This window comes from Astyanax mexicanus, chromosome 12, assembly GCF_023375975.1.
Source record: "Astyanax mexicanus isolate ESR-SI-001 chromosome 12, AstMex3_surface, whole genome shotgun sequence".
Taxonomy (NCBI): domain Eukaryota; kingdom Metazoa; phylum Chordata; class Actinopteri; order Characiformes; family Acestrorhamphidae; genus Astyanax; species Astyanax mexicanus.
Genome location: NC_064419.1, coordinates 35,937,160 through 36,225,517, shown reverse-complemented (window position 1 = coordinate 36,225,517; position 288,358 = coordinate 35,937,160). Strand labels below are relative to the sequence as shown.

The following is a 288,358-nucleotide window of genomic DNA, read 5'->3' as shown; positions in this document are numbered from 1 at the left end:
CTTTAACTTAAAGAAAAAATCAGTACTGAAATCTGCATTAAAGGCACTGATATTTAAAACTGACTAGAATTCATCCACCTTAACTCAAAATATGCCAAAAAGTTGATCTTATACAAATGAACTGAGTGTGTATTTTAACTATTCATATTGAATTAGGTTGTTCTAATCGGGTTAAGTGATGCCACATTTCTGCAGTATTCTGTAGTATTTAATAACTTGGCTCACAGGATATAACATACTTAGTTAAAAATGAGAAATCCTTGTTACGTTTTACTGTATGTATGTTTATTTGCATCTGTTTAAATCCTATGTGGTGCTTTGTCAGGTAAAAACGCTCATATTGCTGAGATAAATGGATTAGTGTAATTTGCTTTGGTGCTTAAAACTTTTGCACAGTACTGTACATGTAGGGGATTTGAGGTAGCCTTATGATATGATAAAATATAACGAGATATACATGTTGATATTAAGACAGAATTTTAACAGTAATTTTATCCTGAAATGTGTTTTGCTACTCTTTTGTTTCAACATATTTTTCATCATTAAATATACAACTGATATTATTTGAATCACATTTATACCTTAAAGGAAAACGAATGCCAGCAAGGAAGTTAGAAAGGTATAAAAAATCTTAGCATAAAAACATAGCACATATATCACAATGATAGCCATGTGAAGTTCTCGTCGGACTCGACTCTTTATAACAGGTTTGAGGGTAAAGTCCACACTGGCCTTCTAACCGAAGCATATCGTTCCTGGGCAACCAGCCCACAGCACAAAGTTCCCCCAAAACTACCTTAAGCTGACATTTATCTATTTGTTTCTTTCAAGCCCAGCATGGAAATCACAATTACTCACAGCTGTTTTAGCTGGGGATGTTTTTGCCCCTGTCTGTGAGGCTGCACTGCGCTCTGACAGTTCATGATAACAGAAAAGAGTTGCCAGGTCTCAGGGGAACAGGGCCACTGCCAGATGTGTTGTGACTCAGCTAATGAAAATTTGTCAAATAGATCAGTTCTGCTGGACTGTTTAGATTCAGGGAATAAAATGGATTATTCTATATCTGCTTCCTCAAGATATCTCAGGGTAAAGGTGTCTGAATTGAACTGAATCGCCATGGTGCTGTATATGTGTGCAGTTTGTACACAGCATTGCAGAATAAGAACTGTAACTGAAAATATAAAACTCTCATATACGGTATATATTTTATATATATAATTGCATGACATGCATTTTTTATTTTTCTTTGATATTAGGGCTAATTAGCACCTGATTAGTGTAAAAAAACAAAGATTTATCTTTTTACATGGTGTAGTTTCTGAGACAAATGATGTCCAGTGTCCACATATGAGGACTTTAGTTTTATGTTTCTATAGAATGATGTAAGTAATGATGTGCAAACATTTATTTTTTGTGTGAACACAGCAGCATTTTTTTAGTGCAAAACAAAAGTAAAAACAACAATTGTGCCCCTTTAAGCAACATGGCTTACATGAAGACATAACAAAGTAAAAAACATAAACATTGACTGTATTTACTGTTCATTTAAATTCTGAACAAAATCGAAACTGGAACGTGTTAAACTCTTCTGCCAGCACTAGGTGACAGTATAATGGCCTCAAAAGAGGAGCAAAATTTAGGATTGTGGTCTAGACAAAATGTGATGTCCTCACATGTGGACGCCAGGTCCTACAAGGTTAAAAAGACAATTTTTTGAAAGTGTTAGAGCCTTTTGTCCACTCTCTGCATTCATTAATTCTGTGTTTGTGTTCATTCTCTGAATAATTTGGCACTTTCCAGCTAACAGAGAACATTATAAGAATGCTCAGCAATGTTTAAACAATTCCCGAAGAGGAAAAATGTTCCAGGAATGTTTTAAATACAATGTGTGACAAAATAATGGCTTGCATCACAACTTTATTAGAACATTTCTAAAATAACATGCCCAGCTACACGAATACTAACCGTGTGGACATGTTAGTTAAGGTGACATTCCTAAAACTTAACTTTTAAAACATTTAAAAAGTGTTTCATCTCTATATATTTCTAATAGCCCATTCTTCGTGACATTTAACACAATGATTAAAAATGCCAGCTATAATAAAAGACCACTTAAAAATGATGAGTTTCTTTAATTTTACCAAATTGAAAACCTCTGGAATTGACTAAGAGGAAGATGGATGATCACAAGCCATCAAACCAAGCTGAACTGCTTAAATTGTTGAACCAGGAGTTACATAAAGTTATCCAAAAGCAGTGTGTAAGACTGGTGGAGGAGAACATGCCAATATGCATGTAAACTGTGATTAAAACCAGGGTTATTCCAACAAATATTGATTTTTGAACTCCTAAAACTTTATGAATATGAACTTGTTTTCTTTGCATTATTTGAGGTCAGAAAGCTCTGCATCTTTTTTTTTTTAATTCAGCCATTTCTCATGTTCTGCAAATAAATGCTCTAAATGAAAATATTTTTATTTGGAATTTGGGAGAAATGTTGTTTGTAGTTTATAGAATAAAACAACAATGTTCAGTTTATTCAAACATATACCTATAAATAGCAAAATTAGAGAAATTGATTCAGAAACTGAAGTGGTCTCTTATTTTTTTTTTCAGAGCTATATGTATGTATGAACAAGCTATGACAGCATATTTACATTTAAAATAATTACCAATTAGAGGGGAAATAGAATCAAAAAGGGTAATACCAGAATTCACACAGCTTCTAGTATTGATTACCAAAACTAACAACAAGAATAAAGAATAGATAAGAAACTAAGGATGAGAACTCCCTTTTTCATCTGTAATTTTAGCTGCTGACACCACGGCGCAGTGCAGATGCCTCTGGAAATTACACTACACTTCATTAATATGTATTTTGACAATGGACCAAAGTACAAAACCCCTCTCTGTTATTTTTCCTTCTCCCAGCAGAGGAGAGGCTGTCCAAGAACACACAGCTCTGCTCTCTGTGATACAGAAAACCTGCTGAGTTCTATATAAACGCACACATGCGGCTGTAATGTTGCTCTAAACGTGTTAGAGCTCACATATGGATGCGTTCAGAGATTAAAGCTGTCGCTATAAGGAAGCGAGTGAAGCGTCAGCTCTCGTTTTGCTACATCTTCCTAGTTAGCCTCTTTAATTAAGATTGCTTAGTTGAATGGGATGGGATTGAGCAGGAAATGCTCCCAGACTCTCTGCCAAGTCAGATTGGGTTTCCTCGGCTAAGCTCTGCGCCAGTAATGAAAGAGAGTCAGGCTTGTCAACAGATGCTCTGTGTGGGGGTCTATGTCTTGTGTGTTTGGCCACTAAGGCCATTTCCCACAGCGTAAAGAAGAAGAGAAGAAATGACAGTTTTTTAATATTGTGAAATGTTTTTGATACTATTAAGAGAAATGAATAATTATGAAGCAAATATTAGGAGTGCCTTCTGTTTTGTCTGACTAAAGTATAAATGTTTCTGTTTTCTCTTTTCCTGGTAAACTGAAGGTACTGTGTGTGAACTGCTATTTGTATATGTTATCTTAGTTAAGGACCAGAAATAAACATTTTATTGACATTATGTTCATTCCTGTATATTGCAGTTACAGTTAGTGTACCTGCTGTCTGCTGAAGTTTCACTGATTATGTTTACTACTTAAACTTTTGCTACCTTTACTACTTTTTTTAGCTATATCACAACTGCTATTACTACTACTGCTACTAGTTATCACTACAATAACTAATTCTATGATTAATATTACTTCTATATATACTTCCATATATATATATATATATATATATATATATATATATATATATATATATATATATATATATATATATGTATATATATATATATATATATATATATATATATATATATATATATATATATATATATATATATATATATATATATATGTATGTATATATATATATACTAACTAATACTCCTGCTATGACAACTACTATTTCTACTACTAGTAGCTCTAATACTACTTCTACTTCCACTACTGCTACTGTTACTACTGCTACTACTAATAGTCCTATTACCATTTCTGCTGCTGCTGCTCCCACTAATAGTTTTGCCTTTATTACCACAACTGCTACTACTACTAGTTATGCTTCTATTACTATAATTGCAAATACTACTACTAGTAGTTTTACTAGTAGTTCTGTTAATACTGCTGCTGCTCCTACTAATAGTTTTGTTTCTATTACTACAGCTGCTAATACTACTACTATTACTACTATTACTACTACTACTACTAGTTCTACTGCTACTAGTTCTATTACTACTACTGCTGCGCGTCCTACTACGAGTTTTGCTTCTATTACTACAACCGTTAATACTACTACTACTAGTACTAGTTCTACTGCTACTAGTTCTATTACTACTGCTGCTCCTACTACTAGTTTTGCCTCTATTATTTCAACTGCTAATACTACTACTACTAGTTCTACTGCTGCTAGTTCTATTACTACTACTACTGCTGCTCCTACTACTAGTTTTGCTTCTATTATTTCAACTGCTAATACTACTACTACTAGTTCTACTGCTGCTAGTTCTATTACTACTACTACTGCTGCTCCTACTACTAGTTTTGCTTCTATTACTACAACTGCTAATACTACTACTACTACTAGTTCTACTGCTGCTAGTAGTAGTTCTATTACTACGACTACTGCTGCTGCTGCTAATGCTACTAGTTGTACATCTATTACTACAACTGCTACTACTACTAGAGTAGTAGCACTAAGACTTCTAAGACTACTACTACTACCATTACTATTACTACTGCTACTACAACTGCTACTAGTATTACTACTTCTACAACTATTACTACTACTACTGCTACTAGTAGTTGTTCTATCACTAAAACAACAAGTGATACTACTATTAACTAATACTCTTGCTACTAAGACTCCTAAGAGTACTACTACTGCTACTACCATTACTATTACTACTGCTACTACAACTGCTACTAGTATTACTACTACTACAACTACTACTTCTGCTACTACTACTACTACTAGTAGTACTAGTCTTATCACTAAAACAACAAGTAATACTACTATTAACTACTACTCTTGCTACTAAGACTCCTACTACTACTAAGACTACTACTACTACTATTACTACTGCTACTACAACTGCTACTAGTATTACTACTACTACTACAACTACTACTAGTAGTACTAGTCTTATCGCTAAAACAACAAGTAATACTACTAATAACTAATACTCCTGCTACTAAGACTACCACTACTACTACCATTACTATTACTACTGCTACTACAACTGCTACTAGTATTACTACTACTACAACTACTACTATTACTACTGCTACTAGTAGTTGTTCTATCACTAAAACAACAAGTAATACTACTATTAAGTAATACTCCTGCTACTAAGACTCCTAAGACTACTACTACTGCTACCACCATTACTATTACTACTGCTACTACAACTGCTACTAGTGTTACTACTATTACTACTACTACTATTACTGCTACCACAACTATTGTTACTACTGCTACTACTAATAATGATATCATTAATGCATGCCTGGTTTAAAACCCTATCCCTAATCCTTATTCTCATTAGCTGCACAAGCTCTTTGTTGTGAGGTCTCCTTTGAGCTGATACTGAGCTTTAGATCCTGTGGGAATATCACAGTTCACCATTAAGCTCCTCAGAGCCAGAGGTGTCACCTCTCCTCACCTTCTCTCTATTAATGATGTGCCACATCCATCCCCACACAGCTGTCCCTCCCGCCTAACCCGGGCGAGCGGGAGGGTGTTTCGTCAGTCGCCGCGTATCTGGCCACGGCCTACAACGGACAAAAGTGCAAGGAGATCATGTTACAAAAGGTGATGGAGTACCAACCTGACAACGCTGTTTCTCTGTTAATGAAGGTCTGTTGCGCTCAGTTTGGAGGTGGCTTGCTCACAGGCATTCTTTGGAAACAAACTCACAGCTTTAACCCAGTGGCATCTCTTGGGCTTCCAGCTCCACCTGTGTTTCATTACTTGGGTTCCTCTATATTTAGATTCTTGGATTCTTCTCCATCCTGTCTTTTATAACTGACTGATTCAACAGACCAAATTTTCCAAGTGAAAAAAGTACATTAAAGTATACTAAGCACTATTATGCTGTAGTGCACTAAAATGTACTTGTAGCCACATTATTAATCAGTATATTTAAAGAGTGCTAAAATGGAACAACTTTTTTTGTACTTACTTAAAAATAGTACAAAAGTCTTACTTAAATTGTGCTTAAAGTGTACTTAACTGTACTAAAATGGAACTATTTTAAATATGCTTAAGTAACATTTAAACATACTCCCTCATGTATGTAACCCCAGATTTTAAATATGCTTACAGTAAAATTATTATAATACATTTAATGAGTATTAAATGTATTATACATGAGGGAGTATGTTTAAATGTTACTTAAGTAAAATTATTTTAATACATTTAATGAGTATTATAGCTGTATCACTATTATAATACACCAGGTATATTAGAAATGTACTAAGAATTGATGTTAAATATATATGTGATCTTTTTACATTAGAATACAAATATGCTTCTTGTTCCTGTCTTTGTAAGTATAAATATATATTTTAATATACTGTACTACAGTGTTTTGCGTGTTACAAATTTACTTTAAATGTTTTATTTGACATTTTAATGTGTTATTTAACACTGTTTCCTAAAATGTACTCATATTTATATTTTTTCTAATTATAATTACAGAGCATTGAAATACATTTTAATTTTTATATAAATGTAATACCTAAATGTATTTATTTTATTTACCAAAGTAGTAATGTAGTTTACTTTTTAAAAAATTACATGATACATTGTACTACTGTAACTACTGTAATAGTTGTTTTTAACACACTTTGCTAAAAATGTACAAAAGTATATTCGGAAGTAAGTATTATATAAGTATACTTAATTACATTACATTAAAAGTGTTCTTCATTGTAGTCTTTATTTATTTAAAATACACTATAATGTACTTTCTAAAAATTATGATCAAATGTTATTTTCAAACATATTATGAAAGCATAATATTAATGTACCTTTAATATATTTTAGGGAAGAACATTAAACATAAGAGCCACGGTATCCAGGGTAATGTCAGCATACCACCAAGAAGGACGAACCACATCCAACAGGATTAACTGTGGATGCAAGAGGAAGCTGTCTGAAAGGGATGTTTGGGTGCTAACCTGGATTGTATCCAAAAAACATAAAACTACAGCTGCCCAAATCATGGCAGAATTATTGTGGTCTAAAACCAGGTGTTTCTGTTTCATTGTACAACCCCTGTATATTCAATTAGGAATAGGTCTGGTGATGTGTCTGGCCATGCCATAGTATCTTTTTTCTTTAAGGTAAGCTCTCGAAACAGCAGCAGTGTGTGGATGAGCATTGTACTGTTGAAATTCCCACCAAGTTTCAGTCCTGCCTGTTGATTTATTTTGGTTGAATCTATTTGTTTGGTACATTAACGTGTGTTTAATTTGTGTCTTTAAATGTTTGTCCACTCCAAAGCTGAAGTGGCTTCTTTTCAGTGTTTTATCAGCATTGTAATATTATTCTAATTCAAAAGCATTTCCAGAACAGGCACTTCCCATTTCTTCTCAGCATGTGGGCCAGCTTACTTTTATTATCACTGTGCTTTTTTTAAGAAATTTGCCTGGATCCACGCTTACACACAACAGGTTTTAATACTCATGTCTCTTTTCATTAAAACAAATATCTTCAAACAGTGCTATTGAATATAATATAACATATTCCTTTATTGAGGTCTATTACAGCAGATTCTGAAACTAACGGAAGGTTTTAGAAATAGCCTGTATGAAAAACCACAGCTTGGACAGTGGCCACCATGTTTTCCAAATCTAGCCATGCTGCCCGGGCATCAGTCCAGAAAGAAAGAAAGAAATGAAAATAAAGGAGTAATAATTAGCCTAATGCCCACAACCAACAATAGGAATTTCTGGGTTATTTCTGTACAACCCTGTACAGTAATAATGTAATAAAATGGACTGTAATGGTTAGAGGATTAAAGAGGGGAATGACTAAAAAAAGCTAAAAGGAGAGAGAGAGAGAGAGGCATTTCACGTCATTGAAATGTGGTATTAAAAATAACAAGCTAGTACTGTATAGAATACTGATGGTAATTACTTGATTGCGAATTAATAAAATTACTATGCATTAATTATGTGAGTTTATTTGTGCATTATATATACAATACCAAACAAATGTTTGGACACACCTTAAATACAGTGGCTTTTAATTATTTTTACATTTTCTGCATTATATATTAATTACACAGTCATCCAAAATATGAAGTAAAACTTGTAGAACTAGTCAAGAGATTATTACTTAAATTTCTTGCCTCTTAACGTGTTTGAGAGCATCAGTTGTAGAAGGTTGTGAAGAGGTAGAGTTACAGGTATACAGTGAATAGCTCTATATGAGTAATGTTCTAATCTTTATTATGGCAAGAACGACTCAACTAAGTAAAGAAAAAAAATACTTTATGAAATTAAGCAATGAATCTGAAAAAGTTAAAATACTTTGAAAGTATCCTCAAATGGAGTCGCAAAGACCATCAAAACATGTTATGATGAAACTGGCTCTCATTAGGACCAGGGGGGGATTTTTGCTTTCTGGACCTGGACTACCCACCTCTGTGTGTTTACATAGGTTTACATAGGATCTCCGGTGGATTTTGCATTTTACAGAGACTTTAAGACTAGGTCAGTGGCATTGTTGTAAAGTAACATATGACATTTTAAAGACTGTTATTAGTGTAAAAATGTCTTTATTTTAAAACATTTTTAACTGTTGTCCATCTCGCTGGTGTTGCAGTGCTGTTAGACAATCAGAGGCGATATGGTTGCATGTATGAATATTCATGAGCAAGGGACGAAATCCTATCGCTTCCCTCGAGATCCCCTCCACTCCTCCACAGGACTAAAGGACCATTATACCGGATCACCAGAGAACTTTTTTCACTAAAACCAGCTCACATGGCATTTGTTCGTACTAGAGACCAATGAAAACAATGGAAACGAAGGCATTTAATAAGTGCATTAAATTTGCATTATACCTATACAGATATAAGATATAACGTATTGCTTAAACTGATATAAAACTGTCTGAAGAAAGTACAGCACTTCAGAGTACAGAAACCTCTCTCTCTCTCTTTAATTTACTCCCACACTTCTTTATTAAAAGCATTCAACACTACTGAAAGTCCAGCTCCAGATGACAGCTGATAAGTGTATTGGGAGCTAACTCAGAGCGAGCTGCGCAATCCTCTCTTTTAAGAGGAAGCCGTCCTGCTGCTTTGATACAGTTGCTTGGATACCCCGTCCACCTGGACCAGCATATGGCCGCAGCATGTTGTTCTTCACGTGAAATTAGCATAAAGCCAAAACATCCCCTCGCAGTGCTGTAATGCTTCTCACACAAGGTCCACGAGGTGAAACGCATCACTTGAAATCCCTGTACAAACACAATGCCGGCAAAGTTTTAACCACACTTACTGTTTCCTAAACGGGCAGCCAGTTTAATCTGCTAATGACAGCATGTTTCAGGATAACAGTAGAGCAAAGGGAAAGAGAGTATTTTAACTAGAATAGTGCATGTCCTGAAAAAACAAAAAAAGGCAGAGAAGTTCACAAAAACAGAGAAACTGGGAGGAACGAGGGGTGAGAAAAGAGAAACAGACAAATAGTGGGTCAAAAAGGCTGTTGATTAAAGCTCAGGTATCTTTACTGATGGAGTACATGCAGTTTTTTGGCTATTGTGTAAATAAAACTCTTGGTCTTGAACTCTAGGGGCCCTATTTTAGCTATTTTTATAGCGGAGCCAATAATCACATACCATGGAGCTTGATTTAGGGTGTTAATTTAGGGTGTCAGTGTGTCTTTTCTATCATAATGACAGGAAAAGTACACCTTGTATGTCTCAAAACGCGCACAAGGCATGGAGAAATTTTCTTTAATTAATCATCTTTTCATTAATCAATCAGCATGTCACTTGCCATTCCCTTTAGGAGAGCCAGGCACACGCTGATTTTGGCGCATTGCTATTTTAACGGCGCAACATTTCTGCGCTTCCTATCAGACGAAAGTGACCTGATTGTTCACCCTGTGAAAGTACGCCAGCAGGTCATTTATGGGAACAGCAATGATTTGTATTTTGTATTGTGTTTATTATTGATGTAAAAGTTGGGTTTGTGCACTGCTGCTAGTCCTTGTGTGTGTGTGTGTATCAAGCAAGGGTGTGTGCCTGCATTGTCAAGATAGCAATGAACATCTGACTGTTGCCTGTTGTCTAGCCTTTGTTCAGTTAATAGCACACCTGTGTTTTCCATTGCCAAATAGCAATACGCCAGATACTTACCTGAACACACATCACTTTCAGACCATTATGCCCACCAGTGGTAGATATATTTGTAAGCTCTGTTGCTATTTAAACAACGCAGAAGCAAATTGTGGAAATAGACTGTTAGTGGTGTGTAAGACATAATATAGCATTGCACCATCCATCCTTCATCCAATCAATCATCCAATCCCAGAGGATGATTGCAGTAGCCCAAGGTAAAGAAATAGGTAATGAAAACAGTAATTAATAAAATCTAATGTTATTATACAATATGTATAATACACAAGTAAAAAGTAAAGAATAGAAAGTTAAACAAATGAAAAAGTAGGATAAAATACTATAGGCTAAAAATAATATCTTTTGAGACCAGACGGGGCGGCACGGTGGCGCAGTGGGTAGCACTTCCGCCTCACAGCAAGACGGCCTGGGTTCGATTCCCGGCTGGGGCGACCCGGGTCTTTCTGTGTGGAGTTTGCACGTTCTCCCCGTGTCTGCGTGGGTTTCCTCCGGGTTCTCCGGTTTCCCCCCACAGTCCAAAGACGGCACGTTCAGGCTAATTGGAACTTGATTGAAATTGCCCCTTAGGTGTGAGTGTGTGAGTGAATGTGTCTGTACTGTTACCGACCTACGAGTCCTCATCTGAGGACGAGATCATAGAACCTTGTGAATAAACGTTACCTATCCTGCCACAAAATAGCTGACGAGCTGATGTGGCGTTAAACTCGACTACCCTGACCCTGACCCTTTGAGACCAGACCTGCAGCAATTGGCTGCCATTTTGGATCTGGAGCTATACCACCATGGCCTACAGATAACAGAAAACACTACTTTCTTTCCGGGTTCTTGTTCATAGGGAATATTGTGCCAGGCTGACTCATGCATGGAGAAGCGAAGGAGAAGGAAATCCAACTTCCCACAATCCACCAGGCCAAGATCTTCATCCATCAGCAGTGCTGAGCTCCCTGGCTCAAGACTCCTCCTGCTTTCCTGGTCACCCTCCTTTACTGGCAACCCACTGCTGCCCAGCCACAGACTGGACCAGATACCAGCAAACACCTGCTCCATCTACCAGCTCTCACTGTCTCTCAGAGTCACTCACTCTCCACAATCAGCCACGGGCATCCAGAGGCACAGTCCAGGAACTCTCTCCTCACTGTTCTGACGTTTCACAGTGACCACAAGCGTGATACAGTCAGAAATAAATTCAATATTAAAGACGTGTCAGCATTTCTAATTTGGGATTCCGATACTGTACAGTGCACATTTACTTTTTATGTTAATTGTGCCACTGCTGCTTTCCAAAAACAGGGATTCTCACATAATCCTGGAGAGATGTCAGTCTCTGTGAGTCAGCTTTCCTCTAGAAAAGATAAGCAAGAGTAAGCAGTTCCTCTGTTTCCTTTCAAACCAGCTGAGGTAAACTGCAGTGTCATAAGGGCAGGGCAGGATACAAAGACATACAAGAAATATTGAAATATTAAAAAAAGATAAAAATTCGAAGTAAGCTATTCAGCTATTCATATGTCCTCCCTCTTGGTTAGAAAAGGTGTGAAAAGTATTCACATTTATACCTCGGGTACTAGGGCCAAGTATCAACTGAGGCTTTTTAATCAATACTTCATGGCATGAGGCAGCTCCACAGTTCCATTATCGCTGTTATTAAAAGATTGTAAGTTAAAGAGCTTGAGAAAATGCGATTGGTTTGGTTATAAACACTCTGGGTGTTAAATTAGTTCCATGGCTGCTCTTTTTGTAGCTGCGCTGTGAGCTCTGCATTATTTTCTTTTCAGTAAAATTTGTGAAAATCTAAGCTCACTGTAAATAAACAGAAGCGCTTTACTCACTCAAATAAACAGTTTTCAGGAGAAAAATCTGTTTCTTAAAAGTTTTTTTAAGAATTAAAGTTTTGCTTACTTCGGTGCCCCCCAGCGGCGAGACCTGCAGAATTACAAGAGCCCACCTTACATTCAGCTTAAAATACCCCATATTAATTGGAAAGTATATAATAAAAAAAGCTTTTATTTTAATAATAAGTTCTTAACCTGATATTTGTGGCTGATAATATGTGTAATAATGAATATTTTCGAATTGCTGGGCTTATTTGTGTGTTAAATTTGTGTGGACCACGTCTTTGTCTGCGCTGCCTATTGGAGACATGGCGTTTCTTCACTGTGCCTATGGGCATATCCATAATGATATCGCATTTGGTTTGTATTTAGTTTGTAGGCACTGCATCGTTGCTAGGTTACCTGTATGTGGGGAAATAATGCATAGAGAGCTTCGGTTACAGGGCATTATCAGCCAATAATGTCACTCATAAAACGCCTCTAAGCCTCTAAGCGTTTCTTCACTGTGCATATGGGCATATCCATAATGATATTGCATTTGGTTTGTATTTAGTTTGTAAGCGCTACATTGTTTCTAGGTTACCTCTATGTGGTGGAGTAATACATGGAGAGCTTCGGTTACAGTGCATTATCGGCTAATAATGTCACTCATAAAATGCCTCTCAGCCAATCACATTGCAGGGTCGGAACTAACTGTGGCATAATAGGCCTCTGCTATGTTCTTGCTGGAGTGTGGGCATGACGTGTGCAGGTGTGATGGTTTGAGTATAAACTAATAGGGTGTTGGAATTGGAATATGCTTATACTTCTCTACATCCAACCACAATCAAATTCGCTCTATCTGGATGGAGAGATTAATCTGGATAGAGTTTTTTAAGATAAAAATCTAGAATGAAAACACACTAAAATGAAAAAGGAGTAATAAAGCTAGTTTTTTTAATGTAAGGCATAGACATTTCAGATAATTATGTAAAAATGTAAGGAGTAGAAATAAAAAGTCATCTGAAAGATATATAACTATTGCAGTAAAGTAGAGATAACCAACATTTCTAAGTAACGTAATGAAGTATTTGTACTTACTGTTACTTGGCACCTCTGCTCGTAAGCAGCAGCACCTTAAACAGTGCAATGCACTGATCTGCTTTAAAATGGCCCATCCTCAATTAGTCTGTGTTTACTCAGATCCCATGTGTCATTTGAGTGGCAGTGTGAAATGCAAAAACACACTAAATCTGGTGCTTTTTAAATTTCAATTTGGGCCATTCTATCATTGAAATATAACACAGACAATTCACAGCAATATGATCCAGACTGAACAACCCGTGAGTGGATGGGAAAATGTCAAATAATAAACAATAAATTCAAATAATAAACATTAAAACATTAATGTACAGTTTAAGGTACAAAGACACAAAACAAAGAAGTAAATGTGGGCAAATAATGCGTCCTATTTTACAGCATGCTTAAACATATTAGCACAGATGAAACTGAAACTTTGCATTAAGCATGGCTTATATATAAATATAATTTTAATCAGTTGAGGAGCACAACCTGTTCAGATGGAACCAGTTCAGTCAAGATTTTAGGCAAACATTTTCATGCATTTTATAAATTGCACAAAATATAGCATTAAAATAGCCTTTTCTACTTCTTATCTTTTTTCTACTTAGAGGCTTCTGGTCACAATCATTACCCTCCTGAAACCCGGACTTTGGTTTAGTGTGTATTTTTAATTTCTTAGTAGGACCTAACAAGTATAAAATCAAAATTTTGTCTTTATACAGGCAGTCATTTTTGCAAAAGACAATGTCCTCATATGGGGACATTAGATTATTTTAACATCTAATGGGATCAGAAGGACCCATTTAGTCCAAAAACAAAATTGTATCTTTCTACAGTAAATAAATAAACTTAAACAGAAAATTTGATGAGATTTTTTTACCTGCCACATGTTTCTGTCTAGACTGGCTGTAGAGAACTGTTGACTGGGATTCCCATCATCTTGTTTTTTTTAATCAATTGAGTGCAATGTTGTCATGTGATAGTGTCATCTCCAGTGTCTCTATATGAGGCCAAAGGGTCAATATAAAAAAAAAGTAAGTATCATGGCGCAGAGAGGCAGAAATGTAATGTCCGCATATGAGGAAGCAGGGTTTTAAGAGGTTGCCATACACTGCTCTGTCAACTGTGGGTGGCAACACCTTCCATTATGTGTTCCCTCTACACAATTTCCTTATGTTGAATGCCTTCACAACTTCACAAGAAATGTCTAATCCATATGGCTCCCACTATCAGGCCTTGCGTGAACTCCCATAATTCATGTCACCATGCCATGAGCACACTGGCCAGCATTTAACCTCACTCACAAGAGAACACCACACAACTTACACAGGTCTGTCTGTTCCCAAGCCACTCTATGAGGTATTTTGGCCTGGGCTCTTGATGATGTTCTATGTAAGTAGTTCTGAAAAGTTCCTCAGGTGCCCTCTTCTTCTGACTTTATCCACACTCTCCTCCACTATTGTCTCAGACAGCCTCCTCAATCACAGCACTTTAATTTAAGCCTTGGACTCGGAAGTTAAGACGAGGGCATAAAACACAGACACGCATAAACACACTCCTGGAGCTCTGATTCATTTCTTGATCACTTTTTGTGAACCTCGCGGAAGTTCATTTGAAGGTTGATGCTCGCATTGGAATTCAGAGCAGATGATAGAAGCCGTTCGCTCCTGTCTCAACCGGCACTGACCTTCGGAAATGAGGCATGAAATTCTCTATTTGATTCTGTCATGGATCACTCAAAGCATTGATGCATTTTAAGCATTTTAGCCCCCCAAAAAAGCTTAGACAGTCAAAATGAAATATGCACGATTTTATGTGGAGTCTGGAGTTCAAAGCCAGATTAAAACCACAATGTCAGATACGGTTTGTTGTGTGTACCCTCGTAGTCAGAAAAAACGTTGCACCCAGAAGGAATCAACTGATTGGAATGAAACTTGGTGGGTAGTAGTGCCAGGCTGTGATGCAGTGACTTCACTTGAATGGCAGCAAGTCATCTTCAGTGATGAGACCTGCTTTTGTCTTTGTGGAACGACCAATGGATATGTGTGTGGATGCGTGGTCGTGATCAGTGAAGATAAATGGTTTGTTTTTGTGCGTCACATGTCTAGAAGGCCTGGTGTGATGGTATTGGAAGCAAGTTTGTGCAATGCCAGACCACCTTGTCTTGGACCTTTGTTAATGAGGTCCTGCATGCACATTCTAATAAACAGTTCCAACAAGACAATGCTCTTCCACAAACTGCTGCCATCTCTGGATCACCTTTGGCCTTTATTACAAGCACTTTGGCAGCTCAATGTGATGTTAATAAAGTCATATATATATATATATATATATATATATAGGTCGTACCTTCTCTGGACTTACATGTCATGGCTAGACAGAACTCAGATACACACAGATACAAACAAAATACTTTATTAAGTAAAATAGGTGGCAAAAGAGTAGTCAAAACAATCAGGGTTGACTCTGGTAAACGAGAGCAAGAGGGAGTAAACATGCCACCCATGTTAAACAGTCCAAGGGTCTGTTACGAGAGAGCTTGGAAATGCTTTATTAGAGGAAAAATCTGTCAATATTCAACGTGTAAATGAAGTGAAAGTGTATATATAGTGGTGTGAACAGGTGCTTTCAATATTCTGGTGATTGACTTCTTGGTGGTGCCACATGAAGTGACATATGATCATGTGAGGGAGTGATGTCAGCGTGTGGTGCATTCTGGGTATTGCAATCTGGAGGATGGAGTTTGCCGGTAAAGCTGAGTGACGGTACACTCTATTGTCCTGTTTCATCAGGACAATGTTTGTCCTCATACTGCCTTTGCTTTGATGACCCAGATACTATGCCAATGCCAGCTGCATTGGCAGGTTCGTGTCTGATTTAAAACATGTGGGATGCTATTGGATGTGCTATCAACACTCCACCCCTACTACAAAATTTGCAGTAAGTGCCTGAATATTCAAGCTGCATGAATAAATTATCGCAAGGCATCATTAGGAATCTCTATCTCTAATTCCATGCATTACATACTGTATATCTAAATTGTTATTCATTTATTAAACAGCATTGCAATTCAACACTTCCTTCTGGTTGTATTTCTTTAAAGACTGACCTAAAGCTCTCTAATTTACTCTTAAGTCAGAAAAACAAAAATCCTTTCTTCTCTAGTGCATAGCCTGTGTGTAATGCTTCAGAAACTGCAGTCCAGTGAATCATTAGATATGCTCTGGCAATCGCACAGTCCCTCAGGCTTTAGCCATTGCTGTTGATGAAACCACGCATTTCTTGCCCTCAATTAAACAATCAATGCTAAAATTAAAATGACTGTAATTAACTAATTGCATAAGCAGAGTAATTAGCTTAAAATGCTAGACGGGAACAGTATGTGATTGGCAGCCGCTCTCCTTGGCCTAAATTTCTGTTTGTTGTTCTCAGATTACTTTAATACCAGCTCATTGTTTCTTCACTCTCTGTCCATTTTATCAGCTCTGTTTTCAACATAGGAGCACTTTGTAAGTCTATAATTACAGAATGTAGTCCTGTATCTGTTTCTCTGCATACTTTACAATCCTATTTTTACCCAGTTATTCAGTGGTAAGGACCCCAAAGGAAAGACCACTACAAAGTAGCTATTGGGTGGTGGGTCATTTATTCTCAACACTGCACTGTTTCTGACACTGATTGCCATGGTGGTGATGGTGTGTTAGTGGTATGTGTTGTGCTGGTATGAGTGGATCAGATACAGCAGTGCTGCTGGAGTTTTTAAACACCTCAGTGTCACTGCTGGACTAAGAGTTGTGGGGGCATTATCCTGTGATAACTGGTGAAGACCAGGAGGATGACCAACACAAACTGTGCAGCAACAGATACAGTAGATGAGCTTCTGTCTCTAACTTTACTACTAATCTACAGGGTGGAGCAAAATTGTAGATTTGTCTAATAGAGTGTAGGATAATGAGAGCACACAACGTTTAACCCTTGTGTGGTGTTCGGGTCTGTGGGACCCGTTTTCATTTTTCATCAAATGATACTAAAAAAATACTCAAACTCATTGGCATTGGCTCATTTTTTTGTGAAAAACATATATCAAAACACATTTTCGATAAACACACACTGTACACCCCCTCCCCCACACACACATTTATATTACATACAGTATGTTTGGCCAAGGGCTAATAAACATTGCTTCATTTGTAAATTTGAAACTAAACAAATTTTCTACTCATATCTTGAGTTTAATTCATTTTCTTTTACATTTTATTAAAAAACTAATACAAAAAAAAGAGTAGCACTTTTTGAAAGAAATGTAACATAAGAAAGGTAAAGGGCAAATATTAACCATGTAAGCTGTTTATATTGCTTGCAATTTAGGTGAAGCAAGCATGTGTAAAGCATTTTAATGTAAAATTGCTTAATTTTGTTGAATTACATACAAGTAGCAAAGTAAACCAGTAACAAAAATATGAACACCACACAAGGTGGAGCTGATAAAATGGACAGTGAGTGTATAAACAAGGAGGTCTTAGTATTCTGGCTGCGCGTGAATCTATAATGTGAATCTATTTTACTCTATTTACCCCCATTAAGTCCCGGCGTCCACATGTGTGGACATAACATTTTGGGTTGTCTAGACCAGTGGTTCCCAACCTATGGGTCGCGACCCAACCTATGGGTCGCCAAAGATCCACGATGGGTCGCGAAGCCCTCTTGATTTTAAGGGGTTTAATTTTAATACTATATATAGTCTAGGGTAAGCAAAATTCGCAGTGCTGCGCTGCGCTCTCTCTGTCTCTCTCTCTCTCTCTGGCGCGCGCACGGGCGCTCTCTCCGGCAGCGCGGAGCTGAATTCATCGCGAGGCTGAATATAATAATATAATAATATAAGAATATAAAACTCAGTTTAGTTAAATAAATGAAAATGAGTGAGGGCCTGTAAAGTTAATCAATTATTGTCAAATATTTGGACAGGTTGAGGTTTTGGTGAGCTGTTTTACTGATTTGAAACTGAAACTGAAACTGATATTATTCTTTTTTTTTGTTTGTTTGTTTTTATTTTATATAAATTATTTTTTATTCATTTTAAATAGTTGTATTATTTTATTGATCTAATTATTTTTTTCTTCATAAGATAAAAATTCCTTATGTTTTATGTATCAATTTTTCCTTTTTTACGTGTTTATTTTATTCATCTATAGTAAATGTCAGTTTTTATTTGTCATTTCTAACCACCCCCCCCCCCCCCAACCCAATTATACACTTACATCTTTTACATTTGGGGGGGAGGGGGGCGGTGGGGGGTTATGTTGGGTCACCAAAGCTTACAATGGTAAAAATATGGGTCCCTGAAGAAAAAGGTTGGGAACCACTGGTCTAGACCACAACACAAAATTTTGCTCTACAAGTGCCTGGTTTCCTCTTATGAGGCCATTATACTGTCACCTAGTGGTGGCAGAAGAGTTTAACACATTACACGTTGCAGTAAATACAGTAAATATTTGTTTTTTACTTTATGTCTTTGTTTTGAAGCAGCACTTCAAATGAGCCATATTGTTCAAAGGGGCATAAATGTTTCTACTTTTGTTTTGCAAATGCTGCAGTGTTCAGGCACAAAATAATCATTACTAACTGCGACTTCATTGTGTTTTATTGAAATATAAAACTAAAGTCCTCATATGTGGACATCATTTTTCTGATAAACTACATCATGTAAAAAGATCTAATCAGGGGCCAAGTAGCCCAAATAGCAAAGAGAAATAAAAAATGCATGCCACACAAGAGTTCAGGTTTTAGGAGGTTAATGTAAAACCTTCTTCCCTTCTTCTTTGCAACACTCTTAAAGACAGGGGTTCACTACAAGTGTTTTATTATAATGATAATGGATCTATTTAGACAACTGAATGAAACATTTAAATATGCAAATATAATAATTTATAATAATTTTTCATACTTTTTCTAAACGGCTCAATATAGCACAAACCCAATATAACCTTTTTTTTTTGTTGCTCAAAGTGTTGTTTACATTTTGTAGCGAGACAAGCAGTAATATTCTGTCATAATATTTCAGCAAATAAACGTTGAATAGGTATCGAGGGTCATGTTAGCTCAAACTGCAAGCCCACCGTATCAGTTTGATTTTGACAGCAGCTTCCTGACAGGTAATCTGAAGCTTATTTGGTGACTGTTTAATTTCACATCACACACAGAGAGAGCGGAGGGTCAGGGTTCATCTCTAGACACCTTGCGGAAGTGTCATCGGAGCCAATTGCTTTGACAGCCTGTGGGTAGAGAGATTTGGCCGGAGGCAGAATTCATGACAAATTAACGTTTCAATGGCAATAGTCTGTATTCAGTCTAGAAACACACATGCAGAACATTTTGAGTAATTAGATGTGGACCCACATTTAACTAACTTTAGATGCTTATGGAATAAAAAAAAAAAATTAAGAGATATATTTAGGTATGTTTGGGGGACAACTGTAAGTATGTGCCAGAGTTTTGCCATCAGTGTTGATTAAAAAAAAAAAAATCAAAATACTTTTCTACTTCATCAACAAAATAGTTGCCCAAATAGTGCCCAAAAAGAATCGACCGACATGAATTAAACTTGGTTTGTAGTCATGCCAGACTGTCATGAAGTAACATACATTTGCAAGAAAAAGTATGTGAACCCTTTGGGATTACTTGGATTTCTGCATAAACAACAATAGACAAACACAGTCTGCTTAAACTAATACCACCCAAAAAATGATATGTTTGCATGGTTTTATTAAACACAACATGTTAACATTCATAGTGAAAGGGGGAAAGTATGTGAAGCTTTGGATTTAATAACTGGTTGACCCTCCTTTGGCAGCAAAAACCCCAACCAAACGTTTTCTGTAGTTGCAGATCAGACCTGCACAACGGTCAGGAGGAATATTGAACCATTTCTCTTCACAAAACTGTTTCAGTTCAGGAATATTCTTGGGATATCAGGTGTGATCTGCCACAGCATCTCAACTGGGTTGAGGTCAGAAGATGTATTTTCTTCTGTTAAAATCATTTGGTTGTTGATTTACTTCTACGTTTTGGGTCGTTGTCCTGTTGCATCATCCATCCTCAGTTGAGCTTCAGTTGGAGGACAGATTGTTTTAAGTTTTCCTGCAAAATGTCTCGGTATACTTGGGAATTCATTTTTTTCCCCGTTGAAGATAAGACAAAAACTATGCCATGGCCAGCTGCTATCCCATCACTATTTCTGATTGAATTTCTGATGTGTGGGATGCTATTGGACATACTATCAACACTCCTTACCAAAAGCCAAGTTCCTGTAGAAACTGTGTAAATATTCAAGCTGTAAAGGAAGGATTATCAACGGAGACCATTAGGAACCTCTACAAGTCTGTGCAGAGACATCTGGAATGTTGCGTTACACATACAATACATACTACTTCTGTAGCTCAAAGAGTTGCTCGAATCAGTCTAAATTTGTTATAATTTATTGTTCCTTGTAACTTTTTTACCTTACTTTTGAACAGCATTGCACTCCAACACTTCTTTCCAGGTTGTTTGACGATTAGTGCATATTGTTGCTTTGTTGCCTTCCAATGAAAAAAAATATCAAGTATCTCCAAAACAGCAACTTTACAGAACACAGAAAAAAACCTTCTAAACTTTCAATGGAAGTCAATGTAAAAATAGTTTAATTCTAGTCATTTTTAAGTATTTCTTTTGTTCTGTTTAAATTATGTAGTAAACTAAAAATTGAGAAAAAAGAATGTATTTGTTTTTCATTGGACACAATCATATTCTGGCATTTCAGAAAAAAAGTCTAATATGATCTTATACAGTCTAACAGATAAAATATGTCAAGTTAATATACTGTACCACTGTGTTTTCTAAGTAAATCTGATTGATTATTCTGAACACTTAATCTGCAGTGCTCTAAATGCACCAACACAAGAAAACTTCAGTCAATAAATCCACCAAACTTTAGCCCAGTAGTGTGTCTTTCACATATTGATGTGCTCGCAGCCCTGGCTGCCCTGTGTTTTTCAGATGGCCAGCTTTCTGTCATCTCTCCATTTCCTCTCCACTGGGCTGTCCTGTTTGCTCTGGGTTCTAGTCCATCAGAGAAACTATCTGCAATTCCCATTGTTCAATATTTATCACTATTGTTTAAGCTTCGATTTCACTTGGCAGGGCTGTTTTAAAGGAGCTGGGTGAGAATATATGTGGGTGCACATATGTATCCTCTGTTTTGTTTACTTTTTTGTGAGGAAAATAGAGAGAGGAAATACTGATGCTGTATTCTGTGCAGATAGATCAAACATTTGTTCATATGGTCTGTTTTATGTAAATAGTGTATATGTTTTATAGTTTGTTTTCCCCCAGTTGCTTTAGGAGCCTACGCACCAGGATAAGTAGTTTGAGGAACAGCTTTTTTCCTAGAGCTGTTTCCCTACTTAACTATCTGTTGGTAGCTGATCCTCCTCACCACCATTCCATAATCTGTGTATAGTTTCATTTTAATATATACTGAATTTTCTATCTGTGGCATAATACATAATGTCTTTTCAATCTGTAAATCATTGTAAATGTTCTGTAAATCATATTTACAAAACTATATTTCTATTCATATTTGTACATATCTATCTATATTCTGCATATTTTGTTTATTTTGCACTTTTTGCTTTTGCACTTCTGGTTATGCTAAACTACATTTCTTTTCTTTGGACTTGTACATTGTAATGACAATGAAGTGGTCTGACATGACCATTTTGTTTACCCTCTTGTTTTTCCCAATGTTTAAGTTTTTGTACTGAAAGGCATTAGCAAATACTGCTCAGTTCTACAAGTTCAATAAGTGAGTTAATGTGTTTAATTATGAGAGGCAGAAAGAATGGGCTTTTAGGTTGTTTTAGAATATGTGTCCAAATCTGATTGGACAGCGCTGTCCACCCACATTACCACCAACTGTGGTAATGATTGTGATTGCCAGTGTCTGGCCAGAATTGTCCATGCGAACAAAAAAGGGACTTGGGTAGAAATCCCATTCACATTCCATGACATGTGCTTTTAGTGTAGCATTCGTTAGCTTCTGTGCAATATGGAAAATGGCATGTAAGATGATACAAGTTGCTGAAATGGCAGCAAAATGAGGGTGAGCATTGTCCTGTTGGAATAGTGCTCCAGGGTATGCAATCAGAAAGGGATGTGCCATTGTCATTATAATAGCTTGCATGCATATAGTCATGCGTCATACAGCCATCTGTCAGTGGTACTGGCACTAACATGCAGGGTTGTTTCAAGGCATTTCTCAAGGCAAATCTAAACATTTTGCTGGCTGTAGGAAATAAGAATTTGGTTCACTGACTACTGGCTACATCAAAAAGTGTGAGGGTTTAAGAAACTCCTGAAGACAGAGCTCTTCAAAGAGCACACACCTTTAACAAAGTAACATCTTCTAACTTCATTTTCTTCTTCCCCTTCTTTTCTTTTCTACCCCACTATTTCCCTTGGCCTCCTTTAAGCCCTGTCATTTTTTTTACCTTGAACTTCTATGTCTTCTATTACTAAATGTGCAACATTATTGTAAGTTGCTTTGGATAAGTAATGCCAAATGTAATGTAATGTAATGTAATGTAATGTATTAAATATCTGTCTTCTCTGCAATGTGTGAGGTTATTGAAATTGTAGGTCAATTAACTTTGCATTCATTTTGGTCAGAAATGGCTGAAATCTTCCTTATTACTTATACTGTAAATCTGTAAATATAACAGTAGTGCGTACTAAGCTTATAGTAATGAATTAAACAGCATTAACATATTGTTAAGTTTTACTGTACCTACAACTTTTGTGTAAGAGTGTAACAGTATTGTTTTACCCGAAATCCCTAATATTCATTAATCGCCTGCACCAACATCTGGACAGCTGGAGTTCTACACCTGCAATGAGTTTTAAAGTTAAATTGTGTTTTGATGTTCCCCCTCAACATGTGTTTCTTTAACATTCAGCATTCTCAGGCTGACCTTCATAGCTCACTCACCCTGCCTTTGTTGCATATTCACCCCCACATTAAGTTTACGCAAACGGGAGATAAATATAAACAGTTGGTAAGAGCCCAAACATCTGGATTTGCTCTGTCCTGTTCATTGATTTCGAGTGTAATCTCCTGTTCTGACTGAGTGTGGTTTAGTGCTGGGAATAAGGTCCCCGTAAACTTTTATTGATATGACTTGCCAGATGTTAAGCCATTCACTTACTAATTTGTTCAGTTTCAACAATTCCCCAAGCCTTATATCTGGCCCACCCAAACAGACTGCAACAAAAACATTCTCTGAGTCTGTGTAAAAAAAAAAGACCAATGGTGAACAAATGTGTCAATGTGTTTATATATTGAGTGATTTATTACATCCAAAACGATTAATGGTAAACGTTACTTATGGCCATCCCTATCAACTATCTAGCTATTTAGCTGTTTATTTAAATGTCTGTCGTGTTACGTGTTACAGTCAATATAATGCTATATACAGGTTTTAGAAGAGTCTCTTTCCATTCTCGGTCTCTCCTACCAGTCTAAATTGGCTTTACTAAGCTAAGCAGTAAATTACTAGGACCTGTAAAGTCTCCACTCCACTTCAGCTCTGAGGTGTGTATTTTTGGAGCAGTGGGATTTTTCAGGTATAAAAGGCTTGGTTTAGGCTAACACAGCTAGCAGTGCATGAGGCTAGTTTAACTAGATACGGATAAAGTTTACAGGAGCCGGTTAATAATATGACTTTCTTGCCATGGTAGAAGTTACTGAACGCGTCTTTCACTGGATTGTGGAGATTCAGCCTGGCCCAACTTGGCAACCCGATGTAGCGCCGTGGCTGGGGAGGGGTGGGCGGTACTGACTACTCTCTGTGATGTTTTGAAATTGGACCTCTCCAGCTATTTCACACGCTTGCTCTTTTCCTATAGAATGTACATTTAAAAAGCAGAGTAACTTACAATGTCAAGTCAAACGAGGGGTCCCCCTGTCACAGGGGGATGTAGGGCCCTCGCACAATGGTGCATATCGTATCGGGCCAAACAATGAAACTGGTGAAAGTTGGACCCATATGTGATTTCTCACGAAATTTGCAGTTGATTACATTTACATTTATATGAAATTTCAAATTCAGGTCAAAGGACAGCATAAGTCAAGTAGGCATGTGATTTTTTTTTTATAATTGTTCATCCATTGTAACGTCCTCAAACATCTAGCAACATCAAGATTTATTCACTTCCTGTTTTGTATGGGCACCGCAAGCAATTCAACTGTCCACCATTTCGTCCTCGTTTAAGATATCGACTATTCCTTTGCAATTTTTTTAAAGTATGCAAAAAATCTGTGTAAAATGCACATATTTCAAAATGGCTTCCTGTTGGGCGGAGCCAGTCATATTAAAACTGAAAATGTGCGTGATGACATCTATTATGTTTTTGCAAAGTTTTATGAATTTACAAGCAGTGTTCTGACCATGCTCATGTTATTTGGTCTTTTTGGTGTTGCGTCTCCATTGAATCAATTGCCCACGATTACATCATCGTTTCAGCTTTCAACTATTCCTTTGCAATTCTTCATTGTTCTTCAATGGTCAGGACCCCAAAGGACCACCACAGAGCGGTTGGTATGATTTGGGTCATTCTCAGCACTGTAGTGATACTGGTATGGTGGTGGTGTGTTAGTGTGTGTTGTGTGTTTGGTATGAGTAAATCAGATGCAGAAGTGCTGCTGGAGTTTTTTAATATTATAGGTAGTTATTGTAGTATCAATAGAAATTAAACAGATAAAACAACTGAAAATTCTTTTTTATTAGAAATGCATTAGAACAGTCTTTACACTATTATCATGTTGAGTTAACCCTGCGGTTTTTGGGGGGGGACCAGCATTAGTAATAGCTGTTATTTGTTGCTAGGTAACCCTGCATCCTGGCTATATTGTATGCCCACTGTCCCTCTTGAGACTAATCAAGTTCAGCTCTCTGGTTGGCTAATTTTGAAGCAGTTCTTGGAAACAGACTAGATATAAGTGATATTTTCTGGCCAGATCATTTCAAGTGGTGATAGAAGCAAAAACACATGCAAGACATTTCTAAAGAGAAGAATGTACCATACAAATACAGATTGTGTGGATACAGAAGGATATATTTTACATTCCTGAGCTGCTATATAGGATTGGATAAAAATAAAGATGGGTCATTACCAGAATACTGTTTTTTTGTCCTTTAAATAGGAATATGACTTAACAAATACATGTTTTCTATTGACTATTTATTTATACATTTTATTAACATTTCAGACAAAATTATATTTTTCAGCTTAATCAGTTTTTATTTTTACTTTTTATTTTCTGTCATGATTGCATCCATCCTGTCAGGCCAAGGTTCAACACATGGTGGACAATATTGGCAAACACAGGCATTTGATGAAAACTTGCTTGACATAGAGCTGCAAAAACTGATGACTTTGTTCTGTTTTATAGATACACTGCGATTCTCTTACATGTATATTTTACACCAAGGTTAATAGCTTTATTGTTACCACAGTTAAAAATTGAGAAAATATATACAGCTTTGGGAAAAAAAATAAGATACCACTTAAAAATGATGAGTTTCTTTGATTTTACCAAATTGAAAACCTCTGGAATACAATCAAGAAAAAGATGGATGATCACAAACCATCAAACCACCAAACTGAACTGCTTGAATTTTTGCACCAGGATTTTTGCATAAAGTTATCTAAAAGCAGTGTGTAAGACTGGTGGAGGAGAACATGCCAAGATGCATGATAACTGTGATTAAAACCAGGGTTATTTCACCAAATATTGATTTCTGAACTCTCTTTAAAACTTTATAAATATGAACATGTTTTCTTTGCATTATTTGATGTCTGAAAGCTTTGCGTGATTTTTGTTATTTCAGCCATTTCTCATTTTCTGCAAATAAATCCTCTAAACTGGCAATATGTATTATATTAAATCTATATATTAAATAAAATATAAATAGCTTGATTTGTTTATGAAAATATGCTTATATTATTAAAAATGTCTTTAGAATTACACAAATTATAATTAATTGTTTAATTTTACCACTATTATTATTTATTCCAATTAATCAGGCAGCACTGAGGACATGGCAAAAACCTACCTATCTACATCAAAGCAAACTGTAAAAAACATGCAAAAAATTATTATTAATCAGTGTTTGTATGAAATTTGCTACAGACACAAAAAGCACATTATAATATATATATATTTTATTTTCACATCATATTTGCAGGTCTGCAGCACCACATTCATCTTAACGTAACATAAATTATTAAAGCAACCTAAAATCAAATAAATAAAAAAGGGAAACTGCAACTCTCTAGTACATCTGAGAGCTTTTAGCCTAATAATAAAAGATGATTGCCATTCTGCACTGCCAGGACTGAAACATACAAGCTGCCAATGATGTACAATAAACTCTGACACAAAGTCTTACAAAGAGAAATGCGCAGCAGGGACGGCAATGTAAATTTTCCTTCTGAACGTTTCCCTCTCTGCAACTGGAAACGTGAAAACGCATTTGCGTGAACTGATTCATGGAGGACATTTTCACTGGTGGGTCTGCAAATCATAAGCCTGCAGACGTCATATTTCTGTGGCTTTTACTGACAGCCCTAATGCATCCTGGGGAAGGGCTCAGGGCTGGATGCAGCCATGGAAGCATGGAGTTCCTCCTGGAGAACAAACGGATACAGCTTATTACTGCTGTAAGTGACCACAGTCTGCCACATGCCGTTTAACCTTAAGGGCAACCGGGATCTTTAAAGGGGAAAACTAATACGCTAAATTTATATTGATGTGCACAGAGCTCTTTGGACAAATCACGTTTATGGCCTGTAGAATTCCATTTGTTCTTAAAGTGGATCTGTTTAAGGCTGCAAAAACAGCAGGTCAATAAATATAAAGGAGGCATATGGGCTCTGACAGTCAGTCTCCAGCCGTCCTGCCATTACACTCACTCATTATTACTGCATGTCACTTTCCCAACATGCATTGTCTCACACACTTGTGTTTCAAGGCAGGAAAAAAAGACGTTGCTGCACTAAAACAAACTTACATTTTTATATGCAGTCAATATCACCACTTGCCAATCATGAATGAAATAAAGTTTAAGTTTACTTTCAGCATTTAGGGTATTGTAAAGGTTAATTACAGTAAGAAATCTGTTAGCAATCTTCCAATCAGTATGCTAATTATATTTTATATGATTGTTTTGCAGCTCATTAGAGCTATAAAAATGTTGTTTTTGATGGTGCTTAAAATAAAACTTATTTCCAAACAAGTTTTGCAAGAGTTCGTTTAAGCATGGGTTGAATCTTAATTTTCAAAGGGAAAACAATAAGAATTAGCCAATATCAGAATCAGCCTGTTATTGCTTAAATAATGGTGGAAAATTATGAATTTTGGAATTGTGTCACTAATTTTAAAATAAATTTAAACTGCTTTGACAGTTTGTTAGTTTTCTATAACATTTGTGAATTTCAGTCAGGCAGGTGGTTAACCACCTATGTGAATTAGTTGAAGGCCCTCTAGGCTCCCTCATTTCCAGAGCAAGGTAAAGCTGAGCAGCAGCAGACTCCTTCTTCAGGTTTGTGTGTGTGTGTGTGTGTGTGTGTGTGTGTGTGTGTGTGTGTGTGTGTGAGTGAGTGTGTGTGTGTGTGTGTGTGTGTGTGTGTGTGTGTGTGTATGTGTGTGTGTGTGTGTGTGTGTGTGTGTGTGTGTATTTCTGCTTTTTATTTAGATGCACCCAATCTATTTTTGTTGTGTACAATACCTATTACTAGATGCTAGTCAATGCTAACCGCGATTAGCATGCTAACACAGTATTTAGCTTATTATTAGCCCTGTTGATGCTTATTATTACCAGATTTAGGCTTATTTTGTGTTCTACATTCATTATTTGGTTACTTAAGTACTAGCTATGTGTAGCTATGTTACTTTTATATCGTAAATTGAAAAATTATATTGCATATAGTGTGTGTTGCTTGTTAATTAAGTTAAAGTATATTGACACTAGCTAATTCTTTTTCCTTTCTTTGTTTCCTTAATTTCAGAACCACACACACACACACTAGATTTTTTTTTTTCAGATTGACTGACATTCATTTCTTAAACTATTTTTCTTTACTTATTTGAGAAGTTCTTGCCATAATATGAATTAGAATGTTACTCAAATATGGCTATTCACTGTATACCTGTAACTCTACCTCTTCACAACAATACAACTGATGCTTTCAAACACAATAAGAGGGCAAACAAAATCAAGTAATTAACTCTTGATAAGTTCAGCACAGCTGTTAACTGAAAGCCTGAATTCCAGGTGACTCTACCTCATATTGCTGACTGAGAAAATATGTAAAAAGCTGTCATCTAAGCAAGAGGCGCTACTTTGATGAATTTAAAATATAAAACATATTCTTGTTTGTTCAACACTTTTATTCTATTTTATTCTTATTTTATTTTGTAAATAATTTCACATGTTTTACTATATATTTTGGATGACTTTAGTATTACCATTTTAAAATATGGACTAGAAATATAATTCATTTTAAATACATTCTTAGTACATTATGAATACATGATTCATATGAAATGTGAAAACTAACTCTTTAAACAAGTAAAATCAGGTTAATGCATGGTTTAATGTGTGTAATAATTTAATTATAGACACGGGGGAAGAAAAAATGTGTTGTTTAGTTGTTGTGGGCAGTTGTAATGCAGAACACAATCCTCCACCTCCATTATCTCAGAGCTGAATATGGCCTGCTTGCCAGGTGGACAGAATGAGCTTGGACAGACAGTGCCATAGATACCCACGCTCTGCCAGTTCCTCCTCACGAGCCCAGCGAGACTAGCAGAGCAATGGTGAAATCTGCTGCGATGATCTGTGCCACATTTTTAACGCCTGCTCAATTATTTCCAATTTCACGATTTGGAGCAGAAAATACCAGGCGGAGCTCGTAGAGCACATTACCACAGAACATAGAACACATTCCGGAAACAGCCCACTGTAATCCAGTACTGACTCTGTGGATATGCATATTCATCTCTCACACCAGCTGTTTATTTGGATCATGCACACAAATGCCTGCTAAATGTATTTAGCCCATTTGTTTTTTTTCCTCTTTTATTGCTTTCATAGTTTAAACCATGGCCAATATACAGTAATTTGATGTTTTGTTCAAGAACTCTTCAATGTCAAATTGACAAATATACAGTTTTGGAACAATTTAAGAAGCCACTTAAGTTTTTTTAATCAGTTTGTCTGATTTTGCTATTTATAGGTATATGTTTGAGTAAAATGAACATTGTTGTTTTATTCTATGAACTACAAACCAAATGTCTAATAATAAACAAAATATATTGCTAAAATAAATTTTCTTTGCAGAAACTTAGAAATGGCTGAAATAACAAAAAAAGATCCAGAGCTCTCAGACCTTAAATAATGCAAAAAAAAACAAACAAACAAACAAACAAAAAAACAAGTTCATATTCAATCATTTATTTGTGGAATAAACCTGGTCTTTAATCACAGTTTTCATGCATGTTTTCCTCCACTACTCTCCCACACTGCTTTTGGATAGCTTTATGCTACTCCATAGCTTGTGATTTCTATTGGTTTCTATTCCTCTTGGTTTTCAATTTGGTAAAATAAAAGAAAATAATAATTTTTAAGTGGTCTCTTTTTTCCAGAGCTGTATATCCTGCCAGTAAAAGGTTTGGACACAAATTGCCATGAATATTTGATGTTTTACTACACTGCAAAATAATAATTAATAATAAATACAACATATTTGCTATTAGACATTAAACTAATAATAAAAACCCAATTCAGATGGTTTGGGACTAGTTGGAGTGAAAGAAAAGCAATCATGATAAGTTCTGAGCACCTCTAGTAAATCCTAAACGTCTGATCATGTTTGTCTATGTCGATTGGTAAAAGTGAATGGCCTGTATGGACTTATTACTTAATTGAAAATTGTGTTTTTGCAGCAAAACTGTCCAGCTTGACACTGGTGGATGTTCGACCCTCAGGTTCTTCTGTCACCTGTCTGGTTATTGATGTCTCTGAAAGTCTCTGGAAGTCAGGCTTCCTCATCATCCACCACAGATCAGCTTCTCACCGCCTAGTTTTCATGCCAACGGCTTCAGAGTAGTTGCTTACCCTCCATTACCAATTACATAGAAGTTTATATAAACTCTTAACTAGGTATTTTCTAACTACTTTCACTGCTGGTGTGGCCTTTCTCTGTCCTGCTGTTACACTTCTGGAAAACTTTTTTGTGACAAAAAGCGCTATATCAATAAATTTCATTTGATTTCATTTCATTGAACTTTAACATTGCTATTGGACACAATTATCAGAATAAATCTGCTACCGCTGAGGTAGTATAAAAAAATTAAATAAATTAAACAAAAACAAGATGTCTTTTAGCAGGCAGTGTAAGTGTCAGAGTATTAATAATAATAATACTTTAGCCCAAGAGTAGAATTATAACCAGTTGCGTTATTATTGTTGAAATTTGTTCATTATTACATTGTGATTCCACCAACATACTAGATTTAAGGGGTTTCATTGCTGCAGTGTTTCATCATCATCATGAATGTCCAGTAAATACCCTTCACCTTCCTCTCCTCTTGTTCTTTGACTCAGAATTTGGCTCCACTCCATTTTCACCATGCCAAACCGCATTGTATTCAGCTCCAACTGAGCTACATCCAACAACAAACCATATTGTAAAGTTTCCTGAACCAGACGATAATAACTGAATCAATGACGTGAATGCACAGCTAAAGGTATTGTATTAGTGGGAGATTAATATTAAATTTTAAGGTCAGAATATCAAAAGAGAATGAGATTGAAGGGAACAGTTTTACAAATAAGGCTGTTACATGTACATGTACAACATGTAATATTTTTATTCTAGCAGTCATAGTTTTCATGCTTCCACCTCAGTATTACAGCTCTTTTTGTGGTGAATTCACAATATATGTAAGGCATTCAATCTAGACTTTACATTTAATTATGTATAATTACCAAAACAGATTTGGTTTATGTGGATATACAGGTGCTGGTCAACGAATTAGAATAATTTGAAATAGTGCAATCATGAAATTCTTTGAATGCATTTTTTGTGCAGAAAGTAAATCAGGTGTTCACCGCACCTGTCCTACTCGTTAGACTAATCACAGAACTCGTTACCTGGAAAAAAATTTGCTCAGCTGAGCTTTCCAAAAGGCCCATTTAGGCCATTAAACTGTGACACTGTTGTTTTATTGAATTAGAATAATGGAGAAACCGTTTCATTGAATTAGAATAAATGCTCAAATTTTTGTTTTCTGTGAAGAGTGTTCACTGTGCAGTATAAAGTCAGGGTTGAGTAGAATTTCTAAGTTGTAAAATCAATCATGGGTAAGCAGCGCGACCTCTCAACCGGAATAGTGGCTCAAATTCAAGCCCTTCGCCAACAAGGCTTGACCCAAACTAAAATTGCTGAGCAGCTCGGCATCAGCCAGTCTTCCGTCTGCAAAGCTCGCAAGAAAAACTGCAGCAAGCGCACCAACTGTTCCGGCGTCCGAAAAACTTCTGCTCGCGACAACAAGCAGCTGAGAAAGATCGCAGTCAGCAACCGGTTCAAGTCCACTTCCGAGCTCACCGACTTGTGGAACAAGCAGACCGGCGCTGACGTCTCCAGATCAACCACTTACCGTCGTCTGCGCGAACTCGGCTTCAAATCTCGCGTTCCAGCAGTAAAACCGATGCTGAACAAGAAACAAATGGAGAAACGGCTGAAGTGGGCCAAAGAACACGGCGACTGGACTGCTGAAGACTGGCAGAAAGTGGTCTTCAGTGACGAATCACGCTTCTGCATCTCCTTCGGTGACCAAGGTCCTCGTGTCTGGCGTCGTGGTGGCGAAACCTACAACCACGAGTGCGTGAAAAGATCCGTCAAGTTTCCCCAGAGCGTTATGGTCTGGGGATGCATGTCCGCTCGAGGTGTAGGGAAACTCTGCTTCCTCAAGAAGACTGTCAATGCTGCCGTATATCAAGATGTTCTGGAAACGTTCCTGATTCCGACTGTTGAGGAACAGTTCGGCGAAGAAGACTTCTTATTTCAACAGGATCTTGCACCGGCTCATGCGGCAAAGTCGACCAAAGATTGGTTCACTAAAAAACAGCTTGAAGTTTTGGCATGGCCGGCCAACTCGCCTGACCTCAATGTCATTGAAAACCTTTGGGCCATCGTCAAGCGGAAAATTCGCGACAGAAAGCCTACTACGCTGGACCACCTGAAGCAGAACATCGCCACTGCCTGGGAAGCTGTGAGTGCGGAAACTTGCGACAAGCTGGTCAAATCGATGCCGCGGAGACTTCAGGCAGTCATACAAGCCAAGGGGGCAGCCACAAAATACTGAGAAAGTGATGATTGTAATTATAATAAAAATTATTCTAATTCAATGAAACGGTTTCTCCATTATTCTAATTCAATAAAACAACAGTGTCACAGTTAAATGGCCTAAATGGGCCTTTTGGAAAGCTCAGCTGAGCAAATTTTTTTCCAGGTAACGAGTTCTGTGATTAGTCTAACGAGTAGGACAGGTGCGGTGAACACCTGATTTGCTTTCTGCACAAAAAATGCATTAAAAGAATTTCATGATTGCACTATTTCAAATTATTCTAATTCGTTGACCAGCACCTGTACTGTATATATTCTGTATAGGATATACAGATCAGACTCTGGTGAGGTAAAATTATTGCATGTACAGTATACCCTCTTGAGATCCAAATTTCTGCTTCTCTGTACCATAATACTTCATTTTTTAAGGCCTCTTAGGCCTCATATAGAGACACTGTCCAGACAGAAACATGGGCCAGGTAAAAAAAAAATTCTACCAACTTTATTTGCAAAACTAGTTTATATATTTGCTGTAGAAAGGTAACATTTAGTTTTTGGACTAATTGGGTTCTTATGATCTCAAATGGCAAGGATAATTTTTAAATGTTAAACTAAACATGCCCTTGAAACATGGTTAGAAGGATTTTGGAGGAGTTTTTTTAAAGAGTTGTATTATGGTATGTTACGAAGAGATCTTAAACGATTCAACGTTTGATTTTAGAGGTGTGCTGGAAGAAATCACTTGCTGTGAAAAACATTTCTGTAAATCCCGGTTAAGCTGCTTGCCATCGCCAGCCAGAGAACCAGAGAGCACAACTGGCCTTGCTCTCTCTGGGTGGGTATATGGCACTCTCTCCCCTCATCACTCCCAGTGTGATGTTGGCAAAATGTCTTGGTACTACCGAGTACTGAAAGGTAATTTTTTTTTGTGTATTTTCAATACTTTACAATAATATGTCAAACGCATGCCAAAACTCTCAGGCACTTGCTTGCTCACTCTCACTGTCTGTTGCTCACCCTCACTTTCTCTTGTTCACTCACACTGTCTCTCACTCACACTGTCTCTCACTTGCTCTTTCTTGCACACTCACGCTTTCTCTCACTCGCAGTTTCTCTCGCTCGCTCACTCGCTCATAGGGGTGGGCGATATGATAAAATAATATCACGATATTTCATGGTATTATCACGATAACAATACTCTTGGCGATATAACAAAACACTGAATTAAAAGAAATAATAATTTCAAGAATACACTTTATGATATAGCACACCCCTAAAAAAAAATAAAAATACAAGAATTTGCATCAGAATTTAACAGAAGCCAATGATCCAGAATGTCATGATACTAATAATAATGCGCTCCAAATATCTCCATATATCCAGGATTAAAGTAAAATAAATGATACTGGACAGATATAATTTTTCTCTAGTAGATATATAATGGAAAATGAGAACAGTGTGAATTTTTCTTTTGCTAAAAACAGAAAAAAAGTAGTACCCTGATGTAATAATTAGGAATGGGTGATATGACACGGTATTTCAGGGTATAATATCGTTCACGATATTCAAAAATGTTGGCGATATTATCACAGACGATACGATATGGCACACCCCTACTCGCTCATTTAGTCGTGCTGTCTCTTGTCTGTAGCTTGCGCTATCTGGCTCGCACTGTCTCTCGCTCACTTGCAATGTCTCTCGCTCATGCTATCTTGCTCACGCTGTCTTGCTCACTCACTCGCTTGCGTTGTCTCACTCGCTCACATTATCTCACTTACTTTTTAAAAAAAAACATGGTCTCACATGGTGACAGTATGAGAATGAGATTACTCTTGTCGGCTCATGTTAAATAAATACAAATAATAAAAAAGGCATAAAGTACTGTTTGGGTATCGGTATCGAATTCAAAGTATCGTGTTGTATCGTATCGATATTGAAAAAAAATTAAACAATAACCAACCCTAAGTGTGAATACATGATATGTCTGTTACAATGTTGTGGCTGTTTTAGTACACAGTAAATACAAAATGATATGTGTACCACCGACCACAGTGATAATAAAACCGAGAATAAAATGATTGTAAAATGACTGTTTGAGGCAATATGATCTGTAAATGTTAGACGGACTTTGTCTCTTCACTTTCTGTAAAAGAGAGGAGGAACAGAAGGTTTAATATCCTTCAGTTTAAAAATGTAAGAAGCAGTCAGTCAGCCGTCTGCTATAGCGCTCTGTAGGCTAATGAGCGCTAAAGCATGCTTTCAGAGTCTCGGACCTTTTGTCTGGGAGCAGGATCAGAGCTGACCCCGGACTCTCATGTCACATTTAATTAAAGCTATGATTCGGCAAGCTGGAGGTTCTGGCACCGCCGCCGAGGCCCAAAGTTAGCAGGGTTTTGAAAGATAGCAGCCGTGCATGGTCTGGGGTTTGAGACCAACTGTCTTTCTTGGCCTGTGTGGCGTCCATAATATTCAGCACATTTTCTACACGGCTAATTTCAGCTGGACAGCTTCTGTGCCAATGAAAATACATTGGTTCTCTCTCGCCTGAGCCACTGGTTACAGGCCAGGCCTCCCCTTTTTCACTTTATAGAAAAGGAGAGCAGAACGAGAAAGAGCTTTCATTTCTAAGTGCGATTTTCTTTTAAGTACCATGGAGAAGCCATGAATCTTTTCAAGCTAATAAATCACAGGACGGATGAGAGAAAATGACTCATTCTGAACACACTGTGGGTTAAAATCACGGGTCATATCTGCTGGCTCTGAGAGCTCCATTCTTCGTATGTAAAAGTCAACTCTGCTGAATGGAAGCAGTCAAAGAAAATGATTGTTAGTAGGTATAAGTGATATTGCGTAAAGACCGCGTTCATATTTAAACGCTTCATCAGAGATTTCTGCAATTACTTACAAGACCTGGTCACTGTATGGATTTTTGTTGGAAGGGCTCATTTCATAAACTGTAGATTACTTTTCCTTTTTATTCTACGTTACACATACATACACTCTTCACAGTGTGGTTCTTTAAGTGTTTAGTAAAGACAACGGTTCTATATGGAGCCATCAACGCTGCATGCAGCTGAAATAATTCTTCAGATAGAAGGAGAACAACAAACTTTGCCTTCTAGTTTGTTGTTGTTGTTATTTTCTATTTTGTACATACAGTACCTGTCAAACATTTGGACACACCTTTTTCTTTCAAGTTTTTATATTTTCATTGTTTTTTTCTACATTGTAACTGAATACTAAAATCATCCAGACTATGAAGGAAATCTGGGGTGCTGTAAACTTATCTTGTGCAACAGAGGTAGCTCTTGGTCTTGCTTTCCTGGAGCGGTCCTGATGAGAGCCAGTTTCATCATAACCTTTTTAGATGGCCTTTTTAGAGGAACTCAAAGTTCTTGAAATTTTTCAGATTGACTGACCTTCATTTCTTAAAGTTTTTTTTTCTTTACTTGAAGTTCTTGCCATAATCTGGATTAGAACATTACTCAAGTAGGGCTATTTACTGTATACCTGTAACTCTACCTCTTCACAACTTCACAACTGAAGCTCTCAAACACATTAAGAGACAAGAAATTCAAGTAATTAACTCTTGACGAGTTCAGCACAGCTGTTAACTGAAAGCCAATCATTCCAGGTGACTCTACCTCATGAAGCTGACTGAAAATATTCAGCCAAGATGTGCAAAGCTGTCAGTATTCCTGACAAAAAGCCTGACTAAAGCTTTTATATTTCATTTTAAATATGTCAGGGTAGTTTTGATGCTTTTTAAACCAGAATCAGAACCAGAATAATATGCTGAATTAACAGCTTAAATGAAGGAAAATAAAGGTAGTGTGGCTACAGATTTTATGTTAACAATGTATAGAAATGTGCATCAGCTGTGTGTGTGTGTGTGTGTTAGAGAGAGCCTAAATTTCAGTTTAAATAAAATGTAATCAAGCTTCTCAGCTCAACAGTATGCAATGCTCTGTCATATTGCTAAATAAAACAACCAATGCATCACCAGACTCTGTAGATTTTATCATGTGATTGTTTTGCATGAAAATAAATAATTTGCTTGATTTCTTTAAAAAAAAAAAACCTTCTCAGCTTATTGTCTCCATCAGACACTAGTCACTGTGTTATTCAAACTTATAGTTTAATTCCCTCAAATAAATTATGCCGTATGCCTTTATTTGATTAAAACTAATATTTATATAATGTATGTGAGTTTATATAATGTTTATACAGGGGTTGGACAACTGAAACACCTGGTTATAGACCACAATAATTTACTGTCCCGAAGGACAGTTCTGGTGGAAACAGGAGAGTTGAGGTGCACATTGAATTCTGTCGTGATTTGGGCAGCTGTGTTTTTATGTTTTTTGGATCCAGGTTAGCACCCGAACATCCCTTTTAGAACCTCCTCCTGCGTCCACAGTTAATCCTGTTGGATGTGGTTGGTCCGTCTTGGTGCTATGCTGACATTAGCCTGGATACCGTGGCTCTTGCTACATCACAAAGACTTGCTGTCTTGGTCACAGATGCGCCAGCAAGACGTGCACCAACAATTTGTCCTCTTTTGAACTCATAATGTTGTGTGCATTGCAATATTTTGAGCAAAACTGTGCTCTTACCCTGCTAATTGAACCTTCACACCCTGCTCTTACTGGTGCAATGTGCAATTAATGAAGATTGGCCACCAGGCTGCTCCAATTTAGGCATGAAACCTCCCACACTAAAATGTCAAGTGTTTCATTTTCATTGTCCAACCCGTGTATATGTTTACGTTTATGTTTAATGGATTTCTCATCACTGTAAATTATTATTTTTTTCTTAAAGTATCATTACCAGCCAATTATAGATTACTGTCTCCCCCTGAAGATACCACAATCTAAATACATTGCAGAACATATTTGTTATTTTTCTCCCTTCTTCAAAATTGCATGACTGTTGACTGAAAGGATTATGGCGTGTGTAACTTAGCCAGGCCGCACTGTTGGCCCTGTACGGTATCAGAGTCTGTTTCCACCCTGGTGAAGGATAGCTTTCTGAAGAACTCTGCTTGCGTTTCACAAGAGACTGAGCCCAACACGGGTTTCAATCTTTCATTTGCCTTTAATGATGGCTGACATACATTGGGAAGCGTGGCAACAGAAGTGGAAAAAATGAACCAAATCCAAGAAATGTCCAAGGATTAAGAACATCTATTTCTGCATGTCTACGATTTCTTCACTTGTTGGTTCTGTCATGTTTTACTGACGCAGTGCCATGTTCCTGTCTGTCTATGAACATTTAGCAGAGCTGGTTAAACATCTCACTCAGACTAGATGCATTCCAAAAAATCTACTCTCTCTGGTGTTCTGTATTTCTACAGGCAGTGCTGTTAAATTTTTTATGTACTGCTCAACGTTTTCGAGTCACAATAGCTTATTAAAGATTTGAACTCATCCTAATTGTACCATCTCTACCAATCGACTGAGGTACATTTAGATCTAAAAAAACACTAGAACTCGGTGTGTCTTTCAGTAACATTTTTTTAGTTCTCATCTGTAAATCGCTCCACAGTTGTGGATTATTTTCCAGGAAAGTTGAGCATACTTTATCTGCATCTTACCGGTAAATATTGCACTTCTTTTATTCAAGCAGATTTTTTTCCTGGAGCGGTTCGCTTGTGTTGAGTATGTGATCTGGTCTCTATTCGAACCAGCTATCAAATAACCTTTTTTTAATTGAGCTAAAGTGCTGATAATGTTTCTTGTATATACTGCTATGAACAAACGCTGTCTCTGCTGCTCCATGCTGTTTACACGGTGAATGAGATATGTGCAACGATCACTGCTTGCAGCCGGTCAACTCTTTTTTTACTCTATCCAATATGTCATGCATTCTTTATTCCAGCACCACACTTTGGCCATATCTCCCAAAAAAACATACAAGTATATACTAATATTTTAATTGACATCACTACTAAAATTATATAAATATAACTGCTGTCACGTTCTCGGCCTGTTCTTTGTCTCTTCTGACTGTCTTTGTATTTTTTCTTGCCCTCCTGTTTGTTTATTTGTGTGTTTATTTACCTTTTCCTATGAACTGTGTTTTGTAGCTCCATCCCCTCATTACCTGTCCCCAGGTATTTCCTGTTTCCTGTATATATATAGCTCTTTGTTTTCAGTGTTAGTTTTAGTTTCTGTACGTTGCTTTAGTTCAGGTTGTCTGTGGTTTCTTTTTGTGCTTAGTGTTTCTCTGTTGTTTGAGTTTTGTTTTATGGTTTGTTCGTGTTGTAAATAAATATTCCGCATATGATTTTAATTTACATCCGCTCTCCATTTCCACTCCTAGCTGCAATGCTTGTCAATTTAGCATTTTATCTTGCATTTTACATTTCTTATATTCATTCTTTTATTTACCTTTAAATATCCACTATAAAAACTTGCGTCTTAAGAAGAACAAGTCAGGTTAATTACAGTTAATCACAGAATATTGTCGTGAAAAATCTGTTTACATTTTTTGTATGGATATTTGTTTAAAAGCTTGATATTTCTGCACAAATGAAGTTTGCAGAGCCAGTAGATTCAGAAAGCATCTATTTGCATTAATTTACTCTTACTGCTTTTCTTACACTTGTTGCAAGTTCTGATTAAACTAAATTAAACTGCTTAGCGCCTTTAAACTAATTCTACATTTGTAAAAACTCAGCTTTAGGGCTACAGATGTTTGCTTTTACAAAAGCAATCAAGGTGAACTCCACTCGCGATTACAGAGATATTGTGTAACATCGCTGCGGGTCCTTGAATGCTTTAGCCAGGCGAAACTGTGAAATGCAATTTTTTTTCCATTTCCTCACTGGAGGACTGTCATCATGTAATAGAAAGTGGATAGTGTTGTCTGACACATGCTTTAATGGAAAACATAGTTAGGGGGTTTTCTGTGAACACTCAGTGTAGAGCTTAAATATAGATGTATAAATACAATCATCATCAAAAGCATAGTTGTGTGTGCGATTCAATGTTATTTATAAAGAAGATGAAGGTTACCTGGAACAATAAATGATAAAAACTTTAGATTGAAATGGGCAATATTTATTAAGCTGCACATACAGAAGTAGTGTTTAATGCCTGTGTAAACTTGAATATTCCCGCAGCCTTAATATTCTTGCAACCGTTATTAAGGTAGTGCTGGAGTGTTTATAGAGAGTCAAACAGCATCCCACCTATTTTTAATCAGGGATAAGTCTGGTGAATGTGGCTGGCGACACAAACCTTAACCTTAAATCAAACCCTAAACCTAATTCTAACCTTAACCTTAAATCTAACCCTAAACCTAACACAAAACTAACCTAATATACAAATCAAACCCTTAAACCTAACCTTAAATCTACCCTAAACCTAACACAAAACTAACCTAATATACAAATCAAACCCTTAAACCTAACCTTAAATCTACCCTAAACCTAACACAAAACTAACCTAATATACAAATCAAACCCTTAAACCTAACCTTAAATCTACCCTAAACCTAACACAAAACTAACCTAATATACAAATCAAACCCTTAAACCTAACCTTAAATCTACCCTAAACCTAACCCAAACCTTGACCTAATCTATAAATCTAACCCTAAACCTTTAAATCTAACTCAAACCTTAACCTAACCTACAAATCTAACCCTAAACCTAACCCAAACCTTAACCTAACATATAAATATAACCCTAAACCTAACCCAAACCTTAACCTATGAATCTAACTCTAAACCTAACCTTAACCTAACCTATAAATTAAACCCTAAACCTAATCCTAACCTTAAATCTAACCCTAAACATAACCTTACCCTAACATTAAATCTACCCTAAACCTAATCTTACCCCAAACCTTACCCTAAACTTTACATCCAACCCTAAACCTAAAATTATCTATGAATTAACCCTAAAACCTTACTCTAACCCAAAACCTAACCCTAAACTTTACATCCAACCCTAAACCTAAAATTATCTATGAATTAACCCTAAAACCTTACTCTAACCCAAACCTTAACCTAACCCTTAAATCTAAACCTAAACTTAACCCAAACCTAACCTTAATCTAACTCACTAGGTTAAATATAAACCTAACCTAAACCTTAAATACAACCCTAAAACCTAACCCTTACCCAAACCTTAATCTAAACCTTAAATCCAACCTTAAACCAAACCTTAATCATGGATCAACCCTAAACCTAACCCAACCTCTAATCTAAACCTTAAGTCTAACCCTATCCTATATGTTAAATCTAACCCAAAACCAAAACATTAACCATAAATTAACCCTAAAACCTTACCTGAACCTAAACCTTAAATCTAACCCTAACATGTACTTTAACCATGAATTAACCCTTAAACCTAACCCTATTCTAAACCTTAACCTAAACCTTAAATTTAACCCTAAACTTAAACCAAACTTTAACCTTAAAGCCAACCATGAACTTAAACTTAACTCAAACCTTACCCCAACCTTACCCTTACTTTAACCTATACCTTAAATCGAACCCCAAATGTAACCTTAACCTACACTTTAACTTTAACCATAACCCAAACCTTGACCTACATCTTAAATCTAACCCTAAACCTAAACTTAAAATGTTAAGATTAGAGTGGCCGGAGGCTGGCTAGCCACAGGGTGAACTCTTACCTTGGAGAAATGTTTTCCTGCAGGTCTCACTACCAACTCAAATCCAACGCTTCATTCAGCCAATACAGTAATTAGGCGGATCAGGTGGGGTGGATTATGGATGGAGCTGGAATGGCTTTCAGGTAACAGCTGTGCTGAACTTGTCAAGAGTTAATTACTTGTTTTTTTTTGTCCTCTTAATCTGTTTGAGAGCATCAGTTGTAAAGTAAAGTTGTGAAGAGGTGGGGTTACAGGTATACAATGAATAACCCTATTTTATGCTATGTTTTAATTTACATTATAGGAAGAATTACTTAACTAAGAAAAGAAATGTTAAGAGCAGCCCAGAGACAGGAGCCACATAAATGCTTCACAGAGTACTTTTTTTGGTTTGTTTAACACTTTTTAGTTACTACATGATTCCTTATGTGTTCCTTCATAGTCTGGATGATTTAAGTATTCATTTACAACATAGGAAAAAAATAAAACATTGAATAAGAAGGTTTTGACTATCATGTTATGGTAACTGATAATGTACTTACTGACATGTCTTGTTTTTATGTTGGATTTTATAGATAGATCAAGTGCTACTGTAAATGATTTAAAGCCTTACTGCAGTTAAATATAGATATATTGGGATATTTATTAATAAATGCGTAAAAATATTGCTCTGTTTGATATGTGAATGTGAAAGATCAAAGTTACCCGTTGGATTACACATTGGAAAGTTAATGCCAGTGGGCATTTCTTCATGCTTTACTAGGCCCTGCCGAGCATTTCAGTTGTGCTTTGGTGACTCTTCCAGATATAATCTTCAACTTTCCCTGAATTTCGCCAGGACGAATATGTTTTTCTTATTAGCCTCTATATTTAACTCAATCACCTTTCCTCTCAAACGTTCAAAGAGCTTGGGTTAGAGGCATGTCTGTTATAAGCCCATTTGCACAGCGAGAAATAACTGTGTACATACTTACTATGACTTACCACCCATAGCATGTTTCATGGCAATTGGCAAAAGAGGTCCTAATTGCTGAAATATGGTGTTCATTAAATATAATAGCCCCTCCTTAACCACACAGACCACTCTGAGAAATAAGACGTCCTCACCTTGTGTGCCATTAGTTATATGAATAAGGCCCGGGGTTGGGAATAATGGAAACAGGGTGTTAGTTGTAGGAGACATCTCAAGTGGGCAGTTTAAATATTTGTAACTGATACCAGGAGAAATCCTCAGGAGCCGACCTGAGGGAGGTGTTCCTGCTGAGCTTCAGGATATTTAAGCATCGAACGCAAGCGGGATGGAAACAAGAGGGAGTCAGATGTGGAAACCACTTTAAAATAAGCCTCCTTTATGAGAGGGTTATAAATAGTTTATAAAAGAGTTTTTTTTGGTTTTGTGGTTAATAATTAAGTTGTAAATGCTTTAAAAAGCATTAATAGGCAGTTACAACACATAAATAGAAAGGAAAATGCAACAATTACCTGTTGTTTGTCCTTTCTATCAGTCAACATTAGAATATCCAATAAAATAATATAGATAATAAGTCACTGTAGTCATTTAATGTTAGTATACATACATTATGATAACATATCATCATTGTACAATGAAAAACAAGTATCAATTTTAGTTAATTACATAATTTGAACACAAAAAAACTATCCCTTCCACTCTGTCAAAAATTCTCGATAAAAGGACCAATAGAAATTCTCCAAAAAGACCTGAAATAAACTCTTTTTATATTAACTTCAATTGAAAGTTAAGAAGGTGTTATCTATGTACTTATTTCTCTAAGACAGTGACAATATACAATAACAGTCAAAAGTTCGGACACACCTTCTGCATTTAATGTATTTTCTACATTGTAGATTAAATTAAAGCTATGAAAACAATTAAGAGACACACAAGGATTTCCATAGTAAACAGTAAAAAAGTGTTTGGCCTCCACAATCCCCTGATCTAAAGCTGACCAACTAAGATGGTGATTTGAGGTGATTTAGGATGAGCTGGAGCCTCACAGCGTGAAGGAAAAACAGCAACTATTGTTCAGCACCTTCAGGAACTCCTTCAAGATGCTGAGAAAACTATTCCAGGTGACTCTACCTCATGAAGACACTATGCTTAAAATACCAAAAAATACTTCAAAATTCTGTCCTTAAAGCTAATTGTGGTACTTAGAAAGTTTAAAGTATAAAACATATTGTAGTTGTTTAACACTTTTTGTTTACTAAATATATTGTTTGTATATTTATATTATTAACATATGTATTCATATTTATATAGAATATAATAATTAATTTATTCTCTTTGCCAGTTTCCTTCCCTGCATTTCCAGCATATGCGACAGTTTATCCCTTCATGCTATACCACTGTGTCATCCTTTAGTACAGTTGGATATCACACAGATTCAGTAATTAAATCAGTACAATTATTTCATTCAACAATGATATACACACACACGCACACTCTGACTGCGAAAGAAATAGAAAGGGTCAGAATCGAGTGCTATGTGAAGGTTATCAGGAATAATAAATGATTAAAAAAAATTGACTGATATGAGCAATGCTTGGAAATATTTATTGAGTTACACATACAGAATAGAGTGTAACACGTGAAACAAATGTGCCAAATGGTTCGAAGTAGAGTTGTAGAGGTTCTTAATGAGCATTGTCCTTTTGAAATATTTCACTGGAGTGAGCTTTCAGGCTGTCAGGGTGACTTTAATGAAGACTAAAGGTGATCTGCTATCATATGAAATTGCACCCCACACTATAACCATGACATCATCTTTACTGGATTTGTTTCTGGAGGGTTTAAACAAACGATTTTTTTGGTCGTCTCCACCAAGACAAAAGTGGGACTGAAGATGACCCCCTGCCATACGGAATTACATTGTGACAGTCTGGTATGACTACCCACCAAGTTTTATTCCTGTTACTTGATTGCACCTGGATGAATATAAAAAAAAATAAAAATAGTGTATGTGTCTGTGTGGTGTGTGATCCAACCGAGCATTACACCACCTGATTAAATGAATTACTCTGCTTTCTTGGCTCAGAACGAAGATTATCTACAGTGCAGGCTGCAGATTTGAAGCTTGAAGCTGAACTCTTATTTCTGATATGAAAGTCTTTTAAATAATAAGGCTCTTAACATAACTTTTTTTTTATATATAAATATTGGACGTACTTGTAAACTCTACAATCTTTTGTTGCCAACCGTGCTGCCAGAAAGAAGTGATGATAAGCTTGTGTTGCCACAACACTCGTCCCCCTCTCCGGCAGGCCTGGAGGAATGGTGGCGCAGGCTGTTCCTGCCAGCTCTTTAGTGTTGAATCATTCCTATTCACTCTTTCTTCTGCTGCTTTAAGTCTGGCCTGTTCTCTCGGCCTCCTCTGTAGTGAGTTGCGTTCTTGATGAAGTCGTTCTTGTTCTGCTTTGCCCGAGGGTCCTTCTGCACACCTCATTGAGCATCTCTTTGAAAGAGCTCTACGTGGAGTTGTTGCCAGTGGAAGAGTGTGAAGATCAGGCTGAGAGACTGCTGTAGCACTCAGAGGAAAACTGACAATTTTAACTGACAAGCTTTAAAACATCAGCTGTGAACTGGCCACAGTGGTTTAAGGGCAATACGAACAGGTAATCATGTGATTAACAATTAATGAAACAATGAAACAATTAAAATCAGTGTTCATTTGGATTAACAACTAGTATTCAATAGTAAGTTACTGGTTATTTGGTTAGGTAGTTGGTTAGTTGGTTGGTCAGTCAGATGGTTAGTTATTTAGTTAGTTGGTAGGTTGGTTGGTCGGTCAGTTGGTTAGTTGCTTAATTCAATGTTTGTTTGTTTGGTTGGTTGGTCAGTAGATCAGTCTGTCGGTCTGTCGGTTGGTTGGCCGATCGGCCAGTTAGTTGTTTGGTTGGTCGGTTGGTTGGTCAGTCAATCACTTAGTTGGTTGGTTAGTTGTTTAGTTGGTTGGTCAGTTAGTTAGTTGGATGATCGGTCAGTTGGTTAGTTGGTTGGTTGGTTGGTCAGTTGGTTAGTTTTTAGTTACTTGTTTGTTTGTCTGTTTGTTTGGTTTGTTGGTCAGTCGGTCGCTCTGTCCGTCTGTCGGTCAGTTAGTTGGTTTGATGATCGGTCAGTTAGTTAGTCACTTAGTTAGTTGGTTAATAAGTTGTTTAGTTGGTTGGTCGGCCAGTCAATTAAATAGTTAGTTAGTTAGTTAGTTAGTTAGTTAGTCGATAATGAAAATTGGAAAATACTGTTAAAAATGTGTTTGTTAAAAATTACACATTTTATTTTAACTTTAAATATGAAAATACTGATTACTTCCAGTCATGTAACTAGTAAAATTGGAGGTGTTAAATCAACACTTTCAATCTTACATTAACACTGCAATAAACAATTTTTACACTTGTAGTGTTGATGTAGCATTAATAGTGTCAAATCACTCATAGAACGCCTCTCAGCCAATCACATTGCAGGGTCGGAACTAACTGTGGTATAATTAACACTTTAACCATTAAATCAGCACTGTTAATTTAATAGTGGTACATTTACTGTGCACTTACTAAAGTACTTTCTACAGCTATTCAGCTTTTAAACAGATGGTGGCTGGTATTTCACAGTCCTTTTAAAGTTACAAGTCACAACAGTGGCGGGTTCAATGATTTTTAGGTTGGCAAACAAAAAAATACCACATTTCTATAAATATTTTTTTGCTGATTAAACTAAAAACTTGTTGTTGCTCCAAATGATTGATCGATTGACTTGTTAAAAATTGTTATTCAAACTTTTGTAAGTTTTGTAAGGAAATTATACAGTGTAGATATCAGATATACAGTAAAATGTGAGGCATTAGTGTGGATTTGCACAGTATTTATCTGTTAAACGGGTGGTCTGTGTCTGGCCTAGCGTTCAGCCTGTACCCTGTGACCCTCAGATGAGTGGCTGGAGAGCCTTGCTCTGCTCTATACAGGTACCTGCCAAGATTAGGAGCCACTTTTTAAAAACACTCCAGAACTCATTAGCGAGCCACTCAGGAACTCAGCGGAGACAAGCCTGCTTGAGTGCACCTTAAGTGTTTCACATGGCAGGACAATAAAAACAAATGAAAAGACATTAGGAGCTTCAAAACAGGAAGAATGTTTCTGGGGCTTTCTTCAAGAGCTTGTCTTTTGACCGTCGAGCGATTGGACGTGGAGAGAGGGGAACATTCCATGCCATTAAGATTCAACTTCCCTATCGAAATATGGTGGACTATAATCAAACACACATTACTGCCATGACAACAGGAGAACAAATAGCAGCCAGAGGAAGGGCTTTCAGTGCAGCTCAAGCGAGCAGAACAGAACTGGATGGTCTGTCATAGCCTTTTCATTATCTAATGGAGGCTCTGGTCGAAAACAGGAGAGCAGACGAATGTTTTTAATTTCTTGTTTCCCCTCGCTTCTTCTTTTTTTCCTCGTATCTGCTGAACTGGGCTGCCCTCTCGTCGGATCCAGAACGTTCCCTCGGCCGCTCGCCTCTTTCTGCACGTTGCAGAATGTCCTTTGAGCCTTAACGACTGCCTCATGGCTCTCTAGGCCAAGATAATCATTAACGTGGGCGCCGTGCCAGGCCAGTCCAGCTAGAGATGCTGACATAGTCTGGGTACCGGGAAAGATTATGCTCCAGTCAACCGTTACCCCGCGTTGGGTTTGAGAGCACGCACAGGGAAACAGTGACGATTCGCAGTGATTAAAGAAAAGCAGCTTCGATAAAAAATAAAAAATAAATAAAAAATCACCCTCGCCTGATATGAACTCAGACGATGCCCAGACTGTGGCTACTGCTGACTCAAGACACCCAGCCAGCCTGCAAGCTATATTACTAACCATAAAATCTCCTGAATGACTCCTGGTTTGGGTTTATACACTACATACAGCTCTGGAAAAAATAAGAGATCACTTAAAAAAAATGATGAGTTTGTAGTTTCAAGTTTACCAAATTGAAAACCTCTGGAATATAATCAAGAGGAATATAGATGACCACAAGACATCAAACCAAGCAAAACTGCTTGAATTTTTGCACCAGGTGTGGCATAAAGTTATCCAAAAGCAGTGTGTAAGAGTGGTGGAGGAGAATGGCTGAGAAGTAGTGACCCACTTTTATAGAATACAAAACCAAAGGCTATATTTATTAAGGCTTTATTAAGGCTATATATAAATATATATATATATATATATATATATATATATATATATATATATATATATAATACCCTTCCAAAACCCATTTAAACATAAATATGCATGCAAAGTGAATCTAAAGGCAAGTGTTTTAAGAAACGATTGCCCTTAGAAGGAACATGAGAACTACATATACGTATACTACTTCTCTGCATATCTCTGCATTCAGAGTACATTAGTAAGAAGCTCTCTCTGTCTCTTTATTTTCCAATATAAAAGATGAGTACAAAACAAGATGAGCATTAATTATATATATATAATTATATAAGTATACATAATAAATTAGTACATAAAAAACAAACGGGGTTCGGGGTGGGTGTGACCCACTTTTGGGTTGGGGCCAACCAGTTGAAAATCGCTGCCCTACATCATAACACCAATATTTTGGGCTCATATTGTCTGCAATAAAATAGAAGTCACAGTGGCCTAGTGTAATAGTGGAATATCTGTATTTTTGTATATCTTTTTATTTAATAATTTATCTTTACCGTCTCATCATGTTTTTTTATAATTCAGGGATGTATTTGTAGAATGTTGTTTTATGATGAATTTAGATCTTGATGAGGTAATGTGGCTGAGATTTTGTTTTGTCATCCAGAAAAAAAAATATAATGTAAAAGTATGTTTTCTCTTAATGACCAGCTAGATTTACTTCAAAACAATATGTCAGCAAGTAATCAAATAATCTAAATTTATCATAAAACAACATTCTATAAAAATATCAGACAATATGAGACAATATGCAGACAATATGAAAATATTGGTGTTGTAATAGTAAAATTTTGGGAGACAGAACATTCCCGAAGCTTCTCCTCTCAAACTGATATCCTATAAATCCCATTTCTACCACATCAACATATTTATAGAACATTACAAACTAGAGAATTGTATGTTTTGTCTGATCAATTTCAATAAATTTGTTAATATAGATCAGTACCTGCACTCAAGTTCTGCAACACATTTGGGATAGTGAAGCTCTTACCACTTTGCAATGTTAAATAAGAGCATTGAGGTGTTTCACTTGTTGTTTTGTTCCATTCCTCCTGTAAACATGCCTTGAGGTGTGCACTGGTATGAGGTTGTTATTGTCACATCTTTTTTTTTTTTTTTTAATTCTCCACACATTTTTATTGGGGATGTGAGAAACACATATGCTGCACCATTCATTTATATTCATTCTGCATTGTTTTGTTTGTCCCTCAGGAAATTAGCTGGTTTCCTAGTTGTTACTGTTGTTTTTTGATGTGTTAAATGAATTTTGTAATATGGTTACATTTTGGGCTCTTGTACTTTATTTAGTAATAAAATAAAACAAATGTTTTTTTTTTTATTATTGAAGCATACAGATAAATAAATAACAAATAGGATTTTAGAATAGAATGTTTAGTATTCACAAGCCCTTAACTGGTTAAAGATCTATATCAGCATTAAATTATAATATATGCATTATTGTCTATCTATTATCAACTATACTGACCCAGTAATTTTTGACCAGGAGTAGTTAAGTAATTTTGTCTAGAAATGAAATGAACACAAAAAGAGAATAAAGGTAGAGAAACTTTAGCAAAGTAACCATAACTGTTGTTTTTTTAATGGCCAGTACCAAGAATCTTATAAATAGATTACCCTTTAAATACATTACAATTACAAAAATTACAACTTTATGTCAAGATACATTTTTACCCTTAACAATCCAACTCAGATTAAATGTATTTTGTGTGATTAATTAGCTTTCCCATTTAAATGTCACTTTTATTTGAAAACACCACAAATGACTATCTGCTCTTTTCTGTCAGAGCTTTACGACAGAAAGACAATAAAACTCTTACAGACATTTTTAACGGGAGAAATATAGAAGCCTTAAATTTTTACATCCACTGTGCGTTTGTGTGTAATCCACAGCGGATTAGAGCACGCTGTTTCTTATTACGCCCCACACAGCTCATTCATCCACTTCCACTTAAGAACATGTGTGGAAACGCTCAGCTCTGATTGCCTATCGTCACCCAAACTTTTAAAAGTGCTCCGTGTTTTAGTCTTAATGGACCCTCAATAAAAAGCACAGCGTGCCATTTTATCAGAAATAGGCTCTATTCTGTAAGTCTTGCATAAACTTTTAGCTGCATATGTTGAGAGTAATTGGCACCATTTCTGCAAACCTACAAACACATACTCTGAATCTTTCAGCAGCAGAATAATTAAATAAAAAACAAATGCATAGACATAATAATGCATAGAGATGCATAAGCGTAGTGCAGAGACGTAAATATCCAGAATAAAAATAAATCAATAAATAAATAAATAAAACAGTGTGATTTGATGTATGTGGGTTTATTAGCTGCAACTTTTTTTTCCCCAAAATCAGATGAGTATTAATTTACATTTTTTTTATGTGTTTATTTTTTTACAAGCTGTTTGAGACACGCCCAGAATGTTTATTTCATTTATTATTTCATTTATGTCATTATTTATCTGTACTGTCCCAGCTTTTCATAGTTCAGGGATGTATTTGTAGTAATTTGTTGTTTTATGATGAATTTAGATCTTGCTGAAATATTGTTGCTGTGATATAATTTTGTCATCCAGAGAAAAATATTATGTAAAAGTTTGTTTTCTCTGAATGACCAGCTAGATTTACTCCAATATAATATCTCAACAAGTGATCAAATAATCTAAATTTATCGTAAAACAACATTCTATAAAAATTAGGAATTAGGAAATAATACAAATGATACAAGTATGCAACTATTACTATAATTTGACTTTTTTTTTCATTGCAGACAATATGAAAATATTGCTTTTGTGAGAATAACAACATTTTGGAATCGCTGAAAGTAATTGGCACAATTTCTGCAAACCTCCAAACACATACTCTGAATCTTTCAGAATAATTAAATAAATAAAATATATTTTGTTTTACATAATAAGGAGATGTATAGGTGTAGTTGCAGAGGTTTTAGACTTAAATATCCAGAATAAAAATAAATCAATCAATTAATATAAATAAATAAATAAGTAAGTAAAAAAGTAATACAGTGTGATTTGAGGTATGTGGGTGGGTTAGCCGCAACTTCAGGTTTTCAAAGATCTGTTTGATGAAAGCGAGCATTTACAGCTTCCATCCAACATTAAGTTTATCTAATCAATTCATCATTTAAATAAAAACGGCTGATGCAACTGAATTTATCCATACAGTAGCTGAAGTTTATAGAGATGACAGCAATCACACACTGTAAGCCTGAATATGTTGAACTTATTTAAATTATTTGAGGAAACCAGTTGCCTAAAGATTTGTAAGTAATGTTTACTGAAAACGTAAGTTAATTAGACTAGACGTTTAGTTATTATGCCTAAATCTACACTGATGGGAGTGGTGGTCTGGAAGTGAGGTGTGTTCAGGTAGATTTCTGGTGTGTTTCTATGTTGGCTGCAGGAAATACAGGTGTGCCACTGACTGATTAAAACCCTGACAGTCAGCAGCCCAATTACATACACTCACATATGGATGAAAATCCAGCTTTTACATCACTAATAAACAGAATAAAGAATAACTTTGCTGTTCCCTCAAATGAGCTGCTGGCTTACCTTCACAGGTCAGTATTTCCTGAGACGCTCAAAAGCGCTGTGCTGCTAAGATACAAATGTGCCAAAGTCAGAGCACACCTGGCTCTTAAGGGAATTGCAATTGGCACACTGATTAGTTTACTTTAGGTTATGCCCAAAACACACCCATGATTAATTAAGATAATTAGTTTATGCCTTTTGCTCTTTTTAAGCCACGCAAGGCTTATTTTTTGTGCCCTCCTGATACCAAAGACACCCAGACATGCCCTAAATCCTGTTGAGCAATTCACAATTGACTGGTGTGCTATAGATCACTAAAATAGGGCCCAACGCTATTTTATGAAGACAGCACTAATAAAAAACAATCAAAATGTATTGACACCTTCAACATACATCAATTTTCAACAATACAATGCAAAACCACATGTTTTTGTACAATGTAAAGATATTGTAAAATAACACTAGAAACGTTCCCTCGCTTACTAACCTTGGTTGTGAGTAATAAGTGATAAATGCTTTTCCATCCCAACTTTTTAAAAATAAGCTGCTGGACATAAATGCAGGAATGGATGTTTATTAATAAAGGAAATAAATTTGAGCAGTCAGAATATGAAATATTGTGTAGTTTGAGTCTCGAAAATCAAATAAAATTTAAAATATATGTTATACCACAGTTAGTTCCGACCTTGCAATGTGATTGGCTGAGAGGCGTTTTATGAGTGACATTATTAGCCGGTAATGTACTGTAACTGAATATGGTGCCGGGTATTTTAAGTTGAATGTAAGGTAACCGAAAATAGGGAACCCTTGTAGTTCCGCAGGTCTTGCCGCTGGTGGGTGGCCAAATCAAAAAAATTTAATAAAAAAAAAAAAAAAAATTTCTTTCAAAGTTTATTTAGGTGAGTATAGCGCTTCCATTTATTTACAGTAATCTTAGATTTCCACAATTTTGACTGACATGTCAGAAAATAGAGGCCACCACACTAACCTAGCAACAAGGCAGCGTTTACAGCACAGCTACAAACAGAGTGACTATGGAACTATTTTAACTCAGAGTTTTTATAACCAAACAGATCGTAGTTTCTCGTCCTCTTTAACTCAAAATCTTTCAATAAACAGCAATAATGAAACTGTGGTATAATCGCAATAATACACAAATGGTTTGTGCTGTAACGTGTAATATTGGTGCTGCTGTGCTGAACAGTGCCAATATTACACGTCATAGCACTCTCTCTCTCTCTCTGTTAATGGCATTTTTCATATTGTCACAATATTATTTTATGATTTGTGAGTGTAGATTAATTTTTTATTGTTTATTTTGTGACTAAGGTCAAGGTCAAGTTTGCAAGAGATGTGGAGATATTTTCACAGTGTTTTCTGTGAGCAGTATCAACACCCAGACTGTGGAGACAACATAATAGACACGGTGTGTTAAGACTGGATTAGCGGTGTAAGAACATTAGCAGGAGTCGGTTCAGTTTAGTTGAAAAGAGATTAGCGGTTGAGCACCTTCTGAACTCCCTTCGCTACACACATCCATGATGAATGATGCAGCTTCACAGAGGTAAAAGTAATTATATCGACAGAGACGTATGAAATGTTTGGATGCTGTAATTTCTGGATTTTTTTCAGTCATCAGTTACTCTATTTGAGTTTACTGCGTGGCGTTCCGTCTCTGAGTGCATGTTTAAGTTGTCTTTCAGTGGGACATAAATCATTCAACGACACATGCAGCCTCTGACAGTCTTTGAAATTTTTGATTAATATAACATCCATTCATCTAACGCAAAGGAGAAAAAAGCAGAAACAGAAGTTCTGCTGCTGTTGGAAAGTTTGACGACTGGAGTGAGTTTGACATCATGATGAGCTGATATGCTGGATAAAAGACTGCATTAATGAATTAGGCTGTGAAAGGTACACTCTAAAACCTAATAAGTTAAGTGAACTTAAAGGTACAATGGTTAGAATTTGTCTATGAAACACCACCAGCGAAGTACAACAGGTAGAGATAGGTAGGTGTGTATGTTTAAAACAGTTGAGTTTACACTAGTAAAAAGTAAAAATCCACCCCGGGGTTTTGATTCAACTGCCTGGGCGGCTCTGATAACAAAACTTTGATATTGATTTTTACTTTCTGGACCTGGACTACCCACCTCTGTATGTAAGTAACTATAGGTTTACATAGGATCTCCGGTGAATTCCACATTTTACAGAGTCTCTAAAACTAGGTCGGTGGCTGAACTGCACTGCAAACTGTTCTGTTTTGGGATTGTATTTCTGTTTTATGTTGCCTTTCACCAAACAAATAAATAAAAAAACTCAATGACACACATGGCTTTGGACAGTGTTTGATTTTTTTTTATTAATATAAACTCCAATCATCTACAGTAAAAGCACAAATAAAAGCTGAACCATGAGTTCTGCATCAGTCAGAAGTTTTTAAGTGGGCGAAAAAAGCTTAATTTGCCGCCCTATGAAAAGGCTCTCAGATGTTACTGTTGGGTAGTGTTCCTCTTGGTGAGAGATCATTGACTGCTATACTACATGCATGTCTACAATGCATTAAAGACATCTATTTTCTTCAGTAGAAAGGGCACATGAATGGACTGAGAGAAGCAGGATGGTCATTTCAACAAACTGGTTGATGGTTGATGGCTTGATATGGTTAATAAGCAATCAACAATCAACCAGCCACCATTACTGTATGTTTGTTTGCAACGAACAAGAAACCAAGACTTCTACACACATTTTAGTGTCTAATTTAGGTTCTGTTTTGGGTTTTATTTCTGTTAAGTTGTCTTTCAGCAATAAATAAATAATTCACAGACTCACACAACCTTTGAAGAGCTTTGAAATTTTTGATTAATGCAACATCCATTCATCTCCAGCAAAAGCAAAAAAGCGAAACCAGGAGTTCGGCAGCAGCCGGAAAGTTTGGAGTGGAGCGAGTATGATGGCGTGATGAGCCGATATGCTGGATAAAAGACTTTGAGGCCCACTTCTGCTTTGAAAAAGTGGGGCTAATAAGTGCTGCGAAAGGTATGTAATCGGCCGTAATCTTTTCAGACGTTTAGCATGCAGTTCCTCGCTGCTCCAAGGTTTAGAAAGCTTAGTCACACATTACACTGCTTTGTTGTGCTTTTATCTTGAATTAGTGCTTAAACCCTACACTGCCGTATGGGCCCCTTGCATCCTAAAGGGCGAAATCCAAAACTGCACAGGCAGCAACATTCTTGCGGGGCTGGCTCATTCAATATTCCTCGTCTGTCTACACTGCTGGCTTTTGTCCTTGACCCCCACGGCTGGTGGCATTTGCAGCCAATGAGGTCTTAGTGGGACGCCGTGTGTCTTTCAGAGAAGAATCAGGGGGTCACTTGGGTTTCAGAATTATGACAATAGGTCAGACTCACTGTTTATGATTCATAACTGGAAGAACAAAGGCTTTGTACCTCTGGCAACACAGCAAAAGATTCGTCCATGTACTCACTCTAAGGATTTTTGCTTGTGTTGATGCAGCGTTTGTGGATTTTATGGACTACAGCAATTTCCAGCCTTTTCCTAATCTCTATCCACCATACTGTAAATGTATAAGAGTGTTAAGACTGGTATTAAAATACCTGTTGTCTCATTATATATCATGTTTCACTACACCACAAGTCCATTTCACACCAGATTTATGATTAAAAACCTAAACGAGTGCTGAAAGCCTACTCACTATTTTTTTAGTTTTTTTTTTCCTTGGTGAGTCACCAAACTCCTACCTGCATACTGTATTTTTTGCACTATAAGACGCACTTAAAAGCCTTTTATTTTTCCAAGAATTGTGAGTGCTTCTTATAATCCGGTGAACCTCATGTATAGATTTTACCAGTCATGTATTAAGGAGCAGTACTGCGTTACAAAAGAGTTTCAGTTTAGTTCTCCAGCACTGCTGGAGCAGCATTAGCATTAGCCACTAAGTGCTAGCTTTTTCACCGTTCTGAGGTGAGTATTATCTGTCTGTAGCCTACTGCTAACCCCAGCTAGCATTGCTGGAGGAGCATTAGCATTAGCCAGCTCTTTCTCCATTCAGAGGTGAGTATATCGGACTGTGTGTTTACAGTGTTAAAACAAGCTAAGTGGATAGAACCACTAGCTAATATTTCCCTGTCTTACCGGGAAAACAATGTAGCGCTGTCAGGCGGCATTAGCCACTAACCGTGGCTAGCCTTAGTGGAAATCTGGAAATCTAAGCTTACAGTAAATAAATATTTATTCACCCAAATAAACAGCTTTCAGGAGAAATCTGTGTAGATTAACATCCAGCTCTCATTTACCTTTAAATTAATATATTTTTTAAGAATTACAGTTTTTAATTGTAATTACTTAACTTAGCTTTACAGATGACACCCCTGTGCCTTACTACTGTAGCATAATGTGATTTATAATCCGGTGCATTTTATGTAAGAAAATAGACATAGTAAATAAACGTTCCTTGATAGTGCGCCTTATAAACCGGTGTGCCTTATACTGTAAAAAATACAGTACTCAGTTTTCGGGGTTGAGCAAGAACAAATTCGAAAAAATTTTGGTAAATTCAAAGTACTGAGTAGAGGACAATGATGTCAGGCAAAAACTTGAGGACACAAAAACACACAAGACTAAGTCTAAAACATCTTGTTGGAAGTCAATCTAAAACGATTCAATTAGTAGCAGTAAATTAGGAGCTTTTCTTTGCAACCGTTTATCATAAAATAAAAATCTTCCTAAAACCACAAAATATAAACTCTAATCTTATAGTTAGAGGTAATTAAACATGTTCTGAGTTATAATGTCTCGGTACAGTTTAGTTTAGTTTAAATAACTGTTTAAAACATATTTTTTACACTGTTTTTTTCTGCACTATGTAAAGTATTTGTAAATTAAGTTGTTTATATTTATACAGTTTATATCATTCACTACAACTGAGCTGCTGTAATCATTATATCACAGGCAGTAGCAGTTTACCAAAAAGGGATGAAGTTCTCACAGACTCCAGCCTGATCATGAACGGATACCAGATAACTTTTATGTGAGGGTATAGGATTACACGGAGGAAACAGCCTCCAGGGTGTGATGCCCCTCCCCCTGTTTTATTGCCTGATCAGATCTAATCTAAACACGTTTACTACATGTCTATGCTCTGACTGGTTTAAATGAAATTTAATCTGGATCACTCCATTCCCAACATTTATTACCCCATAAAACTCTGTAAGGTCAGCTGATCTCGTTTTTTTGTGATTGGATTTTAGTGATAAATCCATTTATATGAGGGACGTTATGAGAAATGTTGTTATAAATGTATAATCAGGGTTTGTAGTAAGAAGCAACACATTAGGTTTTTTGAGAGGATTCTTGGTTTTTTTTGTACTGTAAACTTTGGAATATAAATGGACAATGTGACACTTTCTTCTCTGGCCTTCTCTGCCCAGGAGAAAGCTCCTCCTCCTTGCCTTCGACATCGGCAGGATTTGTGAGGGTCCAGACAGTGACAAGATCTGGCGTTCTGATATTGGGGCCTTCACCAAAGACTTTAAAATATCTTAATAATATGTTTTAATACCTTTTTGTTAAATTCTATTGAGATAATTTTTTCTCCAGAGCACTTCAGTATTGTCTTGTTGTGACACACCCATAATATAATATAATATAATATAATATAATATAATATAATATAATATAATATAATATAATATATAGTGACAAAAACACTTTGAGGCAGGACTTCCAACAGGATAATGCTTACTCACACACAGCATCAGTTTTCCAGGTTACAATAGCCTCTTATCAGTTGTATATTTTCCCAAGAAACACAACGTTTCTTTGTCATATACATAAAGTACATAATTATTTGTAAGTCACACTGAATAAAAGCGTCCCCTTAATGTAATGTAATGCAACAGCATCTATAACAGCACGGCTCAACCCAAAATATACAATGGAAGTGTATTAAATTAAACCGTATATATATATATATATATATATATATATATATATATATATATATATATATATATATATATATATATATATATATATTTAACCTCCTGAGACCCAGACTTTTGTTTAATGTGTAATTAGGACCCAAAATTTGGGTTATACAGTACCAATTTTAGCTTTCTACAGTAAGTTAACTAGTTTCAAACATCAAATTGTATCTAAAAAAAAATTCTGACCCATGTTTCTTTCTGAACTGGCTGTAGAAACATCTGACTGGATGATTCCTGCTGTCTTGTTCTCGGTCAATTGAGTGTAAGCTTGTCATGTGACCACTAGATGGTATGGGCAGTTACTCCATATGAGGCTAAATGGTCAATGTTTTAGAAAGTTAAGTATCATGGTGCAAAGAATAAAAAATGTAATGTCTCCATTAGAGGACACAGGGTCTCAAGAGGATATATATATATGATATAAACAAGAGGAAGATGGATGATCACAAGCCATCAAACCAAACTGAACTGCTTGAATTTTTGCACCAGGAGTGCAGGCATAAAGTTATCCATGAGCAGTGTGTAAGACTGGTGGAAGAGAACATGCCAAGATGCATGAAAACTGTGATTAAAAACCAGGGTTAATCCACCAAATATTGATTTCTGAACTCCTAAAGCTTTATGGATATGAACATGTTTTCTTTAGATTATTTGAGGTCTGAAAGCTCTGCATCTTGTTTTGTTATTTCAGCCGTTTCTCATTTTCTGCAAATAAATGCCAATAAATAAATATATAGCCTGTTTGTGCTGATTTTTAGTCCTAGTCTTTGAAGAACAATAGAAGTAGAGTACATTCCAAGGTAAATATATTGATATTGTATTCTCTGTACATTGTATTTGACTTCTGTACCTTTCTGTTCTCTGTATTATAGACAGTCACCTCAGGCTATCTCTTGTGCTGAGGATGTGTGTCATGTCTCAGCTGTGAGTACAGGTGGGATTACCTCACCGCTGTGGCCACTTGACGTGACAGGCCTTTGGGTAGGATTCCCATGTTATGCAAAACCCCTGTCATCCCTACCCTCACTCCATCTGCCTGGAGTTTAATCTCACTTCAGAATTCAGACACTCAGGTGAGCAGTCTGTTCTTCATGGAGCTGGAGTTCTCAGACGGTTCTGTGTTTACTGTACCGCTTATTTAACATTAGGCTTAATATATTTTGATCTTTATATTTTGATCTTTATATCTTTCCTACTTTTAAGGTAGGTCACTTGCAGGTTTAAACACATTCTCGGTTCGATTTTCTGTTTTTATACCACGTTTTGGTATTTATAGCCCTTTTACAAATGCGTGTTTACATGGTAAATTCAAATTTATTAAACCAGAAAAGTTATTGAAGCATTAGTTCAAACTCTATAAACAACAACCTCTAGCACTTAAGTATCTGAGCTTTTATTCTATAAAGGTATGGCTTTAATTTCCTGTCATGACAACGAAAACACACCTCTATAACCTCTATGTTAGAAAGAAAAGCTCTACAAAATGTTCTTGGTATAGCAGCATACTCTAATATGTGTAGTTTTTCATTCTAAAAAAGCTTCTTAATAATGAAATTAATAACTTGTTAACATTTAAACTTCAGCTCATACGGAATTTTTGCTGTGAGAACAGTAAAGTCATGAGTTTATCAGTCACAACCTGTGTTAGTATTAGTTGTAAACATTGTTATCTGCAGTTAAGAAGTATTTCATATCATTAATGAATCTGAACAGTAGAAGAAAAAAGTTATTAGTATTTAATGGAAGTCAATTTGGTGGATTTCTATTTGTCTATTTTTCATGACATTTGAACTGAGAATAAGAATAACATAATAAAACAGAATAACATTTAGTCAAAAATGGATATATATGTTTTTTTGTCTGGCAGCAATGATATATTTTGATATATATTCATAATAAAAAGTGTTTCATTTAAATCATTCAATACGTTAAACCGATTTTGTACATGTAACATCACTAATTCTTACTTCTTCACTTTTTGCATCTTGTTTAGCACATTTCTTGTCATTATTAGTGGCTGTTGAGAAGGGGGTGGGGTAATTGGGTGTTTAAGAGGTGTATTATGTAGATTAAATAGCAAAAGTGGCACCCACTCAGTACTGCATGTGTGACAATGCCTTATTAAAGTATCAGTAGCATGTATTACTTATTACTAGTGCTTATTTTTTATATGTGTGGATGAGAGCAGACTACTGAACAAATAGACTGTAATGTTTGTGTTGCTAAACAATTAACTCATTAACTATTAGAAAGGGTTTTTATGTGTTTTTTATTGACAGCCTCAACTCATTCAATGCTTTTATTTAGGTTATTTTATTTAATCATTCAGACTATGAAGAAACACATAAGGAATCATGTAGGAACTTAAAAGTGTTAAACAAACTAAAATACTCTGTGATGTTAACTTGTGGTTTCTGAGGCTGAAAACTCTGATGAACTTATTCTGTACAACAGAGGAAACACTTGGTTTTCATTTCCTGGGGTGGTTCTGATGAGAGCCAGTTTCATCATAATGTTTTTGGTGGACTTTGCGACTGCACTTAAGGATACCTTTAGCCTGATAAGTTCAGCTGTTAACTGAAAACCATTCAGGGTTTAACCTCATAAAGCTGAGACTGAGAAAATGACAAGATATGCAAAGCTGTCATCTAAGCAAGAGATGCTGCTTTGAAGATTCTAAAATCTAAAATATATTCAAGTTTTTTAACACTTTGTTGCTCACGAAATAATTCTATATGTTTTTTTCCTTATAATTAAAAACTGCTTAATTGAAGGCGTGTCCAAACATTTGACTCATGCTGTGTATAGTTATATATTATTAATAATGTAAATATTACCGTGCTTTCTGCACTAAACAATCTGTGAAGTGAAAGTGATATTTTTACAAATGTGTTATAAAAGAACAACTACATTTTGTATTCAGACTCTTTACTTAGATACTCATAACCTATTCATAGACAAGAGTGTGAACTCACCTCGTGAATGTAAAAATTTCTATATAAATACCTTGTAGACAGCAGAAATGTCATGACTTTTGAATGTGAGTAGGATTTATATAACACATAGTTGGGGTCTAATAATGCAAATATGTTCTGAATACTTATTTAGTTTATTTAGATACAGAATTGTCATGTTATAGCGCCACTGAACCCCTTGATTTTGGGTGATGTATGGGTTTAGAAGCAGGGAGGAGAAGGGGGAGCTGATTGGCTGAGCTGCAGAAGCAGTGCGACACAGATGATTGGATGTCAGCAGGGGGGCTGTATTATTGATTGTCTGATCTGCATATTGTGCACGTACACACCATTCACACCTATAGCACAGTTAAACCTGTGAGGGGCGCTGCAGAGCGAGAAATTACACCAATAGAATTATTAAAGGTTAGAAAAGGTTTATAAAAATGATTTAAAAAAATATTTCGAAGAAATACATTTTAGCTATTAATGAAAAATATGGTTTAGGGTTTAATGGCTCTTTAATACGATACAACGTTTAGATGCTTTAAAATTTTTCTTCTGTTCATACAGTATTTTGATAAGATTAAATTTCTTAAAGACTCTTAATAAACTGCAGGAAGAACCTGATGTACTTTAGGTACAAAGTAAGTATAAAGTGATTTATGCCTCTTTGATTCCTTCACATCATCGCTGCTGCGACTCACTCAACCAATAACCTGCCTGACACCCAAATTTCTAAGGACAGACAAAGCATGGAGTAAAATATAGCCATGGGAGAAATGTCCTTAATAATTGAATTAAGAATATGATTAAACTCGTGAAAGCTTGATGAATAATTCAGGCAACATCTATTTCTCAGGAAATCAACTGTGAAACACATTCCCCTCTGCGAGGTCCCCCTCTGCCATACACTCCACATTTAATCTAGCCTACCACAATGTTGATGGATGGCATTATAAAACAAACTAATTAAATCTGAAAAGGAAAATGAATTGTGTCAATATTTCATCCGCTGCATCATTACGGAGTGGAGTTAAACCATTTTTGCCATCAAGGTATTAAATGCATAAATCATGGGTCAAATAAAAAAAAAAAGAGAAAAATAAAACATCCTTGAAAGTTATTGTTTAAATGGAACGACAAAATCATTAGAATCAAATTTATGACCTGCGGTGCACGCTCCCTATACGGCCTGCCAGCGACGAGCGCTAATGTAAGAGCTCGCCTCACCTGCCTAATGGTGTCATCACAGATATTAAAGCAGTTCATGGCCAGAAGTGCGGCTGCAGTCTGGAACTGAGAGCCAGCAGCATTTCTCAGCACTGGCGTTTTGCTCTGGGGCAGAATACTGTCCTGAGGAACGGCACTCCTCTCTTTATAAGAGTTTAGATTAGTGATAAACAGTTCAGCCGCTGTGGGCGGGAGTTCTCAGTGTTCTGGGAGGGTTCGGATGAGCTCCAGAGTAAAGTAAAGATGCACTGTTAACTCCTACAGAGTCCATTAATGCTCACACTGGGAAAGCTCTGTAGGAGTTCTTTAATACCTGCTGATTTCTCTCTGTGTTTATTACACAGCTTTGTTCAGTCTAGACATCTCAGACAACACAGACAGCGCAGGGGTGGACAGATGCAAGTTGTGCAAGTGTACCATATCAATATAAAATGCTTTTTTTATCTGCAGTTGTTTTACAAACACCGTGTAATAATTAGTGGTGTCAATCGATAAAAAAAAAAAAAAAAATCTGATTAATCACAACAAAATTCTGTGATTGACTGAGATTGATCGCATTTGTTTTTCTTCAAACATAAATGTTTATAGTGGATATTTAAATGCACATAAATTAATGAATGTAAGAAATGTAAAATGCAATTATATATATGTATATTAGTGGTGTTAATTAAAATAATAGTATATACAGAACTTGTATGTTTGAGAGGAGATAAAATCAACGTAGGGTGCTGGAATAAAAATGCATGATAAATGGGATTGTAAATGTCTCAGGTTGGTTGTGAGGATTTCTGAATTCAACTTAATTAATAAAATAATTTATATATTAATAAAAGAATAGGAAAAGGTAGGAAAGCATGGGTCTGTGTGTGGGTGTTTGTGTGTGAAAGAGAGAAATATAGGGAGGGAGAGAGAGAGAAATAGAGAGTGAGAGAGAAATAGAGAGAGAGGCAGAGAGAGTGAGAGAGAAAAAGAGAGAGAGAGAAATAGAGAGAGAGGCAGAAGAGTGAGAGAGAGAAATAGAGAGAGAGAGAGAAATAGAGAGAGAGGCAGAGAGAGTGAGAGAGAAAAAGAGAGAGAGATAAATAGATAAGCAGAGAGAGAGAAATAGAGGGAGTGAGAGAGAGAAATAGAGGGAGTGAGAGAGAAATAGAGAGAGAGGCAGAGAGAGAGTGCAATAAAGAGAGAGAAATTGAGTGAGAGAGAAATAGAGAGAGAGAAATAGAGAGAGAGGCAGAGAGAGTGAGAGAGAAATAGAAAGAGAGAGAGAGAGAGAAATAAAGAGAGAGAAATGGAGAGAGAGAAATAGAGAGAGAGAGAAATAAAGAGAGAGAAATAGAGAGAGGCAGAGAGTGAGAGAGAGAGAAATAGACAGAGAGGCAGAGAGAGTGAGAGAGAAATAGAAAGAGAGAGAGAGAGAGAAATAAAGAGAGAGAAATGGAGAGTGAGAAATAGAGAGAGAGAGAAATAAAGAGAGAGAAATGGAGAGTGAGAAATAGAGAGAGAGAGAAATAAAGAGAGAGAAATGGAGAGTGAGAAATAGAGAGAGAGAGAAATAAAGAGAGAGAAATGGAGAGAGAGGCAGAGAGAGTGAGAGAGAAATAAAGAGAGAGAAATAGAGAGAAATAAAGAGAGAGAAATGGAGAGAGAGAGAGAAATAAAGAGAGAGAAATATATATAGAGAGAAATATATAGAGAGAAATAAAGCTCTCTGACCGGGTCTGAGCTGGAAATTCAGAGAGCGCCGCCGTTCAGTCGTTCAGCCAGACAACAGATCAGTGCGCTGGGGGGGGGGAGGAGGGGGGGGCGGGGCAGATTACAGCGGAAGTAGGAGTCAAACTTGGTGCCTTAATTAACTTGCACTAAAAAAATAGTAACGCGATACTGATTCCACATTAACAGCGTGCATTAACGCTTCAACGTTGAGAGCCCTAGTAATAATACATTTATCTCTGAATAAAGACATTATTACAAATTTAGAGGATTGTTAATCCTCAATTTAAAGCCCTTTTTACTGCATTTTATACAGTGTGGGATTTTTTTTTTGGCATGTCAGCAGTGCTGCTTGGTTAAATTGTATGATTCTTATAAAGGGTAAATAACACATTTTTAAAAATATATATACATTTGTTTGTTAATTTAGCTATTCTCATAAAAAATATAAAGCTACTTAAATGTGTCAAATAATTCTCTTTATCTTCATGTGGTTTTCATGAACACTAAAAACAGTAAATGAATGAAACTAATCTGAAAGGATTGTAAATATAATAATTAAGAAAAAAACTGAAAAGCGTGTTCTGCTATTTTAAATAAAATCTTTTCTCAATCTCTTTTCTAAGCTTCCTAAGTATGCAAAAGTATTAAAAGGGTAAAAATCTATATAAACATTTCTGGAAAAAACAACCCAAATTGATTATTGGCAACAGAAACAACATATCTGGCAAATTAAACTTGTTTTGTTTAAATTAAACTTGAAAGCTGTGATGACTTTTATTTTGAAACGAAAACCACTTTGCTCTGTTGGCCACACCCACACAGTTGATGCTTTATTGGACAGCTTAGGATGCCCCTCCCTCATTCCTACAGTACAGTAGGAATCAAAGCAAATTGCTTTATGCCTTTAATACTTTGAGGGAAAATACATGTTTAATTCCGCTTAGTAATGATGTAGTGAAAGAATTAAAGAAAAAGAAAGAGTGAAAATATGTATTTTTTTTATAATGTAGAGAGCACAAGAAAATAGTGTTAACTTATCAAGTTGTCTTCCTTACCAATTGTAATAGAACAGACTTTTGCAGTAACATGAACAGGTGGTGCGAAACAGCTGGAGTCTGAAAAGATATGTATAGATGTATAGATGTGTTGTGATATCACAGACCTAGCAAATTAATGATAGGCTATTTTTATTTATAGAGATAATAACCATATGTTAACTGTCTGTACTGTGAACGGAAAACAATTAATACAACTTGTTCTGAATGTTTTTATATGATATGATAATATGATACAAATATGTTCCTATCCCATGACTTTTGCCATGTCCAATGGAAGCTTAATAATGCTAGACTGTTTTGGGATCTGTAGGATGTGTGAGTGGACATGTTGGCCAGGGTTCAACCTAACTCACAAGATAACACCTCACAACTTATGTTAAAAGCTGTGGGTATTCCCATGCTATCCCCCTGAGGTAACACCTTACAAAACAAGATCATCAATATATACTGCTATTCCATGACTTTTGGCATGTCTGCATAGTGTGCTTCCATATATACAATTTTTTTGCACTGTAAAACACACTTAAAATACTTAATTTTTGTCCCCAAAAATGGTCAGTGTATTAAAATGTATGGTTGTAACTATTTCACCAATAAGGTTGTAAGGAGCAGTAAAGTCACTCTGCTGAACTACAGCGTTATACAGGAGTTTCAGTGAAGTTTCTCCAGCACCGAGACTGGAGCATTATTAGCATTAGCTGCTATCCATGCTAAGCACTAGCCCTTTTTTTGAAGAATAAGAAGAAGAATTGCAGTTACAATAACGCTTAACTTAGCTTAGCTTTACCTGCCCCTGTTCCTTACTGGAGTTGCATAATGCACCTTATAATATTGCCCATATCAGTATATATTTTTATCATGTGTTGTTCCTGGTAACATGCAACGTTTTCTTCCTGTTCTGGTTCTCTCCTGTCTGTCGCTGTGTTTTTCCGGCTCTACTGTGTGTTCTTTCCCCATGTGCTTCCCATCACGTGGCTCTGTGTGTTCCTCCCATGTTTTCGCCTCAGTCTTTAGTGTGTTCGCCTGTGTTTATTTTTAAACTCCGCCCCCTCGTTACCTATCCCCAGGTGTTTCCTGTTTTGTGTTCCTGTTTCCCGCATGTATTTATTGTTTCATGTGCTCAGTCTCATTTTATTTCTTGTTCTGTTTGTTTTTATTTTTTTTTTCATTTAATTTCATGCAATGTGTTCATTTAATTTTTTTCTGTTAATAAAAACTTGCACTCACGTTCGCCATTTCGTCTCCCTGCTTCTCAAACCTGACATAATTCTTATAATATCTTTGATGAATGAGAGTAACAAAAAATCTGTGCAACATTAAATATTAAAAAGCAAACAAGCAAGCAACACACAAACAACACATTGTGTATTTTTGTCTTTAATCATTATTATTCATAGTTGCTCAGACACGTGTATATACAAATACAGACCTTTGTTTTTTTTCCCCCCATTTTATTATTTTTTTTCCAAAATTTTCTTTCGGTTTATACAGTGGGTTTGGGGAAAGCAGGTCAAATACAGCACCCAGAGATGCGAAGAAAAAAAATCATAACTGCAAAAAACAGAATGATACTAAGCACAGGAGCGCACAGGGGCTGGATCAATACACATACAGATGAGTTATCCCCATTCATGACAGATGGACCAGGTACAGGTTTGATAATAATGACTGAAATAAAATAAAATAAAATAAAACTAACACACAGTGAAGTCATCAGAGATGCCAGTAAGTGAAGGGCACAGAAACTGACATTGGCATTTTTTGAAGGACTTAAGGAGTAAGGCAGAGGAAGGCCACCTCAATTCCAATGAAGAGTAACTGCACCTTTTAGAGAGACGACAAACTACCAACAAAATTATACAACTAAAAGATCACACCTGACAAAATATGCTGTACCCAGATAGCAAAAATCACTCGGGCCATTTTTGAGAAGAATACCATGCGCTGAGCCTGAGTTGCACCCGTCTCACTCTGGTTTGAATCAAAGGATGATGCTGGCACAACTGCTCCGCTCATGTTTGGCTCGAATAGCAAAAATATACTTACACCCAGGTTGCTGAGTATAATATGGAAATTGGTCTATGGCTCTTTTGCCAACACCCCGGCTGCAGAGAATAATTTAGGAATCAGGTCAAACTGCTTGTACAAAAAACTCAGTTGTCGAATTCCATAAGGGAAGTGGCTTGTTACTGGGAAGGGACCCTGGTTGCTGAGTATAATATGGGAATTGGTCCAAACCGCTATTGCCAACACCCTTGTCGCAGAGTACAATAAGATAAGTGGTTGGTTTTAACTCCCTGGTTGTTGAGGATAATATGGGAATTAACCTATGGCGCTTTTACCAACACACACTCTAGTTGCAGAGTATAATATGTAAATTGGCCCAAGACACTTTTGTTAACACTCTGGTTGCTGAGTATAATATGGGAATCAGACTGAACCACTTTTGCCAACACTCTGGTTGCCAAATATAATACAGGATATGGCCTGAGCTGCTTATCCCAAGACCCCGGCTGCTGAGTATAATAAGGGAATCTGCACAGGTCACTTTTTCCAATACTCTGGTTGCAGAGTATAATACATGGATCAGCCCAAACCGCTTTTGCCAACACCCTTGTAGCCAAACACAATAAGGGAAGTACTTGTTCTAACTTCCTGGTTGTTGAGTATAGTATTGAAAACAGCCTATGGTGCTTTTGCCAACACCCTGGTTGCAGAGTATAATAAAGGAATCAGCCCAAACCGCTTTTGCCAACACCCTTATAGCCGAGTACAATAAGGGAAGTGCATGTTCTAACTCCCTGGATGCTGAGTATAATATGGAATTGGTCTATGCTGCTTTTGCCAACACACTCTGGTTGCAGAGTATAATATGTAAATTGGCCCAAGACACATTTGCTAACACTGTAGATTACCAACTATAATATTAGACATGGCTTGAGCTGCTTATGCCAACACCCCGGTTGCTGAGTATAATATGGAAATTGGTCTATGGCGCTTTTGCCAACACCCTGGTTGCAGAGTATAATATAGGAATCGGCCCAAACCGCTTGTGACAACACCCTTGTTACTGAGTACAATAAGGAAAGTGGCTTGTTCTAACTCACTGTTTGCAGAGTATAATATGTGAATTAGCCCAAGCAACTTTTGCCAACACTCTGGTTGTTGAGTCTCAGATGATGTTTCCTTACAATACCCAAACATGGCCCAGTTCTTCATGCTATCTGGGTAATAACATGACTAACATGACTTTGAGCAAATGGATGGCTGATTCTCTGATTTTCTTCTCCTTACTGGGAAAAAAAACACCTACATCAAAAACAGAACAGAACCTTCTGACTCTTCGCTGTCACTCCACAACAGTGCTATCTATATACAGTTGTTCTGCGCTGTCCTCCAAGCGGCACAGGCATGGGTACGGGCCTAAGGTCTGCCCAACTCATCGTCATCGGTGCAGCGTTCCCACTTGAATGGAATTAGAACACACACAGTCATGGTGGTGTGCAGTAAGGCTCTGACATTTACTGACATGAGAAAAAGAAAAAACAGTGAAAAAAAAACAACAACATTTCGTCTAAAATGTTCTTCATTGTCAAGTCCATGCGCATGCCACATAACGAAACTGGCAAGTTCCTTCATGAAAACAAACAAAAAAAAAAACAGCCAACAGTTCAAGGAGTGACTCCCGGTTTGCCAACAACATGCTGCAAAAAACAAACCTAAAAAGAAAAAAAAAGCTTTAAAAGCTTCCAGACGACAAAAACCTATCAGAAACACTGAAGCCAATGAAACACACTGTATCGGACAAATATCCGCATCCACCTCTGCTCTCTGCGTTCTGCTCAGACCCTTAAAAACAATGACTGGATGATGGTGGTGGGAGAAGATTTGAAGGACGTGTTGAAGATGGAGCTCTCCTAGTGGTGGCGTACGGCCGATTTACGCTTTACGCTTTCGGACTACAGTCCAAAGGTGGTCAGTTGGTGCTGGTCCGGTTGCAGCGGCCGATGAAGATCGTCGTGTGTATGTACTGTATGCTTGAGTCTCAATTTATTTTGTTCTCAAGTGTTTTTGTTATTTTTTTTTATAGTATTTTTTGGCTTTTTTTATTTAAGAAAAGACATAATCAAATTAATACCTCCATATCAAACACTATATACAACAGATTTTTAATAATAATAATAATAATAATAACTTGCATGATATCAATAATAATAATAATAATAACAATAATAATAATTATAATAATAAGAGTCGTTGTTGTAGTTTTTGTTGTTGTATGTTTCATGACGTCTCCGTTTTGACCTCCAGAAAGGTGCAAAAATCTAGTACTAAACTAACACTACATATGTTATATTGTTGACTACTTCAGGATACACGGTATCCATTAAAAAAAAAAAAAAGAAAGAAAGAAAAAGACGAATTGAGCCTTGTTCCCCAGTTCAAAGCGTGTAGAAAGTATGGTAACCATGGTAAAGAGTTATAATCAGAGTATAAATGATAGTAATACAAATACAACTATTGAGAAACCGAGTTTCAAAAGTTTCCATAGTTTTTCGGCAGAAACCATGAAACTAAGCACGTGTGGTGGCATTTTTTTTTTTATTATCTCTCCCAAAAGATTTTTTTTCTTTTGATCCAAGCTGCTATTCTCTCTTGAAATAGCTTTGTTACCATTATAAAACCAAAAAAAACCCCAAAAAACAAACAGAACATCTCCTCTTCTTTTTTCAGCATCACAAAAAAAAAAAAAAAAAAAAAAAAAAAAAACTGGCGAGGGAACGAAACAGGCCTGCTGACAATCAAAAGGGCAGAAAACAGTTACTCAATTTTTGTTTGATTGTTAAAAAAAATTCCCCAGCTATTGTTTATTTTCACGAGTGCCTACGAACCACTTCCCCTAACCCCTCTCCTCCAAACTCAAACCACGTCTGTTTCTGTTTCTTCCTCGCTGCCCGTCTTTAGTTGCTCCGTGCGGAACCCTCCGACTGCAAGGTCAAAAAAGAAAAGAAAAATTTATCCCAGTGAAATCCGAGCCTCCCTCGGCAGAGGCCGCTTTCAACCAACTATTTTTAATAGCGCAAATAATATCTCCCCTGCCACAACATGACAACATGAACTCGGCGTGCCTGAACCTCATTAAGGAGTCACTTAAAACTGGAAACGGTCGGAGGTGTGAATGCGCACAATAAAAAAAAAAACATTCTATCCCAAAACTCAAAAATTCTAAAGATTCAAAAAATCTAAAAGCCTGCTCCTTCTAGGCCTGAACTGGCAAAAGCAACAAACAAATTCATCATAGATTCAAGGCTGCCATGCAGAAGGCAAACAGTGGGATCACAGAGTACCTAAGATTGATCATCGAGTGTCATAGTTTGTTAACGTCGTAATAAAAAAAAAATGTAAAAAATTAAAATATGAGGCTGAGTTACACTAGTTAGCGGCTATATCAATGTACAGTAGTCGTAAAAAGAAGGTAAAAGATGCGCAAAGGTGTTTCAAATAACTGGATATACGTAGATATTCATCGTTCATCGTTTTGTAACAGATGCTGTGTTTTTGATTTAGTTTTCCTTCTTGGGGGGAGGAAACCGAAGTGAACACCATGTGCAGCCCCTTTTGGTACTGTATATACAGAGGTGGACGTATGCAGTCATGACGATAAAGAATTGTTGAATTGATGATTCGTTAACGTTGATATTTCATATCAATAGATAAAAGTCATAGGAAAAATATAGGCATTTATGCTGCAGTTAAGTTTATCCTACAAAATACAAAAAAGCACTGTTTTAGTGGTGTGGTCTACTAAGACAAGTCACTGTCCTCATTTGCAGAGAATAAATATGTGTCTTATCTTCCTCCTCGTTTTCAAATCAAATCGCAAGAAAATCGCAAGTCAGTTAGTGAACACACACTCACACTCACACACACACTCAACACACTCAGCCACCAGGGTCAACTGGCCCACATGACCAGCTGGTGTGTTTTTTCCCCCCTTTTCTTCAGGGTAGAGTCCAGACTTTCTGTCATCCAGTTAGAACATAGTTTTTTTTTTTGCCAAATCTAGAACTTTCTAGAACTTTACGAAGAACTTTGCGAATTGTTAGGGTCGAAGGCCGACAGGAAAGAACAGGCAAACAGTCCTTCTATATTTGTCTCTAACACCAGAGCTAGGAGATCTGTACTGCACCAGGACACACCCTTAACGTACACATTTGTATCTGTTCATTTAGAGTATCGTTAACTTAAAACCCACAGTTTATTCTAAACGTGGAACCTCTCCACCCCCTTAAGCTCTGATCCCTGCTGACCAGATGCTGCATCACGCTAGGGCGTCTCAGCTGATTGGCTAAAAGCTTTTCTCCTTTTGCACTACTAATCAATTTTTTTTTTCATCCTTAATCACAGACTGAGAAAGACCACTTAAATATTTGGAAAAAAAAAAAAAAGAAACAAACGAAACACGAGGGCCGTAAGTAGTGTTCCTGGAGAGTCTGGGAGCCCTCCCGTAACCCTCGGCCTGTGTAAAGCTTCTGGTCTCGTGGGAGAAGGGCGCTGGGGGCTGCAGGGGCTTGTCTGGGACTAAGAAGAAGAAGAAGAAGGGGGGCTATAAGTTGAGCAGCGCGGAGATGCCGAGGAGCAGAGGAGCCAGCAGGGGGCCGAGCACAGGGGGCCCGTGCCCTGAGTTAGCTGCGTCGCTCCGAGAGGGTTCAGCTGACTCGTGACTGGTGTCGTCTGGAAGGGGAAAGAAAGAAGAAAAGAGGGGAGAGATAAGTTAACAAGTGATATTGTTTTCACTAGTTGGAAAGTTACGTTTATACATTAGTTATAATGCTAGAGATTCATGTTTCATTTGTATTAAACTGTTTTAATCAAAATGTTCTTATATATCTAAAAAACAAGACACAAAAGCACAAAAGAATTGCTTAATTCGTGTACTGGAATCAAAGCAGTGACTGAATATAAAAATCTAGTCTGGTTCATTAAGGAATGTCTACATAACAAGTTGTAGGCTTAACAGCTTTTTATCATTATGCACCAAAACTCAAAAACAAACAAACAAACAAAAAAACAATAAAATAAATTTAACTGATGTTTTATAACTGATGGTTAGTTTAGATATAGTTATATTCACTTCTTTCTTATTATACCTATTTAATATCTATTGTTCTATGAGACATTTTTGACTACAAAACTATTCATAATCGCCCTCTCTAACCATTCCTTTATGATTTTATTGTTATTTAGTAAGCAAAGCTCATATAAGAAGCAGCTGCATTTATTTGTGCTAATTAACTTGCTAAATAAATCAATCCTACAACCTTCCTTTTGTGTCTCCAGTAAAAAAAAAAAAGAAAGAGAGGATTTAATAAAGTACATGTTTTTTTTTTCTGACAGTATCTGTACTGCTAAACAATGTAAAGTCTGAATAAATGTTATACTTTTTAAAATTGAGCATTTCTGAATAATAAAACCTGTTTTTAAATCGGTTCTTGACCTTCTTCCATAATGTCCACTAGGCTGCACAATACACAGTATTATTGCAGCATCAGCATTGTAATGTGGGCATTCACGATAGTTCATACTGTACAATAGATACACTGCGGGATGTGCAAAAAAAATGTTCCACTTAGAAAAAATATATAATAATAATCTTACTATGGAAAAAAAAAAACGTTATTATGGTTGGAATAAAGGCCCTTACAGAGATTTAGGAGGTTTTCTGAATTTTCTTGAAAAGAGGGATCTTTAATGACTGATAATTGAGTGACCTGTACTTTGATATGATGTAAATATAGCTAGACTGCTAACTGAAGAAGCCTAAAGAGGAACACCAAAAAAGAATTGGACATGGCTGAAGTGTAACAATTCTGAAATGAAGGAACTAAGAACATTTCGTACCCTTATTTATATATATATTTTTTTGTTTTCACTTTTGGTTTGTAATGTTTGTTAGCTGTAAACCTTTTTTTTTATATAAAATACTGCTCCAATTTCTTCTGTCAATTTAAATATAAAGATAAAGACATTGTTTTTAAATAATTTATTGTTTTTTAAAGAAAAATGTGCACGGCTTTATTGAAATCACAACATGTTAAATTATGTAGAAATCTGGTGAAAATGCTTCTATTTTTTATATTATCATATACAGCTTATAATGTTGAAGAATAAAGTCTGTTACATCTATTGCAAGGTCAGTTCTTTTCTTATTTTTTATTTTTTTATATCCAGCATGGTTTTAATGATTTGAGTGCTTAACTAAACATACTGTACTGTGCATAACTTAATATTCTCAACCTGGCAAATAATGGACTGCCAGACTGTGAATCACCATTGATAATAACCCTGTTTTTTTTTAGTCAGTCAGTTAGTTGGATGTTGTGTTCTACTGCATAAAGCAGCGTATCCTCTACTTTATATATATTTTTTTGTGTATGATGTGCCGATTTAAATGAGCCATTTGAAATGATGTCATCACTTTGTCCGCATTTTGATTGGCTCATGGCTCATGAAATGAGAGGTTGGATGCATTTGAACTTTGGGAACAGAAGTTGCAGGAACATTTCATCATGTAAAGCTAAGCTTTCAGTCTTCAACTAAACACTGCATGACGTGCCTGGCGATAATCAGTGACTTTAAGTTGCTGGCTGTTTGTTTGGCGACGGCTGGGGAAGCTAAAAGTCCAGCAGTGGCACAGAGCATTTGGTCGCATTTGGTCTGTCGTTAAAAAGTTGCTCATTATACGTTCTGCATCGCGCTCCGGAGCTCGGTGGGACTGGCGGCAAACAGTCCACCATTATTATCATCAAGGCTTTTGCGATGCTGGTTCTGGAAAGCGGAGCATCTGAGAAGAGCCGTGCACCATGAGGGATGTCAGCAGGAGGAAGTGACAGGTGTGAAGCACGAAGAGACAGATAAATATGCTCGGGCGGATGGAGAGGCGCGCCGGCTGCTTCGCAGGGGACAGTATCAGGCAGGCAGGCAGGCATGCAACAAGCTCCTCCAGACGCTCCACGGGTACCTGGACTAATAAATCAATGCCTCCATGCTGACACACACACACACACACACACACACACTCACACATGCTGCCAGGACTATGAAGGAGGCGTGAGCCGTTTGGGTACGAGCGCGTTTGGAAAAACTCAGTCTGGCGTGGAAGTTACACGCAGCTGTCATCATTCAATGTGCAGCGCTAATCGCCGCACTTCAGAGTATTCTGATTTCCACCTGAATCTCGCTAACTGCTGCAACACCTGTTGATCTGAATTCACTGGCAGCAAAATAAGAAAAGAAGCTCCTTTGAAAGACAGTGAAAGACAACCCTAGTTTGCATGACTACAGAACATATCCATGCATTTCATTAGAAGGTGATACACTGTACAGCATGTTCTTAATAGGATAAAATACAAATGGAAAGAAGATGGAAAAAAGCATGAGATGAAAAAGGAATGGCAAGAAGTGACAGTAAATACACTCATTATAAAAAATAAAATAAAAAATAGCTGCACCAGGAAAGGAAGTGTCTGATTGCAATGCTATTCAGCATTTAGGATGATTAAGGGCGTGTGGGTATGTCGTGTCTTTGGTATCGTGAGGTAAAAAAAAAAATCCTTCTCATTTGGCTCGAAGAGTGCAAAAGGCATGTACTAGTTTTCTTAATTAATCATGGGTGTGTTTTAGGCGTAACATGAAATACTATAAACCAATCAGTGAGCCAGTTGTCTTAGATGTGCTCTGACTTTGGCACGTTGATATATTAACAGCGCGGCACTTTTTTGCATATCTCAGCAGAGGATACTGACCTGTGTGTTCCAGCAGCTCATTTAAGGGAACAGCAATGTCATTTTATTCTTTATTCTGTTTATCGTTGATGTGAAAGCTACATTTGTGTGTGTAAGATAGGATTGAGCGGCTGACTGTTGTCAGGGTTTTAATTGGTCAGTGACGAACCTGTTGTTCCCGCTGCCAGTAAATACCTGAACACCCCTCACTTCCAGACCAAAACAGCCAGCAGTGTAGATTTATGCATAAACTCTGATGCTATTTTAAATACACAGGCGCAAGTCATGAAAATAGCCTGTTGACAGGGTGCAAGATAGGGCATTGCATTGTGACGTGCCTTGCACTGGGTGTACGATAAGGCCCTTAATTATTAAACATTTAACAAACTGATAGGTGCAATACTTTAAGGAGAACTCCGGTGTAAAATTGACCTTCGGTGTAGTAAAAGTAGCTGTCAGGACTCTCCGGATTCTACCAACGAGGTGTGGATCTATTTTGAGCCTGGATAACGGTGGAAAAAGTGATTTATTGGGGCAAAATAAGCCCTGATACGGCCGTTGTACAGAGTGCTGGGCAAAAAGCACGAAACTACTAGATCTCAGAAAGCTGTAGGAGAGCGGAGGTGGGTTATTTAACAAAGGTAAGAGTTCTCCTTTAATTTACTAAGCTACATGAACAAAAGTAGTGTGTATGTGTCAAAATGCACACAGTCTATACAGATATACAGAATTTTGCGTTAGAGGTGAAGTGAAAATAAATGGTTATCTGGCATCGTAGGAAATTGAACCCCACACCATGTCATGACACCAAGCCTTCTGGACGTTTATCATTGATTATGACTACCCACCAAGTTTCATTCCTCTCGGTTGATTCTTTCTGGGTGCAACTATTTTTTTTTATAACGAGTGTACTGTATGTAAATGAATGGTGTTATTTGTTGCAGAGAAACGACTAATTCTAAGCATGCATGCACATATTTCTGCATCTATCATTTATGCTTGCTTTTTTTAAAAACAATATACTGCAGATTTGTTTTGCGAAATTGCTTAAAGTAATTAAATATATAAATACCCAGAAAATAATGAAATATTGCATAGCAACACAAGCTGTTGTGCATAGTGAGTGACTGCAGCCTGAACCACATAAAGCACATGCCAACATCTGCATGTTTTGTTAAAGAATGAAAGGGTCAATAGATGCATAAAGAAGTGTGCATGCAGAGGCACAAGGACAAAAATGTACAGCAGTCGAAACAAAAAGAGAATCCAAGCCATACTAACCTCTGGGTTCTAATGAATTGTCTACTTTGTCGTTAACGTCAAAAACTCGATCGTGAACGCCTATGATTTTCACACAGCTGTCTACAAAACAGAAGAAACCAAAAGAAAGATGTAAGCCAAACATGTTAGTGACCCCAAAGTGCCCATCCTGTCCCACCAATCACAGAGAAGCACATGGCCAAACATAGAGATGCACACCACGGCCATCGTATACGTAATTAAAGAAAAAGAGGGACATTGCATTTAATACTAACAACAAACAAAGAGTGAAATATCAAAAGCCTTTGCCATCAAATGCATTCAGTGAAGAAAGACATGCCCAGTCTGATATATTTACATACATACTGGTATAATGTGCATTAATGGCACTTACTCGCTGGTCTGACAAAGACTTTCAGCTTAAGACAGCCTTTTCTTCCAGTCTCTGTAACCATGGATGCTGCAACACAGAAAAAGACAAGAAGACAAAAAAAAAAATCAGTTAATCTGTTGAATTATTTTGATTCAGTTCAGTTCAATTGAATTTGTTCGGTTTGATTCAACTTACAGTACACTTCCAACATTTCAGATTCATTCATAATTAATTTTTTGTTCATTTAAATTCAATTACATTCAAGTCACAGTTCAGTTCATACTGTTTAAGTCCAATTCAGTTCAATTAACCTGAATTCACCTACAGGTAAGTTTATGTATTGGCATGAACCTGGCTATATGATACATATAATGACATAGGGTTTAGGATTCAATATATTGCACAAATATTACAAGCAAAAAATACATATTAGGAAAATTGGCATGGTATTAGAAAAAAACACCAATATTGCTAAAAATCTGTGTATTTCAGAACATAATATATCACGATTCTTTGATATGCTAATTGTCAGTCCTGATGCTATCAGCTTGCCTGCTCCGGACTCCACTAAAGAGCACTAAAGACTCCATTTCCCAGCATCCACCCACACTGGACTCCACTCACTTCATGGGTCACGTGACACTACGGAGTTCCCACTCTCCGAGCTATTGACTGTTTTCACCTGTTCTTATTGCTATAAACACACCTCAGTTTGCTTTGCTTCTTGCTGAGTATTACATTTAGTTTTCTTAGCTCTTTTTTGATGTTTCTTTGTATTTACTTTTTGTTACTGACCAGTTTTCGTATCACAGTTTTGCCTTGCCCATTCTATTGATTACCTGTTGCCGATCATTTTGTGTTTTTGACTCCTCTTTTGTCTTCTCCCTTGTATTGCTGGATTTATCGTAAATGACCCTGGTTTGCCTGTTTACCCTCTGGTATGTTGTTTATATTTGGTGCCATTATGTGTCTGACCGTGCCTGTCCCTTACTACTCTTGCACGCCTAGTCTCTTTATAAATAAACTTTGTAATTTGTATCTGCGAGTGTCTTGTCCTGAGTCTGGTCTGTGTGACACAAATATTTTTATGCACCTCTATTTATAGGGCTGAGTTTGCTAAAAAAAAAAAATAATCTTGACATGATCAAAATGATACAATAATGCATAATTAAACATGCATTAAACATCTCAGGTTCTTTTTTTAATATTATTATATTCATAGATTATATTCATACTAGAGGTTAGATCGGGCCCAAAAACTCCGACCCGACCCAGCCCGAGCCCGTGCACGTTCTGCCCGAGCCCGACCCAACCCGAACCATAAACTGTCATCATAAGCCCGAGCCCAACCGGCCCCATAAACTGGCTGTTTTCGGGCTGATTGAATGAGTGAAATATGATCAGAATTATGTTAATTAACACTGTAGCATAGAAGCATAGAACTATTATTTAATTTAAATGATTTTTAAAAACAGCTAAACACAGTGCTGCAAGTCAAACGCGGAGGAGTTCACGTGCGAGAGAGAGACACAGAGAGAGAGACACAGAGAGAGAAAGAGAGAGAGAAAGAGAGAGAGAGACACAGAGAGAGAGAGAGAGAGAGAGAGAGATTTGCTTGTTCTGATGTGAGCTACTCACAGGTAAAGGTTCTCTTTTATCTCCTCGTGCTCATATTCTAGTCCCATACGTAACTCTGCAGCTCCCTCAGTGTTTTCTGTCGTATTTTGCGGCTAGCGCGAGCGCTTACAACTAACACCGCGGAACGCAAGGTGTCGCCGCGCTTGTGCCGAATCCGACTCTCTGCTGAATCCGACTCCCGCTTCGAGGACAGAATCGGCACAACACCCCCCGCTGTACAACTGCGGTAGTGAAAACAGCGCTTATAAATAAATTAGTTTAGTTTCACTTTCAGTTTTCGTTATTTTCGTTATTTTATTAAAAAAATACAAATATAATTAAAAAACAGATGCCTACATCTAAGACTATTTTCTGGAGCCCGACCCGACCCGGCCAGAGGAATGTGGTGGGAAATCTCGGCCCGATTTCGGGTCGGGCCTCGGGTCAGGTCGGGTTCGGGCAGAGAATCTAAGCTCTAATTCATACTAAAACGCTTTTGGGAAACTAATTCCCTGAGTCAATTTCAATCAGTACAAATGCAAAATAAAGAGAGAATTTTAAGGAAACTTTTAATAAATAATTTGTTAAATCAGTTTTAAAATAAAGGGCTTGCAGTAAATGCTAACTTAGTTTAAATAAAACATAAAACCAACCTATTTGGTCCCATTTAAACAACCATAAAACATCAGTGGTTCTACACAGCATGGTGTTTTTTTATGTTGAACTGAGTTTGTATCAAATCACGGCAGCCGCTTTTAACAGCACCTGAAAATGAAAGTGTGAACTGGATATCCGTTCCTCCTCCCAATCTCACACTACATGACCACACCATCCCACAAGCAGTCGCTCATCCATACGGGCGTAGTTTGTGGTCTCACTCAGGAAATTGCCCCTTTCCTGTGGAATCTAGAGGGCGTGTACTCGGGGTGCCTGCAGGCAAAAAGTGGGATATCATGCTGTCATTTGTGGTTCACTGCCACTAATGGTGTTTCGGCTTATCACCAGGATGAGGCCCTGGCTGCCCGACTGAAGGAGCCAATCATAGAGTCTGAAAGCTGAGATTAGGAGGAATCCAGATGATTACCAGGCCAGAAGAGAAAGCTAAAATTATGTGTTCAAAGAACGGTTTGAACCAGATTTATGAACTGAAAACACACACAAAATGCTTTTCTTCCTGTTTATTTACAGTTTAAAGTTGAGAGCTAGAAAATATTGTTTATGCTTAAAGTCAAAAGCATGTAAACTCAGGTTAGCTGTTAGCTCACAACACAACACTGCTTTTAAAACACATAGAAATCCACTGAATCTACACTTACAATAAATAAAAAAAAAGTTACACCCTGAAGGAATCAACTGACAGGAATGAAACTTAGTGGGTGGTCAAGCCAGACTGTCATAGATTGACTCAAAATAGATGCACAGGAATGACATCTTCAATGTCTATGTCTATTTATTACTGCACCGAAGATCTAGCCTAACAGTGGTCTTGGTCTTAGTCAACTTTAGGTCCCTATTTTAGTGATCTATAGTGTACCAGTCAATTGCGCATCTCACAGCTGGATTTAGGGCGTGTGTTTGTGTGTCTTTGGTATCGTGAGGGCACAAAAAATATGCCTAGCGCAGCTCAAAACACGCAAAAGGCATGTACTAATTCTCATAACTTAAATAAAACAATCAGTGTGCCAGTTGTCATTCCCTTTAACAGCGTTAAAGATATTGACCTGTGCGTTCACACTATGTAGGTACACCAGCAGCACATGTATGGCTAAGATAGGATTGGGCAACTGACTGTTGACTGTTGTCAAGGTTTTAATCAGTCAGTGGCACACCTATGTTTCCCACTACCAAGATAGAAACATACCAGATATTCACCTGAACACACCTCCTTTCCAGACCACCATGGCCATCAGTGTAAATATATTCCTAAACTCTGATGCTATTTTAACATTGTGGGCGCAGGCCATGAAAATAGACTGTTGACGGGGTGCAAGATAGCAACAAGCATTGTAGCGCGCTAGGGTAGGGCCCTTGGACTTCATTATAGGCACTTTGACAGCCCAACGTTGTGCTAATAAGATCTAGTAAGATACTATCCCATAGTCAGCCATATCCCCAGACCTATGATTTATTGTTCCTGGTAATCTTTAAGACCTTTTTAAGACCTTAATAAATAATGTTTATTGTTTGATAATTTCTTTAGTTCTCTCCCCGGTAACGTTAGCTAACTTTCCGCTGACGTTGGTATGTTAGCTAACCCAGCGCTAATGTTAGCTTGCTCTCTGCTAACCTTAGTTCTATCCCTGGCAGGGTTAGCTAGCTCTTTTAAGCTAGCTAAAGTTAGTATGTTAGCTAGCTTGGGGCTTAAGTTAGTTAGCTTGCTGCTAACGTTAGTGTGTTAGCTAACTTGCCACTAATGCTAGCTAGATTTCTGCTAACTTTAGTTTTATCCTTGGTAAAGTTAGCTAGCTCGCTTTAGCTAGCTAAAGTAAGTATGTTAGCTAGCTTGGGGCTTAAGTTAGTTAGCTTGCTGCTAAAGTTAGTGTGTTAGCTAACTCGCCACTAATGTTAGCTAGATTTCTGCTAACTTTAGTTTTATCCCTGGTAAAGTTAGCTAGCTCTCTTTAGCTAGCTAAAGTTAGTATGTTAGCTAGCTTGCCGCTAAAGTTAGCTAGCTCTCTGCTAATCTTAGGTCTCTCCCCGGATTAGATGTTTATGATGGGCCACTGTGTTTTCCCACCGATATTAAACGCACCATCTGAAAATGTAATACTTACAGCAAATTTACAGTAAATTTAGGATAATTTAAGGACTTTTTAAGGACTTGCCGGAACCCTGTTTATATTACTTCTGAATAACATTACAATAAAAACGTATTTCTTTTTCTGCATGCAATTTTTTTTGCAACTATTTGCTTGCCAATATGTACATAAACTCCACTGATTACAAACTATATTCTAGTGCAATCAGCTATATAAAAACAGCTACACTAAGAATACACATATATTGGTAACCACTGTGAAAAGAGAATAAATATATAAATATTATGTATGTAAAATAGTGTGAACAAAAAAAAAACAAGAACAAAAGACACTATATATCAAAACTACAAATCACATACTGTACATTTCTGAAGACACACATAGTTTTTGGGTGAAATGTACTGCTGGTTCAGTGAGGTTGAAGTAGAAACTCTGCGTCATGCTAAAACAGGATGTTCCCCAACTGATACCATAAAATTAGAAGCATATAATTGTCTAAAATAGCTCTTCTGTATTCTGTAGCAATTAACCCTTCACTCAAACTAATGGGTTTAAACCCTGAACCCTAAAAACAGCCGTACATCATTATCTAAACTCCATAAACGTTGCTGTTGGCATCATGCAGCAAGTTCAGATACACCCCGCTTAAGAACAAGTGTGCAGGACAAACTGGCAGTGCCAGACTGACAGAAGTGTGAACATGTCTTTACCACACAAGAGTCCAGTGACACTTTAGGAGATGCCTGGAATGTGCATAGTGATGTTATGCTGCATTAAGATTGTTATAAGGTTGTTATAACCAGATGGTTAACAAGTAAACCACCAAACATGGAAATCTGTAGGATATCCAAAACAAGAGTTTGAGTGAATCACAACTACACTGCAATCCAAATTATCATGCAAATTGAATTTAAGTGTCATAAAGATACATTTTTTTGTTTCTCAATTAAACTCATGGATGGTATTGTGTCTCAGGGCTCTTTGGATCACTGAAATCATTGAATCTCAGACACCTGTGATGATTAGTTTGCCAGGTGAGCACAATTAAAGGAAAACTACTTAAGAAGGATTTTCCACATTATTAAGCAGGCCACAGGTTTTAAGCAACATGAGAAAGAGAAAAGATCTCTCGCTTCCAAAAAGCGCCAAATAGTGCAGTGCCTGCATTAGCATTGGCTGCTAACCACAGCGCTAGCTTTTTCGCCCTTCAGAGGTGAGTATATTGGACTGTAGTCTGCATGTATGCTGTGTTAAAACAACCTACGAGGAATGAGCCGCTAGCCCTGGGATACTCAGGGTTCCTCAGTCTGATAGCGCTGCAATTAGCATCTAATGCTAATGCTGCTGCACCCAGCCTTAGTGCTGGAGAAACTTTTACTGACAACTCATCATTAGACAAAATATTGGACATCTAAGCTTGCTGTAAATAAAAGGAAGTGCTTTACTCACCTAAATAAAGGGCTTTCAGGAATGAAATTTGTGTAGATTACCATCCAGCTCTTATTAGACTTTAAAATATATATATATTTTTTTTTAATTAGAGTTTGGTTCACTTAGGCTTTTTTTTTAAAGAAATGATGTCTGCAGTACTAAAACATTTAATATAGTTCTGTTGTGTTGGGGACACAAGTACACATTTCAGTATAAAACTGATCAGACATTTACAAACTCTTATTTTGCTCAGTTGCTTTATATGAACTCATTCATTTTGGAGTCACTTTAAAGTGCAGATTCTCCTCTATAGAGATTCTCTGTCATGGCATGGCTAGTTTTTGTGTGTTTAGTTCAGGTGTGTTCTCTTGATGAAACGTGTTTCTGGAGAGCTGTGAGGTGAGTCGCCAATTTCCCATGACGAGAAATTGTGTAATTTGTAACCCTGTGTCGCTGATCAGTCAACAACTGAAGGACTATAACAGCACAACCAGTCGTATAGTGTGAACAGTACAACAACTGACGACTGTGAACCTGGCATAATGCGCCTTATAATCCGGTGCACTTTATGTAAGAAAATAGACCAAAAAAAATAAGTAGACGTTCATTGATAGTGCGCCTTATAATCCGGTGCGCCTTATAGTCCGGAAAAAAAAAATACAGATCAGGACGTCTAGTCAATGTTTTTTCACTGTCTGAAACAAGCACGTTGCATAATGTATAGGCAGCAGATAATTAGCTGGCAGAATGTAGCTGAAACTTTCTACATCAGGAATTTAATAGTGCCTGTAGAGCGAGGAGCTCTGTGAATGTAGTCCAGGTGTGGTAATGAATCGATTGAATGAATGAAGCTCCCCCCCGAAACATCATTTCTCAGAAAATGCAACGTGTGAATAAATTTGCCTCCATGTTTATTGTTTGTCTTCATTTTTACCTCAAACACGGCATCCGGCAGTGTTTCAAATGTATACCAAGGAGACAGATACATACCCACCAGCATGACCAAACACTCTTGTTATCTTCCAATGTGTGCTGAGTGTATGAAATCGCGTTCTGATGAGACAGAGACGGTCTGTTCTCGCTTACGATGCACTCGCGCCGTAATAACAAACAGCTTTCAGGATGGAGGTTTGCCGTCAGAGTGCTTTCACCGGACGTGTTTATCTGCTCACCCTGGGGAGAACGAATGCTAATCGGTGTTTATTTCGTTTAACACAACCAACACATGAACGTGGAAGCATTAAAACGGCAGTGTTCTTCGCTATAGCGAGATAGCTAGAAGCTAAGCGCTCTCAATTTGTCCTTTTCCATAAAGAGCCCAGTCTAATAGCAGCATCTGCAACTGCAGAGGTCATCTTCTCTCTGTGTCCCTCCATAACCCTGTCCCCCCTCTTTTTCTCTCTTTCGTTCTCTCCGTTCCTTGGCTGACAATGGGGATGTGATGTAAATGAGCGAGTCTGTGTGTGTGTGAGTGATGGAGTGAGTAAGAGAGCATGAGAGGGAGAAAGAGAATGAGAAAGAGAGAGTTTGCTGGGATATTGAAGGGCTACTATAGGTTAGAGAGAGAGAGAGAGAGGGGAAAGAAAGAGAAATAAAAAACAAAGAAAGAGAGGTTACAAGTAGTAGTCAGCCAACAAAGAACCATCAAGCCAAGAGTAAGGTGTGCAATAGTCTGTGAGGTTGTGAACGAACCCATTGTAACTTCTAAGCAACTGAAGGCCTTTCTCACAACTTTTACCATTAATAAGTAAACTATGAAGAACACAGTGAGCACACAGTGGTGTGCAAGCAGAAAGCCTACTCTGTCCAAAAACTAAATTTTTGCGCATCTGCAGCTTGCTAAAGCTTCCATGGACAAGCCAAAAGGCTATAGGAAGCAAAGTTTTGTGGACAGATGCGAATAGAAAATACAGCTCTGGAAAAAAAAATAGGAAAAAGAGACCACTACAGTTTCTGAATCAGTTTCTCTGATTTTGCTATTTTTGAGTAAAATATACATTGCTGTTTTATTCTATGAACTACAGACAGCATTTCTCCCAAATTTCAAATATTGTCATTTAGGGCATTTATTTGCAGAAAATGATAAATGGCTGAAATAAAAAAAAAAAAGTTGCAGAGCTTTCAGATCTCAAATAATGCAAAGAAAACTAATTCATATTCATATTCAAGTTTTAAGAGTTCAGAAATCAATATTTGGTGTAATAACCCTGGTGGTTTTTAATCACAGTTTTCATGCATCTTGGCATGTTCTCCTCCACCAGTTTGGTTTAATGGCTTGTGATCACCCATCTTTCTTTTAATTATATTCCAGAGTTTTAAATTGTTTCTATTTCATTTTTAAGTGGTCTCTTATTTTTTTCCAGACCTGTAGATTTTGTTGTTTTAAACAAGCAGCATTATTTTCAGAAATAAAGGTTTGGACCTGTTTTGCTGCATCATGGCATTAATAGCATCCTATTATTGATGGAACAGAGAATTCTAAAAAGTACCTGCAAATACTAGAGATAAGATAAGAAAAATCACAGAAAATCTGCCTGTGGGATATTAAGAGAACATGGGTCATGCACCAAGACAACGACCCTAAGCACACAAGTCTTTCTACAGTCTTTCTACCAAAGAATGGTTGAAGAAGAAGAACAACATCCAAGTGAATGTTTTGGAACGTCCAAATCAAAGTTCTGACCTTCATCCAATAGAAATGTTGTGGAAAGAGTTGAAGCAGTTTAATATTTGTCCCCATCTTTAGGACTTTCAAGATCAAATGTAGACAGATAAAGAAAGAAAAACAGGGAAAGAGGGAGATCAAGATAAATACAGGACGGAGGGATTAAGATTGAAAGTGCAAGAGATGGAGGGAGAAGAGTAGAGAGAGGTGCAATTGATATAGAAATAGAGAGAAACGAGAAAAAGAGATTTAGGGAAAAGACAGAGGAACAGGTATAAAGAATAGAGATTGATCTATAGATAGAGAGGAATGAGAGAAAGAGATTTAGAGGAATGAAAGTGAAAAGATAATTGCGAAAGATAGAGGGACAGGGAGAAAGAGGGGAACAATTGATATAGAGAGGAATGAGGAAAAAGATTTAGAGGAATTAAAAAAATAGAATTGCGAAAGACAGAGGGAGAGGGAGAGAGGAGCGATTGATATAGAGATAGAGAGGAATGAGAGAAAGAGATTTAGAGAAATGAGAGAAAAAAAGAGAATTGAAAAAGATAGAGGGACAAGAAAGGAGTAGATTAAGAGAGGTGAGAGAGAGATAAAGAAGAGAGAGAGAGATAAATAGACAGATCAAGAGAGAGAGATAAATAGGCAAAGAGAGAAAGAGAGAGAGAGAGAGAGAGAGAGGGAGAGAGAGAGAGAGATGGTGACACGTTAATAAACTCTGGCTGTGTCTTACTCACTTCTCTCCACTCTGCAGATGTCTGATCTGCAGCGGCCAAACCCAGCCCACTTAACACATGCTACTCATTCACACACACACACACACACACACACACAGTCCGAAGGCCTTTGGGTTTGTGTGACAAAACAGTTTAGTGTTATAAACACTGAATAACTCCGATAATTCATGTCATGTCATGCCGTAAGCATGCTGGCCTGTGTTCAACCTCACTCACAAGGTAACACCTCACAACTTATATATATATATATATATATATATATATATATATATATATATATATACTAGCCATTCTCAATTCATTCCCTGAGGGATGGAGAGAAAGAGCAAAAGAGAGAGAAGAAAAATAAATAGAAAGAGCTTGTTCTTCTTTTATTAAAGCGAAAGTCTTTGTTTTACTGTGAAGACTAAACTACCTACTAGATTGTGCGCCATTGCTGTGAGGATTTGATTGCATCTAGCTTTAAAAGGACTTGGGTGGTCGAGTTCCAAAAATCGTCAGTGTACCTTAATAATCCAGTGCACCTTATGTATGAATTTTACCAGTCAGATATTAAGGAGCAGTAAAGCCACTTCACTAAAGTACAGTGGAGTGACACAGGAGTGTCAGTTCAGTTGGTACCGCTTTAAAATAAGACTACCTTTATAAAGGGTTTATAAATGGTTTACAATTAGTTTATTAATGGTTACTAATTAGGTTGTAAATGCCTTAAAAAAAATTAATAATCAGTTATAACACATACGTAGAAAGGGCAACACTGACCTGTTGTTTGCCAAATAGTGAACCCACAGCGCATCTATTATCTATCTATATTGTTGCCCTTTCTAATTATGTGTTATAACTGATTATTAATTATTTTTAAGGCATTTACAACCTAATTTGTAACCATTAATAGACTAATTGTAAACCATTTATAAACCCTTTATAAAGGTAGTCTTATTTTAAAGTGGTACCGTTCAGTTCTCCAGCAGTATTAGCATTATTCGCTAACCGCTCTAGTGCCAGCTCTTTTGCCTTTCAGAGGTGAGTATTATCGGCCTGTGGCCTGCTGCTAACCCTGGCTAGCGCTGCTGGAGCAGCATTAGCTTTACCTGCTAACCGTGCTTAGCCTTAGCGGTTAGCCGCTAATGCTCTAGCTTTAGTGGAAATCTGGAAATCAAAGCATCGTGTAAATAAACGGAAGCGCATTACTCACCCAAATAAACAGTTTTTAGGAGGGAAATCTGTGTAGATTAACATCCAGCGCTCGTTTGACTTTAAAAGAAAATGTTTTTCTTTTTTAAGAATTACAGTTTTGTTTACTTAACTTAGCTTAGCTTCACAGGTTTATAGACATGCTGAATTAGAAGAAAAACATGGCAACACCTCTGTTCCTTACTAATGTCGCATAAAATGCGCTTTATAATCCAGTGTGCCTTATGTATGAATGAAAATAGACCAGAAATATAGTGCGCCTTATAATCTGGTGCGCCTATAATCTAGCGCAAAAAAAAGGGGTACATATGTTGGATGATGAGATCTGGACAATAAGCACTTTTGGCAAACTGGCAAAAAAATAGCTGTAAATTTAATTACAGTAAAATCATAAAGGGGCAGTTTTCCAAACAGGGATTAAGCTGAGTCTTATTTATATGGTGAATTCAAGGAGAATTTAAGAAAAATATAAGAAAAAAAGTTAGTCTGGGACTACACTAGATTTTAGTCACAGCTAATCTCCACCTACTACATAAAAGGACACACAATTTGGGGGCAGCGTATAGGCAAGAATCAGATGATAAATAATGACTAATAAAAAAAATATTAATAATATAATACTAATAATACAGGGGTTAAAATATAGCAATACATTGCAATAAAATTGCAATATTGAAAAATATTTGTTTAACAAAACCATCATAATACAAAATAATCACAGTATCATATGCATACAGGCTGAGAACAAGTTCACTTTTTATCCAATCAGAACTGCAGAATCTAAAGAGAGAGAACAACAATGCTATCTATCTAATGGGTCTGTATCTAACTAACTGTATCTCATCCCAAAGATGTTGAATGTAACTGTTTGACAGCTTTACATCATCCCAGCTGATGCTGGTGGTAATTACAGGATGCCCTTTTCTATTGGCAAAGCTTTTCTAATAGTGTGTTTAGCTGAAGTTCAGTTGTGTGAGAAATTAGTGCAATTAGTGCAAGGTATTAGGATACGGGTGGATAGTGCACATACTGTGCTATGGTTCTTTTTTTTTTTTTTTTTTTTTTAATTTCCCATTTTCTCCCCAATTTAGCACAGCCAATTACCCAACCCACTCACTAGGACTCCCCCTATCACTAGTAATGCCCCAACACACCAGTAGGGTGTAGACTAGCACATGCTTCCTCCGATACATGTGAAGTCAGCCACCGTTTCTTTTCGAGCTGCTGCTGATGCAGCATTACCGAGCAGCATCACAGCACAGCGCGCTCGGAGGAAAGCGCAGCAACTCGGTTCCGATACATCAGCTCACAGACGCCCTGTGTTGTGGCCATCACCCTAGGAGTGATGTGGGGAGAGAGCGCCATCTACCCACCCGGAGGAAGCAAGGCCAATTTAGCTCCCTCTGAGCGCCGAGAGCTTGATGGCAAAGCTGCATGAGCGGGGGTTCGAACCTGCGACCTTCGCTCATAGTGGCAGCGCTTTAGACCACTGGACCACTAGGCGCCCTGCTTCATTTTTTTCAAACTGATTTTTAAAACGGAAATATTTCTGCTATATTTCTGCTGACGTCTGCTTTACTGTAATTACAGACAGAAGCTTTTGACCTTTGACCAGCGGAGTTAACAGTGTGAGCTGAACTGTAAATAGGTATTATCAGGTTCAGTGCTCTGCTACACTTTACTGTACTGTTACAACCATGCAGACCTGAATACAAGGCTTCTTACACCTTGTTATATAACATGACATCTTCTGTTACACAAACTATCTTCACTACCCAAACCGTGAGACTTCAAGACTCTACAAGCTGGACATCGGGACACCATGTGTGTATGTGTGTGTGTGTGTGTGCAGGCATGTGTCTCAGCAATGGTTTTGGGTCTCCAGCTGCTTCTAATAAGCTGATTCAGTGGCTTTGATCTGTGCTCATTTACAACAGAGGATGGGTTGATTGAACATGCCCTTTCAATGTGAAGGTCCATTCAGGACAGTCTACCACGTCTCCTTTATCCATTATACCACTTACTCTGCCTCTATTTTATCTCAATTATAGGTCAGCTATTTTTTAACAATTTCCTTTTACAATTGTATCAATTTTAATTGGCCAATTTATATGTCTTTGTAAAGAATGCTACCAGACAACAGGCAAAAAAATAGATGTACATTTCAAAACAGTAAAAACATAAAGGCGCAGTTTCCCTAAAAGGGATTAAGCCAAGTCTTATTAGTAAGGTGATTTTTTTTATTGAATAGAAAATGTAGTCTGGGACCAGACTTAATCACTGTCTTGGAAACTAATTCACAGTTGTTTAGATAATTGTATAGCTTTATATTCAAATTTAATCACAGCTTATGTCCACTTACTACATAACAGACCACACAAGAATTAGATGATGTGATAAAAATATGATAATGATACAGGGGTTACAATTCAAAATATAGCAATATATTGCACTACAAATGCAATCAAATTGTTTCAAAATGTTTCTTTAGCAAAACCAGTGCTTCAATATATGTGGGGCTTGTTGCATTGAATGTAGATGTCTGTTCATATGGACAAGTTCTAGCCAGATGCTGCCGGTCACGATCATTACCAACCACTGCATCACTGTCCACTGTAGGTAGTAATTCTATTATGTCTACTATGGTATGTTCCTGGTAACACATCCCACTGTAGATTGAGGAATGTTAAATGCCTGGACACTTTATTTTTAGATAATTCATTTCACATTGCCATGAGCATGCAGGCCAGTTTTAACCTGTTCCCCAGGTATCTAAGGTAACAGGTCACGATCAGTTTACACACTGCCATCCCATGACTTTTGGCATGCCATTTTCTAAGCCAATAAACCGATAAACTCACATTTTAGCAAGTTTAACTTTTTTTGTTTTTTTTATCTTGTTGACAATCTGATAAAATAAGGACTTGTATAACAAACAAATGCAACTGAAACCACCTCAATATTTTTTCCTAATATACCAACAAATATCCTTTTTTCCGTGATTTTCTCATTGACCAAATTATAAGACCCCTAAAAGAGTACCACTCTTAAAAACAGAACTTTTAATCAGGTGTTTTCAATCAGGCATTAAAGAAGCAATTAAGCAGATTTAAAAGTATTTAGCTATTCTTTCTAGACAGTTAAGTCTAGAAAATGGTTAAAAAAGTCAAAGAGAGGAGGAAATTGTCCTTCATAAGCAAGGATATGCATCTAAAAAGATAGCAAAGACACTAAACCTTCAAGAGACACAATAGGGTGTGGCAGAAAGACAAGCCTGTATTTGTTGTGATTGTGAACAAGCTAAAAAATAAATGTTAAACTTGCTAAAACACTTTACTACAGTGGGGGTTGAATCATTTTGAACCCAGCTGTATAGTTAAATACAGTTAAATATAGTCATTTTGCTCAAAAGAAGATGCACCATGCACAAAGAAGAATGGTGAGGCATAAAAGACTGAGAAAACACAGAAGAATAGAGAAAAAAGAAGAAGCAGTAGAGAAATATCCCTCTCTCCCTCCTCCTAAATTAAATGTTACGCTAATTTCTTACCACTACTCTGAACCAGTGAATAGCGAGAAGCAGAAATTAAATCAATAGACTCTCAAAGGACTGGTGTTTGTTTTGTTCTCACAAAATCCCACCCAAAAACAAATATATGTTTTGTGAATAAAAAATGTGTAACAATTTAAATTTTGATTAAAAAAAATGCAGCAAAACCACACAGATCAAATATCTAGATAGTCATTTCTCCATTCAGATTCAGCAGCACCGAGCAGAGCTCTGATGATTATCTAGTACACACAGCATTGATTAAAACTCTGGGCTTTGTGCTGCTAATTGAATTAGAATGAAGAGGAATGCTCTGCTGTATCTGAGCAGCAGACAAACCTATCAGTCTCTGTATTGTTGGATCTACTGTGGGATTCTTTTGTGCTGATTTCTGGCACTTGTTTGTTTGTTCATTCCTGTTAAAGAAACACTAAATTTCTCTTCCAGTAAATGATGTGTTTAACTCCAGGACTGTTAATTCTGATTTCTGATATTTAAAATTGTTCACAATCTATAAACACCTATATAGGTACAAATTGAAGAAAAATAAAAGACCACTTTAGTTTCTGAATCAGTTTCTCTGATTTTGATATTTATAGGTATATGTTCGCGTAAAATTAACATTGTTGTTTTATTCTATAAACTACAGACAACATTTCTCCCAAATTCCAAATTTAAATATCATCATTTAGAGCATTTATTTGCAGAAAATAAGAAATGGCTGAAATGACAAAAAAGTCAAGATGCAGAGCTTTCAGACCTCAAATAATGCAAAGAAAACAAGTTCATGTTCATTTTTAATCACAGTTTTCATTCATCTAGGCATGTTCTCCTCCACCAGTCTTACACACTGCTTTTGGATAACTTTATGATTTAACTCCTGGTGCAACAATTCAACTTTGAACAAAAACTCAGACATCAGATTGTTCAGAAAGTAAGTCAATATGTCAGTGAAAGAGTTTAAGATTATGAGAAAATGAAAGAGCTCATTCCTACAACATTTTTTTAATGTAATGCATGTGTTTGTTTTCTTTTCTATATTTGTCAGGAATGGACTTTTATAAGTGGCTGACATCAGTCAATGTGTTTTTATCTATAGTTTTACACTGCTTTGCTTGGGAGGGCAGAAGAACATAATGGGTGGGCATGTTGAAATAAAAATGTTGAACGGGTCTTCATCAGAAAACACATTATAGGGTTTTCTACAGTGTATATTTATTGAATGAAACAATCATAAAATACATGAAGAGGGGTATCAAGTTAAGTCCATATTAGGAGAGATTAGCAGCTATTAAACCAAGTTAGTAGCCTTCTTACCAATTAGCTGCAAATACTACAAGTTAAGCAACAAAAGGGTTACAAGCCAGTAACACTGAGCAACAAATCACTGCAGTTTTGCAAACGTTACCTTGTGGAAGTCAGTTTAAACTGGAAGAAGTGTTTAATTCGCCCTTATATATCCCTGTCTCTCATATTCACACTGACAGGACCTGTCGTACTGAACCAGAACGTCTCTGAATGAACTTCTCCAGACAGTCTACAGCTTTTATATGATTCATAGCCAGGAAGAGCCAGGCAGAAATAAGCAAGGAAATGTCTTCATGTTGCACAGCAAAATAAGTTTTGTGAGAGAGAAATTTTGATTTTTTCAGAGATATTTAAAAAAACAGGGGTGTACACATCTATAGGAATAGGAATATAGACTGTTCTCTAGGTTCAAACCTATATTTTTTGATGCCAAAACACCAACATGCGATAAATTTACCTGAACACCACCACGCCCATCAGTGTAGATTTATTCCTAAACTTAAAATCCTATACTATTTTAACAGCATGGGCACGAGGCGTGAAAACAGACTGTTGAGGGGGTGTAAGGTAGCAAAGAGCATTGTGACGCGCCTTACACAGGGTGTAAAATAAGATATGGGATATTTTCCATTTTGCACTTTACAAAATTGGCACAAAGCAAACCAGACTGTTCTCATACAGAGTTCCCCAATGGTGGAACAAACTACCTTCCACTACTAGATCAGGAGAATCACTCGCTATCTTTAATAAACTCCTGAAGACAGAGCTCTTCAAAGAGCACTTACTCTCCTAACACCTCTAACAAACTTCAAACTACATCTAACCTCATTTCCTTCTTCCCCTCCTTCACTTCTCTATCCCTTTATTTCCCTTCGACCTCCTTTAAGCCCTATCTAAAAATGGTTTATCTTAATTCCTATTACTTTGCGTCTGCCAAATGTAATGTAATGAAAATTAATTTAACGTTGATCATTAAAAGTTAATTGCTTTTTAAAAGGGTAAAACTGCATTATTACACATTATTATATTCTATATCATTCTGTTGCACACATCAGCGTACAGTACAGTATTCCTCCACCGCCTTCATATGTAATATCTGGCGAGAATTCTCCCGGCAGGATAAATGGCTGCTGTTTCATTTCTAAAGTGAGTTTAGAGAATAAAGATTTTCGCAGCTGCCATCTGCAGCTCTTCTGCAGGAACTGCCTGGGCGTCTGCTGCAGTCCACTCCTGGCCAGCAGGCTCTCTTTTCGGCCAGGCTTCTTCTTCTTTTTTTTTTCCTTTTTTTTCCTCCAGCAAGCGTGACACACTGTCTGGCAGGCGGTCAGTCAGTCCTGGGCCGGGTGCCACTGAACATTACAGTGACACACACTGGGAGGGGAAGACAGGAAGTGGCTCAACCTAGCACGAGGACGCTATGAGCTGTAGGGGAGGGGGAACAAAAAAAAAAAAAAAGAAAGAGCGAGAGAGGAAAGAAATGTTCCATTCATCAAAACGATGATAATGCTTGACATCCGTGTTGCTGGATAAGTCTGGGGCGCAGATGAAACGAGAGTACATTTCATGGGAGCGCTCGCAGAACGTGAGCGATGGGCCCGGCCCGCTGCGTCCCTGCGCAGAAATGAAATAACTAAAAGTCTCCTGTCAAATTTAACTGATGCGCATCTCCCATCTTCATTCACCCGCAAGACTCGCCGCGTTGCCATGCCAACTCCTCCGCTTCCCAAATATTATCAATCAGAGCCTGGGCTGGAGATATAGCGTGGCGAGAGTGAGGGAAATCATGATTAATATGCTTTTCTGTGGCTGTAAAATGTGACCGTCTGGCCAAATATCTGAAGGATAAATTTCAGTGCCGGGCGATATGATTAAAAATATATTATATCTCAATATTTAAAGAATTTTTTACGTTTTTTTTTTTTTTTAAGATTTTATGATGCACAATAGGGCTGCAAGATAAATCATATTTTTATTGTCATCAATTTAGTATTACTTGTTTATAGTTGAAGACAGATCGCTGATACTGATACAGTTAATGATTATGCTTTTCCTTGATTTTACCAAATTGAAAACCTCTGGAATATAATCAAGAGGAAGATGGATGATCACAAACCATCAAACCAAGCTGAACTGCTTTAATTTTGCACCAGGAGTGGCATAAAGTTATCCAAAAGCAGTGTGTAAGACTGGTGGAGGAGAACATGCCAAGATGCATGAAAACTGTGATTGAAAACCAGGGTTATTCCACCAAATATTGATTTCTGAACTCCTAAAACTCGTAAAACTTTATGAATATGAACTTGTTTTCCTTGCATTATTTAAGGTATGAAAGCTCTGCACCTTTTTTTGTTATTTCAGCCATTTTTTTGAGTTTCTTTGATTTTACCAAATTGAAAACCTCTGGAATATAATCAAGGGGAAGATGGATGATCACAAACCATCAAACCAAACTGAACTGCTTGAATTTGTGCACCAGGAGTAATGGCATAAAGTTATCCAAAAGCAGTGTGTAAGACTGGTGGAGGAGAACATGCCAAGATGCATGAAAATTGTGAATAAAAACCACTAGGATTATTCCACCAAATACTGATTTCTCTTAAAACTTTATGAATATGAACTTGTTTTCTTTGCATTATTTGAGGTCTGAAAGTTCTGCATCTTTTTTTTGTTATTTCAGCCATTTCTTATTTTCTGCAAATAAATGCTCTAAATGACAATATTTTTATTTGGAATTTGAGAATGTTTATAGAATAAAACAATATTTATTTTAAACAAACATGCACCTATAAATAGCAAAATCAGATAAACTGATTCAGAAACTAAAGTGGTCTCTTAATTTTTTCCAGTTGCTTTGAAATTTTGAGTTTTCTCAACTTTGTCATTTTTACAATCCATGCATTTACTTTGGTACATTCATGCAGAAATACAGTGATTTCCTGTTTTTTTTTCTTTCTTTTTTTCTCTCTCCCTCTCTTTTTTATCGGAGCTCCCCTGATATTGGCTTCACAGACCTTTAGAGATTAAAATCTGTCTTCAGATTCACTATATTAGAAAAAGATGCTGCCTCAAGCATTCCGAGGTGGGGGGTTCACACCAGCCGCCGATGTGCCCCGACCTCTGACCCCAAACGCTCGGGCCCAGACACTCCTCATCCTTCACTAACACACACACACACACACACCTACAGAAACACACACACACACAAAGCCATTACTCACACGCAGCTAATACTGCATTCTGCTTGCACTGAATTGCTTGCAGATGTGCACAACATTAAATAGCTTCCTGCATTTTTCCTGAGGGCAGTGAAGTTAGCATCTGCACCCTCTCTTTCTTAAACCTGCACAGGAGGGGGCAAATAAATGAGGGCTAGATGATATGGCCAATTTTCTATCTTCACAATATATTTCTCATTAATTAGAAATATTTACAAACAGTTTAAAGCCACCCACTGCCTTTGATGTAAATAGAGCAGGGCAATATATTAAAAAATATATCATATCTCAATATTTAAAGTCATTAGTCATTTTCATGATACATAATAATTAATGCAATGTTTTATACTTAAACAAAATCTATCAGTGGTGTCAAATTCCTAAATAATTTTTAACTCTCTCATGCATAGTAATATATATTTATATACAGCTCTGGAAAAATTAAGTGACCACTTCAGTTTCTGAATCACTTCCTCTGATTTTGCTATTTATAGGTATATGTTTGAGTAAAATGAATGTTGCTATTTTATTCTATAAACTACGAACAACATTTCTCCCAAATTCCAAATAAAAATATTGCCATTTAGAGCATTTATTTGCGGAAAATGAGAAATGGCTGAAATAACAAAAAAAATGCAAAGCTTTCAGAGCTTAAATAATGTAAAGAAAACAAGTTCATATTCATTAAGTCTTAAGAGTTCAGTAATTAATATTTGGTGAAATATTAATACTGGTGATTTTTTATCACAGTTTTCATGCATCTTGGCATGTTCTCCTCCACCAGTCTTAAACACTGCTTTTGGATAACTTTATGTCGTCACTCCTGGAGCAAACAAATTCAAGAAGTTCAGTTTGGTTTGATGGCTTGTGATCATCCATCTTCCTCTTGATTATATTCCAGAGGTTTTCAATTTGGTAAAAACAAAGAAACTCATTATTTTTAAGTGGTCATCTTAGCTGTATACTGATGTAGAAAGGAGAAGGTAGTCATACTGTCCTGCTTGATAGGTGTAAATTGATAACAACTTATTGCCCAGCCCTAAAACAAATAAAAAAAAACAGAAAGAAAGAAGAAAGAGCGAGACAAAAAAACACACACAACACAGTTTGTCCCAGATAAGAAATCACCCTGTCTCCCCAGCTCGGCTTCCTGATGGACAATTTACCTTCTCCAGCCCCACAGCCATGGCCGACACACAGAAAAAAAATGAAGAATTATGGCCTCAATTTGATTCCGGCCCCAGCTCTGCTTTCCTTGATCAACCTGCTTGTGTTGCTGGAGCGCGAGGCAGCAGAACTCCGTCTCCTCTCCCTAATGCTATCAAAAAGACAACAAATCAAGCTCACCCTCGCCCAACCCTGGGAGGACTGAGGAAAAAAAATGAAATATATATTTATTAAAGGTCTCTTTTTTCCGTCAGGCAAAACCACAATTTGACATTTTAATCTTCATTGGTGGATCAGGTTCTAATTCAGTCTTAATATTGGTGGCAATTTGTCATCTGATTATCCCTCGAGACTCCGCCTCGTAAGAAATCACGTAAAGAAGCGGAGACAGGACGATTCATATGCCTGACAATTTGCCTGACAATCGGAAACATGGCCCTGGTTATGTCAGCCTGGGCTTATTTGTGGATGAGGAGATTGAGGAGTTTGATGTTTGCTGTATTAGCGCCTCATTCAGCTAGCTGTATGCTAACCGCAGACCTGCTGTAAGCACCAATCATCCTCGCATTCAAACACTTTAGGGGACAGACAGGCTCTGAATAGGTGGTGGAGATATTTAGAATATCAGTAAGACAAAACATAAGCTAGACTGTAGCTGCTCTGGAAAAAAATAAAATAGTTTTTTTTATTTTACCAAATTGAAAACCTCTGGAATAATAAATAATCAAGAGGAAGATGGATGATCATAATGCATCAAACCAAGCTGAACTGCTTGAATTTTAGCACCAGGAGTGACATAAAATTATTCAAAAGCAGCGTGTAAGACTGGTGGAGGAGACTGTGATAAAAAAAAAAAACAGGGTTATTCTACCAAATATTGATTTCTGAACTCCTAAAGCTCCACTAGGTAGGATTGAGATTTTGTGCTCGTGGGCTCCCCCTACAGGAGAGTGTAATAAATGTTTCAGGCGGATTAATTTCTCTTTCTCGTTTTCTGTCTTTCACAGACATATTCAGTCTCTTTCCAGCTTCTGCCAGAGTGTCTGTATGTTAGTTTGTAAAGAATGAACCAGTAGTCCTTGTAGAACTGTTAGAACTAAAGTTCGGAAAGCAGGTCGCAGTTCTCGTGAGCATTGGTCACAGCCACCTCGTGAAATAATGTATAAGGGCAGTCAAATCATGGATTGGATGTCATCTGCTGGTGTTGGTCACTTAGAAGATAACACCTGACAGGTGTTGTCCCCAAGCTGTCCGTTAAGATACATACTGCTATCTCATGACTTTTGGCATGTCAATGTACTGCAACCAGTCAAGTCATATTTAGCACTACATCTTAATTTTCACATTGTTTCCAAACTAATATCACTGTTATACCATTAAAAAAAGAACTATTCTCCTCTCAGTTACTGATTTAGACTAAAGGTCTTAATAAAATCCATCATCTGCTAAATAAAAAATGATCTTCTTTAATTATGATAACAGCTCAACCCTTCCATAACTTTGCATTTAATCCAGCAGCTATTCTGAGTACATGCACCGTGAAACAATGCTGCTTTAGTGATTGCAGTTTAATCTTTGACTCTGTTTAGAGTAAAAGCAGCTGAGATATCAGTGATGAATAGAAGCAAAATCAATTGTCTGGGAAACCTTATTAAGAAATGACAAGACAACGACAATGAAGACAGTACGGTAAAGCGCTGCCTAATATGAAATGTAACTGAAATAGAATATGACAGGTTTAATTATGTTCAAGCTTCTAGCTTGATAGATGGATTAGAAAAAAATACTGTTATCTTGTTACAGAAGATCTTATAAAACCATCGCGCTTTACGTAGCTTTGTCATAGTGTTGGTGAGCTAATAAGCAGATTATACTACTTAAAGATAGTTCTTTACCTTAAAAAAACAACAGTCAGTCATGCTGAAGATGATCATAAAATGTTATCTAAGAGAGGACAGCTTGAGGATGACCACACTTGTATAAGATGTAAGCTTAAAGGTTGAACACTGGCCAGCAGCCTATTGGCAAGTGATGTGGATAACTGAGTTAGAGTGAGTTTTATATCACCATCGATGATCAAATGAGCAAAAGAGGCATTCAATCTAACCAATTTCAATCTAACCAACTATTAAGCATGGTGGTGGTAGCATCCTTCTCTATGGCTGTTTGACTGCCAGTGGTATTTGTACATTTGAAGGATTGATGAGAGTGGACGGAATAATGAGGAGGGAATAATTTGGACACAAATTGGTATTTTAACAGGATGATGACTCCAAATCTACATCAAAGGTGGCAATAAAATAGATAAGGCAATCAAACTTTAAGCTTTTGGATTGGCCGTCCCAATGTCCAGGTCTTAAACTGGAATGCCCACACCTGTATAAGATGTAAGATGAAAGGTTGAACATTGGCCAGCAGCCTATTGGCAAGGTGATGTGGATAACTGAGTTGGAGTGAGTTTTATATCACCATCGACGATCAAATGAGCAAAAGAGGCATTCAATCTAACCAATTTAACTTCGAACCAACTATTAAGCCTGGTGGTGGTAGCATCCTTCTCTATGGCCGTTTCACTGCCAGTGGTATTTGTACATTACAAGTATGGATGGGAGTGGATGGAATAATGAGGAGGGTGGTCTACCTGAAGATATCTTCAGTGTAACCAGTGTAAACTTGGACACTTGAAACTGGTATTTCAACAGGATGATTACACCAAATCCACATCAAAGGTGGCAATGAAATGGATAAGGCCAGTTTTAAGCTTTTGGATTGGCCGTCCCAATGTCCTGGTCTTACACCGATACATAATATGTGGACTGTGGTGGAAAAACAACCAACTGTGGCATCAAAAAAAGAGTAGTCATTCAATCGAATAGTCATTACGTAGTCATCCAATCAGAATTTTGCTAGAATGGGAACCAAAAATCGTTGACGCAACATGCAACATGCTAATGCATGCTTAATCAAATATTAGGATGGTTTTAACTTATATTTTTGAATTATAAAAAAAAAAACGGTTTTGTAATGTATTGTCTATTGTATTGACTTTTCTATTAAAGATGGACTTTGTATGTACTGTTATAATAAAAAAAAAAAAAAAAAAAAAATATATATATATATATATATATATATATATATATATATATATATATATATATATATATTGATAACCTCTGGAATATAATCAAGAGGAAGATAGATGATCAAAAGCCATCAAACCAAACTGAACTGCTTGAATATTTGCGCCAGGAGTGGGATAAAATTATCCAAAAGCAGTGTGTAAGACTGGTGGAGGAGAACATGCCAAGACGCAAGAAAAAAACAACTGTAATTAAAAACCAGGGTTATTCTTCTAAATATTGATTTCTGAACTCTTAAAACTTTATAAATATCATTTTTTCTGAAAGCTCTGCATTTTTTTTTATTATTATTTCAGCCATTCCTCATTTTCTGCAAATAAATGCTCTAAATGACAATATTTGTATTTGGAATTTGGGAGAAATGTTGTCCGTAGTTTATAGAATAAAACAACTATGTTCATTTTACCCAAACATATACCTATAAATAGCAAAATCAGAGAAACTGATTCAGAAACTGTATATAACCTTTCAACCACAACTGTATATGGGATCTTCTGCAGGTGCATCACTAGCACAGTGTCAATTTATAATTTATTCCGTTCATGCTGAAGATGGCATGTAAAATAATGATGTTGATTTTATATTGTATTATACAGACGTGAGTAATAACACTGACATTTAATGTATATACTTTCAAAAGGGCAAAAGGGTTACAGTTTGACTCTGCAAAGAGATTCTTTCTTTTTTTCTGGAGAAGCCTTAATGTTCCTGAGACAAAAGGAGCAGCCATAGAAACAGACAGTTTAATCAATCAGAGAGGGCAAATGTCTTTCACAGATGTTTAGTCTGGCGTTGAGGGGGGGGTTGGATTCGGAGTTAGGGCTCGTCAGAAGAATGATATGCTTGATGGTTTTCATGTCCTCAGCAGCTCTGGCTAGTCAGGCACATAATAATCATTCAGAGTGCAATGAAGGCTCGGGATATGAGAGCAATAGCGGGGCTGCTAAAGCAGAATAGATATACCTTATGGGGGAAACTAATGAGCTTTAGCTTTATTTCTACCTCACCTTGTGGACAGGTGTCCTTCAGACAGCAGCTCAAGTTTTATTTTCTTTTTGGCAAGTACACTGAAAAAGTAATGAGTGAAATTTACTTAAAAAAGGTTCACAACTTTCTGCATTTGCCTTTTTTAAGTAAATTTAATTTCAGATAAATTTAAGTAACTTCAACTTGGATTCAAGACTTAAATGTTACATAGAGTAAATAAGTGAACTGAACTTCAGTCAATCCTTTCTTAGTAAACTTTACTCAATTTATTTTTACTGAATCAATCATTTCTTTTATGAAACTTTACTCAATTTATTTTTACTAAATCAATCCTTTCGTTTAGTAAACTTTACTTTATTTATTTGTGCCGAATCAATCCTTTTTTTTAGTAAACTTTACTTTATTTATTTTTGCTGAATCAATCCTTTTTTTAGTAAACTTTACTTAATTTATTTTTACTATATCAATCCTTTCTTTTATTAAAATTAATTTAATTAATTTTGCTGAATCAATCCTTTCTTTTATTAAACTTTATTTAATTAATTTTGCTGAATCAATCCTTTCTTTTATTAAACTTTACTTTATTTATTTTTTGCTGAAGCAATCCTTTCTTTTAGTAACCTTTACTTATTTTTTTGCAAACAATATTACCTAATGACAATTACTTAATTTATACAACATTACTCAAATAATTTATGATACATACTATATTATAATTCCTGAAATGTAAATATTTTAGTTAAAACACACATATTACACTGTCTCAACACATGGATGGCATGTAATACATTATTTTTAGTATAAAATACTTTAAAATAAATCTTTGAGATTATATAAATATTTAAATGTGTGTTTTAACTAAAAATGTTTAATTTTCAGTAATATTGTATAAATTAAGTAATTGTAATTGGGTTATATTGTATACAGAAATTAAGTAAAGTTTACTAAAAGAAAGGATTGATTCAGCAAAAATAAGTGAAGTAAAGTTTAATAAAAGAAAGGATTGATTCAGTAAAAAATAAATGAAGTAAAGTTTAATAAAAGAAAGGATTGATTCAGTAAAAAATAAATGAAGTAAAGTTTACTAAAATAAAGGACTGATTCAGGAAAAACATAAATGAAGTAAAGTTTACTAAAAGAAAGAATTGACTGAAGTTCAGTTCACTTATTTACTCTATGTAACATTTAAGTCTTGAAACCGAGTTGAAGTTACTTAAATTTATCTGAAATTAAATTCATTTAAAAAAAGCAAATGCAGAAAGTTGTGAAACTTTTTTAAAGTAAATTTTACTCTTTTTTTTCAGTGAATGGATTTGCCCTGCAGTTTTCCTTATAAAACTCACCTGACCCAGGCTGCAGTAAGTGACTGAAACAGATCTGTGTTTATAGTGGTGTGGTCAGTTGTATATTCAGCATGGAGGAGTTCAGGCATGGAAACATGGTGTAATGAAGAAGGCCATAAGGGTTTGTTGGAATGGCTTTTACTTTCCCTAATTGCAGGAGGAACTCTATTACAGGCTGTTTTTACCAAATGGGTCGTGATGATTATCACAACTGGGTTGACTCATTCTTGGAACTTTCTGCTATACTCTCAGCTTTTCACACAGGACATTACGCTGAGATTATAAACACCACCTGGATGCTCAGAGTATACTTTGGATGCCCAAAGTAATTCCAGAAAATAAACAAAAACCTAATAACGTAATTCTATTCACACCAGGTCTTAGTGTGTACTCACATTAGGCCTTGTACCATGTCCAAGCACAACGTAAGCTGTTTCTCATGAAATTGTACTACTTTTAAATGTATTTATTTATTTATTATGTTTTTCTAGTGTTGGGTTGTATATCGGTTCATTCAGTATACCGCGGGGGGAATTAGAACCGGTATGTATTTCTCTCATACTGCCACACCACTAGAAGGCGCTGTGGAGCGCTGTGCGGAACAGCACCGTCAAAGAAGAACCTGCCGTGTGGAGTCAAACGCTGGTCTAACTCTGTCCTGCCTGCAGAGAGAAATCAGAACAGCTCCTGTTGCTGTTTCTCACTGTATGAGTGTTTTTATCCCAGTAAAATGGAGCAGTAACTATATCCCTTTTAAATATATTAATACTGTAGCGTGAAGGATTATTTGAATGTATTTGTTAACTGGAGAAAGAAGGGAATTGTAGCTGATTTAAATACTGTAATGCCTCTAATATCTTCAGGAATAACATATAGTACATTTATAATAAACCTGTGTTTTGAGAAATATCTCTTTGAATATTTAAACATTTAGTATTTTATTTTATTTATAGTGTTTATAGCAACTTTACAGGAGAGAAAAACCCATCTGAACCTTTTTAATAAACTAAAAATCAACAAAAATGGAGATTTTTGTTATTCACTGGACAACGACAATATACACCCCTAAACTCAAGGCCTCTAAATATCCTAATAGTAATCTAAAGTGATCTAGAGTGATTACAAGCTTTTATTTCCCTTTGACCTTCTTTAGGCCCTATCTAAAGATGTTTTTACCTTTAAACTTCTATTACTTTTGTACTTCACTATTGTAAGTCGCTTTGGACAAAAGCTTCTGCCAAATGTAATGTAATGTAATGTAATGTAATGTAAAATAGGAACAAACAGTTAAGCATGGTGGAGGTAGCAGCGTTACGTTCTGGGGTTGTGACACGCTTCCCTATGTCTCCCAAGCTGACCCGGACTCCATTTCCCAGAATGCTGCAGACACTCACATGACACTCATTCGGTCTCAGTCACCTGAATATTGATTGTTTTCACCTGCTTTCCTGTCTATATATACCTTCTCCTTTGTTCAGTTAATTGCCATGATTTGACTAGCCACCCAGCATTACTTGAGTTTTTAGATTTTTCGTGTATGACCTTTTGTACTACATTTCGACTTTGACTTTTTGCCTAGTCCTTGTTTTTTGCTCAGTTGTCAGGCCTTGCATCTTTTGGTATATACCTGTTTAGCATGTATCCTAGTCTTGTAAGAGAAGCCTCTTTCTTTTTTTTAAATCTGCATGTGTCTGATTCTTCCGGTCTTCTTCCAGGTTGTTTCACTGGCAGCGCAATTTGGAAATGTCAAGCATGGATGGGAGCTGGTACACGACTCTTTCACGTGTCTTATTTAGTTAATTTATTCAGTTGCAATCGAGTTCAAAGAAAAAAAGGAAGGGATAAAATAAAGAATGGAAAGGCCTTGCCTGATAACCCTTACAGACCTTACATCAATCTTTGTAGAGGAAGTTTACATATTTACTTACATATGTAATAATACTCTCTGCCTGGCCGGAACTCGAAACCCAGGGAAAAAGGTGTGAAGAGCTGGAACTTCTCTGAGAACTTGAGGGGGCCGTTGGGGGAGTGCGGCCTGTTGCACTCCCAGCGCTTGAAGCCCTTCGCTGTGTCGTCGCAGGTGCTGTAGCCATCGTAGTTCACCATGTAGAGGACGTAGCGCTCGGTTCTCTCCTCAGGGACCGAGTCCTCGTAGTGTGGGCAGTAGACATCCAGGTAGTCGTTGATGCAGACGTCGATGTGGTAGTCCCCTCGGTGGAACCTGAGAAAACAGAGAAAACGGGCTGTTAGAAAAGTCTCCCACGCTATGTTCTGACTTTCTAATGACTAACGGTTCGTGTTTTATAGCCGTGGTTTGTTGTAAGAGAGCCAGGAAGGCTTTCTGAAACTTTCTGGCTTTAAATGAGTCAGGCAAAAGATTTCACATGCAAATGCTTTATCTGTATCTCTTTATCTCTTCGAGATCAATGGTGTGAGAAACCTGAGGTATGCAGATGCTCAGTGTTGTTTCAGCATTCCCAGGACGTCGCTAGCATATTTATGATGTTCAAAGTTAACATGAGCTTCCAAGTAAATAGGAGGTTGTGTCTATAAATCCCTCAAAGCAAATCTACATCTGTGTACGCACACAGACTCATGTGTGTGTGTTGATGTTGATGGATTGCACAAACAGCGCCTTGGAAAAGCACATGTGCCTCCGCGATGCCAAACACTTCTCTTCTCTGAAATGTGCGTTTCGGCTTTCGGAAACATCCAAGAACTCCGCGAGGGGTAAGTGAAAAGCGATATGGAAGAAATCAAGGCTCGATTCTGGGGAGATGCACTCAGCTGTCCAAGAGCAAGTCAAGCATGTTTATGGATGAGGCAGAGGAGCGAACGTGCATCACCGCAAGCCTGTCATGTACACAGCATGTCCTTTTTTAGTTACGTTCCCTGATTCAAATCAATAGCGAACGTGAGGGGGGGAGAAAGATACGGAACGTTCCCTCCGTGCTCTGTTAGTCAGCATTATCAGAGCTTTAAGTGGATTATACGTTGATGACCTACTGAGTTTGGCTTTTTAAACGCTATCTCTGTCCTCTGCTCGTTGACTCTGTCATAGGCCTGTAAACACAGCTGATTTGACATTTCATCCTCTTTATAAACTTTGCATGCTCCTCTCAACAACCTTGACCGCAGAAGCATCTGCTGCCGGTCGGAAATATTCGGGGTCAAAGCTTTAACTGGGAATTAGTCCCATCTCTTCAGAGGAATGGCTTGACATTATAGCTTTGAGCTTCCTGGAACGTTTAACTGAAAGCTGAAAACATCCATTCTTGTAAATGTGACTCAAGGGCAGTGTTGGGCACGTTACTCTGAAAAAGTCATTAGTTATGGTTACTAGTTACTTCTCCAAAAAAGTTACTAACTGAGTTACTCCACTGTAAAAGTAACTAGTTACCAGTAAAAGTAACTATTGCTTTACTTTTGTGTTACTCGCCCCTGTAACCACCATTCCCCCACCCTCCAGCCCCCACCTTCTCAGAGCATATTTCATAAGCCACTTGCGCCTTTGTCTGTATGCGCAAAGTAAAAAAAAAAATAAGTTCATTGAGCGGCTAAATTAACGTGCAGTAATGGCGTGTTGGAAATGGTAACGGCGTTATAGTAACAGTCATAATTAGTTAGATTACTCGTTACTAAAAAAAGTAACGGCATTAGTAACAGCGTTTATTTCAACGCCGTTACTCCCATCACTGCTCAAGTGCATTAAAGTGTTTTTAGGCTTGTCTAAAACAAAATGACAAAAGAAAAACATCAAAAGCATTAGAAATGTGGCTTTGTAACAAGAACCAAAAGAAAGCTATTGGGACCTAATTTATGGACCTACAGTTTGTAAGGCTATTTGCATGTCCTTGTGAAGTTCCGCAAAGTAGGATCTTCAGTGGCAGGGCCAAAATAAACAGCAAGGTTAAACGACCAGAGAGCAGCGCTGTGATAAAACTGGGCCGGGTGACAATAATTATCAGCACACTGCTGGATAGCACTGATTTGAACTGGAGCCAGGACAGAGGGGGGACCGGGATGAACTGCACTGTGGCCGTCTCAGTGGGCGAGCACATATTTCAGCCATTACAGTCCTGACAACAAGTTAGTGTCACATGCCTGAGTGCATGAGTATATGTATGAGTATGTTCTGCATTGCTAATCTTCTGTAGCATTACTTCTCATATCTGTTTAAGCGTGGAGCCAATGGCAAGCCATGTCACGGTAGAGCCATGTTCTTTAATAAATTTTAATAGCTTGAGTAGACAGTACAACCCTCTGAACCTACTGATCAACCTTAGTATATAAAGCTCTGGGAAAAAAAAGAGATCCCTTAAAAATGATTTTCTTTGATTTTGCCAAATTAAAAACCTCTGGAATATAATCAAGAGGAAGATGGATGATCACAAGCCATCAAACCAAACTGAACTGCTTGAATTTTTGCACCAGGAGTGGCATAAAGTTATCCAAAAGCAGTGTGTAAGACTAGTGGAGAAGAACATGCCAAGATAAATGAACACTGATTAAAAACCAGGGTTTTTCCAACAATTATTGATTTCTGAACTCTTAAAAGTTTGAAATGCAATGAAACCCTCTATCAAGGTCTACTCGAATACCTCAATAATTTCTGTGTTCTTGCTATGAGCATTCTTCAACCTTGCTCACAAGATAGCACCTCACAACTTATGCAATTATAACCATTGAAATTATGAGCTTATTAAAAAAAGAGATGTATTATACTCATACACAGATATAGTATACATACAGCTCTCTGTATGCCTACAGTTTCTCTGATTTTACTATGCATAGGTGTATGTTTGAGTAAAATGAACATTCTTGTTTTATTCTATAAACTACAGACAACATTTCTCCCAAAATCCAAATAAACATGTTGTCATTCGTGTTCATAACGTTTTAGGAGTTCAGAAATCAATCATTTGGTGGAATAACCCTGGTTTTTAATCACAGTTTTCATGCATCTTGGCATGTTCTCCTCCACCAGTCTTACACACTGCTTTTGGATAACTTTATGCCACTCCTGGTGCAAAACTTTAAGCAGTTCAGTTTGGTTTGTTGGCTTGTGATCATCCATCTTCCTCTTGATTACATTCCAGAGGTTTTTAATTTGATAAAATCAAGGAAACTCATCACTTTCGAGTAGTCTCTTATTTTTGTTCCAGAGCTGCATATTTTTGTTACATTAAAACACACTCAAAAAGAGGTACTTAAGGTACATAATCTATACAGACAGACTCACAATGTGATGGCTAACCTCCAGTTCAACCCACAGTGCATCACTGTCTCCACTGACTACTAACAGAATCGCCCTGTATAGCAACACACAGCTGACTGACATGTTCTTTATGTGGCAGTGGATTAAATGGACTTTGCTATCAGAGTTATCGTACTATATACTGTGTTTACACAGCTTATGCAATTACAACTATAACCTGTCATTTCTAAACACTGTGTGATTCAATCGCAGAGACTTACAGGACACATAACTGCACCAGCAGAGAATCCTCTGTGTTCTAACAGGCTGAAATGTATCTGTGAAGAGGCACAAGAGGTTTTAATTTGCTGTTTTAACTAGGAAAGTGAGAGTCAGTAGATCGATATGTATTCTGGAATAAAATAAATAAAGTAGCCTAAGGATAGTTTAAGAAGATTTATTCATCTGTTTCGCTGCCTTTCTTGTTTCTTTTATTTGACCTTCATGTTGGAATTATTGGTATCGGCTATGGTACTTCTGACTGTTTGCATATGAGACATGTATCACTGTATTATTTAATAGAACAGCTAATTATTATCTTAACATTTAAATTATATATGATAGAAAATATTTCTTAAGACCTGTAAGTATCACTCACATTAGGAATGCAGTAGACGTGCTGGTAAAGTCTGTGCACACACTATGTATTAACAGTATCAGCTTCTGGAACGTACAATTCGCGTCAAAATACAATAGTTACAATTCAATATATTGTGATATACTGTGATACCAGGGCTGCACGATATTGGACATTTTTTACATTGCAAATATTCTTTTTTCAACGATATATATCAATGCTGAGCACTCAAAACACTTAACACAACAGTAATCGGCCCTTTAATCAGGCATTTGAATAGCTTTTTAAAAGAAAAATAGGAGAAATAGATTTTTTCTGGGATTAAAAGCATGAATTCAGCTGTATCTGGAAATATCTGCCCGGAACTGTGCTGGACTGAGATGCACAGTTTTCAACACATGCGTTTACAAGCACATGCCCAACCATGTGGTTGGAGGTCATGTGGTTACCTCGTGTTTACTCCTTTATTTAGGCCAGGGCGCTATCAGCTAGTGGTTCATCCCACATAGCTTGTTTTAACACGAAAAAACACAGACTACAGTCCAATATATTCACCTAAGAGCAGCGAAAGAGCTAGCGCTGCGGTTAGCGTTAAAAGTTAATGCTTATACTGCTCCAACCTTGGTGCTGGAGAAACTTTACTGATACTCCTTTATAACGCTGCACCTCAGTGGTGTGAGTTTACTGCCTCTTACAACCTGACTGGTACTGTATATGCACTGACAATTTTTGGGAAAATTAAAGAATAAAAAAAAAAATAAAAAATCTTATCTTATAGTGCGAAAAATATGGTACTAGCTGTTTTATGTAGAAAACAACCATAAAACATTGACGCCACACATTAAACTATGGAAATATAGTAGTATTATTTGGTCGTTTGTGCCGCCATTAGGGGTGGGTGATATGGTTCTAAAATAATATCACAATATTTCATGGTATTTTCACGATAATGATATTTTTTGCCGATGTGACAAAACACTAAATTAGAAAAAATATTTAGAATTTTATTTTTGCATGCAATATGATATGGCTAACTGAGATATTAAAAAAAATAATTATTTTATCAGATTTGTAACCGAAGTCAATAATCCAGAATGTCATGATACTAGTAATGCACTCCAAATATCTTCATATATCCAGGATTAAAGTAAAAGAAATTATACTGGACAGATATAATCTGTCTCTAGTAGATATATAATAGGAAATAGGAAACAGCAAAATAGTAGTACCCTGATGTGAGAATTAGGGGTGGGTGATATGTCACGATATTTCAGGGTATAATATCGTTGACGATATTCAAAATTTGGCGTTATTATCGCGTACAATGCAATATGGTACACCCCTAGCCGCCATCTTGCCAGTGATCGTAAAAATCTCTGTTTGAAGGGTCATATTCCCCTAACGCTCCTGGGTAAGTAGGTAGGGCCAAGGGAGGAAATGGGATTGGGTCTTAGTAAGTCAATCACTTTTAGAGACACTCAAGTGAAACGCTTGCCTTTTGTTATAATCTGTGTATCATATCTGTATATTATTCAGATTCTGAGTTATGAAACCTAGAAAACCAGCATGTAAACCCAAAGAACCCAAAGCCTGTGGAGTGAAGAATCCAGCTATGGAGTGAGTTCTGCTACTGCATGCAGATTTTTCGATGGCTTTTAACCTCAATGACCACTGCCTGCCAAACGTACAAACCAAGAAAACAATACAACATAAAAAAAAATTATAATAATAAAAAAAAAAAAACGCTTACACTGCCTGCAGGGAGGGTCCTTGATGCACCGGTAATAAAAAGGGGTAATTAAAAACCGGGAAAGGATGGCAGGCTAATTGTCAAATTATGCTAATTACATGTCTTTGTTATGCTACAGCTGTTTGGGAGAGAGCTTAAGGTCAAAACACAGTCTACTCTGTAATCAGAAAGGTGGCTTGCCCAAGTTTAGAACATTTATTACAAGCTGATTATAACCCCCGAGGAGCTCAAGATGCAGGAACCCCATTATTTTCATCTCTCTCTCTCTCTCTCTCTCGCTTTCGCTCTGCTCTCTCTTATGGCATTGCAGTTCTGTTGGGTTGCTGAGAGAGGGGTGGCCAACCACACTGGTCCCTGATTGACCCATTTCCATTACAATTACACAGCCCAGTGAGATCGCCGCTCCTTCTGAATGAAGTCCCATCAGCCGCCAAAATGACTACTCAGCCCCGGCCAGCCCGCAGGATCAAGAGCAAAAAAGAGGGAGATGAAGAGAAGCACAAAAAAAGGAAAAAAGGAAAGAGGTTCTTTATGATAAAACACAGAGGTGTGATTGCCTGTATGTGTTACCTCTCCTACACTCGACTACCTTCTGTTGGTGAAAGTAAAAGAAACAAAACACACAAAACACACCCATATGGAATGGATTTCTTATCATATTTTCTTATCGACTAAAAGGCGAACTTAAATTCCTTTAATTTTCTCAAAAATCGACTGAAAAGCGCCTTATAATCCAGTGTATGAATTCTGGTTGCGCTTAATGACCTTGAACTGATTTTATGTGGTACAAGGTGTGCAAAAATCTTTAAAAAATATTTTAGTACGACTTTGGTAAGCTACAAAGCCACACTGATTGATAGATTGTTGGACCATTAGGGCTACCATAGTCAGTAGCCTCACAGAGTAATATTTAGCGTGGTGTCCTCTATTATCAGCCATTTCAGTCAAAACATAAAACATTTTCTAAGCTAAGTATAAACAAACGGAAGCGCTTTACCCACTCAAATAATGATTTTCAGGAGAGAAATGTGTGTAGATTAACATTTAGGAAGGTCCAGATGTAAAATTTGCATGAATTCTTATCTAGCTGTAAGGACTCATTGACGCTTATTGCATATAATGAGTGGGAATCACAAGACTATCTCACAATATGTTTTTGCATTATCATAATATAAATTATGATTAAGATATTATCCAACACGATACTTAATTTATTGTATATCGCAAGACAATTCTCTATAATATTTCACAGCATCTGTGTTACTAAAGAAGATAAAAAAGTACCACTGTAAAATAAGACTACCTTTAGCTCTGGAAAAAAATAAGAGACCACTTAAAAATGATGAGTTTCTTTGCTCTGGAATATAATCAAGAGGAAGATGGAAGATCACAAGCCATGAAACCAAGCTGAACTGCTTGAATTGTTGCATCAGGAGTAAAGGCATAAATGTATCCAAAAGCAGTGTGTAAGACTGGTGGAGCAGAACATGATGCCAAGATGCATGAAAACTGTAATTAAAACCAGGGTTATTCCACCAAATATTGATTTCTGAACTCTTAAAACTTTATGAATATGAACTTGTTTTCTTTGCATTTGCTTTTTTATTATTTCAACTATTTCTCATTTTCTGCAAATAAATGCTCTAAATAAATATTTGTTTTTTTGAATTTGGGAGAAATGTTGTCTTTAGTTTATAGAATAAAACAACAATGTTCATTTTACTCAAACATATATCTATAAATAGCAAAATCAGAGAAACTGATTCAGAAACTGAAGTGGTCTCTTATTTTTTTTCCAGGGCTGTATATCTTAAAATATATATTTTTTTTGCTCAACTGAAATTTGAAAGTATCAGTATCATAAAAACACCTGCTACACTATAAACCACAAAGGAAACAGAAACTTTATACTATGTAAACCAATATAACAAAAAATACCTAAACCTAAACTCCTGACCTGGTCCTCAGCGAACAAAACTCTCTTTCAAATATAATCTGGATTTAGTGAGGAGGGATTCACAATGTTTCCTATCATTCCAGCATCATTTCTTCCCCCTATGGAGCAGAAGACAAACACACTGCTGTGATTTACAAGAGAAACAGTCAAAAGCAATCTCACACGGACAGTAAGTTCTACACACACACACACACACACACACCTGTTGGCAGCCTTATAGAAGCTCAGCCAAAAACCTTTCCTCCACTCAGACTAGACTGTCCATAGTGCGCACACACACACACAAACACACACTCACGTCACTTCATATCTCCATCTCCCACTGCTGCTGATCTCAGAAGTTTCAGGCCAAGTAAACTGCGCAGCTCCGAGCGAGGGGGGGCAGGAGTCAGGGCGGCGGGACGGCACAGCTGAAATTGGCCGAGCTTTATTCACAGCAGACTCTGCGTGTTTATAAAGCCTCGGCGTCTGCCAGACCATCTCCTGCTCCCCTCTTTTAACCAGAACGTCGCTGTGAGAGGGGTTTTACGCCGCCTCGTACTCCCAGATGAATGCTTTTGGCTGCGGGCGGCACAGGGGAAGTTGACAGGTGCATTTGTTTCTGTGCCCGTTTCTCTCTTTCTTTCTTTCTAAACTAAGCTCGCAAAACCACCGAGCACGACCATCCTGCAGCCCACGGGCTCATTACGAGCAGCACCAGCTCTCAGACTGTGCTTAAATACATCTGCCAATTTACTCCTTAAACTCAGAGCAAGAATGAAGCTTACTGCGGATATAAATTAAAGTTATTAAAACATAAAAAAAACATTTAAAACATTCAGACAGCCTGTAACTGTTTTAGTTTAGTTTTTTTTCTTTTACCTTGTTATTTATTTAATAATTTTGTTTTTTTACCATTTAGCCCCTTTTTTATTTTTTAAATTCATTTCATCTTTTTATTTGTTTTGCTACTGCCTTTAATTTTGACCTTTACAATTTTATTTCATTTATTTTCTTCCTTTTATTTTTTTAAATATTTTCTTTACTTTTTATTATTATTTATTTTAGTTTCATCATTTACATTTTTATACTTGTGGTTATTTTAGTCCTTTATTTTATTTATTTATTTATTTTTTAACTATGCTTAAATTTTATTGTTCTATGTGTTTATCTATTTGTTTTATTGCTCTACATTTTAGCCTGTTTGCATATCCCTTTATTTTGAATTATTTTATTATTTTTTAATTAATTAAATCTTACATTGTTTGCTTGTTTTTATAATTTAAACTTAATTTTCAATCCCTGTGGGTTACTCTCAATGTATATATCGAGTGAAAAAAATTACGGTTGATTGATTGATTGATTGATGTTTTGCTTCCAAAAATTACCAAAACACATAATAAAAGAATGCTCTTAGATTCAACTAAAACTAAACCTTATTTAAGCATTTTATTTAGGGATACACCCGTTAAATTTAATGTCATTATTTTACCTTGTTTAGCAGAATATCTAAACAGATTTCTCGTGGGTAAGTAAAGTCTAAGAGTGAGTTTTCAGTGAACTTTCACTAAGGCTGGGTGCAGCAGCATTAGCATTAGCCTCTACCCGCAGCACTAGCGGGATATAAATGCTTCCTCAGTACACTGAGGAACACTGAGAGTTCTGGTAAGCTAACAGTTCGTCCCATGTAGCTTGTTTTAACACCGTAAACATGCAGACTACAGTTCCATATACTCACCTCTGAACAGCGAAAGAGCTAGCGCTGCGGTTAGCGGCTAATGCTAATATTGCTCCAGCCTCAGTGCTGGAAAAACTTCACTAAAACTCCTTTATAACGCTGTACTTCAGCGAAAAAGATTTACTGCTTCTTTTAACCTGACTGGTAGATTTTATACATAAGACTCCAAATTATAAGGTGCACTGATGATTTTTGGGAAAATTAAAGGTCTTAAAGGACCTTGGACTTACAGTCCAAAAAATACGGTATATGATTTATTTTTATGTTGCTTGTTTTCAGACTCGTTCATTTATCTACACATGTGACTTTTTTTTTGATGTCAGAAAATGACAAATACATGATGAAAACAAGCAAAATAAAAATAAACGTTTTTTATTATTTTTATACAATATAATTTGTTCATTTATATAGTAAATTATGTATGTTATTACCTATTAAATAATATATTTTTTGTCATTATTGCTGCCATTATGCATTTACATTTAAACGTAATAGCTAGGCCTGTCACAATAATTACAGTACTGACTTATCGATATTGACATTATCGACATTATGTTTGTCTTAGTGAGGAGAACCCATTAATGACATATTGTGGTTAGTCAACTTTGTTTAGATGAGTGATTTTACGTTATATAAGATTTATTTATTTATTTTCATTTCAAAATGAATATTCTTATTAATAAAAAAAAGTTCAAGTCTGTCTATATTATCAGCGATAATTATAAAATAGTCTTATCATTACAATAATATTGTTTATTGCTATGAATTCTGGGACAATATATCCTGACAGGTTATAGAAACGTAACCGCATTGAACTACCCAAACTAAACTTCTATAGTTCTATAGTATAGATTTTCCCTTAACTTTGAACAGATTTGCAGCATTTCTCCTCTGCTGTGATCACAGATCTTTTCTAAGCGCTGAGAAGTTGAAGTCTATTATCTCTTCACCTGTGATTCTGCACTTTCAATAGTGAAGATTAGAGATGCTTATTTGGAAAGAATCCCATGAAACATTGATCCATTTAGCTCAAACCCCCCACAGACGAGGAGATGAGTGTGGATTGTCCTCAACTGGGCTTCTTCTTTCTGCTGGGATTACGCCGCTTTTTTTTTTCTGGGTACATCCTTGAGATTATATAACCATTATATTAAAGATATTAGAAAATCGATAGTAGAAGGGAGCTCTAATACCTTTAGCTATAACACTCTCAAAAGCAAAGCAGAGCTACATCAGATTATAGCAGCCTGATCCAAAGTCACTTCTGAGCATTTACCACCCAACTCTATCCTCTATCACCTCTCTGAGAGCTTCTAAATCTCTCGCCCTTCTCTTTAACAGAGTGACTGCAGTGTTATTACCCCCGCGCCCAACCAGCAGAACCCTCAGAACCCACTCAGCCCAGCCTTATCCACACTCCTCTCCTTTATTTCGCAGAATGTCACCTCTGTTTTTTCTTATTCGGCACATTTAGGCACATTTAGGCACATTTATCACACATACATTCACATCTAAAAGTACAGAACAAGGCTTGTGTTTTTGTTGCAGTGTATTTCATATATTTAGCTTGGTTAGTTTTGGTTGTACACTTCAGTTTAGTGAGCAGATAAAAGAGGTTTTTCACTATAATCTGTTTTTGCAGACCCAGATTCTCTTAGTGTGTGGCTTCGGTACATTTGGTTAAACATGAAAGTTTTAACTGTTTCAAATCTGGAAGTGGTCCAGAGTACCGACCTCTGGTTCTCCTGAAATTGGTGGTCTGTGATTGGTTTTAAAAGAGGACTGTAGTGTAGTTTGCTGTAGGTGTGGATGCTATCTGCTCCCAGTGCCACATGTAGGGTTACATGATTGGTTCATTTTGTAATGCGATGGCTTCAACTTATATCATTCCTTCCCAATTCACATAAAAAGGACCTCACCATTTTGACTCTGGTTCTCTTTCTTTTTCTAGTGTTTGGTTGAAAAGTTCACAATAGTCTGCTGCAACTTTCTGTACATTATTTGAAAGTCTGAACCATAATGTTTTTTTTTTTACTGCTGCAAAAGATTTGGACCAAGACTCAGTTAATCCAGACCACTGATCAACTTTGTATTGGACTATATTTTAGTAATTTTGGACTATGGGTTGCTGTATCTTTCAGATTGGCTATTTTGTTAGGTATTGACCTATTTTAAGCCTTTTTTGGACAATATTTTGTCTTAGAATTTAGAATAAATGAAAAACAATATTAATGCAATTTTAAGAGCATTTTTGGCAGTGGTTATGCAAAAAGAGCAATTAGGCATTAAAGAGCAAACAATATATATTTTTAAAATATTCCAACAATGGAATGTCAAATGTTCAGATTTTAACCATGCTGCCATATTGGCTCATTCATGTTAATGGACCCTTCTTGCTAAATACTTCTTGCAAAAATAATGGGTAATCTTAATATAAATCTCAGCAAAATAACTAAGGACATTTCCATATTGTCGCTGTCCAATGAAAAACACTTATCTCCAAAACAGCAACTTTACAGGAGAGAGAAAAAACCTTGTAAAGTTTCAATAGAAGTCAATGTAAAAAGAGTTCATTTCAGGTCATTTTGAAGAGTTTCTATTGGTCCATTCACCAATACAATTCGGCACAGTGTAAGGGACAGTTACACTGTTTAAATGTTTAAATTATGTAGTAAACTAAAAATCAATAAAAATTAAGAATTGTTTTTTTTTATAGGACAGTGACGAGATATTGTATAATAAATCATAATTACTGTGTAATTCTCATGACAGGCTTAGTTAGAACCAAACTACAAAAAGTTTGAAAGTCTGGACCAAATAAAGTAAGTGTGAAAGCACTCTTAGAAATATTATTATTATTGATCAAAAACAACAGGATAAGACGTGTTGAGGAAGTTCCAAGAACACCACATGTTGGGTGATTTAATGGGATTAATTTATAATGCAGAGACACCAGATTTATCTGCTTCTCCAGACAGCATGTGCAATATATTTACTCCAAGAGAAAAAAATGGAGAAACTGCTTCTGAATCCAGATTGTAAGTTTTAAGAGTAAGTTTTAACATTTGCAAGGTGGCCTTGGGCGCAAGGTTGCTGCACAATAGCGGCGGATTTTATTTACGCGATTAAACTCCCGCCTGACGAGGGGCCTGTCCCTGGGAGGCAGAAGTCCAGGCCGAGAAGTGTGAATGGAAACGCAGCGTTCATTAAAACATTCCTCTCCTCAATCAGCCCTTCTTCTTCCCTCGGGACCCTCGCAGCTACCGGCGACTCGGAAGTCCGGGACGAGGCCCCCCTCCGCTCCCGCGAAAACCACGCAGGAGCTGTGAAAGAAAATCTCAGCGGCACGTCTTTATATCATCAGCAGTATATTATACAAGCCTCCCCACCTGCTGCTATCCTCTAGCCCTGAGTCCATATGAGAAGCAGCTGCACGCAATAAAACTTAATGCTGTCCCAGCACAGGTAATATTTGTAATTCTAGAGGCTTGATCCAACCTCATTTTCCAGTAAACCGGGACGGCATTTAGATAGTTCCGCATTTGGCTGTCGCAGCCAGAACACATGCTTTTCTCAAATGATCTGCGACACGATGGCAAGACAGTGGACGCATCACTGCTGGAAAACTCGGGGAAAAAAAAAGGAATGCTTGATGGCTCCGTCAGGATCCCAGTGAGCGGAAAGACAGTCCCTTGAATGGAAAAGTGTATTTGTCTTTGTATAGATGAATAATGACAGTTTAATGATATGAAAGTGACATAGAATAAACGTTAAAAAGACACTGGTTGTTGTCCTTTCATTGAAAAGAAAGTCCATAAAAGTGCATACATAACAAACAGAGCTTTAAAACAGGCTAATTCTAAAATCTAAAAACTGTAAAGTAACCTTTATGACATTTATTTATTTACATATTTAGTTAGAATTATTACTATCCATTGTGTATGCTTTTTACATTTCTGTGAAAACATAAACATCACCTCCAGTCTCATGAAAATGGAAAAGGAAAATGCCACTGCTTTTACTGTCTCAAGAAACTTGTCAAACAAAGTAAGCTAAAGCTGGAAAAATGAGCAGGGAACCATGCTAGGCTAAATTGCAAAAATCCACGTTTACCCCAGGTCACTTCCTGTAATTAGTAACTGGATTGCATCCTGATAAGACTCAACATTTACAAGTAAGTGGGTACTAGACTAAAAGCTAACACTAGACAACTGGTTAAAATCACATCAATAATTAGCAATAATTAGTCAGACAAGAATCAGACAAAAACGTCAGACAGACATTTAGATTTGCCATAAAACAGTGGGAAATGCTTTATGTACAGTATATACCAGTTTGTGTAAGCTAATATCGCCCTGGCTTACTGAAACACTCAGGGTTCCTCACTGTAGTGCTGTCGGGCGGCCTTTACCAGCACTAACTAATGCTAATGCTGCTGCACCCAGCCTTAGTGGAAATCTGGAAATCTAAGATAATACTGTAAATAAACTAAAGTACTTTACTCACCCAAATAAACAGGAGAGTTTTCAGGAGAGAAATCTATGTAGATTAACATCTAGAATTACATTAAGAATTACAGTTTTGTTTACTTAGCTTAGCTTTACTTAACTTAGTTATCCCCCATCACTATCACCCAGCGGCAAGACCTGCTGAATTATAAGGAAAACATGGTGATACCCCTGTTCCTTATTAGTGTTGCTTAATGTGCTTTATAATCCAGTGTGCTTTATGTATGAAACTAGACCAGAAAATAGACGGTTATTGATTGTGTGCCTTATTAGCCAGCTTTACCTAACTTAGTTATCCCACCGCCACCACCCAGCGACAAGACCTGCTGAATTAGAAGGACAACATGGTGACACCCCTGTTCCTTACTAGTGTCACTTAATGTGCCTTATAATCTGGTGCGCCACAAAAAAAAAAATCAAGAAAAGGTTGAAAAAAAGTTATTTTCCTATTTTCTTTCCTGGATCACTGATTTGACTTTTTTGTCTCATTTTTGTCCCAACCTAACTAACCTGATCAACTGATATATCCATATTCTGGCCATAAATGCACAGACAACAATGTCATCTATGGGTTATTTTTATTTTTAAGGAAAACAATGTGACACCCCTGTTCCATACTAGTGTCACTTAAACTGCATTATAATTCAGTGCAAAAAAAAACCCCAGAAAAGTTTGGAAAAAAGTTTTTTTCTTATTTTTTTCCCCCTGGATGACTGATTTGACTCTTTTGTCTCATTTTGGTTCCAAAAAAACTAACTTAATGAACTGATATATCCATATTTTGGTCATAAATGCACAGCCAGCAACATCATCTATGAGTCAGGTCAGTAGGTCCAGAACTGGACATCTACTGAATATATATATGGACGTTTTCGCCACTTAGAACTCTACTGAGCTACTGAGCTAGTCCTCGTTAGTCAGGCCAGGCAACATATGCTCTACACATGTTTCTCCTCTCCTTCTCTTCTACTCGTCCTTTTGCAGAGCCCTGAAAGCTAATTCTGGTTTGGAAAGGAATGCAAGCCAGGGCCTAGAGAGTGGAGGAGGAGGTTAGCTTAGAGTCCCTCCATCCTTTCATTTTCCTGAATGGAAAGAAAGAAAGAAAGAGAGAGAGAGAGAGAGAGAGAGAGAGAGAGAGAGAGAGAGAGAGAGAAAGAAAGGCTAGCGAGAGCTAGCGAGCTCTTTATCTGGTGGAGTCTTCTCTGCGGCCTCGGTGCCACTAAGACTCTTTTGCTCCGAGCTATTCTCTCTGTGGTAAACTCCCACAGGAGTTCTGTAGGTTCATTTGAGTCTAGCTTTCTGACAGCAGCAGTGGCAACTCGGCCCACTCAGAAAAAAAAAAGCTTTTCTACTGTGTGTGTGTGTGAGTGTGTGAGTGAGAGAGCATGTTCTCGTCCATCTGTAGGTCTGGTGGGTGGCCTTGGAGAAGGTTTAGAAGAGGTGAGGGGCGAAACAGACGTCTGCCCGACTATTTATCAATAAGATGGAGAAGATGGGTTAATGAGCTCCATGCATCAGCAGCCTCGCCAAGATGAATCGATGCATCAAGGAGCTTATCCGTCTGATGGGTCGGTCAGAATCGCTAGCGGCCTTTCCTTTTGTCTCTTTATCTTTCTTTATGCCTCCTTTCCGTCCTGTCTTCCTCTAGGGCTGCTCAGTTAATCACAAAAAAAAAAAAGATCAGAATCGCAATATGATCACGATTTAACTTTTTTAATAAACACACAGAAAGTTGGGCTGTGTGTCGGCAAGAACCTGACGATACGATTAATTGTCATGTATTAATTTAAGACAGGAATTATGATTCACAATATATTTAGCGAAATTGTGCAGTATTTTTTTTTTTTTATAAAATTTGATGTAAAATGTTGCAATATATCGGCACACTTACAGTATCGCAAAATATTAAAACATATTGAATTGTAAAAAAATTGCATTTTTTTTTATTCTCTAATGCAATAGATTGCGATATATTAAATTATAACATTTCTATTATGATACATATCGTATTGCCACAATCTTTCCAATTGGCAGCAAAGCCAAGTTTAAGCTAATTTAAGAACTAGATCTTAATTTATTGTGTTTTATTGTGTTTCTTGTCAGGAATTCCAACATCGATATCATACTTTGCTTTTTTGTACACAATATATACTGTTTTATACTATTATGACACAGTAATATTTTGATTTATGAATCCATATATTGTGATAATAGCAGTATCCTGTCTTGAAATCAGTATATTATTCACTGTAATACTTTTTTGTTTTATTCTATTATTTATTTAGTTATAATATCTTTTTAAAAAATCTATTATTTTCCTTTTTTATTTTCTTGGTAAATCTGTTTACAGACAGGCAAAATGTATATATTTTTTCGTTACTACAGAATGTTTAAAACCTTTTTTTTTCTTACATGAAACAAAACTTTAACACTTATTTTGTTGCACCAGTATTCTTTAAATATATATTTTTTAATTTATTTTTAGCAAAAATACCCTGAAATAATGTGATATTATATTATATAGCCAAACCGGATGGGATTCTAATTTATCATGTTTCAAATAGATATTGGGATATCCAACAGCTTTATCCCTCCCACTCTATCTCTCCTTTCCTTCCTTTTCCTCCTTTCCTTTTCTGCATCATACTCGGGGGTTTTTTTTCTAGCCACAAGCCAAACATTTGTAATTATGAAACTGCGCTAACGACGGTAAACAGCGATGGTGGGGGCGGGTCTGGTCTAAACAGGCCACTGGTGTCCTCTGTGATGTGTAATTTCACTGGGGTCAGTGAGAGTGCAACACCCTGCAGCGCAACACATTTACTGTGGATTAAACTCAACAAGTCATTGCTCACTCTCTCTCTCTCTCTTTCTCTTTTTTCTCTCTCTCTCTCTTTTCTCTCTCCCGTCCTCCTCCGGCATTCCCAGCTCCGGCGTAGCGCGCAGGTTTATTTCTCCAGCAGGACAAATGATCCGGCTGAACGTAAACTTCCTTACGCTTTTATTAAATAGTTTACACAGCGTATTTATTACTCCGCTGGTGGTTAAGACGACTCCAACAGATAAGCATAAGCATCTGACAGTCCTGATCTGTGGCCTGTTTTCCTGTATACAACTTAGCCCCAGATTTATCTCAGTGGGACAAGCGTTTAAATACTTTAACCTGGCTCAGTTTGCTTTCCACTGCCTGCTTGAGTAAATGGTTTGTCGGCTGTTTAGCGACCCGGATCAATGAACCTACATAGTAATTGCTTGTAATGGAGTCCCATAGCAAAGAGCACAGCAGTGTTTCAGTGGTTAAAGGGGGAGAGGAACAGCCAACACATAGGGCTTCCTCTTTGTTTTCTTAGAACTTTAGCATTGCCATGGTGTGTCAGGACTCTTGCAGAATTAGAACCAAGCAAAACTGACCTAAATAAATGACCTTCTACTGGTTTAGAGTGTAAAATGTTTACTGCACTTGTTTACTGAAACAGTGCAAATGCAACTGAACATTAAAACAGTGAAGAAATTCAGATTTCAGATTTTTCTGAGTAAAAACAAGAATGAGCAAATCCTCAAAAAGCTCATTTGTGCACAATGTTAATTTACAATATGTAGCATAATGTTCGGACTATAAGGAGCACTTAAAATCCTTAAAAACACTGCGCCTTATAATCTGGTGCTTCTTATGTATAAATTCTTCCAATCAGGTTGTAAGGAGCGGTAAAGCCACTCCGCTGAAGTACAGTGTTATACAGGAGTTTTAGTGAAGTGTTTCCAGCACTAAATCTGAAGCAGTATTAGCATTAGCCGCTAACCGCAGCACTAGCTAGCTCTTTCGCTGTTTAAAGGTGAGTAAATCAGACTGTAGCCTGCGTGTTTACCGTGTTAAAATAAGCTAGGTGGGACAAACCACTAGCTGATAGCGCCTTGGGTTACCACAACACTCAGGGTTCCTCAGTTTAGCACTATCAGGCTTGCTGGCTGTGGTAGCAGTGGTAACAATGCAAATAAAACTGCTAAAACTACAAGAAAAAAACTTGCCTGAAGTGTTAGAGCACAAAGATGTAAATGAATTCCACAAATGATGACAGATAGAAACTGTAAATTGGTGAGATCACAAATGTAGCAGGATTTAACGTTGTTAGCTTGGCTGTGAAGTGGAGAAAAGCTTGTCTGAAGCTGAGAAACACAATCAAACATTGTTTTCAGTTTTCTCAGTCATGCTAAGAGCTTAGCGAAAGCTGCAGTCGTCTGAGCACAGGCCAGTGCTGCGGGATTTAGCGTTAGCTTTGATATTTGCTAATGGCCCTGCAACTGAACCCTGGCTCATGTCGTGAACTTGTCAGGGTAAAAATAAAAAAAGGCCCTGGCTGAGGGGAATGCCTGTGGTGTGATTGTATCTCCAGCAAATGTTCCAATTCAGCCATCTGTCCGATAGAATGAGATACTGCGCTGATGCTGTGCTGATCATCAGCCCCCCTGTCCTACCTCCTTCTTACCTTCTTCCTCTTATTCTCTCTCTTTTCCCCCTTCCCTCTCTCATGGGAGTCATTCTCTGATCATCTATAAGAACTAACCCCTCCCCGCACCACCGCTCCACCCCCCCGCCTCTGTCCAACACACACAAAGCCCAGGTTTCCCATTGTTTTTAGTAGATAATTACACCTCAGCCTCCCCTGGGCAAAGGTAAATTAAGGCTGCGGCCTTCAGCAAAGCACCACCACTCACAATACACGCACACACACACTCCCTCTCTCTCTTTCTCTCTCTCTCTCTCTCTCTCTCTCTCCACACAGCTCCAGTATGGAAGGTAGAGAGCTATGATTGCATGCTACACCCATTGGGCACCTCAATCTGACCCTGCACAGCCCTCCGCTTCAGCTCACAATACAGCCCACACATAATTACATCACTGTTACTCACCCCCTTTCTTACACACACACACATATATAGAATACAGCTGAAACCATGATCATGATCGTACTGTTCTGTTCATTAGAATCGCAAATATTATATACAAAATCATGAAGCCACTTTAGGAATAAAACAATTCATTAATTTATTAGCTTTAATCAATTAAAAAGAGTCTTTTTTTTTTACTGCACTTCATGCATAACAGTGGCATACGTTTTGTGTCTTTATGCATTTTTAATTTCTTCTAACTATTTGAGATTAGGGTGACCTAAGAAGTAAAAAAAAAATCTCTATGTATTTCTTTGCACAGTAGTTTATTTTAACATCAAATATTTAATATATAGTTATCCTTGCCATAAATAAACTAGTTCGAAACATAAAATTGGATGAGAGTTTTTACCTGGCCCATGGTCTATGTTTCTGTCTGGACTGGCTCTAGAAACTTTTGACTGGGATTCCTCGATCTTGTTTTCAATCAAATGAGTGTAATGCTGTCATGTGACCACTATATGCTATGGGCAGTGTCTCCATATGAGGACAAAGAGTCATCGTTTTATAAAAATTAAGTACAGGGTTTATTCAATACCTTCATGGCAAATTTTCATGACCATATGATTTTTTAAAAATCAGTGCAGACATGGACAATAAAACAAAAAATCAAATGAACCAATAATCAAAATTGATTTTAGTAGGCCTAAAATGAATCTAAAAGACAATCTTTAATAATAAAATGTGTGTCAGATCCTGAGAGCTCCATTGTGTAGAGCTAAATTGCAGAATTAACTCAAAAAAGATTTTCTCATTCGATAAATGGAAACACACAAATTAGTAGACCAGATTTCCATGACTTTTCCAAAGCTTTCTGTGTATCTATATATTTTTCCAAACTTATCCAGGCCTGAAAATTGCTATTTTTAAATTCCATTACTTTTCCAGGTTTTTCATGACCGTACGAACCCTGTAAGTATCATGGTGCAGAGAAGCATATGAGGTACGCAGGATCTCAAGAGGTCCCTTTTATGGATAAAATAAACGGAAACCTCGCTCAAAAAACCTTGTTTTAACACAGTAAACACACAAGCTACAGTCCAATATAGTCACCTCTGAACGGCGAAGGAGCTAGCGCTGTGGTTAGCCGCTAATGCTAATACTGCTCCAGCCTTGATGCTGAAGAAACTTCACTAAAACTGCTCCTTACAACCTGACTGGTAGAATTCATAGATAAGGAGCACCAGATTATAAGGAGCACTCTAAATTTTTGGAAAAATTAAGGGATTTAAGGTGCGCCTTATTGTGCAAAATAAAACAAAACAAAAAAAACGGTAATTAAGGCCTTCAGGTACAGTACATGTGAACATTCTAGACATCTTCAGGGTGGAATATAAAATGAAAAATGAGCCTCCTTGTTATAAGGTCAGCGTTTATGACTAGCTATTATACCTGCTAGTGGCTGAGGAGGCTGAAATCACAGGAAAAGTAACAGTATTTTTTATTCTCTATTTAAAAAAAAAGTGTGTGGAATGTAGTTATCATGATATGCAGCACTGAGCTGTTTTAAACTGAAGCACTTCACTTCAGCTGAGCATCTGAAAGTGGCCTATCACGCTCAAACTACTCAAACACTCCACTACAACACAGCAAGAAACACACAGCTAACATCAACAGCACACCACACACACTAAAAGAGAGAGAGAGAGAGAGAGAGAGAGAGAGAGAGGGAGAGAGGCCTGATAATCATACTCAGGGATATTAATCCAACACCTCTAACATACACATACACACTTCCATAGCCGAGGAAACAAGCAGAGCAGGAAAGGAAGGAAGGAAGGAAGGAAGGAATGAAGAGAAAGTGAGAGAGAAAGGCAGGAAAAGATGAGGGAAATGAGTGAAATGTTTAGCTTTCTTTGTCTGGACTGTTGGAAAGCCTGGAAAGCACAATAGTCGGTGTGTGTTCCAGCGAGAGACAGTGTGTGTTGTGTCAGATCGTGAGCGGCCGGGGCCAGTTGGTGTGATTGTTTTTAGAGAGCAGGCTGTTGGCAGCGGGGCGGGTATTGTGTTGACTGCTAATTATAAAAAAATGACTTGTTGAGAGGGAGTTAGACGTTCAGTAATCCGCTTCTGGCCATTCTGTTATTCTGCAGATTTTCTTGTAGAATTAACTGAGTGACTTTCAATCCTTACAGAAATAAATAAAGCCTGCATAGCTTTCATCTTACAAAACATTATGTGTGTGTTTGTGTGTGTGCGTGTGTGTGTGTGTGTGTGTGTGCGACCACAACTGCCTAGCAACACCTTAGCATCCACTTTTCTACACCAGAGGTACACTGAAAAAAATGATTCAAATTGAGTAAAATTTACTTTAAAAAATTTTGCTTTTTTGAAGTAAATTTAATTTCAGATAAATGTTAGTAACTTCAACTCGGTTTCAAGACTTAAATTTTACACAGAGTAAATAAGTGGGTAACACTTTACTTGGATGGTCCATTTGATGGCCTCGTTGACGCTTAACTGACATTCAACTAACATTCAACTGAATGTCTGTTAACTGCAACTTAACCATATGTTGAATATAAATGATTCAAAATAGAATATACCCCTACACCTAACCCTAATCTTAACCCTTAATCAACCATAAAATCAAACCCTACACCTAACCCTAATCTTAACCCTTAATCAACCCTAAATTCTAACCCTACACTTAACCCTAACCCTAACCTAAACTTTAAATCTAACTCTAAACCCAATGCTAAAATGTTAAGATTAGAGTTAGAGTTGGATGTAGGGTGATATTCAATAGAGAATAATTTACTTTCACATTTCAGCTCAATTGCATTTAATAGACATGTAGTTGAATGTTAGTTGAATGTCAGTTGAGCATCAAAGAGGCCATCAAATGGACCATCCAAGTAAAGTGTTACCAATAAGTGAACTTCAGACAATCCTTTCCTTAATTTATTTTTGCTGAATCAATCATTTCTTTCAGTAAACTTTACTTAATTTCTGTATACAATATTACCTAATTACAATTACTTAATTTACATAATATTACTCAATAATTTATGGTACATAAAATTCCTGAAATGTAAATATATTTGAATAATATTGTATAAATTAAGTAATTGTAATTAAGTAATATTGTATGCAGAAATGAAGTAAAGTTTACTAAAAGAAAGGCTTGACTGAAGTTCAGTTCACTTATTTACTCTATGTAACTCTATGTAAGTCTTGAAACCGAGTTACTTAAATTTATCTGAAATTAAATTTACTTAAAAAAAAAAGCAAATGCAGAAAGTGGCGAAACTTTTTTAAAGTAAATTTTACTCATCATTGTTTTCAGTGTATCCCCTAGGATATCACAGCAGCCAGCTGAAAACACCACAGCAAGCCCCAAGCTACCACTTAGCAACAACATAGAAACCACCTGTGATATTATAGCAACCACCTAGCAAGGACAGTAAGTATCAACAGCATAACAACTATCTGGTATATTAACGCAACCACCTAGCAAAACATCTAACAGCACCACAGCAACCACCTGGGAAAATTAAAACAAATGTAAGTAAATCTGCATATATATATATATATATATATATATATATATATATATATATATATATATATATATATATATATATATATATATATATACAATATACACAATTACAGAGTAGAAGTAGAATTAACAGACTGGCAAAAACAGACAGTTAACCAAAGCTCTCCCTGATCTGATGCAGCGAATTTAAGGTCATGTCTTTCTTCGTGCACAATGTTACAACAGTTGGCAAAAAGGTATAAACCTACAACCTCTACAGCTTTCAAATATAGAGTAAATATGGTATAAGTAAGAACCTGTATGGATTACTGAGATGTTCTTCTCCCAGCAGCCAAATTCCAGTACTTTCACTACTTACTTACACAATCAATACGCTCCACCTGCATACGCTGCCAAATACAGCCGGGCTGCTTACAGAGTGTATTGATTATCTGTATTATTTTTCTGAGCAGGTCTTCTGTGTGTGTTAGCTGAGAGCTAGCAGTGCAGAGCTATGGCTTCAGGTTAATGTCGCCACAAAGGCACTGCCTCAGACTTCACACACAACTAATGTTAAACACACTTCAGCCCTGTCATCCATCTGCAGACACCTTCCCTCAACCTGCCCTCAGTCTGTGTACGAGTGTGTGTGTGTGTCTGTCCTAATGAGCTAAGTGTGTTTTAGAGTGATGGGACTGTGCCATGTTTAGAATGCTAATCGCCCTATCCCCCCTCTTTTCGCAGTCTGCTGCCCTATGAGTTGTCTAATGACATCATGTACGTCTGGTGGCATTGGAAAAAGAGGGGAAAGAGAGAGAGAGAGAGAGAGAGATAGAGAGAGAAAGGTAGATAGAGGTGGTTGAACTAACAGCATGTCTGGCAGGCCCAAATGTGTACCTGCAGCTGCATTCCTAATACCATGTCCAAAGGGGAAAAGCTGAGAGCCGGAAAAAAAAGAAAGAAAAGAAAGAGCAAAAAAGACAGAGCGAGAAAGAGAGACAAATAGAGAGACGAACAGAGTGAGAGAGAGCAGACCAGGGCAGCCAAAGAAAGGAAACGGTAAAAAATGGTAAAACAGAAAGAAAGAAAGAAGTACAGAGCAAGTAGAAGAGGAAAACAGAAACAAAGGTTTGAAAAGAAAATTTAAAATCCATTGGTTAAGAGCAAACAAATTCAACAAAGAAGCCATTTATCACAGAGCCTGCAGAGTCTGAGTTTTGTAACATTTTCATAACTCTGGAAAAGCACCACAGATGTCTTTTATGGCGAAGCATTTCTGACGTTCTTTGTGTTGAGCTGCGTTCCCTAAGATTCTTCTTTTATTTAAATTGTACACAGTTAAATCCCTGAACGTATCAAACAAATGTCAAAATTAAAAAATAATATGCTATGATTTGTTCCTAAACTCTGTATGTAGTTTCATCTCAGGCAGATGCATTATAAATTAAAACAGGTTTGGTCTGATAAACTGCATCTTGTCACAATTATACATTATTATATGTTGTCGGACCAAAGGAGGATGGGTCCCCCCTTGTTTTTGTTTTTTTTTTGTCATTGGAAAAACTGCCTATATCATTTTTGTGTTCAATTTGTGTCCCTTACTATTGTTGTTGTAATTCTGTCTTTTATTTTGTGCCTTATCTTTGTATGTAAAGCGTCTTTGAGAATTTTGAAAAGCGCTACATAAATAAAATGTATTATTATTGTTATTATTATTATTATTATTATTTCATATTCGTTGTAGCTTTCATAGTACATGTGATAGTACAAGAGGGTACATGTGAGCTTTGGTTCCTCCCTTGGTTCTTCTTCCTCCTCCAGCTCTGAGGGAGTTTTCCTTTGCTCTGTTGTTCACTGGGGATTCTTTGTGTTGTATCTTCATTTTATCTGATTCAGTTGTAAAAAAAACTATATAAATACATTTTAGATTTGATTTTATTTGTTTTAACAACAGGGCTCTCAGTTCCCAGTTCTGTACCTACTTTTGGGCAGTGTTCTTCCTGGTGAGAGATCAGATCACTGACCACTGGCATGCCTATATGCTGCATTCAAAGACATTTTGTTTTGTGCAGTTGGCACAAACTTTTTTTGAGAGGAGATGCATCATGCAAGATGGTCCAAGATGATTTCAACTAACTGTCCACCATATAAGCCATCCATCAGCCAGCCTCCGCCACCTTCGACTGCAGTGGCGTCCTACACAAGAAACCTGGTTGATCCCGGTTCTCTTTGGGATCTAATAAATTATGGTTGGGTTTGATTATGAATGGCACTGTTTTAGGTGCTTCAATCTGAACTCAATTCTGAAGGGGGATCTCACTATTATGTATGTTTTAAAATTACCTTCCGCAAAAATGGCGCAATCGTGCAGTTCTCTAAGGCTACGTTCACATTACCAATCTGAATTAAGCACAAATCTGATATTTTTTTTGCTCAATGTGGCTGAGATCAGATTTTTTTTATTTTTTCATGGCTGTGTGAATGTGCCAAATCAGATTTTTTTCAAATCAGATTTGAGTCACTTTCATATGTGGTCCTAAATCAGATACGTATCTGATCCATGAACATGCAACATGAGTGTCAACGGTCAAATTCATGCAGAATTCATGGGTCTTTTATATATGAGCTAAATATGAGCTGCTAATGCATCCATTTCCCTTTATAAAGCTACGAGTCATCTCTCAAATATGATGCTTTTTTTTGGTTGGTGAAGAAGGCGTTATACACAAGGCGTTTTAGGGACAGATGCGTTCACATTATAATAACACACAGATACAGCTCACTTACATTTGTGAATGTAAACCATCAAGATAGCCAAATCTGATCTGAGCAAAACATTGGATTTGAGCAATGTGGCTTGTAACGTAAACGTAGCTTAAATCTATTTTAGTTTTAAAAGAAAGGATATTCACTACTTAAAACTTAAAATAAAACACGAAAAACAGATTTTTCCATCATTTTCCATCAGAAAAAAGCCTCTTGCCTCTTTCACAGCTCACAAACCTCATACAGCAGAAGGCAGAGGACATACATGTCTGTTTGTTTGCGTAGGTGGGTGGTGGCTAAGTGGACCGAGGCGGCACAAACGGCTTTGGAATAATCCTGAGAGGACAAAACATTTACTTTACATGTGAGAGAGAGAGAGAGAGATTCTGAGCGACGAGTGTGATTTAGGACGTATTGGGCTCTTTGCTTTTGGCAGCAGAACATCAATTCAGGCCTAGTTAGGCAGACCCGGCTGTTCCCAGGGCTTGATGGAAGGCCTGTCTGTGTAAACCGTTGGAATTGGGCCACGGTGTGGCCTAATGATGCTGCGGGGTTTGGGTCCGGGGCCAATATGCCTGGGGATGAGCTGTGTGATTTGTGTAATGGATGCCATGAAGCGCCTCCCAGACTTTCTCCTTTGTGGTGAGGCAAAACTTGAGCAGGCAGCATTCATCCAAAGCAGACTGGTGCGCTGGTGAAAAGAGTGACAGCATCTGTGGTGTTGTGCCAGGTCGGGGGGCAGTGGGGGGGTTCTTGAGTAGATATGAAGTGTTGATATGTAGTGGTATTACTAGTGTGCACGACTGAAGAAGCAATGTTATGAATAGAGCTGGGATGTTGTACCACTGGTAGTGTTCAGAATTATTATATAATTAATTTTAGAACATTAAAATGAGAGTGTGGAGTTTTTGGGCATTTAGAAATACTTTTTGTAATCTTTATTTAATTTTTAATTTGGTACATCATTCATTCAATTTTTTCCTCTTTTTCTCCACAATTTCTGAGGCCAATTGTCCCACCCATTTAGCTGCTAGTCAGTCTTAAATATCCCCCATCACTAGTGATGCCCCAACACCAGGAGCGTGAAGACTAGCACATGCAACCGCCGCTTTTCCAACTGATGCTGATGCAGCATTGTCAAGTATCATTACAGCGCACTCCGAGGAAAGCCCAGCGACACGGTTCTGATACAGCAGCTCACAGACGCCTCGTGCTGATCGACATCACCCTAGGAGTGATGAGGAAAAAGAGTGCCAATTGTGCTCTCTCAGGGTTCCATCAGCTGATGGCAAGCTGCATGATCAGGATTCGAACTAGCGATCTTCCTTTTATATTGGCAGTGCTTTAGACCACTGGACCACTCAGTGCCTCCAATCTCAAGTACTGCTGCTTTAACGATTCTCCTGACTAAAATGCATGTGTATCTCACAAAATTAAACAATTTTTGCACCCAAAACAGTTGTAGAAACTGTTTCTTGTGGACTGCCATTAGTAAACATAGATTATATTAGATGCACAAGGCTAATACGCTATTGACCTCACTCTCCCTCTTTGAAATTTCTCGACTTGAGTGGCTGCGATTTGCATTTTTTTCAGCGCAATTTCAATAACACTTCTGGCAAAACAGATGGTCCCATCAAAACGAAACCCACCCATCATGAATACCAATCGTAGCACCACCCATGGGTTCTTTGTTGTTTCTTTCTATGTGTGTTCGCCTCGTCGAATTTCTCTCTTTTCCGAGAGGCTATGCTGTAGCGTGCGGGGAAAACCAAAATCAATAGCGGTCCAAAGCAATTAAGATAAGTAAATGTCCACAGGTGAGCTTATAAGCTGCTGGAGGATAACTTGGATATGACCAACGGCTCAAAGACACTTTCCATTTTCCAAGTTTCCTCAAGTATATCTATCACTGGTGCCCTTCTGGAGTCACCCAAAAATAACAAAAATGATGGCAAACAGCACACAGCAACAATATTAACAGTAAGCTTGTGAATCCTGTACATTTTTAGCTAAACAAAGTTAAGACACCCTGATCTTGGGTAGATATGTAAATGACAAAATGAAGTGTGGTCTGATTGGACACTGGTATTTGCCACAAGAGGGAGTGAAAGTGCTTCTACCAATGCACTTAAGAAAATCTCAGAAGTTACCTTTAGGTAGTGTACCTCCTGGTGAGAAATCGTTGAGTGTTATACTTGCCTTTACAAAGCCCTCAAAGACATTTTGCCCAGTTGACAGACTTGAGACTCGAGTTGAACTCAAGTTTCCTCAAGTATTAGATTGCCTATAAATCAATTAATGGTTTAGCACCATAATACCTCTCTGAAATATTGACTGAATATGTTAATCAACTCATAGATTCCTCCAGATCCCCCGTATGAAACTCAAAAAATGTGAAGAAGCGGCTTTTTGTTTTTATGAGCCAAAAATCTGGTACACGCAAACGATAAATATTCGTCAAGCAACCTCTGTTACTATTTTTAAGAAAAAGCTTTAGCTTTCAATTAGACCTTTCTTATTATTTATGTATTAACTGTTTTATTATTTGGTTCTGATTTTATTATTACACTATTACACTTTTATTTTTTCTAGCTTTTAATTAGATCTTATTTTTAAATGTCTGGTTTTGATTGTATTTTTATTCTATCAATATTTTCATCTGTTTTTGAGTATTAAATTTTATTACTGTTCATTTTATTTGACTATTTTTAATGTCTTGCTTGCTTGCTGTGCTATTTCTTGCTCTCTTTCTCTCTATGTAATTATTATATATATTTTTTTTTATTCTACCATTGCCTTTTAAAAAAAAGTCTCAGAGGCTACTTTTAGGTAGTGTACTTCCTGATGAGAGATGGCTGAGTGCTATACATGCCTTTAAAAAACCCTCAAGTCTTCCATCTTGTCCGTCTGTCCATCAGTCACCCACCATTACCTTTTGTTTGCATGTGTTCATGTTGACCAAGAAACTCTTCAGACTCCTGCAGACTTAGAATCTGTTGGTTGATAACTTATTTGGATCTGACCAACGTCTCAAAGACACTTTGCCCAAGTTTCCTTAAGTATATCTATCGCTGGTGCCCTTCCGGAGCCACCGAATGTCAGCCCATAAATCTGTGGCCTAAAAGCCTGGTTCTCCGTCAGGTTAGACAAGCAGAAATGTCCAATTACGTGATTTACAGCCCGCAACCAGCTCCCATGGACTTTACACAAGCAAAGATATAGTAAGGGATTAGGATGAATCATGCCGCTGAAGAACGACTGACCGCAGCTGTAGTTACCGAGGCATAAATCCTGCTCTTGTCGTTTAGGATCTGCCACCTGGGGCAGGTCTGTGCTCTCTGACCCCGGTGGCCATCCCTCACTCTGAGACCACGGCTCAGGCGGAGCTAAATGAGGAGGCCTTCGCTCCCCCTACCCCCCCCCGTGCAGAAGCTGCCAAGGTCATGGGTGGGGGTTAAGTAATGCCTTACCGGCATGGTTTTATTAACTCACAAGCTATAGATCTTTATCAGACCCAAATGGAGTCGAGGTATGAATCAGCACTAGAGGACTGGGGGGGGAAAATCCTTTAAAAAATGTTATTTAGTAGTATCAGCAGAAATGCATACACACTTTTTTAGGCTTTCCTGCCTGGAAAGCAAAGCAGGTGGTTAAACTATTTTTTTTGTTAATAACCACATCAGTAAACTAAATAACTAACTAACTAACCACTAGCCGTCTTGAAAAAAAAAGCACAAAATGTCCTTTGATTATGAGGTAAAAAAGAAAAAAAAAACTTCTCGTAAAAATATCATCAAACTGATAACAATCAGTACAGATCTGGTTTCATAATGTAAAAAAAAGCCTGTTTTTTAATTTCGCTCTGACCGAAGCGTTCTTATCTTTAAAGCACACAGCCAAACTGTCTGGTTGCTTTCCATGCTGCAAATTTCAGCACACTCGGTCCCACACACACGTCCCACTGTGTAGGAGGGTGGTGATTAATTAGGCAAATAAGGAGGAGAGTAAGTGTGTATGTGTTTGTGCTCAAGTATAATATTTTGATTTACAAGGTCCTCGCAATCTGCCAATGAGGCCTAATGCACAAATTCGAGTGATGAGGTTTTTTGTCTCTGGGTCCTACAGTTTACAGTCTGTATGATTTTTTTTTTTTTTTTACATTTTATTGAGATTGAGTGTTTGACATTAGAATAATAAGCTGTAGTCTTTAAATAAACATGTCAACCTAAAGAAAAAAGGAAGAAATGTTTAATATTTAACATTTGATTGCAAAGTTGTTTAGAATCTCATACATAATCACAGAGCACCAACGGTTTATCTGTAGACTGCACAACAAGTCCATATTTGAGGTGACTGGACAATGATCCAGAGACTATTTCGTAAAAAAGGAACTTTCTAATAATAGAGGATCAAAGACTATGAACGAAGAATGCTTTCTTTTAATTCTGTACTTGATAAGACCCTTATGTCTGTTTTTTTTATGATTTTTATAAAGTTAAAATTGTCACAATCTAATCTAAATATATTTGGTTTAATAATAGACAGAGTATTTTTGATAATTACTCACATTGCAAAAACCCTAGGACTAGTTAGCAAAAGAACTGCCAACTGTGCACATTGTGAAGACACAGACGCCGTTCTACAATTTAAGAAGCATGTTTATTAGGCTTCAGGAATCAAAATACTTCAGTAGATACATGCCTTTTTGATAAAGTCCCATTTAGCTTTTGGAAAAATAAAAAAAATCTGTCAAAAAAAGAAATCAACTAAACATGAGAAAATATAAATTTTTAATTAATCTATCATATGGTAGCCTTGTTGCATAGAAAAGTCAAAAGGTTTTGTTGATAAATTATAGATTTTTTTAGGTTTTAAACCAAAAAACCTAGGACTAGATAGTAAAAGTAAACTAAATAATGAAAGCTAAACAAATGATGATAATGCTTCAGAAGCAAAAAATCTTAATATTAAACAAAAGCTAAGATTGTGGAAACGTGCAACAAATCTAACTAAGCAGAGCTTTGTGGTTCTATTGAACTTTTTGTATTTTCTCAAGACAAAAAATTTAATGTAATCATAATCTACTAAAAATAATTTTGCGATGACCTTATGATTAGGTCTGTGCCACTCAGTTTAAAGCTGAAAAAATATTATTAATAGGGGTTCAAGCACTGCAACTGCAACCCAATTCTCTCAAAAACCCAAGTATTTGCAGATGTTTCATGATTACAGTTTTTTCCATTTATTGGGAATGGGTTTTAGAGATTCCCCACCTTTTTAACACCAGTTTTAACAAGTCCTCTGATACTTGGTCTTACCATCCCCACTGGAACAATCCCCAACAACCAAGAGCTGATGTATTACTTCATTGGTTGTTGATCACTACATTACTTCCCTAGTATAGTGAACATGGTGCACAGTTACTGAGAGTTGGTGAGGGCCTATAAAGTATCTTCAGAGCCAGAACTCTCCTGTCTCGGCTTGTGCTGAGCCCCTATCATCTCACACATTTCACATCCTCACCGTATCCTTGCTCAACACTTTTATACCAAACAGGTCAACACAGGAAGCGTTTGATAGCACAATGCTAGTGTTTCCATTAAAACTCTTTTTTTTTCAGCTCGCTGGCCTATTTGAGACACTAGAGAGTGCAGACTGAAATTGAGGGCGGAAAAGAGGTCTTTAGGTCAGGTCAGGTCTGGGTGGGCACAATCAGAAGCTTTCAGAGTCATTTAATAGAGGGGAAGATATTTGTGTAGGCAAAAATGCCTTCTTATAACTCAGAATGAGGTGTGTGAATCTTAAACAAACACTAAATATGTTGAAACTGATGCTCATCAGGGTTTTGAGGTTTTTAAACACACGGATGCAGTTCTACAATTTGAGAAACATTTTTTATTATATTTCAGTAATCAAAATACTTCTCGCTACAGTACCATTTAGCTATTGTAAAAATGTAAAAATCTGGCAAAAAAGAAAATCAACTAAAAAAGAGAAAACAGAAAATAAAATTTGGAAAAATATAAAATTGTAATTAATTTATCATATGGTAGCCTTGTTATGCAGAAAAGGGTTTCTCAAGGGTTTTCTAGAAAAATTGTAGATTTTTGTTCAGATTTTAAAACAAAAAACCTAGGACTAGTTAGCAAAAGTAATCTGAGGAGCAAAACAAATAAATAAAAATAAGTCAGAAGCAAAAAGTAATATAAAAATAGCTAATATTAGCGTAACATTTGCTGTGTACTAAAGTGACATGTCTAAAAATAAAAATAAAATGTTTCTGCAAATAATCTAAGCAAAATACTCTTTCGGTTTGTTAACAAAATGACTCAAAATTTTGTAGTAAAGTATATACAGTTCTGGAAAAAATGAAGAGACCACTTTAGTTTCTGAATCAGTCATGTTTGAGTAAAATAAACATTGTTGTTTTATTCTATAAACTACGGACAACAATTCTCCCAAATTCCAAATAAAAATATTGTCATTTAAAGCATTTATTTGCAGAAAATGAGAAATGGTTGAAATAACAAAAAAGTTTGTATTCATAAAGTTTTAAGAGTTCAGAAAGTAATATTTGGTGGAATAACCCTAGTTTTAATAATAGATTTCATGCATCTTGGCATCATGTTCTCCTCCACCAGTCTTACACACTGCTTTTGGATAACCTTATGCCACTCCTGGTGCAAAAATTCAAGTAGTTCAGCTTGGTGTGATGGCTTCTGATCATTTATCTTCCTCTTGACTAGATTCTCATAATTTTTAGTGGTCTCTTTTTTTCAGAGCTGTATTAAATATGCATTTATTATTAGTGTAGCTTTATTGTAGTTGAAACAGAAGCACTGATAATACAGTAAGCTGCTCTCTTCTGCATATTAAGAATAACAATTCTTTATATCACCTTTATATACCCACATCAGTATAAAAACAATATACATAGCTTAATTACAGTGAAATACTCTTCTGAAAGGATCAGAAGTGGATCAGGTTTAATAAAGCTGACACTCATCAATTAAACCACGTCTGCAACAGCAGCCTCGATAGCAACCTTTCAGCCTGGATCAGCACACTGTCAGTATCTCCCCTGTGAGCGAAACTGGGCCAAAGGATGACACGTCTAACCGGAGCAAGATGGAGTAGTGTGCAAGGAGGGTGGACGCAGGGGCTGGAAAACAAGCGCGCCTCTAAACATAGAGCGCTGACAGGATGCCTATCCTCTCCTTGTTCACGGATACCCTGCAGCTGTTCCCCAAATCGCCCTCTGAGGGTCTGGCAAGGGCTGTCAGAGCCTCTGGCCCAGGCTAAGCCTTCACAGCAGGCCTAGAGAAACAATCCCCACACACTTCCACTGACCTCCTCACGCACAACAGCAGTGTGGAGAAAGCCTAGCATGCCTGCTATTGCCGTTCACTTCATGACCCAGCGGGGGTTCCGTCCGCGGCCCTTCATTGGCCCAGACATCTGTGTCAACCGGTCGACCTCCAGGTTTGGTGAGGTTAGGGGGGGGGGGATGGGGGTGCTGCAGGATTGGAGGGGCAGAAATAGCTAAGCAGAAATGCACTACATCAACTCAACGGCGCTATGAGTTATGAGGCCCGGGTTTACCTGCAGTTGTTGCGGCTCTAGCTCCACACAAATCAAAGTGCTGTTCCCTTAATCAGCGTTTGATTTATTCCGTCACGACGGATTCCGCGGCTCGCAAGAGATTCTTGTAAATTGGGTTCTCATGAACGGCGTCCGTAAATCGTACGCCAGAGGATCTGTGCTGGTTCTGACGTCTGCGTGCAACAGGAGCGAACAGGGGAAGGGATAAAAGTGATGAAGTAACGGACAAGTGTGCAGATGGACTCACTCAACTCAACTGTTCAACTGTGTTGACCTAGGAACCTAGGAAGTCCTAAATGTACCTAGTTGTACCCAAAAAGAATCAACTGACAGGAACAAAACTTTGAGGAAAGCCATGCCAGACTGTCGTGGAGTGAATCAGAATGGCACTGGGTCATCTTCAGTGACGAGTCCCACTTTGTCTTGTTGGAGATTACCATGAATCCACGCGTGGAGACATTGATTTGATAGGCCTTTGGTCTTCATTACAGACCGATACACTTTGGTGCCATATTTCATCAGGACAATGTTCGTCCACATACTATTGCTCTCTGTGAAATCTGTAAAACATGGTGGTGGTAGTAGCTTGTCAGGAAAAGTTGATGGAACAATGAATTTTGAAGTCTACAAGCAAATTGTCTAAAAGTAGGTCATGCAGGCCTATGTTTATCGTTAATCAGTGCTTTGGTGGCTTGCGGGAGATTCCTGAAACATGGCTTCTCATGGACGCTATTTTGACGCTATTTGTTTTTTTTAATGTGTGCGTGCAACAAAAGCAAACAGGGGAAGGGATGAAGGGATGAAGTAATGTACGAGTGGGCAGATGGACTCTCAACGTGTTGATCGAGGCACCCTAATCACCACAAGGCAACATTCATCAGACGAAAATATTGCCTGGCTAATTTGACTGGCATGTGAGAGCTGGAAATATTGGAACACGTAATTACTGAGCGAAAGACTGGCCGAGCGAAAGCGATAGCAGAAATAACGAATGAATCTAGCCATTACATCGCTGCGAGAGAAAGATTACGACCTGAATAACAACAGCGATAACGACGTCACTGGGTCCGACAACAGAGAAGGGAATTTTTTTCCACACGTTCTGCCCTCTATTTACATTCCTATAAAGGGATAAAGAAGCGATGGAGGACAGAGTCGTCGTCTGGAAAGCGTTATTTATTGGGCCGTGGATTCTTTTTATTTAGTGGCAGAGATTATGAGCAATATCCCCTCCATATCTTTTTGAAGTCATGGATGGCCAAGTTCAAATTGAACCAGCATCTATTCCATTCCAGCTCTCTCTCTCTCTTTTTCTCTTTTTCTATCTCTCTCTCTCTCTCTCTCTCTCTCTCTATTTTCGCTCAGCTCGATGCAGCCTGCGTTCTCTTTGCTGGGCTCGCTGCATGAGCGGTCTGGGAAGATAAATGTGAGAGATAGTGGAGCCAGAGGCCATGTGGCTTTGCCTTGCCACATCTGAGAGTGTGTGTCACCCACTGACTGCCCCCTGCCAGCCTCCCACCACCGCCATCCTGCCCCGGGGCGAAAAGCCGCAAAAGCAGACGCGTCCGGCCGGTGCCGGGCAGGGGCAGATGGGACACACGCTGGCGACAGGCACGCTGAATTTCTGGAGGTCTGAGGCTCAATGAGACTGAAGTTAATTGGTTACTACACAACTGCAAACACCCAGACTTCCCTGACCTCAAACCATCACTAAAGATCTGCACAAGTTGAGGAAAAGACTTTACAGCCTTTTGTCTGCTTTCAGGTAAAGTAGCTTAAACTACTAGAACTAGAAAGCTAGTATACTGTAACTCTACTGTTCTAACTGTACTATTTTCTGACACAAATATATATTTTTAGCACCCGAACATCCCTTTCAGACAGCTTCCTCTTACAGCGTCCACAGTTAATCCTGTTGGATGTGGTTGGTCCTTCTTGGTGGTATGCTGATATTACCCTGGATACCGTGGCTCTTGATACTGGATCACAAAGACTTGCTGTCTTGGTCACAGATGTGCCAGCAAGACGTGCACCAACAATTTGTCCCCTTTTGAACTTTTGGTATGTAACCCATAATATTGTGTGCATTGCAATATTTTGAGTAAAACTGTGTTCTTACTCTGCTAATTGAACCTTCGCACTCTTCACGCTCATACTGGTGCAATAATGTGCAATTAATGAAGATTGGCCACCAGGCTGCTCCAATTTAGCCATGAAACCTCCCACACTAAAATGACAGGTGTTTCAGTTTCATTGTCCAACCCCTGTATTGTTTTCCACATCGCCCAGCTCTAGTGTTTTAGAAGATCTAAGAAAACACACAATACAGAAGCATAAAGCTTTGAAAAAAAAAAAAAAACTCATCAAGTTCCTTTACTTTACTGTCTTCCCACAAAATGTGACAAAGACAAACGTCAATTTCTGTTAAATGAACCAAGGTGTGTTTTTCTAAACCCTCTTGTCAAGACGTTTATAGGACTGCTCAGGCATGTTAGCATTGTTAGCATGTTCATGTTAGCATGAAACAGCTGCGCTCACAAGAGAGCGATTTCACTATCCATAAAATCATGTAGGGCTCATTTAGATGTCATTTAGATGTCTATTATGGTGGACTTGAGGGACTTATGAGCTAACACTTAAAACACGATTGAACAAAAACAACAGTTACGCAACGTTTCTTAATAAACGACGTGTTTTTTAGCTTCTATAAAAAGCTACGAATAACAAGAAAGAGAGTCTATAAGCTAAAGAATCTTTTATAATCTTCCTAATAGAATTGCTGGCCTGATAATCACCGCCACTAGAAGAGGAGGGAGAGAAAGAGAGAAAGAGAGAGAGAGAGAGAGAGAGAGAGAGAGGAGGGAAAGAATCTCGTTATCTCGTTTCGTCTCCATGGCCTCATAAATAGAATTACACCCACTGATTATAGTGATCCTCTCATGTCTATCCCCCTCACACATGAACAAACATGCACACAATTAAAAGTCCAGAGTGATACAGGCTGGAGATACTCACACTGAATACGCTGGAATATGTGGCTAAGTGCTGCAATGTTTAGTTACTTGATGAGTTAAATAATACATTTAATTTACAATGAATTTACATATTAAATCAGATTTTTGTTTTTATTTCTGTGTATCCATGAACTGAATTTAATAAGTGGTGTCAATCAATTAAAGAATGGATGTAAGAAATGTAAAATGCCATTATATTTATATTAGTGGTGTCAAATAAAAGTATATACTACTAATTTAATTTACATTCAATTTACATTTTGCATAAATTTCTGTATTCATATGTGTATATTCATGCAATAAAATTTAACTAGTGGTGGCAATCGATTAAAGTATGAATAAAAGAAAGGTAAAATGTAGTTATATTTATATTAGGGGTGTCAAATAAAAGTATATACTAGTAATTTAATTTACATTCAATTCACATTAATCTGCATCAATTTCTGTATTCATCTGTGTGCATTCATGTAATACATCAAATTAGTGGTGCCAATCGATTAAAGAATAAATAAAATAAATTTTAAATATCATTATATTTATATTAGTGGTGTCAAATAAAAGTATATACTGGTAATTTAATTTATATTCCATTTACATTATCCTCTTAAGCTCCAAGCCTATTTTTACCATTTTCCGCCTGAAATTACATACTCACATTTGAAGGCTTATCACTCTAATATTAAATAATTTAGAGTCAATTGTATGAATAAATATCACTTAGAAGCCTTTACAGAATTAATTTAAGGCACTTTAATTATTCAATTGAACCTGTAATGGCCAAAATATGGTAAAAACCAGGAAAATTGTTTTCAGATTTTCTATTTTATTTTTTTATTTTTAGACACATAAAATGAACTATTTATCTGGAACAAGGGTTTTGACAGCTCTATATTTTACTATAATGTGTTTACAATCATCATATAAAATTATAAACTGCTGCCTCTTACTGGTTAGAAATTATAGTGATTTGAACCAGTAAAGGTCTTTTCTTTCTCCAAAGGACTGGAAACTTTATAAGAATAAAAACTACCACTTTAATAACTCATTTTGCAGTAAACTCTGGGTCTACTCATATAGAAACATAAATCCGCACTGTCTTTTTAAACAGAGTCACAGTCACACGGCTGCGAGTAGTGAATACTTTACATTGCCATCAGCTGCCAGAGCCCTGAGAGAGCACAATTGGCCTTGCTCTCTCTGGGTGGGTGATGTCGATCAGCACAAGGCTGCATCTGTGAGCTGATGTATCAAAACCGAGTCACTGCGCTTTTCTCCGAGCACGCTGTGATGCTACTCAGCAATGTTTTGAAAAGTTTGAAAAGAGGCGGTGGCTGACTTCACATGTATCGGAGGAGGCATGTGAAGGCATTACCTTGTGTTGTGGCTAACAAATAAATGAGTGGGTGCGACAATTGGCCTAGCTACTGTAAATTGGGAAGGTAATAAAAAATATGAATAAGTAATAAATAGTTAGAATCCAAATGAAATGATGCTTCTGTTATTGTTTTATATCATTTGTTACAGTGTTTCTAGAGGTAAAATACATTTGAATTAATTACACTGTTGTACAAATACAACAACCTAAAAGAGAGGGCTTGGGGCTGAGGTTTGAAACGGATGCGAAACCTGCTGTGAGGGGCCTAAAACAAAAAAATAAAAAAACGAGAAGAGCAAATGATTGTGAGAGAAAGAAAAGCAGACGGAGGAGGAGAAGAAAGCGGACAGAGCCGGGGTGAGAGAGGGGACGTGCTGCAGTAAGCATGAATAAAAGTGATACTGAGAGTAGATGAAAGAGGCACCTTCTTTGGCAAAGGCTAAAAGACAGCCCACACACACATATTCGCTTTCTGCCTCATGTATCTTATTATAGTCTCGCCATCCAGACAGTAGTACGTGTGTGTGTGAGAGAGAGAGTGTGTGAGAGAGTGGGTGAGTGTGTGTGCGCGCATGCATGAAGGGTGTGCAGGGCGGTGGCACCCCGCAAATTGAATCAGTTGCAGCCGCAGAAGAGGTGTGTGATGAATAGGCTTTGCCAGCAGTGGTCTGTCATACATCAAATACCATGTTTTTGTACTGCCGCCAACTCATTCAAAACCAACCCCCCCCCCTCCCCTTCACAACCCACTCTTCTCACTCCGCTCACTCGCGCACTCTCTCACTCTGCTCACTCGCTTTCGTTCCATTCATAAAAGGTGTTTTCCCTTTCTCTGGGCGTATCGTATGTGTGTGCCCATCTGTGTGCCCGTTACCAGGTATTGCCCGTCACTTGATTGCAGAACAGTGGTGTTACATCAGTGTTACAGCACTGACTGCTGATAAAAGCACACACTGGTAAAGAAGTAGAGAGTAAAGAAGTGTATCTGTCTAGCAGACTACACCAGTAGACCACATGACCCTCCGAACCATCACTGACCATCAGTAAAATTCATTTTTCATTTTATTTGGAAATCAAGGAAGCAGAGACTGGGGGAAGAGTGGTGGAGAGGTACACAGTCCAAACTGCTTGAGGTCTAGTGTGAAGTTTCCACAATCAGTGATGGTTTGGTTAAAGAGACATGTCATCTGCTGGTGTTGGTCCACTGTGTTACATCCTGCCAGTGAGAAAAGTCAAGTGCAGTGTTTTCCCACGCTTTTCCTGCTCGACTTCAGCAGCCAGAGTCAGAGAGAGAGAGAGAGAGAGAGAGCACTATCGGCCTTGCTCTCGCTGAATGAGCACAGGCGTCTGTTAGTTGATGTATCTGAGCTGGGCTTCTGTCGCTTCGGCTGACTCCAAATGGATCATGTATAGGAGGTTCACATAAGCTAGTCTCCACACTCATAGTGTTAAGGGCATTACTAGTGATAGGGAGAGGTCATATGAATGAGAACTGAGTAACTGGCCTTAAAATTGGGGAAATGTCTTTAAAAACATTCATTTTCAACATAAAAAAACAGGTCAGCCTCTTTGTGCCCATATATCAGAGTGTATTTATTTAACTAAGCATTTGAAGCATTTTGAAAATGAGCCTAAAAAAGAACTCTAAATTGGAAAAAAATCACACCAGAAGATTGCTAGCCAGTAGTGAAGTCCAGTAACATCTTTCCTATTGTGTGACATACAGTAAATATACATCGATGATCTCTTGTTACACGTATGAGTTACATACTCATACAAGTTTTCAGCTTGTATAAAGTAATGGAGAGCCTCATCAATTGGACCAGACAGATTTCTGCCCCAGGCCTGCCTGGTGACAGCCATAAAAAGAAGATTTCAAATGGTTATAAAGATGATAAAAGCAAGGAGTTTTCCCAATACTTTTGAGCCAATGCTGTATTTGGTGTTTTTATACACAGCTCTGGAAAAAAAATAATAGACCACTTAAAAATGATGAGTTTCTTTGATTTTACCAAGTTGAAAACTTCTGGAATATAATTAAGAGGGGGATGGATGATCACAAGCCATCAAACCAAACTGAACTACTTGAATTTTTGCACCTGGAGTAAAGGCATAAAATTATCTAAAAGCAGTGTGTAAGACGGGTGGAGGAGAACATGCCAAGAGGCATAAATACTGTGATAAAAAACAGAGTTGTTCCACCAAATATTGATGTCTGAACCCTTATGAACCCTTATTTGAGGTCTGAAAGCTCTCCATCTTTTTTGTTATTTCAGCCATTTCTCATTTTCTGTAAATAAATGCTCTAAATGACAATATTTTATTTGGAATTTGGGAGAAATGTCTAAATGTCTGTAGTTTATAGAATAAAACGACAATGTTCATTTTACTCAAACATATACCTACCCTTTGAAAACTGTTGAATAAAACAGCAGAATTGCTGTTCCAATGACATGCAGCATTTATGTATGTATAGTGTATGTAGGTATGTATGTCTAGTGTGTATGTGTGTGTGTGTGTGTGAGCACATGCAGACTGGATTCCTCTCTGTTTTTCTTGCTCCAGGTGCTTCGTGTAATAGACCTGAGTCTAACCAGCCCTCATAAAAAAGGTCACGCAGTCTGACCTTTGCACGTCTCAAGCAATCAAGCAATTAGCCTCCGCTAGAGAGACGGAAAAAAGAAAAATACAGAATAGAGAGAGAGAGAGAGAGGGAAAGAGAGAGAGAGAGAGAAAGAGATTCCACACTACTGCTGTCTCCAGAGAGAGATCTTAAATGAATTCTACATTGCATGCATTGCTGAAAAAATGTTCCATAACTAAAAACTTAATCCCAAACACAATAAACTCAGCTGCGCTGGCCAAACACATATGGACCCATCATTAGAGCTGAACTCATCCTTATTAAAAAACCCATAAACCCTGATAAGGTAGTAAATGGGAATTACACAGAATAGTGTAGAATATGCAGTAACTCCACATATAGTAGCTACTTTGTTAAAGTGTGCTGTTACACACTTTAATTCTTATCTTTAATGAACCTTGTAACTTTTATCAACAGAATTTTTGAGATGGTCATTGGCCATTTGTCGGGCTCAATAAAATAGTATGTGACCCAGGTGTCTGTTTTTAAATGCTATTTTTATTTTTATATGTAAAAAAGTTGCACAAGTTAGAATGTTAGAGCCATGTACTTGAAGAGAACTGAGAAAACACTAGTATTTTAAAGTCTATGCTGTGGATAGTCAAGGTCACCGGTAGGCAGGGCTGTCCTATTAGTCAGCGCTGTGAGTAGCTGTTCTTAATAAACATTTTTCTTAATTAATATGTCTATGCTTCTTCAGTGTTGCAATGTTAATTAACATCATTCTGAACAGATTTTTCTTATTCAATCATCCCAAAAATGTTTTTAAAAACAAAAAAAGTGCATTTTTAACGCTGTGCTTACTAAAAAAACGTTGGGTTCAGGCTTATAAAGACCCATAATGAGTTTATGCAGTGGGCCAGGTCGGGCTGGATTTTTTGGGCCCGATCTAAACTCTAATGGCAGGATTTTTTTTTTTATATTTCAAAAGTTTGACAGATTTTTGCAAAGTTGCACACACACACACACACACACACACACACACACACACAGACACACACACCATAGGAGCACAATGAATATTTGCTGACCTTGCTGTAGCATTGTATCTGTCTCTTTTTAAAAAGAGCCTAGTAAATGTGCCAGAAATATAAACAGTAATGTTTTTATTGACGTGCATTTTTTATACTCCAACCTAAATAACTGAATACTCTTACTATCTGACGGTCACTTTTACTTAAAAAAGGTGTAACTGTATTAATATGCTATCATACTATCATTACATCAATGCGTAAGCATGCAATGTTCCTAAAATGACAATAATACTGTTTATAACATTCCATTGCTAGTGCATCTTAAAAAAATTGAATATCATTGAAAAGTTACTTTATTTCAGTAATTCAATGTGTTTCAAAATGTGAAACTCAAATATTATATAAGTGTTAAGAAGTATTACATACAGATTGATCTATTTTATGCTTTTATTTCTTTTATTGTTGATGATTAGGGCTTACAGCCAATGAAAACCCAAAAATCAGTGTCTCAAATTTTTTAATATTATAAGACCAATTGGTATTTTTGTTTGGCAGTGTGTGCAGTGTGCCAAGTCCTGCTGGAAAATGAAATCTGCATCTTTATAATAGTTAGTCAGCAGCAGAGGGAAGCATGAAGTGCTGTAAGTTTTTTTGGGAAAACAACTGAACTGAACTGATTTTAGACTTGATAATAAAACACAGTGGATCAACACCAGCAGATGACATGACTCCCCATCCAAACCATCACTGATTGGTGGAAACTTCACACTAGACCTCAAGCAGCTTGGACTGTGTGACTCTCCACTTCCTTAATTTCCAAATGAAATGCATTATATGCTTCCCTCTGCTGACAACATTTATAGAGATGCGGATTTCATTTTCCAGCAGGACTTTCAATCACTTCAACCACTTTTATTCAGAGTGACTTTCAAATCTGCTTAGTCATTTATTGAAAACATTCAAAGCTAGTTTCAGTAGACTTTTTTAAATACTTTGAGCACTAAAACTACCACATTATAGAAGATACAAGGTTTTTGCATGCTAGCCAAGCTGTCAGTAAGGAGCGCACATGTGCTCTGAAGTGATGGAGGTAATGACGGAGTGAAATTCCTGTTGTTTTTTCTCATTAGCGCTGGCTTTTTAAAGTCTGGCAGTGGATGGTTTTGGAGCCGGGGCCTCTGACAGTATCCACTGTGCTGTTATTGTTTTCTTATCAAATTCATTAGCACTCCACTTTATTTAAACTGGCTGGCCAAACAGAGCGGCGCGCTGATGAGGAGCTCGGTATCGCGCTCGTATCAACGGCGTGCCAGAGTTCCAGCACAATCCGGCGTGTTTGGAGAACAGCAGCTGAGCAATCACCGCAACAACTGGCGCTGGAGACACTGTTTATTGTGCTCAATGGACGGACCCGATTCTAATTTTCCGTCCCACACGATTCTTTCCCTTTTTTCTCTTTCTCCTCTAAACCCCCCTCCTCTTCTTCTCATCCTTACCCCTCTTTCAATCATGCTGCAGCCTAGTGCTGTGTTTGCTTTGGAGCAGATCCATCACACACACAGATTCACACACACACACAGATTCACACACACACACAGATTCACACACACACACACACACACACAGACACTAGCAGGGCAGTCTCACTTGATGGGCAGGAGAGGAGGTGTGATGGATTAGGAGGAGAGAGAGCAGATCGAGCACAAGCTCGCTCAAGCACACACTCGCGCGCACACACATAAACACACATAAATAAATACATATTCAATCAAACACAACACAGATGTGAGACAGGGCTGAATTTGCTCTTAATTGAAAGAGAGGTTCTTAATCACACACACTCGACTCCTCGTCATATTTGAGCTAGAAAGGTTCACTTAACCTTAGCTTGCATCAATCTCACTAATTGATCTCACACAATTCACACACACATGACTAAAACTGTATGTGTCTCTCACGAAATTTGCAACATTTGCACAAAGATGTTGAATTTCTTACAGACAATTCTGGAAAAAAATAAGAAACCCCTTACAAATTATAAGTTTCTTTAAATTTTACCAAATTGAAAACCTCTGGAATGTAATCAAGAGGAAGACAGATGATCGCAAACCATCAAACCATCAAGCTGAACTGCTTGATTTTTTGCACCAGGAGTGGCAAAAAGTTATCCAAAAGCAGTGTGTAAGACTGGTGGAGGAGAACATGCCAACATGCATGAAAGTTGTGATAAAAAACTTGAATATGAATATGAATGAATGAATTTCAGCCATTTTTTTCTGCAAATTAATGCTCTAAATAACAATATTTTTTGTTGGAATTTGGGAGAAATGTTGTCCGTAGTTTATAGAACTAAAAAACAACAATGTTCATTTTACTCAAACATATACAGTACCTTGTAAAAGTATTTGCCCCCCTTGAACTTATTTTACCTTTTGCCACATTTCAGGCTTCACACATAAAGACATAAAATTATATTTTTTTGTGAATAATATTGCACGCCCCACTTTTCAGTTCTTTATTTCTAAAAAATAGTTTAAAATATCTTCCACTTCACGATTGTGTCCCACTTGCTGTTGATTCTTCACAAAAAATTACAATGTCATATCCTAATGTTTGAAGCCTGAAATGTGGCAAAAGGTTGAAAAGTTCAGGGGGGCTGAATACATTTTTTTACAGGATATTCTATGAAAAGAGAGCAGAAATGTTCTGATATTTGCTATAGTGAGTGCTGTATTATAGATTTGCATAAACAGCTTTGGACCAAGAGTGAGAGAGAGAGAAAAAAACAGACAGAGAGAGAATAAAAACAGAAAAAGAGAAACCAGAAAGACGTGAAAGGTGAGCTTTCTTCACGTACACTTCGTATCGTGGACGTCCTCTGTTTATGAGGGTAATGCGGGATTCTGGAGAAAACCTGCTTCTTGGAAATCAGCAGCAGCAGAGTGTGAAAAGTGTCCAGACGTTTACAGCAGATGGTGCTGTGATTTGACTGATTTCAATAACCGCACTCCACAAACCATGCAGAACTAAAGTCTGAACTCTACAAATGTCCTGAAATCCTTTAATCCATCACGTCTATTAATAGACGGAAAAAAATTGAATGTGCTGGATGTGTACAATGTTATAGTATTATTGCACTAAGAAAGAATAGCATGCAACAATTATCAAGCTAAACTAAATGCATGCTAAGTATGTTCACTATCTCCTTTACAGGGGACGTACTGTTGGGGGCTAGTGGGTATATCAGCTGGCAGCTGGAGAGGGCATCAAAACTCCAAAACTTGCCCACTGAGGGGAAAACCCATTAATTAACCCAATAAATCTCCTTTCATCTGTCTAAATGTCCATTTCTTTGACATATATTCTGATCATATAGTACTCTTTGTGGCAGAGAAGATAACGTGCGGTCCCCTATTTTTGGCCGCCCCCTATTTCCAGCCAGTTCCGCCTACTGCTCAGTTTTCTTTCCCTGTCTGCCAATCACATTAAAGAAATTCAAAACACGCCACCTCCCACCTTAGACAAACACTTAAACCTTATTCTTATGAAAAATCCCGTCATAAAACATTATTTTAGTATCGCTAACAATGTTGTAATTCTGCGCGTGTAATTTCTGTAGCGCGACAGCTAAATTTCTCATTTTGCTATGTAGTACACTACTTAGGGAGCCTAATTCTAAGTGAACAAGGGTGTCGCCATGTTTTTCTGACGTAATCAGAGTTTGTATGCGCATACAGGTTAAAATATAATGTTATTATACACTACTGGGAGCCGCTGGATTCCATAGGCACAGTGCAGTGCAGAAACACCATGTCTCCAATAGGCAAAGACGTGGCCCACACAAATAAAAAAGCCCAGTCATTCGAAAATACACACTGTTACACACATTATCACACATTTTCTTATTAAAATAAAAGCTTTAGTGTATATATATTTTTCAGTTAATATAGGGTATTTTAAGCTGAATATAAGATGGCCGGAAATAGGGGATCCTTGTAGTTCCGCAGGTCTTGCCATTGGGGGCGCCAAAGTAAGCAAAAATTTAATTCTTAAAAAAAATATATACATTTTCTTTCAAAGTCAAATGAGTGCTGGACTTTAATCTACACATATTTCTCAACTGAAAACTGTATATTTGGGTGAGTAAATAACTTCTGTTTTTTGCAGTTAGCTTAGATTTCCAATATTGTGACTGAATTGCCAAAAATAGAGGTCATCACACTACAGCTCATGTTACAGAACAGGGTGAAAGAAGGATAATAAAGTATTCAAAGTAAGAACAGATACAGAACTATACAGTCTGTAATTATAGAACTACAGAAGAATTGCTGAACAAAATTAACAATTAAAAAGAAGAGGTGGTCATAATGTTTAATGCTTGACTGTCTACATACTGCAGTCGTCGTCTAGCTATAAAGACCGTTTACATATCTCTTTTAGAGAGAGTTCATCTTACATATCTGCAGATCTTTTTATATATTTATCCAGATCTATTCTGCGGCGTAGCTTATCCACAAATCCACAGATAATCTGATGGCAAAGGGCCTTTTGTGTGCAAAGCTCTCGGCGCAATTATCTCGCTGTGCAGACTGACACGTAGCTCCGTTTAGCGCGATCATCTCTGAGTCAGTGTGCTTAAGCACACATGTCACCAGCTTGGGGGGATATCGCACAGCTGACATCTGTATCTGTTGGACCAGGGATGAGAGAACAGCGCCGAACATAAACACGCTCAAGACGCCGCAAACGACGCAGCGTGGACGCAAATCAGGAGCGATGAGGTCATGTCAGTGGAAAACCGGCAGTCTGCCTCTCTCTGCAGATGATCTGGTTAAGCAGGAAGAGGCCGAACGCTGACAGTAATGACACAATGGATAGTTGGCCTTATTAAATAAGGACGGCCCCATCAAGACTCTTTATGGCTACATGAGTATGGCCATAAGCGCACCACATGGCACGGGGTTTCGGATTGCAGCGGATGATTTCACCTCTTTATTCCTGCGGGCCTAATTTAATCAAACAGCCGGATGATTGGCGAAATTTGAATGAAAATTAGACAGCAGCTAAAGGGAGGGCTCTGAGCATGTACTGTTCCAAGCATATGCTCGAAAAGCTAAAGATTTGATTAACTGTGTTTAATGTTAAAAATGTACTGGCTAAAAAAAAAAACCTTTAGCTTTGATTGCGGTTCGTTCGATAAGCTTCTACAATGTCACAAGATTTATTGCAATCCAGTGTTGCATTAATTTTTCACCAAGCTCTTTAGAATGCTGCAATGTGTGGATAAACACTGTCCTGTTGAAATGTGCAGAGTGTGCATTCAGAAAAAAAAAAACTAACCAAAAAAAACATTAGAGCCATTGGTTGTAGGACCTCATTAATGTAACATTGGGCTTTCAATGTACTATCAAGTACCATTAAGTAAATTTTAGAGGTTGTGTGGGCATTAATCATACCTCGATCTACAGTGACAAGACAAGACAAAACCAGACAAGACAAGACAAGACAATTCACTATACTATACTTGAAGCAGTTGAACTATGGATGAAAATGCCTTTTTAGAAGCATGTGTGGAATAATATGCATCCAAAATATGTTTTTTCGTGTTCTAGCATTTGGAGCTACTGGGTGTGGCAGCTGGAGAGGGCTCCAAAAGTCCCTACTGAGGGGCGAACCCATGACAGCATTGCGGACTCTTTATGGTTATCCCAATAAAGCTCCTCCCAGCTGTCTAGCTTCCCCTTTCACCAATAAAACATCAATTTCTGTCTCGCAGGCCTTGCTGGAGGTGTGAGTGTGAGTGTGCACGTGTGTGTGTGTGTGTGTTTGTATGTGTGTGGCTGGGCAGAACAAGCACTGAAGCAGCCACTGTTTTCAACACTGCCTGCCTAGAATTCCTCAGAGGACACAGGCACATATACACTACAGTTACTGCAGCAAACAGATGTCCCTCTAAAGCTCCTCAGAGCACATGCCTTCTAGACGCCTGTCCTATAAATGTCATGTAGAGACTTACTATACCATCAGAGACCGTCCTAAGAGTTCTCATTTTAGCCGCTCTCCAAATTGCTTATTTTTCTATTGTTCTGGGGCCTCCTTGAAGTCGTTTCTGTCAATTAGCTGCACAGCGGCAGAGAAAAAAGTGACAAAACAGTGTAATACGCATGGATAACACCAATAGTGCCTGAGATTCTGGACGAAATCGACCAAACAGGCCAGAGTCTGTCAGTTTGTCCTGTGTTTTAACGTACATGTAGAAGTTAAAGTACAGTATATGGACATGACCTCAGTCATCCATCAAGTCCATTTCCGAGGTTGTTAGGGTATTTAACATTCCTCGATCTACAGTGTCACATGTGTACCGAGAATATATGTAATTGAAGGTGTTACCACCCACTGTGCTGTGCGTCCATTGTGGGTGGCAATGTCTTACATGACGTATTGTGGCTGGTGGCCTCTGGCTAGAGTTGTCCATGCAATCAGGAAAGCTACTCTGGAAGCAGAAATCACAGATTGTTCACATTTCGAGGATGCCAGAGGTCAGTGCAGCATTCTTTACCTTCCTAGGCACATGGCTAAAGACATGGGACATGATATCAGTCCCATGTCCCACGTTGACATTAGAAATGTCAAGACAAGACAAGACAAGACAAGAACAGGAAGCATATTCGCTATACTTGCATTGGACATACAGATGAAATGTGCCTGGAGAGGTGAGCAGTAGAGATGAACTAATGGTGATAGTGAAGTTTAGGGGCCTTGCTCAAGGGGCCCAACTTTGGCAGCTTGACAAGCCAACAAGGTTCTGAAGTTGCAAAGGTATGGATGCTTCACTATTTTCACCAGTAAATAAGAAGACTTAACAACAACTGAATTCCAATAGCAAGGCTGCATCCTAGGCTGGTCCAAACTGAGGGGTCATTCATATACAGCTATCTGAAGTTTAGAGCTATTTGAAGATTCGCTTTGTATCCTTAGGCTACTGAGAAAGATTCTTCATAGTTCAGTCCTACCATACACTTTGGAACCAACAATTTAGACCTGACTGTCTGCCTTCCTATCTCAGGATCCTGTCAGTTTTAGACCCTGTATGTTCTCTATGCCCACATTCAAAAGATTTGAATTTTTTAAGAACATTCTGGAAAGAGGCCAAGGACCCTTGCAGTGCAGATCCGTTACTGAACAATTCATACACTCAAACTGTCATCCTCCTGAGGGGAAATTGGTTCAAATGTTAAGGAAGCTGCTTCTGGAACACCACTATCACTGTTTACAGTCAATGGGGTCACCGCACCATCACTTCCCATACTTCCCCCATGTTCAAAACAGGATGTCCAAGAGTGTAAACCATGTAAAAATATTGTTTTGCCTCCGAACTACTGTTTTAATGCTGGACAAAGAGCAAGGTGAACCCGCCGCCTTTCCCCAGCCCCCAAACGGATGTGTTGCCTTCTTTGCAAACGTGCTAAGAGCTAAATCAACAGCTGAGCCAGCATTTTTCCAGCATTCCTCCACAGGAAAACCTAGCAGAGAAGCAGAGAAGCAAAGAAGAAAAGGACCAAGCAGGAAAAGCCACCCACTGAAAAGCAAACATACTTCCTCACCTAGGTAGACCTGCGCAGTCACCTTGACACATAAATGGGCGGAGGGGGTCAGGTGGGGGGTCTTTGGTGCTTTTTGCAGGCCCATTGTTGGAGATGCGAGCATTCCTTTACGCATGCTACGTCTTGTCACTCTGCACCGGCCATATTAAAGCTGAGCCACTTGAAGGTTTTGAAGTCATTAGAAGGGCCCCTTACAAGTCTTGTTAGCGCGAGGAATGTGTCAGGTGATGGAGACCAGGCCACCCGCACTCTGGGTACTGTGCAGCTTGGTGGGAAGGGAAGAGAGAGGGGGGTGGTTGGTTCGCTTGGTGGGTGAGCTGCCACTGGCCTGTGGTCCAGCTGTCTCGACCGGACAGAAGGTAGTAGAATGGCGGGCCTGTTGGAATGGCGGAATGCAAGCTCTGAAGATCCAGAGCCTTATCTCTGATTATCTCTCCCATGCCTCTCTGATCAGTTGAGACTGACACGGCCGTTTGATCATTCGGATGCCCCTGCTAAGCATGTGATAAGCATCCGCTCTCCGGAGAGGAATGCCAATCATGGAGCATCCTACAGCGTGAAAGAGGGGGGGGGGGGAAAGCCTGTTTTCTTGTTTCAAGCCTTTCCCTCCTTGCCAATAAAATGAGAATGAGAAACAGAGACAGAGAAAGAGAGAGAGAAAGATGGAGAGAGATATATATATATATTGTGTGTCATGATTTCAAACTCCATCTCCGGCATCTCAGTGCATTTTTCAGAACATGTGCCCTCCTGCCAGCGCTGCCTTTGCAGACAGGCCTGCAGTCAATCTCATCTAATTGGGCATGAAAAACAACTGATAGAAAGGAAAATAACAGGGCAAGCTCACACTGTTAAACAACACCATCGGCTTGTTTTTTTCCCTCCTCTCTAGGCTTACACACCAAAATAACCCTCTCTCAGCTGCACACAAACATCTAGGTACTCTGCTTTGAGAACAAGGAATGTCCTGAACTGATCAGCAGGACCAAACCAAACCAAACTAAACCAAATGAGCCAATCAAAGAAGAATTTAATTCATCTGTATTGACTATATTATACTATTAAACAATATTAGTTCAGTTTAGTTGGAATGTTTTCCATAGGCTTCACTATGAAATTGACATAAATGGACAATATCCACAATAAGGGCCAAAACAATGCAGTATGTCAATCAGTTGCTATTCATGACCCACACCTTTTAGTGACCATTCATCATAATAAGTACCTTGGTGCTCCATCCAATACCTTTGGACGTCCAACATCCTGACGTCCCTAATGCACTTGTCATTAAATGCAATTCAGTCCTCACAGCAATGATTAGTTAGAAGTTTAGTAGAAAAAAGGCTTACATGGACAATAAAGACAGTTACTCCAACATTTCAATGATAAGCTCTTTTTTAAAAGTCTAGATTTTAAAAGAAATATGGAATGCAGAATACAGGTGTCCCAATACTTTTGAATGTTTGCACAGAGCTTACAGGTCTTACTTCTGGGCTCCCCCTACAGTTGGAAAATTAAATTTGTGCTTTGAGCCACAACTAAAGGACACACTTTACACATGCATTTCTGGACAAGCTGACAGACGCAGAACCTGCACTGTAGTGAAAGAATCATGTGGACTGATGCAAAAGAGTAAACATACAATATTTTACACAAATAGGACTTCCAGTCAGTATTATCCTGCTTGTTACTGCAGCTTCTTGGGTGTCAAACATTGGTAAATTGGCACTACTATTACAGGTTAGTGGAGGAGTGACATGATTTAAAAGTGTTATTTTAAGAAAAAATGCCCCATATCATTTCTACTATACAGGGATATTACTGCATCAATTTTAAGTGTACAGATAGTACAGTCTGCACTATCTATGACTAATACTCTTTGAAACGCTGAAATCCTCAAATCAACCTGGGGGACAAAACCCTGATGGGGACACGTCTAATAAGGTCCACCTACACAGCATTCTCTTTATCTGCCCAGGAGAGATAAACACGAGAGATGAATGGGGAAAGGTCTGCAGACAGGCCGGGATAGGGGCTTGATTTTAGGTGCACAAAGAACTTGCGTGAGTCCATCTTTCTCTGTCCGGGCCTTTGTCTCTGCCTCTCCATCTCTGCCTGGTGAAGAGGACACGGGGGAGGTGTGTGGGGACTGCTAATGGAATGGCCTGAATCAAACCTGCGGATGGGGCTCCACCTGGCCATTTACAGAGCTGCTGTGGCATCCACGTCCCTCCAGCCAACTCATTCTGCTCAGCACACACACACACACAACGTGAGCTGCATGAAACTGATAAACCCGAGAGCTGCGGTCATATGAATGATGACTTCCTGAGCGTGCTCACCGACACACACACACACACACATGCTCTCATACACACACTCGCACACACTCACAGTGCACAAAGAAGAGGTCAGTGCGGGACGTGGCCCTCCCTGTAATGTGCAGATTGCGTAATTTAGAAACATGGTTTACGTGTTGGGGCGTTATAAGCCTCATTAGATTAAGAAATCATTAATGCGGGCTGTATAGTGCAGTTCTGTCCACACAGAGTGGAGAGCTGCACTGAATCAGCTTTATGATCAGAGATAATTGTGTACATGTGAGGGAAGGGTGAGCCCAAATGGTGCATCCCACAAGCAGTGCATCCTGCAAGTGCTGCATTCGGCATCCCTCAAGTGGTGCATGCCTCAAGTGTTGCATCCTTTAAGTGGTGCATCCAGCAAACACTGCATCTTGCAAGTGGTTCATCCTGCAAGGCTGCAAGGGGTGTATCCCTTAAGTGTTGCATCGCTCACGTGATGCATTACTCAAGTGTTGCATCCTTTAATTGGTTCATCCCACAAGCGATACATCCTTCAAGTGGTGCATCCCTCAAGTGTTGCATCTCACAAGCAATCCATACCGCAAGTGGTGCATCTCTCAAGTGGTGTATCCAGCAAACAATGCAACTCGCAAGTGGTTCATCCTGCAAGAGGTGCATCCCTCAAGTGATGCATCCCTCTAGTGGTGCATCCCTCTAGTGGTGCATCCCACAGGTGGTGCATACCACAAGCAATACATCCTGCAAGTGATGCATGCCAGATTTGAGGGATGCACCTCAAGTGTTGCATCCCTCAAATGGTGCATCCCACAAGCAATGCATCCTGCAAGTGGTTCATCCTGCAAGTGGTGCTTCCCACAAACAAAGCATCTTCCACCCTATTTGAGGGATGAATGACTTGAGGGTTGCACCTCAAGTGTTGTATCCCTCAAATGGTGCATTCTGCAAGCAATGCATCCTGCAAGTTGCCACTTTTGAACATTTAAGGGGACACTTTCCAACCCTGACATTTCCTGCTCACTTCAAGAGGCATTAGCAGCACGATTCCCTGTTCCCAGCCAATCTAGAGACCATTGTGGTCATGTGGCAGAGGAGATTGGAGTGTTTTAGTGTTCTAGTGTTTGCCTAGGCGCTCCAGAGTGCTGTGAAGTGCTTGGCACTACTGTAGGGTATATACACAAGCACACACACACTTACAGTTGTACAGAGATGGGGTCAGTGGTCAACGGAGGCACCCTGCCCTGAGTGTGATGTGTAGATAATTTAGGAACATGGTTTACATGTTTACATGTTGGGGAATTTAAAGCCTCATTAGAATAGACAATCATCAATCTATAATGCACAGTGTCGTCCCCCAGAGTGTGGAACTGCAGTGAATTAGATTTATGATTGGGTTGGGTTATCCTGCAGTTGGTTCATCCCGCAAGTCAATGCAGAGTGCTCTATAAACTCTTTTGACACTTCCAGCTGTGGTCTTAGTTGCTGTCCCAGGGCCACTTTTGGCAAATGCAAGGGGTTCTTTCTGCTCATCAAGAGTTCCCAGCCAATCAAGCAAGCCGTGCGGTTATGTGGCAGAGTCGAGTGGAGCATCTAGCATTTTCCTGCTTGCTCCAGAGTGTATTGAAACTCTTGGCACTGCTGTGGGCACACACACACACACACACACACACAAATATACACAAAGATTCATTCTCGGCAGTTCTTTATCCTATTTACAGGACATACAAGAGCACTTGTGACAACCCAGTACCCTCATTATGCAGGAATTCTTTTGTTCTTTCAAACTAAATTAGAGCCCCAGCACAAATCCCACAGGTTAGCTGAGCTTGGCAATTAAAAAAACAGAGCGCTCCTTTGCCCGCATCTCCAAAAAAGCTCTGTCATTCAGTTCCGGGGGACCTTGGCAAAGGGAAAAAAAAAGAAAATCTCAAAAGCATCCCAAACTAATGTTTAGCGAGTCTTTTCCGACGCGAGGCGCTGGGAAGCGACGGTCCGGAGGATGCAGGAGGAATGCAATGACGGAAACTCTGCGAGCTCCGGCATCTCTCCTTAACGACACCAAACTCCATAAAATTAAAGGTTCCCCGTGTCAGGGGAGTCATTAATATTTATAACGGCGGGCACATGGAAAAGAAAATAATTAAATCTAAACACCAGTAAAAGGCCAAAGTAACGAAAAAAGGGTTTTGGAAGGGGGAGAAAAAGTGGCGGGGAACGGAAAAATGATCATAAAGAAAATTGCAGGGGTCCTAATTTGTTCATCACTCCTAATAACTGGGAGAAGCTCTTGCGCTCTTCAATTACGTTGCCTTTCGCTGTTCTCCTGAGGGCCAATTACCACAGAGAGAGCAAGAGAGAGAAATCGAGATAGAGAGAGAGAGAGACACAGATAGAGAGGGAGAGAAAGTGAAAGAGAAGCTAGCATTTTACGGCCTAACCCGTCACCTGCCTCACCTCGCCTCCTCTGCATTTTTCTGAGCTTTGATTTGCTATATTCTTTTAATAGGCCGCCGTAAACACTATCTTTGACCTGGAAATAAAACAGCATGTTTACTTTCAGATTGGTGGTTCTTTCTGAAGCGATTCATAAGCGATCTATTTAGCGCTCCACTGCAACAGTTGGTTTGTAGTTGGTGTATACCAACTATGTATGTAGCAGCAGGTACAGTATGAATGTACGAGAAAAGGCTGCTCATAGGCCGCCTTGGGTAAATGGAGAGGTGGAGGAGAGGCAGTCTAGAGAACCCAGGAGGTAATTCGTAATTGGATGCCATTAGTGAGCTCAGTCTCCCTCCTGCAGAGTCTGCTCGGGCCTTGTGTTATTCTAGCTTTAGCATGCGGCTCCTGATGTCATGGATCAGTAGCGGCGCAGCGTACGCTGTATGTTCCTCTCTGCTCCACGGAGCTCCCAGGTGCACTGGAGGAATGCTGATGGGGAAACGAGCGAGCAGACACTCACACACACACACACATATATTTACACACACACACACACCCTTTTTCATAGCTTCCAGCAAGCCAGCGAGCAGCTTGATTTTTACATGCGGGAACTTAAGATGCTCCAGGAGTTTCTCGCAGGCTGTGGAGCTGTAAGGAGATAAAGCAGACCTTGCAGCAGCAGCGCAAAGCGAGGAAAATCCTATAGAAAAAGCGTCCAAGAGGCCAACCTGTGGACCGCTTTCATGTTGAATAGCATTTACACGTCTGCCCGATTCATCTTCAACGCCTGCTGCATGCAGACGTCTCGTCAAACAGACGACACAGAGCTGCACAGAACGGATGTCTGGATCTGGATATGCTCTTTGGCTGGATTCCATTTACACTTTTCACTGACGTGTCTCTATCCAGCGTGACGGATTTGACTTTCCGGCATAAAAAGGGCACTGTCATGCGTATGTATTTACTTAAATCACTACATTCCACATGGGGTGTATCTATGGGCATACAACTGCACTTTATCCACTTAATTTCTGACTGTTCAAATTTAATATTTACAACAAAACAGGATGAATCTATGAGTCTTATTTTACTGTATTTTTCGCATTGTAAAATGCAATGGATTACAAGGCACATTTTTTAAAAGAGACACTATAAGGAACTTTTAATTCAGAAGGTCTTGCCACTGGGAGGTGGTGGTAAATATTTTTGAAATCAAACAAGCACTGGAAATTAACTACAAAAAAATCTCTCCTGCAAACTGTTTATTTGGGTGTGAAAAACACTTTAGTTTATTTACAGTAAGCTTAGATTCTCAAAGCATTAGCAGCTAACCTCTAGCAGTTAGTGGATAATTCTGCCCAATAGCGTTACAGTAAATGACTCTGAGTGTTCCGTTAAGCCAGGGAGATATTAGCTAGTGGTTTGTCCCATGTAGCTTGTATATAGCAGTAAACATGCAGACTACAGTCCGATACACTCAGATAATGCTGATGCTGCTCCAGCAGTGCTAGCTGAGGTTAGAAGAAGGCTACAGGCTGATAATAGTCACCTTTGAACAGGAAAATAGTGGTTATGCTATGCTAATGCTAATGCTACTCCAGCCCCAGTGCTGGAGAACTAAACTGAAACTGCACTGTAAAAAAGCTGCACTTCGGCGGAGTGGCTTTACTGCTCCTTACACTGTGACTGGTAAAATACAAACGTAGAGGGACTGAATTAAAAGTAAGATATAGTGTGAGAAATATGTTATTTATATTCCTAACCCCTTTCTTACGTTATGCCTTTCTTCTCTTTCCATATGACCTGTCATGCACCCTACTGTCTGCTCAATGCTCAAGCATTGAGTATATTCGTGGTTGGGTGCTGGTGCCTGCCTTCCGCTGGATCAGGCTCTTCTCGCTGTGTAAACTCACCAGCGTTTGCCACAAGACTCCTAAACAATCTTTTTATTTCTTTCAAATGTTTTGAGATGCCCTACTGTTCCTAGCCTTTAGCGTTCAGAATGCGCCAGTAAGTGTGTAAGGTACACTATATAGACAAAAGTATCTGTGTAACTGCCTTGGTGCAACTGGTAATGTAAGGCTTGGATGGAGCTGCTCGTCCATGGAAACCCATTCTTTGAAGCTCTCTACGCTCTACTGTTCATGAGCTAATCTGAAGGCCACATGAAAGTTGGAGGTCTATATTGATTGGCTTTGCAGAAAGTATGCACCTTACCTTTGTCACCTGACCAAGTCGCTTCCATTGTGTTATAATATCACTGACAGTCGACTATGGAATATTTAGTAGTGAGGTAATTGCACGACTGGACTACTAGACACAGTACCACGGTTTTATACACCTGTGGCCATGGTTCCAAGTGATTGGACCCTGGGTTTAATGATTTGGATGGGTGAGTGAACACTTTTGGCAATATAGTGTTCAAGCCTGGTCCATGAGGTCCATTTATTTGCACCTAAAGGCAGATGAAATACGATGACATTCGACCAGAATTTAGAGAGTTTATATCCACACAGAAGATAGACTCAAAGTGCCTAAAAATAATCTGGCAATTTAGCTGGCAGAATCTCAGACAATTTCGCAGACACAGGCAGAGTTGTCACCTGAACATCGCTCCGAGACCCACAGTAATTGCTGTGAACTTTTATCATTGATGAAAAGAGAAAGGGCAGATTAGGTTGGCAGCTGAGCTGAGTTATTTGAGGCTGGCATGCTTATATGAGGGGATTCTTCGAAAAAGTGAAAATCAACTGACGTCAGTTTGATTTTTCATTTATTACCAATTATACTCCATACTGAAAAGTGGAGGTTATTGAAAGGTCGACTCAGAGCAGGAAAAGCCATGACTTATTTATAAATCTGAAGTTAAGGTTTACAGGTGTCCATGTTTAAGAAGTCTAAAGGTTTATTATCATGTCAATAATCTTAATACTTTAAGGTTTATTCTAAAACTAAGCTTTATGACAAAGCGTGAGAGCACTTACAGTCTATACAAAACTATTATTATATATTTTATATATATATACATACAGCTCAGGAAAAAATTAAGAGACCACTTCAGTCTCTACATCAGTTTCTCTGATTTTGCTATTTATAGGTAAATGTTTTATTAAAATGAGCATGGCTGTTTTATTCAATAAACTACATACAGCATTCCTCCCAAATTCCAAATAAAAAGATAACTAATTTTGAAAATATAAAGCATTTATTTGCATTAAATTAGAAATTAATAAAATTACAAAAAAAAAGATGCAGAGCTTTCAGACCTCAAATAATTCAAAGAAAACAAGTTTATATTCATAAAGTTTTACGAGTTCGGAAAGCAATATTTGGTGAATAACATGTTCTCCTCCACCAGTCTTACACACTGCTTTTGGATAAATTTATGCCTGCACTCCTGATGCAAAAATTTAAGCAGTTCAGCTTGGTCTAATGGCTTATGGTCATCCATCTTCCTCTTGATTATATTCCAGAGGTTTTCAATTAGGTAAAATCAAAGAAACTCATAATTTTTAAGTGGTTTCTTATTTTTGTTCCAGAGCTCTGTCCCCAGGGTGCCAACACAATCTATTTTTGTCTTATAGTTTTTTAACTTCATATATATTCATATGACAGACGATTACATAAGCCTTTTTATGAACTTCAGAAAATGTATAGAGTCAGATACTTTCAGGGTTACCGTGCAAGTGTAAAAGGCACTAGAGAACTTCAGTTACTAAATATAAAATGAAAATGTTCAATTTTTAATGTGTCTTTCCTCAGCTTTATTACAGTTTGTGCTTGATTCAGGGCTTTTTTTATTTTTATCAAGATGTTGCCACACTTTTTAGAAGTCATGGGATGGCCCCAAGTCATCCCAAATACATTGAGTGAAGTTGAGTTCTGGACTTTAGGAGGTCAATCTAATGTTAGTTAGTAAGAAGATCAGCAGTTTCAACAGGTTGTTTTTTAACCAATATTTAGTTTTTATATGTTTTCTTTTCAATATAAAGCTTATCTCTTTTAAACACATGAGCGGAAACCTAATTTTCCTGTATCAGGAATTTCAAAAATTATTTATAGATGCTTTTTCATCATTCTTTCCTTCTTTATGCATGTGGCTTATCTTATAAACTTAAAAATGATGAGTTTCTTTGATTTGACCAAATTAAAAAACCTCTGGAATATAATCAAGAGGAAGATGGATGATCACAAGCCATCAAACCAAGCCGAACTGCTTGAATTTTTGCATCAGGAGTGGCATAAAGTTATCCAAAAGCAGTGTGTAAAACTGGTGGAGGAGAACATGCCAAGATGCAAACTGTGAAAACTGTGATTAAAAACCAGGGTTATTCCAGCAAATATTTATTTCTGAACTTTAAACTTAAAATTATGAATATGAACTTGTTTTTTTTGCATTATTTGATATCTGAAAGCTCTGCATTTTTTTCATTATTTCAGCTATTTCTCCCTTTTTTGCAAATAATTGGGAATTTGGGAAAAATATTGTCCGTAGTTTATAGCATAAAACAATAATAGTTCATTTTTCCAGAGCTGTATATATAATCTCTCAGAAAAAAATATATAACTTCTTAGTAGAAATAAAAAAAAATGTTTTAACTGGAAATAAAACAGAATTAAAACGGTGATCTCAGACTTTTGCACCGTACTGAATGTGTATAATGTACATCGCATAAAAAAGAACTGTAAATGAGGATTTTTAACTAATGGTCTACGTGCAGCTCAGTTTAGGAAGGTTATCATATTCAGCCTCGCGGGTTTTCCTCTTCTCCTCTCTCACCGTTCTCATTCAGATTCTTCCAGCAGGCTCCCGGTTAGCATGTGCATATGGCGAGGAGCCGCGGCGAGCTAGCGCGAGCAGCCTGACGGGTGCCTCCTGGCTTCAGAAAACATTTCGGCTCAGTGTTTAAAGCGTAATTAGCAGTGCCCCCCTTTCACACTCTGGGGGACAGTGAGGAAACATATGAACTGTAATGGGCTACAATAACCAGTCCCTTCCTCCGATCGGGCCCCGCTGAATGACAGGGTCGCTAATTGGAATCTGATTTGCTCATTTAATGAAAGGAAGGGAGGAAAAAAAAAAAAACGAGGGGCAGAAAATAGATAGCGTCCAGGCGACATTCCCTCCCAGCCTGGTTTTAATTATATTTACGTATAATGTGTCTGACCTGAGGACAGTGTGAGGAAATTGAATGCCCAGTCGCGCCTTTTTCTCCTCACTGGGTCCAAATGTGATTAGTGTTCATTAGAGTAGCACACATCTGGCTCTGCTTATAGACCCACACACTCCCACACATTTACACACACACACACATAGAGACCTGTGCGAGTGTGCGCACGCAGTCAGAGAGTTTGTGTATGTGCACGAGTGTAATTATAAACCTGCATGACTGGATGATGCCAAAACAGTGGTGTGCACAATAACTCTGTGGTTTACGGCTCATTTTCATTCCGTTCTATTCATTTCCTTTCAAAGCGTCCGTCTGTTAGCATTCTGAAACCTGTGTATTAATGAAAATCCCACACATGAAGCGTTACCTCAGGGGATGGCTTGGGAACACCCACACCTGTATACTTTATAAGGTGTTATCTGTATAAAAAAAAAAGAAAAGTGAGCCAGCGTGCTAATGGAGCAATTTTGGAGTGAGTTCTGATAGTTGATGGTGGAACATTTAATTTCTGATGTTGTACATTAATTTAATTAACATTCCGTCATAGCATCATAGAAGAAATTACCACCTCAGTGGACAGTGCAGTGGGTGGTAATGATCGTGACTGGCGTAGTCTGGTTAGAAGTGACCATGTGAACAGACAATTTTGCAATTACGTCCAAAATCAGAACATTCAATGCTCACACACTTATCCCACAGGGATTAGACACCATGGGACATGGCAAAAGTCATGGGACATGAAACTACTTCCAACCCCCTTGACATTTTGTTGACAATTACTGACAAAAAAATGGATTTTGAAGCAAATAGTAAAGCTGTTTGAACTGTTTAAGAAAAGACAGGTGTTCATGTTTCTAAAGACTCCATGATATGAGAGCTCAACGTCCTCTAGTGGGTTTCTGATGTTGTACATGAATTTAACCTTCCTGGACTGCACCACATAAGCCATTACCACCCCAGTGGACAGTGCAGTGGGTGGTGATGATCGTGACAGACGGCAGTGTCTGGTTAGAAGTGTCCTTGTGAACAGACAATTATGCAATTATATCCGAAATCAGAACATTCAATTTCAGGAGGCCCCACACACTTATCCTATAGGTAAGTAGACACCATGCAACATGCCCAAAGTCATGGGACATGGGACGATACTTCTTCCTTGACTATTTTTGGATATAAAAGTTGTAACTTTTGAAGCCAATAGTAAAGCTGTGAAGCAAAATGCAGCAGTAGTGTTTGTACTATTTGAGAAGACTGTACATTTTGTTCCAAGTTCCAGGTTGATAAAATGAAAAAATGATGACTCTAGTTTATCAGGCTTTTATTGAATCAGATTGATCTTTTTCTTGGTGGCATAGTTTGGAAATTTTACATCTTAGACATCCTTCTTCTTCTTCTCCTTTCCTCCTCTATCCTACTATTTCCCTAAAGTGTACTATAAATTCAATTTACCTTTAAGTATAAATAAAGTAACCTACCTACCTAAATATCTATTTGGCATGAAAAGCCTTCTATGACATATTCCCAGTACACACCTGTCTCAGTAGACCCAACAATGTTAAACACCCAAACTTCAGAAATGGAATGTCCCATCATCGTATCATCAAATCGTGCTGCATTTCGCAAACTAGAAACAATGAAACTCTTGATATGTATTTTTCCTTTCATAATAAATGTAAAATAAATGTTTTGCAGGTCCAACTATTCTATAAATGACTCATAATCTTTGTATCAAACATGAATTGGACAAACCCATTCAACAATAACAGCAGCAAATAAGGAAACCATTTCAGTAGTTCTCATTTCATTCATTTTCTCTACATCACTCCTTAAAAAAACATTTATGATTTGTACGTGACCTCTCTCGGCATCGGTTTTACTCAAAAAAAAAAAGGAAAACAGCACAAAACAATAAACTGAACAAACTTACAAGCTTTTCTTACAATCATGCCAAAATTTCTATACATCATGTTCTATGATCCCTGCTAAAACAAAGCACAGCACTAATTAGTTCACCATGTCTTATCAGCTTCATGTGCCTCCTTAATCGCTGTCTTACACACTCTATGCACACATGCATACATTGTCTATGAATTGACTCATATTGTGTAGAGTGTATGCTCTTCAGGCTGAGATTGCTTCATTTGGAGGATCTCCTCCGGGAACGAGAGAACGAGAGAACGAGAGAATAAGAGAATGAGTGCTGCATATAGAATCTGTAATGACTCAATGAGTCATCAGTCTATAGGCTTAAGCAGCTGAGATTTAGCTTAAGTATAAATATTGATTAACAGACACGTCACTGAGTGAATGGTTCATTTATAGTGAATTACAATTTCCAGTAAGACTTCCTACAATTTTAGGAAGATTACAGGACAGAGATTATTGTGTTTGTAAAATATATCCAGAATCAAGGGTCTTCCCTAAATTGCATTTTGCTGTTGTTGTTTTCACCCCTGGTAGAATGAAGCAGAAACTACAGCTTTTTAAAGTTGCACAGGTAGCTCTCCAGCTTCTCCAGGATGGCACATCCACATGTGCTGTCTAGGGGTGTCACGATTCTCTAAATCCTCGATTCGATTTTATTTCCGATTTTAGGGTCACGATTCCATTGGATTTTCGATTTTCTTTTTTCTTTTTTTACAGCAGAGAGGCCTATGCCAGTTTTAGATTAGTCTATGGTCATTCATTGGTTTGATTCATTAAATTTACAATATCTTATTTCAAAAGGTGGGCTTGATATAAGTGATGCAAAGTGATACAAGTGATCTGTAATACACCACGTTAGGCACTAATGGTCAAATTTAAATAATTTAATTAAAACATATATGTAATGCCATCTAGTGGCTTTTTTTGATAGCAGCAGTGTGCACTATCAAAACAGCAATGTGCAACATAACAAAATAAAAAATTAAAAATACAGGAACAGTCATGTACAAAATAATAGAACAATTAGAGCCTTAACAAACTGAACTCTATCCTACTATAACAGTTAAACATGAAAAATAAGACTTTAAGACTTTTTCGGTCCCTGAGAATGACAATTTTTTTCCTTTAACAAAGATATATTATTAACTTTATCTGAGAGAAAGATGCTCCTTACACATATTGGATCACATGTTGGATCTCCCATTGGCTCCTGACATCACTGTTTGCAAATAAGACATGATCGCTGGCTGACCTTTAGTGTGTAGTTCTATTAGCTATAATAACTGGCTGCCTGGTCTCAGCGTTGTAGGCTATAAGAGCAAGTTACCATTTTCTATTTACTTAGTTTCTGTGTGTGACTTTATAGGCTGACATTACTGTATATGTGCATTGCCTATTTAATGACACCATATGAAACAAACTATAAACTGTACTGTAAGTGTCCATAATAAACAAAAGGAAGCCTAGCTTTATACATATGGGAATGGAGATAGGGGGATGGGATGAGGGGGAGTTTTGTGTTGCTTTTTCCCTTCTTGTACCAAGAATATGTGATACTGTCAGCCTTAGGTTTACATTAATACACTTGTTACTCCGGCTGACCCTCGAATAATGGAGTCATATTGCAGTGTTCAGCAGGTGATATGATATGAAGAGGCTGCAGTACGTTGTGTCACGGGAAACTCCAGACCTACAGTATAAAGCGTGTGTAAGCAGAGGTGCAGTAGGACTGGTTTTCAGGGCTGGCAGTAGCTGCAGAAGCATTAGCTTTGTGATAACGCGGAGCCTCCTGGGGCTGGGCTGAATCCTGCAGCTACACGTCGTCTGACATGCAGCCTTAAGCAGACTTTTGATCAGGGATCTCCAGTGTTGTTATACAATGCAACAAGCCTATTAGTAGCTCAGTCACAAAGGCAGAGACAGTGAGGAGTATTCGCTCTCGCTCTCTCTCTCTCTCTCTGTCTCTCTCTCTCTTTTTCTCTCTCGTCTTCCTCCCTCTGTCTCTTAGCTGCTGTCAGTTTCTCCATTATGTCCTGCAGTCTCTCTCTTTCTGTCCTAGAGCCCATGCAAAATTAAAATCATATAAAATCCTATAAAACTTCAAAAAATTTCCCACTGTCAAACAAGATGTCTGTGAGGTTATAAGCTGCAGTGACCGGTACGCCACTTGTTGCCAAAATACTGACCCAGCCTTTGTCTGGCTCCTGTGTGAAAACACCTGTAACCGGACTCCTCCTCATACAGACTGAGCGAGCGAGGGCGAGACAGGCACAGTTACCACAGGGCCACTGAGTCACTCAAACACTGGAAATTCAGGAGGCATTTCTCAGAGTGACACATGCACCCATGTCACATTTAAAGAACACACACAGAGACACAGACACACTCAGACATATACTGTATGACTGACATGCTAAAGGTCATATGGAGATAGCAGTGTGTAAGTGTTATACCAAGGAACAGCTTGGCAACAAATGCCAACACATGTACAGGTCTTGAGATGTTGAGCCCTATTTTAGTGATCTTAAGTGCACCGTTCAATTGTGAATTGTGCAGCTGGATTTAGGGCGTGTCTGTGTGTCTTTGGTGTCGTAAGGGTGCAAAAAACACGCCTTGCGCAGCTTGTGTTTTGGGCGTAAGATAAAATCAACCAATTATTAAGCGAGTCGTCCTTCCCTTTAAGAGCCAGGTGCGCTCTGACTTTGGCGTGTTCGTATCTTAACAGCGTGGTGCTTTGTGAGTCACAGCAGAGCAGATCACATGACACACTTATAGGAATGGACGCTGACTATTACCTGATTGAGTGTTGTCATGGTTTTAATCAGTCAGTGGAGCACCTGTGTTTTCCGCCGCCAAAATAGAAACACCGGGTTTATTCCTAAACTCCAATGCTATTTTAACGACACGTGTGCAAGGTAAGAAATTAGACTGTTGAGGAGGAGTAAGATAGCAATGAGCTATTGCTCAGGCAGTCCAATAGGGCCTGTTATGTTCTAAATTTGAAAATGATGCCAGATTATTGGGACATTTCATTACTAAAGCTGTTTGGTCATTTAGTCATTTGTGCAGACAATGCAGTCAATGGAACTGATAGTGACTGGTGGCATCTGGCTGGAATAGTCCATGCACACAGGAAAGCTAAAGTCACATCCAAAGAGACCACTTAAAACAATGAGTTTCTTTGATTTTATCAATTTTAAAACCTCTGGAATATAATCAAGAGGAAGATGATCAATATAATCAATAAACAAAGATGATCACAAGCCATCAAACCAAGCTGATCTGCTTGACCTTTTGAACCAGGAGTGGCATAAAGTTATCAAAAAGCAGTGTGTAAGACTGGTGGAGGAGAACATGCCAAGATGCATGAAAACTGTGATTAAAAAACAAGAGTTATTCCACCAAATATTGATTTCTGAACTCTTAAAACAAAAGCTACTTTATAATATCCTGCAGGTACTTTTCTACAATAAATAGACATAAGTTATTAAAACTATTAAAACTATACAGACATGGGCCAAGTTTCCAAAAAGCATCTTTAAGCATTAAGAACATCTTAACATGGTGAGAGACATCTTGGAGTCATCTTAGTGCTAAGAACCTTTTGGAAAACATTGAGAAATCCACCAATGTAGTAGGGATAGACATTTAGATATAGTAGGTGTAGATATCTGTAGATATTTAGTAAAAAGCTTTCAAGAGAAACCAGACATGGCGTTGTCCAGCATACTGTCAATATAAACCCAAAAAATCACCTGAAAAACAAGAGCTATGACGCATAACCTGTTGCCTGAGGAAATGGCAGTAAAAGAGACAGCACTGGTGTGTCACTAGAGCCAGAAATCACATGACGCCGTCTGGAAACAAGCGTCTGGGTTCCCACATGGCCTTAACCACAAACTCTTGTCTTCCTCGTGAATTCCATGAGCATAACTCTGATCAGAGCACCTCTGATCAGTGCTCAGGTCCCTTTCTCCCTCACTTTCTCTAAACACAAGATTACATTGTGATTTCATAGTTTTCATAGTGATTTACATAGGCCTGTCACAATCATTACTTTTGTTTGGATGAAATTTTGCCCAGAAATAAATTAATGATGATATTATAATTTTAAGACCATTTTATTCCATTGATATACACCATTTCATTACACTATTGTGTAAGGCATTGAATCTTTATATATCTATTATAACAGATGTGTAGACATATATTTTAGACATGCATATTGGATATTGCAAGGAAATTTAATTATAGTTTTTCCTAATATATATAAAAAAATCCTAAAAAGAGAGAATTTGCTTTCTTTTCCAATCTGTCCCCTATCTTTATATGTGAACTATTAATGTATTAAAAAGTGATTGATACAGTATCGCACAACATTATCACTTAACATAATATTGTGATACTTCAATCTATTGGTATACATTTTCTTACACCCCTAATTTGTATATAGATACTCTAAATAAATAAGACACTAATGACATAATGACATTTGTTTGTTTGGGGTTATGTTGAAATTCTGGCTTATTTACATTTAATAAGCAGTATTAAGGTCAGCATAAAAGATTGCCCATTGATTGTCATGGCCATATTTTTTGTACAATAATAAAGCCTATAATGTAAATATCATTACATCATAACCTACTGATGCGCTGGATTTACTTGAATCAAATGTGTCTGTTATTTCCACAATAATTAAATATATTACATCATCGTAGCTGTTAGTTCTGAGTTGACTTGCTCTAGGTGATAATAGCGTTGTCGTAATGTTTTTTTAGCAAACAGGGAAGTGGCCCATCCCTTTTCTAGTGAAGACCAGTTTGCGTGTTGATCTTCTGAATCCACTGTTTAGTGTAAACAGGCTTGTGTCAGTCATCCGGCTCTGTAATTCTGCTCTATTAGCCTCGGGACGTTTGCGGCTGCGTTACTGTTGTTTTTCAGTCTTCAGAAAGCGTCGGAACGTCTTTGACGATGTTGGGAATGAGGGAGGCTCGTCAGAGAGAGCCGGCAGCGCTGTCGCAGGTGAGAGGAGCTACAGAATCACCTGTTTGCCTCAGGCTGGGCCACCTAGAGCTGAGATAACATCGAGTTTAAGAGCCCAGGGACTTCAGAGCCGTCAGGAGACTCGCACTTAAGAGCGTGGATAGAGCCAGGTGCAAAAGGGGGATCAACACTGAAGGACGTGATGGGGACGGAGGTGTGCATCATTTTTATGAGGCTGTTGGACTGTTGACGAAGGCCTGGTCCTGGCACAGCCAGCTTGAAGCCTGTAGGCTATTGGTGGTGCTCTCAGAAGAATGGTATGACAGCCGGGCCTGAAGCTAAGGAGCGGAGAACGGTATCTCTGGCAGTTTAAACTGAAAAAAGTGAAACAACATGTCAGTGATTTCCAGTTCTAACCTCAGTTTCAGTTTGGCTGAAAGCTAAATCGTTCCCTATTAAAACTTAAAACTTAAAAAAAAAAATTGACTCAAGTAATATTTTTCATTTCAAACCAGACAGTTGTCTTCTTTCAGTCATTCTCACACACTTCCCATTGGCTCCTGGTATCAGAATTTGCATATAGGCAAGTGAAGTACGTGACCTCATCCCTGGGTCACCTTCAGTGTGTAGTCACTCCCCATAGACCATAAACCTTCATTTAGCAACCTAGGTATATTTTATATAATGGTTGAAAGCTTGGCATTGGTGTTGTAGGTTATAAGAGCAAGTTACCATTTTCTTAATTGAAGAAATTGACTGATATTTATTATACTGTCATTATGCTGTCAATTACATGAGAAATGAAAGGCTAAATAAATATTGTATTTATTTTCTTCATCATCAATTGTTGTATCACTGAAAGGATTCAATTAAAGTAGTAAGTTTCTTTTTGAGTTATTCTAACCTCATTTTAGTAATATAAAGAAAGTTTTTTCTTCTGACTAAAGAAAATATATAGAGTGATGTAAAAAAAAAGTTTATAAAAAATGAAAAAAAAACATATACTTGAGTATAACAAAAAATATTAATAAACAAATTTATATCAATATGATAAAAAATAGTTCTTGGTCTTCATAATAAATAACCCCAATTGTAGAAAAAAAATAACCAAGTTCACACTATACCTTGGAGAGTACTTTTGTGTGTATAAAAAAAAGACCTTTAAAGATTAAAATAGGAATGACATCAAGAGTGGTTTGTTGCGAAATGCTTCAAAATTCAAAGTATTTTAAAGAATAAGAATTATTTACAGTGGTAGTGAATGAAGCCCCTAAATGTAATGCTTATGCATATGAACATATACTGGCTTTAAATATGGTGTCTCATGCCTGAAAACTTTTTTCTTACCTTTCTCTACCAGGAAGCAGGTCACCTGAGTAGTAGCCACATGGTTTAGCTCTATGTAATGGGCTCGTTTGCTCTTAGTCTTTGCTGAGTATTGATGGTTTATCCTCGTACAACACGTTTTTCCTTAGCCTGTAATATTCTCTCTTTTTTTTCTCATGTTGGTCTTCATAATAAACAACATTTTTTAGTCAGTTTGAATGTAATTTCATGTTGTTGTGTAAAAAATACATATTTTTGACTAGTTATTATTTAATGTGTTAGATTTGAACTACTGTAAATCATAAGATGAGAAAAAAATAAGTATCTTTTTTGTCAGTGTAGACAAGATATTCTCCCCACACCCTTTTTTTTCTTCTTTCGCCTATTCGTTTACTTATTCTGTTAGCAAATGTCAATGGGGCGAGCGTAAATATTTTATAAAGACGGCGTTGTAGGATGCATTTGTACCTCTCTGTCTGTAATGGGCTGTAAATGCTCTTTGGCAAATGCTGTGCGTGTGAGTTTAGCTCCATTTGCACTGTGGTAAACGTGAGCGAGAGAGACGGAGAGGGACCGGTGAGGGACTGCATGCCCTCCTCCAATGGTTTATTCTGTTTTGTAAACATGTCTGCTGTTTATTTACTGATATAAAGGCCGTTAATCGAGAGCACGTCTCCAGAACCCCCCGGCCCACTTTCAGAGAGCTCTGCTAAACAATGCACAATTATCCCATGTCAACAGCACAAAAGCAGACACGCGTGGTAATGGATTAGAATCTGTTTAGTGACGTGGATATCTACATCACTGAACAGCACTCAGATAAGAAGCAGAGGGCAGACGGGACACAACTGTGTTTCTCTGTGTGTGTGTGTGTGTGTGTGTTCACGTGTTTGTTTTTGTATGTTTTCAGGACCGCAATTGTAGAAATAACCAAGTTCAAACTAGACCTTGCCTGTCACATTTGTGTGTATTAATAACTGAAAAACTTTAAAGATTAAAATAGGAATTCGACTTATTTTTGAAAGGTCAGTTAAGAGTGGTTTGTTGCAAAATGTTTTAAAGAATATTAAAAGTATTTTAAAGAATAAGAATTATAAACAGTGGTTCTAAATAAGGCCAGACCTCTAAAGCATTCAAAGCTTATGAATATGAACACATTGGCGTTGAATATGGTTCCTCATGCCTGAGAAATTTCAAAAGGATTTGGTTTACATCGTAAAAAAATACACTTTACACTTAACTTTACTTAGAATAGAAGTGATTTTACAGCCATTTATATTGGTTCCTTCATTATTAATGTAAAAAAGTGTCAGATTCACTTTATAACAAAAAGTGCAAAACAGAAAAAAACAGCATGAAAAAAAACAATTCATGCTCCACTATGAAACACTGCTACCATCAAGTTTCCAACACTGGAGAACAACCCACACCTCCCTCCCCTTATCCCAAAATCCTTCACCAACTCAGTAAATAAATAAATACACACATAAAATACATACAATTTATCCAAAGATCTATGAGCATCCTGAATAAAAGTGAGTTTTTCATTGCTAAATAGTGTAATAGGTTTTAATAGAAGGCATGGAGCATAAAGGGTTAAAACAAGGTTATAAGCATAGTTTTTAAACCACACTAGTTTTATTCACAAGCTCTGACAGCTGCTCAGTCTCTATGTTTTCACCGCAGCTCTACATCCAGAGGTACAAAGTAACAACAGAACAACAAAAAACGTATTCACACTGTAATGGTTAAATTTCGGCAATTGATCAACAGGTTAACAAGCTTTCTAAACATTGGGGGAGGTTTGTGTTGCTTATTATATAGTAAGGAGTGAAAAAAGTGTGATGGACAGCTCAGTCTGTGTGTTTTCACTGCAGCTCTGCATTCATGTTGAGGGTACTACATTTAGGTACTACACACTGTTATGGTTAAACTTTGGCAATTAATCTAAAGGGGGTTGCATCGCTTACTGAAAACTGTAATCCTTAAAGTGTCATTTTAAAGCTTAGTTTTTTAAGAATGAGTATCAGTATTAGGCAATACCAGTAGAAAAATGCCAGCAAAAGGTGGGGAATGTGTCTGTTCTGAAATCTCTCCTCTCCTCAGCAGTACAGAGGTAGATGAAATTCATGAGGTGGTGACTTTGGTGACCGGGACGTGCGGCGGCACAGGGAGCATGTCGATGAAGACAGACTGAGGGATGACACTGAGAGGGGTGGATGAGTGGGCAACCTTGAAGGAGAGTGAAAGGGCAGACTGTGAACATAAGAGGTCAAAATTTAAATGCCCAGCATGAGAGGTCTCCGATTCTACATTTAGCATTCATGCTCTGCACAGATTCATTTAGAAAATACTAATAGCAGCTATTGAGAAAGCTGGATAATATCTATAGCTTTGTATAGATTAAATTGCGTTATTTAGTGTCAAAAAGCAAATTAGCATGTGTATTAGCAACGATATTTACTAACATGGTTGTGGGTTTAATACAAGTGTGTGATGAGGCAGATGAGTCAGATGCAGTGAATGTTGTACAACCTGAATTATTTGCGTTCCTGTGTGTAGGTAACAATGTTTTCTTTCATTTTAATTTCATGAAATTGGTGAACAAAATTTGCCTCTGTTTCTCTCATGCCTGGTGCTAATAGCACTCCTGCCTCTCCCCCATTCTGAAATACATTGCCCAGGATGCACCACATCCTGACATTACACCCAATCCCTATCCCATGACACAACAAATGACTCTTCCAGGAAGCAGATCACCTGAGTAGTAGCCACATGGTTTAGCTCTAGATAATGGGCTCGTTTGCTCTTGATATTTGCTGAGCATTTATGGTTTATCCTCGTACAACACGTTTTTTCATTGCCTGTGAAATTTGAACAGGTTTTGTACCCCAAAGTGCATCAGCGAACACTGTAAACTATTTTTTGCTGTGGCACAATGCACCACACAGCATTAAGATAGTTCATCGTTAATTTAAAGCTATCCCAAGACCAGAGAAAGATCACATATAAGTAAAATGTACATTAAGGAAGACAGCTAGCCTTTTGCTAAATTAGAGGCTAAGTTACCTCAGTAACTTCAGTTTACTATCCTATTTCTGTACAGCTCATCATAGTTATCATTTCAGCTGGAGGGCAGCCAGTTTGTGAAGAGGTAGTTAACTGAGAAAACTGAGCAAACTGAAATTAAACACGATAAATGATGCTAAATTCTCATAAATTCATTAATAATGTGAATAGAGTGTAAAAATGAACTTAAACCTGGAGTTTGTCAGCTCATCTTTCTACCACATTCTATATACAGCTCTAGGAAAAATTAAGTAAAAATAAAAATTGTAATTTAGAGCATTTATTTGCTGGAAAAAGTGCAGAGCTTTCAGACCTGTAATAATGCAAAGAAAAACAAGTTCATATTCATAAAGTTTAAGGAGTTCAGAAATCAGTATTTGCGGGAATATCCCTCATGTTCTCCTCCACCAGTCTTACACATTGCTTTTGGATAACTTTATTAGCAGTTGAAGCAGTTCAGCTTGTTTTGATGGTTGTGATCATCCATCTTCCTCTTGATTATATTCCAGAGGTTTTTTTTATTTATTTGGTAAAATCAAGAAAAAAAACATCATCATTAAGTGGTCTCTGATTTATTTATTTTTTCCAGAGCTATAGCTGCAGTCTGGTACGCAGTGCTGCTCTATTGATGTTCATTTGCCGGGAGCACGGGGGCGGTGTGGACCTGCCTCCACTGCTAAGAGAGGAAACACTGAATGTTGTAAATTAAAAAATTCATAACACTACTGCCTTAAACGCTTTCCATCTCACAGCAGGCCAGATGATGGACAGCTGAGTGCAGACGCCTCTGATCTTAGCATTCAGGCCCGCGAACGCCCACCCTCTCACCTTAATGTCAGCGGACCACCAGCACATTTATCTCCATTCACCCTGCACAAAAACACAGTTTGTCAAACCCGATGAGGAAGAAAGAAAAAAAACTTGAAGGGGACAAATTGTTTTTTGGGAAGCAGGGTGGCAAATCGCCAGCTCTGGGTTACGTGAAAAGGATAATGTTTGGGAAGGGGTGAGAGGAATAAAAAAGTGAGGGGGAGGGTGTCGACTTGGCCCACTTATTTGTTCGTTTTTGTGTCAGATTTATTTGGAACAGGTAGCCCAGGGGTTTGTGTTCATGTGTGTGTGTGTATATGTGTGAAAAAAACACGTGAAAAACCCACTGACTGATGTTTCCTCCAAAACGTTCATGTGTTGAAGGGTCTGACCTAAATTCCATTGCTTTTAAACAGCTTCCTCCAAAAAGTCAGCCATGGCAGACACTCTGATCCTCTGGGGAATTATCTGCGCTCATCATCATAATGAGGTTTTGATAAACGTCTCTGTAGATGACAAGCTTAAGCACAGGGAATTACTTTAAAAACTGCTCACTTTTCACGGGACTAGACAAACAACACGGGCTGACAAGATAATACCAGTGGTCTCCAAAGTGATGTACTTTGATTAGAGGGCATATGTAGGCACCTCAAGGCAAGAAAAATGCCAGCTGTGGAAAAATTGATGTGGAATATACACAACATCTGGATGTTATGTGGGATTTTTAGTGTGGAAAATAATAAGGACATTATTGAAAGTTTAAAGTAATATTTGAACATCGTTAAAGCTGATGTCTGTAAGTTTTGGGATTTGGGGTGAGAATGGGTAATTGCATTCCGCACTGAGCATGTGGAAGAATCATTTTAAACTGGGCGGGTGTGATGTGGTCTCCTTTCAGAGCGGATGAATCCGATTCCAGGTTATGTTCGGTCAGTTCAGTCGTTTCTTTGTTTTTACTATGCTTAAATGAACTATTGAGCTCTGAGTTTCCTCTTCTGAAGTTTCCAATGCTCCGCCAGCTGCTCGCGATCAGGAAAACCGAGCCGGATCCTCCTTTAGAGGCTGTACATGTGATGTCAGTACAGGTACGTAAAGGCGCGTGACGTGGCCAGAAGAAAACTCACACGAAAAGAGACGAGAGACCCCAGTTTTTAGAATGAATATATATTATATATATATATTAGGTTTAGCAAGGATGGTCATTTCAGCAAACTGGTACAGTTAAACACTACTAGTTATACTAAAAAATATGCATTACCGGGTAGCCAATCAGAGCAGAGCTTACATATCTTACATCCAGCAGTACCAAAAACCAAAAACCGAAAAAAAAAAAATCTGAGGGATGAACAGAGTTTGAAAAATGGTCATTGCAACTGATAATGAAGCTTTACTTCAGGGGATAGCCTGGGAATGCCCATAGCTGTATACATTATAAGGTGTTATCCTGCGAATGAGAACACTTGTTGAACAGCATGCTTGTGGCAAGACAATGTGAATTACCAGAGTTGGGTAATTCAAGGCCTTTCCAAAGTTGGCATTTACCATTCCTCACAGTGACCCATGATGTATACTGGGAATAATGTACTTCATTGAAGAATGATCGCAGCTGCAGCATCTGGCTAGAATTGTCCATGCAATTAGACAAGTGTCATTGATATTTTCAATGTATGAGGCCCCAAAACATATCCACATATCCCACAGTTCAGTGCAGGACAGCATTATTTTGCTTCTACACCATGACAAGCCATGTAGCATGTCACTGTTAGATAAAAGAAAAATGGATACGGACCATTTAAAGTCTATTCTGTAGCAAAGAAAACTTTCCCAACACACCAGATTCAACTAATTTGTTAATTAACATGTCCTTTCAGAGTTGATGTATTGATGTATTAAAGCAGGAAAACTAATAAAGTGTGCATTGCAGTATGTCTCCAGGACCAGGATTGAAAAACAAAGCTTTATGGTACCAAAAACCCCTGTAGTGTAGATGGAGTGTAGAACTTTTCTTTTACTGAATCATACCAGTAATTAAATCAATATAACTGAAAAAAGTGCTGTCCAAGGTCTTGTTGTGTGTGCTTTTGTACCAAATGGCAGTAACAGCCGAGTAGCCCGTCCATTACTGTATCAAGGTTTACTTGTATTGAAGGACTGTTGTCAGGCATAATTCAATAACTCAATAGTGGTTGGTTAAACGGAGCTCTTGATATAACGGACAGGCTTGACCTCTCTGTTTTCAGTGAGACGAGCTGATCCTTGTTAAATGCTCGCTACTTGCTAATGCTTTTCAGGTACCATATTCCAAATGAACATCCTCATTTCCATCTCTAGCACCCAAAAAAAAAAAACATAGTCACCATAGCAGCGTTTGACACCAGAGCTCACTGTTTGTGCAAAACAAAATTCCAAAGTCGTTGCGTGTTGACAAGTTAATTGAACTGATAGAGCAGCCTGCCCTGATGCCAGTGCTCAAGTGCTCTGTCCTGACTCTCTCCGACAGCTCCCCTTAAACGTTCCATTAACTCTGAGTGGCAGGCCTGACAGCCCTCTCTCAGGACAGACGTACGGAACGTACGCGAGTGCCTGAGCATGCATGTGCGTAGCCCGCAGAGACAAAACACTCAACCATCATACGCAAAGTACAGCAGTGCTGCCGTCACGGCCGCTAGCATGCAAAGGAGGGCAGCATTGTCCTCTTTGTCTGAGGCTGATAAACTGAGAGAGGCCAGTCGTTCAGAGTTTATTAAAACGCCTCTTACAGCCCTGTCCTCTTCAGAAAGCAGAGAAAAAGATTGCAGCTCCTGATTCTCTGTGGAAGAAATAAAACAAATAAATGTGAAAGGGCTAAGGAGGCCTACACAAAAGGGGGACCACTGACTTGGAAAAAGGGCTTGCAGCCCTGTTGCTACGAGATGCACGGCCCTTACAAACTGGTCATTATTTACGTATGTATCTAGTCCCCCCATCTGACCCATTAACAGCGCCGAAGACACGCCAGCTAGCTTCAATAAATAACATGATTTAGAGTATGTTTTCCTTTGTGTGGTCGTTAGCCATGCTTTTGCATCTTCTGCTGAGTGCTAGCCTGGCAGCTTGTCATTAAATCCATGCAAATGGGGATATAGTGCTCAAGTCCCATTTAACACCGACAGCCTACAGATAAGACACTCCTCTTTTTCTCTTTTCAGCGGGAGGACAGCCTTATTATCGCGCTCACCAAAGGGGTTAGATGAGCGATATTCAGGCTGGAACAGTGGCATGCGTGTATGTATACTTGCTAATCACAAAACAGTCTGGCATTGCATCTCTCTCTCTCACCTAGGGGAGGGGTTACAGAAAAAAAGGGTCTGGTCTTGTGCACTTCAGAGGGAGGACAATCTCACCAAAAGGTTTAGAGAAATGATATTCGGGCTGTCGTCAACAGTCAACGGTTGTTGCTGATCCCAGAACAGTCTGGCATATCATCTCTCCACTTTGGGGAGGGATTACAGAAAAAAGGGCTGGTTTTGTGCACTTCAGAGGAAGGAAAGCCTTGTTATCAAGCTCAACAAAGAGTTTAGATGAACAACATTCAGGCTATAATAGGGGCAGGCATATGTATGTTTAGATCAAGAATTCTGCCGAATGAAACTTGAACCCTTTGATAGTGAACTATAGTTGTCCTCAGTAGTCAACAGTCAACAGTTGTGGCTGACCATAGAACTCTTCTGCATTTCAACAGTTGTTACAGATTACATAACTACTTGGGTTGAAAAAAAGGATTTGGTCTTGTGCTCTTCAGAGGGAGAACAGTATTGTTACCAAGCTCACCAAAAGGTTTTCATGAACAATAGTCATGCTGGAACAGTGGCAGGCATATGTATACCTAGACCAAGAATTCCGTCAAATGGCTCTTACAGTCTCTAGTAGTGGTGACATGAAAAGTTGTTCTCAAACGTCAACAATTAAGTCTGACAGTTCTTCTCCCCACTTTGGGAAGGGGTTACAGGAAAAAAGAGTGTGTTCTTGTGCTCTTCAGAGGGAAAATAGTGATTACCAAAGCTCAGGTTTAGAGGAACGATATTTAGGCTATCAGGCGTGAGTATACCTAGACCAAGAATTCCGCCGAATGGCTTTTGCACCCTCTAATAGTGGGGACACAAACAGTTATTGTCAATAGTCAACAATTAACAGTTGTTGCTGATCATAGAACAGTCTGGAAACTCATCTACCCCACTTTAGGAAGGGGCCTACAGAAAAAAAGGGTTTGGTATTGTGCCCTTTAGAGGGAAAACAGTCTTGTTACCAAGCTCAACAAAACGTTTAGATGAGCAATATTTAGAATTCTGCTGAATGGCTTTTGCACCCTCTGATAGTGGGGACACAAAAAGTTGCTCTCTGAAGTCAACAGTCAACCGTTGTTGATGATCATTGAACTCTTTTGCAATTTATCTCCCCAGCCTTCCGAAAAACACCAAAAAAAGTTCAGTCTTATCTTGCGCTCGCATTTCAGGGTGCGACTCCAAGGCGGGTAATGAGCAGTCAAAAGGCCACCGCTTGGCTTGATGCATATGCAGTGGAGCCAAGCAAGGAGGAAAGAAAAACATAGCTGTGATTCTTTGGTGTTATTTTCTCAAAGCGACTTTAATCTGACCACGCTTATATCCTTCCTTGCATACACACGGGCAGGAGTCACTGTTGTTGTTTCAAATCTTCCCCATTTCGCTCTCCATCACCCCTGGCAGAGCAGAGAAAGGTCAGCGCGGTAGCGCCTCGATGTCTTATAGGAAAGATAAAAAAGAATCTACTGTTGCACACTCACTTGTAACCATTTTTTACCGCTGATAGTGAAAATGCCCTGGATCCCTTCATTTTTTTTGGGAGCTAATTTTTCCCCATGACTTCTAATGGCTTCCTAATGACTCAAGACTGTAGCTTCCAGGCACGGCATAGCAGCCAATCCGTAGCAGCCACCCCTGCAGCCGGCACGGGCTGGAACGCACGACGGTGGAGGCCTTGCTGAGCGTGCGCCTGCTTACTGAAATCGCATTGCGCACTCTGAGCAGTTCGCCTGCTGCCATGGGCGCCTTCCAGGACGACATCATCCATCCACAGGCTCATCAGCAGATGCACATTGCCAGAGGAACCACTACAGGCTGGTAATAAAGCCCAGTGATAGCCAAAGCCGAATTATCGTCTCCCTACCTGCCCGATCCACTCGCTGTCCCCCTCTCACGTAGGCCCGTGAGCATGCTTAGAAGAATGCAATATATCCTCATGATAAACCGCATTTATTTGTCAAACGTGGGCCACCTCACCCTCCAGACTGCCATTCATCACCGGCCGCCGGGTAGCCAACCGCAAGCCTGTGGGTGTTAAAAATATTTCTTCTGCAATCCTGCTGCTGCCTTTTGGAAGAGCCATTTGGGAAGCAGTATTTTTTGATGCTAGTCAGGTTTTCTTTAGCTGTCTTGTTCTGCGCCCATGATAGATGCTAAAGCAACAACTTCTGAGTGCTCTGATGCAAGAATACACCTTTAATCATACTCAGTCCTGATCTCAACACTTTTCTCTTTCTACCTACAGTACATTTTATTTGGATGGTACACGATTAGAAAAGGTTATAAATCTGTATTTTCCCTGCTCAAAGATGACTGATCAATTTATCAATGGATCAATTAGCAGGTCTAGTTCATTGTTTACGCCAGGATTTAGGCATTGCATCTGTTATGACATGGAATAATTGTGAAAACATGATAAAACACAGTGCAGGAGGAGGTAGTGCATGTCCTGCACAGCTCCAGAGACCTGGAGTTATGGGTTTGATCTGTACTCAGGTCTTTGTTTCTAAAAATCTCCCCAAAAGCTCCCCAAAAGGAGTAGGTGTAGACTGGTGTACTGTTGCATTATTCAGGGTGTGTCCCGAATTCCTAATAAAAATATTGTCATTTGGAACATGAGAAATGGCTAAAACAACAAAAAAGATGCAGAGTTCAGATATTAATATTTGGTGGAATAACCCTGGTTCTTAGTCACATTTTCATGCATCTTGGCATGCTCCCCTCCACCAGTCTTACACACTGCTTTTAGATAACTTTATGCCACTCCTGGTGCAAAAATTCAAGCATTTCTGCTTGATGGTTTGATGGCTTGTGATCATTCATCTTCCACTTGATTATATTCCAAAGGTTTTCAATTTGGTAATAACTCATCATTTTTAAGTGGTCTCTTTTGGTCTTTTTTCCAGAGCTGTATGTTGCTTGCGGTGTTTTATAACAGCCTTATAATAGGCTTTTATTTTTTAAAGAAGGCTTTAGACTAATTTGTTCAATTCCATTCATGGCAAATTGTTACGTGCAGAGCATTGTAGCGCAAAACACTACCTTAAGAAATCATATTGACGTAAGTTGAAGTCTGAATGAGTTTCGACAAAGTGCAAGCCGTGTTAAATTTCACAGTTTCATGTTGAAACAGAGCAGGAACAACAGCACAACATGGCGGTTGCACTTGTACCCCTGGCGATTCCAGGCGTTGGCCCTCGTCAAGAGACAGTGATTAGCCAGAAGGCAACAGCATCAATCTTTGATGGGTGTCGCTGGCTGAAAGAGCAGGGGGGGGCTTGTCAGGGGAAGTGGATGAGAGAGAGAGGCGCTGGTTTGGGTTGCACTGTAAGTGGAGAGGGACAGGCCAAACATGGTACAAGCACATACAGAAAGGACACCTGTTCCTGTAACACAATGCAGCCCTGTGAGGGCCTCGCCACTGCTCGCAGCACAAAGAACACGGCTGTGAAGATCTGCTCTCTGATAACGGGCTGGAGGAACAAAAAAAAAATCATTACATGGAAGGCCATACCGCTTTCAGAAGGACGCTACTGTGCATCTGCTGCTATCAATCAGCCCTGAGGCATTACCGCATACTCCAAACTCCCTCTCGCACTAACCTTTACTTTACACACTGAGAGCGTGCGTTCACACTCGCTGAGAAAGTGAGGACTGCTCTCGTAATTTCACACTCTGCATGGACGTTTGCAGCCAGCATGCGTTTGATGTGTGACACTGTGTGAAAGTGTGTATAGCACTGACGGGAAAAGCATTTAAACCCAGCATACATAAACACACATAAACAGTAATAACTGGCTGATAATATGGTGCAGGTTTAAGCAAATTCAAAATTTGGGAAAAAGTCATGGGATAGCAGTTTGTTTAAACTGTTTAAAAAGTTTAAACTGATCATGAAGTGTTAGCTCAGGGGATAGCATTAGAATTGGCCATACCAACCAGCATCAATCAGCAAGCTCATGACAAAACAACGTGAATCAAAGAGTGAGTTCCTGATAGTTCCCTGATAATGGATGTAGATAGATGTTCCTTCATGGGATTGCATGGATATTTACCCCTCCTCAATCCACAGTGTCATGTCTACACCATGCATACGTCATAGAATACACTACCTACCACCCTCAGTGGACAGTGCAGTGGATGGGACTGACCATGACTGGTGGTGTCTGGTCAGAAATGTCCTTGTAACAAGACATGCAATCAAATCCACATTCAATTAGCATGCGCTTCAGGTCAGTAACGTGATCTTTAGTTTCCATGGGGCATGATATTTTACTTGTCCGTGAATCTACAAGCATTTACTGTAAGTTACATCATTGATTTAGCTAAACATTTTAGTTTTTAGTTGGTTTCAAAAATATCAATACCATACCAATTTGTGAAACGCCTGGCCATAAATCATGTTAGAAAAAGTCCAACCCCTGCTCCAGCCATGGCAATAGACGGTGTATCAATCACATGTCAGTCTTTGAGTCTCAGTCTGCAGAGTAGAGTCTCTAGACCTGGCTCAGATTCAGCCTCCAGCCCTTTATCAAATTTCCTCAATCTCAGCTCCCAGCGGGTGGCCCAAGATCACTGCCACAACCTTGCTGCCCGGCTTCTTGCGACTGGACGCAAAACTGCCGTTTTTACAAACTTTGCTGGTTCTGGCATCTTGTTTTGAGTTTACATCTTTCATTTTGCGTCTGCTTCAAAATAAAAAAGCAACTACAGAGAACGACCTATGCCAAAGCATAATAAAATGGAATTTGCCCAACGCTGTTTCCTGACACAAAAGTTCTTCAGTCAGTATAAACCTTGGCTTAAAAGCTAAGTCAGATAAAGAGAACGCCCACATCCACCCACATGAGTATCTCCAGTATCTCTCCAGCTTTATATGTTTCTGTGATGAGAAGGACAGGAGCGTAAGGGAAGGGAAGGAGCGTACACTTCTGTAGGACAACATTAAGAAGCTTAAGGGAGAAAAGAGTGGGACGAGGGAGGATGAGGGGAAGGAAAGAAGATGGCTGACAGGCCAAATCAGACAAGTGAGAGTGGAAAGTCTTATCTCATGCTGTAACGGAGCATGGCACATTCACCCAGCAGCCTGGCGCACAAAAGCCAAGCTGACACACTGCCACTTACCTTTAACTCCATTGTGCTCCGCTCGTATTGTGTGCCGCTTTGGCGATAACGACAGGTGGAAAAAATTTGTGTCACAAAGGCAGGCATCAAGGCGGCGTACAGTGCACGGCACACATACACACTCGCTCGCACCGCACGTATACACGCCGCCGCACAGAGCACGGAGATCAATACGTACTGACATACACTGCCTCTCTGCGCTCGTCATCTCCGGAGGTAGAACCGTGCATCCTAGTTTCATCTGAAGCCAAGAAGATGTCACGTCAACGTTTAGATGTCGCACTGGCTTTTCTAGTTTTGGTAAATATTCAGATTATTGTCAAACGAAGCACGATAAAACTTTAGCTTTCCAAACAGGAGCAGAGCATAGGGCAATGTTTGCCAGATCAGAATGGAAGAGGCAACTTTTCTTTGAGTGGGTTTCAGAGCAAGGCAAAGAAATGGGGAAAAAAGAAAAAACAGGGAAGCAAACGAGCTCACCTGCCAGTCTGCAATGCAAATTCCCAGCATCAAAGATGTTTCATGGAAATCAGATAAAACACAACTTTTTCATGCCAAACTTGAAACTTTAAATATATGCAAACACTTCCGAAGATACTGGAGAAGGTGCTACAGTAAAAACTTAATTCCTTTATGTTGCATGATGGAGGGAATTAGGGCTGAAAATTCTGGTACTTAGCAGACATATATGGCCTGAGGATGGAGCTTCTCCATCAGATGAACTTCTCCATCAGCAGCTAGCACTGCAACGATTAGTCAGCGTAATCGACAAAGTCGACTATAAAAAAAATTGGATGCAGATTTTCATTGTCAATGGTCGTTAATGTGTGATTGAGCGAGAGAGAGAGCGCACCTGAGAGAAAAAAAAGCGAGCTAGGAAGACCTCATTAGCCTCTCCTCATGCTCAGTTGGCCAATGAGGTTTCAGTGTGGGTGGGACTTCCACGTTAGTCAAACAAACGTTAGCTGGCCAAGTGTTAGGGAGAGACTTTAATCAAGACAAAAAACTTTATTTTCTTAGTCAAACAATAATTTCAGACAGGTATCTCCTTGGAAAAAAATAAGAAAAATAAGTAAAAAATACATACATGAATCCTAGAATCTCTTGAAAATAACATCCAGCCTGTGTGAATGTACTGCAATATTGGTCTTGGGGTCATTAGGAAATACTATAGAAGGGCATGACCAAAAAGAATCGCGACTAATCGACTAACCAAACAAATAGTCGTCAGATTAGTCGATTACTTTAATTAGTCCATAGTTGCAGCCCTATCAGCAGCCAGAGCTGGGGATCTGGCACTTTCCTCTAAGGTCATTGGCTAGGTGCCTAGTGATGATGCATTGGCGTCAGTTCAAAAAGAAGCAGTTGCTGACATCTTGTTGTATTGGAGGTAGGATGCACTTGTGATCAGACTCCTAGTGTTGGGAGCATTGCAAGAGTCAGAAGTTCCTAGACTTAATAAGTAGATGGGTTAATTAGCTAAGGTAATGAACTTCCTCAAGTCTTGTCACAAGAAAGATGCAGTCTTATAGGCAAGTCCAGTTATAGAGACAGATTCCAAATCTTCACGCAAACTTCACAAACTTGACCCCCCTGGCTACATCCTGCATGCAAACTAAATGTACTTTTCATTTTTTCCCCCAGTATTCTAATTCACTTAACACTGGAATAAATCCTCGAATGGATTAGATAATGAAGCTGACTCTGACCCGTCCACTTAGCTCCACGACGACAGTTATGATTCCAATGGCCATTACCCAAATGGACAGCACTCTGCGATATTGATCTCCCACCCCTTTTTAGTCCTCTCGTTTTTCATCTCGTTACCCATCGCCGCTCGTCTGCGTCGGCTGCAAATGGAGGCCCGGACAGGACACGTCCCTATAAATCAGGCCCCGGAGAGGGGTCTGCTAAGTGATTATCGCCGCAGACCCCAAGCGTCCTCCTCTGGGGTCACGCGCCAACCTCTGGGGAGAGCCAGAGAAGGCCTGGAGGCTCGTTAGGCCAGATTAACGAGCGCCCACATGGGAGGCGTTGGCCAGCTCAGCTACACCAGCTGTCACGTGGTGGTCGCCGGCTGAGTCTGGAGCCTTACAGCGACACTGTGCCTCGCAAATATGTCACACTCATAGAACAAGAGCGGACATGCTCTGGACCACTGGTGTGATCAGTCCTATTTCGGAGCGGTGAGAGTGTCTGACTTTGCAGCTTGCCGTGAGATTGAAGGAACACTTTAAGGTCTTTTGGCGACTATTTCTTTGTATGGATACCCAAGTCCTCTTTTATACCAAAGTCTGCTTTTAAAAATGCTATTACGGATCTTCTCACTAAATGTTGTAACTGCAGTAACTCAGACACTTTATAAATGTTTTTTTTTCTCTTCTCTCTCCTCCCCACTCTCTCTTTCTCTGTTGTGTTGTTTGTGTTTTGCATGTTTTTCAAGAAGCTGTACCTCTTTCCAGGTAAAATAAAGTTTTAAATAAAATAAAAAAAAAGTATTGATTTACTATTTGCCTGGTAATACTTTATTTCAAGGAACACAAATTAGGCGCTTATTGATATCTTATTATTTGCTTAATAAAGCCTTAATTAGACATTTGTAAATGATTTATTCACTACCTATTAGGCTTTATTCTGTATAAGTGTTATTGATGCTTAACTAGGGGTCTCTGATTGATTTAAAATGTATTCAGTTCTTTTTAGTGTCTAATTAGTGATGAACAGAACCTCACTTTAGAATATGGTACACTTCTTTGTCTATTACAGACTTATTAACCCCTTATTAACCCCTTATTAAACCCCTTATAAACTCCAGCACAGCCATAACCTTACCAAACTCACATAGATCAAACTGCTGCCAATTCCACACTAATAACATGTTGAATCAGCTAATAGTTTATGCTTAATAATCTAATCTGCTTAACAGGGTGCTAACATAACTGTTTCTTGGCACTATAAGGACTAATACAGGCATTATTAATCATTATTTCCACATAGTAGACCCCTAATTAAGCACTAATAACACTTGCACAGAATAAAGCCTAATAAGTAGTGAATATATCATTTACAAATGTCTAATTAAGGCTTTATTAAGCAAATAATAAGACATTAATAAGTGCCTATTTTGTGTTGCTTAAAATAAAGTGTTACCCAAATTACTTAAGATTTTCTAAGGCAGTCCAAACTTATATTTTGCACTTTTCTTCTCAGCATACATACATGAAACATATACATGACTGTAAAACTGAAGGCTGTGGAGATGTTAAAACACTACAAGGTTGATTTCCATAAGCAAATTGGTCCGTATTTTGACAACTGACAACTACAACTGAGACCACAGTGCTGGAGTAACCTACCACAGGGTTATGTGATGCTCTTGCCCATGCTCTCATTGGGTTCTCTACACAAATCAACAACTGTGTCTCCAAGGGACCATCTATGAAGGTCTTTGGACGTTCTACAGAAAGGAAGTTGAGCAGCTGGTGATCTGGTGCAGTCATGACCACCTGTTGTGGAACACCCAAAAGGATTTAGAGATGCCACCCTGCTTCCCAACATCAATGACTCCTAGTGTGGCTTCCACTAGTTAATCACTCACTCCTATAGGTGCGATCATATCCAGAGACTTCAAGCAGTCAAGGAATACCCAGGTCTACCCAGACAAGAGGACGTAGCAGAGCATGATCTTTCCAAGGAAGTCGAGAAAATTCAATCTGCCACCGTAGCTAATGATTTAGTTCAGTACAACAAAAACTAAAAAGTTAAAAATCACCTCATATATGCGTCGATACACCTTGCCCAAGAACACTTCTGGGCAAAAACACATACCAACACATTTCTGAAATTTGACAATAATTTAACTTTTCCACCTTGTCCTAACTTAAAAATTATTATTTTTATTTTTTACATTCTATGCACAGCGTTGAAAAGCTGGAGCCAATCGCACAAAGCGTACTCTCAACCGGAAACAACGGTCCACCTGGAGGACTGGATCAGGCACTGAGGAGTTGACCCAGCCAATCCATATCTGTACATCTGACATCTTGGCGTTTTTACTGTGTAGACTGCTGGGGTTTGTAGTCTTTGAGCTCAAAGTCACTCCCAGTCATTTTTTATCTTTTTCCTTAAATAAAAAATTATAAAACTGACAAATGCATTTAATATGAGAACCCTGGGGAATATTATTTATGTGGGAAAAAAAGTTTAGAATTATATTTGATAAATCTGTTAACCACTAATACAGGTTTAGGGTTTAATGGATTAAAAATGATCACAATTTAAATCACATATGCAATATTCTGTGGAAAAACCGCAATTAGATATTTTGCCCAAATCATGCATGCCTAGTTTGTTCCATGTGGGTAGTAATGCAGTCTATAATGTATTCCTGGTGCACATGTGACACTGTGGATCAAGAAATGTTAAATGCCCACATGACTTAGAAAAAAGAATGTCCGATCCACCTGGCAACCACTGTCAAGTCTCACTCTCCAACTCGCTTGAGAAAATTCATGTTGCCTTGCCATGAGCACATCGGCCAGTGTCCAACCCCACTCATACAGGATCTCACAACACCTACACAACTTATACAGGCTACTTTAAATACAAAACAGTGCCGTTTGCAAGTTGCATTTGTGATAAAACCAATGGACGAAATAGTTAAAAGAGATTTTTTTCATATAATGTATTAATAAAGAACAATACATATTTCCAGAAGCTCCTGAAGACATATCCTGATTCAGCACCTCACATGCACTTCATCTGATGCGGTGAAGCAGTTTTATCATGAGACGGCCTTATCCTTTTAGCACACAGATCGAGATGAAGGGCGAGATGAAGCTCCACGTGAACCAAAGGATGAAAAATGTTTTGGTTTTGCCTGAAGGCCCGAGCCGTCTTCCGTTATCTGAGGATGACGGTGCACGAGCGGGAAAAAACAGGGAGGCCAGGTCAAATTTAATGAGGCTAAATCCTAATTAGAATCCTGTTGAAACAGGGTCACGCCCTGTTCATCACGTAGCTGGATGAGCAGTGGGACGTAGGATGAGCCTCTCTCTTGGAGACATGACAGTGAAATTGTCTCATCAGCAGGTGAGAGGTTGAGTGGAGTCAAACGTGTTTACTCCTTTTGTTTAGCGAGGGATAAACACGGTGAGATGAAATGAAAACACACACTCATCACCTCACCCACCACTTCACAACGTGGGCTGCTTTAACTGAGCAGCCGATATATACAGTACTATTATTATTAAAGAAAGAAGGGGTTCCAAAAATAGCTGGACCCAGAAGGAAGCTAAAAGGTACCAGGAACAGTTAATTGTTAAAAATATAGAATGATAAGTAGGGCTGAAACTAATGATTATTTTGGTAGTTGACTAATCTGATTTTTTTTTTTCGATTAGTCGATTAGTCAGCGATTATTTCTGCCACGTCCTCCATCTCTAAAAACAACATAAAAACAGCTAAACATGAGATTTAAAAGGCATTTAAATGTCCACATGTTTAAACTTGGAGAGTACTGATATTTACTGATTAAATATGTAATCAGTAATCAAATTAATGATTAGTCGACAATGAAATTTGTAGTGGACAAATTTAAATAATCAACATTGTCGATTTTATCGACAAATCGTTGCAGCCCTAATAATAAGTGCATTTTTGTTAATATAAACATACAGAAGTAGTGTCTAAAAGATATCGAGTGTACTGAGTTGTAGAGGTTCCTAATGGTGTCATGTAATACTTTACTCCATGCAGCTTGAATAGGGGAATACACATTTTCAATCAGGGATAGTTCTGGAAATGTGGCTGGACATGGAATAGTATCTAGTAAGTCTAGTAAGGTAAGCTCTTGAGATGGCAAGAATATGTGGATGAGCATCATCCTGTTGGAATAGCACACTAGAGTGTGCATTCACTAATTCTGTGTCTGTGAATCTCTGTCTGTGCTCTCATATACAGGTGCATCTCAAATATATATATATATATATATATATATATATATATATATATATATATATATATATATATATATATATATATAGAATATCAATTAAAAGTTACATTATTTTAGTAATTCAGTTCAAAATGTGAAGAGCATATATTATATAGATGTATTACACAAAGAGTGATGTATTTTAAGCATTCAAGCAATTATGGCTTACAGCCAATGAAAACCTATAAATCAGTCTCTCAGAAAGTTAGAATATTATATAAGACCAATAAGGGTACTTTTCACAGTGTGGGCAGTGTGCCAGGTCCTGCTGGAAAATGAAATCCACATCTCCATAATAGTTGTCAGCAGAGTGAAGTAAGAAGTGCTGTAAGATTTTTCAGGAAAACTCTGCACTTTAGACTTGATATCCTGATAACACAGTGGATCAACACCAGCAGATGACATGTCTCTCCATCCAAACCATCACTGATTGTAGAAACTTCACACTAGACCTCAAGCAGCTTGGACTGTGTGTCTCTCCACTCTTCCTCCAGACTCTGCTCCCTTGATTTACAAATAAAATGTAAAATTTACTGATGATCAGTGATGGTTTGGAGAGACATGTCATCTGCTGGTGTTGGTCCACTGTGTTTTATCCAAAGTCCAAAGTCAGTACAGTGTTTTCCAAGATTTCATTATTCAGCAGGATTTGGCACACTGCCAAAAGTATCAATTGGTCTTATATAATATTCTACATTTCTGAGACACTGATTTTTGCATTTTCATTGGCTGTAAGTAGGGGTGTGCCATATCGTATCATACTCAATAATATCGCCAACATTTCCGAATATCGTAAACGATATTTTACCCTGACATATCGTTACATATCACCCACCCTTAATTATCACATCAGGGTACTACTTTTTTTACTGTTTTTAGCAAAATTAAAAATTCACACTGTTCTCATTTCCCATTATATACTGTATCTACTGGAGACAGATTATATCTGTCCAGTATTATTTATTTTACTTCAGTCCTGGATATATGGAGATATTTGGAGTGCATTATTAGTATCAGGGCATTCTGGATCATTGACTTCTGTTACAAATATGATAAAATTCTTGTATTTTATCAGTTAAGAATGTGCCATATTATATTGTATGCAATAAATAAAGAAAAAATCATTTTGTTGCAATAGTGTAGCGCCAAGAGTATTATAACTGCGAAAATAAAGAAATAAACACTTAAAATAGATCAATCTCTGTGTGAGTTTTACATTTTGCAATTAAATACTGAAAAAATTATAAACAATAATATATATTTTTTTTTTTTTGAGATGCACTTATAGTGACCTACTGCTTTTGTGAGTCTCTCTACACAATCTGAAATGAAAAATCTAATTTACTTTGGGTTCAGCCAGTTTTCTGACGATGAGTTCTGTGTTTAATAGTGCTTTATCACAAACAGAAAAAAAAAAACTTTCCATCAATTACATTTTAAAGATAAAACAACACTGAACAGTCACTGGACACCAGCGTTAAACATCTGGCGCTGGACGGGGTTTATATACATGCTGGCTGGCCTGGATCGTGCTCTGACACATATCCTTAACAGCAGCAGACAAAGAGATACAGCTTGTGGGCTGAGAGAGATCTGGCCGGAGAGAGAGAGTGCTGGAAGGTGAAAAAGAGCATGAGATGAGGATTGTGGGGGAGTGAAAGAGAGAGAGAGAGAGAGAGAGAGGGGTCCAGATGTGTATGATTTAAGAGCAGTCGACTTTATAAGCTGCAGATCCAGCACAGAGGAAACGCTGGCAGAAGGCCTGGCCCACACAGTACCTCCGAGGATTAACCAATATAAAATCACATAAAAATATAAACACTAGTTTATTGCATTTATTGTAAATGATAGAAAACTTGAGCTTCTGGAGGAAAAAGAAAAAGGAAAGTTTAATATTTTGATTGGATCACTTCTAAATGAAACATATTAGTTTTATTTCGTAATCATTAAAGACGTCTAAATCACTGTGAGGTCAGGGAGTGTAATAATGGCCAGCAGCTTTAATACAGTGTGATTAAGACCACCAGTCAGAACGCTGGAACAGCTTGTGTTCTTTCTTGGGAATTTGCTTTTTATTGCTGTTTCTTTTTTACCTTTTTAATTAGGTAAGTACAAACTAAACATACGGCTTTATATTCGCTAATACATCTAATATTTTATACATATGACATGCCAAAAGTGCCACCTCAGGGGATGGCTTGGGAATGCCTGCACCTGTATAAGTTGTGAGGTGTTACCTGAATAAGAGTGTGAGTGAGGTTGAACACTGGCCAGTGTGCTCATGGCAAGGACTCATGGATTATCATGGAGTTCCAGTGGGGCCTGAGAGCAGAGTTGCCAGGTTAGTTACTTTTTTTTTGGGCTACTTTTAAAAATTACCGCCAAAAAAAACAAAAAGTGGGTTTTGCTATGGATGTTACGTCAACATGGCGGGCACACGTGTACAAGTCTACATTAAAAAAGAGAGAGAGAGAGAGAGAGAGAGTGAGAGAGAGAAAGAAAGAAAGAGAAGAGCCACAATGTAACCAGAAATCACAAGATGATTAAAAAAATGTTAAAGAAAAGAGAAGAGAGTTCAGGAGGGGCAAAAATGTTCTTGACTGGAATATAAAACTCTTATAAAATAACAAATAAAACAGTAATGTTACACCATTATTAATGACTTTAACCAATACAGATAATAATTCCCTTCTAAACAAAATACTAAATGTTTTGCCATTTGCTTCAAACATGTGACAGACATATGTTTTGCATTAGGTTAAGTTTCTGAAGGGCAGGTTTTAGACTGAGTTTAGGCTGGATATTATTGTTGGACCTGGCAACCCTGCCTGAGAGTGATTGCCAGATGGGTGGACTGTAGTCTTTGTGTTTGCCGTGTTATAGCAAGCTACGTGGGACAAACCGCTAGCTGATAGCTGATTCCGTTAGCATCGGAACACTCAGGGTTCCTCATTCTAGCACTATCGGACGGCATTTACTTCCCACTAGTGCTGCGGTTAGCAGCTAATGCTAATGCTGCTGCACCCAGCCATAGTGCTGGAGAAACTTCAGTGAAATATCATCCTTGGACAAAATATTGGGAATCTAAGCTTACTGTAAATAAATGAAAGCACTTTACTCACCCAAATAAACCGTTTTCAGGAGAGAAATCTGTGTAGATTAACTTCCAGCGCTCTTTTGACTTTGAAAGAAAAATTTTAGTTTTTTTAGTTTTGTTTACTTAGCTGCTTCCACCAGTTTACCCATTAGAAGGGAAACATGGCGACACCCTCGTTCACTTCGATGTAGGCATCCTTACTAGTGTTGTTAAATGTGCCTTATAATCTGGTGCGCCTTATATAGACTCCACCCCTTAACAGTTGCCACTGTAGCCAGGCAATCAGTGTTATTCACTACAACTGTCAATAGTTTTATTGTTATGGCTGTTTGGTGTATATTGTCGCTGTCCAGTGAAAAACACTTATCTCCAAACCAGCAACTTTACAGGAGAGAGAAAAAACCTGTAAACTTTCAATGGAAGTCAATGTAAAAAGAGTTTGTTTCAGGTCATTTTGAAGAGTTTCTATTGGTCCGTTCATCAAGGAATTTTGGCACAGTGTAAGAGACAGTTTGTCCGTTCAAATTATGTAGTAACTAAAAATCGACAAAAATAGAGATAAGTGTTTTTCATTGGACAGCGATGATATATGCCTTAAATATATGTACTTTGAGTAACTCCGCCCATTCTTGTTCAACGGCGCCCCCTATTGACTTCTACAAGGCAATGGACATGCAGTTCAGTAGTGATGTCATTCTTCCCTCTGCCAGTCAAAACTGTATCTCCATATTCACATACGTAAAAAAAAGAAATCCCACAATGAACGAAGCCAGTTTTCATATTTGGAATATTATTATGGGAAAGAAATCCTATTATTGCAGCAAAGGTCACACCACAAAGCAGCATCCTTCTGAGACCCACACACACACACATCCTCATCCACAGGCCTCCATGCATTAACATGCCGCCACCCCGACAAACACTCTCCACAATCTGGAAGGGAAGATTTGATTTATGTTGCGATTGGAAGAAAATCAGCTCCCGGGGGCAAAGTTCAAGGATTTGTCCCCCCTGTACGCCCCCACGTCCTGCTGAATCGGCACATATCTCCCCCCTGAGAGAGCCACCGCAATCACACAGCTCCTAAAGCAATCTGCCTCAGCCCCAGTCTGAGAAATACAGCCCGGCAAACTGTGTTTTTATATTCCCATCACCAATTATAGCAGATTTCCCCCTCCTCCTCCTCCTCCTCCTCCATCACCCCGTCTTTCTTCGCTCCGACACGAGGCTAATATTTACCCACCGCAAGAGGCCTACACATCACATGAGGCCACGCTAACCACTGGTCAGGAGGAAGTAGAAGAAGAAAGCAGCAGTACTGAAATAAAGCACCCCAGACAGCAAGTGTACATTAATGACAAGGTGTTAGAGAAAATAATGAGAGGGGAGGAGAGAAGGCCAATCAAAAGAGGCGGTTCCTTATGCTAGTTCTTTTTGGTTCTTACAGGCAGTGTGAGTAAGAGCTGAAGGGGATTCCCTTTCCTCATACAGTACCACACAGTGCTTCTCTTCTCTCTTTGTGATTTAAATTTTTGAACTCTTTAGCTTTAACTTTAGCTGCATTACATACTGTATATTTTGAGTTGTAGCACTGAAGACAAGATTCTTGATTCCATGTATGAGAATCAGATCATACATTCAACAGATTGGAAAGACTAGAAAAGGTTTTTCAATATGAAGCACTCAACAATTTTAATACTAGGCTTGTCATAATAAAAAAAATCATTTTTTCATACTGTTTTTTTGATGATTCAAATATTACCCTTTGTATTTACTTGCATGACAGTATATGATCCATTTTTTTTATTGTGCTCCAGGCTTATTTGATAGTTGCATGATTTATCCTTTGTTTGGAACGAATAATCAATTGTTTACGTTATAATTCGCTCAATTAATAAGCAACTCTCACAAAATTTGAAAGTAAGGAAAGTAACAAAGTAGCAAGAATAGAACATTCCCATAATTTGTGTGAAAATAAATAAATATTTTGAAAGTGTCTACTGTCTTGCAGACTAATAGAGTATTACATCAATTAATTACCTGCTAAACAGGAGTGTGTGAGTGGGTCGTCAGTTTTATTATTTATTTGAAAAAAAAATATTGATTCAGGATTTGATTAATCATCAAAAATTGAGTACATTAACTGACTAAGGGGTGGTGATATGGCCATAAAATAATAAGAAAATATTTAATATTAGGGTTTATTTTTGCAATAACAATAACAATATAATAACAGTATAATAACTGTGTTGCTACAAAAAGCAAAAAAGTTGTATCCAAATGGCCCATGTGAGAAAAAAATAATAACACCATATGTCATTTTTGCAATAAAGCTATTTAACAATTTTATATTATTGTACATTATACCACAAAAATGATGACAGTGCAGGTTCCCATTGTTGGGTAAAACTACGCATGTGATCATATGACTGAAAAAGCTAAGTATAAAGAAATGTTAAGCCTCTCTATAACCATGTTCTTAAAACTTAAGTAAAGCACTGGAACTGTTTTGGGGCTTGGCCTCTGTAGACCAGACCAGTGCATGCTGATGAATCCAGTGAACCCAGTCGGTCAGTCACGCTCAATATGTTGAGCTAAAAAGTCATCTAAAAACATGACGCAAGCGTGATTCAATACCTTCAGCAGTAAAAACAGGAAATCTCTTTAAGTTGGCTCTGGGTTAGCCGAGTCGGGACGGAGCGTAACCATTTATAGTCTTATTTATACTGCGGGAAAAGGTATGATTAGCTTGCTAATGCTGTGCATAGCTTTGCGGTGCCAATGTCAGCAAGTGGAAGGATTTGTAATCAAAACTGAGCGATTTCGAAGGAGACAACGTGGGCCTATTCCTGAACTACAGTCATGTAGTTTTTTTTTTTTTTTTTTTGCTTCCAGTGATTATCGAAACCATATGGTTCGCTAAACTTATGAGGTGAAAAGTTAAGATTTAGAAATATAAAAAAATATATATATATCAGCAAATTCAGCAGCTGGCCAACTAAACATAAGAAAGTATAGTCAGTAAATTTGTAAGCGAGATGCTCTTGTCCAAAAACACTCAAAAATTTAACACTGTCTCTACTGGCGCTTACTCCTGACATCTCACGGTACAGCCGTCTTACGATTCTGCAGGAGGAAGAGGAGGAGGAGGAGGAGGCAGCTGGTTGCCTGGGGCTCTGACTTTTAGTTTTTTGTTTTTTTTTAAGGCTGTAAAAAGTTTCAGGTGTAAAGCTGAAACAGGTTGTGTTATCATTCCTCAGAGCTGTTGGGAAAATATATATTTGTAATGTAATTATATTGATTACACAGAAATGTGTTGTTTTTATTTTAAGTGGGAGAACATATCACACCTCTGTGGCTATCCAGTATCACGGGGCGAGGGTTTATGATAGGTTAGAGTGAAAGACTGAGGGGAGGTGGGGTGGTCTTCAGAAGTGGTCTTCACACACGAACCCAGAGGCACCAGAGAGTCAGAGGTATGGAGGAGAAGAGAAAAACAGAAAAACATACAGAGTAGGAGTCCAGAAATGTGTATGGGGATGTGTGTTAGGAATAAGAAATATAGTACAGTAAAAAAAGTTATATTGCAAATAATGTTTTATAATACAATTCTTGATGCCCATACCTTGATCTAGATACTGATACTTTCCAATATTGCCAAACAAATCTCTGCAGACTGTGTAAACAACATGTGATTCAGAGGAAGCACATTAAGAAACCCTCTGCTGAAACAGCTCTGGTGGCATTATGAGATAGGGGAGTCATTGAGAATTGTAATTTATGAGATGTTTGCTTATCAAATGCAATTAATGACACTGTTAATACTTAAAAACAGTTCAGAAACATCTGCATTATATTCTATTTACTCATTCTTTAAAGCTAAAAATTCAATGGTATTTTTCTATTTCTCTGTGGGACTAATTCAGATGAATTACCACATTGAAATCAGCCATAACATTAAAACCACTTAAGCAAAGTGAAGAATATAACATGTATACCCTGTATCATCTGGTTACTTCATTTTGTGGTTATATACTACCAAGTATATACTACATGGGAAGGAGTTTCAGTTGTACTGTGAGAAGTTTATTTGTGTGTCTTTGATTGACAATGTAGTTTTAATAGTTCAATAGTTTTAATATATGCGTCTCAAATTCGTCTTAGACCACCTCTTGAAGTTGTTTGTTTAAGTGATCTGTTTTAAGTTACCCTCGGATGTGCTTATACTTGTATTTTATTGTGTCTTGGCCTGATCCATATGTACCTCATTTTTTAACTATAAGGCACACTTAAAATCCTTTAATTTTCCCAAAACATTGACAGTGCACCTTATAATCCGGTGCTCCTTATGTATGAACTTTACCAGTCAGGTTGTATGGAGCAGTAAAGCCACTCTGCTGAAGTACAGCGTTTTAAAGCAGTTTCTCCAGCACTGTATGAGGATTAGCTGCTAATTGCGCTAAGCGCTAGCTCTGTCGCCATTCAGAGGTGAGTATATTGGACTGTAGCCATGTTAAAACAAGCTACGTGGGACTAACCGATAGCTGATAGAGCCCTGGTTTACCGGAACACTCAGGGTTCCTCAGTGTAGCAGTGTCTGGCGGCATTTGCTAGCGCTAAGCACTGCTAACCACAGTTAGCACTGCTGCTATGTTTGCTAAAATACTGGAAATCTAAGCTTACTGTAAATAAACCTAAATAAACAGGTTTCAGGAGAGAAATCTGTGAAGATTAACATCCAGTGCTCGTTTGACTTTGAAATATATATATTTTTAAGAATTATAGTTTTGTTTACACCCCTGTTCGTTTATATAATGTCGATTAAAATGCACCTTATAATCCAGTGTGCCTTATGTATAAAAAAGATTAGAAAAAAAAAGTTCATTTATAGTGCATCTTATAATACAGTAATCCTGATAATCAATGACAATACCCAAATGAAGTGACCAGTTGTAAACAGCAAATTACAGGGAATTACAAGTAGCAGCTTAATCCAACACATCAAATTAAATGTTGAATAAAACATAAAACATCAATCAATTGGTAGACACTTGTTTGCGTACTGCAATTTTTTAACTAAGATCAGTATCTCGGTTAAGAAGAGATATATATATAGTTTCAGCCCTGTGTTTTGGTTCAGACACAGAGAAAAAGAGAAAGAAAGAGAGAGAGAACGTGAGAGACAGAAAGAGAAATAAAGAGTGGGGCGGGGGGTGAATCGAGGAGTTCACTGCATCTCCAGAAGTATTTACATTGCTCCCCATTGGGCAATATCAGGCTGCACAGAGGCCGCGCTTCCAGTCCAACAACATCAATTGTTGCCGAGCTTTGTTTTCCTTCTTTCATCAGCTGCATATTCCAGACCCTCGCAAAGAAAACATTGAGAAATCAATAAGTGAAGAGTTTATATTGGTTGGAGGCAGAACATATACTGTACACTACTGTGAAATCTGCGAGGGGTGACTATTTCCATGTGTCAGGTTTTATGGCTGGTTTCCTGTCGGACATAATATGCGAGGTTTATCAACTCAGCATGTGGAAATGGCAGTTAAAGATGACTGTGAAGGAAAGGTGAGAGAGGGAACGAGTGAACGAGAGAGAGAGAGCGAATGAGTGAATGAGAGAGAGAGAGAGAGAGCGAATGAGTGAATGAGAGAGAGAGAGAGAGAGAGAGAGGCAGTGTAACAATTCAATTAAATCTTTTATTTCCAGCTTTCCATTTCAGTGTCATTCTTATCAGTGACCTTTATATTAACTTCAGTATGAAAGACTGGCACTCATACACACACACATACACTAACATACATACACACACACACACACACACACACATATACACTGATCAAACATAAAAACATGAACACCTTCTTTCTCCTTTGCTCGATTTTACGTCATTATTCATTTTTTCAGCTCCACTGAGCATATAGGAGCACTTTTAGTAGCTCTGTAATTAAAGACTGTATTCCTGTATCAGTTTCTCTGCATTTTTTATCTTGTTATTATCCTGTTTTTCAATAGTTAAATAGTATTAATCCTAGGGCTGCATGATATAACGTTTAAGCATCATCATCGCAATTAAATCAAACATGTCATGTTGCAATGGTTTAATTCTTGACACAAGAAGTAGATACACAGCGCTGTCTCTGTGTCTGTGTGAGTGACAGGCTGCTGCTGCCTGAGAAGCACAAGGGGGAGGGGGAGAGTGAGGAAGGGGGGTGGTAGGAGTTAACACGAGGTAACTGGAGGCATGTGTCGAAAGCTGAGCACCTCAGTCCAGCACAGGTTTGCACAGATATTTTTCAAGTTAAAGCTTGATTCGTGCATTTAATCCCTGAAAAACTAAAAAAAAAAACTCTTATTTACCTTTTAAAAAGCAATTTAAATGCCTGATTAAAGGGCAGATTACTGTTGTTTTGCTGTTTTCCTTGGGTTTTGAGTGCTTGGTGCTGACTCAGCTCTTGATTGGTCCGGTGGGGGCAGGGCTGGTGACGTCAAGGGCCCTGCATTTTTTAATATCGCGATATATATTTTTGTCCAATATCGCGCAATATCATGCAGCCCTAATTAATACTGTATGTACTGTATGCTGCTGGTAGACTAGTCTCAGTCCAGCAGTTACAACACTGAGGGGTTTAAAAACTCCAGCAGCACTGCTGAATCTGATCCGCTCATACCAGCGCAACACACACCACTAACACACCCTGCAGTGTATCTGTGAGAAGTGCTGAGAAGCTGAGAATGAAGACCCACCACTTAAATAATAGCTTCTTTGTCAGTGGTGGTCTTTAGGTGGTCTGTCAGATCAGAACTTCACTGAAAAAAAAACAATGTATATTAGATATAGAAATAAAAAGGTGGTCATAATGTATGTAGGCTCATGCATGATCTGTGTATATTTATACAGAGCACAGTTAAAGCACAGTAAAGCACAGCACAGCACACACACGCTGTAATATTAAACACGCCGAATTCTACGCCGCAGAAAGAGCGAGGAAAAACACACATTAAAGACTTTATGGTGTTTTATGGTAATGTGTGCACCACAGCAGATCAGTGCTGCCACCCACAGAAAAGGAATTTTCCTGGAACAATAAACGAGACAGTGCCGGGTCTGGAACCCTGAAAATCATGTTCTCCTAATGAAGTGTAGGAGTCGCTGGCAGCCGCGTGCGGCCTGACGTCTTAAATTTTTTACGAGATGAGCCCTGATTGATAATTGTCATGCGAGAGGATGAAAGGGCGAATGCCGGCGAACGCCAGCGAAAGCTCGCTGAGCAGCAGCAGCTAAGGCTGGAAACAAGACTCCGGCGAAGATCCGAAGCAGCTAGGCTCGTCAAACCCAGGCGCAGGAGCTAAACGTCCAAATTACATGCCCTCATTTAGCTTCGCCCGCCATCTGAGGCGGTGAAATCCACAACTTTTTTTTTTCCCCTCCGTCTTTCTGGAATTTTGCAGAGGCTGCAGCTTGGAAATCTGTAACCACCACTGTTTTACCAATAAGAGAAGCTTTACGCGGCCAAACACATGCTGTCTTCTCCATTACTGACTCTCTCTCTCTTTCTTTCTCTGGTTCTTTCTCTCTCTCTTTCTCTCCCTCAAGTTCTCAAGTAGTAAAGAACAGAGGTGTTGAAAGAAATCTAATACACCTATTTGTTTAACAGGTTTGACCCCCAACACATTGGACTTTTACAATCCCCTTCATATTGCGTTACACTGATGGAGCCCCCCACCACCCCCCCATCCTCTTTTACAACCACTATTAAACATGGGCTATTGCTGATTGCTAACACTGCCTCCTACAACTTAGCATCCATATTTGTTTTCGTTACCTGCAGTTTTTTAAGATTATTATTATTATTTTTTTTTTTCTGTTTCGGTGGTTGAAAATCTATTCATACAAGTAAAAACATACTGAATAATGTCAGTAAAAAATGGTTAGCTGGTTTGCCAACTCTTGTTCAGCATAATTTTGTTGTCTTCCTGTTGTCTTCGTTCAGCTTGGTGGTATTTGTCATGTTGGACAACCAGCTTGGTCATCCTGGTCCTGCTGCTCATGTAAAAGCTTGGTCATATAGGTTGTTTTGCCAGCTAAACCTTCAAATCAAACAAATAAAGACCCTATACTAGCTTAATATTTAGTATATCCCTAATAAAATGCACTGTTCTTTGAATTGAACCCATCAGGTGACTCAAAATATTAACCTAAATGAAGAACAAACTAATTATGTGGATATAATTGAAAAAAATGTGGACCACCAGACGTTATTTTAGGGTTTAATAGAAAGTGGAAAGAAACCTGCAAAATGTATGAACCTCCTGTTTAGTGCACACCAGAATGCTCCAGAATGGTATTCACACCTCTCAAAATAAACCATATTGGTTATTTGTCAATAGATCAGCATAAAAAACAGAGATTTAAAATCTCCAACAGGTTAAAAAAGGTTTTTTTTTCATCTCATTCTACCCCTACAAAAATTGGTTGTTTAAAATAGTCTGATGAACTATTTTACCTTCTTAGACTAAACTTTCAAACATATTTGGTTACACAGTTTTTCCTCAAAACTTTGTGTCATTTTGATGCTTCCTGATCTGTCCCTACCTTGTTTGTGTGCACTGCACCTTGCGGGTGTGTTGCATTCGTTTATTTGCACAACTGACGCACTGAAGGAATGCAGAATATGTGAAATAGCTATCATGCATATGTGAACGTGTACTTGACTGCAAGTGTATATCTAACTTTAGCATTCAATCTGATGACTTACACATGATCCACTTGTTCAAAAGGTTCACTTGTTTCAAATGTAAGGCTTTACTTGCTTGATCATATTGTTAAATAAGTGGGTCTGCAACCTGTGCTTGCTTCTACAGGCACATAGTCTTGTCTTAGCCCAAAACATCTTGAAGATTTTGGCTTACTCCAATGAACGTCGCCTAGATTTACCAAACATTCACACAAGGCAATCCAGACTGTTCTCATACAGAGTTTCTGTTCCCCAATGGTGGAACAAACTACCTTCCACTACCAGATCAGGAGAATCTTTCACTATCTTTAAGAAACTTCAATGAGCACCTACTCTCCTAACACCTTTAACACACTACTTCTAACCTCATCTCCTTCTTTCCCTCCTTCACTTCTCTATCCCATTATTACCTCCTTTAGGCCCTATATAAAGATGTTTTTTACCTTTACCTTCTATTACTTCGGTACTTCACTACTGTAAGTTGCTTTGGACAAAAGTGTTTGCCAAATATAATGTAATGTAATGTAAAAAGATTTTAATGCAAAACCAAAATAAGTATTAAGTCTTTTTGTCACTTTGTGAACAGTCCAAAAATGGCAGAAAAGTCCCTCCCGTTTTAACAAGAGCCCTCGAAGGCCAAAAGCAACATGAGGGACATGACCTTGTTGTTTTCCACGGGCTCTGGGGCCACTTTTACGCCAGGGGGTCGCGCTGAGAAGTCGCGGGGACAAAAAGCTTGCTTGTTCGCGGGCTCGGCGGAGGCCCGCTAGCTGCTAAACACAGCCACTAATTCTCTTTGTACAGGAAGCCGGAGGGGTGGAGACGGACAATGAGTGTTTTCTACCCACAATTAGCTATGTCCAAGAGATGAATACTAATACAGGCTTGAGCACATCGCCCACAGGCCGAACGGAGGCTTGCCGAGCACACACACTCATACACACACACTCATACACTCGTTAGTTCGATCTGAGACGAAGCAATCTGGAGGCAACAGAAGCAGAAGCAGTAGAAGCTTGTAAACTGGGCAGCAGTAGATCAGTGTTGGAGTTATTTTATCTGCTCTACATTGTTGTTGTGTGTTTTTTATTTTTCCTCTTCCGCATATGCGCCCAGTTTCCCGTGGCAGCCCAGCTCAGCACAGCTGGCATTACAAGCCAACCCCTGACCTCGGCCTCAGCTAGAACTTTCATTCACCGTCTCTGTGACAGCCAGGCCTAGAGAGACGGCGAGGGAGAGAGGAAGAGAGGAGGAAAAGAACTCGGCTCGGCTTTTGTGAACAGCCCTCCATTTTTCAAAGGCCTTTGATCCCCTCCCTCTGCCTCATATACCATTCTTTGTTAGGAAGCCTCTGTTTAACAGAAAGAAAAAGGACCGGCAGCTATCCTGTCGGGGAATTTGATTAATTTTTGCAGAACGCAGTTTACCACTCCTCCTCCACACAAAGCAAATTGACTGGGGTGAAGTCTATTTACAACAGGGACACAACCAAAAAAAGCACTCGGGCCTGAAAAGGGAGGGAGGGAGGGAATAAGGGAGCTGCAGGTCAGAAGTAGGTCATCAATTCACAGCCTTTCTTTAAATGGGGAAATCTGAAGAGTGGTCAGAAAGTAACTGTATTGCGTAAGACAGCCTTATGTAAATGTAAATTGTAAACAAATAAGGAAACAAATGACACATGGAACATGGAACACTGGAACATTAGCTATTTTTACAGTAAGGGTTACTCATTGTCAAAAATAGCTGCACCCAGAAGGCCTGGTGTCATGGTCCTGGTGTGGGGTGGGGTGCAATTTTGTACAATTGCGTAAATGAGGTACACAAAAATATTTTTTAATTTGAATTACAGATTTAATGCGATATTACAAAAGGAGATTTTTTACATACAGACATTTTGTCTTTTTAATCTAAAATATCCAAAAACGCTACTAATTTCTGAAGTGTTTATCCGTCTCACCTTGGTTACTGGCGCCTCTCACAGACTAACGCATGCATATTTTTAAAATATCTTCGGACTGACCTCGTAACAAAGCAGTGTTCTAGCACTTTTGACACAAACGCCCAGTGGGATAAAGCATATATTTAGCTAGAAATAAATTCTACCATTTCTAAAAACTGCAGCTCCATTGCTCTCCGGTGGGGATCTGTGATTAGGCTACTTGTGGAAATAAATAATAATCTGTCCTTCAAAGTTTCTTCTGTGGCTCATTTGGTGTGTTATTTCTCAATTGAACGCATGGGCTTAAAAAAAAAACAATGTTTTGAATCACTGATTCACTCAATGAGTCGACTCAACCCAAAGCATCTTTTTGTTTTTGTTTTTTTCAACAGATAAACCTTTTCCTATTTGTTTGGCATCTGTAGTTTGATTTTTAGTAGGGGGGAAAATGTATGATTAAAATCAAAAATTAGATTTTTTTTCTTTTAGGCCATAAATGCCTAGCACTAGTGTGTGTATTTTGCAATTACTAAAATACAAGAACCTGAATAATGTGCCTATGTATCAAAGTCTGAGGTAAAAGAAATTATATTTGGCAGATATAATCAGCATCTGGTCGATATGTCGTGAAAAAACATGAGAACAGAGCAAATTTACCAGCAAAAAAGTTTAACATATAATTATTTTTTAATTTACTGCTGTGCATGCCCGCATTGTGGTGATTATGCTGGAATGATATTGGTTACACCTCTAGATGGAATTTCCTTTCAGTTCTTCCAGTAAAAGACGAGTGTAAGGCACATTTAGAAATATTTGATTGTGCAGTGTCAGTAAACGTCAGAGCTTAGAATAGCCTTTGCGTCTCTGCTTTATGTACAGTTGTTTATTAGCTTTAGCCATTCTCCACACTTCACTACGCAATTTTTCACCATTTTTCATGACTCAATTAACTCTCAATGGAGAGAGGAAAAATAATTAAGGCAAATGGACAATTACAACAGAGAGAGAGAGAAAAAGAGAGAAAGAGAGAGAGAAAATAAAAAAATGAGAGAGGGAATGACAGTGGCGAGTGCACAGGGCTTCTGAGTTCATCAGAAAAGCGACCTGCTGATGACATAAATGTTTTTTCGATGAATTCAGACCGATCCCAATAACCCAGCCAGGCTCATTAAACGTTATCTCCGCACAATTACTGTAATTCAGCAGTTTGCAGGAAGGAGGAGTCATAAAAGTCAGTGCACACCGTAATGCAGTGGTGGAGGCATCAGTGTGTCCGCAGTGTGTTATTGTGTATCGCAACATTAATGCTCTGCCTGCTCACAATTACCCAGCAAACCACACTCAAGCCATCTCCAGCACTGAATACAGCAAGCAATATTTCTGCTAAATGCCCATCCTGAAGACGCGTGCTAATTCAATTATGCAGACGGTCGCAGGACTGGCTCTTTGTGGTGTGCTTATGAGGCATTTTTTCTCCCCCATTTCCCAAATAATGTTGTTAGAGCTTATTGGACCCAGGAGAGTGAACAATAGCCATGTCATAATTAGCCCTGATTGATGGCGCATATTTAATATCAAACAATTAGTGCGCATAAGTCCTTCTCAGTCATGTTACAGAGAGAGAGAGAAAGAGAGAGAGAGAGAGAGAGAGAGAGAGATGAGTCATTCTATAATTGGGACTACATTTCATGTCCATTGATGATAACTAATTTTTTTTTTCATTTTCTGCCATATGTTACCTATTAATGGAAAACATACCATGACATCACACAAAAATCTTTTTCCTTTTTTAAATGTTTTGGCATAATTCATTTAGCTTCAGTTTTGAAAAGATATTACTCAACTAAGAGTTTATTTTCCATGTCTGTTTTTCAGCTAAGGTTGTCAAAAAATTATATCAATGATTAATTTTAAATTAATAATAAAAAAAAAAGAACATAGTTTAATGAAAATCTATTAAAGAAAATCTTTTTTCTTTTGTTTCTAATTTATTCATGCCCACAAAAGTTAGTTTATTCATGCCCACAACTCAACAAAATCAACAAAATGATTTGTGCTAATTAGGCCTGTTATCGACTTATGGAACAAAAAACAGACATGACCTCAAAAATATTTTATGTACCGTATTTTTCGTACTGTAAGCCCTGGCTAGCACTGCTGGAGCAGCATTAACATTAGCCACTAAGCGCTAAGCTTATTGTAAATAAACGTGCTTTACTCACCCAAATAAACAGTTTTCAGTTTTGCTTACTTAGCTTAGCTTTACTGGTTCACATAGAGTATATAACAGAGAACAGTATTTTCAATAACTGTGCCTTCATACACACAGTATAGACTGCAGTAGGTGAATATATATATATATATATATATATATATATATATATATATATATATATATATATATCTTTTTTTTTTTTTTTTACATATATATTTTTTTATCTTTAAAAGAGTACAATTGATTTGTTATGCTATTCTATTATCATTACGCCAGTGGCATTTAATGATCTCAAGATAACAATAATATTGTTTTTTAATTAACGCCAGGACAATATATCATCCACAAAATCCTATTTTATTATTATGACAGGCCTAGAGCCAATACAATTATCAGCATTTTCATCATAATAGCTCATTTTCAATAAGTATATTGATCAACCATCAACTACATTACAACCATTGTTAACATTTTGAATGATTTTTAAATTTCAATTGTGTGTTAAAAACTAGTACACAGCCAAAAAAAACCTCATTCATTCATGTGCATTTAAAATACAGGAGCACTGTATTTCTGAGTTTAGTAGTTTAGAGTCCAAATGAAGAGGAAAAAAGTGTGGAATTGAAACCTGGATGAACCTGTCTGCTAAAGGTGCTTTAAAACAGTCTAAATCACTCCTAAAACCATCCACTTGACTACGTGCTCTCTGATATGAGGCTTTATCTTCTAAATGTGTGTGATTAGAGCCTCAGTTAGCTGGAACACACTCTGTGTTGTGATGTTTAGACTTTAAGCTAACTTAGCTAGCTTATCTGAGCTGAGATAGCCAGCTACAAGTCCTGACACAGCAGAACCTGGCCACACTTAACCTTTCTGTCACTCCAAAACCAGTTGCTCCACTTCACTCTCTCAGACACACAAGTTTTTATCATCAATACTCGTTTCTGTTAGTCAACAGCAGCTGCCCTGAGCTGTCTCTGATACTCTGAAATGAGTCGAGCTAGCTTAGCAGAGGCTAGCTTAGCCAGTGGGCTACAGATTCAACACATAACAGAAAAAGAAAACATAGATTTTAGCTTTCTGCCTTAATTTGAGTCATTCTTGTCTAAATGCTAATAAGTGGAGTTTTAGTCACACTTGAGTATTTTCTGTGGTAAAGAGAAGTTTAGCTTTCATGCTGTTAACTAAGCTAAAGCTAACCAGCTTCTCACTCCTTATTTACAGCAGTTAAACATTTGTAATGTCCAGACAAAAAGTTTAGCATGTATTAAATGAGTATGTTTGTGTTTAATATTGTGTGTAAACTGAACTTTGTATCTGATCTACTATATTTTTTCACTAAAAGACGCTCTTAAAATCCTTAATTATTATTTTTTTTAATCAGCTTATGTAGCAATTTTACTATTCAGGCTGTAAGGAGCAGTAAAGCCACTCCGCTGAAGTACAACCTAATAAAGGAGTTTCAGTAAAGTTTCTCCAGCACTAAGGCTGAGTGCAGCAGCATTAGCATTAGCCGCTAACCGCATCGCTAGTTCTTTTGCTGTTCAGAGGTGACTATATTAGACTGTAGTCTGCGTGTTTACCATGTTAAAACAAGCTTCGTGGGATGAACCGCTAATTAATAGCATCCTAGCTTAGCGGAACACTCAGGGTTCATTAGTTAAGCGATGCCAGGCGGCATTTACTAGCGCTAAGTGCTGGTAACCATGGCTAGCGCTGCTGCTAACCACATTATTAAAAATATTGGAAATTTAAGCTTACTGTAAATGAACAGAAGTGCTTTACTCACCCAAAGAAACAGTTTTCAGAAGAAAAATCTGTGTAGATTAACATTCAGTGCTCGTTTGAGTTTGACAGAAAATATTTTTTTTAGAATTACAGTTTTGTTGACTTATTTTACATGGTGACAGCCTTCTTCCTTACTCTTGTCGCTTAAAATAATTCGCTTGATAATTCAGTGTGCCTTATCTATGAAAATAGACCAGGAAATAGATGTTCATTGATAGTGTACCTTATAATACACAGAGCACCTTATAGTCTGTGGAATTATATATATATATATTTTTTTCAATAATGCAGGATTAAATAGTACAAAAGCCACATTTACCTAAATCCATCTGCCCTACTTGCACAGCTTACACGGCTAAATAATATTTTGAGATGAATGACCCTCAAGCATTGTGGCTAAGGAAGCCGGACCCTGTCCAAACGTTTACGAGAGCTAGCTCTGGCACTGAAAGCAAATTATTCCAAAAGGTCATTCCATCATTCAATTGTGGGGAAGCTAATCAGCATGCTTCTGAATCCTGAACAGGCCTCGCTCTCTACGTGGACTACTCTACTACGTAGAACACCGCTCTTCGTCCGAGGGGTGAGTTCTAAACGATTTATTCCACAAGGGACTGTGGTTCCTCGACTTATTTATGATCTATGGAGGGTGAATGGAAACCCTGAACTGCAGGCCTGACGGTGCATCCGTGATAGATTTCCATTGCGGTCGTCTTTCTACAGCTATTAGCATGCAACGCCAGGACTTCGCTCTCGGAGAAAAAGCAGATATGACATAATCCACCATTCAAACCCCAAGGATCGAAGCGTTCTACAGATTAATTAAGATCCGGCAAAGATTTTTCTTTATCTCAGGCCGCAGAATGTTCGTTTATATTCAACCTGGTCTGAAACGTGCAATTCATCTCTGGTCAAAGTCGTTGGAATTAAAAAAAAAATCTCGGCTCAAAAGGAACAATTGATTTTCGAGCTTAAGATTCGGTTGCTGACTAGATTTTCTTGCTTTACTGTAAGGCATGAGCAAGGCCAGTCGCTCAATCTTATGATTGAGCCTGAAAAAAAATAAATAAAAGTACGAAATGAAACATTACAGGTGCTCAAAACAAACAACGCTATGTACAAAAAACAAGAACAACCATGACAACAACAGCAAGAAGAAGAGTCTTGAAATGAGCAAGAGGCTTCCAGCTGTCAGTCGCCGAAGATATTCTCGGGAGCCTGGTAACAGCACAAAGGGGGTTTAATTATCTCTCTTTGTTATTCGCACAACAGATCTCCTTCATCCCCTTAAAACAGGATTCCAGGATTCGCCCAACTTCCCAGCATCTTCCTCCTCAAACTGAGCGCTGGCCACTTTGAAGCCCAGCAGCACTGCCAGCTCATGGGGTATCTCTTGGCAGGATCTGAGGGTCATGCTGGAGGCTTGGACGTTGGGTAGCTTTAGTGGAGGTAGGGAGATAGGCAGACCAGTGTGGCGGTTTGTCCTCAGGAGGGGGCAGGAGAACGGGAAGTCTTTGAAACGTGGCGTGGGCTGAGGAAGAGAGCTGTAATGGTGAGCTAGTAGCCCTGCAGGGAACGTACTGGGGAACGGACGGCACATGCCGTTGATGCGGATGGGAGAATTTATAATTTTTTTTTTAACTGCTGTACTTTTGTTCTCAAACATCTAAACCTGTAAAGATAATTACAGTATCGACTTATCGTACAATATAGTGTATGGACACGACCTTAATAAATGTACTTATTGACATGAGTCTATTAATGTGAATGGGCTGTTATGTCAACTTTGTTTAGAAAGACTTTATTTATGTAGGATATAAGTCTGAATTATACAATATTATACAATATGTGGAACTCAATCCTTTTTGCTGAACTCTTGCTCATTATGTTTTTCTTAGCAAGGAGAAACCATTGACGTCAATGAGCCAGTATGTCAACTTCCTATGATTACATATGTCCATAGTTATATAATGCTAATATAGTTTATACTGTGTATATTTTGTGATGTGTTGTACATTGATATTTAAAACTTATTTAGCTGGCTTATGCATAAACATGGCAGTCTGTATGCCCATTCAACACTAACAGTATGCTATACAGGGTAAAACTGTAAAACTTGAAATCTTTGTGGCCTTACCTAATATTTATTTTTAATCTGTTATCAATTTTGCAGTAGAAGTAGGAGAAAACTCTTGTTGAAAGGACCCTCTTTAGTGCGGGGGTTTTTATGGGTTAGCATGTCAAATAGTCTCTTGTAGTTAAAAGGCAGGAGACAAATTAGTATTCTTATGTGTGGGATTGGACTACTTCAACAATCTTCTAGCAATAGGTGCGGCACCACAACTGACCCAGGCAAAATGACTGTGAGGCAAAAAAAAAAAAAAAAAAAAGCGAGAGGAGAAAAAGAGCGATAATGAGCCCAACCCCAGGACGGAGTAATTTATATCCCCTTTAATCCCCTTTAATTGGGGCAGACATTCAATGCCATGAGTGGTTCTGGCATTTGAAAAACATATGTTTGTAGTTGGTGTTGATGGAGGTGAGGGGGAACGGGGAGGGGTGTGCGCTGAACTCCACAGGTCGGAAAGCTGAACTTTGCGTCAGTAGATAATGTTCTCTGAGAGCTTAAATGAGGCTCTAAAATGCCAAATTGTCCCATTAGGATATAAATCACTGGATCGTTTTTGAAAACGCGTTTGTTTAAGTCTGAGTTTAGCACGGCCTACACTTAGCCGGGTTTGTAATTCACAAGCTTCGGCCGAGTCTACGATCCTCAGAGGGGCTGCCGCATGACTGAAACACAGCAGGGAACTTTTTCTGTCGCCATTTTGCGATTACTGTTTCGTCGATGCAATGAATTACTGCTATGACACTTTCATTGGCGAGTCGGCTGGGAGCGGAGACTTTTTATCAGCGTAGGTCAAGCTCTTAAAACTGAAATAAAGAGCAGTAGCCCCACATGCGGCTTTCGACACAACAACCTTTTATATGCTACACCTTGCCTTGGGTTTCCATTCACAAACCTTCAGAGCATAATGAGCTCTGAAAGGGCCTTACTGTGGACCTCTAGACAGGTCATGCAAACATACAACAAATGTACAAACGTACAAAACATCGTACAACCAGCTTGTGAACAATTGGCGTTTATTCTTATGACCTTGGGGAGAACTGTGGCCTCTAATGACTGCCTCTCCTAGTCCTGTATCCAAATCTTTGCTTGTGAAAAGAACAGAAAAAAAAAAAAACATTTGCTAAGGGACACAACCTTAGTGCCAGCAGGCCACAGCCCTAGCATTTTTCCAGATGGCATCAAGGTTGGGCCTGAATCATTCACTTTACTTCTTCAACCCACCACAAAAGTGCCTCTATTCTCAAATACAGTACGTGTACGCTTCCTCTGAGACGAGGCCAAAATAATGAAAACCGAGCCGTTCCACACCAGCCATCGAGCCGGGTTTTACAAGTGTTGACTGGACAATGAACCCTTACTGAAGAATTTAGATAAGGACTAAAACGAAAAAAGAAAAAAAAACATGCTCACTCAAGGGCTTTATTGGGGTAAAACAGGAGCTGGACATTTTTATAGCTTTTTGTTTGAGCCGTAAAAGTTTCCACTGTATAAAGCTTGTTTTTATTTGCCTATTTCCCACATCTTGCCCATACAATTGAACCGACGAGGGCAGGCTCTTTTCTATTAGCATTTTTACCCCTCACTCCTCCACCCCTCGCCTACAGTAATTATTTATTTTAGCCTGACTTTAGAGAAAAGAGCTTTTATTGAGCAAGCAGCACCATCAACAAGCACTCTAGCAGCAAGTCTTTCAGTATAATGGAGCGGAGCCTCAGCGTTAGGAGTCAGTCAGTATGTCCAGTATTTTCTGTAGCACAGCCATTTGTACCAGGTTCATTGATTGCATTGGTTCATTGACTGAACTAGACTGTAGGAAGCCTTTAGAAATAGGGAAAAGAAAACGGAAAGCAAATGGAGCTACAGTCAACAAAAAAACTACCCTCTTTACTCTTTACTAACTCAACCCCACCTTACCTCACCCCACACCCTCTTCCCTCCTCTTCTATGTCACTCTTGACTTCAAATGGACCATTTTCCTCCAAAATCAAAGGTATTCTGGTGCACACAAAAAATAAAAAAATAACGGAAAAAAACAGCATCAGCCCTGATCAAATAAAGCTGCAAGTTTTTGCAGGTTACTCTCTGAATTAATTGTTTCAGCGCCCCCCAAAAAAACAGGGTCTGTTGCAGAAGCAGCTCTTCAAATCTACACCTTGTCAAATGCGTGCTAAATCCATCACTCAAGCTATAGCCTTCTTCAGCCAAGCACACTAATCCCCCCGAAACCACCCAAAACCCAGCGTGGCAGTCATCTGTGGCTCGCGTTAAACCCGGAGAGGCTGCTGATATCTTGCTCCCAAAACTACAGCAGTAGCGTTTCCCCGCAAATGATAGATTCCCCTCACCCGTGCGCCGCCAAAATAAGCTCCCCTAGATTCCGAGTGAGCGTTTCCCATGAACAAGCCTGCTGAAAAGTGCTGCTGCTGCTGCCGCTGGTCAGGAAGGGGATGACATGGACAGCAGGGGCTCTGGCTGGTGCAGGGCTTTCGCGCTGCCTTGTGACTAATTAGTAGGGGATTTGGGCACAGGAGCTGTGATAGGACGTGAGGAGATATCCTCTATTCGTCATTGGCGCCATTGGACTGATAGAGGATTTAAAATCAGTTAGGTAAGTTTTTGTCCAATGTCCTTAAAATTTGTAACTTTTCAACAGTACAATGCTAAGATAAGAAATTCACCTACCTTTTTTAATAAAATAAAACGTGTGTTCCAGCATCCAGCATTGATGTGGTAGATATTTGAAACAAATTTACAAATGCATGGGCAAAATGAGGGTAAAACTATTGTAAAAACTATTGTAATTGTAAACTATTTATAAACTCTTTATAAAGGAAGTCTTATTTTAAAGTGGTACCAACAAATCTTAAATTCTTATTCTTGTTGCACTCAATGTTTAGGAGCCTGTTCACTATTAAAAGATAAAATGAAATAAGAAATAAGACAGCTGACCTGACAATCGAAAGGTTATCACATGCAGTATATATCAAACCCATCTGCCATAACTGAAACCTGGGCCTGAGGGGAAAAACTGCTATCTTCATCAACAGGGCATTCTTTACTCATCCTTTAAAAATCAAACAAACACTGTAGCGAACAATGATCCTTTGAAACAGATACTAGAGTTCATGTCTAGTGTACAATGTCCCATGATCCAAAAGAAACCAAAAACAAGGCTTAACACACAGCAGCTCATTACATCTTAGTGGATCTGTGAAATGAGATCTTATTTTATTCTTCTCTCAGAAAAAGAGAACTTGTCCTTGCTTAAGTCACAAGGATGTTGAAACTGATATAAATGTTCTACTTGACATTTGAGTGCAAATTAGGAATGTACAGAAATGTGAGTCAAACAAATCTAAACAAAATGAAGCATAATGATACTGAATGTTTTTTTTGCAGGTTTTCATTCACTTTTTCCACTTTTTCAACTTAAAAAACTAGAATACCAACATGTAGCTTCACACAGTGTGGGTATTAGGGCTGTGCGATACTGCAAAATTTTGTATCGATCCAATACCAAATAAATACAGTTTAAATACAGTATTGCCCATACTGATACCAATACCGATACTTTTGTATGTATCCTAATTTATCCTTATTTTGAAGTGAATGGATCATCAATATGCAAATTTGAATGAAAACTTGAATTTTCATGATTATTTTATTATTTTGTAAGTTATTTTTTAATGACTCATGTTTTTGATGATAATAAAACACAGAACAAAGTTTTCCAGCAAATAAAAATACTGTTTTTAAGTAACTCAGAAATGTTTATAAAAAAATTGAACTTGAATTTCTCTTTTGGGGTGGTAATCTGCATTTCGTCGTCCTATAAAAAAAAAAAAAAACACTTATCTCCATTTTTGTCGATTTTTAGTTCACTACAGAATTTGAACTGACAAACTGTCCCTTACACTGTGCCAAAATTTCTCGATGAACGGACCAATAGAAGCTCTTCAAAATGACCTGAAATGAACTCTTTTTACATTGACTTCAATTGAAAGTTTACAAGGTTTTTTCTCTCTCCTGTAAAGTTGCCATTTTGGAGGTAAGTGTGATAACTCAGGATTTTTCTCAAGATTTTTTTCCCTAATGTTCCTTTAACAGTTAACATAAAAGATTTATTCAGCCATATTCATATTTCAGGTTTGAGGCATAAGTATATCTTATATTATTTTCAGTTCCAGTGAAATCATTTATTTAGTTTTAGAAAAGGGGAGGGGCTAATTGAGCATGAGTGACATGAGAGAAGAGTGGTGTTATACAACCAGTTGGTTGGTCTGTGACTTTGTAAATGCCAATGATAAACTGAAACTTAAGAATCAATCTCATCACACAAGTATCGATCAATGCCTAATACCAACATTAGTATCGATACTATCGATATTTTAAATCGATTCGCCCACCCCTAGTGGGTATTGGGGTTAATTAATGCATTGGTCTCATGGATTGGCCTAATTATCTGATGCCCAATAGAGCTAATATATTTATTGTATTTTCTCGGATTTTAGATCATCATCAAAAACTAAATATTTGTTTGATAACAATTATTAGATTTTTTTTGGCTGAACAGTTGTAGTTGCCAGGTATTTATATATGCATCCCTACTTTTGATCAATTATTCAGGACAATAGCAAATGATGTAAAGCCTACAGATAACAAAGCCTCATATAACAAAGTGAATCAATAAATATAGCTTTGACCTTGGTCTCATAAACCCTCCACACCCCGTGACCCCCTCACCCCAATGACCCATCTGACCCTACATGACTTAGATCTATTGTAGTCTACATTTAATCCATATGTTCTTCGTGTACATATGGTGTTCCCTCTGTTCCTCCGTGTTAGGTCATACATGAGGGTGAAGAAAGGAAAGAAATAGCGAGAGTGAGAAATAGAGAGAGTGAGAAAGAGAGAGAGAGAGAGATAGCAGTTCATCATTAGTGTCGCTTCATTAGTTTAAAAGCCGTGTCCTGGTGGTGCTACAGGGCTGTGCACTCTGCAGGACTCCCCCATGTGGGAGCTAATGATTACGCCAGCACCATCCGAGCAGGTGATACTTCACAACGTGGCTCCTTCAGTGAACCATGACCTTTCACCCTTTTTGTCTTGGAGCTGCAGCAGCAGAAGCAGAGCAGGCGTCAGCAGCGTCACTGCAGCTTGAGAAATTGCCATTATTCAGCCAACGGGTGCAGCAGAGAACAGTGACTTAAATAAAGCAGAGGTCTCCAGTCGAGTTCTAGTTTTGGAGAACCTTTATTCTAAGGGTTTGGTGTGTTCCCTGTAGGAGAAACTAGGACTGTCAACATTAATGTGCTGATAGGTTAACACATAAAAATACTCTAGAAACTTTACTGTGTTCATTTTAATGTGAATTAATAATGTCACAATTTTTTCAGAGCCTGGAAACACCCTAGTGGTTTTATTTAGTGACATAACAGAAGGTAGATCAGAAGGTAGATTACCGTATTTTTTGGGCTATAAGGTGGAGCGTATTTCAAGGTGCCTTATCAATGAATGTCTATTCTCTGGTCTATTTTCATACATAAGGTTCATACAACCGGATTATAAGGCACATTTAAAGTGACGACAGTAAGGAACAAGGGTGTCGCCATGCTTCCCTTCCTAAGTAAAGTAAACAACACCGTAATTCTTAAAAAAACATTTTCTTTCAAAGTCAAACGAGCGCTGGATGTTAATCTACACAGATTTCTCTCCTGAAAACTGTTTATCTGGGTGGGTAAAGCGCTTCCGTTTATTTACAGTAAGCTTAGATGTCCAATACTTTGGAATGGTTAGCAGCAGCGCTAGCCACAGTTAGCAGCAGTGCTAGCCGTGGCTAACAGCACATAACGCTACACTGAGGAACCCTAAGTGTTCCATTAAGCCAGGGTGCTATCAGCTATATAGCTTGTTTTAACACAGTAAACAAGCACACTACAGTCTGAAATACTCACCTCTAAATGTCGAAAGAGCTTGCTCTGAGGTTAGCGGCTAATGCTAATACTGCTCCAGCCACGGTGCTGGAGAAACTTTACTGAAACTCCTGTATAACGCTGCACTTCGGAGTGGATTTACTGCTCCTTAATACCTGACCGGATTATAAGGTGCACGGATGATTTTTGGGTAAATTTAAGTATTTTAAGGGCACCTTATAGTGCGAAAAATACAGTTTTAATATTTATATATGTTACCTACTTACATGGTGTTGAAGATGGAATATTTATTTGCGCTAGCATCTATTTCCTCCATTAAAGCTCTTTATTAAACTCACCTTGCCCATTAAAATATTCTAATTTAAAAGCATCAAAACGATATGCCAAAAATATATAAGATGTTATAATAACATAAAAAACATAAAAAAATGGAAAAAACAGCATTTATAGTCATGATTAATTACAGAATATTGCTGTGATCAATACATTACACTAATAAAATATACTATTTAATTTTGCCAATCTAACACTCATTTCTCCAGTTAAATACTCAGTATTAAAAGCTTAGTCTAAAGGAACAGAATGTGAGTTCAATTGAAATTAATCACAGAATTCTGTAGTGATTAATCCACACTAGGAGTGGGCGATATGGCTCTAAAATAATATCACAATATTTCAGGGTATTTTTGCGATAACGATATACTTGGCGATATAGGAAAACAGAAAAATAATTAATTAATTCAGGAATATAGTATAATAGTATAACAGAATAATCATAATGTGGCAAAATAAATAATATAGCATAAAATAATATAATGCAGCAAAAAATATTGCAGAATATTAAATATAAAAACTACAAACTAAAACAATTATACAATAAATACACTTAAAGTTTCACAGTAAATAATAGACTACTTTTAAGACAGCACATCTCTATTATCACGATACGGATTTTTAATATGACGATATTTCTGTGTCACGATATATTGTATATGATATAATATTGCCCACCCCTAATCCACACTACTAATAGAAACATATCCAACAAAAAAACTTCTGCCATCTATCTGCCATTAGATCTACACAGATTTATCCTTAAATTGAGTTTAAGTAGAGAAATATCAATGATACATCCAAAATTTGAGATTGGCAATCGACAGAATCAATACATATTGCGGATTAATATTCATATCTAGCTCAGTCTATCGCATTTTCGCTCTGACAGAGAGGTACAACCTATCTCCCACTCCCCTTCCTGTTGCAGCTTGTAGGGAGAACAGCAATTTGCAGCAAAAGCAGTGAATCTTTCCATTCGCTGATAATGAGAGATTGGCAAGCAAGAGCAGAGCCCACTTAGTCTAAACACAGCCTAGGCTTTAAACTGCAATTAGGGAGTGACAAACAATCATCCTGAGTGTGTGTGCAGCCGCCGAGCGAGCGCCTCACGCCGCTCCGGCCCCGCCGAAGACGGAGGAGCTGTCCGATGGGTGTGTGCTGTTTTAGTGTAATGGCTTAATTCCTATTGATTACAGCGGAGGACTGCAAAGTAAGGTTTCTGGGGCGGAGGTGGGAGGTGTGTGGGTGTGTGGGGGGTTGCAGGAGGTGGGGGTTCTGTGTTTTTTTCAGGCTTTAAAAAAATTGTGCCAACTGTGCAGACGCCCAAATGTCAGGAGGAGAGGAATCCTTTTTATCTGTCATTCTTTCTTAGTTGACACACGGAAAAAAAAAAAAAACACACAACACACTATGACATACAGACACACACACAAACACACTCTGACCCGGGCGGGTGCTCTGAGACTGCGGTAAGGCACAGCCCAGCGTGGGAGCACTGAGGTCTCTCTGTCTTTTCTTCCCCGAGGAAGCGACGGACGACAGCTCTCCACCGCGTATGAAAGAGAAGCGAAGGATGAGTCCGCGACTCAGGAGAGGATTTAATAAAAAAAAATTAAATAATCCGGTGCGCGAAGAACAAGAAAGCAAGGGATGAAGTTCCACAAAGGCCAGGTGAAGGGAAAGATGGAGAGAGGGCCGCTATTAAAGCCTGACCTCCGGCCCGCTGCAGCTGGCTGTGAGGAGCGAAGACGGAGCTTTAACAGACAGAACAGAATTAAACTCCTACAGGAGTCGAGCTCAAATCTTCAGAGCTTCATAGCCTGTTAGAGTTACAGTATATACTTCATGAGTAACACAGCAATCAGACCATGTTATGTATGAACTTGTCAGAGGGAAGGAAATACACAGATGATCTATTGATTAAAAATACATGAGGATGTGGTTCTGTAGCATATTGGTATTGTCAGAACATGACTGCCTACTTGAGCAGACTGTGAGCACTAGGCACATATTCTGTATTGACTGACAGTTCAAAATGATGATGAATCTCATGATTAATTAACTTTTTATTCACATATCAGACAGATACAGGTACCTTACACTCATGACTATAAATCGTCAAAAGAACAAAAAAAAATTGGTCTGATCAAAAGAAAATCTGAATTGTTTAACAATGCTTACAATGTGAATGTAGCCAAACAAGCTCAATTGGCAGTCAATTGTTTATTGATTAGTATTAAAGGGGCTAAAACCATTACACACACTGTTACGTTACTTCCATAAGCCAGGACACGAGTAGACACAAGGCAGGTTGGATCCAAAACATGTTAAAATATCTAATATTGGTGAACCTGTGTCCACTGCAGCCTCAGCTTTCTGTTCTTAGCTGCAAGAACTGGAACTCAACTCATCTTCAGCCGGTTACATCAAGGTTTGACATGTTGTGCATTCTTAAATAATTTTCTTCTTACCAGAAAATGAACCCTAATAACCTTTTTGTGTTCTGACGGTTGATTTGAACATTATCTGAATCTGTTGTCCCTTATCTGCATTGTTTTATGCATTGCAATGCCTTAGGTGACTGAATGAATGTGTAGGTGTACAGGTGTTCCTAATAAAGTGCTAAAGTGGGGCTCCGAGTGGTCCAGCAGGCTAAGCGCTGCCACTAGGATCAGGAGATAGCTAGTTCGAATCCTGCTCGTGTAGCTTGCCATCGGCTACCGGAGCCCTGAGAGAACACCATTGGCCTTACACTCTCTCTGGGTGAGCAGATGGCGCTCTCTCCCCTAATCACTTCGAAAGGGTGATGTCGATCAGCACAAGGCATCTGTGAGCTGCTGTATCAGAACTGATGCTACTCTGTGATCTGTGATGCTACTAGGCAATGCTGAATCATCAGCAGCAGTTTGAAAAGAGGCAGTGACTGACTTCACATGTATCGGAGGAGGCATGTGCTAGTCTTCACCACCCTCCTGGTGTTTGGGCATTACTAGTGATAGGGGGATACTAATGAGTGGGTTGAGTAATTGGCCTTGTAAATTGTGGAAAGAAAATAGGAGAAAAATTAGTGCTAAAGTGAGTGTTTATCTTTAACTAGCACAATACCATTTTTATTTATATATTTACACACAATATTAAAGGTCTTTAAAACACCAATAAAGATGAGCATCATCAACTATTCAACATAAAAAGAATTTCTTCATGCACCACCATTTTTCCATCATAAAAAAAATCACATTTTCTTTGTGAGATAAATCAAGCTGTATTAAAGCGATATGTATTGTAAGTATTGTAAATATTGTACGTATTGTAAGTAGACTCCTGTCGGCCAGCTGAGTGAGTGAATAGCCTTGAGGTTTCTGAAGAGTGGTGAGATGTGAAGGACGAGATGTCAGCATGTCAGCAATCCCCCCAACCCTCACCCCGCCCACTGAGCTCAACGAGACGCTAATGTTGTCCCTCTTTCATAGATAATTACTCGCAGCAGGAAAACGGGGGCATTTCCTTAATGACGAGCTTTGAAATGCACAAAGAGATGCGGCGGGCAGGGCGCAGGCACGGCTCCATGCCCCCCACCATATGGTGTCTAATCTGGATGGGCACAAGGATCTCCATGGGAGATAAAGCAAGCGCAGTCACCAGACTGACCACACCCAAATGAAAAGACATGCAGTTCAAGAGGCTTGGGCTCTTTCACTGAGTACAGTATTTACAGCTAGAGGGAATAAGGTCAGTGGGGTAGACAAAGAGAAGACAAAGACTGACAGCACAAATTATTGTGTTCTTATTATCTCTGAAATGGGAACATTATAGATGAGGGCAAACCCTTTAAAAACATTGTATGTTAATGTAACAAAATTTTATTGGTGCAATTCACAAAGGTTACTTGGAATTCTCATTAATTTTGACAAAAAATAAGCAAAAAAGGGAATTTTTCAACTAGAATTATCATCTAGAGACATGTGTTTTATTATCATATTGTTATACTGTAGCTGCATTGTTTGCAGTTCAAAGATTCTGGCAGAAAAAGCAAACCAATGATGTCCAACATACATGTGGTAGTGCAAACCCACCAGACAGTTCTGGAAGAGAAGTGGGTCATGATTGGTCCAGATTGGATTATCTGTAGGGCCAGTCACCAGTTCATAAGAGTTCATAATCACCATTGCTTTTTACATGCTGGCCAAAAACTGAAAGTTATTTTTATTATTATTTTTTTATTGGTTTGCATCCATTTTGCCACTTTTTCTACCAATGCTTTTATTATTACCAAGAGCAACTCGTTTTATGATGGCTGCGATTTGAGAGCATCATCCTAAATGTGACTGTTTGGTATAAATTACCTTTTTTATTGTCTTTTCACTACCTAAAATGCATCCCTACTCATAATTTTCCTAAAAAAAGTATCAGCTGTTCTCTAATGTAGCACGGATACAGCCAATCGTTTTTCATTTGTCACCTGTCAAAATAACTAATAATAACTATCTCTCTTCTCTCTACTCTACCGTCTATCCATCTATTTTGTTTATCACAAAACTGTCTAAGCATATGTTCTACCTGACTGTATTCAGCATCCAGTGCTCCAAAAAGAACAAAGGAATTTTCCAGCATTAGCGGCTCCTTCATTAGCCGTCTGGGTCGAACCGTGAGCGAACCGGCTCCATGGGAACAGAGCTGCGGCCTCTGGTGGGCCAATCTAGGACCTGCTGTTATAAAAGGAAATCGCTGGAGTCTGATGAAAACCCCGGCATCACCAACAAGGACCTGATGCAAGCTCATTCCCCTGGTTTTAGCATTCGATCTCTTCTCTCACTGAGGTAAACAGAAAAAAGTCAGTATTTCAGTATTTCTGCAGCTGCACTGCTGTTTAACATGGTTTCCTCATTCTACCAAGATCTGCGGTTAACCCTTATTTCAATCAGGTAACAAACAATAATAGTAATATACAAATTATTCAGTCATCAGAATCCAAAAATGTGCTGCATGCTGTATGTTTATTTATTTTTTTTTTTTCCTTTTTCCTTGTTTACCTGCTTTGAATTAAACTGTTCTGCAGTTGAGTTCAACAATCCTCTGGGCTGGAGAGCTACTAGTCTGTAGCACTTTATCCCATTAGACTTCACTTTGCAAAACTTTTTTTTTGTGCCACGTAATAGCTTGGAAAATTTAATTGTCGGCCCAAAATAATCATGGTGTCAGTGTAGCCGTCAGGTAGTGCTCGCGAAACAAGTCCACCACTATTTGGACACAACAAAGAAGAAACTCTGAGCTCAGAAAAGTCTGTATGAACTTCCCTCCAGTGGATGTACTGCTTAACATTTATAACCAACATAAAAAGAACAAATAGAAGCAAACACTACCATGCCAAAAGTCATAGGACCTCATACAAGTTGCAGCTTCAACAACATTGGTAGAGATGGTTACAAAAGAGTCAATTAGCCCTAAAATGAGCATTACTGAAACACCAATATCAGTAGTATAACCCTAATTGAAGCCCACATTTTTGATAGTCATATACAGAGTCACACTGAATTCTGCCGTGATTTGATCAGCCGTGGTTTTATGTTTTTAGGATACAATCCGGGTTAGCACCCGAACATCCCTTTCAGACAGCTTCCTCTTACAGCATCCACAGTTAATCCTGTTGGATGTGGTTGGTCCTTCTTGGTGGTATGCTGACATTACCCTGGATACCGTGGCTCTTGATACATCACAAAGACTTGTTGTCTTGCTCACAGATGCGCCAGCAAGACGTGCACCAACAATTTGTCCTCTTTTGAACTCTGGTATGTCACCCATTATGTTGTGTGCATTGCAATATTTTGAGCAAAACAGTGCTCTTACCCTGCTAATTAAACCTTCAAACTCTTCACGCTCTTACTGGTGGAATAATGTGCAATTAATGAAGATTGGCCACCAGGCTGCTCTAATGTAGCCGTGAAACCTCCCACACTAAAAATGACAGGTGTTTCAGTTCCATTGTCCAACCCACTGTACATTGTACAGTTCTATTAGGAAGTTGTTTAGGGAATCAAACGTAATTCCATAAAATCTCCACCAAAAGCAGCTTTATTTCTAATCATAATACTGTTCCAATAGCTTATAATTACATCACTAACACACTGTTAACATCTTGCAATCCTGCTTTACTGTAATCCTCACGATAATTATTCTACTATTCCAAATCTAAAGCGCCGAACTCGCCCTTGAATGAGACGTATGGCATGGAGTGACTCCATAATCAGCTCCATCTCACAGTATAACTGGCATCACCAGGTGCAGTTCAGAGAGCACAGAGTGTAAAAAGCACTGAAGTCATTCCAGCCTTCTTCTCCTGGTGACCCCTTTAACTCCCGTCAGCTTCAAACGGCATCCCAGACCCTTTAATTAAAGCTGAACAGCATCATCATCACTGTGAACGCATAGTGAACCTCTTTCCTTCTTAACCTCTATGCATTATATATTTTCCTAAAGGGGAGAACGAGGCCCACCCAACAAAGCAGAGGGTGACACCCTCTCCGCGCACTTTTATCACAATGCAGATGCGGTATTGATTGGTCGTTCTGGGAGGCAGGTAATGGCACAAGGGTATTAAAAAAGAAGGGAAAAAAATCCAGGAGGAAAATCAATTTGTCCTGCTTTAATGGTGCATAGCCTTTTCCCTTTTTTTCTATGCAAAAGAGGTGGAAAGACCACAATTCAGTGCAGCACTGGGTTGTTTAAAACTCACACGCTGCTACTCGGCCCCCTCCGTCCTGCGCTCTTTGTCCTGTGATCAGCAGAGCCAGTGGTTTTCCTGCAGAATGGTGTTTCAGCTAGTTGCTCATTAATGTTATTAGCATTTACAGGAAAGAGGAGGACGGTGGCTGCAGTGGTACAGCTGATGTAAATAGCGGTAAGTCACTGTTATAGCACTGTGTGGCTGTAGCCATGTAAATCTGATCAATCTGACTCAGTCTAGAGTCTTAGCATGCACAATATAATAAGCATTATATTATACAGCTCCATAAAAAAAAAAACACTTTAAAATGAGGAGTTTCTTTGATTTTACCAAATTAAAAAACCTCTGGAATATAATCAAGAGGAAGATTGATGATCACAAGCCATCAAAACAAGCCAAACTGCTTGAATCTTTGAACCAGGAGTGCAGGCATAAAGTTATTCAAAAGCAGTATGCAAGACTGGTGGAGGAGAACATGCCAAGGTGCATGAAAACTGTGATTAAAAACCAGGGTTATTCTACCAAATATTGATTTCTGAACTCTTAAAACTCTTAAATTCTTTATGAATCATTATAATGAATATGAAACTTGTTTTCTTTGCATTAGAAGGTCTGGAAGCTCTGCGTCTTTTTTTTTTTTTCAGCCATTTCTCCTTTTCTGCAATTAAATGCTCTAAACGTCAACATTTCTATGTTCATTTTACTCCAACATATACCTATCAATAGCAATATCAATTTTCTCCAGAGCTGTATATTTAAACAGTAAATATCTGACAGTGTATCTAAGTTATCTATGTAATCTAAACAGTAAACATAAGACAGTCATGTTAATGCTTTTATGACAAACTCTTAACCAACCACATGACACATCTGGGATGCCACAAGCAACTGGCTAGCAACCACATCCACTGATTGGAATTAGAAACCACTTTTAAAAAAAGCTCAATTCTGTTCATCTTTAGGAAATGCACATCTCTACTTCTTACTGTTCTTCTTTTTTATGTGTAAACTTGAATTTTATTACATGGTTTACATGGCAACCGTAATCATTTAACCAAGTGTAATGTTAACTGTACTTTATTTATTATCATAGTCAATCTTGTCATGCAACTTAAAATATATTATAAAGATTATATGAAGTGCATAAGTGCATGTCAAAATCTATTTTGTGCCAGTACAAAAATTAAGCAGTTTTAAATCAAATTGAATATTCTAGTTAAAATTAGGCACAATGTAATACATTTATTAAATAGCATAGTAGGATTAATCTAATCATCTATTACAGTCAAAATAATCAAACATTTTAGCCTACAAGCCATAAATGGCAAATATAAGTATAGTATAATTAAGTGTAATAGTCAAGTATAATTGATTAAAGTAGAATTGATTAAAGACCTAAAACAACATTAGATTATAATAATTAATGCATTACTACTGTTTTTTTTTATATTTAATAGGCTGGTCATTTTTCAATTAGAATCAAAACCAATTTACTTAAAATAAACACATCAGAATTAGATAATTAATAATTAATTAACCAAACCAGGTACTGGATGCTAATTGGATGCTAATTACTGTATAACCAGTATTGTGATTTCTATAGGAAAGTTAAAAAATAGGCAAAGTAACATTAATACATACTGATATCTTAAATGTGAGTTTTTCCATCGACTACCCAATTAAAAAGCTAAATATAAAAGTATACATTTAAGTTTATCTATCATCATCATAATCATCATCAGTGTCATCACCGTTATTGTCGCCTCAATTATAACATTTGCTCACAGCTTAATTAATACAACGCTGATCTGGATCCCTGATTGGTTGAGATCAATCAAGCCAGATCACGGCACACGGTAGGTAAGCACCACACACTGTAATTGGTTCGAGGGCCGGTGTGGCTCATTTGCATACTGCAGCCTTCTGCAACCAAGATCATATTTCTGTGCCTGGAATTCGCCACCACCACCAAGCTGCCGAAAAGAAGTCCTGCAGACCCGAAACACGACAAAGCTCTTTTTTTTTTCTTCCCAAGCATGGCAACACGCAGCGCCAGAACCAGCCCGTTTCCTATTGGCTCCTGCTCACTGTCGAGATCTTAGGCAAATCCTTTAGAAGGCAGTGGTTGGCGGTTGGAGTGGAGCTCCAGCATCGCGTGCCAAGAAGCATCAGGGGAAAAGTCGAAAGCCGGACCCACGTGATCACGCTATAACCCCACAAACCCCCCCGCCCCTCCCCAAAGTCTCCAGACGCCGGGCACTTATCGGCACGGCGCGGCCCTCCGCCACCACCCAAAGCCAGCCACCGCTGCACTGTGGAGCCAGGCAAGCGTGAGGGAAGGCCTGCTGGTGACAGACGCAGAATGTGGCGTGAAATGCACGAGACGAGAGAGCCTCACCAAACCCGACGCCCACGAAAACTTCATTTAACTGCTTTTAAATGCTTTACTTTTTGATTTACTTTAGCAGGACCGAACAAAGTCCTAAAGCTACTTAAAGTAGCAGACCTTAATCAGTGAGGCTATTACTTATTTTCTTTTATTTACCTATGTGCAATTTTACTGATTAACACATGCAGACCATACTGGGGAACCAGTTTATTAGTATACCTTTAATTTTATAGATTTTAGATTCATATTTACTCGTATACTCGATATTCTATATCGAAAAATATATTTTATTTTTGTATATTTCCTGACTAGTTTTGTCCTATTAATGATAATATTACAACAAATTAAATATAAAACAAAGTATTTTATTATTAATAGAGAATTTCTAGAAATAATAGAGCAATTAAAAAAAACACTTAACTCTATAAGTACTAGATAAACTAGATTGAACATTTGAGCCTTGAGTGAGGACGCTCTGTTCAAAATTTAGTGAAATACCTTTTAAGTAGATCTATCTTAAACATGCACAATTTTTTTTATAAATAAACAATGCAATAAAATTATTGAATTTATTTTTATTTTTTATTATTATTTATTATTATTTATTATTTTACCATTCAACCAGTAAAGTAACACAAATGAATAATACTAACTATGCTAATGTATAGTAATAGAAAAAAAACGTATAGTTTAAAAACACTAATACTCACTATTTACTACAATAATAAACATAGTAACAATAAATAAATACACGATTTTTAGTAATAGTAGTAGTAGGATTGCAGCTGTATGTCATGGTATTAAAATGGTTGCTTAAATATTATTATTATATACTTAAAAACAATAAAATATGCTTAAAAACAAACCAAAAAATTTTACTATCATTTTTTTTTACTATTTTTAAAGTTAAAGTAGAAAAAAACAATTAGTCAATAAATACATTTTAAATACATTTTAAATAAATAATGCAAAAAAGAACTGAATTTATTTTTTTGTATTATTATTTATTGTTATTTATTATTTTATCAGTCAACCAGTTAAGTAACACAAATACATAATACTAAGTATTGCTAATTAATAATATAGAAAAAGATATATAGTTTAAAAACACTAATACTCACTACAATAATATAGTAACATAGTAACAATAAACAACAATATTATATATTAAGTAGTAGAAGTAGGATTGCAGCTGTATATCATTGATAGGTATGTCGTAGTATTAAAATGGTTGGTTACATATGGTTATATATACTTAAAAACAATAAAATATGCTCAAAAACAAACCAAAAAATATCCTCATCAATTTCTTACTATTTTTAAAGTTAAAGGTAAAAAAAAGCAAACAATTAGTCAATAAATGGAGAAAGTAATCAGCAGATTAATCCATAATGAAAACAATGATTAGATAGAAAATTTGTAATTTTAAATAGTTTAAAACAGCTATTTATCTTTTATAAAAGAGATATATTACATATACTTATATAAATTCACATTTTAAGTTTGCTTAAATCATTTTAAACTATTGTAAAGCTGTTGTTCAAGCAAGGATACCTGTTTTTTTATTTATTTAAGAGTTAATGTATAGAAATATTAATAAAATAATAAGAAGAACACGTAGAAGAATGAAGAAATGTTGTATATTGTGATGTATAGTTTTTAGATATGGTTATCATACTGTTGTTTATAAAACACATCCCCTATGTAGTAGTAGTATTATTAGTATTATCACTGTGGTTGTTATGATTATTGTAATATGTATTCAGTGTTTTGTATTTGATACCACATCAAGCACTCAAAAACTGATACAATTAGCAATTATTCTTTTCTTATTAACCAAAATAATATAATTACTGCTATCATAAACTATCATATCTTTCCAAATGCGCTATATCGGCTTCTAATGAACACAAAAATGCATTTCTTAGGGAAAAAATTCAGGAAAATAATTGAGGATTGATTATTAATGAAGATTGTGGATTAAATCAGATAAGAAGGATAATTTATTGTGCACTTCATTTTCAGAAAGCTTTGTGCCGGTGCATTCTAAATAAGCCAGCACTCAGGGAAGCACTGGGAGGAAGATTCCCTCAATTAACATCACAGCAAGAGCAGCAGAATAATCCATAGCTCCTCACCACAGCTCCAGTCCTGACCCAACACCCCGACTCACACTCACACACACCAGTCCAACCATGAAACACCCTGATTTAGGCTTAATGCTGTCTGAGGAGACCTGTTTTCCTCAGTTACACTGCAATCACTATTACAAAACCCCCCCTTTCTCTACCTGTCTTTCTTTCTGTTCTCTCTAATAAAAGGTTGGATTTCACCAAATGTGCCATCACATACAGATCTGGAGAAAATTAAGAGATCACTTCAGTTTTTGAATCAGTTTCTCTCATTTTGCCCTTTATAGGTACATGTTTGAGTAAAATGAACATTGTTGATTTATTCTAAAAACTATAAATATTGTCATTTAGAACATTTATTTGCAGAAAATGAGAAATGGCTGAAATAACAAAAAAGATCTTCCAGACCTCAAATAATACAAAGAAAACAAGTTCATATTCAGTTTTCATAGAGTTCAGAAATCAGTTTTCATGCATCTTGGCATGTTCTCCTTCACCAGTCTTACACACTGTTTCTGGATAAGTTTATGTAAAAGCTCCTGGTGCAGAAATTCAAGCAGTTCAGCTTGTTTTGATGGCTTGTGATCATCCATCTTCCTCTTGATTATATTCCAGAGGTTTTCAATTTGGTAAAATCAAAGAAACTCATCATTTTTTTTTATTGGTCTCTTATTTTTTCCAGAGATGTATATTGTCAGAACAGTGCTCAATTAAAATACTAAATATTTAAAACAAAAAAGTGGACATATGAAACAAAAAAAAAACCCAAACAAATTTAAACAAAGCAATGCCATTTAAACTAGAATTGCATGTTTTTCATAAAATGCTGTCGTTTTTTTTTTGTTTGTTTTTGTTTTTTTTACAGTTTTTTTACAGTACCAATGCAGCGGACCAAATTATTTTGAGTATAAATTATTCTGCCTTTCCACATTTTTTGGGCAAATAGTGAATAAGACTGAAAAGTGAATAAAGGATGAACCAGACTGAACATTCAGGTCCATTGCTATAAAACTCTTTATGTTTTTAAGACAAAGTGATTTAAAGGGATAAAAATAAAATAAGACCTATCCTAAAAAAATTTAAGAGTTAAAAAGATTGGGCAATAATTCAACATATATATATATATATATATATATATATATATATATATATATATATATATATATATATATCACATTTAAATGTTTCAATATACATTGTTTATTGCATCCATCACTAAACCTGTAGGTACATGAAATCGTTTTTTTATTTACTTTATGAAAAAAATTGTGAATGGACCTTAGGACCAGAGGAGGATAGGTCCCCCCTTTCCCCTTGTGAGGCTTGTGAGGTTTCTCATTAGGGTTTGTTCCTTTTTCAGCTCAACTGTGGGTCCTAAATGTTCTATGTTCTATATATCTTATATATTTTTGTTTTATCTTTCATCTTTTGTCTGATTCTCTGTCCTGCTTTCACATTTCTACTATATTTCTATTACTAAGCTACTTTGCTCTACCTTTTCAGTGGTAAATGCACTATATTAACACAGTATAAATCAGTTGATCTGATTTGATATGAATTTTTTTTTTTTTTTTTTTATTATTTCTTCACCATCTTTTCAAAGACTTACATCAACATAAAGAGCAACACACACTCAGGTCTAAAGGCTGTGTGATTAGCAGAATTGACTGTATGCATCATCGGGGTGTCTGATGAAGGTGCTCGGGCTGAGAGTACAGGTCGTAAATCCTCTTTATATGTGTGCTGGACTCGCAGAGGCTAATGTTTCCATCAGATGGCTTTATGACTGTATTGTAGGGATTCAACATACCATAAAAAAGCATTGTAAAAAGTGGCTTTGGGCATAGTGCTTTCCTTGGCCTTCTAATTGCCGGCGTGGCCAGACGCTCGTTTACTGTAATGCTACCTCGCTGCTCTGTGGAAAAATTTGTGCTGAGATCCAAAAAGAATATTTCCTTTTTGATTAATAGACAAATTAAAATTTGGGAAGGAAACTAGACTCTAGACTTTTACTGGCAGTATTATTTTTTTTATTATTATTATGATGATGATGATTTTGCCCAAAAGAAATGGGATTTTTCGGAAAATCGCAATAATTCGAGTACTATTGGGAATGTGTGCATATATTCTCGCTGGCTGAACCAAAACCAAAATTGTCCCAAAAAATGCACACTGAGGCCTGTAACTCCTTTACGCTTTATGTGCACGGCTGTGTTTTTGCGGCTTTTGGAAAGGGGATTAAGTATTTCCCACACTGGTCGGTTCGGCCGCGGTGTAGAGTTGAGTCTTAAGCGCGGACGCAGGTAACTGAATACCGATGCCCATTGTCACCAAGAACAAAGAGCAGCTCGTTTGCGGCATGACTTAAGTAAGCCGGGTTCAGCAAGGTGTAAACACAGCCTGCGCTTTACCTCATTTCATGTTTACGCCTTAACATGAGAGGCTGCAGTAAATCTGCCCTTCTGAAGGGATACGAGTTTCACAAAGAGAGAGAGCATTAGAACAGAGGAAGACTACAGGCCTTAAATATAGGGGTACAGTGGTTCGGGGGGTGGCTGTAATCACATGGTTTTATCTTCCATCTAAACACTGACAGGTGGAAAATAAATGAGCATTGAGAGGGCTCTAATTTCCGCCCGGATGTTGTTTTTGTTAACAGACCACTGTTTATAGAATTCTGCAGCGAGCTTAGATGACGTAATGAGCCTTAAACCGCCGCACCACTGTATTTAACTAGTGTATACAGTATGTATACCCTAAGATTCTAGGGTTGCACTGAAACCGGAGCTATGAGCCAATGCCAATATCTTCATATAAGCATTAGAACAACATAAAAAAATGGTAAAAAGTTAATTTCCTTATGCTAATAAATGCTATGCAATATAAAATAATGTACCATGTAGCCATTCTGGTACACAGGCAATGGAAAAATGAAGAGATCACCTTAGATTCAGTTTCTGAATCTATAAGTGATCACTGATAGTGCTATTTATAGGTATATATGTTTAGGAACAATGAACATTGTTGTTTTATTCTATAAACTACTTCAATAAACATTTCTCCCAAATTGCGAACAAAAATATTGTCATATTGACAGCAATTATTTGCAGGAAATGAGAAATGTCTGAAATAACAAAAAAAAGATGCAGAGCTTCTCAAATAGTCCTCAAATAATGCAAAGAAGTTAAAAAAAAGTTCATATTTATAGTTTTAGGTTTTAAGAGCTCAGAAATCAGTATTTGGTGGAATAACCCTGGTGGTTTTTAATCACAGTGTTCATGCATCTTGGCACGTTCTCCTCCACCAGTTTTACACTCTGCTTTTGGATAACTTTATGCCTGCACTCCTGGTGGAAATATTCAAGCAGTTCTGCTTGGTTTGATGGCTTGTGATCATCCATCTTCCTCTTGATTATATTCTAGATTCTAGATTTCAAGTTGGTAAAATCAAAGAAAGCAAATACATTTATTTGGATGTTTGTAGGTACAGACATGTATTGTGGGCAATCGTGGCAATTTTCTAGTGGCTTTTTTTATTGCTCATATCTAATTATCATCTGATATTATTATCCACTCCAATAAAATGTAAGGTTATTATTTATTTAATTCATTAATGCGAGACATACATTAGTGTATATCTAGTGTTGTTTTTTTCTCCTATAAATTCTGCATTTTGGAGATGCAGAAAAAAATGCATATAGAAGAATGTATAGGGTATACAGTCCAAAAAAGTGAAATACTATCATGGCGTTTTACACTAATAAAATGCATTTATTTCAACACAAAACATTATTAATGACTTTATTAATGACTGGTCAAAATGTTCAATACATATACAGACTTTTTTATATACATACATAAAGACAACTTATTAGTCATTAATATCGTTGTATCATGTCATACGTATATAATAATAGGAATAGGATTAGTATTCGACCCTTTTTTCCCAGCCAATTAAAACCCTCTATTATAGGACATTAAACTCATTGTCCTCTTCAGTCATCGCCTGCTTCTAAATCTTCAGAGAGTTGACATTCTGGCCCGGCTCAATGTCAAGCCTTGTTACGGCCAGCGCCGTCCGAGAAGCCCCCATAACCGCCCCCCCCCCCCCCAACCTCTCTCCGAGACCGCGCCTGGCCGTTACACGCCAAGCCCCCTCAGCCGTCCTCTCACAGGCCCCCCGCCGTCAGCCTCTGACGCTGAACTGCACTTTCGCTTCCCATTACTTCTGCTATTCTAACTTTTCCACTTCTGAGCAGCATCAATTATGCACTAAAATAACACTGGGCCTCAGCCCGGCCGGTATGACATAAAGGCCGATTATGGGCGTGAATAATTCAGACACCTTCGTGCCATGTAGCTCGCACTCGCCATACCAGAGCAGAGCTTCCTCTGCTGACGTCCGGACAGCTCCTCCCCCTACATACTGACACCCCTCATACACCCCCCCCCCTTCCTCCAAACCCCCCACAATCCAGCTATCCACCTCCCTTGTAAGGTAGCTTGAGGGAAAGTGCTGCATTATTGATGGCTCTCATGCTCGGCTTTGTCACTGAGGAGGCAGAACTTCCGTGAGAACGATGGACACCTGTCGAAGGATGTTGTGGAACACTCAGAGCTGTCACCTCATGAATGGGAAAGCAGATGAGACAGGGATGAGCACCAGGCTTGATTTGTTGTTGGCGATGATTCAGACAGCAAATAGAAACAGTACTTGCAATTAGGAGTGGGCAATATTATATCGTATACAATATATCGTGACACAGAAATATCATGATATTAAAAATCCATATCTTGATAATAGGGCTGTTCTGTCTTAAAAGTAGTCTATTATTTACTGTGAAGCTTTAGGTGTATTTATTGTATAATTGTTTTAGTTTGCAGTTTATATGCATGCACTACATATTCTGCAATATTTTTTGCTGCATTATATTATTTTATGCTATATTATTTATTTTGACACATTATGATTATACTGTTATACTATAGTTATACTATAGTTATAACCCCTGCTGATGGACCAGGACGCTCCTGACGTGAACAGAACTCCATTCAATTCCTCACAGCCTTCTTCATAAAAGCAGAGGTGTAATAACCTAATGCAACAGAGACCGTAACCCCTGCCTTTCACAGTCACCTTTGCCTTCCCCAACATGGCCGCCCTGACCTCCTTTCCTCGCTCCTTGCGTGCGAAGGTTTGCCAGCACAGCTTGTCTGTGAGATCACAAACAGCTTTTAATATTTCATCTCCCACCCCCAGCACCACCAACAGCCCCCCACCCCACCATCCACCCCCCCCCCCACCTCCCCAAGGTTTACTGTGTACTCCGGTCCTATACACGGAAACGCTCTATCCCTCCCCGCCTTCCCATTGGCTGATCAGCTAAGCACGCATCTCACACCCATCACAGGTTACGCTCACACTTACCACGCTGGAGAACCACAGCCAAAGCCGCAGAAATCACGAGAACAAATCTGAGAGCCGACGTGACTAATCTGTGTAGTGTGATGTACAATAGTAATAAAATAAAAAAATAAAAATATATTTTTTATTTATTTAAAATGCATTTTTGCTTAGGAATAAACAGTAAAAAATAACTATAATAACTAAATAAAAAAAAGTAAATTCAAACAAATCTATTTAAAGAACTGAGTCATTTTTTACAAGATTTATTTTACTTCTTATCTGAAAAAATATATATTTTATGAAAAGTGCAAAGTAGTGTAAATTAAACAATAAAAATAAAGGGTAGTGAAAATAAAATACAATAAAAACTAAAATTGAAGAAAATTAAAATAATAATAAAGTAAGTTTTAAAAATATTTTTGTTCTTAAAACTAACAAAATCCAAGAAAAATAATAATTTAAATAGAAAATAAATAATATGTTAAGTGCAAACAATTTTTTTTGTAATTAAAATAAAATAATAATTTGATTTATTTGATTTCTTATCTCAAAAATAATGTAATGTAATGTAAATAAATATAATGTAATGTAATGTAAATAAATAATAATTTTACTTAAAAAATTGTGTCAGTGCAACATGCAGACCCACCACAATTAATATAAAAGCCTTTTATATTGAAAAACTCAAGCTGTATTAATATACTTTTACAATAGACTGAGCTGCATCTGGCCAAACTGTGTATCATTTATCCATCAGAGCATTTTTAATTAATTCCAGTATTTTTTATATACAGTATAAATACTGTACTCTGTGAGTATTTATTTTAATTTTTACTTTGGAAAAAAATTAAAAACACAGCTTTGGGCATTTAAATAAAACAATTATAACAATATATTTTTTTTTCTCATGTTTTCTCATTTTTACTATGTTAACATCTTTTATGTGAATAAAAAAAAAAAACATAGAAAGTAACCAGCAGAAATAAGTGACAGATTATATTTTTTATTATCCGCTTTACACTGGATTCAAGTTCCTTCCATTTCTAATCCTGTATCAAAAATTCAGCTGAATATAAGCTTATAAACCAGAGACGCTTCCCAGCAGACGTGGAATTAAACCTGACCCGCCACGTCGCTCGCTACCCTTTTGTGTCTGGTTGGAAAAAAGTGTCCGCATTATGTTTTTCCACCCCGGCCGCCATGTTGGGTTACTGAGAGAGCTGAGGAACACATGGGGGGCAGGAGGGCGCTGGTGATGAATTCACCTTAACCATCTGCGTTTCTAAGACTGGGGCAGCTTGTCGGCATTAAGCAACCGTCACTCAGCCAGAGCAGCCACAACACTGAGACTAAATCAAACACCCCACCACCAGGACACCTCCGCACATCCCCTAAAGCCCTGCGCCTCTTACAGGACATTTACAGGCCCAGTAATCACTGATTAGTCCGCAGGGAGAGGGGCGAGAGGGGAATCCCAGCTGTCCCGTTTCTTCAGGACGGGTCTGTTAGTTACTGAGGACAAGGGCAAAGAGGAGATCAGGAGCGGGGAAGAGGAAAAGCAGCAGCACCCAAACACAAACCACATTTTAAATCAGTCCTGCCAGGCGCAGATGTCAGGCCATGATCTTTTGAGACTTTACAAATCCTGACTGAGGCAAATCCTGATTCTTTGCAACTTTGATTGTTCATTTTGGATCAATGTTCGGCATGCACTGAAATTGTGCCAGTACCAAAACCAAACAAAATGAAACTTTTGGTCAAACACATTTTTTTCTGCAGGTTTTCATTCATTTTGCCAGTTTTTTCACTTTCATTTTATCTCAGTGGAGCTATTCTAATCATAAATCTACATCAGAACTGCTTTTATAATCATAAATATACCTCAGTAGTGCTAATCTAATAATGAATTTACCTTAAAACTACTATTTTAATCATGAATTTACCTCAAAACTGCTATTTTAATCCTACATTGACTTCAGCAATGGTATTTTAAATACAAATTTACCTCAGTAGTGCTGTTCTAATCATAAATTTACTTCAAAACTGCTATTCTAAGCAAGAATGTACCTCAACACTGCTATTTTAATCATATATTTACTTCTGAAGTGGCATTTGAGTTATAAATCTACCTCAGTAGTGCTATTTTAATTATGAATTTACCTTAAAACTGCTATTTTAATCATACATTTATTTCTGAAATTATATTTTAAATAACAATTTACATCAGTATTGCTGTTATCATATCATATCATGAATTCACCTCAAAACTGCTATTCTAAGCATGGATTTACCTCAAAACTGCTATTTTAAGCATGAATTTACCTAAAAACTTCTATTTTAATCATACATTTACTTTAGCAATGGTATTTTAGATATAAATTTACCTAAGTAGTGCTATTCAAATCATAAATCTTATAAATGCACCTACTCAGTGCTACTCAAGTCTGAGTAGGTGTGTGAATAGGATTTAAACAGTCTTTCGGTAAACAAACAAAGGTTAAAGTTACATTAGCTCAGCTAACATTACTGTGCTAGCATTAAGCAGGTCTTATTGTTCAGCTTAAAAACAGCCATTTAGTGACGGAAGTAAAGTTTGTAAACTGATAGCAAGTGTGATAAGTGATGCTGAAAGCTTTATTTCATTTGATTTATGTGAGTAGAACATACAAATTAAATTGAAAATAAAAATAGCCTTTTGTCTGGTCTCCCTACTTGCTCTCTCCCATATTTTATACAGCAGTACTTTAAAACGAAATTCTGATGGAGGGCAAAGGAAGAGGGTGGGTCTGTTGTTGCTGCATTAAAAATGCTTAAGTTAGAGTAAAAAAAAATGCAATATATTTTAAAATTATGGATTTTTCTGTCTGCTTTTCACTTGTTCAGCTAAAAAAAAGTTTCCAAACTTTAGTACTTTAGAACTTTTAGGATTTATTTGATTCTTTTTGGATCTTCATAGATCAGAGTTGGTTCAAAGTTGAAAGGTATTGGCCTACTTCATATGCATTCATGACTTCCTCCTTTGCCAAAACACTACAGTAAAGATGGTTTCCAGAGCAACGTGTATCACCTGTGTTTAACCATAGGGCTTAAGGCACTCCAGGGTTCCTCTTAGGTATCTCATTAGGTATTTAAACTAATTAATATGAATGGTGAAGGAGAGCAGAGGGGTTTCTGTGGTGGGAAGGAGGGACGAGAGAAGAGAGGGATTTAGGAGGAAGGGGTTTTGTGTCACTGGACAATGAGCTGATGGCTTTTTAAGCCCTTTAGCAACTCCTCAGTATTACCTCGTGAGTGGGGAGGGGGTCAGGAGGGAGAGTGGGGCTGAATCTCAAGAAGCCGGGGTTACTCCTGTCTAAACAAACAACGGCTTTCAGTCACGCGCTCGGGTGATGGGGAATCGCACTAATGGCATTTACGAGTGATCTACTGTACAGAAGGTCCATATAGACCATAAAAAGTCCATATTAGTATTAATATTATATTCAAGCTGCAATTTGAGTAGACTTAGCCATGTATTAATAGGCTAATTTAGAATCTCTGGTGTGTTTACGAAGGTTTCTAGACCTGAAAATCTAAACCAAAGTATGAACCAAGGTTTGAGTGTTTGTTACATTTGATCCGGTTAGTTTCGGTTTCACACTGCAGTTTAGTGAACTTTGCAACATCTTGTCGTCCTCAGCTACTTAGATTTCATCTCCATATACTTGATACTGATTAGCTTGTAGAAAAGTTTTAAGCACAGCAAGTTGCCTTTTCAGGTGTTGTGCCAAATTCTGCCTTCCTTAGGAAAAAAGGGTTAATCTACAGTGACAGTAGATACAGCAGTGCAGCATGACATGCCTGTATGCGAAGGGGACTCATATTTCGGTACAACACTAGTTCTTTTTCATCTTCTATTGTTTAATGGGTGAAGAAGGTCCATATAGACTATAAAAAGTCTGTATTAATATTATATTCACTCATGCTGCAATTTGAGTAGACCTAGCAATGTATTAATAGGCTAGTTTTGAATCTCTGGTGTGTTTACCAAGGTTTCTAGACCTGAAAATCTGAACCAAAGTACGAACCAAGGTTCGAGTGTTTGCTACATTTAATCTGGTTAGTTTCGGTTTTACACTTTGGTTAAGTGAACTATGCAACATCTTGTCGTCATCAGCTACGTGGATTTCATCTCCATATACTTGATACTGATTAGCTTGTAGAAAAGTTGTAAGTTCAGCAAGTTGCCTTTTTTAGGTGTTGTGCCAAATTCTGCCTTCCTGCCCTTTATTTCTCATTATAAGAAAGGATTAATCTACAGCTACAGTAGATACAGCAGTAAGAAACCTAAGCTTTTGTACTCATAGTGCTGCATGACATGCCTGTATGTGAAGAGGACTCCTATTTTGGTACAACACAGGCTCTTTTTCATCTTCTATTGTTTAAGGGGTGAAGAAGACGGCATGACTAAACTTGCTGTAATTGGTCCAAAAGTCCAAAAAAAAAAGTACACTGCCAAACTAACAAGACCATGATTCAGATGATTCACCTCTTACAGAACTAAGTTATGGGTTTGATATATGACCTGGGTGCAGTAAGCTACCACCACTGTTGGGCTATTAAACAAGTCATTTAACAGCCTCTGCTTTATGACTCACAGCTCTGACCCTGGATTTAATCTGGGATACTTTTATTACTATAAAAGTGCAGAAGATCTGGATGATACGGTCAAAGTTGCTTGTTACGATATAATTCCGATATTGATATAAATAAATAAACATAAAAAAACTGCAAAGAACTTTTACAATAAATGTCTGTATCCACAAACTTCAAAAAAAGTCATTTTCAGTCAATGACAGATGCTTTAAATAATGTACAGTGTATTGAAACAACGGAAAATGTTATTTCCAATAAAAAATCATATAATCATTATTATATCATTTAATATCATGATGCATATTGACGTCCATCATCGTCGTATCCACACAATATAAATATATATTTTTTTAAAGTAGAGTTTCCAAAGTGCAACAAAACACCCTCCAACACCACGCCCTCTTCATATTAAGCCCTCCAGCCTCTTCAAATCCTGCCCCCAACCCACCCCAGCCCAAACCACTCACCCCCCTCCGCCCCCCTCCACCCAATCTGGAGAATCCGGCCTGTGCTGAAGGAAGGACAAAGGAGCGTTCTAGGGTTAATCCTGTCTGCTTACGGTTCTGTCACAGTTGCGAGACGTCACCTATAATTCTATTTTGTTTGCACCGTGCCAGGAGACAGGAGTCCAGACGCATGCATGTTAAAACAATGCCAAATAAATACTTAAAAAAAAAAAATCTCGCTTGGGCACCACAACCAGGCATGCCAAATGAGTCCAAGTGAGTTAGGAGGGGGAATAGTGGAGATTGGGGCAATGGCAGCACCCCAGAGATTCATCCAAACACTCCAAAACCCTCTTGTGTTCACCTCGGGCGTAAGCTCCTGCCCTTCATTGTGCCCTTGTTTCCCCCGGCCCTCTAAACGCTCGGCGTATTACAAGCGCAGTCGTGAACCCTTCTCCATTCACCACCAGCCTTCCTCACTCTCACTCCACCCTCACCCTCCACCCCCCCACACCCCCCCCTCCTTTCTGTATTTCTCTAAATACATGCATACTTTCGACCCGGGCCGTGGAGAGGCAACCGAGAGAGGGAACAATGGCGGTCTTTCAGGCCCGACAAGGCCTGGCCCTGAGTGAGAGAGCGAGGGTCCGGCCGCTGGGGTGTGCGGTAGCCCGGTCAATATTTACGGCACGTTTTGGAAGCCGGCCGCTTTTTTTGTAGCCTCCAGGAGTGAGAGAGAGAGAGAACCCCAAGAGGTGTGAGGCCCTACCATGCTTGTTTATTTACCACTTTTACCATTTAACACTCGGCCTATCAGGATACATTTTGGATATGGCCAAAATGTATATTGCAAAATATATTCCTGAATTTCAGTGGATGCAATATAATTTCCATAATAATATAAATACACTGAAGGGCTCAGAAAAACTGCTAAGAATCCCTGCAATTAGGCCTGCCACAATAATTGCAATATCGATTTATCGCACAATAAATTTACTATTGTGTTTATTTATGTTTGTTCACATATCGTCGCTATCCAATGAAAAACGTTTATCTCCAAAACAGCAACTTTACAGGAGAGAGAAAAAACCTTGTAAACTTTCAATGGAAGTCAATGTAAAAATAGTTTATTTCAGGTCATTTTGAAGAGTTTCTATTGGTCCATTCATCAAGACATTTTGGCACAGTGTAAGGGACGGTTTGTCTGTTCAAATTATGTAGTGAACTAAAAATCGACAAAAATGGAGATAAGTGTTTCTCATTGGACAGCGACGATATATAACAGTGAACAGTATTTTAGCCAGTCATGCTTCAATTACTGTGACTCCATACACACACTGCATGGACGTAAAGTAAAGTAGGTAAAGAAATAAGTATATAATTCCCAAATTAATTATAATAAATGATTAATTTAAATGTTGTTGTCTTTAAAGTGTATAATTGTTTTTTTTAAGCTATTCTGTTATCATTATGTTAGTGGTATTTAATAGTCTTAAAATTAGAAAAATATCAAATATAGTGTATCGCAATTATTTTGGGGACAATATATCGTCCACAAAAAAATCTTATTGTGACAGGCCTACCTGCAATGGAAATCTGTACCTACTACTACTGTCTGAATACCTCCTCTCACAAAAACTATATAATACTTTAGAAATAAAAAAATGGTTTAAATAAATCAATGCTTACTTTTATTTTTCAAACATAATCCTATAACTTATATACACATTACCAATATAAATACCTTACAACATATATAAATTACAACAGATGCAGAGCTTCTTATTCTTTTGTAAACAAATTTAACAGATCAAAACTGTTAAAAAAAGTGCTTCAACCACAATAAAGAAGCCTTCATATACAGTACTGTACAGGAACACGATATCCCTGTCAAATAAGCAAACCTATAGGCTTTATTAAATATAAATAACTTAGTTACAATGTAAACTACGAAAACGCTTCAGCCAGGCCAGAATAAGGAAAATATTGTATGTAGTGGAATAGCTTGAGGTGGTGGAACAGATTAGATGTATTACTGATCGATGCTTGGCTACGCTTGGTTAGCCTAGCCTAGCCTAGCTTATCTGGCTACGTGCCTGTGTGATTACCTCTGCAGGGAACTGACAGCAGTTAAAACGCCTGTCCCTGACAGATTCTGTAAATAATACATATCGATAAACCACAAAAATGATTTTACTGTTATTGAAACATTTCTTATCACGATAAAAACCAATATCAAATTATTGTCCAGGCCTGGTGAGTATGTTCACAGATAACAGATTGGACTGGTCTACGTTCTGACGACCTAAAACCTCGAGCGTAACCTGAACAAGGGAGGCCAGATTAGGCAAGACCAGACTTTTACTTGGCAACCCAAGCTTCAACACTCGAGAGTCACAGTGTAATTATAAAGTGTTCACTTCAAAAAAGAGTAAAAGTATAGAGTGCAGTTCATTGGGAGGTGTGTGAAGTATCCGCCAGCGAGAGAATGATTTATTTAGCTTAACAGCAAAAGTGTGAATGTGGAATAGCGTGGCTCCAGCATGCATGTCTGATGGGTCTGCCTTATGGCCGGTCATGGCAAATTTTGAAAGGCCTGAATGAAACGAATGTTTGTGGGAGGGGGAATATGTGGCGGTCGTACAGTATTGGACTGATGCATTGTGCAATTATAGGTGTAGGCAAACATATAGGCAATATTATTATTCAGATGATTCTGCAGGGTTTTTTTTGTTTCTAAAACACGTGTATGAGTACAAATATAACTTATATATACTATTTATTATATACATACACTATTTATGCTGCACGATAGTCCAACAGTCAAACATTTCTCCTGATATTAATAATAATGCCGCCTGTGTATTTAACCATGCAGTAAAATAAATAATATTGTATAGATAAAGATACAGTATGTTATAAACAATAGGAACAGTCTGATTTTTTCTTTAGTTTTCAAGTTGTTGCGAAATATATTTCAAATTCAAATTGCCTTTTGTGACATTGTGCCTTCTGCAGTGTATATATTGTGAAAACTGAGCTGGCAACCACTGCAATGATGAAGCTAAAACAGTAAAAAATATATATATTTTTGACAGCTATAAAAAATAAATATATGTTTTTTTTCCGCATATATAATTTCCAAGTTTTTTTAGATATAAAAAATATATAAATAATAAATAGATATTTTTCTTCATTGAATGTCTTTAAAATTAAAGTGTTACATTTATACATTTGTATCGCTGTCAAACAAAATCTTGTATTTCCAAAATGCCAGCTTTTCAAAAAAGAAAATTTATATTAAGCATATATTTTTTATGTTTTTTTTTTTTTTTTTTACCAAATATAAAGATAAACAACTACTGGACTTTAACACATTCCCCTAAATTAAGAAAATCTAATTATGTGTAAATTTATAATACAGAATGTATTGTATAAAACTGATGTAATTTTACATTATAGTTCCACTTAGTTTGAGTATATATTTTGGACATATCAATATCATACATCTTGGTGTATTTCCAAAATGCCAACTTCTCAACAAAGCTCAAGGTCAATTAATCATAAAGACTTTTTAATCTTAAAGTTTTTTTTTTCTTTTTACCAAATATAAAAATAAACAACCACTGGATTTGAACACATTCCCGTAAATATATGACATATAAGAAAATCGAATAATGTGTGAATATAATGCGTAATGTATTGTAAAAAAACTAAAGTAATTTTAAATTATAGTTTGAAAATATTTTACAACTTAGTTTGAATATATTTTATTTGGCCATATCAATATCATACACTTTGGTGTGCAATGTTGACTAATTGATATACAATTGTCAAAAAAATAAAAAAAATTATCCTCAAGAGCTCATACTTGATTTTAAGCTTTTTTAAACTATGGAAGTGTCAAAACTCCCAGAACAGCCCAGTCTGGTGTTTTGATTAATTGATTAATTAAGTCAGTGGAGTTATATGAAGCGTAAAAGCACTGAAAGCCACTGTGGGACCAATATGTCCATTACCGGCAGAAAGCCATACTTCATTACATACTGCACTAAACAGATGGTACGCTCCATTTGACGCGTGCTTGTTTTTTTTAAACAAAATGGGCGTCTACTAAATTTCTGACTGTGAAAAGAGGATGTAGAGTGAGCTCTCATTAGCAGTCACTGTATACAGTACTGTAGTTATTGTACACGCCACATATAGAACTGTAATTTCTTTATTCTTTATTCTATATATTTTCTATAGCCCACAATATACCACTTTGGCTAGGGATAGATGATTCTGCATACAGATAATATTGTGATAGTGCAAAACATTTTTATTAGAATATGATGAGCTGGACTAGACAGAAAAATGCAATAAAAATGCTATAAATAAAAAAAATATTATATATCTTACGCACAATTCACATACTGCTTTGTACTAAATCTAATTAGCCAGCATGAATTATACTTTTTATTTTTCTAGAAGAATATGAACTACTCAGAAAAACATGTATATGCTATAAAGTAGGGATGGGCAATGTGACAAAATTTGATATTTTATATTCTGTTATATTATATTTATTGTGATAAACTATGTTTTTGTAATATATAATATTCTTTTCTGAACTTATACAAGAAATTGTCAGATATTGTATTAAGGAACAGTAAAGGTCTGTGAAAGTAGGTAAAAGTTGGTCTGTTACATTTTTTGACAATATATTTTGTGAAAATTAAATAGTAAAAAACTATTTTACTATTTTATGACAAATTAATGCTTTTCTGAGCTTTTTAAGGACATCATCATTGCTTACAGAGGAGTAAAGTAAGGTTTGTTAACAGTAAAAGTAGGCGTGTCATCATAAAACTAAAATTTGGACAATTTATTGTTATAAACAATAGTATTGTCAATTTAAGCTATTCAATGCTACATACTACTACACTTGCATAAGAATGCAATCACACACTTTTTTAAAAGAATATTGGACTTTTAATTATTAAGAATAGTGAGACACTGGAATTAGAACACAAAAAAAATCTAAAAATAAAACAAATAAAATGAAATATATATATATACAATAAAGCCACTTTTTTTTATAAAACAAAGTTGACATACTAACTCATTTATGTTACTGGATTTTCCTCGCCAAGTAAACACAACATGGTATAATACCTTTTTTTTTTTTTTTTTTTTTATGTACAACATTTATGAACCCTTTCAGACCTGATTTATGCAATAAGAATTTATTTCCATTGCATTGGAAGCTTAGGTATAATATTTTACATTTTATATTGAGCTTTTTATTTCACAAACCATCCCTAAACATGATCAGAAAATGTGTTCTAAATCACATTAAATTAGTACAAATTAAATTAGCTGTTACTTTGCCTCAGTGGCTCTAGTACTACTGTTTTTCCAGTGGAAAGGACCAAGCTCTGTTTTTTTATTTTTTTATTTTATTGGTTTATAAACATGTTCGTTGGCTGGTTGATGGACAACAGCTCTTGAATAGTGTTATATGCAACACAACATAAAACAAAAAATAAAGAAAATATATGATGACCATTTTTATGAATGCAGGGTCCATTAAAAGGGTAAATCAAATGTTGTGAATGTGTCCTTAAATGTTGTGATATACAGTACACTTATACTTATACTTATATATATATATTCATACCCTATTGCCTATTTCTACCATGAAGTATATATTTTAAAAACAGCAATACATGTTGTTTTATCAACCAATCCTAACTTTTAAACTAGTGTCTTAATAAATAAACTTAAAAATAAAACTTCTGCATGTATTAAACTATTATTTTCTAGTGGCGCTGCGGATTATGCACCATGCCAACACAACAGAATTTTTAATTAAACAAAGGCCAAAAGCATCTTTTATCCTGCTGACAAAGCCGATGCCACCTAACCACAGTAAAACTCTGCCATCTCTCTCTCTCTCTCTCTCTCTCTGTGTACAGAGTCTGAACCGGAGAAGACACCACAAAAGCACTGCAGCTGCAGTCCTCCAGCACGCACTCATGTGAGTCTAATCCAGGGTAGACCTAGACTCCACTTCCCAACTCAGCCAATACACTCTGATAACTCCGCACCACCAGCTCCAGCTCCAGCTCCAGCTCCAGCTCCCGCTCTGGTCCTCCCAGCCCTTTCCCCAGCATATCACCCTCCGCCATCACTGCTCCACACTTAAAACACATAAACTCACTGCTTTACACAGTAAAAAAAGCTGTCCATGCTTTTGTTTAGTTCTTCATAATCCGTGTTTCGTAACATGAACACAGAATAGTTTACGCTGCACTCACAAGCTCCCCCAACAACAGATTAAATAACGCTTTCTGAGGGAGGTTAAATCCTCACACTGATCTTGTTTAGAGCTGTTTCTGACTCCAATAAAACACAGAAAAAACATTGGTGTGATTCCACAAATGCCCCTTTGCTTTTTAAGCACCTAATGAGCTGTTGCAAGAAAATAATGGTAAAGCTATTTTTCCTGGCTAACGTTAATCCTCTGTCGTTCTGAGCTCTGTGCCTTTAATCCTCTATCCTTTATGTAACATCCTTTATTTATTTAGATTATACTATGGAATTCATATATAGAAGCTTTAAAGAATTCATAGATAATGATTTACAGTGCACTTCTCTCTTTCTCTTTCTCTTTCTCTCTCTCTCTCTCATGCTCTTTCGTATCTCTTTAGTAGCTAAGAAGACTATACCACTGTTCACTGTTCTAAATTATTAGTATATTAGTATATGTTGCTAAAAAAATATCAAAATATACATATATCTGACAGTTAAAAAATGCTTCAACAAATGTGATTTGATTTTATAAACTGGGGTGGGCATCTAGGTATTTTTGCAATAACGATATTCTTACAAAGACCTTGTTTTTTTTATAATAATAATAAAGTAAAGTAACAACAAAAGTCTACCACAAAACTAAAGTGTATTATATTTACTGCGTACATATAAACTGCAAACAAAGAATTATTATTTATTAAAAGTAAATACAGTAAAGAGCAAAACAAATACAAAACAGACTGCTTTCATAAATATCACGATTTTCATGATATGAGTTTTTTTTATTGTGTCAAAGGTTTTTGAGATATTACTGCATACAATACAAAATGGAACATGCCTATATTTTTAACATATTCTCAAAACTTTTTTTTACGACGTATTGTCCAAGAAATAACGGCGATTAGCAATATAATTGTCAATTTATGAAAAAAGAAAATAATAATAATATTATAGTAATATAATACATCAGGGTGCTGCTTTTTTACTGTTTTTAGCAAAAGAAAAAAATTCACACTGTTCTCATTTTCTCATTATATATATCTACTAGAGACAGATTATATCTGTAGAGTATCAATAATTTATTTTTATTTACTTTAATCATTGATATATGGAGATATATGGAGTGCTTTATTATTTGTATCATGACATTCTGGTTCTTAATTGACTTCTGTTACAAATCTGATAAAGAAATTCTTGTATTTTTTTATACCTCAGTTAGGGGTGTGGCATATCCTATAATATGCAATAATAAAATGTAATGTTCATTTTGTTGCAGTAGTGTATTCTGTTTGTCTTTAGTGAATTATTCAACTAAATTATTGTATATGTTGCTGGAAAATATCAATATATTCATGTATATCGCAATAGAAAATGCGATAAAAAAAACAATGAAATTAGATTTTTAAACTAGGGGTGGGCGATATGACCTTAAACTAATATCACAATATTTCTGGGTATTTTTTTGCAATAAAAAATATTCTGAATTTTGTTAAAATTGAATTTTTATTTTGTTGCAGTAGTGTATTCTTGAAGTAATTATTTTTAAATCAGTGTTTTGTCATATCACCAAAAGTATCGTTCATTATCGCGAACAATACCATAAATTATTGTGATATTATTTTAAGGCCATATCGCCCACCCCTATTCCTACCCTTGAAAAGTCTCTGTACAAGATGCCGCAATAATAAACACTGATTTATGACAGATTTCATGATTGATGACAATATAGTAATATAGTTTATTCTCAACAGTCTGAGTTTAGAGTTAACTAGCTGTTCACAGTATTCTAACTGTGGAGCTGTTAGTCAGGGTCCATTCCTACATTACTACACTGCAGTTCAGTCATTATTTTACACTACAGTCTGTTCATTTATCTGTCTGCACTCTCCTCTACACACAGACTGCAGCAGAGAGAGAGAGGGAGGAGCGGGTGGAGCAGCAGCAGCAGTATGCTCTGGGTGACGGAGGCAGAGGGCGCAGTACAGAGTCAGCAGGTCAACTTTACTAAACTAATAACTAACTGTGAGCTGAACTGAACTCATACCTCAGACTTCACCCTATACTAGGACTTCAATTACTGTTTCCTATACAACACAACATACAGATTTAAAAAATAATACACTTTATAAGATTAAAAAAGCTATTTGATTGTACATTTTACCATCTTTAACACAAATACACTGTAATTCTTCACAGCTGGAATACAATTCACACACTTTCCTAGTTAATAATGATCTAAATTAGATTTTTTCATTGTTATGTCATAAGTATGTCATAATAATACCTTGCAAGTACTGGAAAAAAGGCTGTGATATATACATGTTTTCACCAGATTTCAGCAAATGTCATTGATCTAGCAAAATCAAAATACTATTAAATGTCCTGTAAAAGGTTTCAAAGCCCTTAATTTTCAAGATGAAATATGCCAATATATAATAAGTTATTTTACTGCAGAAAAAAAGGCGTTTTGTATCAACCAACCCCAGTAGCCTGTATACGGCATTTTACGACAAGGCACTTTAAGGGGTTAAATACTGTTTCCTATGCAACACAACATACATATTTCAAAAATAATACACTTTACAGGGTTAAAAGCACTGTGATTTTACATTTTACCAGTCAACATACAAAAACACTGTAATTATTCACAGCTGGAATACAATTCCCACATTTTTCTAGCTAATCATGACCTAAATTAGATTTTTTCATTGTTATTTCCACTGTACCAAACGGCAAATGTCATACTAATACCCTGTAAATACTGAATATATACTGGATATACACATATTCTCATCAGATTTCTGCAAATGTCAATGATCCAGCACATCCAAAATACTAATAATACACTCTGTGCATCCTATATTGTAGTAAAATACATAATAATACTGGGCAGATATCTCCTTGAGCATCCTGCAATGTGACTATCGTGCATGCGCACACTGCGATAACATGTAATGATGATGATTAAACAATATATTGAATGTATTGTGCAGTCTGACCTGCAATTATTAAATTTTTACATATAATAAGCTTACATTTTTACAGATTGTATCTGCAATATCAGGTATTCTACACAAAACCATGCAAATCTTAAACAAAATCAACTTTTTAACCTTAAAAGAACTAAATTTCACTCTAGAACTTTAATACTAGATACTGCTAAATGGAAATTTCTTTTGTTAAAACAGGCATAGATATATGATTTGTATAACAGCACAGTTTTTGATGAAAAAGTTTATTTTCTGTGCGTTCCATGTATCGTCGCTGTCCAATGAAGCAATTTTACAGGAGAGAGAAAATAAAACTTCTAAACTTTCAATGAAAGTCGAAGTAAAAATGAAAAAAAAAAGTTTATTTCTGGTCATTTTAAAGTATTTCTATTGGTCCGTTCATCAAGACGTTTTGGTGCAATGTAAGGGACAGTCTGTGTTTTCAAATTATGTATTAAACTAAAAATTGACAAAAACTGAGATACTTGACAATATATTCCAAAAAAAACTTATTTTAGAAATATAAGACAATTGTTTTTCTTGTATTACCACAAGACGTTGGCCAGTAAAATCCATTATAATCAAAAGGAATCAAAAAGGAACCATCCTCTCTAATCTCCAGTTTTCTTTATTTAAAAAAGCACAGTTAGGTTTTGAGATACGCTTCCACTGTCCCTATACTCTCAGTTCAACATTGTATACATTTCCCTTCAAAAGAAAGCTCTATAACAGTAAAATATATATATATATATATATATATACAACATATCGTATAATAATTACATCAGGTCACCTCCACAAAGCCAAAACAAGCAAGCTGAACAGAACAAACTTTAAACCTCAAGTGAGCCAAAAAAAAATTAAAAGTGTATTTTAATATCGCATTCATAACTCAAAAAAGTTATCTGACTGTATCCATCTTTACTGGATTTATTATTTACAATCAGCAGAAAATGGAGAGCACATTTTTTGGCTGTTTCCTCACGGAACATTCTTGTGAGTAACCTCGCTCTCGCATTACGGCCGGACCCACGCCGGCTCTCCGTCTTGTAAATGTATGACCCCCGTGCTTTGGTCTTACGGGCTGGAGGGGGGGAAACTCAGCCAGAAGAGCAGAACCCCAGGCTCCTGGAGTATCTAATTGTATTCATTCATTTTCTCAGCTCAGCGTGGCACTGGGAAAGGCAGAGAGAGGCACAGTGTCTGCTGGAGGGATGGGGGGGGAGACTGCGCCCGTTTGTACCCCACCTTGCCAGCGGGATCACTGTGTGTGTTAAGCATGGGAAGAGCTGAGCGTGAAGCAGGAGCTGAGAGAGAGCCGCTTCATTATGGCCGGTGTGAATCGGCCGGGTCGCGGTGGGAATCGGATGAGTAATTAAGCAGTTAGCAGTTCAGCTCTCCAGCTGAGGTGTGAGAAAGTGAAAAGCTCACACCTGGAGAGTGCCAGAAAGGTGGGGAAGAGACGGGGCAGAGGCACGGGGTGGGGTGGGTTGGGTTGGCATAACTGGTGCTGGACAGGACAATAGCTTATAATGCTTATGAAAGTGCAGTAGTATCTGTCATAATATCAGTGTTAAAGCTCAAAAATGCTGATTTTCTTTTTATTTGAACAGTATTAATAGGTAACAAAACTTAGATAACAGCAGATTTACCATTTGTTGCCATTTGTGGGTCATTTAAAACTGATGTAAAAGTATTTTGCAAGGTTCCCATTGGTGTAATTTTGTAATACTCTAGGAGAACAAGCTCAGAATCAGTCTACAGTAAAATTTATACTGGTCCTAATATTAAGGTTATTATTAATATGGAGAATGTTTCAGGATGAAACAATGAAAAAAAAATCGCTCTTTTAATGGGAATTGTTAAAAAAAGCTGATATGAAACAATTGTTTGGTCGAGCAGTATTATAAGATAAAGCTTTATTTTTTGCCATTCATCATACATTTCGGCTGTTTTAAAGGTTACACTATTGTCAATAAATATAATAGAATAAGTCAGTTTTCTGTTAAGCAACTTTTAACACTATTTTGCGAAGATATTTATACTCATTAGTGTAATTTTGTAAAAACTGTAATAGAAGCAGCACAGAACCAGTCTACAATCAAATCCATAGTAAGTAAACACATATTAAAATAAAAAAATACCACCAAAAAAATCAGTTCTCTATCTATATGGGCTTATTTTATTAGTGAACATCTCTGGCAATGCCTTAGATTCAATTATAAACCACAATTTATGTAAAACAATACAGTTTAAGGTTTTAAAGTATATTTTACAGGTCAGCGTATTTTACACTTCCTATTAAACAAGAGCAAATTTGTCACCGTCTTGTTTTATCTTGAAATGTGCTCCATTAAAGTTACCTTACTCTTAGAACTTTAGTCTACAGTCATATCCAAATAAAGTAAGATAAAAATTAGACTAAAAATTCTGTAGTATTGGTTAATTTTATTTGAATTATAAATGTAGTTATTTTGCAAGGTTTCTAATTTGTGTAATTTTCTAACAAAAAATGTTAAGAGCAGCAGAATATTCTACAGTCTAATGCAACTTTTAACGTAAACTAAACTGAAATACCACCAAATATTCAGTAGTCTGGATATATAGGTTGATTGTATTAATGCACGCACATTTTAACATTCATGCTTACACTAATAGTAAGTGTCCTTAGAATTAGAACCAGTCTACAGTACAGTCTAATCCAAATACATTTAAAAGTTAAAAATACCAGCAAAAATGTAGTTATCTGGATATATATGTTTATTTTATTAATCCACGCACATTTTAACATTTTTACTTACAGTAATAATAAGTGACCTTAGTATTAGAACCAGTCTACAGTACAGTCTAATCCAAACACGTTTAAAAGTTCAAAATGCCATCAAAAATGTAGTTGTCTGGATATATATATATATATATATGTTGATTTTATATATGCACGTACATTTTAACATTCATACTTACACTAATAGTAAGTGACCTTAGAATTAGAACCAGTCTACAGTCTAATCCAAATAAAATAAGTTAAAAAGTTAAAAATACCACCAAAAATGTAGTTGTCTGGATATATAGGATAATTTTATATACGCGCATACATTTTAACATATATACTTACACTAAAATTAAGTGACCATTAGAATTAGAACCAGTCTACAGTCCAATCCAAATGAAATAATTTTCAAAAAGTTAAAAATACCACCAAAAATTTAGTCGTCTGGATATATAGGATGATTTTATATACGCACATACATTTTAACATATATACTTACACTAAAATGAAGTGACCATTAGAATTAGAACCAGTCTACAGTCTAATCCAAATAAAATAATTAAAACAGTTAAAAATACCACCAAAAATGTAGTTGTCTGTATATATATATATATAAATATGTTGATTTTATTCATGAACAGACATTTGAACATTCATACTTACACTAAAAGTAAGTGACCTTAGAATTAGAACCAGTCTACAGTCTAATCCAAACAAAATAAGTTTAAAAGCTAAAAAAATACCAACAAAATTTTAGTACCCTGGATAAATACGTTTATATTATTAAAGCAAATTTGAACATCACCTGATATCACCTGTGATACTGCGGATTATAAAAGTGATATAGCTTTATAATGTACATGCTTCTCCCGCCCGCAGCTTCATGAATCAGTGATAGCTGCCAATACCATCCACAAATGATTCAGCGACGGAACATATTTTTCCTCATAATTGCAAAAACAACTCCGCTTTCCATATTTTTACGGCAGGATGGAGTGCCAAGTGACTCACCTACATTGGACGTTCTCCAAACAGACAACATAAGGCTCATACATATGCACAATTGCCATTCTGCTACTTAAACCCAGGTGATAATGACACTCTCTATCCGGTCTGTACTGGAGAGACTGCACCAGTATCCGACCCAGTGTATCACCAGCAGGGCCCCAAAAACAGCCAACATTAACACAGCCTACATAAAGAAAATCACTAAGCCTGACGCTTCCCTTCCCCAGGCGTTTAACACGAGCTAAAACAGGCTAGTCTCAGGAAACAATTGATTTCGCTCAGTTAGGAAGAGGTCAAAAGTTTAGCAAAAGACTATCTGTGAAACCAGCCCTACTTTTCTGTAAATGATGGCATGTCCAACCCATCTGTGAAATAACTTTTTTTTAATCTTTGAACTTTTGTTTTTTTTTAGCTTTGTCTGTTTTCAGCTACTGGACTTCAGTCAGCACATCTGGAGTAAATTGGAGTTTGAAGTTTTCTCCTCAACAGAAGCGCCAGTCAACCAGGCTTACAAACGTGGGCCATTATGAAAGTGTGTCTATCAGCATAACATATCAGATTAAACCTGACTTTGCGTTACTCTGTTTGAACAGAGTGGCGCATAAATAAACACGGCTCTCCAAGCACGGGAAACATTCTGACCACCAAACTCAAGGCATGTTGAGAGTGTGTCTCTGCGCACACACTCATGCAAAGCACTACACACTCTTCGCACACTGCTCGGGGCACGGAACACATAATTCTAGACACACATTACAGAGCTAAAAAAATTGTAAAGTAATGTTAAAAGTAACTTAAAAAAAAACATATTTTATTTCTGAATTTGCTTCTTTTTTTGTGTATTCTTTTTAAATATAACCTTTCATAGCTAAAAGTTGACCTTGAATGCAAAAAAAAAACTTTTTAATTTTTTAAAAAAGCTAAAAAATACATAAAAGCCATAATAAATACTTTTAGGTAGACCTACTTAAAGATTTAACAACAAAACTTACAACTCTACATTCAGTTCTCTGTTTCTCTTTTTCAATTACTGTCTTTATCTAAATACCGCTGAGTAACAAGTAAAGTTTACAGTTTTCTGTTACTCCCACTCTCACCAAATTTACCAAAATATTCTATTCATAATATAAACAGCAAATCAAGCCAGTATGCTCTAATTTTAACTATATTCAAGTACATACACTTCTCCAAGGCCACAGTTCATATGCATGCTTGTGCCACTGCACACTCGCCGATCACTCCTACACACTATAGCTGCAGGCTGAATAATCATACAGTAGACCGAAATGTGCGCAGCTGTGTTTATTAATTAAAATGGATTTCTAACTTCATAACTTTCTAAATTTCTAGCAGCTTGCACTTTTATTCAATGGACATGCTGATACAGCACTACGGAAGTTTTACGAGTTCTACAAGTCAATTGAAAGCACTTTTCCACTCGGATGAAATGTTCATAATAATAGTGACAGGTGGAAAGTTTCTAGGAGAGCGATTCCAAGCAGTAAAACTTGGGAAAGTAGTAATTTTCAGAATTTCAGGCAGTTATAGGGCCTAGACACAACACAGGACACAACACAACGCCCAGGAGAGTGTATAGTAAGCGTTGTTAAAGTATTAAATAATTCTTAACTTCAAACTAAGAGGCTGCTGCTTGGCAAGCCTCTAATCCAAAGATACACAAGGGCAGTGAGGGAATATATATTATCCTACAGTAGACAGGGCATATGTTTATCTAATCTGATATATATTACGCATATGGCTATCTATCTATATATATATATATATATATATATATATATATATATATATATATATATGTATATGCCTGTTTATTACTTTATGTGTCTTACAGTGTGTATATATATATATATATATATATATATATATTTAAGCTAGCTAAAAGATTAAAAATCAGTTATTTTTAAATACTTTAATACTTTATGGATACATCTATATATATAAACAACTGGAATTTTTCTACTTAGCTCTAATCCAAAATATGGCCATATTTGTTGGGGGAATATATATTATGCTACACTAAACAGAAAATAAATTTATCAAAAATGAAATATACTAGTTATATAACAATGTATATATGCCTGTTTTATTACAATATATACAAGCATATATAGTCTACTGCCAAAAACAAATACAATTTATTTACATAGCGTATCTGTTTTGAGGTTAAGAACACTGGTTAAATTCTTTACACATTAATACTTTACAAATACTTCAATAAATATTCTAAATACAAACAATTACTTGATGTATAATATCAAAACATAAGAGCTAAGCACATTATTAAAACAATATATCACAATATAAGTTACCCTTAGTTAGATTTTCATGTTCAGGCGAACTTTAACGCGGATGTATTTGACTGTATTTGACTGTGCTTCGACTAACTGTGACACCAGACAGCCGTGTGCTTAACCTTTAACCTTCTGTCTTATTTATATTAGACTGATATTTTTCTTTATTGACTTTACTGTATTTTTTCAATGAGGAATTACTATATTAATGAATTGTATAATATGAGTATATATATAATGAGAACTGACGGATACCCTATGTTGATTAATCGTGTGTTGGTAGCTAGTCTCGTATTTGACCACATTCAGAGCTGATGATGGATTAATGCGCGGGAGCTACAGGTGTAGATTTTTTAAGGTAGAACTAAAACCCTGATATATAAGCACCATTTAATAATCGATAGTTCTGCTCAACGCTTTTTTAAGCGTTTTAAGCGCACTAGAAAGTCTGCACTCTGTCCGCAGTGCTAAGAGCCGAGATATCAAACTCCAATGCGTCCAAACTGCATCTCTTTCCACCGCATAAAACGCCTGTTTTTAGTTTAGTAGCTAAAAGTTTGTGGTGCAGTATTAGAGTATCAGCGCCCTGTAGCTGGTTGACTAACCAAAGGTGCGTTCTGAAGAGTTGTGCTACCTTTACAAACCGTGCTACCCTACCTAGTGTGTGTGTAATTATAAATCCGAGAAAAGCTAAATACTAGATCTTGCTGACACCGAAATTTAGGCTGGATAATATATATATATATATATATATATATATATATATATATATATATATATATATAAGAGACCACTTAAAAATGATTAGTTTCTTTGATTTACCACATTTAAAACCGCTGGAATATAATAAAGAGAAAGTTGTATACTGAACTGATTGATTTGTTTCATCAGGAGAGGCATAACGTTATCCAAAAGCAGTGTGTAAGACTGGTGAAGGAGAACAAGCCAAGATGCATGAAAACCAGAGTTAATCCAACCAAATATTGATTTCTAAACTCTTAAAACTTTATGTATATGAACTTGTTTTCTTTGCATTATTTGAGGTCTAAAAGCTCTGCATCTTTTTTATTTCAGCTATTTCTAAATTTCTGCAATTAATGCTCCTATAATTAATTAATATAACTATAAATAGCAAAATCTGAGAAACTGATTCAGAAACTGAAGTGGTCTCTTAATTTTTTTCCAAAATGTATATATTTATATTAAGGTAGTATTAAGGGAATATAAAGGTGATTTTATATTTTTATTACTTATTGTCTTATTTATTATGAATTGCCATTTACACTTTTGCAAAACTCAAATAATGATTGAAAAAATACTGTCACTGTTCAAGTTGTTTAACGCACCCAGCACAAAAAAAACATAATAAAAAATATGCAAAAAACAATAATATGTAGGCAGCGCATGCCCAGTGCCAGTAAGAACCACATATGGAAGGGTGGCATAACCCAACAGAACACCCGGCCGGGTCGAGCCCTCCGTAGGATCCTTACCTGGGGTTGGTCCGGTTCCAGTAGACGGCGTATCGGTCGGCCATCACCTTGGAGCTCGGCTCTTGGCTAAATACACACATCCAAAGGATCAGGCAGACGAATATGATCATTTCCACCTGCAGCATCACTACGGCGGAAAGTTGCGGCTCTCTCGTGTCCTGTGGGCCGTGGAGGCAGAACTAGAAATCAGCGGCTGCTTAGCTTCACTCTCGCCCGCCGTCAGTTCACTCTCATTGGGCTACACCGTCCTCAGCAAGCGCTTGAGCTCGTCTCAGAAACATACACATACGTACAAGCAGCTGGGAGAAATGGTGTAGGGAAAAGACGTGTGGGAGCTTATTTTTCGCCTGTAAAACAGCCTCTAAAACAAGAAAGAGAAGCCCAAGGCTGAGAGGGCTTTCGAGAGGGCAGTGTTCATAAAACTGGTAAAATTCATAAAATTCAAAAAAGGAGGTTTCTCCTGGGCTGGAACTTCTTCACTGGACCTCCACACACATATTATATATTTCCCCCTCTTTCACAAACAAACAAACACACAGGCAGACAGCTCCAAAACAGCAGTTTTTCTAGCTTAAACGCTTAGAAAAATAAAAAAATATTTGATTTAGCTAAAAAAGCATGGTTCAGTTCGAGCAGCCAAACCAGCCGGAGCTCCGTTCCTGTTCGCGGCGTCTCTCTGAGGGTCTGTCCGCCGTTTCAGCGCAGGCGACCCCAGCCAGGTTAGTCCAAAAACTGTGTGGAGGAGAAGAATGAACAGCTCCGTCCGGCTCCTCTGTCCTTCTGCGTTTTCCTCAACTTTTTCTCGCTGGTTTCAGCCGGCGCGGCGTGTGTCTCCACGGAGCTTCCAGCCACCGGAGCGCAGGCTCGTCTCCTTCCTTCCTCAGCGCGGCTCCCGCTGCTGCTGCTGCTGAAGTGTCACGGATGAGGCGGCGGGGAGGAGTCGCTTCGCCTGCGGGAGAACATGAGCAAGGCTGCGGACTGACGGCAGAAGACAAACACAGCCACAGAAACCAGTGCCACCATTCATTCCACTGCTAAATAACGAGGGAGGGATGAGCCCAAGAAAGCGCGCAGCTCTCCTTCTTCTTCCATGCAGTGTTTCTGTTTTTTTTTGTTTTTCTTTTCTTTTTTTTCGGACTCTGTCTGGCACAAGGTAAAACCAATGGTAGCCGCCGACTGAAACTGCGAGCGTGGATTCGGCTGCAGGGCGGATACAGAGGAGCGCTATTGGTCTATTTTTGAAAACGGGCGTGGCTTAGCGTTGTGAAGCTCCGCCTCTAACCTTGACATAATTCAATTAATAAAGGTAGCCTAACTGTGCGAGACAAGACAGAGAAAGAGAAAGAGAGAGAGAGAGAGGGAGAGGGAGAGAAAACGTTGCATATTAGACACATAAATAAACCATATAAACCGTACAAACCATGCCAGATGTTTCATGTATTTCCTTAAGCTAATATGTGATTGGTTAGTCATCAACGTCTGGAATCATCTTCCCCAATACTTCAACAATTATTGTTATTGATATGGGCGTGGCTGAACGCTGTGAAACTCCGCCTCTTACCTTGACGTAATTCAATTAGAAAAGTTAGCCTAATTGTGCGAAGCAAGACAACAGAGAGAAAGAGTATTAAACAGATCATTTTAGTTTTTTTTATTATTATTATTTGAATATACATACAAACTCTAGTCTGATATAGATATTTCTATTTCTATGTTCTATTTATATATATAAAAAATATGCACAGTGTTTCATATATTTCTCTAGCTAATATGTGATTGGTTAGTAATCTCCATCCTTGACATAATTCGGTTAATAAAGGCCTGGAATCATCTTCCCCAAACCGCCATTTGTTGAAATGGGCGTGGCTTAACAATATGGCGCTTTGCCTCTAAACTTGACATAATTCAATTAATTAATTTAGTCTAACTGTTGGATAGTGGCAATATAGTAGTAGTAGATAGTAGTCATATACATATAGTCATATATACAGTATATTAGACTAGAATCATTTTAAGCCTAATAATTCCTGTAATTATATTATATATTGGTATTACCAATTAATATATAATCTATATTTTTTACAACAAGTATGTAAAGCCTGCTATATATTTTTATTCGTTTTAGATAAAGACCATACACAATATGTGATGTATTTATATATTTTTTATAGTTAGTTGCCTGGTCAGTTCACCAACGTCTGACTTTGAATCTTCTTCCCCAAACTGCGGGAGAATGGAGAACGGTCAGTTGATTGGTTAGTCATCAGCATCTGGAATCATCTTCCCTTAATTTATACAGGTAAGTGTTTAATAGATAGAGTGAAGGAGAGATCCATTATATTAGACTCATCATTTTTATTATTTTGTTGTTAATTATATTACAATATAAATGCTTATTAATTTATATTCTATTTATATAAACACCATGCATACTATGGCATGTATTTCTCAAGCTAATATTTATGGTTAGTTGACTGTAATCAACATCTGGATTCACATACAACGTCAGTAGTGGAGCATTATTTCCCATATGAGCTTAAGCCCAACATTATTTTCAATAATTTTCCCCTCCTTCGTAAATACAGTCCCCCAAGTGGGCTTCTGCTTATTCTTATAAGCAGGTTTAATGCAGCATTAATTGGACTGTATGGAGGACTCTCCTCCAGTGTGTGTGTGTGGTCTCCACTCTGTAATACTGGGACGATCCTCTCTCAGTCTACAGCAGTGAGCATCTGCCGGTGATGCGCTGTGGAGCTGCTGGTGTCTGCACTTGTTGCGTGGTGCTGAGGAGGTGGAGCTGAGGAGGTGGAGCTGAGGGGAGGAGCTCCTCGGCGCCCCACAGCGGAGGTGAAGCACAGCAGCGTATGATGAGCAGCATCAATCAGCCAAAGCCCACCTTGAACTTCACAGCCCCTCAGTACTTCACTACTGGAAGTGCAGGGTTGCCATATCCATGGTTTCTCAACCAAATCTGGTGCGTTTGAGAATGCAGTCACAGGTAAGACTACATTAAATGGACAGAAGTATGGGAAAACCTGCCAATTCATTGTTTCTTTTGATATCAGTGGTATTAAAACTTTTTGTTCCTTTTTAAGTTCCTTAATTCACACCTTATCCAAAAGGCATTGGATGGAGCACCATCATTCCAGAGAACAGAGTTCCACTCCTCCACTGTTCACTGCTTCTTTATATTGCTCTTTATGATGCTTACTTGCCCGAAAAAGGGACTAGACAAGCTGTGTGAATTTAGACTAAAGTGCAACTTCAAGTAGCTTACACCTGTATCTACTGTAACTGTAGATTAAGCGATATTTATGAACAAAAATGTCCGCGAAGGGGAGTAAGATTTGACAGAGAGCTTGAATTTGTCACAACACCAGGTAAAGCAACTTAACAAACTCATGTCTTACATTCTACAAACCAGTTAATATGAAGTTATAAAGAGATTAAGCCAACTTTAAACTTAAAGTAGCTAAATTCCTTCCAGATCTGCTGAGCCATGGTCCAGTTTGTTCACCTGCAGTGCGAAAGCACTTTTTTAGATGGTTCAGACTTTTACAATTACTTTGTACCAATTACAGGAAATTGAGGTAGTCTTTAAACAAACTAGAAGAAAAAAGAAGTGGTGTTGTGCCGAAATCTGTTCCCTTGTTGTGATAAAAATGTCCGCGAAGGGGAATTAGATTCTGACAGAGAGCTTGACTTTGTCACAACACCTGCTAAGGCAACTCATCAAACTCATATCTAACATTCTACAAACCAGTTAATATGAAGTTATAGAGAGATTTAGCCAACGTAGCTGATGAGGACAGAATGCTTGCCTGCTTAAAAGTCCTATTCTATTGGCAGTACATCTCTACAGGTACTAGACAAGCTGTGTGAATTTGGACTAAAGTGCAACTTAAAGTAGCTAAATTCCTTCCAGATCTACCGAATCATGGTCCAGTTCGTTCACCTGCAGTGCGAAAGCACTTTACTTTTCTAGATGGTTTCAAACTTTTGTACCAATTACAGGAAGTTGAGGTAGTCTTTAAACAAACTAGAAGAAAAAAGAAGTGGTGTTGTGCCGAAATCTGACTCCCCATGATGTGCAGGTGAATCGCATAGCAGTATGGACAAGCGCTTACACCTGTATCTACTGTAACTGTAGATTAAGCATTATTTAAAAATAAAAATGTCCGCGAAGGGGAGTTAGATTCTGACAGAGAGCTAGAATTTATCACAACACCTGGTAAAGCAACTCACCAAACTCATGTCTAACATTGTACAGACCAGTTAATACGAAGTTATAGAGAGACACAGCCCACGTAGCTGATGAGAATAGCTGATTGATGCTTGCCTGCTCAAAAGAGTCCTACTCTACTGACAGTAATTCTCTACAGGGACTAAACAAGCTGTGTGTATTTAGCCTAAAGTATTTAATTATTTGATTGCACACAGTAAAAAAAATGAAAATATTTCAGTTTATAAATGTATTGATACTGCTGTTGAATAGCTGGCTCCCCAAGGACAAACACACACAAACAGGCACCCAGAGAAGAGGCAAGAAAGGTTGGCACATTATTATTATCTACATTGTCAATTATGAATTTAAAATGTTTTTTCAAGTGAGTGATACAGAGTATACTTAAGTAACATTCACGGGTGGCTCATTTCTGGAGGGTGTGCTAAGCAAACTTTTCTCATGAGATTCTTTCTGCTGGACTTGGCAACCACACTACCACGGCTGAGAGAGGAACAAGCGCACTCCTCAGTGGTTTGCTGGCTCAAACCAAGTTGTGAAGAGCGAACTGCTGGAAGGCAGTGAGCTCCAGCCTGCCTCCATTCCCACTGTTTACACTGCACTTAGCTGCAAGTTGTCAAGTAATTAAAAGATGTAAACAGATAAAGTCCACTTATGATTTAGAGAATCCAAACAAAGGAGGGTAAATATAAGTGCTGTTTTCGTTTGGTGCAATGATTAGACAATAGAAGAACTCCAAATAATTGATAAAAAATATCAAAGTTTGATTAGAAAAAACAGGGCCAATTGAAAACAAGTGGCAGAATAATTTGGGAAGCCACAAATTAATCCACTTAGGAATTACAAAAAATATGGTGATTCTTTTAAAAAATATTCCATATTGGAACTCAACTAGTCAATAAAAAAAGGTTAAAATGCAGGAAAATACATCCAAATGTGGGACTGAAGAACCTCAACATTTGAACCCCACCACCACAATGTCAAACTTCAGTATATTCAAGACCTTAAAATACCACCTGTTTTTTTATGGCCTGCATTGATCTCATGTTTGTAGAGCATGTGCCTCTCTGCATGGTGCCTGGCCTCTGAGCTCCCCAGTTCCTTTTATTGCAGCTCTACGACCTGCTCCTTCATTTTGCTCCATCAGCATGTTCTCCGGCATGCTCTGGAGCTTACTTCTCAACCTGCTGCTTCAACCTACCTGCTCCTGCAAGAAACAATGTTCCTCCCCACCTTCCCCTTAGCCTTCTTCCTAAACTTGCTTCATTTTGATCCTTTAAACTTATTCTCAGTTTGCTTGCCAACCTGGCCTTCAGTCTTCTCCTCAATCTGTTCCCTCAACCAGATCTTTCTCCTCAACCTAATCTCAACCTGCTTCCCAATCCCTACCCCTCAGTCTGGTTCTTAAGGTGCTTTCACCTTCATCTACCTGGTTTGGTTTGGCTTTTGGATTTTCAGCTTGGTCTGCAAGCAAATGCTTCCCCTGGTGATTCTTGTATCTTGTTCCCTTAACCTGCCTTTCATCTTGTCTTCCAACATGACCTTTAGGTCGGTCCTTAGTCTGTTCCTTCAATCTTCTTCTGAACCTCATTCTCAACCTGCTCCCTCAACATGCTCCTAAGTTTAGTCTTTAACCTGATGCTCCATCTTTATTCCTTCTCAACCTTTTACTTGGACTGTTTCTTAAACACTTTCTCCTTCTTGCTGCCTTAACCTTCTTTAATTTGCTTTCCAACATGTCCTTTAAGTTGGTCCTTAGTCTGCTCTTTCAACATTCTCCTCAGTTTGGTCTTGAATCTGATCCTCCATATTTTTTCCTCAAGCTTTTTCTTGGGCTGCTTCTTAGACCTTCTCGCCAGCTTGCTTCCTTAACCTTCCTTTCATCTTTACTCCGAACATGCCCTTTAGGTTGGTCCTTAGTCTGCTTCCTCAACCTTTTTCTCAGTTTGGTCTTAAACCTGATCCTCCATATTTCTTCCTCCTCAAGCTTTTTCTTGGGCTGCTTCTTAAACCTTCTCCCCTGCTTGTTCCCATGATCTTTCTTTCATCTTGCCTCTCAAATTGCCCTTTAGGTTGGTCCTTAGTCTGATCCTTCAACCTTCTTCTGAACCTTCTTCTCAACATGTTCCTTCAACCATTTTCTCAGTTTGGTCTTGAACCTGTTCCTCCATCTTTCTTCCTCCTCAAGCTTTTTCTTGGGTTGCTTCTTAGACCTTCTCGCCAGCTTGCTTCCTTAACCTTCCTTTCATCTTTCCTCCAAACATGCCCTTTAGGTTGGTCCTTAGTCTGTTCCCTCAACCTATTTCTCAGTTTGGTCTTGAACCTGTTCCTTCAACTTTTGTCCTCCCTAAGCTTTTTCTTGGTCGCTTCTTAAACCTTCTCACCAGCCTGTTCCCTTAACCTTCCTTTCATCTTGCCTTCCAACATGCCCTTTAGGTCGGTCTTTAGTCTGCTTCTTCAACCATCTTCTGAACCTCCTTCTCAACATGTTCCTTCAACCTTTTTCTCAGTTTGGTCTTAAACCTGTTCCTCCATCTTTCTTCCTCCTCAAGCTTTTTCTTGGGCTGCTTCTTAAACCTTTTCCCCTGCTTGCTGCCTTGACCTTCTTTTCATCTTGCCTTCCAACATGCTTCAATCCTTCAATCTTCTTCTGAACCTTCTCTTCAATATTCTCCTCAATCTGCTCCCTCAATGTTCTTCTCTGCCTTCTCCTCAGCATGCTGTTCAGCCTGCTCCCTCAACTCCCTCCTCAACCCTCTTCCCAACCTGCACCCCAATTTGCTCTTTAGTCTGCTACTCCAGTCTTCCGCTTGGCCATCTCCTGAGCCAACTACTATAGACTGTTCTTCAACATGGTACCAGAGTATGTTTCTCAGCCTTCTCCCTGGTCTGCTCCTACAGAAAGCTCCTTCAATCTGCTGTTCCGTCAGCTCTTCAGCCTACACTGCCTAGAAACCTCCTACTCACTGGTCAGCAGGAGCCAAGGGGGGATGGGTGTTGAGGTCATCCCACTCACGCTTTACAGCCTCTTCCCAACCACAGTGGCAGAGCATTCCTGCTGAACTATAAACAGACCCCATGCCGCCTCCATCTTCTTCCACCGCCAAAACATGATATTCTCTCTATTCGCCTTTAACCCAGGGGCACACAATCATAGCGGATAGCTTGATTACTTTTTATGCCATATGATTTGCTTTTGAGGGGAGAGCTGTCAAGAAACAGACGAAGCCGAACCCCATTCCGGAGACAAAATTATTTGGATTGATTGGAACTGGGAAAGCGAGAGAAACAACAAAAGAAAAGACAGCACTGCTGAATTCGTAATGGCAATAAAATGCTTGCAGAGAATCTTGGAAACCACACGGAAAGACTTTTTGCAATTTTTTTTAGTGATATCTTTTTGGAAGTCAAGCTCAGCCCTTAAAGATCTCCAGGACGCAGCCAGCAAATTCAGCAAGAAGCACTGAAAACTGTTTGAGAGGAAACATATGCAAATTTTAAACAACATTTATATTTTAAGCTTGATCATTTGTTCTTTTTAAGTATTAAATGTTGTATGCTAACTTACAAAAATAAAAATAAAACAGGATCAATCATATAACTGACTGTTTTTATTATGGTATCATGGTCTTATGTCAGACATGTATCCAGTCTATAAAAGTATATGAATGTATCTTAAATCTGATTTGAAAAGATCACATTTCTGTGTTCACACAGCTGTGAAAAAAACTGAAGTAATCTTATTTGTGCTACTTTATCCCAGCCATTCCCTTTAATCACAGATAGAAAACTGGTTGTCAATGCAAACAAATTTTATTTTGTAGTCATAAAAATACATTATTCATCATGACAATTATTCATGACATGACAAAATATTAACATCATAAAGTAAACAATGGCCCAAATTGAGTTAAAAGGTTTTTGCTTGACAGCAACCATATACAGCACTTATTCACTGACAACATGCCGAATAGTATAAGTTGTGATATGTTATCTAGTGAGGAAGGCTGAACACTGGCCTTCTTGCTCATGGCTAGGTGATGTAAATTATTAGAGTTTGTATGAGGCCTGGTATTACTTGCCAGATAAATTGGACATTTGATTCTGTTTCCGAAATTGTGTGGGGAATTAACATTCCTCGATTTAGTGTGTCATTTAAGTCTTGTGGAATAAATCACAGAAGGTGTTGCTACCATCCACAGTGGACAGCACAGTGTCAGTCTGCTCCTTCAACCTTCTTCTGAACCTTCTTCTCATTATGCTCTTCAGCCTGCTCTTCGTCCCTTTCCTTCATTGTTCTTCTCCACCTTTTCCTCTGCATGTTCTTCATCCCTCTCCCTTAGCATACTCTTAAGCCTGCTACCTCAACAATTATCCTCAACCTGCTTCCCAAACTGCATCTCAGTTTTCTCTTTAGTTTGCTTCTCCAGCTTGTTTCTTGGACATATTCTAAGCCTGTTACTTCAGACTCCTTTTTAATCTGATACCTGAGCATGTTCCTCAGCCTTCTCCCTGGCCTGCTTCCACAGAATGCTATATATGTACAGTATTTACTGACAATAAGGCAAGATTACCTAATTCTGGGCATGGCTTGGGCATGTCCACAGCACAGTGGACAGCACAGTGTTGGTACAGGTGGTAATGATCGTGACCGGCAGCATCTGGCTATAAATGTCCAGGTCAATAGACAAGCGACTCTCTGGCAGAAGTCAAATCAACAGTATTTAATGCAGGAGTCCTCAGATGCATGTACCACAGTCCAGCGCAGTATACTTTAGCTTCTATAGAACATGGAAGTCCTGGGACATGATACTACTTGATGATACTACTTGAGCCCTATCCGGATGGGATTCGTTTCTTAGGGAAACCTGGGGTAATTTTCTATTTTGTGGGTGTCCTCTGTGATTTTTTTCCCGTCCGGACTGAACATGTACATGTTTTTCTTAGACATCCTCTGAGAAAATTACAGGCTGAATTCCGTACTGTTTTTCACTGAACTCTAGTTATTTTAATCCCGTCTGGATGGACATCTCTGAGTTTGGTCACCTTGTGTTTAATAAAATAGCTATTTGTCCACTGTCACGCACCGTAATTATACTTTTGGCGCCCATTTCCATGGAGATCCACATAAACACAACAGTGAGTGGAAATGGAGGAGCTACTGAACGAAATGTCATGTGACCGAGAAAGGCAAAAACTCACTGGTCCTCCTGTTTTTTTCAATTGCAGTTTAGATGCAAAAGTTATATCACTGAGTAGAAGTGTGAAATATTTTTTCACAGACGTCCCTCTGAGAAACTAATCCTATCCGGATAGGGCTTTATACTGACTTTTAAGCACGTATTAGGCATATTATTGAATTGTGCTTTATAAGTAACTCAAATTACTCAAATACCATTTGTGACAGTCTTCTTAAACTGCATAAGGATGTATGCTAAAGTAAGGAATGGACTTGTGCAGGGGTTCATACTGTATATACTGCCCTGTTCACAGACAGATAGCAGAAAGCAGGTATCAGATTTCACCTACCTCAAGACTTCAAGCTTCTGACTTCCAAAAACAAGAACTGGCAAAGAAAGAGAAGGAAACAAAAGAGGGAAAATAAGAACAATGGCCACTGTTCAAAAACCCTGCCTGATCCATTCCCCGCTGCCGCAGTGGAGCCTCTTAACTCGGAGTGCCAGCGCTGGGACAGTGCCGCTGCCCTAAAGTCAGATCTGCTGCCGCTCATTTGTATACAAATCACAGGCCGTGCTGTAATGCCGCCGCCTTCGCTCAGACAATGCACTCATTGTGCGCGAGGATCTGGGTGGCACTCTCGGCACATGGCTCTGTGGCACTCAGAGACACGGTGAACACAAACACGAGCGTGCACGGCCGCCGCGGTCCCGCCAGAAGCCTTTCAGCACGACGAGACACAATGGGAGCCTGTGAGAGAACGCCAGCGGAGCCTCGCTTCTCCTCAACTTCTCCTCTGTGCTGCTCTTCGCTGATTGTCTCGAGTAAACGGCTAATGAACGGGAGTGTCACAGGGCAGAGAATGAAAAGCTTACAGCTCATAAAGTGACCCTGCGGATATTGCTTCACACACATCATCTGTTTCACAGGCTACAAGACATCCACCACTGCCTATTGTTTTGATGGCCACAACATTGTTTGCTTGGTATTGTATAGGTTGACACAACGTTAAAAATGTCCCTGCTAATAAAACCAGACACTAGACGTGAGACATGAGTCTTTTGCTGGCAGCTGTAAGCTTCAGTGCTAGTTCTAGCAGGAAACTCCAATGCTCATCACTTGTTTCTCAACCAATCACCAGCTTCCAAAAATGTCCTTACACGCCCTTTTCTGCTTGCAGGTGCTGTTTCGTTTCCTCTAATTCCTCTCCGCTGCATCTAGTTTGGTCTCATTGGCTGCCTGGGGGTTGGCTTCACCTCTGCCTCCTATATACGGCCGGATCCACAAGGGTCCAGATGCTGCAGACCTGGGCCAATAACAGGGCATATGCAAAAGACATGGTTCACCTTATTAGTTATATAACACATAGTTAATACTATCGGAATTAAAGCTGCTATTATTGCACACTTGCCTCTAGAGTCTTCCTGGTAGAACTGGTTTTGGATGGTCTTAGCTGGTCTTTGTTTTAACGATGCAGCTAGTTAAAGAGCTGGTCATTCAGAAGAAAACATACCATACATGCCAAGGGTGGGCAGTTGTAGCTCTGGAGGGCTTAAATCTGGCAAAGTTTTGTGCTCTCCTGCTCAAGCACACCTGATTTAACTTTAGTAAATCTGACCTGTACAATGTACGGTACGTTACCTTTGATTTTGGGCATGCTGCTGGTGGCAGTATTGGTTGACCAGCATAAGAAGCCACACCAAGCTATAGTATTGCTCTTATTGCTGACTGCCAGAGTCATTAAACACAGGACATGATGGTAAACTGTCCATTGTGCCGATGAATAGGATGCACCTCCATTTGCGTTGCCTTGATTTTGAGAGTGGCGTGAGAGCTGTATCACAGACATGGGACTGAGTGGTCCAGCAGTGGTCCAAAGTGCTGCCACTATGATCTGGAAATCAATGGTTCGAATCCTGATCATACAGCTGGCCATCAGCTCTGAGAGAGCACAAGTGGCCTTGCTTATTCTGGGTGGGTAGATGGGGCTCTTTTTCATCATCACTCCTAGGGTGATGTCGATCAGCCAAAGGAGTCTGTGAGCTGTTGTATCAGAACCAAGTCGCTGTGTTTTCCTCTGAGTGCACTGTGATGCTACTTGCCAATGCTGCATCAGCAGCAGTTTAAAAAGACGCGGTGGATGACTTCACATGTATCGGAGGAGGCATGAGCTAGTCTTCACCCTTCTTGTGTTGTAGCATCACTAGTGATGGGGGGGTATACTGCTGAGTAGCAGCTGAATGGACAGTTGGCCTAGCTAAATTGAGAGGAAATAGATAAAAAATATTGAAATCAATTTATTAAAAAAACAAAAGACATGGGAAAGATGTAAGTTTCAGGACACATTATCACTAATTGCCAGCTATAGGGTGATCAACCAGTTCTGACAGCATAATCGGACAACATTCTAACAATGTATAAAGGTAGGAAACTCATGTTAAGGAGAGAGGCACCTCAGAATTTACCCCATATAAATTTAATTTTGGTCAAACCCAATAGGACCAACAGAGACTTTCAGCTCAACATACACACTCTGTCTAAGATATTATATAATTTATAACATAATAAACATGTTTATGAACTAAAAGATTGGAAGAATCAGGATTTGCAGTGTTTTAATGGTGCAAGCTAACAATTCTGGAGAGCGTTGGGTTCTATCTTAGTAAGGTAGCAGCAAAAAATACAGTGACTGTGAGGTAAAATAAAGTAAAGTAAATTTCACTTAGTTTAGAGCACAAACTGTGTGTGCAAGCTTATGTACACAATTTCTTACATCATAATAAAACCCCAAAATAGGATTCTGACTGGTTATACCTCTGAATTTGACTCCTTTTTTTGACTCTCACCTCTAGTCAAAAAGCACATTCAGTCGGTTCTGCTGCGTAGTCTGTTATATGTTTATGTTGTGCATGTAACTCTATGTAGTCATAATAACATATGGTATCAGGACTCCACAAAGATGTTGTGACAACATACAACCTCAGGTAGTACATGGTAGGAAAGTAGACACTGTTTTGACAATGGTGTGTGGTTGCTGGGCATTCTGGTCAAGAGAGCATCAGAATGGAACCATTTATATTAGTTCTGTAATCTATGCATATATATATATATATATATGTGTGTGTTTTACAATAGAGTATAGTATATAGATAGAGCCTTATGCTGTTTGCTATGTCCATTGGAAACTAAAAAAACACTGCACTGACCTGTAGGATATGTGATGAATCCCATCCGTCTGGAACCCATTATAGGCAGACACAAATATGGAGATTTCTGTTCTGTCCTTTTCAGTTATTGAATTTGTATATTTTCTACAGCATATGACTAACACAGTTGCCATCTTTATTTGATGAACATTTTATGATGAATGAACCAATAGAAAAAGTCCAAAATGCCTCCCAATAAATACACAGTCAATACACATATTAAAAAGGAGCCAGGCTGTTAAGGCTTGTAAGCCTCAGTAAGGTGCGCATGTCCAATACTAATAAAATATGCTGTATAAAACGCATAAAAAAAGCAAGACACTTTATTTATTATAAAAAAAGCAATACATTCCTCTGCTTGTGCACTTTCTAAAAATAATAGTGCTTCAACGATTTGTGAGCATGTGAAGAACCTTTATATTGATAAAGATTCCTTACATGAAGTGAACGTTTCCTAAGACCTTTAAAAGGTTATTCGCATTTATACATCTCTATTACAAATATAGATCTTAATTGAGTCAATACTAATCTTAAATTCATCTATGGGATGGGTGTGAATTGTGAATTTCAGGCAGCAGGTCACTTTACACACATTCCAGTTTCCAGGAATGAGGCCAAAATGAGTTTTTATTAGAAACCTGACACTGTTTAAATTTATTTAAAAAAAAGTTATTTATAGTTTAATAGCAGACATTTTCAGTAAATAGCATTTATAGCTTAAGTTTGATGTTCCTGGAACAGTGACTGACTGATGAATGAGAAATTTCCAAGAGCCAGATTACTGACTAATTACTGAGCAACACAGACGTTCATGTACATACACTACCAGTCAAAAGTTTAGACAGACAGTAAGTTCAGTGGTTTGTCATTATTAAAATAAATCTGCATTGTGGATTAATACTAAAGTCATCCAAACTGTGAAGAAAACATATGGAATTGTTAGTAAGCAAAAATGTTAAATTCTTCAATGTAGCACCTCTTGCTTAGATTAGACAGTTTTGCACATCTTGGCTGGATTTTCTCAGTTCTTTCAGTTAACAGCTGTGCTGAACTTGTCTAGAGTTAATAACTTAAATTTCTTGTCCTCTTAATGTGTTTGAGATCATCAGTTGTAAAGTTGTGAAGAGGTATACAATGAATAGCCCTATCTAAGCAATGTTCTAATACTTATTACAATAAGAATTACTCAACTAAGTAAAGACAAAAATACTTTAAGAAATAAGAAGGTCAGTGAATCAGAAAATGTATTGAAAATATCCCCAAGTGACAAAGACCATCAAAAACATTATGATGAAACTGGCTCTCATCAGGAGCGCTCCAGAAAAGGATAGACAGGAGTCACCTCTGTTGTACAGGATAAGTTCTTCAGAATTACCAGCCTCAGTGTCAGGGTTGACCCAGGCAGAGAGACGAGGAGGCGGACGTATGTGCAGGTATGGCGAATTTATTAAATAAATATAAACAAATAAACAAGTAAACAAGAAACAAAGAAAAACAAGAAACAGAGGCTATAAAACTAGACAGGATGAACTTAAACAGGGCAAGGGAATAAACTAGGGATATATACAAGAAAATAAAACAAGAAACTAAACTAGACAGAGGATGAATACACTAAACAGGGTAATGGAGTAAACTAGGGAACTCGAAACAAACAGAGATAAACACTAAACAAGGACCTAGGGCAATGACTAATGAAACACAGAGAGATATAGAAAACGCAGAGAGAGACAGAAAAACGCAGAGAGACAGACAACGGGAGACAGTGCAAAGACCGACAGAGGACAAGTAACAGAGGAAGTCTTTTTAACATAACAGGAAACACACTGGGAGTGGAAACACCTGGGGAAGGGGTGGAGCTACAAATGAGACATGAGGTAATGGAAAATCACAGGCAGAACACAGGGGCACGGGTCACGTGGGACAACACAGGCATGAGGACAGACAGGAAACAGGGCCAGGCGTGACAGAAACCTCCCCCTAAACGCGCAGCTCCCGAGGCGCGGAAAAACAAACCCCGGGGGCTGGCGGCAGGGAGAGGCCGGGGAAAACAGGAGACCGAACGGGAGACTGGACAGGGAACTGGACAGGAGATGGAGACAGGACAGGGGACAGAGACTGGACAGGGAACGGACACTGGACGGGGAACTGGACAGGTGACGGAGACTGGACGGGGAACGGAGACTGGACGGGGAACTGGACAGGTGACGGAGACTGGACGGGGAACTGGACAGGTGACGGAGACTGGACGGGGAACCGGACAGGTGACGGAGACTGGACGGGGAACCGGACAGGTGACGGAGACTGGACGGGGAACTGGACAGGTGACGGAGACTGGACATGAGACAGAGACTGGACGGGACCGGACATGGGAACAGGGACAAGAACATTGACGGGGACGGAAACAAACACAGTAACAGGGACAGGAACAGAGAAACCACCGGGGACAGGAACTGGAACACTCACAGATACAGGGACCAGGACAGGGAGAGACAGGGGAACCAAAAACATAGGTGGGTGCCCAGGACTGGCAAAAGTCTGTGGGGACAGCCTGGGCACATAACTGGGGGCAAAGTCAGGAGGCCTTGGAGCAGGCCTGGAAATACGGGGCCTGGGCCCAAACATAGTTCTGGGAGCTGCAGGTGCTTGGGCAGGTGCTGGAGCAGCTGGGACTGCTGGTGCTGGAGCAGCTGGGACTGCTGGTGCTGGAGCAGCTGGGACTGCTGGGGCTTGAGCTGGAGCAGCTGGGACTGCTGGGGCTTGAGCTGGAGCAGCTGGGACTGCTGGGGCTTGAGCTGGAGCAGCTGGGACTGCTGGGGCTTGAGCTGGAGCAGCTGGGACTGCTGGGGCTTGAGCTGGAGCAGCTGGGACTGCTGGGGCTTGAGCTGGAGCAGCTGGGACTGCTGGGGCTTGAGCTGGAGCAGCTGGGACTGCTGGGGCTTGGGAGAGCGGCGCGGCCGCCGCTGCAGTCTGTGAGCGCGGCGCGGCCGCCGCTGAAATCTCGGAGAGCGGCGCTGCCGCCGCTGCAGTCTGTGAGCGCGGCGCGGCCGCCGCTGAAGTCTCGGGGAGCGGCGCGGCCGCCGCTGAAATCTCGGAGAGCGGCGCGGCCGCCGCTGAAATCCCGGAGAGCAGCGCTGCCGCCGCTGCAGTCTGTGAGCGCGGCGCGGCCGCCGCTGAAATCGCGGAGAGCGGCGCTGCCGCCGCTGCAGTCTGGGAGAGAGGCGTGGCCGCCGCTAAAGTCTCGGAGAGCGGCGCGGCCGCCGCTTGTATCAAGGGGTGCAGCGTTTCAGACGCGTGCTTCACGGGGCGTGGCAAGAAGAGATCTGACGCTGCAGCACTGGAGCCCGAAGCTGCGGTCGAAGTGAAAACCCGGACTGGAGTCCTACTCTCTCGTGCAGCGTCAGGTGTGAGTAGCGCGGGGAGCGCTGGTTCGCCGGTGAAAGCTGGCGCGGGGAAAGTCTTTGACCGCGGCTGGCTCGCCGCGCAGGGGGTCTCGGAGCGCGGTTCTGCTGCTACCGCGGGAATCACGGCCTGCAGTTCGGCTGCCACCGCGAAAGACACAGGGCGCGGATCGGCAGCTACCGCAGGAGGAAGTAGCGGCTGGCGGGCTGGTGCAGGAGGGCAGTCCTCAAACTCCTCTTCACTGGATGCAGGTGTGAGGAGATCGGAGTAGTCCCAGGAATAGGACTCCTCACAGCCTGCATCCATGCCACCCCCGTCCTCGTCGGGGCGAGGATCGAGGCTGACCGCACACAGCCCTAGCGCCCCCCCAAGAAAATCCTCCCCGGAAACGGGCTCCTCCTCCGGCTGGCGGGACCCCTTAAAACGTCTACCCCGAGGCCTGCGGCGTCCTTGGGGCCTCGGGGATTCCAACGCCGGAGTCCCGAATGGAGCATGGCGGATCGCCATCCTGGAGCCAGTCCACGGGATCCCCTTGTGGGTCTCGGTGGGCGCCACTGAAGCTGGGCTGACGGGCTCCAACCCGAGGAAAGGCGCTGGGAGCGGTTCATCTCCTCGGATTTGCTCGGCGAGGAGGCGGAGAAACTCCAGGTCCGCCTTCCGAGCAGCGTGCCATTCTGCTACATCCATTTGGTCGGTCTTTTTGTCAGGGTTGACCCAGGCAGAGAGACGAGGAGGCGGACGTATGTGCAGGTATGGCGAATTTATTAAATAAATATAAACAAATAAACAAGTAAACAAGAAACAAAGAAAAACAAGAAACAGAGGCTATAAAACTAGACAGGATGAACTTAAACAGGGCAAGGGAATAAACTAGGGATATATACAAGAAAATAAAACAAGAAACTAAACTAGACAGAGGATGAATACACTAAACAGGGTAATGGAGTAAACTAGGGAACTCGAAACAAACAGAGATAAACACTAAACAAGGACCTAGGGCAATGACTAATGAAACACAGAGAGATATAGAAAACGCAGAGAGAGACAGAAAAACGCAGAGAGACAGACAACGGGAGACAGTGCAAAGACCGACAGAGGACAAGTAACAGAGGAAGTCTTTTTAACATAACAGGAAACACACTGGGAGTGGAAACACCTGGGGAAGGGGTGGAGCTACAAATGAGACATGAGGTAATGGAAAATCACAGGCAGAACACAGGGGCACGGGTCACGTGGGACAACACAGGCACGAGGACAGACAGGAAACAGGGCCAGGCGTGACACTCAGAAAAGAGAATAGAAATACTTCACAGAGTATTTAGGTTTGTTTAACATTTTAAGTTACTACATGTTTCCTTATGTGTTCCTTCAAAGTCTGTAGTATTTTTAGTATTTTAGACTTTAGTATTCATTTACCATAAAAAAAAACATTGAATGAGGAAGTGTTTCCAAACTTTTGTACTAGTACTGTACACACACAGCTTGAGCAATAATATAATTTCTAATATTTTAATGTCCCAATAAACATGTCTGTGCATAGAGTCAGTGTTGCAGGATTGCAAGATTCAGGTTTCATGCGGTGTTATAATGGTGCTAGCTAACATTTCTGGAGACCATTGGGTTACAGTAAGGTATAGTCTCACCTTTAGTTAAAAAAGAGTTCTGATTGGTTCTGCTGTGTAGTTGTACTATCTTTCTGTTTGTGCCTCTATGTTAGTCACCAATGCAGTTTAGAAAGAGTAGATTTGTTTTATTCAAATAGTCACTGTTGAAAACATGTTTTCTAGACCATCTTAAAACCTTTATTGGCCCAGTTCTGTTCAATGGGCCACCTGTTCAATATTTGACACCACTGATCTATGATATCATTTTAATAACCTTTGGGAGCAGCTTGATTTTTACCAATATAAAATCTTCTAATATCTATTTTGTTATGCTCATGTAATAAAAGACGTCCACCATATTATATAAATCATATTTTAATAGTATGCAACAGTCATTCTTCCCTATAAAGCTATTTTTTCCCTCTCTCCAGTCTGCATTAATCCTCTGCCCTGCGGTGCTTTACATGAAATATGGACAGAACCTCGGCAGAAGCGTAAACAGACAGTATGCTAAATGCTAATGACATCCTAACTTAATAGAAATATGTAAATAAATAAACATATAAGCGGTATTTATTGTTGGACGCTTAAGTGGCTATGTTTGTATCTGTCTACCCAAATGAAGTTACTTCCCACACTTATATTAAACCTACAGTTAAATGGGATTTTCTGCCGTTTTCTGCATAATTCTGTCATTTTGATGTAAACTAAGTCAGACACAGTGGCTTCTTGGAAATTGTGCATTGTAGGAAAAAACTGACCGATAATTTATTTACAGTGATGGTGATATATAAGGAAATAGGGATTGTGTGCTCTACAACATACTGTAAATATATCCATTGTATTTCCTTTCTGAAATGACCAAACCTCATGTCTTCGTTTTTAGTTTTGATTTAGTTTATGGTAATATATAACGTGAAATCTGTGGATTAGAGTGTCCTGCATGTTATAGGCCAAAACCTTCTCAAAATGAACAAAACACAATACAGTTGCAAGAAAAAATATGTGAACCCTTTGGGATTACTTGGATTTCTGGAATATGTCCTGATCTTCATTTAAGTCACAACCATAGACAAACACAATAGCCAAGTCTGCCTAAACTAATGCCACACAAAAAAAAATGATATGTTTGCATGGTTTTATTAAGCACAACATGTTAACATTCCCTAGACTTGGTCGTCGTCCTGTAAAGATGACTGCAAGAGCACAGCTCAGAATGATCAATGAGGTGAGGAAGAATCCTAGAGGGTCAGCTAAAGACTTACAGAAATCTCTGGCACATGCTAACATTTTTGTTGAGAAATCTACTATAAGGAAAACATTAAACAAGAATGAAGTTCATGAGAGGACACCACGGAAGAAAGAAAAAAAAACATTGCTGCACCTGGATGTTCCACAGCACTAATAGCTATGTACGTAGGATTTCTTTCTAGTCAAATATTTGCTTTGTGCTGATGTGTTGAGGCATTCTAGGGTTATTAAGCTGTGAAAATGACAATGTGCGGTTTTAGTGTCATACTCCTCCTGTTGTCCATTGATTCTTTGGTGTGTGCTTTACAGTTGTGGTCAGGCAACTTCAGAAAAGTATTCAAATAAATCTGTTGTGCTGCTTTTAGTGTAAAAGCAACAGGTTTCAAACACATCTTACAGGTAGGACTTGTGTCACTTGGGCCACTCTAAACTATGGGAGTCCTAAATTCGAATGAATCGATAAAATTGATTTATCACCCAGCTCCAGTTGATCAGTGTACTTTTCTGCATTAATGCTGCATGACATATTTGTACTGAGCCAACCTTATACCATGACAGAACCTGGCTTATGAAATGTTGCTTTGTTCTGGAATGCACAGCTTCCATTTCGTCCAAAAAGGCTATAGAATACTGATTAATCTGACCGCTCAACATGTTTCCAGTATGTGATGGTCCATCCTAGATGCCTCCAAGCCATGTGGGTTAATCTTCCATTTTGCAAATGAGGTTTTGATATGACAATAACTTCGCCAAAACGGCTACGACCCAAGTGAGAAAACCTAAAATATGAATAATGTAGTAAACATTTATTCAGTTTTCTAAAGTACACAAACTTTTGGCACCTTCCCAGTTTGTTCTCCAGGACAGTCAGTCTCCTGATTCTCTGCCAGAAGCACTTTCTCTCCGTGCTCCCAGCCGCCGCCACCTTCATCAGCTAAAGGCAGTGCTCATAATCGCAGGTTAGCGACTCCATTGTTTACTTCCGCCTCTTCCCCTCTTTTTCCTGCTCCACTCTGTGCCATATTGAGTTTCAGATTTCATTACAGCGCTGAATGCAGCTAAACTCATTTCTAACTGAATCAAGCTTTATTTGTTAGGCCTCAACAAAGACACTTTGGGTAGCTCAGGTTTGCGAACATGGCGGAAATCCTCAGGATGCTCTAATCAGATCATATTTTTGAGCAGAACCTCCTCTCAGCTGAATGAGGATGATGACTAGGATGATGAAGAGGAGTGTTGGCCAGCTGTTCCTTCTCTTTGTGCTGTACTCTTTGTGCTGGAAAGGAAAAAAAAGGTCAGTGATGAGGCCCATAAGACATAATAAAGAGTTTTTCCATAGACCAGCCATCTTTGAAGCGTATGCCAATTTGTCTTCCAGGACTATTTTTCCATGTTTTGTAAGCTGGATAGATCAGTTGTCTGGTGAAACTGTTCCGCTGAACACGGCCAACTTTAACTGTTAACTCCTCGAAATCTGCACCACAGCAAGCCTTGCAATTTCTTCACAACAGAAATATAAGGTTTAGCCGTCTGAAAAGGCTCTGCATTCTAGACCAGAGTGTATATATTTGCAGTGCAAAGCTGCTTTAACACTAAATTTACAGCTGCGCTTTCAAACACAGTGGTTACAATGGGACATCCGTGTAGTAAACAGAGTTGCAGGGCCATGAGCAGTAAACGCTGCACATGCTAGGTGTTCAGTGTGAAAGAGCTTAGCATGGAGCAGCAGATACCTGACTTGTTCATAGCTATGGTAATTATCTGGCAAATATATTAGTTAGAACTGCACTAGAAAATTAGTATACTGTATTTGATTGCCGGGACGGATCGAGATTGGATCACATTCTCAAGATAAATAAAGAAGCTCCAGAGTTTGTTTGAAACTGAACCTGAAACTGATCCTCTATTTCAGTGAACAGTGAGTGAATACACTATTTAAAAACTCCAGCAGCACTGCTGCGACTGATCTACTCGAACCAACACAACTCACACTAATACTAACTGGTGGTCCTGTGGAGTCCTGACCATTGAAGTACAGGGTGAAAGCCAGGACATCATATCAGGAAATGCAGGTAGGCCGGTCCATTACACATTGTAATACAGTACAGGTCAAAAGTTTGGGCACACCCTCTCTTTTTTGATGTATTTTCTTTATTTTATGACTATTTACATTGTAGATTCTCACTGAAGGCATCACAACTATGAAGGAACACGTGAAGATTTATGTACTTAACAAAAAAAGGTGAAAAAGCTACCTATTAGTCTGATTACTGCTTTGCACACTCTTGGCATTCTCTCAATGAGCTTCAAGAGGTAGAGTCACCTGAAATGGTTTTCCAACACTCTTGAAGGAAAGAGTTCCCAGAGGTGTTTAGCACTTGTTGGTCCCTTTGCCTTCACTCTGTTCTCCAGCTCACCCCAAACCATCTGGATTGAGATCAGACTGTGGAGGCCAGGTCATTTTTGGTTAAGTACATAAAACTCCACACGTGTTCATTCATAGTTTTGATGCCTTTAGTGAGAATCTACAGGGGTTTACAATAAAACTGAAACACCTGGTTTTACACCACAATAATTTATTGTCCCGACAGACAGTTCTGGTGGAAACAGGAGAGTTGAGGTGCACATTGAATTCTGCTGTGATTTGAGCAGCCGTGGTTTTATGTTTTTTGAATACAATCCATGTTAGCTCCCGTACAACCATTTCAAACAGTTTCCTCTTGCATCCACAGTTAATCCTGTTGGATGTGGTTGAAAAAAAAAAGACGTGCACCAACAATCAGTCCTCTTTTGAACTCTGGTATCACCCATTATATTGTGTGCATTGCAATATTTTGAGTAAAACTGTGCTCTTACCCTGCTAATTGAATCTTCACACTCTGCTCTTACTGGTGCAAAGTGCAATTAATGAAGATTGGCCACCAGGCTGCTCCAATTCAGCCGTGAAACCTCCCACACTAAAATGACCGGCGTTTCAGTTTTATTGTCCAACCCCTGTACAATGTAAATAGTCATGAAAATAAAGGAAACGCATTGAAAAAGAGAAGGTGTGTCCAAACTTTTGGCCTGTAGTGTATGTGCAGAATGTGGTTTTGCATTGTCTTGTGAAGAATGCACAGATGTTTCTGCTAAAGAATTGAAAAAAAAATAAGATTAGAAGCAAACATCTTTTTTTGGGCATTAATACTGTCCCAATATTGTTTTTTTGGAATTTGATGCACGGCCTGAAATTGATGTACATATTAACTCTACATATTAGCTGAAGAAGCAAACTTCAAGGAGAACTTTGATTGACTGATTTATTACATTTATTTGAGATTTTGCACAAATAAGAGAAAAGGTGTGCAAAATTGATTGCTCTTTAAACCTTCGCTTTAATTCATAATTCTGTTTGTCCTCTCTTCCTTTAATCTTTAAAGATTCTTCTCAGTTCTTCACCAGTGCAGAGCCTCTGCTGCGTTTCAGAGACAGTAACCCCACACAAATTGAGCCTCTCTATTAATTCGGGAAATGAAAACGTGTGCACTTGCCTGGCTAAGTGGCGAAGTTTGCAGCTGCTCCATGTCAGCATTAGCTGGCCCTCGACAGAGCAGATAACACTGCTCTCCATTAAACACAATCTCCCCGGGCCCAGTGCAGCAAACGTCCAAAATAGAGGCTTCTTTTGTAGTCGTCGGTGCAGCTTCTCCACGGGCTGGAGATGTTTATTTGGCCTGGAATAAAGCAGTTTGTTTCTGTATGTCAGCTGGTGATGCATGGAGAGAGATTATCACTGGACTCGTTAATGAGCATGAGCTTCCCCAGCTGCTTCCAGTCCCTACTGCTGACCTCTGCTGAGCGTGTGCATGCACATGTGTGTGTGTGTGTGTGTGTGTGAGAGAGCACAGCGGCTGATTATGTGTCATAGATGGCTGAAATATTGGAAGTGGAGAAGTGGATTTAAGTGAGGGAAGTGTGTTTTTTGAAGAAGACTGATTGCAAACAGAAGGGGCCACTGAAGATGCTTTAGCATTGATACACTGAGGCAATTCAGGTCAAGTATACTCACTGTCAAAAGTGTCAAATTACAATGCAGTTCTTAAAGAAACTTAGGCTACGTTCACATTACAATCGACTCAAATCAGACTTTTTTTTTTCAGACAAGATTTGGTTATCTTGACGGTTCACATTCACAAATGTAAGCGACCTGTATCTGTGTGTAATGTGAACAAATCTGTCCCTGAAACGCCACACATGATCACATTGATACCTGTTTAAACGTAGATTTCTTCACCAACAAAAAAAAACTCATATTTGAGAGACTACTCGTAGCTTTATAACAAAAGGGAAATGAATGCGTTTGTTAGCAGCTCAAATGTGGAGCATCTTTAGCTCGAGTGAAGAGAAAACAGCTGGTCTGAAGTACATGCTCAGGTCGAGGAGGTGAAAAAAGGCAAGGTGGTTTGCTTTTGCTGTTTTTGCAGCTATAAAAGCATGTAGGGCATGCGTAAAAGCAAAAAGATGCATGAATTCCGATTTGACCGTTCACATTCATATCCAAAAATTGGATTCGGATTTGGCATGTTCACACAGCCATAAAAAAAAAAATCAGATCTGAGCCACATTGAGAAAAAATCAGACTTGAGTCATATCAGACTGGTAATGTGAATGCAGCCTTAGATGCTATACGGTAGAAAACGCGATAAGAAATTTTGACCCATTAGTGCAACTCTTTGAGATGTAAGATACACGTACAGAAGAACTTGTGTATAATGCAACAGGCCAGACATTTTAGCAATTTATTGTTGTAGAGGTTTCTAATGTTGTCCTGTGATAATCCATTCTATGTAGCTTGCATTGCATTTCTTCATGCATTGTAGTTCCTGCAGATTTTGTGGTAAGTTTGGAGTGTTGGTAGCACATCCAAAAGCATCCCACACATTTTTATTTTGTGATAGTTCTGGGGATGAAGCTGCCAGTGGTATAGTCTCTATGTCTTCAAGGCAAGCTCTTGAGAAAGCAGCAATATCTGGACGAGCATTGTCCCGTTGGAACAATGTACTGGTTTGTGCAGGCCCATTGCAACAGAACAGGCAAACCAAGCAACTGCCTGGAGGAAAGTCTGTTTAAATTCTGTGACGGTCAATGAAGGAAAGTCCAATGACACTATTATCAGAATCCCCCTCAAGGGGTCCCCTCCTATTAATTACTGACAGTAACATATAACCAGACTGGAACATGTTCAGCAGTATCCATGAACACCATGAAAAGGACGCTTTTAGATGTGCTATCAACACTCCACACTTACCATAAAATCTGCAGGAACTGCATTGCAGGTATATTCAGGCTGATCCTTTATATTTAACAATCTTTGATTAACTTTACATGTCCTTTCTCATCTTAAGTTTATTTAACTGAACTGAGTTTATATGGTTATGTTTGTAGCTGCACTCTGTTTGAAAGAGACAAGGTGCAGTGCATTTTGCCTCAATCTTGGTCAAACAACAATGTGTTTAATACCATTGCTTTGCTCTTCGATCTACACTTGATCTGACGTTATTTATTATTTACCAAGACAGAGGCTTGGCGTTGTGCATTTTGCTTGGGGCCCCCAAATGTCTTAAAACAGCCCTGGGGACAGAACAGGTAGGGCCACTGGTTGTTGTTGGACCTTTTTACTTAAAGCTGGGCTGACAAAGTCACCAAAGTAAAGAAGACCAAGGATGTGTGACGTTAGAGGACAAATTGCTGATCTTGGTGCTGACCATAGAGTTGCTCCTTGAGAGTCTGGCCTGACTACCACCTAGTTTCATTCCTGGCGATTGATTCCTTCTGGGTGCAACAACGTTTATGACAATAAGCCTAGGTAAAGTCCACCAAAACCACTAATTGCTATAGTGAAAATGCCATCATGTGGCCTAGAGAACAGCCTCTCCAGTAATGAACTGAGCTCTGAAGAGTGTTTTAACGATTGAAACCCCACAGCTCAAGAAGGAGGAAGTGCAAGGGACCTGTTCCGAATTCATTCGGCCGCCGTCATTAAAATGATAAAATGAAAGGAGATCGTTTTGATCGGCCTCGCCGCAATCACAAGCGCTACAGGTCCGCTCTTTTTGAAGTCCACAATAAAAATGAATGTACTCAAGCTGCTTATTACCATTTCTACTTCATTAAATAAATGATCCAGTCATCAATGGGACCACAATTACAGGCGACCCCGCTCAAAGCGGTGCGAGTGAAAGAATATTAGCTTTATTGCAGTTCCTCTCAAAGAAGATTAATCTGTAATTAATACAAATTTAGTCTCCTCGGAGTGACTCGTTGGACTCATTCTCCGTGATAAACTATCCGGCATGCCTAGCACGGGCCGAACAATGGAATTAAAACTATACATCATTGATCAAAAGAAAATAACGCGCAAATGCGATTATAATGCTAATTTTTCTGTAGCCCTTCATAACACTGTCAGCGGAATATGGATGACTTCTCTTAGCTTATGAGGCGGCGTTCCGATTATGACCATTTAGACCAGATCGTAGATATGTAGGAGAGGCTGAGGGGGGCCGAGGCCGTCTCATTTGGAAGACAGGCCCCCTCAGCTTCTATAACAAAAGGTCCTCTGATGCCAATGAAAATGTAAGGGAATGAAATTAATCTTGAGGCTTTAATACAGGATGTAATACAGGATGAACCTAGGGATGCTGAGTTCCTGCATCTCCATGCTGTTTTCAGCACCTTGAAGAAATGAAAGTCATATCAAGGCAATTTGTCGATGGACACCATGACCACGTTAGCTATCATTTATATGGCTGCAGTGTGCTGCTGGAACTAACTCATAAACATAACTCAACATAAGCCAACTACTCTGTTTCTGCTGATTGTTGGGACTTAGTTGAGTTGAGATGTGCTGTTCTGGTTCCTAGCATATGCTAATATGCTAAGATTTAGCTACTAAGAGTAGTATTATTGTTTATGCTGAAGAAAATAAAGTTTATCCACCCTATTGCCACTCTATATTGACAAAAGTATCCGCTTGCGTTTGCATTTGGTGATGGATGAGGCATGGATGAAGCTGCACTGTAAAATAAGATGCGTAAAAAAATTCACTTAGTTTACTTCGATTAGCATGACCAACACAACCAGGCTAAACAACCAGCTTGACCATCAAAACCAGTCATCAGCAAAAGCTGGTTGTAAGCTTTTTTTTTTTCAGAAGGGTTCACATAAACAAAGAACTTTTACAAAGGCAGGTGATCTGTAGGTACTTTGTATTAGATCAGCTGTATATATACCACTATTTAAGCCACTTAGAAAATTATGAGTTTTTTTATTTTTTTATTTTACCAAATTGAAAACCTCTGGAATATAATGAAGAGGAAGATGGATGATCACAAGCCATCAAACCAAGCTGAACTGCTTGATTTTTTGCACCAGGAGTGCAGGCATAAAGTTATCCAAAAGCAGTGAGCAAGACTGGTGGAGGAGAACATGCCTAGATGCATGAACACTGTGATAAAATATTGATTGCTGAACTTTTAAAACTTTGTGAATACGAACTTAAACCAGCTCATGTGGATTTTATATACATTTGGTTAACCAGCTTGCTGCACTGCTGGTTGCATTTGCTGAAGCCAACTGCTGCTCTGTCTTGTAGTCCTTCTGGGTTCTAAGCTCGAATGTATTGGCAGTATTTAGACCAACTTTTCTCTATCTCTGGTGATGGAGCATTTTTAGAAGGATGCCGAAGCTTTTTAAGTGGGATAGCATCTAATGTTGTTTCTGATGGTCAAGTTTCCATGGCTACTGCAGCATGCTACAGCGTTTGCCTGCTACTGGGTTCCATACCTAGAGTGCGAGAATAGGACTGGGGAATGGGCAGTGGAACAATCCAAAGAAGAACATACTGGCTAAAGCACTGCTGTGAAGAGATGCCAATGCTTAAACTTAGCATGTTTCTTTAATATCACACACAGAAATACACTACACATAATCTATAGTGTTCCTTTAAAGGGGACATATTATACCTCTTTTTACACAAGATAGAATAGGTCTATGGGTTACACATAACATGTTCATGAAATTCTTTTCACAAAATCACTCTCACACAAAGTAGCAGCTCTATTCTTGCCAGTTTCAGTCACTTTCAGAATGAGCTGTTTAAAGGCTCTGTTACTTTTATGCGAATTTTATGCAAAGCTGTTGCTGGCCATGCCATGTAAATGGCTGAGTATTTATCTAATGGCAAAATACGAACAAGCTTATTCATGCTTAACTGTGGTTGAAGCACAAAACTCATTATTTTTAAAGTACTTACTTAAATCTCCGACATCTGCTGACTTGCCACAAAAAGTAGGTACAGATCCCTCCCTCAGACGAAGTCTGCTGGCTAATCCTGCTGTGTACTGTCCTAAGTTCTTAACCAGCAGACAGAAATGGCGGATCTTCAACTGGGTGATCTAGTGGATGAGGCTCTGGTGAAGCTTGACGGATCAGGGGTGGTTCCAGAGTGGTTCTTTGCATGTTTTCTTATTGTGATGTCAAGCAGCTCATAGGATAAATGGATTTATTGGATTTATTTTTATACTTGGAGTGTTTATAGGGGAAATCGAGACCCAGAGGAAATACAAAAGCATGCAAAATGTGAGTTTTGCTTAATATGCCACCTTTAACATTTCAGTTTCTTTTCTCTCTTAGAGCGTGAGGTGACCGAGCACGCTGTAAATTGCTAGGAAAGGTCTAGCGAGAGAACAGTGCCATACAATTACATTTAATATGGCTGAGACAATGTGTTCTGCTTTTGAAGTTTGAGCATAACCGTATTTCACTATTTCATACTGAGCTTCATTTTTCATTTTCCAGATAACTGACTCGAGATTTGTACCTCAAGTCCGTGCTTTTGAGGAACGGACTGGTGGATCTCATTATTATTTTGGGGCCTGATACGATCAGCGACTCTCCGCATTTACAGCGTGATCTCTGAACATCTCCCTCTACTGTAACTCCACACCCCTTTAATGTGTGAACATTAAAATTCTTCCACAAGGCCAGACCAAACATCCTCTCGCTGATATCACGCCAGACGAAGATTGCGCTGTTCGCTGCCATGCTTTATGTTGTTCATTTTTCACGGCTGATGGCTGCCCTGGATTCTTGCTTTGGTTGAACTCCTCGCTGAGGAAAACTAGGCCCGATGATTTGAGGCTATTGTTCTCCAACACTTTATTTGAACTTTTACTGCCAATAAGTTAAAAAAGGAGAGAAATCCCAGGCTTGATTTAAAGATACGCACAAGTAAAACAAACCCTGCTCATACACACACGTGGGAAGGGTGGAAAAATATTATGATAAAGTGACTGAAAGTTCTCTGAAGTCATACCTCACCCGTGCCACACCCACAATATGTCATTTCAACACAATACATGAGGAGAATGTGTCATCCAAAGCACTGCTTCCAAGTCCACACCCAGAGTCCACTTCCAGTCTTGCCATGGAGGAGTTTATTGTCTTAGTCCTGTTGGAATTTTCTTCTTGCTCTCTGCAGAAATACTTAATATGCAAAACTGAAGCTGAAGTTCAAAATACATTTTAATTCCATATCCAGAAACATACTGCATGATCCAGTAGTTCTAAAAATGTGTTTACAAACTCTATCTTACACTGAAAAAATGATGAGTAAAATTAACTTAAAAAAAGTTCTGCAACATTCAGCATTTGCTTTTTTAAGTAAATTTAATTTCAGATAAATTTAACTGAACTTTAGTCAATCCTTTTATTTTAGTAAACTTGTGTTGATTGTAAAGCACTCCTGGGTTCTACACAGGCACTGTATACAATAAGTGTAACTTTTGAATGTATTCAAGATACCTATTGAAAAATGTTGTATCCACTAAGGAACTGGAGCATGAGCTCTGCATGTCTATTTTTTAAGGAATTGGAATTGAGTCCTGATTTGAGAATAATTTTCAGATGGATGAGAAAGCAGCTATTGTGTGACTCTGCCTAAATACGGTTTTCAGCTATCATGCAAATCAACAAAGTGCATCATTTGCATCAACATTACAGACAGGCCCAAATGATGTGGCTGGAATTAATTTCTCATTTGGCAAAAGACACAGCTAGAGGGGCAGCTTTCCAATGCGGCTTGATTGAAATACAAATGGGCAATCAACAAGCTGTTCTGTACGGGTCTGTCTACCAACAGTCAAAAAACACAGGCCCCGCCGTCCCCAATGACAATGGCAAGACATGGCAAGATGGCGGCGCGCGGTAGTGCAGCGGCTTCTCATGCTCCTAGCGAACACCCTATTTTGAGCTGTTTTTACGTCGGTACTGAACCCAACTTTACGCGCCCCACGCATGTGAGTTACAGCAGAACCGAACTTCTGAGGATTAAGGACAGTTTGGTCAGTAAAACAGCAACTATGGACAATAATATCCGAGCTACGCTGGGCGAGCTGCAGCTCCTCCGCGCTCCGGCGTGGGGGAGCGGATCGCTGCAGACAAAGGGCAAGAGGAGGAGGCGGTGCGAGTGGCGTCAGAAGAGAGGAAAACGCGCTGGGGTGCTAGCCAGGCTAAAGGCTAATGCTAACCGACCCCCGATTCCGTCGCTTTTCCTCTCTAACGTCCGCTCTTTGGATAACAAGCTGGACCTGCTGCGGCTGAGGATGAATGTTTCTGAGGAGATGAGGAACTGCGCTGTGATTTGTCTCACGGAAACCTGGCTGAACCAGACCATGCCGGACTCAGCCTTCCAGCTCGCCGGCCGGCAGCTCTTCCAAGGGGACCGCAGCCAGCTATCCGGGAAAGCCCGGGGGGGCGGCTTGTGCGTCTACATAAACAAAGGTTGGTGCACAAACTGCGTGTTGGTAAACAGCCACTGCTCCGAGGCGACAGAACAGCTGACTGTAAAGTGTCGTCCTCACTATCTGCCTCGTGAGTTTTCGGCGGTGTTCGTGATTGCTGTTTACATAGCACCGGATGCTAATGCTAACAACGCGCTGAAGGAGCTTTATGACAACATCAGCTCGCTTCAGAACAAGCATCCGGACGCGTTCTACGTGGTAGCAGGGGATTTTAACCACGTAGAACTGAAGAACACGCTGCCGAGGTTTTACCAACACGTGAACATTCCAACGCGAGGTAATAACACGCTGGACCGTGTTTACTCCTCTGTGAAAGACGCTTACAAAGCCTTCCCCCGCCCCCACCTCGGGCTATCGGACCACATCTCCATCATGCTGGTCCCCGCATACCACCCCCCACTGCAACGCTCAAAACCCACACAGAAAATCATCACGGTGTGGCCCAGTGACGGCGGCCGCTGTGCTGCAGGACTGCTTCGGCTGCACAGACTGGCAGGTCTTCAGGGAGGCTGCTGAGTGTGAGGGGGAGCTGGATCTGGAGGAATACATCTGCTGTTCTCGGGTACATCAGCAAGTGTGTGGAGGATGTCACTACTACCAAGACTGTGACTTGCTACCCGAACCAGAAACCCTGGCTGAACGCAGAGGTGCGTTCCCTGCTGAAAGCCAGGGATGCTGCCTTCAGATCTGGAGACTCGGATGAACTCACGAGGGCTAGAAGAGAGCTGACTGCTGGAGTTAAGAGGGCAAAAGCTGCATATGCTCAGAAAATCCAGGGACACTTTTCCTCCCAGGATCCACAGAGCATGTGGAGGGGCATCAAGTGCATCACGGACTACAAATCTAACGTTGCACAAAGCTCCAAAGACCCATCCCTGCCTGAGGCTCTCAACACGTTCTACGCCCGCTTTGAGAACCCTGACACACCCCCCAGCACCAGACTCCCACACTCACCAGGAGAGGAGCCCCTCAGCGTGACACCAGCAGAAGTAAGGAGGACGCTGAGGAGGATTAACCCCCGGAAAGCTGCCGGCCCGGACAACATCCCCGGACAGGTGCTAAAAGACTGCGCAGACCAGCTCTCGGACGTCCTGGCCGACATTTTCAACGCGTCCCTCATCCAGGCAGCTGTCCCCACTTGCCTGAAGACCGCCACCATCATCCCGGTCCCCAAGAGCTCCACAGTGACAGGTCTGAATGACTACCGGCCAGTAGCCCTCACTCCGATAGTCACAAAGTGCTTTGAAAGACTGGTTCAGACCCACATCAAAGCCACCATCAACATCACTGTGGATCCACACCAGTATGCATACAGGAAGAACCGATCCACAGAGGATGCCATTTCCTCCGTGGTCCACACTGCCCTCACCCACCTGGAGCAGAAGGATTCCTACGTTCGGATGCTCTTTGTGGACTTCACATCTGCTTTCAACACCATGATTCCTCAGACACTGATAACCAAACTCTCCTCACTTGGACTGAGCTCTTCCCTGTGCAACTGGGTCCTAGACTTCCTGACCAACTGGCCGCAGTCTGTGAGGATTCACAACATCTCCTCCCCCTCCATAATCCTCAGCACTGGCTCCCCTCAGGGCTGTGTGCTGAGCCCCCTCCTGTTCACACTGCTCACATATGACTGCTCACCTCTCCATCCAGGCTGTCATATTGTGAAGTTTGCGGACGACACGGCAGTGGTTGGATGCATCACAAACAGAGATGAGTCCAGCTACAGGCAGGAGGTGGAACACCTGGAGGATTGGTGCAGAGAAAACAACCTCTGCATCAATGTAAAAAAGACAAAGGAGATGATTGTGGACTTCAGAAGGGGCAAGCATGCCCACCTCCCCCTGCACATTGGAGGATCTGCGGTGGAAGTGGTTGACAGCTACAGGTACTTGGGTGTGCACCTGACCAGCAACCTCACCTGGAGCAACAACACTTCCACTCTGGTCAGGAAGGCACATCAGCGGCTCTACTTCCTCAGGAGGCTGAGACGAGCTGGACTCGGGAGCGTTGTCCTCACCTCCTTCTACAGATGTGTGGTGGAGAGCGTTGTGTGCTCCAGCATCAATGTGTGGCATGGAAGCTGCTCTGCTGCAGACAGGAAAGCACTGCAGAGGATTATTGGAGTCAGCTTCCCCAGCACCACAGACATTTACACCTCCAGGTGCTGGAAAAGGGCCACCTGCATCAGGAAGGATCCCACCCACCCAGCACACGCACTTTTTGTCCCACTCCCCTCAGGCCGGAGGCTGCGGAGCATTAAGTGCAAAACAACAAGACTCAGAAACAGCTTCATTCCGGAAGCTGTAAGACTCTTAAACTCCACTTAACAACACACTGCACTGACACCAAGGACAAATTACTGTTTACTGTTTACCAACATGGTCACTTTACTTGCACTGAGACACTTTATCTCCACTGCTCTAATTCACATTATCATGCTGCTATAGCACACTTGCACTCTGGACTTCATGTTGCTGAACCTTCTTCTACCTTTTATTCTTGGGATATTTATCTATCTATTTTGTATATTCTATTTCTTTTATTGTATTCTTTTTTTTATCTATATATCTATTAATAACAGCTCTTTGGGTGTAAAACTGGATCGTGAGATCACAATTTCGTTCCACCTCATGTACCACATGTGATGTGAATGACAATAAAATCTCCTTGAATCCTTGAATCCTCATGAACTTAATCTAATTAGTATTGTTTAGTAGATGCTATCTATTTCAAAGAATAGTTAAAGAGGAAAACATGTGCATCATAAAACCAAACTCTTTACATGATTGGCACAAAGAGTTACACAGAAAGAATAAAACACTAATTGTAACTTCTGCGGTTTCCGCCTGCTTTATTGATTAAAGATTAAAGCCAACACCTCAGGTAAAATGGTGACAGATCAGAATAAGCCCCCTTCTCTGATTTCTGGTAACTGTTATGAGAAATATTGCATGACGATGGTTGATTGGTTAGTGAGCTGATAGGATTTGGCTGAATTTACACAGTGTTCAGCCTCAGACTCAGATACAGATACTTACATAGATACACTTAGCCAGACCATGATGGGGCACTCAAAGCTCCAAGAAGGATTAAAAAAACAATGCAAATTTCCATAAAAATGCCTTTAAAACAATGGTTATACTTTTGCACGTCACACTTTTACGATTTTTATTTGATTGGAATTTTTAAAATGAAGTTCATGAATGACGTTCAACTTATATAGCGCCTTTCTAGAAAACCAAGGACGCTTTACAATGAACGCGTTTTTTTACACACAAGCACATTACACATTAACACTCATCCACACACCGGTGAGAAGCGGCAGCCAATAGCGCACAGTGTACTCTCAACCGGAAACGACTGTCCACCTGGAGGACTGCATCGTGCACTACAGCAATTACCCAGAACAGAGTGCCAATCCATATCTGGGCACAGTCATACACACACACACACACAAACTTACATACATACCACACACTTTACACAAACACACCAGATCAATTTTAGAGTATCCAATTTTATCAGATCAATTTAGAGTATTCAAATTTCTGGTCAATTTAGCGTATCCAATTTACTAGATCTCCATGTTTTTGGACTGTGGGAGAAAACCGGAGTCCCCGGAGGAAACCCACGCAGACAAGGGGAGAACATGGAAACTCCACCCACATAGGGACTTGAACCCCAGTGCTGGGAGGCGAACATGCTAACCACTAAGCCACTGTGCCGCCATTTTTCTATGTCATCATTTTGGATCCATTTCACAACTTTATGCTCTTATGTTTTGACTTGTCACTGGTCTAAACCTCAATAATTTACAAACCTCAAGTACATTTAAGTTTGTGGTTGTTCTGTGATAAATTATTCAAGGTTTAAGGGAAAATCAGGGTCGGAAAAACAAATACAGATTAAAAATATGGCAAATCAAAACACGAACAAGGAAAACTCAAACTTTGTATGAGGAAAATCTGTTAATACGCAGCAAAGGTAGAGCGAGAAAAGAGCTGCTTATATAGTGCTAAGAATCAGGCTAATTAGTTCCAGGTTGTGTCAGGCGAGGTGTCATGTGATCGGAGGTGTGTGCAGTGTCAGAGTGAGGTACATTCTGGGCAATGTAGTCCGTTGTCTGAAGATTGCAGGTAGAGCTGAGTGTGGGAGGAACTACAATACCCAGTGAGGCTGGGCACCAGGCGTGACAATATAGATATTTTTGCAAGCCACTGTTTAAATATAAATTAGGGCTGTCAACGTTAAAGTGCTAATATTATTATTTTTGTAGTGCAAGTTAATTAAGAAACCAAGTTTGACTCCTACTACCGCTGTAATCTGCTCCACCCCCACCCAACGCACTGATCTGCTGTCTGGCTGAACGATTGAATGGCGGCGCACTCTGAACTTCCAGCTCAGACCCGGTTAGAGAGCTTTGTCTATCTCTCTCTCTCTCACTCGAAAGCACGCACACACACACACACACACACACACACACACACACACACACACACACACAGATCACACTTTACTGCCCTTCTGCTCCTCATCCCTGAGATTTTTATTCTCATCAAATTCGAATTCAGAAATCCTCACAACCAAGCTGAGACATTTACAATCCACTTTATCATGCATTTTTTATTCCAGCACCCTATGTTAATTTTATCTCCTCTCAAACAAACTATACTAAGGATATACTATTATTTTTATTGACACCACTAATATACAGTAATTGCATTTTACATTTCTTACATTCATTCTTTTATTTACATTTAAATATCCACTTTAAAAAATTGTGTCTGAAGAAAACAAATGCAACATTTTGTTGTGATTAATCGCATTACATTAATATAAATGTATTGCTTTTGGGACTTCATAAAAGTGAAGTTTCAGGTCTGTTTCAAATATATTAAAAACAAACTATCAATTTTTTTACATTCTGCATCAAATTCGTATGTTTGAAAAAAGAACATAAGGTTTCTATGCTGTGGATTAAGTGGATAATTTTGAGTTTAGGAACAAGAACTGAAACCCTCCATATTAAGCTCAGGCGTATCTCCTGCTGCATTATTACTCAAAGCATTCCGTGACACTGTGTGACATTTTATTAAAGCATGAACGCTGAAGACACCTTAATGGAGCCGTTGAGCACACTGTGCTGTAAGACTAGCGCACTTCAGTGAGCCGGCGGTTGTATGGATGGGGTTTTGGGGAAATCCCTTTCCGCCCGCTGTCACACACAGGGTATTTAGAAACATCCGCACCGTGCCCCGCGATCTATGTCAGTCGCCCCAGGTCATGCGGCCCGGCCGACGGACCACCTGCTATTGGTAATGTACCAACACAGTGAGCGATGACAGCTTTCCGATAAATGTAACAGCAAGTAGGCCCGGAGGGCTTTGGGGAATGTGAGAGAGCCTGCTGAAAACAGCTCTACGCTCACACTGAGACACGAAACACAGATGTTGCGGAGCGTAAGGACAGAAGCTACAATGAGAACGTTCTTTTCCTCAAAGCCAAAGCGAATAGACGCACTCGCAGCTGTTCCTTCTCACACATGACCTGTTCGCACATTAAAACACGCCTGCCGTCCAGGTGAGAAACGGGACGGAACTCCGCAAATGATGTCTGGAAATGCAGACGTCAACAAACCGACTGTATTAACAATTCTGATTTATTTTCACACACTGTTCACTGTAAACCCATACATTGTTTAAACTCAAATGATTTAACTCTGTTTTACATAAAATTGGATATGTCTAAACAATGCTCAACTATTTTGAGTTAGTTGAACGTTTGTGAGTTGAACCAACTTATAATACCTGAGTTTATTCTGTTGCCATTAACAGCTTCTTTTCCATTGGTTTCTTCACAATCTATTTGACAATCTACCTTAGAAATAAAATCAACTTCCCCTTTAGTTGTAATAACTTTTTTTTTATTATTTATGCTAAATCAACTTCTCATTCCCCATTACTTAACTTTCTTAAGGCAACCGGTTCCCTCACATTTTTTAAGTAAATTCAACAAAAAAATTGGAGGAAACCAGCTGCCCTAAAAAAGTTAAATAAACTCAACTTATCCGGTCTGAGAGTAATCAACTTCCCCTTTAGTTGTAATAACTTGATGTTTTTAATTTATGCTAACTTAAGTTTTTATTACCCATTACTTAACTTTTTTAAAGGCAACCAGTTTCCTCAAATGTTTTAAATAAATTAAACTTTTCCGGGCTTACAGTGTGTAAGAAACATGCTACACACAGCACCATTACTCCATTACTCCATTACTCCACTACTCCACTACACCAGCGTTTCATTTAGAGCTTTAAAGTTCAGAAACCTAATTTGCACAAATTTCCCCTGTAGGCAGACAGTGGGGGTGATATTAAGGGAGTGTTAACTAAGCAGCTAAGCAGCAAGCTCACTAGTTGCATAAATAAAACCATGGAAAAATAAGTTACAGTTTAGTAATTTAGTTGCTGTTTTACTTTATGACTTGATTTGTATGATACTTTCAGCAGTTTGC

General features: G+C 38.3%; 1 protein-coding gene across 1 annotated transcript; it reads right to left on the bottom strand.

Moving 5' to 3' along the window:
• Positions 1 to 68,884: 68,884 nt before the first annotated feature.
• On the bottom strand, positions 68,885 to 253,323 carry efna5b (ephrin-A5b). Its single transcript, XM_007254052.4, has 5 exons — positions 252,121 to 253,323; positions 102,604 to 102,896; positions 75,584 to 75,649; positions 75,211 to 75,291; positions 68,885 to 70,879 (listed from the first exon to the last, which is right to left on the bottom strand). The coding sequence occupies exons 1-5, from the start codon at positions 252,243 to 252,245 to the stop codon at positions 70,752 to 70,754; spliced, it is 693 nt and encodes a 230-aa protein (XP_007254114.1). The 5' UTR covers positions 252,246 to 253,323; the 3' UTR covers positions 68,885 to 70,751.
• Positions 253,324 to 288,358: the final 35,035 nt, after the last annotated feature.

What these genes read in the sequence shown, in the direction of transcription:
- efna5b (XM_007254052.4), bottom strand. Translation starts at nt 252,245, where the DNA reads ATGCTGCAGGTGGAAATGATCATATTCGTCTGCCTGATCCTTTGGATG. An exon ending in AGTCTTTGTCAGACCAGCGA is followed by an intron (nt 75,292 to 75,583) that starts GTAAGTGCCATT and finishes TCTGTTTTGTAG; the next exon opens with ACAGCTGTGTGAAAATCATA. An exon ending in CAATTCATTAGAACCCAGAG is followed by an intron (nt 70,880 to 75,210) that starts GTTAGTATGGCT and finishes TTCCCCTTCCAG; the next exon opens with ACGACACCAGTCACGAGTCA.